We start from the raw sequence: 253,558 nt of genomic DNA on the forward strand, positions 1-253,558 counted from the left end.
TAAACAAATCCTGTCTAGAATTGTGTTTTTGGATGTGAGGAAAAGTTTACCGTATTCAGCTTCCAAAAGAACCCAGCGTTACACGAACAGTGGGTGCAGTTTGTTTTTCCGGGGCAGCAACAGAGTGTTGCAAGTGCGTTTGTGTGTTCTTGCCATTTCAGTTACAGCACGCCTCCAGGAGCTCGGCTTTTTCCAGAGAGAATCGGAAAGCTGTATTTTCTTTTATAAATATGATAAAACTAAAGACTTTTTGGAGATGTGAAGGATGCAGTACTACTGTACTCTATAAGTACTCAAGATTAACAGGAGATTAGGTGAAACTGTGTATGTTATGTACCCTTTAACAGGAAAAAAGAAACACTTTTGTTTGCTTCACTTTAGTAGATCATTTATTAGGACATTGTTGTGTTTTTAGTTCATCTGTATAGCAGACTAACAGACAGGCAGACTCATTTTAGCACATTTATTAAATTTCTATAGTTTTGGTTAATTTTTATCTGAACATCAATAATAGTGGGGTTTATTTAACACTCTAAAAAATAATGTGTTAGCTCAACAAAAAATATGAATGCAACAGTTTGCATCAATATTTTTGAGTTATGAAAACTTCTAATGAAATTAAGTTCAATCAGCAAACTACACTGAGTTAGAAGAACTTAATAATTTACATAAACACATTACACATTGTAACACAAACTCATCGCTAATAGAATCAATGTTTACCTTCTATTCTTCAGCACAATGGTAACCACAAAAACTTCAGCATGTCAATCATAAACAGTTCCCTTCAAAAAAAAAAAAAAAGAAAAATAACGTTTAATTTCAACATTTACTCTCCTTATCAAGTCCTATGCAAAGCATGCTAGGAACCAAATTTCCAAAGTTAACAAGGCAATTTTATTGAGTTACTACAACTTAATTTTTAATGAAATTTAAGTTTAGATTACGCACAACATTAGTTAAGCAACATAAGTTAAGCAACATTAAGCATGTCAAGTATTAAGCAACATTATTATGTCAAATGAACTCAACAAAATATTGTTTGTAACTAAAAGGTTTAATTACATTTTTAATTTGCAACCACGCATTCATTTAAGTTGTTGTAACAGGTCCCCTGAATAATTTTGTGAATCAGAAGAATTTGTCTTCATTAGTGATCTGTGAGTATGTATCACATAATATTTATTCATCCCATAAATCAAATCACCTTTAAACATGTTATTCATAATTACCTATAAGTATAATCATTCTTAACTAATGTTATTGTATTTTTGTATTGTTCCTTGTTTTAAAATATGTATTTTAAAGAATAATTGCTTTTCTCTCCACATCCACATGTCCTTATTCCACATTTTTAATATTTGGTTAAGTTAGGGGTCAAGTTAGGTTTAGTATCAGGTGATACTAAATTTATTAGAATTATCATACTAAAATTATTTCTGCTTTTTTCTGTTAAGGTCTTCAGGACGTATTCAGACAATGGGGAAGACACAGGCGTTTCTTTCTGGTTTAATCATTATATCATGTTTCCTTGTAAGCACTGCACAGCAAACAGGTAAAGACTTTCCAGACAAATACTTGACATGACCGGTTTACTGACTATGAATAATTGACTGAATAATATTTTATTTTAACATGGCTGAAATCCCACAGATGAAATGAAAGTTATTGATACTATTGATGCTGAATGTTATGTGTGTTTAGTGTTTTTGACCAACAACTATTTAATTTTCTATTTTGTTTATGTAGTAGTTTGTATCGTGGTTTTTCAAAGGTTACATTCAAAAGTTTGGTCTTTTTTTCCCCCAAAAAATTAATATTCAGCTAGGAGAATGCATCAAAAGTTACAGTACAGATTACATTGTTACAAAAAATATATTTCAAAGAAATTATATTCTTTTATACTTTCAATTCATCAAAAATTCAGAAAAATCAAATCATGTTTCCTATTAAAATATTAAGCAGCAAAGCTCTTTTCAACATTTATAATAATAAGAAATGTTACATCAACATTAAAACAGCTTATTAAAATGATTTCTGAATGATCATGTGAAACTGAAGACTGAAGTTATGATTGCTGAAAATTCAGCTTTGACATCACAGGACTAATCTGCATAAAAAAATTATATTAAAATAGAAAGCAGTTATTATCAAATAAAAATTATATTTCACAACATTACAGTTTTTAGTGAGTGGTTTTTTTTATCAAAGAAATGCAGCCATGATGTCATAAGAGACATCAAACAACATAAACAAAATTTTGAACAGTAGTTTATAAACTATAGTAGTTTATATACAGTAGTTTAACAGTAGATATACATATATATTTCTGTCATTTATGTCCCTTATGTCTTGATTGTCACATGTTGTCTATTATACACTCATTGATAGGATGCCTGGATGAAAACCCGCCATATGACATTGTATTCCTCGTGGATAGTTCTAGCAGCATCAGTACTCGAGACTTCCAGGAGGCTAAAATGTTCATGCACACTTTTGTGGATGGTTTGGATATTGACATGAAAAAGGTACAAGTTGGCATTGCTCAGTTTAACAACGATCCCCACAAAGAGTTTCTGATCGGGGACTATGCAAACAAAGCAGAGCTGTTTAAGAAAATAGATAATCTTCCATACCGAACAGGAGGCACATACATGGGAAAAGCCATAAATTTCCTTAAGGACAACTATTTCACAAGTGTGGGTGGAAGCCGTATCAATGAAAAAGTGCCTCAGATTGTTGTGGTGATCACAGATGGAGACTCAGCCGATGATATAAAGGGACCTTCTGGAGATCTGCGACAGATGGGTATTCTCATCTTTGCTATTGGTGTTGGTCCAACCAATATGACAGAGTTAAAGGCCATCGCCAACAGCCCACCTGAGCGTTTTGTGGTTAATATAGACAATTACCAAGCACTGCAAGGACTGACGACAACCATGAAGGAGACAGTGTGCATCTTAATGAGGGATCAGGGGAAAGGTAAACTGAGTTTTTAAAACTTTGTTCATAAGTCAACAAGCCTGTACACACCTGATATCTGAATCTGTTTCTGGTGATCCAATCACAAGTGGTCAAGCAAGATAACAGTGTTATTTTAGTACTATTTATGTACAATTATATTTAATATTACTATTTTGAATTAGCTTTTAATTTTTCTTTAAGGTTTCATTTTAATTTTAGTTAAGTTTTAGTTTTTTTGTGTGCTGTTGACATTTATAATAATGTTGTTTTTTTATATATATATATATATTTATTTATGGCTTTAATTCATTTTCATTTCAGTTTTATTTTTAGTAACTTAACTAATTTAACCTAAAAAAGAAATCTAGAAATTAGAAGCTAAAATAAGTATACGTTTTTCATCTAATATTTATATTTGATTTCATTTAAGCTTTTTTTTTAGTTACCAAAATATTTTTAGATTTAGTTAAGAATATCAACTTTATTGACCTGGCAGTAACCCACATCTCAAATGTGTCTCCTGTGACCAAGTGTGATGGGTCTCTGATATTATGACTATATATTTTACATCCGTGATGTAACTAACATCACCACCTCACTGTGTGTTATTGTATATTTATAATACACATACCCACAAAAGCAGTAAATAATTACAAAATGAAAAGAAAGAATTGAAATTCATATCGAATGTTGAAGAATCATTAAGTATATATGCTTTTTTTAGTCAGAGCTGTGGCGTATTGGGCTATGCACATGATAAGTAAATATTAAAAGGCAAAAAAATTTTTATATTTGTTGTTCTCATGTCTCATATTGTGCAGTGTTTTGCACAGTATGAACCAGTATCCTAAAAATGTGATGCTCAAGTTGAAAGAAGTTCTGTCCTGTTTTGTGTTTTTAAAAGCATTCAGTGTTATTGAATTTTATCTTAACTTTGAGGAAAAGATCATCAATGGATGATTTCTTAGCAGTGACTGTGTAATATATTTAATATTCAAGTATTTATAGGTGCAAATATAAAAAATAATTGTCTATTTCCATTTTGTGTTCGTTTCAGCCATTGCCCCTAAGTTTGCTGATGTATTTATCCTGGTGGATAGTTTGGCCCAGGGGAAAACACAGCAGATAAGGGAACTTCTCAACCTACTGGCTGAGCACCTCAATGTGGGTCACGGATCTCATAAGATCGCACTGGCTCAATTTGGTGAGAAGGTTGTCAAGGAGTTCCTGTTCAATGACTACAAAGTAAGAGAAAAAGCCAGGCGGTATATAAACCGGTTTGAGCCCAGACCCAATGGAGAGCGAAAATTAGGAAAGACCATAGATTATGTTCGCACTCAATTCCTCAACACCGCGTCAGGCAGCAGAATTGCTAAAGGCTACAAACAGTATCTGCTGGTGCTGAGAACAGGGAACTCTTCTGACTCCACTCTGAGGGCCATACGAACAATCGAGAATGAGGATGTGACTGTTATTGATATCAGATTGGAAGAAAATTTACACTACCTTTCACCTATGCTACGGACTTTCCAGGTTGACCAGAATATCATTGATGTTGCTGCAGACATCACGCAAATCATTCAGGAAAAAGAAGTTTTCAGTGTTACAGGAGGTTAGTTTGCCTTTATTATAACTAAATCAGTGCAGACATAACAGCACATTATAAGTTATGTTCTTTAAGGTGCATTAAGTATGTTTGACACACACAAAATTAAGTGTTTTTGATTAAAATGAGACCAAGACTCTGTCATATCAGTGACATTGAAGCTGTCCTACCCTTTCATGGTGGCTCATGTTGACAAGCCATGTTTTGCAGTTCAACCAAATAATAAACATAATTTTCAGAAATGTTCATATGATTGCTTTTTTTAAAGATCTTTATTTTGTGTATTTGGTGTAACAGAATATGTTGACATGCTTTAATGTTCAAAAAACACATTATTTTTCAAATACTGTACATTTTGTAGGTCCTCTATGCCCCGCCTTTCTCAAACACGTAGTTTTCTACAAAGTCCCTTTTTCCAACAATCTGCCCTGATTGGCCAACTGACCCAGTGCATTGTGGTTGGTTGAATACCGGAAGCACTCGTCATAAATGTAATGCCCCTTTCCATAATCGCAACTAATAATGTCCTTAGATTTACCATCAGTTCAAGCTCAAAAGGGGAAAAGAGTCGCGTGACAGACACAGTAAAGAAGCTCGTAAATGTTTGCAGTACACAAGCCACGTACGGTTAAGACAGTTGACTCCACTGTGTGACCCTCTCTCTCTGTCACACATGCGTGAACACACATACACACACACATGACATGCAAAACTCCGCATTTGAACATTCAATAACAAATACATTCAATGAATAGCAAATAAATCCCCTTTAACATATGTACTGTAGCATATTAGTCATCTCACGAACACCATTTGTACTCCAGACCTGACGGGGGCAGCAGAGAGTGTAGTATTGTTGTCTTGTTGAGAGCCTTGTTACTGTTAAATTTCACTACACTATTTTCCACTTGTTAATGTATATTAATGTATTTTATTTGTCTTTGAACAGATTGCAGTTCAGCTCAAGTGGCAGATATTGTGTTTATTGTGGACGAATCAAGTAGTATAACCACAAGCAACTTTGATCTAGTGAGACAATTCCTCCACCGCACAATTAGTGGGCTCGAGGTGAATTCTGACAGTGTGAGGGTTGGAATGATTCTTTACAATGACAAACCCAGAGCTGAAATCTATTTGGACACTTTCATTACCAAGAGTGATATTTTGAACTATATTAAAATCATACAATACAGAGGTGGAGGAACCTCAACTGGTGCAGCCCTGAAGTTGGTTAAGGACAACATCTTTACTAAGACGAGGGGCAGCAGGAAAGATTTAGGTGTTAAGCAGATTGCTGTTGTCATCACTGATGGCAAGTCACAAGATGATGTCACTGGCCCTGCTGCTGAGCTAAGGCGCTCAGGGGTCACTGTATATGCCCTAGGGCTGAAGAATGCTAGTGTCGAGGAGCTCAAAAAAATAGGATCTTACCCTGAACGGCAGTTTGTATTCAACGTGGACAGTTTTCAGATGCTTACATCGCTGGAGAAAAGCCTCAGAAAGAGCCTTTGTAAGGTCGTGGTCGATAGAGGTTTTGACAAGAACAATAGATTCATCCTAAAACAAGGTAAAAGAAACATTCCTAGGAGACTTCCTACAATGTTGAGGGATTACATACTAAAGTAATTGATTGATACGTTTGATAAATTAGTTAAAAAGAGTAAAGTCAGCATGATTTGTTTTATCTCATAATTTTTGATAGAAATATCTGGTTAAAGGTGACTCAGAGAAATAAAATAATGATATAATTAATAACACAATACACTTAACCTTAATAGCTTGTGCTGAATATCTTTATATGGTTTCAATAAGTATGTTACAATCGCCTTTGGTTTTCCTTTATAATTTCTTGTAATTCAATTCTCACTTTTAGGGTGTGTGAACACAGAAGAAGCCGATATATATTTCCTGTTGGACCACTCTAGCTGCACTCGCACCGACTTTGAAGACGTGAAGAAATTTATCCTAGACTTCCTGCAGTTATTTAACATTGGACCCAATCAAGTTCGTGTGGGAGTTGTGAAAGTTGAGCATGATCCGACTCTACAGTTCAGCCTGACAGAGCATAAAAACAGAGTCTCTTTAGAAGCAGCTGTGAAGAACATTAATCAGCCCCATGGAGGTACAGAGACAGGCAAAGCATTAACTTATGTGGCCAGTCTCTTTAGTCAGGTAATAGCATCCCGTACAGCTAAGGTGCAGGAGATTCTCATTGTCATTACTGATAAGAAATCCCTGGATGAGGTGAGCGGACCAGCGGCAGAGCTGAGTAATCTAGGTGTTTCAGTCTATGCCATTGGAGTAAGGGATGCTAACAAGGATGAGCTCTTGAAAATGACGGGTGACGCAACTAGGCAGTTCTATGTGAGCAATTATGATGCTCTGAATGCCCTCAAGGATGAAATTGTCACAGATATCTGTTCAAAAGAGGGTAAGACTAATCAATCATATATATACTGCAAAAAATTGCATGTTTTTGCCTGGTTCAAAACGAGACACATTAAAAAGCTAATTAAACATATACTACCATTCAAAAGTTTGAGGTCAGTAAGCTTTTTTTGTTTTCTTTTTTGATAGAAATCAATACTTTTATTCAACAAGGAATGAGTAAATTGGTGTGACAGTAACATTTATAATATTACAAAATATTTTATTTTTCAAATACATGCTGTTCTTTTGAACCTTCTGTACATCAAAGAATCTAGGGGAAACAAATGATAGTTTCCTTGAAATGTTTATGCAGCACAATTGTTTTAAAAAAATAATAATGTTAATAAATGTTTCTTGAGCACCAAATCAGCATATTAGAATGATTTCTGAAGTATCTTGTAAAACTGAAGACTCAAAAACATAAAAATAAATACATTTTAAAAATCCAATCAACCACATAATTTTGGATGGTAGTGTAGCTTAAAGATTTATTATTATTATTATTATTATTATTTTTAATGTTAGATATATTTACTGGATTTTTTTTCTGCTTTCTATAGCCTGCAAGAACAAAGTGGCAGATGTCATGTTTTTGATTGATGGTTCTTCTAGCATTTATCATCCAGACTTTACATCAATGAAGACATTTATTACCAAAGTTGTGAATGGTACCGTCATTGGAAAAGATCATGTGCACATTGGGGTGGTCCAGTTCAGCGATAATCCACAGATACAGTTTCCACTGAATATGTCCTACAACAAACATGAAGTAGAGGAAAAGATCAAAAACATTAAACAGCTAACAGGAAACACATACACAGGGAAAGCGCTCAAATTAATTTCAAAATATTTTGACAAATCCAATGGCGGTCGGCCTGATGTTCCACAGTTCCTTGTAGTTATCACAGATGGGGAAGCTCATGATACTGTCGCTGCGCCCGCCAAGGCCATCAGAGACAAGGGTGTCACCATCTTCTCAATTGGTGTGGGCATTGTAAACACCACACAGCTGTGGGAGATCAGTGGAACTCGAGATAAAGTATATGTGGAGAGGGATTTTGATGCACTTCAGTCCATTGACAAAAACCTCCAATTCAAGCTCTGCAGCACTGATCCAGGTGAATCATAAACATTCCTAAAATGTTCCTGAATGCCACGTTTATTTAGAGTTTGGCAAAATTTTGAAATGTTCTCTCTTTAGTTTAAAGAGTTGAATTGTGAATGCTGCAGAAAGTTGAGTTTATTGATTTATATTTCCAATAAATTCAACAGGTAATGGCATTCTGAAATGAAGCGGTTTTCACCCTTGGTAAATTTAAATGTACATTTATATAGGTCAGTATTGAATAGAATAAACCATCTTAGACCAACCTGGGATTTTTGGGCTGCTTTTAATCTAGTCTTGGGTTACATGATTTTATTTAATGGATTTTTAATAATCCTTTTTATCATTGTACTTGTAGGTTGTCCAAGCACACAGGTGGCTGATGTGATCTTCTTGGTGCAGTGCACCAGCCGGATTGGTATTCAGGAGTTTGAAAACATTAAAACCTTTTTAATTTCAGTGGTGAACAGCACACAGGTTGCTGACCGTCTAATTCGCATTGGCGTCATTGTCTACTCAGGCACTCCAAATCAATTCTCTTTAAACAAGTACAACAATAAACGTCAGGTAGTGGAAGCCATAAAAACCTTGAAGTCCCCACCTGGAAATGACAACACGGCTGAGGCTCTGAGATACTCGCTGAATTACTTCAGTGAAGAGTATGGTGGGCGCCAGAAACAGGGCATCCCTCAAATGCTGTTCATTCTTACGGATGGTAATGCTAGAGACCAAGTAAACTTACGTGCTCGGGCTGATGAGTTTGCGGCCAAAAATATAAATGTGTATGGAATTGGAGTGGCTAGAGCACAAGACAGTGAGCTGGAGATTATTACCCAGAACAAAACCAAAATCTTCCACATTGATAATTACGCGGGTCTTCAAACACTGCAGACGCACATCTCCAAAGTGCTTTGCAATGCAACCAAACCAGGTAAAAGATTTAGCTTCAGAATGAATTCTAGATTTAGATCTAACATGATCAGAATTGGCTTGACTCAGTTTGATTGTTCTGTCTTGCAGAATGCCAAAAAGAGGTAGCCGATCTGGTGTTCCTGATCGATGGATCTGAAAGCATCAGCAAGGAGTCATGGAGAACCATGATTGATTTCTTGCTAAATGTTGTGAACCAGCTCCGTATTTCTTCAGAACTTTACAGAATTGGTATAGCCCAGTTCAGCAGCGTATATCAGAAGGAGTTCTACTTAAATGAGTACAACAATACGAATGATGTGAAAACAGCAATTCGGCAATTCACGCAAATTAAAGAAGGGACAAAAATTGGAACAGCTCTGGATAAGGTTGTGGAATTCTTCGAGGAGAGCAAGGGAAGTCGCAAACAGACCAGTATACCACAAAATCTTGTACTTATCACTGATGGTGTTTCATCAGATTGTGTGAACGAAGCAGCCGATTATCTCAGAAGTCTGCAAATAGAAATTTTTGTGATTGGAATTGGAGACGTCTCGATGCCACAACTCAGCTATATTGCTGGGTCACCAGATAGGTTATTCAAAGTGGAAGACTTCAACTACCTTAATCTGACAACAGGAACATTTGTTGATGCTCTCTGTTTTCCACAAAGTAAGTTGAAGTACCATTTTTATGTGATATTAAATTGTAGAACTGAAAATAAAGTTAAATACCTTTAAATGGATACTCCTTCCCAAATATATATTTTGGACAAAAACCAGGAGGCTTGTGACTGGCAGTCTATGGGACAGTCATAAGCTTAAATTATGTTCTGAAGAAGAACAAAGCTTTTACAGGTTTGGAACATTATTGCAGTAAGTGATTAATGACAAAAAAATTATTTTGGGCAGGAGTATCCCTTTAAGAGTAATTAGGAATCCACAGTATATTTGTACCACATTGGTTATTGGCCACTATTTTTTATCTATTTATTTATTTTGTATTTATCAGGTTGTTTGATATTGGATTTTTAATTGTTATAATTAATTGTTAATTTCCCAGATTTTACCCATCATCTAACACACACTTAAAGTTAATCTTTATTAACAATAACATTAATAATTTAACTAATTATTTACTGTCAAGTTAAATCTAGCAATCTAGCAAATCTCTAAATGTAGATTTTTTATATTTCACATTAAAATGTTCGGATGCCTTAATTAAATTGTAGCATTTAAAATGATGTTTTTCTTTTAAATTAAGTTAGGTGAAATAGGATAGATTTTAAGTATCAGCTATTTATTATCTTTAGCATGAAAATAATTATTCATATATGCATATAATTATTGTTGTGATTAGAACACTGACAGCATTTAATTTATCACATTTAAATTCTGTTTCTCTTTACTTAGGTTGCTCTATTGACATTGGCATTGGATTTGATAACTCGCACAGCAGTTCAAGTTCTCTGTCAATATTTAGAGGCCAGAAAAGGCTGCAGTCCTACCTGCCCGAGATCATCCGCTACATTTCAGTTGTGCACAACCTGTGCTGTTTAAGCAGCCCAACCCTCAATACCAATGTAGACCTTCGACTGGTTGATGCTAATGGAAATGTGCTGGATGACTTTTCCTTCAGAGAGTATGATGAAGGTGTGGTGGAAAAAGTTATGGCACTTCGGACTTCACAGTCTCTGAAATTCAACACCCAGCTTCTACTCTCTTTTCAAGAAAAGTTTAGAGCTTCAAATTCTCGTGTAAAGGTGAGAATAGCAGTTACCAGACCAGCCCCTCTGAAAAATACATGATTTGATTTGCAATGCTTATCCACCACCATCAAACCAGCAATGACCGCCATAAATCAGCATGAACCATCAACTATTCATGTTGGCCTAAACTGGTCTTTTTTCCTTGATTTCTCTTCTTAGGTGCTGATCATCTTTACAGACGGGCTGGATGAGCCTGTTGAGGACCTTCTGCTTGCCGTCAACAGCCTCCGGACGAGTGGTACAAAGACTAAACAACAAAAATCTTAAAAACCTGCACTCTGTTCAATATCTTTTCAACAAAAGCAACTATGCAGTTACAGTTACAGATGTGCCTGCTTCAAATCAAAGGAAGTTAAATATGCATTTAGTAAGACTCCTTTTGTGAAATTCACAGGTGTAAACGCGCTGATGACTGTGGCGCTAGAAGGATTTAAAAACACTGCTGACCTGCAGAGGCTGGAGTTTGGTCGAGGGATGCAGTACAGGCAGCTTCTCTCTATCAGCATGCAGAATGTGGCCAGTGCCATGCAGAAAGAAATTGTAAGTTGATTTAAATCACCAAATCATAGACAAAAGGATGAAACTGAGAAAATCAGATCATGGCAATGAGGCAATCTATATTTCATAATTTTGGTGCTTTGAAAATATTCAGGCCTTATTTGTCACATGCAAGTACATTGTAGTTTTAGCATATTAGCAGCCAAATGGTTTCCCTGATTACAACAGTGTGTTGACCGCTGTGTACATAAATGGCTTCGTGTGGGAGGGAGTGTGAGGCTCTCTAAGAGGAAGAGAAACAGCTGTAAATTATTAAAGAGCGCTGAAGAAAGATGTCAGGATGTCAAGTGTTTGGTTCAATGTGTCAATAGTAATCTCCATAACATAAAATGTCTTGCTTCAAGTGTTTCTCACTTTTTTCACAATCCACAGGATACTGTTGCCTCAAGGGAGTGCTGTAATGTGATGTGTAAATGCACAGGTCATGAGGGAGCAAGTGGAAATTATGGTCCTCCAGGGATTAAGGTCATTAGATTTATGACTCAAGATTTACTGAACAATAGTTGAAAATGGAGATGTGTTTAATTTGTCACTGTATTGCTGATCAGGGGTCACCTGGACCAAAGGGACATCCTGGTTTCCCTGGAGAAGGAGGAGAAACTGTAAGTTATTCAATTTAAATGTATTTTTATTTGTTTAAATGTTTGACTTTCATGCGATAAGCAAGCTACATTACTCTGCCCTTAGACCTCATTGTGTTTTTAGTGTTTGTATCCTTAACATTTTTAGTGGTAGCACAGTTTGTTGTAATAATGTAAAACTGTTACTCTGGATTTATTATCCTTAAAAACTCTATGGATATCAATAACTTTTTTAAGCCATTGCAAAAACATAATTTTGTTTTTTATTTTATAGCACGTTTATTGTTCAGCTTTACAGAAGAAAATGTAAAAAAATTACGAGAGAAAAAAGGAAATTCATCACACCTATATTTATTAAATGTACAATAAAACAACATTAACTTGACCAATGATATTGCTGTAGTCATCATCTCATGTGAATGTGCTATTTAGACACACAACAGTAAATGTTTAGGGGTCAGTAAGATATTAAAGGAGCTATGTGGAGGTTTTTACTTAAAAAAAAATCTTTAAGATAGAGTTTTCATTTGTACATGTATGAGCCAACCATGATGTAAAAAAAGAATGACACCTCGACTGTCCACCACGGTTGCCTCTATCAGCCTGTAGGCTCAATTGTGTGAGGAGGAGTCGGGCCCGAATTGGCGCGAAAATTCACAAAATGTGACGTCATGCGTGTTCTCGTCTACTTGGGATTCCGTACGGCACGCCAGCCATTATATTAAGCAGCGGCAATAGTGTTTTCAAATGGACTCTGCGGATGGAAAGAAGCGACCAGCCTCCAGCACAATTCAGACACCAACGGACACTCCTCGTAAGTAAAAAAAAAAAAAAAAAAAAAAAGAGCGTGCGCACTGAGAACGAACATGAGACTGGCTGCAGTTCCTCTAACGGCCACTGGTGTCAGTAACGGTTAGAAATTTCAGAACCTACGCAATGCTCCTTTAAGTGGCACAACAGTTTGATTGATAATAATAAGAAATCAGCAAATTAGAATGATTCCTGAAGGATCATGATGTGACATTGAAGACTGGTATAACTGATGCCTAAAGTTCAGCTTTGCTGTCACAGAAATAAATTGTATATTAAAATATAAACAGTTGTTTTAAACTGTAAAAATATTTCACAATATTAAATTTTTTACTGTATTTTTTTATCAAATACATGTAACCTTGGCGAGCATAAGAACCTTATAAAAAAAATAATTACCTCAAACGTTTGAATGGTACTGCATTAGTTTTAAGGTACTATTTATTTTTGCTCAAAAAACAAAACAAAACACTGTAACACCTTAATATATACTGAATATGCTAAAATACTAAAGTCCTATGACTTTCATGTGCTATACATGTGTGTTTCAGGGTGAGAGAGGGCTTCCTGGTGTGAATGGAACTCAAGGACATCAGGGATGCATTGGAAGAAGAGGCATAAAGGTAGCATGTAGTGCTATGTGTTTTAATAGTATGTTTTAAAAGTGGCTTTTAGTGCTGAAACACTGCAATATTTATTTTCTGGTGTTTATTTGTTCTTTTTCAGGGTGGCAGAGGCTACAGAGGTGACAATGTGAGTACATCCATAAGGATTTTCACTCAGACATATAAAGTTTACATAATCGTTTAAGCTCTGGAGAGAGAGTGAGATAAGTGTCTACCTAATAATAACCAGACAGCAGTTACTATCCGGCATCTGTGTTTGGATTACTGTTTTTGATTAGCCTTTGGAAAGGTTTGTTATAGCCTGTGGTTTTTTAATTCTTGATTTTATGAGGTTGCATATAAATTGTGTTCCTGACTCCCTTTCATTTGGCTTGTTAATTAAAGTAATGTAACTGTAACAAGTTTTTTTTTTTTTTTTTTTTAATAGGGATATGTCGGAGAAGATGGTTTTGATGGGGTAAATGGTGATCAGGTAAGAAAATGATGGTGTACTTCTAACATCCAGTGAGTAATCCAGGACATATATGATCCAAACTAAAATAAATAAAAGTAATCTTAGATTAATAATGTCTGTAACGTGTATGGTCCTATGTTTCAATGTGTTTCTCTTGTGACCTAGTTCCCCTGTGTCATTCGTTTCCACCTGTGTTCAATAATTAATCTCATTAGTTCCCTCGTTTTGTTCAGTTCTTTATCCTATCTCGTCTGTAAAATGGATGTGTTCCACTATTATAATAATTAATAAACTTATTTATGTAACACGTAGTTATGTAGTTATCATTTACAGGGCCAAGTAACTGCCAAGCAAACATCTATAAAAACCTAAAAAAACCCAGAAAACTTTAGTCATGGTTTGTTAAAAAAAAATATATATATATCTAGTTTGTCCTGATTTTTTAAATAATGACAGTCATGCATTTCTGTTGTCAAACTAATTCCACATCTGTTTGTTCCCCTCAGGGCGAAACAGGAGCAGCAGGAAGCCCAGGGGAGCGAGGAGATCCAGGCAGCCCAGTAAAATCCATCACAAATATTCTTCTCTGTACTTCTCATTAAATCTCCATGACAGTGTCTCTCTTAAGTGCTCTGATTTCAATGATCTTCATTGTTCTTTAATCGCAGGGTACAAAAGGTGTCAAAGGAAACCCTGGAAACCAAGGACAGCGAGGCCTGAGAGGAGATCCGGTTAGGAGATAAATTATAATCTTAATAAATGATCATTTAATGTAACAAAACACTATTCATACTATCATTAGAATGGTGATTTTTAATTTCCATTGATCTACTGATTCATATAGATTGCATACAGTAAATTGCCCAGCTCACTCTGTTCCAAAGGAATGGTTTGTGGTTAACATGTTTTCTTGTCGCAAAGAATCTCCCTAGATTCTTGAAGCAAAATAGGGAATTGTGGGACATTGGTGGGAAATAATACCAGGTGCAAGGACAGCGAATATGCAGCAGATTTTACAGTAGTGTTTGGCTGAATTTTGACCCCTATTAATCCATTTAATTATAATCAGGGAAATCCAGGAAGAGACAACAACTCCCGTGGTCCTAAAGGTGACATCGGCAGCCAAGGCATTCAGGTATGGGGAGATTATTTCGTTTTAGTAACAACTGACCATTAACAGTGCCATTTTACATTTACATGTCTAGGTGTATTAATAGAAATATTAGGGCTACAACTAAAAATGTATCTATCTATCTGTCTGTCTGTCTGTCTGTCTGTCTGTCTCTCTCTCTCTCTCTCTCTCTCTCTCTATGTATATATATATATATATATATATATATATATATATATATATATATATATATATATATATACAGTTTATGGTGTAAATGCTTTAACAACAAATATCAATCTCTTATTTTCTTATCATTCTTTCTTTGTGTGCTTAATAGGGTGAACCAGGTCCAGATGGTATTTCAGGCAAAATTGGTGATAAAGGCAGACCAGTAAATTAATTAATTAAAAAAAAAATTATATTTAGTAATTATAGTACAGAAGCATTAATAAAAGCCTGATTTCTATTTTAATATTTTTATCTCCATTTTTAGGGCCCTAATGGTAGAAGAGGCTCAGCGGGTCTTCTGGTAAAGTATTGTAGAAATAATATATAGCTCATGTCAAAAGTTATACAAAATGACATTTTTGCTTGTGAATTCAGGGTCCCAGAGGGCCTCCAGGAGCACCAGGGCTACCAGGGCTCCCTGGGGCCACAGGGCCACTGGTAATGTGCAAATTGATCCTAATCTTTTTTTAAAACTATCAATAAATACAAGGTGGAACCCATAATGATAAAAGAAAAATGTATAGCTGTAGCTGATTTGTTTGCCAGTTTATTAACAGTAAGAAAAGATGCCAAATTGGATGTATATATGTTTGAGTTTGGGATTGAGTCTTTCTTTCTGTTCAGGGTGCTATCGGTCCATCTGGTCCAGTTGGGCAGAAAGGATATATTGGTCTTCCTGGACCTCAGGTGCATATTGAAAAACAATGCACTGACCATTTTGTGTGGTTACTGTTGGCATTAATATCAAATGAACCACATCCAGCCATTGATAATGTGTTGATCTCTTTTCCACAGGGATCTCCTGGCTTTTTAGGAAAGGCAGGATTTAAAGGAAGCACTGGGTCCGGGGGACAGAAGGTGAGTGACCTCATTTAGAATCATCCTCTTCATTTATAAATTAAAGCTTTTTAATACTAAACCTGCTCATTTTGCTTTTGCCTTACAGGGCCAGTCAGGTGATCCTGGAGATAAGGGAGATCTCGGACCTCCAGGCCCCAGAGGACTGCCGGTTACTTTTCTTTCTTTTTTATAAGCTACCAAAACTCTGCAATGTCAGGCATTACCCATCATCACATAGCAATTTCAGAATGCTGTTTTGTTCTTGAAAGTAGTTTAAGAATTTGTCTGATTGTCTTTAATTGATGTAAGACACAAATGACAGACACAGATGCAAACATTGACTGCAACATTTATTTATTATGACAGGGAAAAGATGGTGCAGATGGCTATGGATTCCCAGGGCCCAAAGGACAGAAGGTTTATAAAGAATTATGCCAATAATTTGTTCTCAAATATTAAACGTGTGATGCCGCAATATAAAGTATGATATTATTTCACTAACAACAAAATATAGTACTCATACACTGGGTGCACAATTATTTGGCAAGTTGTATTCTTGATGATTAATTTTGTTATTGTACAACTTTCACTTGGTCAATCCAAAATGTATAAAAAAAACCCTCAAACCTGAACATTTAAGTAGTAAAAGTGAAGTTTTTGTGTTCTTAAGAGAATATCTACATGTACACCATTATTAGGCAACTATTAGTGTGTAGAATTATTATAAACAAAGATTTTCCCATCTCACTTGTTTTCACCTGTTAAAGTGAGAATAATAAACAAACTCAAAATTTACAAATAAACATTTCTGAAATTTAAAAAAGAAAACCTCAGTGACCAATATAGCCACCCTTCTTTTTGATAACAGTCACAAGCCTTCCATTCACGGAGTCAGTCAGATTCTTGATCTGGTCAGAATCAACTTTTTGTGCAGCCACAGCCACAGCCTCCCAGACACTGTTCAGAGAGGTGTACTGTTTACCTTCACTGTAAATTTCCTGCTTAAGAAGGGCCAAAAACTCTCAATAGGGTTTAATTCAGGTGAAGAAGGAGGCCATGTCATTAGTTTTTCATATTTAAGGCCTTTACTGGCCAGCCACACAGTGGAGTACTTTGATGCATGTGATGGAGCGTTGTCTTGCATAAAAAGTCTTCTTGAAAGATGCAGAATTTTTTTAAACCCTATTGAGAACTTTTGGGCCCTTCTTAAGCAGGAAAGTAATTTAGTTGCATAATAATTCTGCACACTAATAGTTGCCTAATAATGGTGTACATGTAGATATTCTCTTAAGAAGGCCAAAACTTCACTACTTAAATGTTCAGATTTGAGGGTTTGTTAACATTTTGGATTGACCAAGAGCACTGTAGTTGTGAAATAACAAAATGAATCCTCAAAAATACAACTAGCCTAATAATTGTGCACACAGTGTATGTATTTCAATATACAATCAATATATATGTTTACAAATACAAATGTTTTAATTTTATTTATTTTTTGTGTGTATATATATATATATATATATATATATATATATATATATATTCTTACTTTTTTCTAAGGGAGATTCTGGTTTCCCAGGTTATGCTGGACATCAGGTGAGTTTATTTCCAAAACTTAGAAGTACGGTAATTATAATGTGGTTTGTTCATAAAATAATGACTTGATTGTATAACCATTAATGAGTGAACAATATTTAATCACTCTCTTTTTGACTTTCAGGGCGAACAGGGTTTTAAAGGAGCAAGTGGAGGTGGTGGTCCTAAAGGCAACAGGGGAAGAGGGGTAAAACATTTAAAAGTTTTATTTTCTTACTCATTCTATGAACCTTATGGAGACTTAATTGGTTGTCTGATAACAGGGCAATGCTGGTAGGAAAGGACCACGTGGAGATCCTGGTAGTGAGGGGGTGTCTGGACACAGGGTATGTTAATATTAAAATTATTCACATCATATGAACATGGGAATTTGAAGGGATACAGAATGTTGTTTTCTTCACATAGGGCTCAAAAGGACCACAAGGAACCAGACAGATGTCTGTAAGTTTCAGATGATTTATTATTATTATTATTATTATTTTATTACTGCATGAATTAACATTTAAAAATTAGATTTGTACTTGAAACTGGAAAGAAATTATAGGATTTTGAAAATAACACTTGACTTTACATAGTGTGAAAAAACAAACATTTAAATGATTATAAAACAAAAAAATTATCTATATTATTATTATTTTATATATAAATAAAATTATAATTTAAAATATTATTGTGTATTAATATTGTGTTTTTAATTCATTTTAAAATGTAATTTATTCCTGTGATGCAAAGCTATATTTTTAACTGCTATTACTCTCCAGTCTTCAGTGTCAAATGATCCTACATAAATCATTCTAATATGCCCAGTTAGTGCTGAAAAAAAAAACACATTTCTTAATATTATGCACTGCCTAATATTTTTGTAAAAAAAAACCCTGATGCATTTTTTTGTGGTAATGTAAATTTAATACAAATATTCTATATTTTTACTCCACAATAATCTGAATTTAGTGATGTATAAATAAAAAAATAATAATCCTTCATTTAAAAAAAAAGTGAAACTTGTATATTATATTCATTCATTACACACAGACTGATATATTTCAAATGTTTATTTCTTTTTATTTTGATGATTATAACTGACAACTAAGAAAAAAACCAAATTCAGTATCTCAGAAAATTTGAATATTGTGAAAAGGTTCAATATTGAAGACACCTGGTGCCACACTCTAATCAGCTAATTAACTCAAATCACCTGCAAAGGCCTTTAAATGGTCTCTCAGTCTAGTTCTGTAGGCTACACAATCATGGGGAAGACTGCTGACTAAAATACGACCATACGACATCTTGCACAAGAAGGGCAAGACACAAAAGGTCATTGCAAAAGAGGCCGGCTGTTCACAGAGCTCTGTGTCCAAGCACATTAATAGAGAGGCGAAGCAAAGACAAAAAGGACTGGACTGCTGCTGAGTGGTCCCAAGTTATGTTCTCTGATGAAAGTAAATTTTGCATTTCCTTTGGAAATCAGGGTCCAAAGAGTGCCAAAGCTACCAGTACCAGTATGGTATCCCTGTTCTTAATTGGTCAGCGAAGTCACCTGACCTTGACCCCATAGAAAATCTATGGGGTATTGTGAAGAGGAAGATGCGATATGCCAGTCCCAAGAATGCAGAAGAGCTGAAGGCAACTATCAGAGGAACCTGGGCTCTCATAACACCTGAGCAGTGCCACAGACTGATCGACTCCATGCAACGGCGCATTGCTGCAGTAATTCAGGCAAAAATAGCCACAACTAAGTATTGAGTGCTGTACATGCTCATACTTTTCATGTTCATACTTTTCAGTTGGCCAAGATTTCTAAAAATCCTTTCTTTGTATTGGTCTTAAGTTATATTCTAATTTTCTGATATACTGAATTTGGGATTTTCCTTAGTTGTCAGTTATAATCATCAAAAATAAAAGAAATAAACATTTGAAATATATCAGCCTGTGATGATTGAATGAATGAATATAATATACAAGTTTCCCTTTTTGAATGGAATTAGTGAAATAAATCAACTTTTTGATGATTTTCAAATTTTATGACCACAACCTGTAGATATCTTTATCTTAATAATATAAATTATTTTGTAGGGCTGTCAACTGATCTCATATGTCCGAGATAACTGTGGTGAGAAATCTAAATGATACTTTATTGTTTTCTTGAAATAGATAATAGTCTTGTAAGAATCATGCTTTTTATTGACATGTTTTATTTATTTTTTTTCTATTATTATTATTTTTACAGTGTGCTGTAGAGGTTGGTAACATTCTATGCCATATTTCTAATAACACTGAAATGAGAAGCCAAACATTTTAAATACATTTTACATTTTATTTTAAAATAAAACTGTTTATTAAATATGGTCCCTAACTCTATTCTTACATTTGTCTCTCTAGATGACATAAAATGCCCTGTCTACCCCACTGATCTTGTGATTGCCATGGACATGTCTGAAGATGTGTCTCCTCAAGAGTTTGAATACATGCGTTCTGTAGTCCTCAGACTGTTGGACAATATCAACATTGCAGAGAGCAGCTGCCCGACAGGGGCTCGGGTGGCTGTGGTCTCCTACGGATCCTACACCAAATACCTGATCCGCTTTACCGACTATCGCCGCAAGAAGCAGCTTATTGAAGCGGTGAAGAACATCGGCCTGGGACGCACTTTAAAATGGCGTAACATAGGCGCTGCCATGCGGTTTGTAGGCAGGAATGTCCTGAAACGTGTGCGAAAGGCCACCCTGATGAGGAAGATGGCGATCTTCCTCACTGCTGGAGAGTCTGAGGATTCAACGTCCCTCACCACAGCCATTCTAGAGTACAAAGCTCTGAACATTAAGCTTGGGGTCATCTCACTAAGTGATGTCCCTAATATTAGAAGAGCTATTGAGGTAAAGTTACTGTGAGAGTACTTAAATATGTATTTTACTACTTAATAGAACATTTTATTACATTTTATTATTTAAAAGAATATTTCACACAAAAATGAAAATTCTGTCATCATTTACTCACCTTCATGTTACAAGCATGTATGGCTGACGACTTCTGTGGAACACCAAAGGGGTCATGTTAAAGTCACACTTTTCACTAACTTAAGTTTAAGTTGTTCAACAAAACATATCAGTGAATTGGTTATTTAAACTGTTCACAATACTGACTAAACTTTTCATTTTGGGTGAACTTTCCCTTTAAAGGTACAGGTTGTAGGACCTGCCACTAGAGGGTGCACTACCAAAACAATAACAATTGCTTGGTTTGATGACGCTAAGGAGAGTGGAATGATGGGATTTGTTGTCTTCTACCTAACTGCCGACAGCCATCAATCAGACGGAAAGATAAATCATAGATTTAATGCGAGTTCAGCGATTAGAGCGAGTAGATTACAAACAAAGTCAATGCAAAGACGCGATCAGACGCATCTTAGCGCGGGTCTAGAGACGCGATGCCCCGCGTTTGGCGTGTATGCCACATAATACTAATCTTGTTGATCGTTATAATAGCATATGTTTTCTGTAAAGATACGAATCAAAACAACTCACCTGTCGAGTAAAACACAAGCGAGTTCATCATCTCTTTCTAGTTGAAGTTTGTCACGAAGCTACTTCCGCATTTGTCCACGACACTGTTGTCATGTGGTTTCTACGTCAGTAAAGGCGGTAACAAAGAGGAACTAACGTCATTGACAGGCGACTGCACTGCCCCATGTCACTGTTTAGAATGGGAATTTTCTTATGATTTACAAGTAGTTGAAAACATTAGAGATACTGTTAGTAATCAGCTGGACAAAATATATAACACTAGCCTAGTGGTTTTTGGAGATTTTATTGCAAATATCTTACAAATTGTACCTTTAAAGGTGCAGTATGTAATAATGACAGCTAGTGTTTGAAACTGGTACTGCGGTCTAAATTTTAAATATTGTTCTACCCTCCTCCTCAGACTCCAAGCTTACGCGGATTGTCAAATTAAAATTTCAAATTCAAAATATTGTTCCTCCCAACCCCGCCCCCTCCTCCTCAGACCCAACTCTCACGGGGCTCGTCAGATTAAGGACAAGCAACAGGAACGAGCACAGCTGACAATGGAAGGCGATAAACCAAATACTGTAAACTGATGAGTTGATTAATCTGCGTTTTAATATACCTGTGTTCATAGAGCTTTGTAGATGGATACCGAGGCTCTTTATGTCAGGTAGAATCTGTGATCTCTGTGCTAGTTCATTTGCTCTATTCCATGGCTGTAGTATGCTATGTTTCCTGCAAACTGTCAACCTGGGCTTTGAAATATTACTGGGTAAGCTGTAAGTGGCCAGAATCACACAGACCAAATGTGTTATAGAGTTTATATGCTTAAGTACAGACAAAAAAAAATCACATATAGCACCTTTAATTAAATAATGAAGTCATGAAGTTTGAATACAAAACAGTCTTTTTTTAACCGTGTGTTGACCTTTTAATTCTCCTTTTATCATGTTTTATTGTTTGCAGGCAGATGAAACCCAGAGTTTTATCTTGACTGAATTGGGTGGATTGCAAGACCAGAATACTACTTTCAGTAAGATCCAGAGTTGTGTAATTTGCTTTGGTAAGACCCAGTTATTTCTCTCTTTTTTTGTATTTTCTTGATGAAAAAGTTCAGGTTCAGCTTTTATATGAAATAGAAATCCTTTGTTACATAAATGTATTTACTGTGAATTTTAATTAATGTAATGCATCCATGCTAATAATTGTACCATAAAAAACACTTACCCATTATATTATATTATATTATATTATATTATATTATATTATATTATATTATATTATATTATATTATATTATATTATATTATATTATATTATATTATATTATATTTTTTACATAAATAGTTTTTACATAAATATTATATTTTTTACATAAATAGTTAAAATGGACAGCAAATTAAATCTAAGAGTTTTCTTCTGAGTATAGTGTTCATGTTTGGAAAAAGTCTGCAAATAACGTCAAAGAATTCAATATAAACTGAAACATCTCAAATGAATATGTAAATAAAGTACTATACTCTTAAAGGTAGCTGAAAGCATTAAATAATAATACAAATAAAAAAATAAAAAAATAAACGTACATAGAAGGAATGTGTAGAATGTTTTCTGCAGGTCTTATTATGGAGGTCTGTGGCCATAGTTTGCTTGTGATCATATCTGTACTCTTTCTCTTCTAAGATCCCTGCAAACCAGCTAGAGAATGTGAGGGCACCAACCTGGCATCTGCTCCTGAGGATTTGGACATGGACTTGGCAGTGATTGTGGACAGCTCCCGTAACATGCAGGCTGATGAGTACGAGGGTGTGAAGGAGCTGCTCGGTAGTGTGCTTGATCAGATCGTTGTGAGCAGTCAACCCAACAGGGCCAACAGACATGCGAGAGTGGCCGTCTACCAGCATAGCTCCACGTACTGTGAAACCCAATCCTGTGTGAAAGAGATATTCAACTTCCAACAGTTCCCAGATCACAGTCTAATGAAGAGAAGCATCTACCAGGATCTACAGCAAGCCGGAGGCTCTTCCCGACTGGGTCTTGCGCTAGAATATGCCATAATGAAAGGCATCCATACAGCTTATAATGGTCGCAAGAACAAGATGGTGCTTTTCATTATTGGCGGGGAGATAACATCTCAGGACAGAACGGCGCTGGACTTTGTCTCGAAGGTGTCAAAATGCAAGGGGGTTATTTTCTTTGTCCTGACGGTGGGTGACCACATCAGCACTGCTCAGGTGGAGAAGCTTGCCAGCTACCCCTCAGAACAGCACATCATTCACCTGGACCACTTGAAACATGGAGAACAGGAGTACACGCAGCGCTTCATGAGAACCTTCTTCCACATTCTGAGCAGTAAGGAATGCTTCATGTCCTTTAATACAGATTTGAGGACTTAAACTTTGGGATAGTTCACCCAGTAAACATATGCTCACACCGATGACACTCAAAGCACAAAAAACACCATGAAAGTCACAGATATTACCATCAGGGTGAATTATCCCTTTAAGGATGGCTTTGCATAGCATTGTTCATCTTAAAGGACTTGTGTATGTTAATATAGTTTATTTGTTATTGCAGAAAATGTGACCTACCCTCATCAATCATTCCAGAATCAATGTAGTTCTTTTAATCACGGTCAGAGATTGGACCACGAGGCTGCATTGAGACCTGTATATAGGTAACTGACAAAATCTGACCTGCTTTCATCTAATGTGAAATATCTGTTTAGTTTGAGTTCATAGCACTAACCTTGAACATTGATCACTGCGTTTATCTATTTAGTTACATAGTGAGGAAGCAGGTGCTTATTTAATAAGCTTTTTAATAAATTTTAATAATGTCCTTACTACCTTTCTGGGACTTACACATGGTAGTTCCCTTGCTGTTTTTGCAGGGACAGAAAGCTCTCAGATTTCATAAAAAATATCTTAAGTTGTGTTTGACATGAGGGTGAGTAATTAAAGACAGAATTTTCATTTTTGAACAAACAATTCCTTAAAAAAACCTACAATGAATGAATGAATGAATGAATTAATTAATTAATTAATTGATTAATTTGCATAAAAACATGGCCGTTATTTCTATAATAATAGGCAGCTTAAACCTTAAGTACATTTATTTATATATAAATGCGTTTATTTATATAGAAATGCAGTTGCTTATTAAGATGCCATCTGAAATAAATATATTTGTGACGAGTGGGGCGGGGCCAAGAGCCGTGGGAACGGGGCGAGGCCGGTAGAGTGATTGAGAAATGAGCGACACCTGCTCGACCCACCGGTCTCGAGTCCCACAGAGGAGATGGAAGGATATAAAACAGGAGTGATGACAGTGAAGGACGAAAGATGACCAGGCCTGGATTTTAGTTTGTGTTTTGATTTTGTTTGTGCGTGGCAGTCGTCCGTGAGGTGTTTATTTAGATTATTAAAATGTAATTTGATTGTCCGCCGGTTCCCGCCTTTTTCTTACCATATGGGACAGCGCTCTACTCCAACCACCCCCCCCCCCTCCGGGGGGACCGGTCACGGTGACCTGCAGGAACCTGGGGGTAGGACAGACGAGGCCAGACAAAAGGAGATGGTAGGAGCGACGGAGACGAGAGAGGCGGCACTGGACGGCCCTCGGTGGACGGCACGACACTCCGGTGGACGGCGACGGCTCCTCCGATTTTGGGCAGCGGGCAGGAGTACCCCGTTCCCTGCTCCTCCCAATTCCTTCACGGAGGCAGCAGGCTCCAGCCCCCTGGCGAACGGCACCGACTCCTCCGCTACCTCACGGATGGCAGCCGCCCCTCCACATCACGGGCAGCTGGCAGCGAGCTCGCCCGTCCCCGGCAACTCACTCCAGCCCACCGCCTCGAGCGTCCATGGCGGCACACTTCCTCGCCTGCTCGATGGCACCGCGGATTCACAACAGCGGCGAGGGATCTTCAGCAGCGCGTCCCTCCTTCTCCCGGGCTTCGGCACCACTGTAACAATAAAAACTCCATAATTATGGGAAGAAGGAGGCAAGAACTGGCGGACAATCAAATTACATTTTAATAATCAAAATAAACACAAAACAGCGCGGCAGCCCCTCACGGACGACTGTCGCGCACAAACAAAATCAAAACACAAACTAAAATCCAGGCCTGGACATCTCTCATCCTTCACTGTCTTCGCTCTTGTTTTATATCCTTCCATCTCCTCCGTGGGACTCGAGACCGGTGGGTCGAGCAGGTGTCGCTCATTTCTCAATCACTACACCGGCCTTGGCCCGTTCCCATGGCTCTCGGGCCCACCCCACTCGTCACAATATTTATTTTATTTATATAGAAATGTATTTATATTGAATATTTTTTTACATAAAAACTTAACTTTTTTATTTTAGATATTTTTATGAATGAGATTTACATAAAAAGGAGGCTGGTACTTATTTATTAAGATACATCTTAATAATTTTAATCTATCTATGTATATCTATGGATGGATGGATGGATGGATAGATTTGTTTATAATGTAATTTACATAGAAAGAAGACAGGTTCTTGTTGAAAAAATGCAGGTTGTTAAATGTATTTATTTCATTAATATGTAAATGTATCTTTTTATGTGTGTGTGTGTGTGTGTGTGTTAAAATACTTTGCACAAAAGTGGTGCAGCTCTGTGTGAATATCCATTTTGGCCCAGTATCAAAGCAAATGCTATTTCCTAGTGTTCCTGTGCCGCCCACTGCAGCGGTTGAAGAGGAAATGGAGGAAGGCACTGCAGAGGAGAATAAATACCAGCAGGACTCGGGCCATGGAGTCCCAGCAGTCAAATCTCTGACTGACCGCCCAGAAAGTACATTCTTACGAATCTCTGCTCACATCACAGTGCCTCTAGTGCATAAACATATGCAGCAAAAAGGACAGAAATTATACTTCACTTTAAACAAAGCACTTTTATTTAAAAGTTGCTCATTTAAATTATTAGTTAACAGCATCCTCTGCATGGCTTATAAGTAAACAAGTGTTTTACTTTCAGATCTGTGTCACCTGAACAGTGACCGTGGCACCGTTTGTGGTGGATATGTGCAGCGCTGGTACTACAATGAGGCTGTCGGTGCATGTTTATCCTTCTGGTACGGGGGTTGTGATGGCAATAGTAACCGTTTCAATTCAGAAAAGGAATGCCTTCAGACCTGTGGCAAACGAAGTAAGTCCTTTGTGCAGTGTCTCATAAATCATTGTAAATATGTTTTGCTATTAAAGTACATATACAATGTAACCTAACCTTAAATATAATATGCATAATTGTTAAATATCTGTGTCACTAGCAGCACCAAACCGAGTTGCAAAAATAACTTTTTTTTTAAAGAAAATGTGAATGGAGTTTTTTTTAGTTTAAGCTGGTGTTCCAACCTGAACAAACTGACCATCAGCTACTGTAGAATAATTGTTACAAAAATGTATTGTCCCCATTTTTTTAATCCGTATGTAACTAACAAAAGAGATTTCAATGTTGTTTTTACAATTGAACAAGAAAATGTCATTGGTTTCCATTTCGGAAATCTAAAAAAAACTGAATAGCTGAAAAGTCGACCAAAGGCTATCTAAATCTTGCCAACATACCAGTCTGACTGAGGCCTGCAAAGCAGATTAGTCTAGTTTAATGTTTTTTTCCCCACCCAAAACAAAAACCACTGGTTACTACTGTATGTCAAGTGCTGAATAAATTGTAATTCTCTTTGGTGCCTCTAGTGGCATGGAAATGATAACTGCATCTTTAAGAAATAAATGATCACAAAGGGTACTTTTTCAATATGAAACAACTGCTGAAACATTTTTGTTATTTATTAAATCTCCAGATCCTGAAGTAATCGTGCAGGCAAAAGAGGAAACTGCATTATTGCATGGTGAGAAATGAGCCTCCTCTGTAACTGCTTGTCTAGCTTTTGTTGGCTCTTACGATTTATTTATTTTTTCTCTGTAAATAGAGTAAAAGTTTGTTATGGACTGAACTCTTTCCTGATTTTTCCACTCACAGATGCATGCCTCATGAAACAGGATGTGGGGCCCTGCAGTGACTATGTTTTAAGATGGCACTATGACATCCAGCAGAATGAATGCACTCACTTCTGGTTTGGAGGATGTGGTGGAAACAAAAACAGGTTTAACACGCAAGAGGAATGTGAAGCCCTTTGTTTAAGACACATTTAACCAGGTTGACTTTATACATTTTTTACATTTTTGAGCAATGACTCATATTTAGCAATCATTCTATTCTCTCTGAGCTAGAAAATTATATTTGTGCAGGTTTTACAACTAAAGAAGAACATAATCCCAACACAATAGCAAATAAATATATTTTATGTTCATGGTGCTTTTATGGTTAGCTATGTACTGTATGGAAGCTTTGCCGTTTCCGCCAAGGGATATAAAAGGTAAATTTGGCTTTTTCTTTCACTATTCTTAGGTTGTATCTCACAATTATGCATTTTTTTTCCTCAAAATTCTGAAAATAAAAATAATAATCAGAATACTGATGTAAAAAGTTGCAGTTATCTTTTATACTTTTTTTCTGTGGTTGAAACAAAAACAAATGTGAGATATAAACCCTTTAATTTCACAATTCTGACTTTTTTTTTCTCAGAATTGCAAGTTTCTATTTTTGTATTTTAGGTCTTTGTGATTTGTGAAATAAAAAGTCAAAATGAATTAAAAAAAAAATTTTGTTTAGTTTTTTTTTTTATAACTTCTCACATTGTATGACACATTTTTTAAAGTCAATGCATTTATTTTACTTTAAATATTGTAAAATATTGTGGTTCGCAACCTATTTTACTTCTGTAATCTGTTATAAAAAAAAATCAAATACATATTTATCATGACATTTATTCAGTAATATCCATAACTATTACACAGTGATTATAATGGAAGTTTCATCCCCATCCATGTCTTGCACTTCAGCCTCAAAACAAAACCACATGGGATCAGCTGTGCAGAAATAACACTAAGTGTAGCTACTGTGTGAAACACTGTTTTACCTCACCGTGTCCTGTCTCCTGCAGTGTGGTCATATTCTATGACCTTGATATCCACAAAGCAGTTGCACAGAAAAACAAAAACATAAAGTAAACTGCTCGCACACACATTGTTGGCTTTCACTGTTTTGTATAGTTACATTTCATTTTTTTTAAACTGGATTTGATCCTAAGTTACTTAATTATATAAATTGGCATTATATTTAAATTTACAGTGCACTTGATCAAACGTTCATACAAATGGTGTCCCATCTTAGCACAGTGTGTCTCTCACTTCCAGACTTTGACAATGCCATCTCTAGAGGAGGTGACTATAAAGCCCTGGGTGGTCTGGAAAGTGGCAATATCAGTAATGATGTCATGGTGACCCACAGGAAGGGATTCTGGGCCCCGGCGGGGTGTGTCCTCAGTGGATCCGCTCTTCTGTTTACTGTGGATCTCCTGGGGAGGTTAAAGGGAGACGGAAGTGAAGATCAGCTAAATATAAATGTGCAGAAAATCAGATGGAAATGAGCTTCAGACCTGTACTACTTCTGTTCCTTCTATGATCTTGCGGTTGTAGAACACAGAAGGGCAGTGAAGAGAGTCATTTGCACAACCTGCAACGATGTATGACCTCTCAGGGTAGGCCAAATCCCAAAACCTGCAGATAGCATACAGAACACAATCTGCACATGGCCTCATAATCTTGGGATGTAAAACTTTTGCGCCTAGCTTTATGAAATTTAAACTTGGTTGTGTTCGAATCCATCTATCCATGTAAAATCTAAAACAAATTCAGCTGAGCTTTGGATATATTTGATGACTTTATGGAGAAAAAAAAAAGTAGAAAATTGCTCTGGAGCTAACGGATTAACATTAAACTGCAAAGGATTGTGGGATAGCATCGGTGGCCAAGGATACATATCTGAGGTGTCTTTAAAAAAATCATAGGCTAGGTCCACATAAATCTGAGTAAAATATCTGAAAACACACCATACATGGAATAATAATCAAATATTAATTTAATATTATTGAACAAGACTTGATGCCTTCTAACCTGTTAAATCAGAACACCTCAACAGTGATAGTTTGCTAATTAGCCATACCTGATTCTCATGTCAGATCCAGCTGTAAGTAGGAGTGGGTTGCCATCAGCAGGGCTGCAGTATATCCCATGAACACTGTGAGGAGAGGGCTGTAGAGGACAACAGATTCCAGTGTAATGGTGGAAGGTAGGTCTGATTGAAGTTATTCTTTATTGTGAACTTGTATTGTGATGCAAAAGTGACAACATAACATACCTGCATCTCTGAAAGCGGAGGGGCAGAGCTAGCCCACAGGGTGAACTTCCTGTCTCCAGTCTCCATGTCCCACATGGACACCTCATTGTTACCTTGGACAGCTGAGAATGAGAAAAACCTTTATGAACAAACTCTATTTTCTATATTTATAATCTTTTTTTATTTTAAGAAATTAATCATTTTATTCTGAAAGGTTATATTAAATGCATCAAAAGTGACATTATAAAAAAAAATCAAATAATGTTCTTTTAAACTTTCTAATCATCAGAACAACTGCTTTCAACATTGATAATCAGAAATGTTTCTTGAGCATCAAATAAGAATACAAATTAGCATAACAATATTCGAATTAATTCTTGTGGTGTAATGGCTGCTGAAAATTCAGCTTTCCATCAGAGGGATAAATTACATTTTAAAACATATCAAAATAGAAAACAGTTATTTTAAACTATAATAATATTTCAAAATATTGCGGTTCCAAATTTATAGTAATATTTTCAAAATACTATACTGTATTTTTGGTAAATTAAATGTAGCCTTGGTAAGCATAAGAGACTTTTCACCTGCAATGACGGAGGACTGGTAGAGTGGATGCATCAGCAGGCGTCTGATTCGAGCTCGGGCTGGGTGGGAGTGGCTGGAAATTGGTAACTGAAACCGCATATCCCAGCATGCCATTGTTCCATTACTTGTGCCTATGTCAGTAAGACATAAGATAAATCCCAGCTTGAAAGAGCAAACCTAATTTATCAAATCACTATCATAATACAAGAATGTGCTGAAAACATTCTTCTGTAATTTGGGTTTTGATTGGCACACATTTCCGGTTTACTTGCTTGTACATCACCTACACAATGCACTCTTACCCACACACAGCCAACACTGGTGCATGTCCACTGCAAAGGAAGTGACGAGGCCTAGGCGCAGGTCATGGCGGAGGGTCCAGGCATTACTATTGCTGCGGAGGTCCCAACCCACCAAATAGCCATTCACAGTGGCGTAGGCCAGAACCGTCTGCGCCCCTGAGTTAAAGTGATGTACATCCACCGCACAGCCCTCATCCTTTGGATCCAGGAACCTGGAAAAGACTCAGTGGCTTACTGATCTGACTGCTTGAGTGACACTGACCTCAGTGTGATGGTCTTGATTTACTCATTTGTACCGTTGTATGGAGGCACACAAATTTGGGATGCTACAAGTAGAGAAAGTAGTTACAGAATATGACATTCACACACCTGGTCTGACATGGCTGGAATTTGGGTGATTTGGGTGGCTTGTTTGCCTCAACTGCAAGAAGCTGGATGGAACCATTATCTGATGCAACAGCAAGGTAATGTGACCCCTGACAAAAGGTCAGTGTTTTCACATGGCCTCCAATCCGTGAATACGTAAGCACAGACCTGAAATAATCACTTTTTCAATCATCCCAGTTCACATTACAGGAAAACAACAACCTAGACGATTCAGAGACATTGTATAGATATTAAATACCGTGTGGTGGTCGTCTTGCCCTCCATTTTCTGGCTGTCCCAAATCTTTACAGTTCCATCATTGGAGCATGTAGCAAAGATTGAGTGCTCGTCGGAGACTCTGATTCGGTTCACGGCAGATTTGTGCTCATGGAGATGAGCCACTAGAAGACCTTTAGGATGCCACCCTGCAATGTAACCGCTACAGTTACCAAAGTGGAAATAACACACACTAGAAAACACACTCTAGAATAACCTCAATCAACTCATTTAAAGTAGTTCAACCACCCTTTTCAAAAAGCAGCTAGTTACACTATAACCCACTAACAAAAAGTAAATTAATGTAGCAATTTCTTTTCAAATAACTTCATGATATTCAGAATTGGGATGGGGGTGGCTTTGAGTCAAAAAGGATGAGATCACATTCTAAAAATGCCATTTTAAATTTAAAATGAAAAAAAAACTGATCAGCTGCAGATGATTTTTGTACAAGATCTAACAAGCAGAGTCTAGACAGCCACAGAATGTATTAGCGAGGTGACATGACTGCTGTACCTGGCAGTGGAGGCCTGCTCTCCCATTCTGCACTCTCCATCATCTGTTTGGCCATGCGCTCTGCATTGCATTGCTCTCTTTTCTGCTGCACCAGCTGCTGTAGCTCTGCCTTGCATGTGGTGATGCGCCGTTGGTACGTGGACGCTCCAGTTACAGACTGTACCACTTGAATATTAGGGAGAGCTGCTGTTTTCCTGGGTTGCATGGCTCCACCTTCAGGAATCTGCAGATGAAGAGCAATGGGGAGCGGTTTAAGAGTTTAGTCTTTTATCATTATTATTTAGGAACAACATGCTAATACAGTTAGTCTGGGAAAATCCAGCACATTCCAGCATGTCTGTGCAAACATGACGGAACATATCAGACGACTGATGATCTAAACCCTTAACGACTACAAAGCTACAGCATGGACAAATGCACACTAAAAAAGATGCCGATGAATGGAGAGGAGAGAAAGAGCAGGGGAGGGATGATAGCACTCTGTCGGCTCAGCAGTCGACCCGGGCTGAATATGGAACATGAGGGAGGTTAAGAGTCCGTAAGGAACTCTCAGCTCGCAGGCGCTCTCCGGCCAGAGTTCCGTTGGGCTCCCCACCAACACTCAGAACTAGAACATTAGGTACCGTCGAGGGCGTCTGCGCCAAGCTGGGAGGGTCCAGAGAACCAAACATGCTCTTCCACTCTTCATTCAAGTTGGAGTCCTGTTTCATATGTTTGCGAGCTGCCAAAAGAGAAAGACAATTGACCCATTTTAAAAGTGGTTTTGATAGAAGATTCATTTCTGGTTTATAAAACACTTGATACTCAGTAAAAGTGTTAACAGTAATCAAAGTTCAGTTTAGTCATCACAGTCACACAGTTTGTAAGTTAATTAAAATTAGTTCCAAAAGTCAATATTTTAATAAAACAGAAGCAAACAGAAAAAAAACTGCACTAGGGGACTCTACAATAATCACTAAGAACTAAGAGATATGAACCAAGAGAAAACATTACCGTCTACAGCCGCGAGAGGGCGCTCTATGCTGCCAGAAATGCTGCTCAGTGCTCCTGTAGCATACACTGAGCAGCATAGAGCGCCCTCTCGCGGCTGTAGACGGTAATTTTTTCTCTTGGTTCTTGGTTCTAAATAAATGCGACTTATAGTCCAGTGCGACTGATATATGTTTTTTTTCCTCGTCATGACGTATTTTTGGACTGATGCGACTTATACTCAGGTGCGACTTATAGTCCGAAAAATACGGTAAATATATATTTATTCATGGGAAAGGGGTCCCTTGCAAAGTGATATCTGATCATACAAATGATTATATCTGGTCATATCTGACCATCACATTTGGGAGACCTGATTTGATGCAACCTACTGCTTCCATTGCTACTAGGAAATCGATGAAAAATAAAAGAAATTGCATACACCACCATTTAAATGGTTGGGGTCAGCAAGACTTTGAAATGTTTTTGGAAAAAGTCTCACAAAGGCTGCATTCATTTGATTAAAAATACAATAAAATCAGTAATTTTACAATTAAGATGATATAATGTTATAATAAAAGTAAAATGGAAACCATGGAAAAACCCTGAAAATAACCCAAGAAAAAACACATCTTAAGTACACGATAACATATGTGGACTATGAACGATTAATTGGCGCTTTGAACGATTACATATTGTTGCCATCTGTAATTGTAATCGCAATTAGAAATTTGATCAAATTGTGCAGCCATACTGAGCACTCTGAAAGTTAACTCCCACTGGTTTGTAACAAACTGACTGCAACAAAGCATTATTAGCCAACATGAGCTGCCGTGCAAAACAAAGTGGATCTATCCACATTACATCTGCCTGTTAACGTGAAATCTCTGAGTTAGTCAAAGCTTTAAATAGAGCTCCGCTGCATGAGACCTAAACAATCTACCAGAGGCAGAAGGGACGAAGTCTGTAAACAAATAAAAATAAAATACATTCATTTTAAATGGTGACACAATGACATAAGAAGCATACATATATCCTCAAATAACAGTAGATTTGAATGCAGAAAGAGTGTCGTCCACCTCTTTTGTCCTCAGACTCCTGCTTAGGCTTGATGAGGTCCACCTGTCGGCCGGTGATGCCCAGTGTACCGAGATCAATGACTCCGCTGTGGGCTCCATCACTCAAGTGGCTCTGGTCTATGATGTTGGCTTTGGCCTTGTTGGACTTTAGCATGAAGTCTTTCAGAGCTAAGAGCTTGTCCTCCTCAGCCTCTGTCATTCCCTAAAGGGAATCAAATGATAACAGCTTAACTTGATTTATACAAGTGTGACATGAGGCAAAATGCCTTATTGTTCCTGAAATAACCCTTTTATTAACCAACCATTGCTCAGGACTTGGGTTATGGCCAGGGCTATGGCTTTTCATAACTGAAATGTTGTTCTAAAACAAAGTAGTTATTTCCTCACTTAAAAATAAGGAAATTGGAACAAGCAGCCATATAAACTCGTGAAGACGATAAAACTTAAATAAAATTACTAAATAGTAATAAAAAATAATAAAAAACATGAAACTAATTTTACTCCTGACCTGTGAAAGAAGTTTCTTAAGCAGCTGGGCAATTGCGGGATCCTCAGGATCAGGGCATTCTGGGATGGAGCCGTTGCGCTTTTTTTGGCGGAGTAACAGGTGTCGGAATAGACTTCCAATGTCTTTGGAACGCAGTGCATAGTCAAAGATGGAGCGACTTACAGGCTCTTTCAGCACACTGAGCAACACAATCTCCTTATCAATCTGTCCAAAGGCAAAAAGAGAGTTCGTCTAATATGAAAATTGTCATTTACTCGCCCTCATGTCCTTCCAAACCTGTATAACTTCCTTTCTTCCACAAAATGCAAAGGATAATTTCATTCAGAGTGGTTGTGACTAAACACCTGTATAATAGGCTGTGTGATGAAAGGGTTGAGATGGGGCATGAGTTTGCAGTAGACGTCAGCGATGTTTAGGTGCTGAGCGACAACGGTGATGAAACCCACGGCTCCATAGCGGATCCACAGATTGGGGTGACACAAGAAAGGAGCTGTGGGACAATAACATTTTAAATAAAAAATTATACACCATAATTATTAAGCATATTATAAAATGACATACAAAAGAACAATATCTCTTACCAATATCACTGACAAACTCGTAGATGTGAGGTTTCTGCAGTAGCCCAAGCTGACACATGCAAGTTAGAGCATTGAGAGCTTTATAAATGACAAACTCCTCAGCATCACTCAGGCCTTGCTGCAGAAGAGGCTTCAGGATGGAGGAACTCTGCCAGCCCACATATGCTGCTACACCTGCAGGGAGGAGATTTGGTTAAATGTTGCAAAAGACTGTCTGATATTATATGAAGTGATGTGACGGCAACCTACCTACAATGCTGTCAAAGAAAGCTCCACGGAGGTGCCAGTCGTTCTTGTCGTTGAGGAAGGTGATCATGTGGGAGAGAAGGACATCATTGGCTTTCTGCCTGCCAAAGAACACGCAGAGGCGCGTGATGCCATTCTCCATCAGCGTCTGTTTAATGATGTTCTCAGGGTCGCTCAGTAAAGTCACCACCTTCTGCTGAACCATCTCATGCAAGGCCTGCAGCTCTTTAGACAAGGGATGGATCATATCCACAGTATTTTAATGACAGCATTAGAATGTTTCCATGCAAGTTGTTTATTACTGAAGTGCATAAAGTGGGATCTTACATTTTGGATTTAACTTTCTTTTAAGACTACTATAAAAGTGAGATTTTATTGAAGGACAAACATGAAGGACAAACATGAACATGAAAATACCTGAATCATAGTTTTCATTGGGGTGAAGCGTTTCTTCTGTTTCTTCCCCATTGAGGTCTTGTTCAGAGCTCAAATTATTCTCCTGCACCAGCTCCAGAAAACGCAGTGCGGTCTCAGCCAAATGTGCTATGTTCTCTATAATATATAGTTCATATCTTTTAGGGTTGATTTATTTTATTTTGAATTTTATTTTGACAAATGTCTTATCACCCAGGTTTTTTTATTATCAAAAATACAGCAAAAACATTTTCAATTGTTCTTACAATTTAAAACCATTTTATATTATATTTTAAATTGTAAACTGTAAAATATTACATTACAAAATGTAAAAGTGTATTAGCTTTCACTTTTGTGCAATTTAATGCATCCTTACAGAATAAGAGTATGAATTGTCACTACAAAAATCTTACTGAATCCATACTTTTAAACAGTAATATAATGAATTATATTAAATTATGAAAATATGTTTTAAGTCATTTTAAAATGGCTTTCACAATCCATTTCACTTCTGTGACTTAAGAAATATCAAAGAATTTCCTATTTAAAAGATGTAATTTCTCAAATTATTTGTTTTATTTAAAATCAATGACTGACTGGATTGTGAAAACTATTAACACATATAAAAAGGCCATTTTAGACTAGACAATTTAGAAACAATTCATTCAGGCATTAGTAGTAGAATACCTGCATAAGCAAGTCTGACAATTGTGGCTTCATCTTGGGCCAAGTGTGCAATCCCAGGTAAAATGTATTCTGGGTAGATATTGACATCATTGCGAGGAACCTCCTTGACCAGTGCCAGGACTTTAGTCAGTGTGCGTACAGCCTCAGCCCTGACCCGTGGCATAGAGTCATTACAGAAGTGCAGTAAGTAAGGTGTAATCCTGTCCAGCACAATCTCCACATTCAGCCGGCCTGCCAGATGAAGAATCAGCTCCAGCGCTGCCAGCTTGGAGTCACAGAAACGCAGTGTCTGAAGACAGGATGTAATCACTGACACCAGCACCACCAGCCCTTGCTCCTTGGATGAACTAAGCTCTTGAGATGCCTTCTCCTGTTTTTCAGTCTTCCCCGTCTGCCCGACACTGCACAGGTTATTGAGGATGTTCTCCAGGTTCTTACGAATCACTAACACCCTTTCGTCAGCCGACTGGAAGGTTTCCTTGGCAAACTGTGCCATGTAGGGCTGAAGGAAGGTATAGAAAATTTCTGGGAAAGCTTTGCCTCGCTGCTGCTTTAGATATTCTTCAGCTGTCAGACGTTTTTCCGGTTCTCGCTGCACCATTTGTGCCACCTGCATAGAGTGGATGAAATTATACAGAGTACTACCTAATATCTATGTGTTATTATATAATGTTTTAAATAAATCACACTACCATTCAAAAGATTAGGTATTCTATGCAGCAAACTGCATATTAGAATAATTTATGAAAGATCATGTGACACAGAAGCCCACAGGAATGGCTGCTGAAAATACATATTTGCCATCACGGGAATTTATTCAATTAAAAAATATATTAAAATAGAAAAGTTATTTTGAACTGTAATAATATTTCACAATATTTCCGCCTTTTACTGTATTTCTGCTCAAAGAAAAGCAGTCTCCGTAAGCTAAAGAGAATTCAAAACATTTTCAAGAAACACTTACAATCCCAAACTTTTGAATGGTAGTTTAATCATTTGTAAAAGCTAAAGTGAAATTAATATACAGTATCAAATCTCATAAGAAAAGAAATGCTACCAGTTCTCTAATACTGCGATCTTCGATTTTCATCAGCACTTGTTCGGTTTGGAAAAGTCCTTTACGGTAAGCCAGCAGTTGTGAGAGGTCGAAGAGTGGGACACCCTCTGTAAACAACTCTGCAATCACACAGCCTATCAAAAGAAAAATACAAAAAAGATCTTGTCATATTAATGCATCAGCTTTAAGTAAACAAAAAATAATATAATGGTGATAGATACCAGCTGAGAAAATGTCCATGGGCTGCTTGAGTTCTCCCCTGGTCCTCTGGCTATTGCTGGAGAGATCCACAAGTGGAGTTGTCTGGTCACTTTCTGTGGCGAACATGCTGCCATCCACAAATCTCTCTGGTGCAATGTAGCATGTTCTCCTCCTGGACGTGTCAAAGAAGTAGTTGAAATCTGCAGGGTTGTCTTCAGGTAAGTATGTAGGTTTAAAACTAGCAAAGTCTGTGAGAAGCACCCAGTTCCAGCTCGTCACCATAACATTCTCTGTTTTAATATCACCATGACGCACACCAGATTTATGGGCCTGGTCCACAGCATTGAGGAGCTGGAAGGCGATCCACTTCTTCTCCACATTGTTGAGGAACGGTCGCGTACTGATACGGTCATACAAGTTATCCCGAACATATTGTCGAAATAGTATGGCTGCTTTCTCGGTTAGTGTGGCTTTTTGAAAAGGCAGACAGTTCTGACAGGAGGGCAGTCTGATTTTCAGCTCCTCCAGCTCTTGTTTGTAGCTGATTAGGGGCAGAGAGGGGTCCTGGATTGCAAAGACTTTAACCACAACCAATCCCTCGCTATGTTTCGCCCGGGCCACTTTGAAAAACCGTGTACTGCCCAGACTTTTGTCATATTCATAATCATGGATGTCAGAGAAGTAACTGTCCACTGAAAGAATCTGTGATGGAGCAATTCCAGCCAGCTGGTTCCCCATCTCGATGGACCAGAGATGGTTGTCCTCAAAGACAAATGTCTATGACAGAGAGAGAGATATGGTTCAGCACTTTATTCAAAAAATCTGATTTATCTTAAAATAATTACTAATAATTGGAGTAGATACATGTAAAGTTTTGTCATATATTAAGGTTAATCATCAAATTCAGTATACAGTATTCTTCACAAACAGTGTCATGAGACCTAAAATGCTGCATCATATCTGTTAGCAATGCTACAAAACATAATACTGCAAATATTTACATTATTGCAATTTTCTCTCGATATAAGTTGGCAGCTATAACGTTCTATGTCACACACATGTGCGTATTTATTGTTTGTTTAGAGCACTTTTCTCAAAATAAACGGCTGTTTACCTGATTCTTTGAGCCCTGCGCGCTGTCAACTAACCGACTGGTTAGCAAGAGTTGTTTCCTCCCACCTTACACAAAATGACATTCTACATTTTGCACAAGTTAAAATGAACGTTACTAATAAACATGTCAAATCATACGAACGATACAACATACAGACATTTACTTAAAAGAGCCGCTTCGTTTGTTATTATGTCCTAGGAGTGAACCAGAGGCGTGCGTCTCCATTGGCTGATCTGAGATCTGTTCCTCAGCTCAATAGCAATATGCTATTGGATGAAATGCCTCACGTGTCTGATCCCAGATCAGCCAGCAAACCGGAAACCGGAAGAGATCATTCTGGGTTTTCAGACTTTAGTTTTGTCCTTGCAATGCGTCAGAGGCTTTACTGAATGCGACTTTTATTTGTTTATTCGCATGTTTTGACATTGTTAAAGCACGCTTTCTCTCTAAAAAAAAATATTTGTTTCTTTTGACGCCATGGCACTGTTCAGAGGATTGACTGTGTTAAATCGAGTTTCTCCAAACAAGTATTTCACACCAGCACGAGTAAGGATTCAATGTTGTCCATGCGCACTTAGATTTTGTGCATGTATTTACAATTTAGTTTCTAAATCTCATAAAATACTGCTAAAATAAAGTAATTTCTTTACCTTAAACTTTAGGTAAATAAAACCATATATAAAATATAAGGTTGTACCTTTAAGTCTGCATTTTAGAGAATTTAAATAGCTTGCAAAGTGTGTTATATTTGGTTGAAATTATCTCGTTTAATTGTAATATGTGCACTGAATGGGGAAATCGTGTCTTCCAAACTTGATTTTTCAATTGAGACGTATTGCATGAATTAGAATGTATAATTATCTAGCTTAAGTAGAAATTGTTTACATTGGCATTGTCCTGATGACCTCTCACCCATTTTCTATTTATAATAGCTACTATTTATTCCTGACTGAGTTCATTTATAAAAACAAAATGACCCTCTTTGCATCCTTTAACAGATGTTTAGAAATGGGACAAACACTTTATACCAGAGCGGTCCTCAAGCTAGATTCTTCCCACCTTCTGAAAGTGTTATGCTTCTACCAGGAACTTACAAAAACAAAGTGGCCTTCATCACTGGAGGAGGAACGGGACTCGGAAAAGCCATGACCACCACTCTGTCTTCACTGGGAGCGGAGTGCGTGATAGCCAGCAGGTTAGTTATCTCATTACAATTAAAAAGTATTAAGCAGCACAATTGTGTCCAACATTGATAGTAAGAAATGTTTCCTGAGCACCAAATCAGAATATTAGAATGATTTATGAAGGATCATGTGACACAGAAGACTGCATTGATTGCTGCTGAAAATTCAGCTTTGCTCTCATAGGAATAAATTACATTTTATTTATTTATTTTTGTTCTACTATTATTGTTTTTTACTGTAATTCTGATCAAATAAATGCACCATGTTGAGCATAAGGGACTTACTTTTACCTCAGACACATTCAATTCTTGAATAAAAGCTAATGTACCATACAAGCAAAGCTGAAAGCTTGAATCAATTTGAATTAGAGTGATTATTTGTGTTAAGTCTTCTGTCATCACACCACATCCAGAAATCTTGAAATTTTGAAGAAAACAGCAGATGAGATCTCACAACAGACAGGAAACAAGGTACCTCTGCTTTATAAAGTCTATGCAAACAGTGTTATATTCTTACAGCAATTCAGATTATGGTAAATAACTTGTTTTCATCCTCCTAGAGTTTGATAAATGTCTTCATGTTTCAGGTCCATGCCGTCCAGTGTAATGTTAGAGACCATGCTTCAGTGGAGGCAGCTGTTAACCAGCTTGTCAATGATGTCGGCCTGCCTGATGTAGGTTTAGGTCTCCATCTGAACAGCAGTGATGCAATAGATTAAGCCAAATACACAAAACTATTTCTGATATTCATTGTTAACCCACAGGTAGTGATAAACAATGCTGCTGGAAACTTCATTTCTCCGTCAGAAAAGCTTTCCCCCAATGCCTGGAGAACCATCACTGACATAGTGCTGAATGGCACTGCGTATGTCACGCTAGACATCGGGAAACGCCTCATCAAAGCTGAGAAAGGTTATTATTATTTTTATTGAGATGTAGCAAAGTAGTTCAACTTTTAATTAAGATAGAAATATAGGTTACCGTTACAAACAGTAGAGCATAACTCTAGCAATGCTGAGGTAATAGGTTTGATTACCAGGGAATGCATGAACAGATAAAAAATGTGCACCTGGAATGCAATGTAAGTCTCTTTCTGGATAAACGCTTCTGCAATATGCATAAATGCATGAAACGGTTGTTAAGATAGTTTGAATGGAAGTGGTTGAGTTAAAGTACATAACCACTAGAGGGCAGTGAGAGCAAATAAATAAATAAAAGTCTTACAGAGTACACAAGTCACTGATATTCTGCTGTGTTTGTATCAACAAATCAGCATATAAGAATCATTTCTAAAGAGTCATGGGTGCTGAAAATTCAGCTTTGCCACATATTTTATGTAATTTATGGGAAATAAATGGGAAATAGTTGTCTTAAATTGTAATGATATTTCCCAATATAATTGTTTTACTGTGATTTTGATCAAATAAATGCAGCCTTGGACTGCACAAGAGATGTATGGTTGTGTAGATGATCCATGTTTTTTTTTCTTTTGCCCATTGTCTTGATGCTAAGTATGTGTGTGGGTTGACCTCCTCTTTTTGACCTCTTAGTGCTTCCTTGAACATTGTGATTACAGACTGTTCAATTACTCCACTAACTCGAAGTCCAAAGATAATATATTATTGATAACAAGTCTGACCTTCACGATACAGTGTGTTTTATCATCATCTCATTGTGTCACAGGTGATCTGAAGCCTAGTTTCGTCTCAATTGAGGCAGCAGAAATTTATAATCTTGTTGAATTTATTCATTTGAAGGTGCTGCGTTTCTGGCCATCACCACAATCTATGCTGAGAGTGGCTCAGGTTTTGTTGTGCCAAGTGCTGCTGCTAAAGCTGGAGTGGAGACGCTTTGCACGTATGTACTCTGTTACAATACAGACATGTTATTAGGTTATTAGGTGTTACTTTTGAGAATCAGGTCCTCCCCTCCAGGGGATCTTGATCCCCTCCCCTTAAGGAGTGTAAAATATGCCGAAAATACAACAGGGGGAGGTGAACAGCACACTATCTAACTGATGATTCTGATCAGTTGCTCATTAATAATATAATCTATGCTTAAATGTTTAGTTCAATGACAGGATTTATATATTTATGTTAATACATTTATTTATATATGATGCTACATATACATACATACACGCACACACACGCTACTTTATATATAATATATAAAGTAGAATTTTATATTTGTGTTATTTAGTAGTTAAGTATATTACTAATATTAAAATAGATTTTGAATCTTTTGTACTTTTTGGAATTTTTAATGTGTTTTCAGACTTTAGCTGTGTGATAAACCTAATGGAAAAAAATCTGTCTCAGAAAGATAATTGCAGTAGAAGCCGTGCTGGCCATGTCTTGATAAATAGGATGACCCCAAAAAGTGGGACAAATTTCAAGTAAATCAGAGCATGTGTAAAAGGTCTGACTGATTCCATCCACCCACAGGTCTCTGGCAGCAGAGTGGGGCAGATACGGCATGAGATTCAATATTATTCAACCAGGACCAATCAAAACCAAGGTAGTGTGCCAGTTTTTCTTTTTTTTTTTCTTTTTCATTGCTCTTCTCTGAACATGTTATCATCCAACCCTCAGTGCGTTCAGAGAGAAGTTGTGAAGTCCAGATTGTGAGTGAATCGGGTTTTCTATTCAGAACCAATTTGAATGATTGGTTTACAAATCAGACTGATCCAGTTCTTGAGTTCAACTCTGAATCAATCCAGTTTGGATTATTTTCAATCTTTAAAGCTTTTAAATTTTATGAAATCCATCTGAAAAAGGTGCTTTACAGTGACTCCTCCTGTATCTTTCTGAAGGGTGCCTTCAGCAGACTGGATCCCACTGGTGCGTTTGAGAAGTTGATGTTAGAGACTATAGCTGTGGGTCGCCTGGGAACTCCTGCAGAGATCGCCAATCTTGCCGCCTACCTCTGCAGCGATTATGCCAGCTGGGTATCAGGCGCAGTGAGTACGGTGACCTTGTGTGAAAAGTGCTTTGTCTCTCTGGGCGAGAGCTCACCTAGCATCATCCCCACAGGGCCTCTCCATTTACAGCCAAATGGAAACGGAGCCAAAGGCACACACTCCACCCCTCTTTCCCTCTCTGAGTATCTGAAGGAATTTTGTGAAGAATTAGAGAAAAAAATAGTGCTCTAGAGATCAATACGGAATTATATGGTCCGGCGCATTACTGTAATGGCCCTATACTTATAAAGTTAAGCAGCCCTGACAGGGCAGCTAATATGTTTTTCACAGTGAAAGACACATTTCCATCTCATATATCTCCTTTTTCTCACAGATCATTCGGATGGATGGTGGTGAATATGTCTCCCTTGCTGGCGAGTTTAATGGCTTGAAAAAGGTGATTCCCCCCACCCACCACCACCCTTAAAGTCAATCAATTAGCAATTTACAATGGGGTGTTTTTATGACTTTATTTATTATATGTTTACCTTGATTTTATTTTCTAGGTCACACAGGAGCAATGGGCCATTATGGAAGCAATGATCAGAAACACAAAAGGATCATAAACATCTGAAACAGCAGTAAAACTAATGACAGTTCTAATCTCAATCTCCCATTGTAGCACAGAGGATCATCTATTTTAAAATATGATTTTTAGATTGTGACTTAAATTGTCCTGGCACATACAAATATCCATCCAGTGACATGTTTATCACATTGAGGGCTATAATGAATTGTTGTGTGGAGTTTTTGAGGGGAATAGATATTGTGTACCTGTCTGCCATTTCTGCCTTAACAATCTATTGTAACAATTTCAGTTACATATACTGTAAACATGTAGGTTAAATTATTTCCTACACACTTCCCCTGTACTCTGGGATAGACTCCAGCATTCCTGCAATCCTAAGCATTTTGGAGGAAAGATGGTTACTGTCCGATTTGATAAATCCCACAAAAACATGTTTTGAGACGTTGTTGTGTTTAAAAGGATATAAAAACAATCTGCCTGACCTTTTATGGCAACATGTGTTAAAAGTCTTACAGTATCTTTCAACAGCCTTATGATCTAATGATGAAGTAGATATGATATTTTGGTATACATTAACTTGTTTCATGCTTAGAACTTCATTTTGTCGTAATCATATATATTCTGTAGAATAAATTCGGCCTTAATTTTTTGCATTATTCTTGTTTAATTATCAATTTGAGGAAATATATATATATATATATATATAAAGAGAAATAATTGATTTAATAACTGTATTTCTGAAGTTAATAATTGAAAGTGTTTTAAGCAGTTTTTAAAAAACATTAATTTCTTCATATTCATATTTTCTTTTATGTTTACAAAGACACACTACCGTTCAAAAGTTTAAGGTCAGTGCGATTTATATTTATTTTATATATAATTAAAACAGTAATATTATGAAATTACTATTTAAAGTATCTAATTTCCATTTGATTTGGTGATGCAGATTTGGTACTCAAGTAACATTTCTATCAGTGTTGAAAACAGTTGTGATGCCTGTTATTTTTGTGATACATTTTCTGGATTCTTTGATGAATAGAAAGTTCAAAAGAACAATTTATTTGAAATAGAAATCTATTGTACCAGTGTAAATGTATTTACTGAATAACATTTTTATTTTATTTAATAAAACCTATTGACTTTTGAACGGTAGTGTAATCATTTAATGTATTATGCAATAATAGATGTATTTAAATGTTTAATACAGTATGTAATGTAATATTTGCTGGGCAAATCCTGAGTCTTGATGGTTTTAGGCTTCAATATGTCCTTATAATCATAAGTGCTAAATATCAGTTTGCCTTAATAGTGGCATTTTCAGGTCAAGCCTAAATCACTGGATATTACTGTCAGGGTGCTAAAATAGCTTATAAATTGGCATTGAAATCCTGGTATGAAAACAATTTTCTGGCTACAGCGCTTGAAGGGAAAAGGCATTTCTCTTGAATGCCATTCATCCTTGGTGTTCCAGTCCAAAGGTGTCTAATCAAAAATGCCATGCATAAAATCTTGATATAGATATGAAAAAATGTGAAAATCAAATGCATTTTCAATACACCCCTATCCTAGTTGATTTAGTTTCTCTCAACGTTCCAGATAAATAAACCGGTTTAGCCAGAGTGTTTCTGTTTGTTCACAATGACACAAGTTTTACGTCTTGCGGTGTCCACTTTGCGAAGGTCAACTGTTCAATTATAAGATAAGATCATGATCTGTTGAAACTTTAAATGGGAAGGAGAACTCCCCGCTTTATGTGCACGTTCTGTTTCAAAACCAAGCATTCATTTTGAGAATGATTTTATTGACAACATTTGCATGTTGTGATTGTTGCAACAAATCACGAAATGAATTTCCTGAGATGTTCATCATTTACACATATTGTTCCAAACCTGACTTACTTTCTTCAGTGAAACACACACACAAAATATATTTTATCCATACAATAAAAGTCATTGGGGTCCAAAACAAATCGGCACTGGATCCCATTGACTTTCATTGTATGGGGGGAAAGATACCTTTCCACAGAAGAAAGAATCTCATGCATGTTTAGAATTAAAATTAGACCGATTTTTAGGGAATGAAGGATTCATGACACACAACTGGATGTGGGTAATCATTCAAGAAGTTTAATATTTTCTTACACAGTGTCTGTGGTGTTTAGCATAGAGGAGAATGTCCTTTTTTACAGTGCAAAATCTAACATTAGAGACAAGACTGGGGCGATGCATTACATTTGGCATGTGCTTGCAGTCAAAAATACCCCAGGCCCTGCCGTCAGCTACAAACATGCATCGCTAAAAGTAAATGCAGTCTCTTGGAGTTTTATACGATCAATCCCACCAAAAGCATTCTTTGAGGACATTATTGCTTTTGTCTATGATATTGTAAGATAAATCAATACTTACTGAATAGGTATTTTGGTATTGAATTGAGATGGGGATACGGTATAGCATGTTGGGTTTCTTCTTTTGTTGAAGGAATTGTGTTTGTGTATGGAGTGTAGTTTGTAAGTATTGTATGTGTGCCATTGTTAAAAAATCTGTACACTTAGAAACAGTATAGAAACAACAAATTGAAAAGTATGTACCTCTGGGTTGCCTTTCTATGTGAAATACATATTCAAAATGAAAGAACGTAAGAGGGTTCTAGCTACTTTACGCATCACAGGTGAGCTGAGGACGGGGTTCTGGGATGGTGTGAGTACAGACTGAGCCGTTCACATCTCCTCTGCGCACAACACCAGCGCTAACTCTGTTCTGTAGAGCTTGCCTCCATCAGACAGAGCCATGATGGCGCTCTTATACGTCGGGATTTTGCTGACTTCTAGAACCTGTCAGAGATCAGAAGAATATCTTCAGTGATTCTTCAGAGCATCTGTCAATGTGGCATTATAAATCAGTTTCCATGAGCCTCAAAGGCTTTTTTCAGACATGCAGCAATTTTTTTTAAAACCCAAACTGTATAAATATATTGAATTGCATACTGTTTTTACTTTGCTACATTTATGAGTTGTGAACAAAACCTTTGGTATGAAATGGCCTGAACAGTTGGTGTCAGTAAGATTTTTTATTTTTCTGAGAAATTATTACTTTTATTCAGCAAGGATGCATTAAATTGATTTAAAGTGACAGAAATCTTTATAACATTATAAATGGCTTTACTATTTTGCATAAATACTGTTCTTTGAACCTTATTAATCAAAGAAAAAACGTATCATGGTTTCCACAAAAAAAAGAGAAAATAAGCAGCACGAGTCTCAGCATTGATAATAAGAAGAAATGTTTCTTGAGCACCAAATCAATGGATGTAGAAGGATCATGTGACACTGAAGTAATGTAATGGCTGCTGAAAATTCAGCCATCACAGGAATACATTACACAATATTACAGTTTTTTTTCTGTCATTTTAATCAAAGATTTAAAAAAGAGATTAAATTTTTTTTTAACAAAAATATCTTACTGAGTCCAAACTATTGCATGGTAGTGCAGATAGTTATTGAATTGAATTTATTTATGTAAGGGTCTATTTATTTTATTTTTTTTTGACAAAACTAAAAGTATTTTCCAGGTTCAGGCTCTGTTATTTCCCACAGAAAATTTAATAATTTAAAAAAAAAAAAAAAAAATGGATTGCTAAAACATGATTTTTAGTTAAGAGGTCATCTATATGCAGATTCACAATTTTCAACTTTAAAATGTAATTTTTCTCAGCTGGGAAAATGGACCAACATTACTGATGACTCATCCTGCACTACATAGACTTTTGTCTAATCAAATGTTCTCTAGAACGAAAAGGCCCCTCCCACATTCACACCTAGCAAGTTGCTAATCATGGCTCAGCTGTGATCTAACTGAAGCCAATTGGTTATTTAAAAAAATGGTCCCTGCCAAAACTTCCTGTTTTAATAGGAAATTTTTTGGCACAAGAAAGAAAACTGCACTTCATGGAATGCCCCACAGATCACAATAAGTGCTTTTCTATATGTATTAATGGTGTTTGTTTCTACAGTCTGAGGGACTGAAGATGTCATCTGTGGTAATCCACAGATTTCTAGCTGAAATTGTACTGATCCCCGAAAATTCCCTAATGTTTTTTTTTTTTTTTTTGGAATGATAGTTTCATGATGACAGTAGTTTCTTCTTTTACGTCAAGTCTATCTTTCTATCTTCTAAAGCTGAAGATTTGCATGCAATCCACATGCATCAGCAGGAGATTAGATTTCTCACTAGCATTATCATTTATGACTCTGCTTCAGGAAAATAGTTTGTGCTTATCGTGGTCTTCAACTGAGAGTCAGAATACATCAACAGATCTCAGAAAATGAAAGCATGAAACCTCCAATCAGCTGTTTTTTTCTTTATAGATGTGTACCTTGTTATTTTTTTCACAAAGGTCTTTAAGGAGGGCGTCAAGCTCATTTTCGTCCATGTAACCATTCCTGTCCTGGGAGAGGTGGAGAGCATAGTCAACATTAACGAGCACAGATGTGTGACAGCCACTGAGGAAACTCAGTGTCATGCCACTTTACTATCATTTCCTGTATTCTCTATTCAGACATTAGGGACACCTCATGCAATGTTCTCTAGGGAGAGATTGGAAATCAGGGCATTAAGGATCGGTTTTGCACACAGAGTCAATGCAATGACATGCTGGGTCTCGAGGTGCTCATTTGGTGCTCTGAAGAAATAACAGCCAGAGAAAATGGGCCTGTAACATCCGTTCGATAGCTTGAGACATTTAGACATGCTCCTGAAAAGACAGTGTACGTACTATATGTATTCAATTTGGTTTAAAAGAAAAATTCACCCTCAAATTCTTAAACATTTTTAAAAAAAATTTTATTCACCACCATGCCCTACCAAATTTATCATTTAATTTTTTTTTAATTTCTTATATTTGTAATAAACAAAAGTAGATTTGATTTGATTTGACTTCAAAATATTGGAATAATATTTTATTGGAATTTTATTTTACTTTACGTTAGACAGTTCTTGATTATAAAATAACACTTCATCGCAACCTGGGGCTGCAAAGATACTGCAGAACAAATAGTCACGCATTGTAAAAATTTATTATATACTTATATAATGTTTTGAAGGTAAAATTAACTTTAAATAATTTTTGAGTGAACTATTAACTACTGCATCAAAAATAAACTTCATTATGACTTTTCAGGAGGCATAGTCCCAGAGCCGATCCTACCTATATGCAAAAAGTATGCAAGCTGCGTAAGGGACCACGAAACACCAGGGGGTCCACTTGCTCTCAATGGTGATTCAATATTAGTTTTGTTTTTGAATTTGGCCAGCAGTTATGAAAACCTTTTATGTCATTTCTTTTAATGCATTGCGCTGTTGCCCTTTCTACATAAAAATCAGTCAAATCATGTTACGTGAATGTCATACAGTGTAACAAAAAAAAAGGAAAGAGCAAACAATATGAGGCCAAACCACATGTCTGCTAAATGCACACCATCAGTCAGTGTGTCTGTAATGGAATGCCTCAGAGCTTTGAGCACATACTGCCGCCTCTAATGTAGCATCATCACTCTGTGTTTTCTAATAGACCAAAAGCAGGTATGTTTGCACTTGAGCAGGTCTCCATGTGAGTTTCGGAACCCGAACCTGCCAATCAATAAAGATCAGGGGTGCTGTCATCAGCAGTGAGGAACTTGCCCTATTCAGGGACACAGTAATACATTACAATGGAGCCAGGGCCAAAAGATTCATTGGTGTTGGAGGTGATATCCAGACTGAAAGAGACTATCTTTGCATACTAATGGCTGCTTTCCTCGGGTTTCATACAATTGGAGACACTTTGGCTGATCAATGCATGCTTGGTTATGTATAAAATCAACTTATATATAAACTTATACAACTTATGTATAAAATCTGTATTAAGTTTAGGCTTGAGGTATTTTAAGACTGTCGGGCACAGAGGATTTTTATTATTAAATGATATGAAGGAGTGATTGATCAATGCAAGAGACTTACCTGATCATATAACTCAAAGATCTTGTTGAACTCTTTTCTGGCCATTTTTACCCCCTGAAGAAAATATTTGTTCAGTTGTAGGTGATTAAGGGTTAATCCAATCCATTTACGGGTTAATTCCTAATGCTGACATACCTGAAATTTTAGTAGAAAATTCTCCTGGTCCGGTAACAGCCTGTTTAAAAAATAAGAGTTATTAAGTTAAAAGGCAGCGATAAATATTCATAATGAAATTCCAAGCTCACTTACCGTGCCATTTCTGACAGACATAATTTCCCATCTTTATTAGAATCGAAAATTTTCAGCTGTAAAAAAAAAAAAAAGACAACAAAAAAAAACCCCGATATATTCCCTCAAAATGACAAGTTCTCTAAGGTGACACAAAATACATATTTCTGATGGGGTGTGCAGTTCACCCTGAACTTACCGTAGTTAGTGTGTACTCCTCTAGTTTCTTCTCATCATATGGTTTTTTAGCCCTCTGAAGCAGGTCTTTTAAAAAATTCTGAAAAACATTAGATTCGGAGTCATTAAGTAAGTTTGGGGTCAGTAAGATGATTTTTTACAGTTTATTTATTACTTTTGAGGATGTATCAAATAGATTTTGAACAATAACTTACAAACCTTTAATAACAGAAATACTGTGATATATGAGGTTGTTAATTGATGCGATACACTTACAGTATATTGAAGACATCATCATGCATTATCTTTACTTTTTTTTTTTATATATAATTGCGCAAAAATTCCTGGTGAAAAACCCATGATTCTGTAGAGAAATCTCCACCAATCAGAGAAACACAACAAATAAATTGCACTTCTGTGAAGCACTGCAAATGATCAGTTTATCTACACACTCAGCTACCTAAATATTTGTATGCATAATATGCAGATTTTGCAATAAAGGTAAAAGTTCTGTCATTTTTAATTTGATTTTCATTTGCAATGCTTCATGGGATTGTAGTTCTTTTTCTCTTTAAAGCATTGTACTTTTTGTCTTTTTGTATGATTTTCAAATGTTCAAAAAAATGCTTCATGGGATTGTAGTTCTTTTTCTCTTTAAAGCCTTGTACTTTTTGACTTTTTGTCTGATTTTCAAATGGTAATGTTGTGATTCACCTTGTAGCCAATTGAGTTAGGCCTTTTAAGCTTATAACTACGAAACAAAGACTTTTTAAAATCCCTATGGGAAAAAAGAATTATGAGAAAAATATTTCCATAACCAGCATCAATGACCGGAACTGTCCATATTATGTTTATAGTGGAGCTGTCTCCATAATGCAATGTCCATATTTCTCAAGAACTCTCAGAATTTGCTTTTCCTGCCAGAGGTACATTAGTGGGTCCAAAAGCAGTCCAGTGTTGACAGATTGCACTCATCAAATCACTGACTGTAAATCTGGCAGCAGTTTAAAGAAACCTCTCCCTATTTTAATTTAAATGCATAAATCCTCAGTGCTTACTTTACACAAGCTCCTTTGAGGGGTGCATGTGGTTATTAGCATTGGGCCCAAAATCAAATCTTTTGTCCAGTTTGTTGTCGTACCCTCCAGTCCACATGCTAGAGAAAGACCTAGAGCTAGAGAAACTTGAGGAATAGCTCACCAAAAAAATAAAATAAAATGTGGATGGGTTTGTTGAAATTTAGCTTTATATCACTTGCTCACCAGTGGATTCTCTGCAGTTAATGGGTGCCATCAGAATGAGAGTTCAAATTGCTGATTAAAAACATCCACAAGTAATCCACATGACTGTGTGTTTATTAGAAAAAAACCTGCATTAAGGCTTTTGAATTTTAAACGGTCACTTCTGGTCAAAATACCAATCCAGAATGACCCTTCCTCCAGTGAAAAAGTCCATCCCTGTTGCCCTCTTACATTAAAATCCACCAACATTTTTGTTTAGAATTATTTTGCTTGTAAACGGTGCTTCATCTATGCATATTTCTCACCCAATTTAAACAAGATTTCCTTTTCACTGGAGAAAGCAATATTATGATTTTAGTTTGCAGCAACAAATAAAAGTTAAAATATCTTGATGGATTTATTACAAACAAAGCTTTTCATTTTACAAGATGTTAATTGGTGGTGTGAAGTCGTGGATTAGTAGTGGATTGTTTTTATCAGCTGTTTAGACTCTTATTCTTATTCACTGCAGAGGATCCATTGGTGAACAAGATACATTTCTCCAAATCTGTTCCAGTGAAAAAAAACAACAACAACAACTCTACAGTACATCTTGGATGGTCCAGGGGTGAATACATTTTCAGTAAATTTACATATTTTTTGGTGAACTCTTCCTTTAAGTAACTGGATACTTCATGATTTTTTTCCAAGCATATGTGAACAGATTATGAACTCCAAAAATGAATCACCACGAAGTATTTTTACACATTAAGACTGCAGTACACTAATTTTGCTTTATTGCATTTTTTGGTTTCGCTGAAAGTCAAACTGACCCCAAACAGAACCAGAAATGTTACTGTAGTCACATTACTGAAAAGTTCATGTTGACTTGTTTGTAAAATACAGAGTTAAAGCTGTAGTGTGTCAGTTAAGTCAGAGCATCATACATATTTTAAGGGACAATAACAGGTTTAAAATGACTATTATTATTTTTACACCTACAGCACTGGGGTCTCTGGGTCCTACATAAAGAACATAAAAAGTAAATCTCAGCAGACATAAACATGAAGTTACTCAACAAAGAAGACTTAAGATTAAAAGGTCATTACCTTGAGTTCGTCAGCTTCGATGTATCCACTGTGATCAGCATCATAATTTCTCCAAGCCTGGTGGAAAAATTTATCAATTTAACTATTGGAATTGTTACAGAAAGCCGACGCTGATCTTAAAAATTTGCATTTACATTTTTTAAATGTCTTTAATCTCTTATGCTCACCAAGGCTGTATTTATTTGAAAAATACAGCAATATCGGGAAATATTATTACAATTTAACATAACCATTTTCTATTTTAAAATGTTGTTTATTCCTGTAATGATAAAACTTACATTTTAGCACTTTAACTGCAGTTCTCAGTGTCATATGATCCTTCAGAAATCGTTCTAATATGCTGATTTAGTGCTTTAATCACTGTAATTGTATACTTTAAATGCATGAAGTGGTATCATCTATTCTAGTTTGTTTAAACTGTGTAAATTTCAGACTCACCTCCATAAATTCTGCACAGGATTTCAATTGTTGTCTGAAAAATAGCAAGAAGTTTTCCTCTGTAGGTAGTATTTGAACCAGCTGTGAAAGATGTAAAGACAAAGATCAGATCAACAAAATGTATGCACTTTTTGATCAATGTAATGTGCATAAATTCCTATGGGAAAGACAAGTTGACTGTCTATGAAGGGATGTCAGTTTGACGTGTCAAGGGCTGCTGGATCTGAGAATATCTGCTAAGTGATAGTATTTCTGAAATGATGCTCTCAGAGAGCTGCTGACAGCTGCATTGATTGCTGAAACTCCACATGCTTTCACTACGGAGCCCTGCACATGAAATGCAAGAAAAAATAAATAAATTGTGCGCACGATTTACTAATACGTTCCCTCAATGTACTAAAACATGCACACGATTACTATTGCGTTCCCTCGATTGACTATTGCGTTCCCTCGATTTACTATTGCGTTCACTCGATTTGCTAAATCGTGTGCAAAATTTATAAATCGAGTGAACGAAAAAGTAAATCGAGGGAACACAATAGTAATCGTGTGCACGTTTTAGTACATTGAGGGAACGAATTAGTAAATCGTGCACACCATTTAGCCTAATATTTTTTTCCTGCATGTCATGTGGGGGGCTCCGTATTTCACTGCTCTGAATTCAACAATATGAACAAGCGATTCTGTTTTCATAAATAATGTGTCGATGGTCAAATGTGAGCCCCATTGATGCGACATTTTGTGGCTCATGGTACTTTTGTTGGATGAAAGGATTTCATAAATGAACAAACATTTTTATTCTCAGGTAAATCAATACAACAGTGAGCTGAATGCTGTGCTTTACTAACATGTCAAAGCTTTTTAATTTTGGAGTCTAAACACTGCAGTTTGTGCCAGGCATTTGGACAGTCAGAAAATCTCATTATATTATTTAAATAAAAACATATGTATTATTTGAATACCCTTACACAGGGTTTTAACTCTCTTACCTCAGTGATACCTATTTTCCCGTCAGCATTTTGCTCATATTTCTCCACAAAGGCTTTCATCTTGTCTGTTAGTTCCTGGAAAGAAAAAAAAAATCTAATAATCATGCATCCTAAAGAATTCCTTCTGTAACTCTTTCTGTAAAATACAGTTTGCTACAGACTTCAGTGGCTATAATCAAGCTTTCGGCTGTTACAATCCATTTCTTCTGCCTTCTAAAAGCCATTGATGTGTAAGAACAAATACGCACAGACAGATGGGATGTGCTGCTATCTTCAGCCCTCATTGCACAATGCTGATTGTGTTTTTGTGGGGTTTAGAATAATATTCCCTGTAATGTTATTGTTAATGTTTAGAGAAAGAGTACGCCCCCCCCCCCCAAATGTCTTTATTTTATTTTATTTTTTTTATTGTTCACTTAGTTCATATGTACTCTAAATTTATGATGGGGTTAATACAGGAAATGTGTTTCAATCAAGGTTGGTGCAAACGCATTAATTTATAGTGAGTGATGCTCAAGTAGGCATGTTGTTAGCGATCTTACAGGAGAGGGCGCCCACGGAAGAGAGGGGCGGGCGCGGAGAAGACAAAGAAGAAGAGTGGTTTTTGTAGTATTGAAAAACGCACGCAGAGTTTTGTCTAATGTGAATAAATGCCGTGCAGCGAACAAGATTAAAACGAACCCATCAAATTATGCACGTCTTGGAATTGATTCATTTCGACATGCAACAAACTTGGAGGCACCGCTGGGATTTGTAAGAAGTGCGAGCCGGAGTGCGAGACGAAGTGCGAGCCGAAGGATCACTGGGAGCACGCGAGAGAGCGGAGAGTCTCGGGCGGGTAAGCGGATGTATATCAGGAGCGTGAGATGGATCTGGAAGCACTAGCCGAACGGGTAACGGAAAGACTGTGGCTGTTGGCGCTCGACCAAGTGAAGGAGGTATGCGATTGTAACAAAATCCCTACTGCAAATGTCTCTACTAGGCGCACACTTATCAGAAAGATTACCGAGTCGATTGATGCCGCGATTGAGAGGGAGTAGGAAGACGTGGCGAAGCACTATTTGTGTTCAATGTTGTCGTTCATGGAGGCGCAGGGAGAAAACGAGAATGGGGAAAATGGCGGTAGCAATAAGATGGAGTCAGACAGCTCGCAAATTAACAGGGATGTGGTTAATGAGGCGGATTCACAGCAAAATCTCTCTGAATTACAAATTGGAAATATGAAGATGAGAAATGAAATGGGAAAAATTAAAGTGAAAAATCAGCCTCAAGAACAGCAGGAATTTATTGGCATGGCCCCTGAAGTCACTGTGAGAAGGGATTTCAAAGTCTGCGGTCAGATTGGAGAGAGTGGGCAAAAAGATAAACTGTCATTCACTAATTTGATGCACCAGGTTGACAAAGGGCTGAGAAGAGGCCACAGTGAAGCAGAAATTATTGAAGCAGTAATAAAAGCTATCAGCCCAGGATTGAGTTTACGCAATATGCTGGAAATTAAAAGAGATCTCACTCTTTCACAGTTGAAAACAATATTGAAGGGACATTTCAAGGAGGACAGTTCTACAGATCTGTACTACAAATTGTTGAACATCACTCAAAGCACCAACGAATCACCACAAGCTTTCCTTTTTAGAGCCATTGAGCTAAAAGAAAAACTGTTGCGCACTTGTGAAGAAGGTGGTGAATATTTCAGTACAGATCACATTCAGAAGAAGTTTCTACGCTCTGTTGGCACAGGTTTGATCAGCGATCATATTAAATTTCAGATGAGGCCATACCTGGACGATTCAAAAATATCAGATGAAATGTTGATAAACAAAATGAATGAAGCCACCCGCCGGTGATGAAACAGAAAGACTAAATAAACAAAAGAAGAACACAGGAAGTAAAGTGGCAAAAATACACAAATTGTGTCCAGAAATGCAGGTTCATCCATGCACGCAGGATGAAATGACAGCCAAAGTGTTGGTTAAGGAACAGTCAAGTGATATTGTCAAACGGGGAAGCAGAGAGACACCAGCGACGGAGGGGCGGAGAGACGCAGAATTATATGATATGGTTAAACTCTTCAGAGAGGAAGTTGCGGAACTCCGTAAAGGACGAAACAACCCTCCGGAGCGTATAGTCAAGGGAAGGTCCAGCTACAGGAAGGGATGCAGAGCTTGTCAGGAGAAAGGAGAAGAGGATCGATGCGAGCACTGCTTCAGATGTGGAGTCGTGGGTCATGCTGCCCGGGGCTGTAGAGCACCAAAGAATTCAGCAGAGGGCAGAAGCGATGTAAAAATATCTGTTCATTCCATGAGACCAGACAACTCAACCTCCCTTCTGAGTTATTGCGACCAACAAGAGAAAACTCAAGAGCACCTGCGCCAAAGGATTAAACAGCTGGAGGCAGAGTTAAAACAAAGAGGAAAAACAGAGCATGCTAGAGCTACCACTTACACCAACCACATACCTTTTCAACGACATCCAAGATTGGAGAACCTCATTGGTCCTAGATGTATGGTTGACTGTTTCTTTGAATGCGTGCCCATGCAGGCGCTCTGGGACACAGGGTCGCAGGTGACCATCATCAATGAGGAATGGAAGAATATTTGCTTTCCCCACATTGCGACACGCAAACTAAGTGAGCTGCTGGACGAAGGTGAAACCCTTATTGGCCGAGCAGCCAACCAAACCGATATACCCTTCTTGGGATGGGTGGAGTTGAAGTTTCAAGGCTGAGGCTGAACTCCTGGTACCTGTGCTTCTCTCCAGTGAGCCAGGCGTGGGGCAGCCTCCAATTATTGGTTATAATGTTATTCAACAGCTAGTGAAAAAGGGAATGGAGCAGCACCCTGATATCATTCCAGAAGTGGTAAAGGAAGCTTTCTCATGTGACTGCAAAAAAGCTGTTGTATTGATTAAAATGATGCAGGATGACGACCAGGTAGTAAAAGAAGGAATTGTGAAAATTGGATGGATTACTACTGTAGTTGCAGCCGGACAGACGAAAGCGGTGAAATGCAGAGTGAGAGCTGGTCCTCTTGTTTCAAGACAGGAAGTCCTGTTTGAACCAGAAGTTATTCCACAGTGGCCTGAGGGACTTGATGTAACTAAGATGGTAATCAGTCTTCAGAAGGGAAACTTGACTAAAGTTCACATCCCAGTTACCAACATCAGCAATGTGGACATTATGCTTGCTCCCGGCACTGTACTAGGACGAGTTCAGCAAGTCAGGTCCATTTATCCAGCCGACGCCAAGCCCGCTACAGTGAAACCAGACTTGAATGACATTGGGGAGGATGTGGTGGCGGCGGGAGTAGTGGTCGCTGAAGGTAAGGACATGATAAGCTGTGAGGTGAAGGATCTGAACAAGAGTGACAGCACTGGACAGGATATTAATAGAAAACTGTGGGACCCACCAGTGTCAATTGACCATCTCACTCCTGAGCAACAGAGAAAAGTTAAACAGCTGCTGAGGGAGGAGTGTGCGGCATTTTCAATGGATGAAAATGACGTGGGGTGCATCCCGTTACTCCAAATGAGAATCAGGTTGAGTGACACGACACCAGTAAAGCGTACGTATGTATCCGTACCAGAACCTCTACATAAGGAGGTGAAAATATGTGGAAGACCTCTTGAATAAAGGATGGATTCAGAAGTCTCGTTCCTCCTATGCATCTCCAATTGTCTGTGTCCGAAAGAAAGATGGAAGTCTAAGTCTCTGTATAGATTACCGGGAGCTCAACCACAAATCCATCCCAGACCGTCACCCTATCCCACGGGTACAGGACATGCTAAACAGTTTATGTGGAAGTACATGATTCTCGGTTCTGGATCAGGGGAAGGCGTATCATCAGGGGTTTGTGGAGGAGGGCAGTCGACCATACACAGCTTTCATAACACCGTGGGGCCTATATGAATGGGTCAGGATCCCCTTTGGGCTGTCCTCTGCCCCTGCCGAGTTCCAGCGCAGTATGGAGGAGTGTTTGGTGGGACTCAGGGATGACACCTGCCTTCCATACTTAGATGATAACCTCATACATAGCAAGACATTTGAGGAGCATCTCCGTGATGTTAAGGAAGTGCTACGCCGCTACCAAGCTCATGGAGTGAAGCTTACAGCCAAGAAGTGTGAATTGTTCAGGGCTGAGGTAAAGTTCCTGGGGAAAATAGTCTCTAGAGGGGGATACACTATGGACCCCAAGGAAATTGCACCCGTACAAGCACTAAGAGACCGTAAGCCTAAAATGGTCGGAGATCTGAGACAATTGCTGGGGTTCCTGTCATACTATCGCATGTACATTCCCAGTTTTTCCCAAATTGCCAGACCCCTCTATGAACTATTGTCAACAGGGAAGCCTTCGGGAAAAGGGACAAGCAGTAAAGAGGACAACGGTAAGAAGGGTCGGGGTAAATGGGGAAAACCAGCCCAACTTCATTCCAGTTGGCCTATAAATTGGACAGAAAAACAGCAGGATGTCATCAACCGACTGCTTGAATTCTTGCTTCATCCTCCCATCATCGGCTACCCTGATTTTGAACAGCCCTTCATCTTGCATTGTGATGCATCGCAAGACGGACTGGGTGCAGTACTATATCAGAGGCAGAAAGGGAGACTGGTGGTCATTGGCTTTGGGTCACGGACCCTAACAGCTCCAAAGAAAAATTACCATTTGCACTCGGGGAAACTGGAAATCTTGGCGATGAAATGGGCCATTTGTGAACGATTTCGTGAATACCTGTATCACGCAACCTCCTTTGTGGTCTATACGGACAACAATCCGCTGACATATGTTTTGTCCACGGCCAAGCTCAATGCCACCACCCACAGATGGATTGCAGAGTTGGCTGACTACAATTTTACCATCAAATATAGACCAGGCCGCGTACACCGGGATGCTGATGGGCTGTCAAGGATGCCTCTGGACATGGAAAGTTACATGCAAACCTGTTCGCAAGAGGCTAGCCCAAGAGTCATAGCTGCTGTAACGGATGCACTTCTCCTGAAGCCGGAGGAAGAGAGGCCCTGGATGTGTCCAACCGTCTTAACAGCAATTTGTTCTGAGGCAGAGCAGGAGCAAGGAGCAACACAAGAGACCAAAGTGACCCCAGAGGAATTGATAGGAGCACAAGAAAAAGATCCAGTGCTTGGAAAGGTGCGGGAGTATGTGCTAGCAGAACGTTGGCCGAGGTTGGTGGGACGAGATGGTCGCGATGATTTGACTGTTCTGTATAGGCAAAGAAACAGGTTGTATGTGGATGAGGAAGGAGTATTGTGTCGACAATTGGCAGGACGTACCCAGACAGTGCTGCCCAGAAAATACCGCCAGTTGATGTTTAAGGAGCTTCATGAGGAGATGGGTCACCAGGGAGTCGAGCGCACACTCACTCTCATCCGGGACAGGTTCTATTGGCCTCACATGCAAGCTAATGTGGAACATTATGTCACCAAGGAGTGTAGCTGTCTGAAACGCAAGCGTCCAAATAGAGTGACGAGAGCCCCATTGGTCAATATAGTGACGACTTACCCTTTCGAACTGGTATCAGTGGATTTTCTACATCTGGAGTGCTGCAAGGGTGGCTACGAATTCATCCTAGTATTAATGGACCACTTTACACGCTTTGCCCAAGCGTACGCTTGCAAAAATAAGTCTGCAAGAACAGTAGCAGAAAAGATCTTCGGCGACTTTGTTCTCAGATATGGGTTCCCCACTAAACTCCACCACGATCAGGGAAGGGAATTTGAAAACAAGCTGTTTGAGCGCATGGAGGTAATCTGTGATATCCAACACTCCCGCACGACCCCATACCACCCTGCTGGAAACGGGCAGGTGGAAAGGTTTAACAGAACGTTGTTGTCAATGCTGAGATCCCTGCCGAGTCAAGCCAAGGCTTATTGGAAGAGCTCTCTAAACAAGGTCGTCCACGCGTATAATTGTACGCGCAGTGAAGTGACAGGTTATGCCCCGTATTACCTTCTGTATGGCAGACACCCGAGGCTGCCCATTGATGTAATGTTTGGCCTGAAGCCAAGGGAGAGTGGAGTGTCACCTAGTGATTATGCTGCCAAGTGGTGAAAACGCATGAAAGAGGCATATGAAGTGGCATCAAGGACAGTTCAGAAAGAACAGAGGAGAGCAAAACAAGGCAATGACGAGAAGATCTATGGAGCAGATCTCCAGCCGGGAAACAGAGTTTTGGTGAGAAATCGGGGAGAAAGAGGTGGTCCGGGGAAACTCCGTTCATACTGGGAGGATCGAGTGCATGTTGTGACAGAGAGGAAGTATGCAGACGGCCCAGTGTATGAGGTTAAGCCAGAACATGGGCCAGGGGAAGCGAGGGTCCTACACCGAAACCTTTTGCTGCCTTGCGACTTTCTACCTGTTGACTATGTCCAGCAGAACAAGATTAAAATTCAAGCAAGGGGAAAAGTGACAGTGGAAAAGGGGAAAAAGGAAACATACCAAGTGGTTACTGAGATGGAAGAGGATTCCGAGAGCGAGGATGACTGGAGAGGCTGGACGACATTGCCGAGAAAGCAACGCACAGAGAGAGAAAGCCGACCAAGAGCTGAGGAGAATGAGTGCCAATTAGGGGCAACAGAAAGAGAATTGGACCTAGAGCCAGAATGCGAACATGTACTACCCATGGAAATGTGTGATGAAGGGGACAGAAATTCGGAGAAGTCTGCAAATGAACTGGAGGATGAAAATGAGGCGGCAGAAGAGGGACAGGAGACATCATCCGATGAGGCAGACGACATCAGCCCAGCAGCAACTCACCAGCCACAAAGAATGTATCCTTTCAGACGAAGGCACCCACCAACAACACTGACATATGATACATTAGGCACACCCTCTATTACACATAAAGTCATTTGATTTCATATTTGTTATGTAAAGTAATAATAACACAGTTCACAGTTTATAGGTTCATAATGAAGAAAAAGTTAATGGGATTATGTTTCATTTAATACACATAAAGTACCAGTAAGCAGACATTGGCACATAGATTGCTAAAATATGATGATAAAGTCAGAACAGCACATATGTGGGTCTGTGTATAGAACATAGAGTATGTTTACAGTTGAAAACTTTCAGCACTTGATGCGAGGCCCGTCCCATGGCGGAGCAATGTTACAGACATCATGTGGCCAGTGGTGTCTACTTCAACAGATGACATGAAATGGGAGATAAATGTAATGCATTGACAGTTCAAGACTAATTAGCATCAAGTATAGAGACTGACTCCCTAATGTACTTCTTTGCAAGACTCTATGAGACTCTGGCAACTATGGAATGCGGAGACAGCATTCATTTTTGGAGGGGAGAGTGTGGGGTTTAGAATAATATTCCCTGTAATGTTATTGTTAATGTTTAGAGAAAGAGTACGCCCCCCCCCCAAATGTCTTTATTTTATTTTATTTTTTTTATTGTTCACTTAGTTCATATGTACTCTAAATTTATGATGGGGTTAATACAGGAAATGTGTTTCAATCAAGGTTGGTGCAAACGCATTAATTTAAAGTGAGTGATGCTCAAGTAGGCATGTTGTTAGCGATCTTACAGGAGAGGGCGCCCACGGAAGAGAGGGGCGGGCGCGGAGAAGACAAAGAAGAAGAGTGGTTTTTGTAGAATTGAAAAACGCACGCAGAGTTTTGTCTAATGTGAATAAATGCCGTGCAGCGAACAAGATTAAAACGAACCCATCAAATTATGCACGTCTTGGAATTGATTCATTTCGACATGCAACATTTTCATACTGCTTTTGATGCAGATGAGAGGAGTTCTGCCCATCTCGGCATAGGACACTGTGCAAAAATCACTAAAATGTGAAACACTTCAATTCATTCACATGATGGGGTAAGGGTTTTGATGACAGTTAGGCCCTAGACTCCAGAGTTTACTACATCCACTAAGATGCAACCCACCAAGTTTTCAAAACTTTTGCCTGTTATTTGTCTTACTACAGGTTCAGTGAGAATCAATAGGTTGGCAGAGACAAATGAAGGCATATCCTCAGACAGTCATCTCTGAGAGGGCATTGCACTGCTGCAGGGCAGACGTCTAAATTGAGTATACTGGAATAAAATGTTTTCAATGTGCTTAAGCATTAGATACAGATGATCTGGGTCATTAAATAATATGTAATATAATTCATTATATTTTGTGTATATTTACAGTATATTGTTGTGTGTGTGTGTGTGTGTGTGTGTGTGTATAAATCCTTCTAGCTTATAATTATATTATACATAAAAATAATAATAATAATAATTTCTATATTTTTATACAGTCATTTCCTTCAACCCAAAATTCCAACTGGGCAAAATACCAGTTAAAAAAAAAATGTGTTGTACAGTTGGTATATTAAAAAAAAAGATCCCACCCAAAGGTTCAGATAGTCACATTTCAACCTGAAATGAAGACCGACACTGATTTCTGTTTTAAATGTGCCATTGAGAAGGTGATTAGCTACAGCTAATTGAGTTTATAAGTCATTTTTAGGAGGGGGTGTTTTTATTATTATTATTCTTTATCTTTCACTTGGATGTTAAGTAGCACTGAGTGAATACAGCTGAAAAAAAAACACTGTTTCTGTCTTCATTTCAGGCTGAAAAGCAACAAACTCTCTTCCGTTTAATACGCAGAGGGTTCTGTGTGATTGGTTGAAAAGGCATTGATTAATTGTAGAACCATAGTGAAGTCCTTGTCCTCTGTGGTTTCTGTTCGGAAAAGTGATCAAAAGGATTTACCGTATTTTCCGGACTATAAGTCACACTTTTTTTCATAGTCTGGATGGTCCTGCAACTTATAGTCAGGTGTGACTTATTTATCAAAATTAATTTGACATAAACCAAGAGAAATGAACCAACAGAAAACATTACCGTCTACAGCCGCGAGAGGGTGCACGGTAATATTTTCTCTTGGTTCTAAATAAATGCGACCTATAGTCCAGTGCGACTTAAATATGTTTTTTCCCACGTCATGACGTATTTTTGGACTGATGCGACTTAAAGTCCGAAAAATATGGTAATCCAAATATGCCTGCTTTAGCTGACATAACAGTGAGGGAGGGATAAAATCTAAACAATTTAAAGGAACTGAAGAAAAATGAAAATGAAATTTAGTTTAGTCGAACTGCCCTCTTTCAGATAATGATAGACTGAGTCAGTTTGCAATTTTAGTGATGATTAGTAATAGAAATAGTTAAAAACATAAAAACATATATTAGTTTCATACTGAGTAATGTTGTTGATTTGTTCAGTGTTTGTCAGCTCCCAGGATGCATTGCAGCATGAAAACATTATGCGGTTCCTGATCAAGGATTATTGTTTTGCTGCTTGCTGTCTTAATGCTGATGTTGTTGTTTTTCTCATCTCGTGTTAGCTATTTGATGGATCTTTTTACTCATTTGATGTTTGTAGATTGTCACCATTATCAGGGTTTGTGTGTTTAGATGTATGTCTATATATTTTCAGTCTACTTTCTTCGTGAGTATTAGGCAAACTGACTTGAAGTATAGTGGGCACATATTTAATATTGTACATGAAACCTGGAAACATGCACTGTCTACAAGTCTGAATAAATTAAATTGCTATATGCACAGGCCCATGAGAGACATTTAGGGTGCAGTAAAGCACAGCACAATATCATTAGAGGTGTGAAATGACCCAGTGGCTGCTTTTCCTCAGTGCTGTCACAGTCCATCACTTCCTTTTTATTTCTAATAGGGCTGTAACTCAAAGACATGGCAATCTCAGTAAAGTACGTCCACTGGACACCACCTCAAAAACAACATGGAGGACATGAAAGTCACTGCTTTACAATGTCAGACCAGCTGCACACCTTGGATCTTGCAGTTATAACAAAGATGGTGTTATTGCAGAGGTTTATTATCAGTACTGGCAACCTGACGGTTACTTGCTTGTGTAGAAGTGTAAGGTTTACATAGTTAGCCCCTGGTGATTGATACTGTAACTATACAAATTTGGTTCAAAAAGCCTCTTTTATCATAATGGACATTTAAAATGAGCATTGTATTCTAACAGATTTTATTGCAATCTACGGCCACCATAGATTGCAGTTACAAAGGACGGTAGAGTTATTGTAAAACAAACACAAATGAAGATTTATTCTCTATGAAGCAAATGAGAGGAGGAGCCAGCAGCAGATGTGCATGGACCCAGATGGGGAGACAGACTGACTCTAACGTGCTGACTGAGACAAACTGAAACAAAGTCTCTGTCCTCTGTCAGAGCTTTTAACAGGTCTGGTAACATGCCACTCCATCATATGATACAGCAAATGCAGAATTCATAATTGAATTTAAATGCTAGGAAACAAATGTGTAATGCCACTAAAATCACATATTATACATATTACGTTACATACCAACTTTATGAAATATGCATATTTTACATATTGTTACCTTTTTTGCTTTTTACTCTGAATCTTTATGTACTATAATACATTTTCCACCACTTTAAGAATTAGCTGCCTAGTTAGTTTAATTTGCATGACATACACATTTCTCTAAAGAACTTCAATGTGGCAAAGCAGTTCAAAAACACAAACCAGTAAAATGTTTGGGCGTGACCCATATTGACTTACTGACATATCTTCTGAATTTAAAATCCAAAATAAACTGGACTAACACAGGAATTTTGTCCAGTTCTGCCCATATCAGTCATGCAAATCAAACAAAAATGGCCACCAAGAGCCAATAAGATTTATAACTTAATTTTAAATTTGAAGAGATTTTTTAAACCTGTGCAAAATGCTTAAAAAAAAGGAAAAGATTTGGCAATTTTGTCATTTTATCCTAAATTATTTTATTCTTGGTACCCAATTATTGATACTGACAGCTTTACTTATGACAGCTTTATTTAGTTATACTACTTATATTATTATTACTATTATTGTATTGTGTTATCAACATAATATCTTCTTGGGATGTGTCTCATAAATTCCAGCCTGATTGCTTATACCAATATGCAGCAGAAAATTGAAGAAAACCATATGACTTACCAGTCCTGCTTGTTTTCGAGCTTGTTGAAGTTCTCTGATAAAATTCTGCAACTCCTTCCCCTCGATATATCCATTACCTGAGAGCATTTACACCCCAAGTCAATGACACAACACAGTTTCAATTCAGATGAGATGAGTCTGCCAAAATGTATATTTTAAAACCATCTGAAATTATTAACAATCTTTTTTTTTTTTTCAGATTTTTATATCCTCAAAGGAAAAAAATGAATGTCTGTTAGGTAGATAAATAAGACAAATAATTTTAACCAAACTTTGCAAAGCAGGTGGCAAGAATTATCCCGATATTTTTTTTCTTCCCCCCAAAAAATAAAAATCATGGAATCCACAAAATGAGGAAATAAATTACCATCGATGTCATAATGATGGAATATATCCAGGAACTGAGATGCTGAAATCTCTACTCCTTGCAGGTACGCGTTTGCCATGTTTTCTCCGTGTGTCAGGCTGATGCTGTGAGTCCGATGCTGTGAGAATGACACTGTGATGTCTCCAGTATTTAAGTGAGGTTCCGCCCCCCTCCCCTCCCCTCCGCAGACGCCCAGCGCACCTCTTGTCTCCGCACACCGCAGGTAACGCGCACGGCGCGCACTAGTGCCCTGCTGCTGAGCTACACAGATGTGAGACGCATTTAAATCAGGACTTCTTTTTTCTCGTATGTCACATACTCAGAGCCCACTGACACTAATAAAACTCAAAATAGGAGCAGCTGAACATCTGGCCACAAAAAAAAAAAAAAAATAATAATAATAATTGCTGATTCACAACCTGACGTGCATGAAGTTAGCTTTATGGAAACGGTGACCGTGTGCTCACAATGAATAAAAATCTTTTTTTATACAGTCTATGATAAAAATGTGCGGATAATTCGCTACTTGCCTCGACTTATTTTGGGCAGGAGGTCTTTAGAAAAATTTGGCTATTTTTTTTAAACCAAAAATATAGTTTCAATAAGGTTTCCCATATTAGTCAACAGCCGCAGCGCGCATATTTATGTCGCAAAATGACTTTCACCTTAGAAATGACCATTTCTATTAATAATAATAATTTTGCGTGCGCTACTGCGATAAAGCATGACAGTACGTTCGTTATTTATAGAGTTGCACATCACAAAAAAAGGTTCAGAAAAGGTTTTGTGGTTTATCAAAAAAAAAACTTTTACTGTGCTAGTGATAGATACCAAATAATTTGTTTTCTGAGGCCTGCCTGAAGTTTCCTTCGTATGATCATGTAATAATCTCGAAAATGTTTAACAATGATTTAAAAGTTACGATTTTTCTTACCAATATATATATATATATATATATATATATATATATATATATATATATATAGGCTATATATATATATATATATATATATATATATATATATATATATATATATAGGCTATATATATATATTTAATTTTCCCTGAAAGTTATACATGTAGCCTTTTATTCTCACACTAATCCTTGCATCTAGTTGGACATTTATTTGCATATTGTTCCTCATCTTGCAAATGGATTCCAAAAATCAAGATGCAAAAGGAAAAGTGAATTTACCTGGTTGGAAAATTGAGTCTAGATTTTTACTTAACTGATTTAGCTTGGGTGGACATGGAGGTTTGGTTTAGTGAGATTAGTGTCCATCTTTTTTTGTTTTTAAATTTTTTTGTTAATGTTTTAATGGTGACAGAGCATTTCTTTAGATATACAGTTCATTTTTTTGTTCAGAATCAAAAGTAAACTTGTCATGGGATTGCAGTTCTCAGACACTTGTCTTTGTATTATACGGAAAGCACTATCGATAGCTTGGACTTCACAATTCAGAGATGTCTTTATCCAGGAGGACAAACTTTTTTGTATGCTCTTGGATGTATTTTGCATATTTACTGAACTTATGGAATTAATTTTCCTCTTGGCTCTAAGGACATCATTCCCTGGTTCAGTTTTCTTGTTAGTTTTCAGAACATTCATTCATGAAATTGAGCAACGACCCATAAGATAATTGCTCTCCATATGCTAATTAATGAGGCTCTCCCCAGTCAAAAGATGGCTGGGGCTCTGGTCCTCTGTCATGGCATCCTGCCTGGCAGGTAGGCAGGCAGACAGACAAATAGATGGACAGTTCACCACACACAGCCACCCTCATGCAATTATTCACTTCCCTGCTAGTCTGGCAGAGTGAGTGAAATGATCTTAAATGATCTTAAATTAGACTACATGATGCTAATGGTGCTCCCAGATGTTATCACAACACAACATTAGTGTTTTTTAGCACTTACTGAGAGAGAGGCATGACAATGTGGCATATGTTTGTGGTGTTGGTCACTATTTGCTCTATAGACACACAGATGGATTGGCTGACAGTTGTAGTGTGAACCGAGGCCATTATGAAACACTCCTGCAGAGAATTGTTGTGATGAGCTTACATCACACCTTAGCAAGTAAACAGTGGCACCTGCACAAGTAAACAACTCATCTACACCTCAGATGCTGAGATGCTGCAATCAGAGTTAGATTAATTGTAAACTGATTTCAAAGTTCAGCTTCACTAAATTGTGTTAATCTGGCCAATATGCTTACTGTAGAATCAATAGAGAATGGGAACCTGGCGTCACACTGCAGGATTTTAGTACATGGGACCTACAGTAGAGACTTAGTTTTACATTTAGTCATTTTATATTATTTTATGTTTATATTATTCAACTTTAGATCAAGAAAGCTGAAAAAGCACAAATATTCCAAGTCGGCAACACTGGGTGGGCACATCTGTGTAACTCAGCGGCAGATTTGAATCCGTGTTGGAAGAAAGTAATTCCTCAAATGTGGGTTTCGTAAAAGACACTCTGTGGTTGTTTCTTATTTATTTACACACTTGTGCCATATAACTGTGGTATATAAGCAGTATAATAAGAAAACAAGTGTGATATGGCTCTATATCATAATCCTGCTTATGTGATATTGCCCATATAATAACTTAATAATAATAATATTATTAAACACAATATTGCTGCTTTTTTTAAACCCAAAGGGAGGCTTTGCCATTCCTGTTAGTGTTAACACAGCTGTATATTGGTATGATCTGCATAACTTTTTATAATTAATGTAGAAGCAGATCTTAAAAACTCTCTTCATAAAAATATGGCTCCAGTACTTAAGTGTTGTTCATAGAAGAAAATTTGATCTATTAAGCAGATCACTTGTTGAGGAGCCAGTGGGAAATGGGAACCATTTTTGTTATTATTATTTATTTATTTTTGCTTGTCTTGATCATACGCCTATTTTAAATTATCTCTTACTTGCAAAATTTACCATGTTTTCCATAATAGAAATGTCTCACAAAATTATTGTGACATGAGAACTGCTTACATTCATATTTTCCAATAATTTGTGTCCCACTCAGCCGTTTACAAAGTATTTCAACATTGCTCCCAAGTTAATTGCCAGCTATTTTAAGGCATTTTGATTGCAGCCAGTCTCAGCCTGGACTTGCAACAAAAAGAAGTTACTTTTTGCCTCTCAGATCCCGAAGATGCAGCAAATAGCCTTGTGCACTATCAAATCAGTGACAGCTGAGGTCTATGAGCAATCACACAGACATTTTGTCCTGGGTATTTTGGAACACCTTCTAACCGTGATGGCATTTGAGGAGTAAGTAATGTCTGATTTCTCTGATTATTCCACAATAAGCAGTTTTGTCATTGCTAATGTATGTGTGAGCTTAAATGGTCGAACTTCAGCCTTATGTTAGTGAGAGTTTTAACAGTCTGAAAAGAGTTTTAAGATCCGCCTTTCTAGCAGAACCTTCAAAGACCTGTATTTCATGCTGACTCCAAAACACAGGGATGCAAATGTCTGCATTTAAATGAATTTGGGCCCGGCGAACTTTTGGTTTCTGTACTTGACATTCAAAGAAAATCAAAGAAGGTTATGCCCGCACCAACACCGTCAAAACTCCATTTTATTAAAATCCATTTTATTGATATATGAATACTCATTATAAGATGGTGCTAATTAGAGGAATGAGTTTTTGACCCTCAGAGTTAAATCTTAGAGAAGCAAAACTGAACGTTTTTGTCAGTAAATGAGTCATTCAAAATATTTTGCCCTAAACTGGTATTTTTTCAGAGACATGAATAACGCAACACCTGCATATAAACCACTCATCTACAGTTCAAATATTGAGATAAATGAGATTTGCTGTTTTATTGGAAATTGATTTCAAAACATTCAAGTCCACCAGTGTTTAACATGGTCAACAATGCGTTCTCTCAAAAGTCAGATAATGCACTGTTTTATCATTTCATTCTGCTAATTTGAACATTAGTCATTAATATTTAGATTTTGATAAATTTCTTATTAACATTAGGAATCTATCAAAATAGAAGCATAATAGTATGAATAAAGTGATCAGTTACTTCTAAATCGTTTTATTATTATTATTATTAGTTGTTTGGTTCATGATGCATTGAAAATGATAAATCTATGTCCACACGCTTATAATAATGGAAACTCAATGGTGCAAAAACAAATGGGGATAAGAATGGTTTAAATGGTAAAGAAATTTGAAAATGCTAAATACATAAGTCGTAAACGCTTATGAAAACTTTTGGAATGGATAATTTACTCACATGTGTTTAACAAACCTGTATGACTTTTTCTTCTGTAGAACAGATACACAAAAAATATTTTTTAATTTTTTAAATCCATTAAAAAAAGTCAAAGGGGTCCAGTGTTGTTTTGGACCCCAATGACTTTCATTGTATGGACAAAAACTGTCGAAACATTCTTCAAAATCATGCTTACTAAAATAATATCGAATAGCAAATATTCATAGATATCGGTGTAGTTACTGGATCTAGTTGCAGCAAACTGCTGATGCTAACCAACTAAATATAATTACACAGGGCGTAATACAAACGTTGATCTTGTCACATATACAAAATTTATCACCACTAGCTATTTTTTGCAGTGCCTTTTTAAAAATATGTCCTGGCAGAAAATTACCAGTACCTTTTCTGTTATTGCATTATACAGCATACAGACATTTTCTTCAAGTCTGGCCTTCCTGTAGCAAGAGCAATAGAGCATATCTGACAACACCAAGATTATGGGTTTCATTTTCAGGAAAAGCAAGGACTTTTTTTTTTTAAAGGTGAACTCTGAATACAGTTTAAGTCACTTTGAATAAAATGAATAAAAGCATAGCTGTAAATGTAAACCTTAAAACACAACACAATGCCTAACTCAAAACACCTGTGAAAATTAAATATAATTTCTTTATATCAACATGGTACTTTTCTTATAGTGTAGATTTTTCAGTTTCAGACTCTTAAATACATGTTCCAAGTGAGCTGTCAAATGTTTTTCATCTCGTCATTTCAAGGGAGATTTATTTACAATGTAAATAAAAGGTACAGTAAGGTCTAACATTGGAAGTGATCAACCATCCAGATAAAAAAGGCTAAGCATAACATGGAGCTTTTAAGATCTGTAGTGTACATTCACATGACTTCCACAGTGCCTTCATTTCAGCTGGACTGATTGAAACTACATGGCATTTGAGTAGATGCTGTTGCTGTTGTTGATGGTCTCCACTTGGTGAGAGCGAGCGATGAAGGTAATGAGCACGTTATGGAGCATCTCAGCTCTCATCTTGCTGATCTGCAGCACCTCCTCGTGATTCACTTTCTCCTCGTGGCTGTAGTCCAGAGAAACCTTGTTAGTTATGAGTGAGAGACCCAGGACCCGCAGTCCGCAATGCTTGGCTACAGTCACCTCAGGAACCGTGCTCATGCCTGAGAGGGCAGCAGGAGGAAAAGAGAAAGAGAAAAAGACTCTTAATTAAATGGCAGTCATCTCTGTTATGGCACAGTAGGTGATTCATTAATAAAGCAGACCGGGTCTGGGTCTCACGTAATACTTAATGAGGACTATTGGGGTCTTGATGGATACACAGGAAGAAGGACCGAAATGGGCCAGTCACTGACCGGTCTAGCCAGGGGGCCCACTTAGCATGTACCCCACGGTGCTGCTGTTTGGTAAACAAATCCCAATTATCTAAGACATCATCCAGCTCACTGAGGGCCAGCAGTGAGTATAGTTTATGCCAATCATATGGTTAAGAGAGTTATTAAGATCACTGATTAACCTAATCACATTGATTGAAGTGGGTTACTCTGGCCCTTCAGGTGGGCCTAACCTCCATTAGTTAACATTGCAGGTCCCCTCTGCTAATATGGCACATTATTATTAACCAGCTATAATTTTCATGAAATACCAATTAAAGGAGAAGCACTACACACAGATAAGAAAAAAGCAAGTTAAACACTCCAACTCCTCAGAGAGAGGACATCTGATACAGCAATGAAGAACTCAGTATACACTGCTCTGATTCATTTATTTATTGTACATACTACTATAGAATTTACTGATTTATATATGAAATTTTAGTTTCTGTAATTGTTTTTTTTGTGCTTTTGTCATTTTATTTCTTAATTTCTTTATTTACTTATTTCAGTTATTGAATTATTAGGCACATTGTCTAATTAAATTTCAATTAAATAAAAATGCTTAGTAAAATGTTAATTTAGATAACAATAACAACACTGCATCACACTGCAGCGGAAGTGTTTCAGTCTATTTCATTTAGTCTATTGTATGCAGTAAAGTAATCAAATTAAAACAATTAACACACAATCCTGTTTCTCTTAAAAAAAAATTATGTGTTTTTGCCACTTTTTTCCTTGTGTACTGTGATTGTCCATACCAACAGAGTCGCTCCCCAAGATGTGTAGCATGCGTGCCTCAGCGATGGTCTCAAAGTTTGGTCCACTAACCATACAGTAGACACCCTCACGCACAAAATTAGAGTAGCCCAGCTCAGCAGTGATGTCCAAAACAAGTTTCCTCAGGTCTTTGCTGTATGCGTCAGACATGCTAGGAAACCGGATCCCAAATCTGAGGAAGAGATTGAAAAAAATGCACCATCTTTTCCATAAAACGGAAAATAGTACTGTCAAATATTTCACACTTTTATTCACATTTTATTCTGCCGTTTTCTGTCCCTTATCTGCATACCGTTCATCATTGGGTCCACACAGTGGGTGCTGTCCAGCAAACCCTGGCAAGTTGATATGGTCTTTAATAACCATGATGTCTCCCACTTTGAAATCCTGACAAAGACCTCCCGAGGCATTTGTCACAGCAATAGTCTCCACACCCATCAGTTTAAAGATCCGCACAGGGAACGTGACCTGGAAAAATTCCCACAGAAAATACAAGATGTTACTTACAGCACAGAACGTCTCTGACTAAACCATCAAATTATTAAATTAATGATTCTTAATAAGCCATTGCCTCTCAGGTTCAGACATATTTAATGGAATATATGGAAGACAAAGATGTAAAAATAGCAGGTATGTGCGGTTTCTGTATCTTCTCAAATTTGGACAAGAAAAGAATCAAAAGTACAGAAATAAAGCAAAACAAGGGGCCAACACGGGGCCATTGACAAGATGAACCAAGCAGTCACCATGGGGCACCAACATCTGAAGGGGTCGCCAATGAGCATCCAAAGGGTTAGTTAACCCAGAATTAAAATTTTGTCATCATTTACTCATTCTCAAGTTATTCCAAACCCTTATGCGATTCTGTTCTGTTGGCAGCAAAGATATTTTGAAAAGTTTTGTCCAGGAATATTTTGAATAATCGTGTCATTATTCATGAATATACTAGAAATATTATTTAAATTTTGACTTAGTTCACATAATGAATGAATGAATGTGGGTTGTTTTATTAGTTCTTAAATATATTAATCTAATTGACTTCAAAATGTATTTACTTCTCAGTTAGGATCTCAATTATGGTGCCAAAATGGTCTTAAATGTCCCTGGACCAACATTTATTTATATACATGACATTTGTTTGTAACAATATATATATATATATATATATATATATATATATATATATATATATATATATATATAATATATATATATATATATATATATATATATATATATATGTATATATATATATGTATATATATATATATGTATATATATATATATATATGTATATATATATATATATGTATATATATATATATATGTATATATTTATATGTATATATATATATATATATATGTATATATATATATATATATATGTATATATATATATATATGTATATATATATATGTATATATATATATATATATATATATATATATATATATATATATATAGATATAGATAGATATATATATAGATATATTGTTATTATTATTATTTTTTTTTTTTGACTGGAAAAATGGCAGAAGACCATGTGGATATGACAACATGCACAGGCCTAATTGTACAATGGGTTTTCACGGTGTCTCATAGTTGTAGGCAGGTATTAAATAAGCTTTGGTGATTCTAAATGGGATAGATATAGGATTGTAAAGCAGGGAGCCATTAAGGGAGGTGTCAGTGCAGGCAGGGGATGAATAATGAACTTGCGGGCTCAGTACAGCTCAGCTCAATAGGGATGTCACAGTCTGTCAGCCTGCTCTCCAGCTGATGAACCAGGGAGGACATCCGGGGCTGCCTCGAGCAGCACGACCCATTACAGCTATACACAGATGGGTCACCGGGGTGGACCTAGGAAAATACGCCCCAATTTGATACCCTCTAAATCAAAGCTGACTTCTTTGCGGAACTCTCAGAGATCAGATCGCTTCAGTCTTTAACTCTCCTGGAAGAATTGGTCTAGGTGTTGCATTATAGGTCTATAGATGGTCCGTTGATTACCTGTCACCAGCAGCTTGATAAATGTGCACTATTAAGGAGTAATGAAAATATGTCTATAAGACAATTTTGTTTCTTGGCACTGTGTCATGAATTGGCATACATTTCAATTTCATACAGACAAGAAGGGAGGAATTCACTAAGAATGAATTGCGCTCGCTCACTGATAGCATCTGTAGTCATTTAGCACTAGATTCATTGATTTATGCACATTAGATATGAGAAAATTACAGAAATTCTATTATGCCTGATTTCTGCAAGCAATGTAAATTGTGCCAAAATAGTGCTTAAATAAATAGCAATCCGACAATCGAAATAATCACCGTCTGTTTAAACTGAACATGGTTTAGTGAAAAATAAGCAAGAATATTTCACAATCATACATTATTAAATAAATAAATATACACATTGTGTACACATTAAATATTGATGAGTTGAAATTATTAATTTTTTTACTTGTATAACTGAAATTCTTTTAACTTACACTGCATTTTTAGAACGAGACATGAGAGATGAGACCCGATTGTGACGTTTAAATATGTGTCTGCGTTTTTTACAGTTTGGGTCAACGTCCCCTTAACAGTTTAAACAAGCCCTCTAAATGCATCTGAACACCATAAAGCTGCTTTACTTGCTGCAGAGAAACAGAGGTCATTTAAAGACCTAAACAAGCTCCACTGTCCAATTACCCTCCACGGCACATCTCTCCATAACAAAGAGATCACTGAAGCAAGCCATAATAACTGTTTGTGTTACCAAGGGCAAATGTGAAAGCAAGTTAAACTGTAAATGAAATGAGTCGGGTGCACTTTTAGGGCACAGGGAGTTGGCATAGATTTGCACAGTGACTCACAGATATGAGTCAGCTAAAGGGAAATGAACAGTGGACTGAAGGTACATTTACAAACAAGCTGTCACAGTTTGACAAAGGATTGAATAACCAGATTGGTCGAGCTCCTGCTTATTATATGAGGAGCTTCAAAATTTCAGCTTTTGCGCAAACAAGATGTGGGGGCTTGTTTGAACGAGCCGTTTTAGGAGCGTGTGGACAAGTCTTAACTTTTATAAAGAATATTTCTTTGGATTTGACACTTTAGTCTTTGCAACTTTACAGATCTTCTTTATGCACAAAGAGCTTGAAACACTCCAAAGAGAAAGGAAAAACTGAAATCGCATCATAATTTCTAACAATAAATACATACAATTTTTTTTAAAATGAATAAACGAATATTACAAAAGCTCATAACAAAATTGCTAAAGACTGAAGTATATATTAAATATAATTAGTAACTATGGGAAGTCATGGCCTAATGGTTAGAGAGTCGGACTCACAATCGAAGGGTTGTGAGTTTGAGTCTTGGGCCGGCAGGAATTGTAGGTGGGGGGAGTGCATGTACAGTGCTCTCTCCACCTTCAATACCACGACTTAGGTGCCCTTGAGCAAGGCACTGAACCCCCAAGTGCTCCCCGGGCGCCGCAGCATAAATGGCTGCCCACTGCTCCGGGTGCGTGTTCACTGCTGTGTGTGTGCACTTTGGATGGGTTAAAAGCAGAGCACGAATTCTGAGTATGGGTCACCATATTTGGCCATATGTCACTTTCACTTTTCACTTTCACTATATAAAATATAATAACTGGGAATATGAAAGATAAAGCTAATTCAAAATATGAATAAACATATAAATAGTTCTAAAATGCATATTATTATTAGCATCAAGCTAAATTCATAACCTTTCAATACTTTACTTTTAGGATCCCAATTAAAAAAAAATATTTGGCAGGTTCGTCCACACAATATTTGTCTTTTTAAATGCAAAAAGTCAATTAAAAACGCATGTACTTGTCAGACAAATGTTAGGAAGTTGCACTAGCAATGCTAATTAGTTATTTATTAATGGGTGAAAATATAACAAAAAACACTATTTTCAACATTTGCCTGTTAAGATCTGAGAATCACTAAGTGTATTCTTGCATCCTGTTTAGGACGGGTAATGGGATGCAGTGTCAGTGTGTTTTATGTGCCACAGCTATTAAGACATTAAATACAAAATAGTGTTTTGAAAGGCTGGAGTTTGCTAATACAGGGTGTTTATGGATTTAATGCCCTAGCAGCATATTACCAGTGTAAAGCTCTTGACTGGCTGTAGAGGGCATGTGGCCATGACAACTGATTGTAATGCATTGTCTCATGTTGACAGGGCTGCAATTACAGTGCCAGTCCCACCCCAGGGCAAGAGATTGTAGATTCCTCTGTAATTCATTAAAAAATGGCTTTCTGGCCCCATTTGCAACAGATAAATTATTCCCCTGGACAGACTTTGATGGAGAGAAAGCCAAGAACTCACATAATTCATGCTGCTTAGTTGAACTCTGGTGTATATTAACATGGAAAACCGGTAAATTAACCAAGACTTTCAACTGATTTGAAAATGTATTCACAATTAATATAATAATTTTCATTGTTAACATGCTAAGGAATGCAGTTCCTTTTTAAATGAAAACAAAACAGAAAATAAGGTCCGCGGTTGGTTAAAATGGATTACAAGTAAACTGAATGTTGTCAATGAACTGCTTTGATATGAGATTGACAGCAGCAGTGTTCAGATAATTTCTTCTTCGCACCTGCATTCTCAGCATTCAGCCTCTGTATTCATGTGGTGTGGCTCCTGATTGTGACAGATAAAGTTAATCGCCCATACACAACTCTTTTCTGTTTTTACAAATAGGCGCAGTTTACAATAAGTTCACTTGTCCTTGAGGTGATTCAAAGAGAAGCTAGGCCGCTTCTTGAAACATACGGCACAATATGTTGAGACACCGATGCCCCCAAAATGGGGTTTGTGAAATAGATTTTACTTCAAGTAAAGAAGCCACTGAGTTTGTAAGCATTATAAATGGATGCATCTTAGAAGCCTATCATAAGGCAAGATAAGGTTGAACAGTCGAAGCTGTGGAATTACCTGCAACAGAGGCATCAAACCATTTATTGGAGCTCACCTTACACAATGAGTAACCCTCGTAGAGATGAAACCTTCCTTGCATAAAGACACATGACTTGCCTTTGATTTGACCAAACACCAGGCACCCTTCATGACCAGGAACTATCCATAAAAATACAAACATATGGTAAATATGGTATAAACCAATATATGCAATACATATGGTAAAAAAACAATATAAATTGTATATACTATATTTTATGTACAATTGTATTACAGGTATTTGTATGATAAAATATATAAAAATTGTAATTGAAGTACATGATTAAGTCCTAAGATACCACCATGAGGAAAAAATGTCATGACACGAATACCAAGTAACACTAATACATTTAATCTGTAAATATTTCCCCTTGACACTTTTATATTGATTTGCTTTATGGCATCATGTGATGTATGAAGCAGTTTGATGATAAAATGCACTGTATTGGGCTCTAAAGCTGTCTTTACCTGATTAAGAACCTGCTGCTGTAAAGTATTTAGTCTTTGCTGTCTCCCTAATATATTGCGTCTACCTAAGGGGTTATTCATCTAATGCATAACCTCTCTGTAATAAGTAAATACAGGGTCAGATGCTGCCATTGATAACAGAAGCCATCTAATCCTTTTCTATAATGTAACGTTAAATGACTAATGACTGATCCCAAGCCTCAGAGATCCTGCTGGCTTGGCTGTATTTCAAAGTTCATTAATTTGCATTTGCATGTTCACTTTGCTCATTCAACATCGGAAAAGTTGATATCTGCTGCTTTGGGATGACTGCTCATGTCATCAAGGATGGCATTAGTGTGACTGATTGAGTATCATTAGTGTGCAAACAGGTGGAGCAAACATTTTCTACATTGATGAGCAAATAGGGGGCTGCAGTTTGTTAGTGGCTTCACAAACTTACTTTGACATGGAAATAAGCCAACTGAGACAAGTCAATTGGAGCTTATGTAAATATAACCTTGAATTTTGGATGATGAGATGTTTTTGGCCCTAAAACCTGCAGCGTAATGAGGTTCTACTGGAATAATGGCTCTGTTTTTCCAGGGACCGATTCCTCTTTTCTTGCATGAGCATTGACGAATGACTCTGAGAAAAAAAAAACTTACTCAGAGAGGTAGGTTATTACAATCCCCGTGAAATTTATTTCCTGCAACAATGTAAAAAGGAATGAGCAAATGAACATTTCAGTGCATGCTGCCTGAAAAATAAATGAGTTTAATGAGAAAAGTTCTGAGTGAAATATCTAAATTTGGTTTAATGAGAAATAAGTAAAGTATCTATCTATCTATCTATCTATCTATCTATCTATCTATCTATCTATCTATCTATCTATCTATCTATCTATCTATCTATCTATCTATCCATCCATCCATCCATCCATCCATCCATCCATCCATCCATCCATCCATCCATCCATCCATCCAATCCATCCATCCAATCCATCCATCCATCTATCTATATAATATATAATTCTAATATAATCACGTTAAAATGCTATTTTTTTAAACTGTTGCAGTTACACATGGGTATATATTTGTCACTACATGTCACTACATAAGTTAATTTGTTGATAGGCCACAGTTTCAAGAATTTAAGTTTTTACATCTATATGGTGTATAGTGACACTAAAGTGATTTGATTTTGATTTGACAATTGGTGATTTATATGAATGATGCAATGTGCAATGTGAAGAATTTATTATTTAAAAAATGAGCACTGAGCACAAAGCATCCATAGTTCTCATTATTCAACCTGTCAGTCATTTCTCTGTTGGTCTTCATAAACCAGCTAATTTAAATTATGAAGTGGATTAGAAAAAGGACAACACAAATGGATTCTAAGACCCTTATTATGCTTTCCCTTAATTACAAGTGCTCTTATTCTTCAGCCATCATTCAAGTACACACACACACACACACCTACTACAGGTGGTGCAAATATCATGTGATTCTTCAGAATGCTTCTCAAGATTATTCACCTCGCTGTATAAATATTTAAACCTGTCCAAGACATCATAGTATGAACTCCCTGTGGCAGATATTAGAGCCTATTTTTGCTCCAGTCATGATATTTTATTCATAGGCAGTAGTTATTCATTTTATAGCTCACATTAGCAGGAGCTGGACATAATTTGTTAACCATACAATACAATGAGGGACAGATAAAAAACCTCTTGCTTTCAGATTCGCTCCCTGCATGAGCAACAACTCCTGTATCAGCTAGCGGCTTTTTTAATGGCCCAACATGCTGACTGAAATGACCACACTGTGTAAATTAACAACTACAACAAAAAACAAGAAAGAAAGAAAGAAAGAAAGAAAGAAAGAAAGAAAATTGAAATTGGTGTAAACCGTTCCTCCAGTTCGGCTCTGATACGTTTCCATGGATCAATTACCTGTGCTGACGGGGAAATTAGGAATGTCCTCATAGCGGAAGGTCTGTTTATTTGAGACACTGTCTGCGAGAAGTCCCAGTCCAGAGCCGCACACGATAGCTATCTTTGGTCTGTGTCTCGTCCGGCTCAGCAGCCATTCTGTAGTCAGTTTGCAGTCATCAAAGGAACAGCAGCTGAGTCAAGAGAAAGAAAGAATGATGGTCAGATATATTAGAACAGGTCACATTGATAACTGCTCAAATTATGTCAGATAAGAGGCTAAGTGGCAATATAGAGTCTTCTGATTATTAGTCAGTGCTAACAATGAGAAACATGACAATCTTTCAAACTGCAAACTCAACATCACAATAAATTCAAAGCATCAAGATAATCAATTATTAACTGGTTTATTTTTAAATGTTAACACAAAAAACAATATATTCATATTGTATTCATATTATATTTAATTTGTGGAATCCCAGATCATTTGAAAACAATATATTTGTTAATGTTGTTTTTAGAATAAATAAATAAATATTCATTAGAACAAGATACAAATCAAAGTTTACTTTAATAGCATTGAATAATATTAATATTAAAATATGATACTTTTTTAAAGATCATTATTTTGTGTATTTAATGTAACAGAATATGCTGACATGCTTTAATGTTAGAAAAACACATAATTTTTCAAATACTATACATTATTGTAGGTCCTCTATGCCACAGCTCTCTCACAAACTTCGTTTTCTACAAAGTCCCTTTTTCCGACAAGTGCAGTCTGCTCTAATTGGCCAACTGACCCAGTGCATTGTGATTGGCTGATCACCACAAGCACTTGTCGGAAATGTAACACCCCTTTTCATAACCGCGAGCTTCATCTTTCAAAATAAATGTAAAGACAGTTAATATCCTTAGTTTTACTATCAGTTCAAGCCCGAAAGGGGAACAGAGTCATGTGACAGACACAGTGATGAAGCTTGTATGTGTTTGCAGTACACAAGCCTCGGATTGGTAAGACATCTGATTCCACTGTGAGTGACCTTGTCTCTTTCTTTCTCTCTCTCTCTCTCTCTCTCAATCACACACACACATGAGCTCTCACACACCCACACACACACACAACGCGCAAAACTTAGCATTTGAACATTCAATAGCAAATACTTAAACTAATAATAATTCATACTTACAGTAGCTGAATCAGAAGTGCCAGATTGTCTTAGCAAAGTCAGAATTACCTCCTCTCCTAAGTTCACGAAACGGTCATCCATAAAATGGGTTGCTGTTTTCTTGTAAAGATTCCTAAATGCATCTACTTTAGGAAAGCCAAATAAAGTGCTTTTGCCTAGATACACACAGCATCTCCCTGACATTGCTGCTTCAACACTAACTGCGGTTTCTGAAATCACGCCTTTTTTCTTTGTGTGACCATTTTGGCAGCATTACGCAAATATTTCCACATAGTGACGTAGACATGTGGGGGCGTGCTTGAATGAGCTGTTTTAGGGGGGCGTGGCAGAGTCTTAACTTTGATAAAGAATATCTGTTTGCGTTTGAGACTTTAGTCTTTGCAACTTAACATATCTTCTTTATGCACCAAGAGCTTGTAACACTCCAAAGAGAACGAAATAATTTAAATCACATCATATGACCCCTTTAAGATCTTATGAATTAAGTTTGTTTCATGTTCCTTAAGCATATATTTCTTTCCCTTAAGCATAAATTTGACAAAATGTAATTATTTAATTTAATTATTTTTCCTTGTTTTTCTTTAAGTATAATAAAAGAAAAAAATAAATATATATTTACTGGAAAACAAGAAAAATACAGATTAATAATAATAATAATTATTATTATTCTTTTATATAAAAAAATAGGATTTGTGATCAGATATCAGTACACAATACAGAAGTACAGAAAAGACCTTCACATTAATATATAAACAATGAAGCTCTACTTTGACAGCTCAAAATAACTGTACTGTAGAAGACCACATCATTTTTATTATGTCTCAAGATTTCCAGTCAGTTATGAAAATCTAATGCCATATAAATCACACCGGAAATTAACTAATATGAATGAAACCTCAGAGACTCTATTGATATTTGAAAATTGGCTGGTTGCAAAAATCTGAAAATATAAACCTGACATAATGTGGTTGAATAGATACAGCTGAATAAGTAAAAGCTAAGAAGACAGTGCATGAAAATGCAAATAGTGGAAACATTCAGAGTTTCTGAATGGAGTTTTGAAGAGTCCAAAATGCAAATTTACAGCATGCAATTTTCAAGGCTCCATGTAATTTGCATCTCATTTAAAGATAATTCTGCTCAATATTGTGACTCAGCTGTGTTTGTCAGGCCTGATATATTTTTATTGACCATTACAGATTTGATTAAATGCATAAGAGATCTAAGATAACAGCTGTGAATTAAAATTACATTATCTATACTGACTCTTTTAGCTCAGTAAACAGTAAATGTAAAAATACTTTTTCATCTGTAAAGTTTTAAATAATAATTGCTTTATACATTGACCTTTATGTAAATTATAACAATGACATAAAACTAAAATTTACCATGAGTTTTCCTTGGTGTGCATGATCTCAGTCAAAGGTAGTCACTGGCTGATAGCACCTGGAAAATGGGAAAACGTGTGTACTTGTCTTATCAGAACAGATAAGAGAGAGAAAAAGAGAGAGACAGAATAACCTCTCAAAGGACTTTAAGGTCTTGTCTCATTGGCTGCGTAAAATTTATAGTGGGAAATCTCCATATTTGTCTAAGAAATTATATGACTCCCCTTTGAAACTTTACCTTCAGACACACACACACAAAAATAAGAATACATTTCCCAGTAAATTTTCAATTTCTGCTACATCAATAGAATTACATTTTCCATTTTAAATCAATAGAATAGATTTTTTTTCCCAATGAATTGTCAAATATTTTGCTTTGTAGAAGCTGTACAATGACCATAGCTTGAAAAAAATAATGAAAACACATTGTCTACCCACACCAGTCAATAAGACTGTTAGAAGGGGCAGAGTGACTTATAGTATGGTAAATAGGAAACATGTTTACATGTTTGTGCACTTTGCTGAGCTGTGCCATTACTGAATACATAATAGCTTAGAGCCTCAGGGTCCATTATAAATCGCCAATGCTTTTATACTGGCTTGGAAAAGGATTGGCACACTCAGTACTGGAGCAGTGCAACTCGAAATCTTAATACACTGATGCATTTACAGCAGTGTCTGAGACATCATTTCTACACAGAGATATTGAGCTGATAACTTACTGTAATACAGAAAATAACCTAATCTGAATATTATATCAGAAAGCACAGTTAAGCAAAATACCTAACTTGTTTTTCACAAAATTACTAAATAATGACTGTTTTTGTAAATGTATTTACAGCTCAGTATCATGGCTCTTTTTTGTGCCAGGGGTCCAAGGTAGTTCTTGTCAATGAGTAACATACCCAGATGTTAAATTATGTAACAGTTAAATGATGTCCTCATCACACATAGCATAGACTGACCACAGGGACAGAAAAGTGATTACTCATTTATTCTACTTCACTGAGTTCAGATGGTTCAAATGTTATCTTGCTCTTTGTCAAGAATATTTCCAGCTGAAAACAAACATAGGAAACGGAACCGATCGGTGTGAGCTTAGCATACACACATAAGCTAACTATTAACCGAACTCTGTTAGCAAGGTCAACTCACTAGCAAGTGAACTCAAGTTTAAACTCACAATTGTGAGAAACAAATTCCCAATTACCTTTTTTTTAATATTTGTATTCCATTGCAGGAATAAACTTCCGTAAAATAGGGTTAAAAACAGTTGTTTTAAAAGTAAATAGTATTTCAATATTTTTATCAAATGTCTTGGTGAGTATAAGACTATCTCTCTGTTGATTGATATGGTCAGATTTGTCAAGCAAACACAGTCTGACCCTCTGTGTTGCTATTCGGCTGGAGGCCCTGTGGGGAGGATGGGTGAGACTGGTCGTGACCGTTTGTCCAGACGTACAGTATGCCAGCTGTCTCACCAACATGTGCTTTTACCAACCCAAACAAGCTTCTACCAACCCAACAGGAGAAGGGAGTGTGAGCATGAAGTCAAGGTAAATGAATGCATAACTGTGTATGTTATGTGTTGCACGTGTGTGTGTGTTGTGTAAAGGATGATAGTTTTAATTAAAATTAAGTCTCTTTTGAACATTGCGTAATATTGTGCTACATGAGTGCATTCATTTGCGCTCACAGAAGAAAGTAATACAGGTTTGGAACAACATGAACTTGAGTAACCGATGACAGAACTTATTGAGGTGAATTATTCTTTATCCTTTGTCCTTTTTATCTGCTGGGCAGCCCTGGCTGATGTCAAGTCTGAAACCTCTAGACCGTCCTTACTGATTTTTCCACATAAAAAAGCAATTTGTAACTTAAGATAACTAGACTAATAATGACAGTTTACTAAGTGTCAATACTATCTTACTTTTGAATCAATATTTGATCATTGTTGAATTCTCTCTCCATTCCTCCTTCCTCCACCTCTCCTCAGACCGTGGTGCTTGTTTAACTGCAAAAATATTGACTTGTTTCTCTGGTTGGGCATTTTAAATCAATAATATTTCGGCTTTTCACTCACATTGTATTTAGATCTTCTGCCAATATAGCACATCCTGAAATCAAGGCCACAGTGTGGGCACATGCAAAATCAGATATTGAATAAAAAACAAATATGAGTAAAAGTCAAATTTCCTTTGTTCTCCATAGATTAATCATCAAGAAGTTTCTTTACCAATGAACTTGACAAATCACTCGATCACTTTCAATAGAGCAAACTGCTGATGCAAACGGGGAAGCACATATCCAGATCCATAATTCTGTGCATCACATCAGGAATTTCTCAGCTGAGAGCTCAGGACTAATCATTTATTAATAATGATCTTACAGCCATTGTGAGACTGTACATGATTCTGATATTATTTATTACTCATTTAAAAATGTGGACATTTTCTATAGATCTTAGTCAAATTCTGACACGAATGAAAAAGAAGCTGTGGGTTAAAATACAGTGTTTTCAATGGATTATACTGTTGTTTAACAACACACCGATTGTTCAGCTGATGAAACGTCTTTCAGAAAAGAAATTTCATTAGACAAGAGCTCCACAAAGAAGTTTCAAAGTTTTGAGTTGTGAAAATGATGTGCCATTTGTAAAGACCATAAGATTACCTCCACATCTTTGTTTTCATCCGCACAAAATTCAAAATGGCATCTAACCTGATTAGGTTTATATCAACAATAACAACAAAAAATAATAAAATAAATGCATGGAACCTTTACATTTACATCATAAATTAGATTGAAAATAGCCTGTAATATTAATTTAATGTAGAATCTAAAAAAAATCTTATCGTGATTAAACCAGAAAAATTTTAAATAAACGAACAAAAACTATTTTTAAAGTTTGGGCTCATAAAAATTAGATCACCCGCAAACAGAGGTGGAAAGTAACGAATTACATTTACTCGCGTTACTGTAATTGAGTAGCTTTTTTGTGTACTAATACTTTTTAAAGTAATTTTTTAAATCTGTAATTGTACTTTTACTTAAGTATATTTTGTTTGAAGTATTGTACTTCGCTACATTTTAAAACACATTAATTACTGAGTAAAAAAAATTAAAAAAAAAAAAAAAAATCGCTCCCTGGAAACTACGTCAGTAAATTATGGGGAGGGCAAACTGGCGCTAAAATCACAAGAAAGATGCAGACGGACAAAACAGGCGTTAGTGGTGCAGACACCGCTGAAAACGAAACCCCGTCATATTCTGAAGTTGAACTCGAAGGAAATGAAGTGAACCCCTGGCCATATGTATGCTCTATTATGCAGTGTAAGCTGTACTTGCCTAGGAAGACCAAACTAGCAGCTTATAAAATCTCGACAAGACATCAACCATTCGCAAGAATGTAGAGGTAAGCTAAATAATTGCATCGTTGCATTGGTGGTTAAAATGAAGCTTTGACATTTTAGCAAGAGGTTTTGCACAAATTAGCTAAAAAGACCGTGGTGAGGAGTGTGCTATTTTTGTTTGAATGATGTGCGCGCGCATTTATAGTGCGTTCTTTCACTGTGTGATTCAGTCTCCTAAAATGCATTTAGAATGATCACAAAATTGAAGATATAGGGGCAGAAAATTCACATATTTATATAATTTCATATATTAAATCAAAATCACACAAAGAATGCCATCGTTTCCTCCAAAAATCATCATGAATATATACATACATATATATATATATATATATATATATATATATATATATATATATATATATATATATATATATATAACAGTTCAGTAAACAAGTTAATTAAGAGACTTGCGTTTTAGACACCATATTGCCTTTTTTAGCTCTATTTCTACAACAGAAAATAATTCCAAACACAGCCACCAAAGCACAGTTTTGCGTCTCTGAGCAACGTGACAGTATTTCGTTCCTGAATGAATCAACCGTTTAAATGATTCGGTTCAATCGCAATGACTCACTTATTAACAGTGACTTGCTGACACATACTGGCCATTTTAATTTCACATTTAAAGTATCTTTTGATTTTTTTAAATAATTAATTTCTTATCATTTCAAATGAGTATTCAACATTTTATGTCTTGTATATCAAAACATTATTCATGCATTTGTAACTGCAGGTTAAATGCATTCTTGTCCTGCACTAAACAGTGTAATACATCTAAATGCCACTTCCAATGAATCTTCTTCATTTCCTCTGCATTAAAAGATGAGTTTGTTGATACTGATTTGCCTGGTAACAGCCCAAATGTTTTATTATTCTAAATAACTGATTCCTTTAATTAAAAACAACTAGTTTGAGATTAATAGACCTATCCCAGGGGTGTCAAACTCAGTTCCTGGAGGGCCGTAGCCCTGCAGAGTTTAGTTCTAACCCTGCTCCAGCACACATATCATGTAGTTTTCAAATAAACCTAAATGATTAGATTAGCTGGATCAGGTGTGTTTAATTAGGGTTATATCTAAACTGTGCAGGACTGTGGCCCTCCAGGAAGTGAGTTTGACACTCTTGTCCTGTCCCATTTTGACTCCCTCCCACTGTTAAAATGTAACTAAGTAATTTTTACTCTGAGTAAAGTTTAAATGAGCTACTTTTTACTTTTACTTGAGTAGATTTTTAGACTGGTACTTTTACTTGTACTTAAGTAAAATTTCATTAATGTAATGGTACTTTTACTTGAGTAGAATATTTTTGTACTCTTTCCACCTCTGCCCGCAAAGCAGTTATTTTAAATTAAATGATCACAGATAATAGTTTTGATGTACTCTGCTTGACTGAAACCTTGCTAAAACCAAATAATTATATTGGTCTAAATGAGTCTACTCCACCATGCTTATACTGTTTTAAGCATTCACATAATGCATCTCATAATTTGACTACGTCTTGTATTAATTTTTCCGAAATTTAATTTTAAGTTGCTTTGCAATGATTTGTATCGTAAAAGTGCTTTACAAATAAACTTGAATTGAATTGAATTGAATTGTACCTGTCTCAAATATTGCAATCTACTGCTAGGACTGAAATCCTTGATGCCAAGAGAGCAGTTTTGCATAGTCAATGGTTATGTGAGAGGAGAAGGAATCAGATTGTGAATTTGTCATTTCATTACTGTCTGCCTTATGCACATACACACAAATGCACGCACACACACCAGCCTGATCTCAGCACACACAAACAAAGAAGTGCTTGAGAACAGCAACTCAAAACATCAATCATGGAAACATATTTATACCACTCGAACGCTAGACACCCATTTTTTGTGACACAGGAAATGTCTTGTGTAATGTCATAGAACACATTTTCCCCAAGAATGCTTAATGTTCCTTGAATTGATTTTTCTTCTGGTAAATCAGACAGGGAAATAGGGAAATTACTTTTTGACAAGTTACATGTGAAACACCACTTTCTATTAATCTCTGATTACATTCAGTTGCAAATGAATTCAGATGTTCACCTCATCTCATCCAGTTTAAACATTTTTATTGCAATTAAAATTTAATAGGGCTACTGCGGTCTACCAAATTATATTTTACAATAAGTACTATAAATATTAGCTTATTTTTTTCATAGTTATAGGGAATTTGTTGTGTTTGATTCCTTTTACTATGCTGTAAATAAGTTTGGTAAATGGGAATTTGGGCACTGGCAAGGGTCTTGATCCATGAATTATATGTTTGTCATGAAACTTATTTGTCAAATCTGTCAAAAAGCACCTCACCATCATGAAATATGCATGAGAGTGAAGAAAACATGATTACATTTCCAGTAAGTGAAAGCTTGGTAGTTACGTTTCTGTGGGGTTTAGGGAAAGGTCATTTTAATGAACTGACAACAAAACAGCCCTATAAATCCTTACAAGTATTAAGAAATAATAGTATTTTAGAGATCTGTCTTAAGGTTTTCTGAAGAAAATGTGAGTGGTTCTCGCCAAGTTCTTCTGAGTGGTTGTTAGGGTGTTGCTAAGGTATTCTGAGTAGCCTAATTGATAGGACTTTGCTAGAATGTCAAAAGTCTTAAAAATGTTAATGTGAATTGGAACTCAAAGTGTAAAGGCATGCAATGAAAGTTCCCCCTTTTGTCTAAATGTATTTTATAGAAATTATTTGTGAACAGGTAATCAGTATTGTTTTTTTTATTTATGTTCTGACCTTGTTATGTTTCAGAATATTGAATATTTTATCAGGATGTAACTGTACCTTCTGGTTCATCTCCATCTTTGAGTGCAATGTACCTCAAAATCCATCAACTACTAATGCATAGAAGCAAGTCCCCGCTTTAAATTTTTTGATAATCTGTTACACTTGGATGTACGTCATAGTAATACGGAATGGAAGATGTGTTACTACTTCTGTTTTATAGTGACTTTAAGATTTACAAGAGCTTTCTCCTGCAAGTGCTTCTTCTCATTGGCAGTTTTATAACATTAGCCTTCAAATAAGAGGAATAAAATGTCAGGATGTAATAAGAAAACAGTGTTTGGGTGTCCCATACTGAGCTCACTTGCTAAAAACAGTTGGCATTATCCCATGTTTTTATCTCCATAGGAAGGAAAATATATAAAAATGTTGTTTTGAACTTCACTGTGATGATTTCCTCTGGGTTTTGGGTGATGCTTAAAAAGAGGGTTATTACTGTTGCTAATGGATTGTTTCTAGAGGAGCTACTGTTGAATATGTGAATGAGATAATTTCCCTTCTTCGTCCTACAGAGCAGGGGTCACCAAACTCGGTCCTGGAGGGCCGTGTCCTGCAGTTTTTAGCTCCAACCCTAATCAAAAACACCTGAACCAGCTTATCAAGTTCTTACTAGGTATGGTGTAGTTATGAATGTAGAATGTTTGAACCACTGTCCATGATCTACTAACTAGGGGATGGAAACATTGAATTTAACAGTCTTATTATGATATGAACACTTAGTTTCTGAGAATCCTCTTTTTCTCATAAAGAGATATTCTGGGGATATATATATATATATATATATATATATATATATACATATACAAAATGTTGCTTCTAGGCAGTTATTAGGTATTGCTCGTTTTATACAATCAATGTGTCTCATTCTGAGCTCAACAGGAGGTTTGAAATACAGTAAAGGAAAAGTGATTGCAACAATCACAGGTTAAAGACCAGATGTGACTGCAGAGATCTTTTTAACCGAAAAATGTATTTCCCATCATTTTCTTGGTGGCAGATGGTTTTGGCATGCCTCAGGGATATTTGTACCACAGATGAGCATCACCTCCAACTGAAAGATGAGAGAATGCTCATTGTGGAGATGAAAGGGTTAGATTTTGAGTGTTGTCTGAGGATATCATTGGAGGGATGACAGTTCAGTGATGGGAGAATAGACGATCAAGCCTTCCTCATCTTGCTACCTGTTATCTGTCGCTGGTGTGTCATGAAAACAAGTACTTCCATAATCTCTCTTCAGGGATTCCTCACTACAAATTACCTCCCTCTGCAACAGATCTGTACAGGGACATGTTTTTTACCTTTTCATTGTCCATATGGCTGTAAACCTGAAAGGAAATCCCTGAGGCGGCAAATCATCAATTATATTCTCATGATATGACCATTATGAGAAATGACCAATAAGATGTCAAGCTAGAAACATACATCAGATGGTCAGATGTGTGTGACAGGTTACAAATTGTGAAAAACATGGTTCTTTTTCGGTCAGTGGTCTGGTGGTAGAAAGATTATATAAATGCGTAATAAAGATAATGGCCTTAGAGTCCTATATTTCACAATATTATGTCACAAACCGATGAGGGCTAGTTGTCATAGAGAATTTTTTGTTCTTAGGAGAAGGGAATATTTTGCATCAGGTTGGGGTCATATTCTATTGACACTTTAAATGTTATACTAAGTTTTTTTTTTTGTTACATTTTAGATTTTTTTGCTTTTTAAATAATCTTGTCTTTAAGAATTATTTTACTGCTTAAATTTTGCTGAAAAGCTCATAATAGTCTGTCCCAGGTTCCGTACAAGCTCAATCAACAGCATTTGTGGCATAATGTTGATTACTGCAAAAAATTATTTCGACTTATGCCTTTTTGGTAAAAAAAAAAGAAAAAGAAAAAGAAAAGAAAAAAGCTATAGTCATATTCTATAAAGAAAATGACATATACTGTATTAAACCCACACTGAGAATATTCACTGGTGTAGCATTGTGGTCTCCACTTCATAGGTCGTGAATATGGGCCTTTTTGGGGTTTTTTTCAGTAAAAATAGTAGTATTTTATACCCAGTATAAATAACTGATATAAATGTAAGGGAAATCAGAGAATATTGGGTCCTAAAAACAAAAGCAAGTAATTTTGGTTCAAGCTTTTTCAAAAGGAAGTCCCTGCAGGCAGCTGAGGCACATGTCGCCTTTTTGTGCTTTTGACCTGAGAGAAATCGAGAAATGTCAATCCTCTAATGCCTGACAAGTTGAGAAAGGTTAATGGTCATGTATTTTGGGAACATGATTCATTCTGTTTCACCTTATATGAATGAGAGACTCACGTGGTTTTGCATATCTTTGAATTCATTAGAGCCCATTAGCGACAGGGCTTGTTATAGGCTGATCCATTGCTATATTCAGGATGTGGGGGGCTTTTGTTCTTCAAATGCCAAACGCTTAACGAGTGTGCACCACGGCTACGCTTCCTTGGACAGAGATTAGGTTTTAAAAGAAAATAAAACGAGACAGAGGATAGACAAGACCAGAAAGTAAAGAGGAAACTTTCAGGTGTTTGACAGAATTACTAAATGACAGGAGAATATCATTTGGTAAATAGATTAATATATTTACCATATATATTTATATTTACCATCATTAAAATTATTTAAATTGGAGGATGATAATTTAAGCCAACTCATCAGAATAAAACAAAGCATGCGAGTAACAGTGGAATGGACTCATTGATTCACTGCTTGAGAAGTTTTTATGCATTGCATAGATGAGTCTAAAAGGCAGTCAAAGTTGTTTTGCATCTATGACAGTGTGTAGTTTCCCCTCAGTCATACAGTGAGTTGTGCTATTGGGAGTGCATTGTTATTCTCATCTCGGTGGTGTTTACATCCCGGTGTTATAATTTCACACATGATCACACACACATACACACATACACACGCTCTGATGCTTGGACATGTAGCGCTGACTTTCCACAAGCAGCTGCTCTGCTCTGCCACATCTGCTAAGAACAAATACAGAAGCGGTGATAAAATAGCATACTTTGCTTTTCATAAGCCTACATAAATTAGTTATTATATTACTAATTTCTCTCTCTCTCTCTCTCTCTCTCTCTCTCTCTCTATATATATATATATATATATATATATATATATTTATATATATATATATATATATATATATATATATATATATATATATAATAATAAGTGTTAACTCAAGTCATGTCAGCTGGTCATATAAAAAAAACACCAATTCACATGATATTCTTTCACCTTTTGACCCAGTACTTTTAAAGCACTGGTTTGTTTCATTGCTAATGGAAATTTCACAGATATTAAATAAAACCCTGATATAAAGGCTTAAACCAGTGAAAGCAACTATTACATGTACATCACATGAACCTGTCAATTTTTGAACTTTATGACTCCTATAAATCTTGCCATCTGCCTCCCCAGCCTTGTGTTTTCATGAGTGGTTCGCTTCAGATGGGAAAAGGCCTACACAGTGGCATCATTATGCCCGCTCATCCCAACTGCTTTTTATAGGTTATTGATTTCATAATAATGTACGTTGTAAATCTTGTGAGATTATAACAGTGGTTTATCTGGCACTATATCTGAATTTATTACTTGCAGGACCTAAGAGCAAAATGAAAACCGAAAACAGGGAGGCAACGGAGGGTAACAACCAGTCTAATTATCTTTCTTTCAAGGCATCAGTTATGGCAGCTAAGCTTTAGCTTTCATTTACACCTCTTTTACACGTCAACACTTTATATTCTTTATAAAAGTTAAGACTCATCCACGCCCCCCTTAAAACGCCTAGTTTAATCACGCCCCCACATGTCTTTATCACGAGGTGGGAAGATTTGCATAACGCCGCTCAAATGTTCACGCAAAGATAGAAGGCATAAACTTTGATTCTCGCTGTAGTATTGTTGTCACCGGCATCATGTCGTGGAGACACTGTTTCATTGTGAAAGCGAAACCACTTTGTTTGGTCTTCCAAAAGAGGACACAACTAGAAATCAGTGGTTAAGTTGTATTTACAACACTGTTTCAGAACAGTTCAACCCAAATATTCAGATGTGTGCTGCGCATTTTATGGAGGACTGTTTCCTGATCCTGGGAGAGAAGACTACAATCCCGGCGCTTCTGACTCACATCCTGTAAGTATGTTTTCATATGTAAAGGATTTGCCACTAAAATGCGAGTTTTGAGCAGTGTAGAGTAACGCTTGTTGTTTGTCTTTTCTCCGTTCACAAATGCAGACATGGTTTTATGTTTATGAGGCACGATGCAAAGCAACATGCAGTATAAGTCATTATAATCCGTAATTATATCCCCACTGGATGCAACAAATGCCTAAATTGTAATGGGTTTTATTGTTTTTGTCTTGTCTCACCGGTGTTCTGACCGGAACACGCATCACAGTATGGCGTAACATTTCCATCACACGTTTGAGGTATTCGGCCAATCACAACGCACACCTCACTTTTCAGACCGATACACTTTGTAAAAAATACTACGTGTTTCAGAAAGGTGGAGCATAGAGGGGAAACAATAATGTACAGTATGTGGAAAATAAAGTGTTTTTTTAACCTTAAACCGCATAAACACATTTAATTACACCAAATACACAAAATAATGTTCTTTTTAGCAGCATCATATGAACGCTTTAATGTTATGGCATATTTTTTGCCATAATGGCTGTATTTTTTAATGTTCATATTTGTATAAATAAACATTACAAGATAAAGTCTTCATTTAATGTTCATATATACAAATATGAGCATTAAAATAAATTTGAATTTGTACTCAAATTAATTAGTGATGCCTGAAGCATTTTCACAGCACCCATAGCAAGTAATATTTTTTGTAAATTTCCTTTTTTTTTCATGCTATGTTAAGGAATGAATGTGCACCTGTCATGGACTAATCACTACCGATTTTTTACAGTTTCCATTCAGTAGGTTCAAACGTTAGCAAAAGCATTCATAATCTGTTTTTCACTACCATCTTGTCGTACAGAGACGTCATTTATTTTTCAGGGAGCCAAGACAATAGGAAGGCAAATAATCAAATCAGTTTCCCTGAGGTTCCAATCAGACTCTAAGCGATGGTGGGGTGGGGGAGGATCCAGATGATGCTGATGATAATAACTGCATGATTTTTGACAAAAGGTTTCACAGGGAAATTATGGAATGATTTGATTTCCATGCTGCATTTCCGCATGGTACAGAAAAGATGGGCCTTAATAAATCCTCCCCTGTGGTGAATTATAATTGGTCAGCAATAATTTGGAGAGTTTTTTCTTTTGGGTAATCAAAATCAAACAACCACTTGGAATATTAAGTGCAAATTGGAGCTAAAAAGCAGTTTTGTTTTTAACAATCAACTTCATTGTCCTCATGCCCACAAGTTGATTGAAGGGTGCAGTTACTAATTTCATCTTGAAAAAAACAAACAAAAAAAACACGGAAACCTGTCTGAGGGAGCATCTGACGATCATGAGCAGTATGGCAAAAGCAGCAGGTGAATGTTTTAAGTGACAACATCTACTAGCCAGAGAAGTTGTGTGTGAGGCCATCCGCCAACCTTTTCTCCACAGGTCACTGCCATGTCAGACGCCACCGACGAGGTGTTCAAGGCAACCGCAGCCTAGGAGAACAATAGACACACCACCGAGCACAGTGGATTGGTTTCCAAAAATAGGCAAATCTGCCACTAGCTGATAATTGTGTGTGTTCAGCTTCATCCTATTCAAGCCTTAGATCTCTCATCTTTCAACAAGAGAATGCTCATTTGACACAAAGCCAAATACACTACAGAGGACAGGATGAGAGATGGAGAGCCCTTTGTGTGTAATTTATAAGATCAAGCTAGACGAAGAGACAGGAGAATTAAATGAAGCAGTCCAAACTAATACATCAGGTTTCTGAAGGTGAAACGTGTGTTTACTGTGTCCAGCACGTCAAATTATTGAGCTGCCACACTTCATCAAGAGCCTCCTTAATCACTTGTTATTTGACTAATGATATGTTGTAGGATTGACTCCTTCACAATGTCCCGGTATCGGGGGGATGAAGTTGGAAGAGAACTGTGAGATTATTACAATGGTTTTTTTTTAAATGGCAGTGCATTGGTGCATCATCGGTCACCAGGATTTGTGAGCATCACATCACGGTTAATTGGTCACGGAGCATGTCTCAAATTTATTCTTGATTACGGATAGAGGAGAGGGAATATTTGAAATGATAAAACCACGGAACAATGCAACTCACACATTCTATTTCTTTCTTTGTCTGGTTAGAAAATTCACAGAACAACAGTAAATGTGACTGCACCTTTAGTCAGTGTGTAAAATTCTGTGAATTATACAAAAAACACATACATTTCGCAGTGGGTCCAAGTTGGTTACTCAGATTAGTGAGAATTAAAAGGCCATCGTCTATTATCAATAGTGCCTATAGAATTTTTAGAGTAAACCCTGGCTAAACTGGTGAGCTCTTTACTTCTGCAAATGAATTTCATGAGAATCCAGGAATATACATTAATGCAAGTAATTACATATAGTACATTGCCACCTGCTCTGGATTATGCAATCACAATAAATTTGTGTTCCATTCTATCTGACCTCTGTTGTATTGCATTAATCAGTAATCTGTAATATTACTTTGTTTACAGTGAGACATTCAGATGTATGATAAAATAGTCTACCATTGTAAAGTAATGAAAAATTGTTACCAATTATGTAAGACATCTATTATTAGCTGTAGTTACTTGATTTTATGTTTTGAAAATATTATATGTACTGTATGTGGAAAAGGTGTATGTGTGTATTTAGGCATAATGGCTGAATATGGAACATTTATACCACAGTGTGATGTTAATTAAAGTGTTCTGTTCTAAATAAATAAATAAATCATCTTTCTCCTAATTAAATCTGTTAAATCAGCAATCCGTCTATCTATAAGCTTGTTGTTCATTTTCACTGTATTATCTTCCTGCCTTGCTCTTATCCTTACTAACAGCTCAGGCTTATCATGTCTGAAAGATTTCCAGTGTAAAGTGGAGGAAGCCTTCTGATGTAATTATTTCCCCTGCTAATCTGAGCATGCACAGGTGGGCTGCTGACCGTTATGCCATTAGTTCATCTCCATGCATTCAAGTGACTTGAATTGTCACCCACTTTAATAGGGGGCATGCAGGACACCCAGATAGTGTCAGTCATTTGTCATATTTTGGTTTAACTTTGGACTGTGAATTGTGTTCGTTCGGTCATCAGCATTTGCCTGATATAGACATTGATGAAATAATGAGCTGGCATGTGCATTAGAAAATCATCTTGTTTGTAAGAGAGATGGAGTACCGTATTTAGAGTGTTTTTCAGAATAATAACAGTCAGAAATATTAATATTTTAGGGTTTATCTAAAAGGGTCTAGTAAACAACCCATTGTGCTACTTTCTTGTCGTGGTAGGGTTGCTTGTGTGTCTTAGTGACTCTTGGCAGCTATGCCGGAGGGGGCCAAGCCCCTGGTAGGTTCAGCCAAGCCAGCCAGGTCCCAGGGTTGAGTCCAGACCAAAGGCAACACCTGGTCCTCCAGGTTGGGTGTTGGGTGTAGGGCTAACAACCCCATCCCATAAAATCTATATTGTTACGGAAACAACAATTCTTGTCCAAACAACCAGCACCCAAGTGGACATGAGCCAACAAAAACTGGCATCATGACGACTACTGGTGAAATCCAGTTTCAGTATAACCAGGATAACCAGTATCTGTGTTGGAGCATGGAATGTCATCTCCATGTTCAAAACATCAAAATCAGCTCAAGTAATAAAATAGATGATTAAATACAGACTGGACATCCTATGGGTTAGTGAAAGCCGTTAGGATCCGGACGGATAGTAACCAGTAATGGAAGACAAGTAAATGGTGTAGCCCTCATAATCACAAAAATGAAGGTTAAAGCCTTGCTAGAATGATAACCTCTAGGTAAGAGAATGATCAGAGCACGCTTCTACAATCTTCCCACACAAAGATATTCATAAGCTAACATGTAAATTGCCTGACAGCATCACTGTCAACCAGATAGACCACATTATAATCAATGGCCCTTCAAGATGTCAAAGTTACCATCTAGTCTAGTTACCATCAAACTAAAACTGCAGAAAGCAGCCAAACAGAAACAGCCCAGGAATCATCTAGATATTGATAAGCTGAAATGACCAAAAGTTATCAAAGTATTAAGAAACCGATTTGCTGTCCTGACCGAAGACCACCAAAACACCAAATGGGAAACCATCAAGATGGTGTTTCTAGAGACAGCTACCAGTGCCCTGGGCTATAAAAAGAAAAAAGGTCAAGCAATGGACAACACCTGGAACCTGACAAAAGATAGAAAAGCCACAAAACTGACCATAAAATCACCAAGACCTCTTAAAAGGGAAGCATACAAGGCCAAAGATAAAGAGGCCAACAGAAGTGCCAGAAATGTCAAGAGGGCCTTTGTAGAGGAGCTAGCTGGAGAAGCTGAACTGGCTGCTGCAAGAGGTGCGATGAGTGTTGTGTACAAGACCACCAAACAACTTACTGGTATCGACCAATAAAAAGCTGTGAGCTGGTACAGAATTGAAAAAAAAATTTTTCAGGAAATCTGCAATGTGGTTCTTGTTGATAATCTAATTTAAATTATTTTATTCAATATTTAATATTATTTTATGTTAGGTTACTTCAACAAGTTAAGTATTAAGTACAGTACAAGTGGCTTTTTAAAGGGATAGTTCATCCAAAAATGAAAATGCTGTCATCATACTCTATACATCATTCTGTCCTCGTGTCGTTCTAAACTTCCTAACTTCTTTTTACAGCAGCATGCTTAATGTTTTTCTGGTTACACACTGTGTTTTGCAATAATGACGCTTCACAAACTGTGACCACTTTAGAAAATATTTGTAATATATTCACTGTCATTGCAAGTATTTTTGAATAAATGTATGCTGATATGTCCACTGTTGTCAGGCTAGCTATTATTTGCGATGACCCCTGCATTTGTGTCACTGAACTGGGAAAAACTGCTGAAAAGACCTTTATTTAAATAAACTCAGCACAACCTGATGTTTAGACTATACAAGTAAAAAGTGGAGGATAAGTCATGCAAAAAGGTTCAAGAAGTGATCAATGTGATCAATCGCTTCAAAAGAAGCCAAGATGGCTGATACTGGAAACCTCCAAATTTTTATAGCCAGTAGCTGGACTGCCATCACTAGGCACATCATCCCACCCCAGATGTTACATTTGGTCTAGCTGGTGGTATTTATGACTCCTGCACAATAAGAAGATATTAATCCCAATGGCCAATATATATATATATATATATATATATATATATATATATATATATATATATATATATATATATATTCTGAGGCATTGTTGACACTGTTATGAAACCAAATGTTCAGAAAAGATTGTTGTGTGAAAATTCAGAGTTTTATGAGGCTGCACGCAAACTACATTCAAACTGACTTTTGGTATGACCCAATTTAAAAACAGCATAAAATATTCCAAAAGGATAATTGCGGGTATATTTTTAGTTCGTTGTAGTAAAATGACTAAAGGTTTCCTGTAACAGTGGGAGCTAATGATCTTTCACAACCTTCATGATGGTCTTTATTAAATAATGCCTTCTAGTTAGGCTGATGGAAATCTTCAACATGTGATTAAATACTTTATATGGAGATGATACGGCAATTAATTCATCTCATTCTGTGATGCATTAGAATGAAGCGAATAGATTAGCATGACAGAATGTTGAGCCATTTACTGTGTTAATTATTTGATTAATGATCTTGTCATTCAATTTAACGGAGAGATTTTTTCAAGGTTTTTTTTTTCAAGGTTTTTGCATCAAATTCTAACAAATTCTGTTTACTGTGAGTGTTCATTGGGGTAATGTTGGTAGAATCTCTCTTTATAGACTATTAACATAATATGTTTCAAATAAAGATGATGGGTAAAACACTAAAGAAAACATAAGCAGTAGTAGATTCGTGGCACATTCTGCATACAGTAAATTTCTAAACCCTGCTGGTCATGATGAGGACTGTCCTGGTAAATGGCTCTTTGTTAATCCAATTCCTGACACCATGCCAAAAAAATAATTCTTGTCGTCAGCCTGCCACCTCTCTAAATTTGCATCTGACTGTGCTGGCACATTTCAATTCTGTTTAGCATTAGTAGGAGAGAAAATGTGTTGTTACTCATTTCTCCAAATTAAACCTAGGCCATGTTTGCCAGTTCCTCTCCAAAAGAATATATTCCTATCCATCCATTTGGATCACCCAAAATATTTAGTCCAGATTTTCAGCAGCTACTGTATGTGCTTTAAATCAAAATGCACACATTCTTAACCATCCACACTGTTTTAGTCTACAGTGTTTTTGCCATTTAAACTATGCGTGGCAATGATGCTGAATTATAATGGTTTAAAAAAATCTGTGGTTGATGAACACCTTGCATGTAAACCATTATAAGTAATAATATATGTTATGTAGTAACATTAGGTACTATGTTCCAGACTACTATGAATTAAAATAAATGAGAACAATCACAAACTGTCCATCGAGCCCCCTCTAGTGGAAGAATAAGATAATAAATTATAGATTTAAAAGTAATGTTTATTATTTACATTAGTCATATACAGAGGACACCAGAATTGATCACAAGATCAAAAGTCCAATTACACAAATGTGTTTTCTTGAGCAGTAATTTTATTCATGACAAACGTTCAAGCTATGTAATAAAGATATATTTTAACTTTTTTAACACTAGTTCAGATTTTATTTATCAACAGTGATTTTTTTGTAAAACACTGTGACTCATTTAGTTGTACAATCACGTGCAGGCCATAAAAATTCAAATCAATCATTGACACGCTGCTCTTCTGATGCCTCAAACTTGAAGGTACAAAGGATGCCCCAGTGATCGCTGATGAAATAGTCACACTTCAGCTTCTCCAGACCAATCAGGGTCATGCTTTCTGGCCGTAGCTGTGCACCCTCTGCGGCTGCTCTGAGGAACAGTCTGTCAAAACGGAGGCGTATAGAATGAGGGATTTCTTTGTTATCATTAATGGATGTGTCCCAGGTGTATTTGCTTTCCTCTGGTTCCCCCAGCATCTCCCACACATCAGTGATACCATCCGGCAGCCCCCCAAGCTTCTTCACCTGTCATAAAACACAGAAAAACAAACAAACACACCATATTTTTTCATAATATTGCGAAGGTTTATGTAAGAGGACGTTTAAGAGGAGAGTGGCAAACATGCTCTAGTATCATGCACAACCTCCCAATCTCTAAGGTTGGTATCTCCTCCAAATATAACTGTGTGGTCCTCTGGAGCTTCTTTCATCCATTTCCAGACTCTCCGCAGCTGATTCAAGCGTTCTTGAGAGTTGGACTTACAGCTCTCCAAATGAGATGTCATAATGCATAGTGGATGCCCTAAAAAACTCACCTAAACGATTGTGCAAATGAGTAGCAGAAACAGGATGATAAAATTTTAACGATTTAAATCACATTGTGACCTTTATGATCTCAACGGCTCGCAAAAAGGATCTTACGTGTGCTATCACCAGGTTCCTACCCATCTCTGTGGTGGGGTACTTCACTATGTTGCTCTGGAGCAACTGCACTCTGTCCTTTCTGAGCAAAATGGCAGTGAAATAGCCATCATCACTTCCTGAAACACAAAGTGATCAAATATTCATACCAGAAGAACTGCATTTATAAAACTGAGTTTGTATGCAACATTAGGCATACCTTGCAGAACCTGATAGTCTTTCATAATGTTCTGTAATATCGTCAAACAACCAGGAACAAGCTCTTGCAACAGTACTACATCTGCTCTGTACCTGTATTAAGATGATAATTAATCCATTAAATGATTTTGTAAACTGATTAGAGCATTTAACTGTTAAATGCTCAAAAGTTTAAGTGTGTTATCTTTTCAAATGTAAATTCTTATTGTGTTCTTTGCATATTAGGTTAAAACAATAAACACATTTGTAGGTCAAAACATTGTTTGTTTGAGCATCTCATGCTTAAAAGCAATCATTGTTTTTAAAATTATGTTATGTGCTGCTAATAGTGCAGAAATCAAACACTTCATTTTTTAATGCAAATTTAAATTAATATTAATAATTAATCAATTTGAGAAACAGTTTTTTTTTTTATTTGTTTACAACTATAGATTCTCGAAAGCTGATCACTTTTTGGGAAGTGACGACTTAATTTATTCACCTCTATGAATGTGCCTGAGAAATCTATCCTTTTTAATGTTTGATCTGCATTCTTAAAATATCTGCATAAAAAACAAAATGGTGAGTAACACTTACTTTCCAAATTGTGACAGTAGGCCTTTGACCCGGTGAGAGATATTCTCTGTATCGAGGCAATCTATATTCCAGGATAACACAGTTAGATGACTGTTTCTGCAGCTGGACTGGGTTTCCTGTTCATCAGTTGACTGATCTGTGAAAGATCTTCCCCAGTATGCCTGTTCTAAGGAAAAACTAGAATGTTTTGTCTGTGTTGACTTGGATTCTGTTGGTGGAGAGTGTATACCCTGGATTGGAGGGGTTTGTGTTGACAGCGTTTGGAAAGACTGGAGTTGAGGAGACTCGGTCTGGGTTGACTGGTCGCAGGCAGACTGAGCTGATGCTTTCTGTGAACTGCTGGGCTCTTCTCGATGAGCGGAGCTTGCTATTGAAGTTGCAGGTAAAATGATTCTTGTTTTTTGGCTCTTCTTTTTGTTCTTCGATCCTGCAGACCTTTTTTCAAGGTGCTCAGGCAGGTGTTGTGAGGGTGATGACTGCTCAGCAGTGACTAGAGTGCACTCACTGTCTGTTTTCATTTGACATGCAGCACTCTGTCTCTTTTTACCCTTTTTGTTCTTCTTCCCAGTTTTCCCCTTAACTATGGTATCCACAAGACATGGTGCAGTGTCACTACAGTCCACAGGGGGCTCTCCTGAGCAGGTATGACTGTATCAGGAAAAAAGGTCAACATGTCAAATGTTTTGCTTATACAGTCTAACCAAAGCAATATAGTTACTTTTGTAAACAGTAATTGGCACTGTGGCATTAATAACAGATAATAAAAACTCTTAATTCTTCTTGTTGATACTGAATAATAACACACATTCAAATAGTTCTTACCTTGAACAGGGTGGTTCATCCATTTTATTAGGGAAAATCGTTCAATACAGGTTTGTGTTCTTCTTGAATATTTTCTGGTCTCTTCTGGATTCAATTTCTGTTCTAGGGTTTGGTCCTTTGCAAACAGTGATTACTGTGCAGTCAAGTTTAACCTGACATGAACAAGTTTTTTTTCAGCATATGCTTATGAAAAGCATAGTTAACCTATTACAAAGCATGCATTATATCCAATATAACAATAGCATGACAATTATGCAACAGGTTACGCCTAGGTTTATAGATAAAGGCTGGCTATGTGATCGTCTCATTTCTTAACAAAAATTGGATTTACCTCGGTCGAATTAATACGTTCACGGAACACGGAATCGGTGTAAACGAAAAATACAATTCTATAACAGAATTAGCCTACAGTAAAATATTTTAGAAGTTATTAACTAACAGTTGTGAGATATAAATACGCAATTAAGAGATGTAATGAGATATATTTCATACTTACTGTCAGCTGTTCTTGTCTCCCACGGAATTATTTTGCATGAAGTATTATCCCTTTCCTAGTCTGAATTCTGCAGAGAACAGCTGTTTTTTCGTTTCGATTTCGTCCAATCCGTGTCACGTGATGGTGAAGTTTGTCCTTTTAAACCACAGCGCGACAATGGCAAAACAATCAAAACTTAGCACATCAATGTCATAACTTACGGTATAAACAAATTAATGTATAATCTTATTAGGGACGCTAAGAAAATAAACATCGAATTATTTGGTCCATGTGTACACGAAACCTATCGTAACGGACCAATCAGAGAAAACGCTCGGGCTACTAAACCCGCCCCTTTTAGCTATGGTTTGAATGGTGACTATAACGATGATTATTATTACTGTTATTGTTGTTTGTGTAACTAGATGTTTATGTGATGTAATAATACTGATATATTATAACGAAACTATAATAATATAATAATAATAACTATCATAAAAATAAAATAATAAACATTCTAAAATGTTGTTTCTGGTTGTTTGGGGTGTGGTCGTTATAATATTGTTAATATATTATAATTAATCATTCTAATAGAATAAAAGTATTTTTAACAATGGTATAATTGTGTAAAACCCGTAAATACAAAACAACAACAACAACTACACGACGCTTGGATGAGATGTGTGTTTCTGCAACATCCCAGAAATCACGTCACGTGTCTCCCTCCGCCCTGCTCGTCTCTGTCTACTCTGACACACTCCTCCGCGCAGAGTGACATACTCCTCAAAATCTCACTGTTGCGGTACCAGACCTTCATCCCAACATTACTCCAGCAGCGTGTATCCATCGCGAGTTCGCTATGGAGCAGCAGAACGGAAGCTGATTCTCGATGTCATGGAAACAGATGCTTGGATGAGAGCGTCACATCCCACTGGTACAGCTACAGCTGACAATAGCGAACACTCTTTCTGTTGACTTTCTGTTTAGGCCCATTGTGTATGGTGATTTGCTTGTTTTATGAAACTAACCGTGGCAGTTGTGCTAGATAATGTAAAATAAATAATAACGCAGATAATATAACATAGATCTGGCCAGGTTGCTATGATGGGTGGAAGTAAAATCACAAAAGGCCCAGCCACAAATAGGATCTAGAATTGCTTTGAATGATTATTAATTGATTATTGCTGCTGTTGTATTGTTATTTTGTCCTGTTTGTTTTTGATAGCCTAACATGTGTTGTCTCCCCTGTCTTTAACCTAAGTTTGAAGAGGGAATGACTGTCAGAAGCCATCATGAATTTCTCTCCAATTCTCTTGCTGGCATTGCTCTTCTGTATCAGAGGCAAGTATATATTTCTGCACTATTTGTATCAACACTATAGACTGTATAAAAACAGATCAACACCAAGACAAGTCCACATTGCCATTCTGGATTATAATTTTAACCCATAAATAGTATTAAAAAATACAAGCCCCAGTTGTGAAGTATGCTGATGTTGACACCTGTAACATAATCCTGACATATGTATGATATATATAATAATTACATTTTTTAAATGGCATGGTTGAACCTTTAGACATATTATAATAATAAAAAATAAAGTTTGCATATGTGTTTATGTGTTTTATGTTTTGTATCATATTTGATACACCAGGCTTTTATGGGTAATATAGTATTATACAGGAGGGGATAAAAACATTTTACAATTTAATCTAATTTTGAAAAAATAAGTCCAGTATCTTTAAATCAGCAAATGGTCATCCTGAAGTATTTGAAAAAATATACAAGTTTTTCTCGTGTTTACTTTATAAAAATCATTAAAGATTTCACAGCAAAAAGACACATTTACCATGATCTGAAGTTGAACATTTATTTAGAATTTTAAGAAGGCCTTTTACCTGCTAAAAAACTATTGACTGTGAATCAGAGGGCAGAAGGCATATACCTTTTATTGTGTATTCTGCCATCTAGCTTGTGCACAAGCTTTTTTATCATCATTTGAGCTCACAAAAAATAAAAGTTTATTTGAAGTCTGCTTGGTTTTTTTTTTTCAGATTTTTGTTGTTATTGTGCAGTGGCTGTATAAATGGGTTTTGGTTGTGTTTTATGTTGTTATATCAAAATCTAAAATTACAAACCCAAATATTTATTTCATTGTGTATTTGTTGTGCTTTGTTGATGCAGTATCGGGACAGTGCTGGCAGGCCGCAACCTACTCTGAGAGCGTAGTGTCTCCGGAGCTGAGGAGCAGCAGTATTCTGAGGGTTCCAGATGTGTTATCTCTGGCCCAGTGTGCGGGGGCCTGTTGTGATCTCCCAGGCTGTAACCTGGCCTGGTTTTTTGAGCGCCGCTGCTATGTCCTCAGTTGTCAACACAAAGAGAACTGCCAGCCAAAGAAGAGACCTGGTACTGACTCTCTCCTGGCATTTTTGCAACGTGGGCCTCCAAAAACACTGGTTCTGCAATCCCTGGTTCGAGGAGAGTCTTTCCCAAACCACTGGCAGCCCCTGCCCAGGCACAGGGGCTCAGAGGACCCCATGAAGGACCTTGCCTTGTTGGAAGGCATTCAGGATTTGTACAACACTGATGTTGACTATGCTGAGAGTTTCAGAAGTTTGGATGACAAAAGGGCTGGAGACAGAAATGTTGCAACAGTAGAACAAGAAGGGCGGCCTGGGCTATATGATAGGCCACTCGTTCAAGGAAAAAAAGAATTCAACCAATCACAGACAGAGGAAATTGGTGACGACAGACTAACGACAATGCAGGGCTCTCTTGAAAGCAGCCCCTTACCTCCAAGTCCCCTTCCAGACATGAAAAATGAAAGCAAATCATCTCTTATTGAAGCAGATTCTGATGTTACGCCTTCAGTAATCATGGCACTTAACACATGGGTGAGTGTTACAGATTCATGCATATTATATTCAGATGCCTTCAAGACATTAAAAAAATGGACAGGTAAATGTTTAAGAGCTTAGGGTCAGCAAGGGATAAGTTATTTATAATTATACAAAACATTTCTGTCTGAAATAAATTCTGTTTTCTGTATCACAGTTTCATTAAAGAGGTGATATTATGCTTTTTTAAAGATCATTATTTTGTGTATTTGGTGGAACAGATTCTGTTGACATTCAAAAAATAATTTAAAAAATAATTTTTCAAATACTGTACATTATTGTAGGTCCTCTATGCCCCGCCTCTCTCAAACGCATAGTTTTCTACAAAGTCCCTCCTTCCGACAAGTGCAGTCTGCTCTGATTGGCCAAGTGACCCAGTGCATTGTTATTGGCTGAACACCGAGCACTCTCCGGAAATTTAACACCCCTTTCCATAACCGCGAGCTGAGCTTCTTCTTTCAAAATTAATGTAAAGACAGTTAATAATGTACTTAGTTTTACCATCAGTTCAAGTACACAAGCTACGGAAGGTTAAGACAGCTGACTCCACTAAGAGTGACCTTCTCCTTGCCTCTCTCTCTCTCTCTCTATCTCACTGATGCAAGCGCGCGTGCACACACACACACGACGAACAAAACTCCGCATTTGAACAGTTAATTGCAAATACTTAAAACTAATAATAAAACATACTTCCAGTAGCTGATTCAGAATCGCCAGAATGTCGTAGCAAAGTCAGAATGACCTCCTCTACTAGGTTCACGAAACTGTCATCCATAAAATGCATTGCTGTTCTGTTGTAACTTGTAAGTAATCTGAAAGATTCCTAAATGCATCTACTTTCGGAAGGCCAAATAAAGTGTTTTGCTTTCACCTAGAAACACACAGCATCTCTCTGACATTGCTGCTTCAACACTAACTGCATTTACTGAAACCACGCCTTCTTTCTTTGCGTGAACATTTGGGCAGCATTATGCAAATTTTCCACATAGTGACGTAGACATGTGGGGGTGTGTTTGAATGAGCTGTTTTAGGCATAGCAGAGTCTTAACTTTGATAAAGAATATCTCTTTGGTTTTGAGACTTTAGTCTTTGCAACTTCAGGGATCTTATCTATGCACAATCAGCTTGTAACACTCCAAAGAGAAAGGAAAACTTGAAATTGCATCATATGAGCCCTTTAAGCAGTGCAACTGTTTTCAATATTACTGTAATAATAATAAGAATTTGTTCTTAAGCACCAAATCAGCAAATTAAATTTTTTAAATAACTACATAAAATTGACAAGGTTGTTGGCAGGGTAATCAACTATGAAAGGAACTGGTTTTCATGATCAATTCATTATCAGAGCTTAAAAATGTCATGACTTTATTTTAATGTTGTGGCGTCATTTGGAAACATGGTGTCTTAAATGTACTCTCACTCCAAGCCAAGTGCTTAATCAGTCTTTCATGCCTCATCTGCTGTGTGAAATCTGGAAATAACACATCGTTATCCTCTTAGAGTCGTTTTTTAACTATTTATTCACTTTTATCTTTTATTGCTTTGTCCTTGTGTCCTGTATTCATCCACAAGCTATGTATTGACATGCAATTTTCTTTTATCATTAAAGGTTGAAGAAGTCCCACTGAACATCTCATCTGCAACTGTTGCACCTAACGACCTGCAAGATATCAGCACAGAGCCATCGAGGTTCAGCACAGTCAGTGGTTCCTTCACTACTCCCCCAAGCACTGAGGCCACGCCGCAAATGATCTCAGAAGAGCCAGGTGCTACAAATGTGTTATTGCATAATTTCCATTTATTAGTGATGCTTAATAATGCAAGCATCACTATTATTATTACTCTGATTATCTTATGATATATTACTTTCTTTTCACACACTCTCTGTGTTCAGTAAGACCCCTGACTGTGTCCATTAGTGGCCCTGTGGAAGTCACACTGCCTCAAAATACCCTTGAACTAACTGCTTCTGTAAATCTAGATGACATTGCAGGTAAGGCCTTCTGCATTCTGAATTATGAACATTCTTGAATTATAATTATGCATTTAAAATAAACTTGATTGTGCATTTCTTTCTCAGAAGCTCCTTACACGTATGAGTGGACTTTGGTAGCCTCACCAGACAGACACCACGGGGTGATAGAGGGGCAGCACAACAACTCTGTCCAACTTTCAGAAGTGAGACTCAGCTCCTTGTCACTTTCACTATGACTGCCAAGTGATAATTTAGAAGATGAGACAATTGTCTTTTTCTAAAAAAAAAAAAAAATCGTTGTTTCCTTTATTGCAGCTTTCTGTGGGTGTCTATGCTGTCAGAGTGAGTGTGAAAGCACAACAAGCATATGGAGAAAGTGCTGTGAACTTCACAGTACACCCTGGTACACTTGTACCCTCTTTAGATCATACTTAGAAATTATTTACCAAGCATACAGTATATGCATGTCTTTCATATATGAACAGGCTGGAACTTTTTATTCTACAGCCGTGAATATAAACAAGCCTCCTAAAGCCATCACTCTGCCCAAGAGCCAAGATGTGCTTCTCCAAGAAGGTTCCATCGTCATCATTAATGGGAGTCGTATGTAGCTTGTTGTGTCTATTTCTCTCCATTGTTCCTTTAGATCATGCAGACCATGAATTTTTAACCAAATGCACATCCTAATGCTTCCCAGAGAGTATGGATGATGCTGGAATAGTCAGTTACTTGTGGAAGAAGGTGGATGGTCCTTTTTGGAAACCTGAAGGCCCTGTTGATACACCTGTACTGCAGCTACAAAACCTTTCGCCAGGAGAATATACCTTCAAGTAAGACTTCAAACTTGTCTCAAGGATTGTACTCTATGAATATGCCAGTGTATTGTATCATTTTCCAATTTTCATTCGATTTCTCTGAAGCTGTTGAAATCTTTGGTGGGCAGTTCCTCTGGAGCTTTTTTAGTTTGGCCTAACCTCATTAAATTTATCCTGTCCTGATTTTTGCTTGGCCCAAATCAGGCTGACAGTGTCTGATTCTAATGGGTTGACCGACTCCAGCACTGCCACTGTAAGGGTCAGCCAACCAAAAGATGACCCTCCTCGGGCCAAAGCAGGCACTGATCAGGTCGTCACCCTGCCTTTCGACCACCTCACCTTGTGGGGTAACCACAGCACAGATGACCACGCCATTACAAGCTACCTCTGGACTCTCCATCCCAGCAGCCTAACCCAAAAGATTACCATGCAGGTAAAAAGATCTTTATTTTGCCCAGTGCATGCATAAAAGTGTTGTCTTTCATAGCCAAGGACACTTTTTGGGGTTTGTGTTACTTACAGGTTTCAGATAACTGTTAAGTATAGTCTTAGAATAGTAACGTCTATGTAGATGAAGATGTTGGGCAGATTATGTTGAATTGATGTTTTCATATGCTACTTGTTTTCAGGATGTAAGATCCCCGTTCCTGCAGCTCTCTGATCTCCAGGAGGGTCGGTACATGTTTCAGCTGACAGTCACTGACTCCAGAGGTCAACAGGATTCAGACACCGTCTCAATCACTGTGCTGCCTGGTAAAACAAACCCACTTTACCTATCAGTATGTATGAAGAAAAACTATGCATCCTTTAGAATTGAAATGTTGTTGTGTGGAAGCAAACAAAGCACCAGTCGCTATAACAGGACCAGACAGGCAGCTCCTCCTCCCAGTCAACAGCATCACGTTGAATGGCAGCGACAGCACCGATGATCAGGCCATCATCAGCTACCAATGGGACATGATCAGGTACCAGCACACTGTCTTGGCATAACTAGTGATGTCTGGTCAATAAATGAATCATCAAGTTTGTCCTTTAAAATAAACTGGTTGATCTATTTAAATGAAATTAAATATATTGTGTATTAATTTTTTTGTAAACATTTATTTTCCATTCAAAAGTTTGGGGTCAATACGTTTTTTTGTATTTTTGAAAGAAGTATTTTTTGCTCAACAAGGCTGCATTTATATGCTTAGATAGACAGAAAAAACAATAAAATTGTGAAATATTATTACAGTGTTGAAAAAAAAATCTGTTTAATTATCTAAAAAAGTAATTTATTTCTATGTAGGCTAAGCTGAATTTTCAGCAACCATTTCTCCAATTGTCAGTGTCACATGATCCTTCAGAAATCATTCTTATAGGCTGATTTGGAAATGGTCTTAAAAAAACATTAAATCTTATTTATTGAACATGTTCATTGAGACAAACCGTTCAAAAGAATCGATTCACACCAATGAGCCAGACTTCTTAACTGCATAAATATCAGGACAAATGTGGAATATTAGGATCTGTTACTGCGTCAACAGTTCTACATTTTAAATCACCTTTAGTGTTGTATGAATAGTGAAGGATTTTGCTGAAAAGTGTATTGACGTGCCATCACTACTACTCTCATACGTTACGGTGAAGTGGCCCTCCAGGCTTGAAGATAGAAGATGCCAATAAAGCAGTTACCATAGCGACTGGCCTGAGATCTGGGAATTACAAGTTCAGACTGACTGTGACAGATCAGCAAGGAGAAACAGACAGTGCAGTCCTAACCATCACCATTAAAGAAGGTGAGCAGAATCAAGCAAATGTGAAATACATTACTTCATGTATTTCTGTAATTTTTATGTCTTTTTTAATCTCTTTTTTGTGAAGATACATTGACTCTAAGCTAAGCTACATTTAAAATGCATGCATGTCAGAAAATAGCAAACCAAATGGCATTTATTTTAAAAAAGACATCACTAGTACACTTTTGCAGAAGAATATTTCATGAAAAGAAGGTTGTCTGGTGTTAAATGAAAAAACAAGATATTCTGTTCAAAAATAAAGATATAAAGTATTCTAGGTAGTTTCCAGCAATTCTGTGTGTTCTAAAATTCACAGCAAAAAGCTTGCCACTGGTCGCCCATGCTAGCGGCAGTCACACACTCACTTTACCCAACAACTCTCTGGTGCTCAGGGGCTCCGTGTCCAAGAGTGGAACAGCAAATGTATCTTTTCTCTGGGTCAGAGATGAACAGAGCCCTGCTGCTGGGGTGAGTGAGATATTTGTATTTCTTTCTATACCATTTGCTGCGGCTCAGTGTTTTACCTGGTGGCTCTCTTTCTCATTTCATATACTTTGAGAATAGGATGTGTTATATGGTTCAGATCATGAGGCATTCCTTTACCTCGCCAACCTGGTAGAAGGAACGTACCTGTTCCAGCTCCTGGTCACTGATGTCCAGGGCCGATCAAGCATGGCTACAGCCGCTGTGGAAGTATCCCCTGGTAAGATATTACTCATTCATAGTAGGAAGCATTTGCTAGATGTTCAAAATGCATCATTTATTTGGCATGTTGTACCTGCTAAGAATGCACTATTATTTAGAAGTTTGGGGTTGTCAAGATTTTTTTAATGATTTTGAAAAAAGTCTGTTATGCTCACCAAGACTGTATTTATTTGATACAGTAAAAGACGGTTATATTCTGAAGTATGTATACAAATTAAAATAATTCTAATATGAACAGTATATTTTTGTGGAAACTGCAAACCAATTTTTTTAGGATTCTTTGATGACAGAAAGTTAAAAAAAAAAAAAAGATTTATTTGAACTAGAAATCTTTTGTAACACTGTCAATGTCTTTTCTGTCAAATTTGAATAAAAGTATTAATTTCTATAAACAAAAACCTGTCCCCCAAGTTTTAAACCATAGCGTATTTCTGAATGACGTTATCCTTAAGAACAAACCTTTTCAGTACATTTCTACCTCCATGTAAACATTTTAGGTAGTATATTCTAATAATTAAAGGGATAGTTCACCCAAAATTAAAATGCTATTATTGTTTACTTGCACTCACATTGTGTCCAAGCCCGGATGACTTTCTTTCTTCTGCTGAATACAAAATAAGATATTTTGAAGAACATGGGTAACCAAACAGTAAACAATGACAGAATTTACATTTTTGGGCAAACTATCCCTTTAAGTCACTTTGCTTTTTATCTATTTGCTTGTTTGATGCCAGTCATATTTGTGTGCAGATCCACGTGAACGAGAGGAGGTGGAGCTCGAGGTGCAGGTGGGCGTGGCTCAGGTCAGTCAGGAACAGAAGGACACAGTGGTGAGACAGCTGGCAGCATTACTGCATGTTCTGGACTCGGACATTGCACTGAAGGGCCTGCACGGCCAGTCAGACATCAGGTACTACACATACAATAACCAAACTCACCAAAATAATCTAAACGAGGACTCCCTACTGACCTCCGTTGTTTTTAAATCAAGCAAATCATAATTTCTAGAGACTAAGCCTAGATTAGTTTAGGTCTACATGTGTTTGTTGTGTTTAGCACAGTATTTAGGTTCTCGGTGCAGGGTCCTGATGGTACCATTCCAGGACCGAAGCTCGCTCGTCTGCTGAGAAACCAGCTTTTGCAAGAGAAAACTGACATCTTGCTCTTTAAGGTCTTAAGAGTGGACACAGTCAGTGAGTGACTTTTAATCCATTTAATTTCACTGAGAAACTGAGAATGGTAAATTGTATAATAAAAAGGCTGATAATATAGTCTTTCTGAGTTTATTGTGTTGAATATTTTAGTGTGTTTGCTGCAGTGTTCTGGACGTGGTCAGTGTGATCCCATAACAAGGAGCTGTTGCTGTGACCCTCTTTGGATGGAGAACCCCATTCGGCGCTTCCTTGATGATGGCGAGAGTAATTGTGGTTAGTGTGACATCCCAATAAGGTTTGACATGTAAATGAGAAATTTCAATTAAGATTAAAAATCAGGATCAGTACTGTTGCTCTGTGAAATTTCGCATTAGAAATCCATTTATTTCAATAGGAATGCACATGAACAGTGAGGGCATAGATTTTACATTAGGATTAAGTTGACTAACAGAAGTCTGCTTGATTGGAAAAAGTGACTTCTATGTGAGAGATGCTTCATTCAGCACTATACTACTGACAATAATCCTTTTTTGTGCCCACAAAATTTTGCTAACCTGATGCACATTTATGGATGCTTTCTCTTGTGCTAAAATAATTAAAGGATATTTCTAATGTTCTGTCATGAAAACAGTAGAATGTTTAATAGTGATGGAAAGGCCGAGGGCTAATCTTCTGTCTCCTTTCACAGACTGGAGTGTGTTATATGTCACAATCTCTTGTTTCGGGACAATAATTTTCCTCTTGTCCATCAGCTGGATTGGTTTCTGCTGCTGTAAAAGGTGATAAAGATTCCTTTACTGCATGTAGACAAACTGCCTATGGAATTTTGTGGCATGAGTTATATCATATGCACACTATCATTCACTACACACTACATACACTATCATTCAAAAAAAAATTTTTTTTTAAAGAAATCTATACTTTTATTCAGCAAGGACAAATTAAATTGATCAAATGTGACAGACGATGTTATTTTGAACTTGCTGTTCATCGGAAAATCCTGAAAAATGGTTTCCACAAAAATACTAAGCAACACAACTTTTCAGCTTTTTCAGCATTGATATTAAAAAATATTTTGTGACCACCAAATCAGCATATTAGAATCATTTCTGAAATATCATCCGACAATTTTAGGTTTGCTGTCACTGGAAAAAAGTTACGTATTAATGTTAAAATACCAAAGAGTTGCTTCAGTTTGTAATTATATTTCACTATTTTACTGTATTTTTTTAAGGGATCGTTCACACAAAATGTACATTTTGTCATCATATACTTTTACATTGACTTTCTCTGTGGAACACAAAATTAGACTTTTTTTTATTTTGAGTTCTGAAACACCCCAGTTCTCATTCGCTTTTAGGACTTTTTTTGTCCTATGGGAAAAGACACTTAAAATGGCAAAATGATGATTTTGTGTACCTGTGGTACGAGTGCCTAAACTTGTGTGTTTTGTTTTGGAATGTTGTAGGGGGAGACGCACAAAAGTGAGGAAGAAAACCAAGTACACAATACTAGACAATATGGATGAGCAGGAGAGGATGGAGCTTCAGCCAAAGTACAGTAAGTTTCAGGCCCGATTTATTTTATGCCACAGTATTTTTTGCAGTGAGGTAAAAAGACAAACACTCTTGAAGTAGTTTACATGACCCTGGTCATCATGGGCAGACCATTAGATTTGTTATTGCAGTTACTGACTTCACTTTTCTGCATTTGTCATCTTCAGACATTAAACACAGGAGCACAGAGCACAACTCCAGCCTGATGATGTCAGAATCAGAGCTGGACAGTGAGCAGGACAACCTTTTCAACTACGGGAAATCTCAAAACAGAGCCAATGGAGCGGTCAGAAATGGAGGCACTCTCAGCCTTTGTCCTGTGGAAGGTTGAGTCTCACATGGACATTTCTTTATAGTGGATATTTACAATGCAAGGGTATTGTTGAATACTCTACAAGTACAGATTTAAACCGGCTGAATGAATGAGCTGCTAAACTTATCGACTACTGAATGCAGTTAGTCTTGTAATGGAATATTCCCGTTTTCTGAATGATACTGTCAATTACCAATCGCATATTCATTTTGAATATAAAAAGATCTTGCATTCAACTCACATAATCGCAGTTGATCTCACTATGTTCTTAATAATGCTTGTATGTTCAGTGATGCAGTGCAAGCAATTGGTTATTTTGTTATTTATATGATGCTTCTATGATAGAATTTGGGGAGAAGTTGTAAATAACTGATGCATAGAACGGCAAAATCATAAAAGAAAGAAAATGCCATTCTTCTTTATGTAAAACATTTAATTTTTACTGAACTTTCTGTTAAAAAATGTTAATGTGCCCGATTGAAATGCATTATTTTAGTTATGGTTTGTTGGTATACTGATACTATACACTGGTCTTTGTCTTAATAGCATTCTGGATTTACAACCTTTTAAAAATGTCTGCTTTAGCTAGAATTGCAATAAATGCCAGTTGTATCAAGGCACATTTTGACAAGGAGATGCATTTCTCCTATCTTTTTTTTTGTTTTAATGCAGCTGGTGATGCAAAAAATTCAAGACATATGGCCGTTTACAGAGGTTAGACTGTTTTATAACCAAAACAACCATTCAATATTTATAGTATCAGTGGCAGAAATCCAATGAAACTGAATTCACATAAAGAACAGTGTGCATATTAATGAAAGTGGCATAACTATACGAACAGCAGAAATTTAAATGTCCAGATTTGAAGTTTCTTTACCAAGGCTTTCAGCTGTATATTTAGTCATTGTACTTTCATGTGCTTTTATTTGCAAAAATGGCACTCCTAAAGTAAGAAAATGAATATACTTCTAAACATATTTTCATATATATAACAGTTCAAAATACAATTAGGTATATCAATCTAGAATTAATATTTTCAACAATTAAAAAAAATTAAAATAAAATCATTTAAAACAGAGAACAGTTGTTGTTTTTAAAAAAAATACACTTGCAATAACAACATTTTCTCTGCCTAAATGAATTTGCACAGCAAAATAAAGTTACACTGCGGAAAAAAAAGTATATGTTTGTCTTCTTTTCAATCTAAAATTAAATGTAGTAAGAAAAATAAACTAACTATTATCTAAAAAAAATCTCATCTTACCCAAATACACAAAACTAAATATATCTTGCTTCAAGGATGTTTACATATTTTTACATCATACAAATAAGTTTTTTTTTTTTCAGTGTAAGCCAATCTTATTTCAGAGCAACTAGGTTACATTAATAACTTATGATGGAAGGACAATTTGTACCCATTTTTACAGCAAATATCTAAATGATCCTGACAGTGAAATGTCTCTCCATAGTCATTATTCAGTTAAATCTGATTAAAAGGGAGAATGTTACATGAGTTTTATAGATTAATGTTTGTATGATTGTCCTGAATAATGACATACTTCCTGCCAGTAACCATAGTCTTTAAAGCGAGAGTCCCCCCAAACACATGTACTTTATTTCTAGATACTCATCAATGCCATATTTGGATCCTTCTCTGCCCAGTCCAGACTGTTTGATTCCACCAAAAGAGGCTTCTGTGGTGGAGATCAGACCTTCGTTGACCCCAACCATGCCCACCTCCATCTGCTCAGCCACCCGCCAGATCTGACTGATGTCTCTGGAGTAAAAGTAACCTGATAAAAGAAAACAGTTTTGAATGTAATTCCATTGAAAGAGCCAAGTGATTAAAGTTATGTAGCTGCTGTTTGCTTTCCTTGACCCTTCAGACACATAAGGGTACAGTGGAGCTAAAGGACAATAGGATTTTTCTGGTCCAAAAAAATAAAAAAAAAATAAAGTATATATATATAATAATATACATAACAAAAAAGTGTGTAACAACTGAAAATATGTCATATTCTAGCCACCTTTTGCTTTGATTTCTGCTTTGCACACTCTTGGCATTCTCTTGATGAGCTTCAAGAGGTAGTCACCTGAAATGGTCTTCCAACAGTATATATATTGTATTTTCCGGACTATAAGTCGCACTTTTTTCATAGTTTGGCTGGTCCTGCGACTTATAGTCAGGTGCGACTTATTTATCAAAATTAATTTGACATGAACCGAGAGAAATGAACCAAGAGAAAACATTACCGTCTACAGCCGCGAGAGGGCGCTCTATGCTGCTCACTGCTCCCGTGGCCTACACTGAGCAGCATTGAGCGCCCTCTCGCGGCTGTGGAGTCATGAAAATAAAGAAAACTCTTTGAATGAGAAGGTGTGTCCAAACTTTTGGTCTGTCTATATATATATATATATATATATATATATGTGTGTGTGTTTCTTATGCTCACCAAGGTTACACTTATTTGATTAAAATATAGTAAAAACAAATATTTATACATACACACACACACACACACACACACACATACATACATATATATATATATATATATATAAATAATGTAAATTATTAATTTGATCTATAATAGAATGGAGCACATAAATATAATCAAAGACTTTCATGTAGAATAATATTTTAGCATCATAAATACATAATCAAAATAACCCCTTTGTTTTCGTTGTTTTTTAGTGTTTAAGATGAAAACAAAATTAAAGATGTAAACAAAATTAAAAGTCCTTTAACCCCCCTTTACCCTCCAGTATTTCATGATTGGTTAATTCGCATTGTTGTCAAATGATTGTTTAGTGCAATGTAGTCTGTTGTAAATGTTTTCAATAAGGAACACTTCTAGCTAATAAATAAACAGGCATATGAGGAAAAAGTGGGCAAACTCAAAACTGTCAAACAAAACTTGGTTAATTTGCAAAGACGGACAAACCTGCTAAACCAACAGGAGAAGCATTGGCAATGGCAAGTGCCTCCTGTTCCGTGTTGAACCTGGTGAAGAAAACAAAGTCAGCAGCAGACACAACCAGACATCATCAGCCAAAAAATGAAAATGAAATAAAAAATATTTTACATTTTTAATAATAAAAATGAAACCTAAATATTTTTTTAAACAACTGAAATTAAACTCTAAATTTTTATGCTGATAATATACGATGAAATCTGTAGATAAATATATAAATATAAAATAAAATGTTTTAAATTACTAAATTTGAGGTTATCATGAAGTCATGTTATAGAATAAATAATAAATACTCACTTAACAACAGGAATAAGGGGTCCAAAGGTCTCCTCTCGCATGCAGAGCATGTCAGTGTTGACACTGGACAGCAGGGTGGGCTGCATGAAGGAGCCCTCCAGTCTCTTCCCACCTCGAACTATGACTGCTCCCAGTGACAGAGCATCTGCAATCTGGTTCTCCACCTGAAAGAGATAACCGCTGATCAACACCATTAAACTCATCATCTTAACCACATGATCTGTATGTGTGCTTGTTGACAGTGACATTAGTGTTTGCCTCCAATAGAATCATCAGTTGCTGTATTTGCTTTCAGCATGAGGCACCTTCTCTGCAGCACGTGTGTTGATGAGTGGCCCCTGAGTGGTGGTGGGCTCTGAGCCATGGCCAACCTTCAGTTCAGCATCCATAGCCTTCGCCAGCTTCTCCATGAAGGCATCATGGATGCCACTCTGCACCAAAAAGCGGTTGGAGCACACGCAGGTCTACAGCAGAGAGACACATTACAGGCGAGACATGGAAAACAGCTGTTTACGGTTACAAAAATGTCAAGTACACCCTAGTATTTACAAGGTACCTGGAGTACACTACTTCATTATTTATGAAAAACATTCACTTTTCTTTCTTGAAAATTGTGCAAAGGGTCAATGTATATGGGTCAAATTTCTCCCCAAAATAAACAGAAAAAAATAAGCAATATTTAGCATAAAATAAATTTATTTGAAGTAGGGCTGTCGCGATAACCGCAAAATTGTAATACCGCGCTATTGACAAGCAAACCGCAGAGGAAAGATAGCAACCGCAGAAACCGCGGCAACCGCAAAAAAAAGGTTTTTTTTATGAGGCTGTGGCCTTATTGGTTTTTTTTTTCAATTTGTCACTGTGCATTCAATGTTAAATAAATTATATTAATGATACAATATGGTCACGACTGTAATTTTCTCGTGAGCCGTTGTAGCTTTAGGGTGCTTCGTTAGTTTTGAATAGGCCGGCTGAAACCATGGGAGGCACTCGATCTCGTCCCAAAACCTAATGTCACGTTGCCAGTTTGGGAACATTTTGGCTTTCAACCCAATGAAAAGGACGAGCCAGCGAATATAGATGAGCCGATATGCAAAATGTGCTGCAAAAAAAGTTCCTGTGACACTGCAATACATCTAATTTGAGGTCATCATCGGGACATTCTAAAACGCTTAACGGGAAAAACGCTTAATGTGGTTTAATGTACCAATACAGTAATATTAACAGACCAAACTCACTAAAAATCATATTAATAAAGTATATTATCTACAAAAAATCAGATGATCCCTGAATATGAATTCAACGCGTTTAATAACACGTTAAGCCTTTTCCTCTCATAGAAAACCATCATAAGGCTTAACGTGTTATTAAACGACTTGCATTCATATTCAGGGATCATCTGTTTTTTTGTTTTGTTTTTTGTATATTGTATACTACTTTATTAGTATAATGTTTAGTGAGTTTGGTTTTTAAAAATCACTGTCTTAGTACATTAAGCGTTTTCTTATAACGGTTTTCTATGGGAGGAAAAGGCTTAACGTGTTATTAAACGAGTTGCATTCATATTCAGGGCTCATCTGATTTGTTTATAGATAGTATACTTTAGTAGTATGATTTTTAGTGAGTTTGGTCTGTTAATATCACTGTCTTAGTAGCCTACATTAAGCCATGTTAAGCGTTTTCGAGTGTCCCCTGTCATCCAGCGCAGCTGCCCTCTCAAGCATCAGGTCGCGGAGCAACATCAAAAAGAACAGCTGAGACCGGCCGACAGTTAGGAGTAGCTGAAGCCTTTGCGAAATCTGTAAAATACAGCCGTGAAAGTAACAGGCATACCTGCTGAAGTCACGGACAACCTCAGCGTCGGTGCCCATACCCAAGAGAGCGTGAGCAGATAACGAGCTCACACACTATCTGCATGAGGAGTGCATCGACTCCAGCACGAATCCACTGTCCTGTGGGCCAGTGGTGACGTGATAATCAGTCTAGATAAATTATTGGAAAACGCATGTTCTTGTTGCTGTTAGGCATTTAACAATAAATAAAAATGTTTTAAAACGTCTCTGTCAGTTAAAAAAAGCAACAATATATGCTACATAACTCAACGATAGAGCTTTGTATGCAGCAAAATCAGGATAAATTAGGTATGTAAAAAAAAAATAAATAAATAAAATGCGGTAATACCGCATATCGCGCTATTGAGCCACCCATAATAACCGCAGGGGAAATTTCTTAACCGCGACAGCCCTAATTTGAAGGGAAAGTTCATCCAAAAACGAAAATTCTGTCATTAATTACTCACCCTTATGTTGTTCCAAACCCATATGACCATCAATACTTCTCTACCGTTCAGTCTCCACCATCATTTACGAGTGTACCACAACGCATGCATGTGCATTCCTCTGCTTGTGAACAATGTTGTTTGGCGTCAGAACGCCTGCGTCAGCAGCATCATCACACGCACGCATTGTGGTTCTCTCGTGAATGGTGTTGCTGTCTATGCAGGGTCAGAATGCTCTCGGATTATATCACAAATATCTTAATTTCTATTCCGAAGATGAACCCTGAATGTCTTATGGGTTTTGAACGACATGAGGAATTGTGACAGAATTTTCATTTTGGGTGAACTACCGCTTTAAGAGTGAAATACACTCACCTGGCCTGAGTTCCTGAATTTGGAAGCCATCGCTCCAGCTACGGCTTTATCTACATCAGCACTGTCAAATACAATAAAGGGGGCGTGTCCTCCCAACTCCATGGAGACCCTTTTAACAGTTCCTGCAGCGTGTCTTAGTAGTATCTGCAAAAGGATTCACTTAAGTGATTGTAAAATTATAGTGAACATTAAATACTGACTGCACAAAGAAATAAGATTTTTACCTTGCCAGTGGCTGTGGAGCCAGTAAATGAGATTTTGGCCACGAGAGGGTCTGTGCAGAGCAGCTCCCCAACAGCAGGGGTCTTTTCTCTTGAACAGGGCACCACATTAAACACCCCAGGAGGAATGCCAGCCTGAACCGACAGCTAGATAGGAATACAATGCATTATGCACTCTTTCATACACATTACTGTTCAAGAGATCATTGTAATATAAAGATTTGGTTCTCATTATCAAACATTTTAATCTTACAGACCCCAAAACTAGTTCATCTATAAAGTTTGCCTATCTTGCAGACTGGTAAATGTCAAGTTAAGCAGGCTTTCATGGAAACAGACAGACCTCAGCAAGGGCCAGAGCAGAGAGAGGCGTGTCCTCAGCCGGCTTCACCACAACAGTGCAGCCCACCGCAAGCGCTGCGCCCACCTTCCTGGTGATCATGGCACTGGGGAAATTCCACTGTGAAAAGGGAAAATTTAAAATCACAACTGGGAGCTGACAGTTTTAGTTTGGCTCATTGACCCTATGGTCTGATGGTGTTCTGTTATCAGAATGAAGGAGGAAGTCTCACAGGTGTAATGATGGAAGCCACTCCCACCGGCTGCTTGAGTAACAGGATCTTGCGGTCCTTGGCTGGAGGTGCGACAATATCTCCATACACACGCCTGGCCTCTTCAGAAAACCACTCCAGAAAGGAGGCAGAATATGTCATCTCACCAACAGACTCCTTCATGGGCTTCCCCTGTACACACATTTGAGTGAACCAATTCTAATATCTGAATCCTGGTAAATAGAAACGTTAGATGTGCATGGTATGTAATGGGTCAGAATACCTACAGACTCGGCTGTGATCAACTTGGCAAGATCTTCCTTGTGCTGATTGATCAGATCAAACCACTTCCGCAGCAAAATGCTTCTCTCCTGCAAAGAGCATGCATCATCTCATTCATTTAAATCTTAATTTTTTTTTTATTCAAATAGTTTTTTCACATTACAATAATGAGAAGTGTGAAGGAAAATTTGCTTAATTGTCATGAAAATTATCACAATAGTCACAATGCAAAACATAGCACTAAGTAAATGGTCTTTTTACCCCCAGGCGCCTTTTAGTACCATGTTCTGAAAATACCAAGGTATTATCATTCGTTATCAGGTGTACCACCCCAGTACGTTTTTTGAAACCGTAGAAAACAAGGTATTTTGTGATTTTTAACTTCGTACGTTCCTGTAATTAATTAGATCTAATGAACTATATATGACAGTCGTGCATTTCCCACAAATCACCTTGGCTGTGTTACTCTTCCACAGGTGGAACGCTTTGTACGCAGCATTGACAGCGCCTTGAGCTTCCTTTGTACCGCAGTCTGACACCTTCGCGATCTCTTCTCCCGTGGCTGGATCTAAGACGGGGAACGTGGATGCAGCGGAGACCCAGCGCCCTTCTATGAAGGCTTGAGTCCGCAGGAGCTGCGCTGACACACCGAGGCTGTAAGGCCGATGCAGCATCATGGGTAAGCCAGAGAACACCTGCCGGAGAATACACCGACCTCTTGAGAGGTATAAACTGCCCATGGTAAGAACTGACAGGTCTAATAAAACCCTTATATGTTCGTCAGTCAGCAGGTTGAGGCGTGCAGGCGTCTAATATCAAGCTCAGTCCAGTACAGAAAAGAGGGTGGTTGCTTTAAAAACGTGATTTCAAGCGCTTTATCAATTTTCTCCTTATTTAAATTATACTATCGACTGTTACATGCACTACGCACACACATATAAAATTTTATCTTAATTATTTTCCATTGTCACTCCAAAAATACCGATTAAAAAAAATTAAATAATAATTGTCCAGTGGATTGCGTGTTGCATATCTCTTTGCATTTAACTCACTGCAAATGCAAAGCAGAAAGTACAATCCGACTTCGACAGACGGTAGCGACGTCCATGAACGAATCTTCTTCTTCTTCTTGTATTTATAATGACGGACGGCAACTAACGTTTAACATGCATATCCGCCCCCTACTGTGCTGGAGTGTGGACCAGAAATGTATACTTCAGGAGAAAAAATAAATAATAAATAAATAAATCAATAAATAAATAAAATAAAAAATAATAACTCCCTTTATAACATTAAGGAAACCAATGAATAAATTAATACAATAATCCCCAAGGACTTCAATTCTTTTCATTAAACCAGTTTCTTTAAAAAAAAAAACACACACAAAGCTTTATATATCTGATCTCCAACTTTAAATAGGTTTTTAAGATTTAATGTGTTCACTCCATATTTCTTTAATTCATCTCTTAATTTTATCCTTTGATTTTCATATTTGACACATTGGCTAATCACATGTTCTGCTGTTTCTTCTTCCATTTCACACTCACACATACCTGATGTTTTTTCAATAAATGCATTGTTTTATTCAACCCAGTATGCCCCAATCGCAACCTCGAAATAATTATATGTCCTCTTGTATGTCTACCTATTGATTTCATTCTTCCTACCATTTGTTTAATATTGTATAAATGACGTCCCTTCTTCCCTTCATCCCATTGTTTCTGCCATTCCTTCATAATATTATTCCTTATTTTTGCTTTACTTTCAGCTTTACTAAATGCTACTTCCATAATTCTATCATGTTTCAGAGCTTGCTTAGCCAACGCGTCTGCAGCTTCATTCCCTTCAATCCCCCTATCAGCTGGAATCCACATAATTCTGATTTCTGTTTTTATATACTGAAGTCTGAACATAATTTCATACATTTCATATACAATATCAAGTCTGTTATTAGATGATAAAGACTGTAGAGACATCAATGAAGATAAACTATCTGAACATATCACAACCTTGCCAATTTTATTTTGTTCTATCCACTGCAATGCTGTTAAAATAGCTAACAACTCATCCGTAAACACTGTTAGATGATCAGAAGTTCTTTCTTTAATACTTATCTTCAACTCTGGAATAGTGAATGCAAAACCAGTAAGACCCCTCTTATGATCCTTTGATCCATCTGTGAATACTGCTATAAAAGATTTATATACAGACCTTAGTCTGTCATCTACTATCTCTGCCCAGTTGCCCTTCCCTTTATGTCTTTTTATTTCCTCTTGAAAATGTAGATCAACAATTAGTGGTGGAAACAGCCAAGGTGGTGTGATTGGATAAGGGACAGTAGGACTGAACTTTCTCTCTTGTAACTCCATTTCAATTGCTATTTTACCCGATGCCCAAGCAAAACATTCTACCTTTCCCTTTGTACTTTCCCAACATGGGTTTAGATACTTTACTGTTGGGTGCCTTCTTTCATTATGCCCTTTTAGGTTTGCCCAATAATTCATCATCAACTGCTTGAATCGTAAATTTAGAGGTAACTCACCCATCTCCACTTGAACTGCACAAGCTGGAGAGGTCCATGAACGAATCATTTTTGAGTCAGATCTTTTCAAACCATCTAAACGATTCGTTCACGAATCAGTCCGGAATGAACCATGTATTATATGTCCAATTCATAATGAGCCATGAACCGAACTATTCAAAGGAAGGTCAGCAGATGCACAGCACAGCTGAGCCCTCTGTGACAACTTTACATACGCGACTGTGCAAAATAAATCTACAAATGTATTCTTAACATATTTATTTCAAGTTCCTTTACATATAATAAACAACTGTTTATCCCAGAGAGAATCTCATAATTTAAAGAAACTATCATGTCCTAAGATCCTTATGGTCTCCTCAAGGGAGGAGAATAAAAACGTTATTTGATTTTTTTTTTCTTTCGCTCTTCTTTGTTCTTGTGTTCCTTTAAACAATGATCATCAACTAGCATTATGGTGTGTTCACACCAAACGCAAATAGAGCGTCTGGCGAATCATTTCAATGTGGTATTGTTCCAGATCTTGACGTATGTTACAAGCACTCACTATATTAGTACACTAAATTGTCCAAGCAAGTAATGCAAACAAGTGAACAAATCAACAGCAACTGGTGATGTATTAAATATATGTATTTATATAAAACATCTACATAATGACATTATTTCAGTAAGAGATTGTGTGAAAACTTATGTATTCATTTGAAAATTTAGAGAACAGCACTAGAAGTCCCTCGAGCGAAAAACGATGCTCCTTTATCATGGACTTTAAAATGATATAACTTTTGCTGGTTGTAGATGGTCTCTCCTCCCTGTCGCCACCAAACTGACATCTAAAAAGAAAAAGAAAAAAACCCAACAACAAAAGAGTCAGCTCACTTCAAAGCCATTTAATACAGTGATCTTTAACATGAAATTGCACCTGTCCATGTATGTCCCTGCAGTAGCCTGTTGGTAACCCCTCTACATGTAAAGCCAAGTTACACTGATGAACTAGTCCCCTCTGCAGCAGGTTTGATCCCTCTTCATCATCATCTGCATCCTCCTCACATCTCACCAGAATAACCATATTTCCCTGGCTATCATTAGACACATATAGTTCATTTATCATAATACAATATGAAACCAACTGCATCTGACATTATTTTAGGCACTGACACAAAAAACACTGACTCACCTGTAACTCAGAGCACACGGTGGCTTGGCAGTAGAGGGTAAAGTCTAGTATTGCTCCAACACTAACACCTAAACTCAGGAGCACACTGAGATCATCTATGAGTAACACTGGAGGACCCCATGATTCACCAGCATCACCATCTCCTCTCTGACGCACAGAACGGTCAACAAATCTGAACAGACCTTCCAGTCCAGCACCTGGGGTCCTAGACAAAAAAAGGCACATAACACTAAAGGGAAAAAAGAATTGAGATCAAATGTATTTAAACTAGATTTTGATAAACTATATGTGCCTGAGATAACTCAAGGGTTGCGTCTCCTGACTGGTGTCCTCCTGTAATACAACTCCAATAGAATTCTTCAGTCCTTCAAGAAACACTAGCTGGCCCTTCTCTCTTGCCTGGACCAGACTCACTCCCTGCCCAGGAACATTACGATCAAGACCTGTGAATGTCATCAACAGAACGTCTAAACAGAGCAAGGTGATGTAAACTTACCAGCCTCTGAGCGACAGCACTGTAGTGACTAAAGGACTGCACAAGACCCAGAAAACACACCTTACAGCCAGCTGGAAATATATAAGTTTAAAATGAAATGAAATAAAACAAATGAATACATTAATTTTTCTCACTATAAACAATAGGTCCCTTACCACGTAAATAGAAAGACAGATGGTGATGAATGAGGAATGATGCATCAGCTCGTCTGTCTGACACCAGAATAAAGTCACTCTACAAGTGCAGAGAACATCGGTTAGAGTCAGTGACATTGTATATGTTACTCCAAGCTTGTGATGAGATGTAATTATTACCGATTTGAAACTGTCTGGAGTGGCATTGAGAATACTGTTCAATTCTGGGAACATGTTTGTGATATAGAAATTAACTTGACAACAGTTGAGTAGGATATGCTGCTGTCTCCTCTTCTACTCCAGATCTTCTTCAGTATTTCTCATGCTGGCAAGAAAAACAATTGAAAGCGCACGCATTCTTGTGTTTACGTAGCGCATTTTAGCGCATGCTAAATTAATATTAGCGTTGCGTTAAGTATTTAAAGTATCGAAAATAAGAGAATATGTACCTGTAGAGTAACGTACCTGCACCGTCTGCAATAACATCTTTTTTTTTTAATATATACAAATAAATATGAATAATTATCTCGCGTTTGCCTATAATGCTAGTTAACCTGGGTACGGAAGCCGCATGAGGACAATCTTTACGAAAATGCGTTTTGGTAGTAACTCATGAGGAAAATGAATGAAGAATTAATTTTCTTAATTAGTGAAATAATATTTTTCCCCCCTTAAAGAACAAACAAACTAGTAGATATACCAAACCTTAAAAATATTTATTTTGAACAGAGATAAAAATGTAGCTGCAAGTGCATTAAAGACAGGCCCAGATAGTGTTTCATTACAAAAATATATATGTAAAAATATACAAACAAGAAAACTCGGAAACAAACTGTTGATCTTTATGTATCATGTGCCTGGGTCTGCTTTTAGTTAGAACTCTAAGAATTTGCTTCCAACACACTGAAATACAATTAATTATGCTCGTCAAATTTTACAACAAAATAAAAGTGTAAACATAACTTGTTTAGGCCTAAAAACTAATTTCAACAGATTATCAATGTTTTAACCTATAAAGCACTGTTAATGAAATCCTATACAACAGAAATCCTTAATGCATAAAAAGCAAGAAAAATACGAGAAAAACACTGTCTTGACCAAATGAATCACCCATCATTCAATAAATAGTATAATGTCCTCCAAGATCCTAATAATCATGGGTTTCGATAGAAGAAAACTGGAAATTTGCATATGTACAGAGCAAAAATAAGTTTTGCACAATAATGGTAATGCAAGCCCTTAAAATTCAATTCATGGAATGTTAATCATCAGCTGGGTACCTGGAAAACATAAAATATAATGCAAAACAATTTTTCTATGAGAAGAAAATCTATAGAACATTTTAAACCTTGATATACAAGCATGAACGCAACTGATATAACTTTACTTAAGGACTGACTGTACAAGCTGCTAACATCTATAAATAAAGCAGCTGGGAAAATTTACAGGGAAAGTCAAATCAGGCACATGGACCAGACCATGAAAGGCAAGCAAAGACATGTTGCATATTTTTTAGAGCACGAAACACTGAATTGCAAATCGTGATTTAGTGTCTAACAGAACAAAGGAAATGATGCAAGATAAAAAAGAAAAAGTTAAACAACCATTGAGCTCTGAAAGTAGTCAATTATCTTTATAAACAGCTAAAAGTATTCTAATACATGAGTCTGTTACTAAGTAAATACATAGCTAGCTACGGATTATCACACCACCCAATGCCGACTGCATCAATAAGACATGTCTCACCCTGTATGAGCAGGTCAATGTTACACAAAGCCATAACGTAAGACAACTTATCTTGAAAAATGTCTAGTATTGTTCGTTATATAATCTATTGTTAACCTTCATTCTAAATGTCTTATGTCACTAGGAATGTTCCGAGTTCAAGTTAACCTCTACCTCTAACTGCATTTGCAATTACAATTTTGACTTGACCTACACTTTTGTTTTTAAGAAAAATCGTGGTTATAATAATTCTCAACACTCCACCAGGCAATAAGCATTAAGCTAGTAAACCCAGTCATTTTTGCACAATATTTTCATGGTTCAATGACCTTGAATATCTTTTAAAAAGGCCAATTTTGCATCTTAAATAAAACATTTCATATTAATTCCTTAATGCAGGTGATTTTACAAAAATATCAGCTTCACCTTTATGTTTTTAAAACCTCCAGAAAACTGTCTCAGTTTATTTTTATCAAAGTGCAAAGTAACTTGAATTTTTTTTTTATAGATAAAACTTAACGAGTCAAAAGTGTGTCTACCCAGAACATTCTTTTAAGTACAATATGGTTTTGACTTCTAGTACAGTATGCATTAGAGGTGCATAACAGGGCTTGATTGAAAAGCATTATCACTAAAACTTCCATAACTTGCACTGCTGTATATTAAAAAGACACGTCTGGTCTTCCTATTTAGTCAATCTGAGAAACTCAGCATCGTTGAAGCCACCTAAATACAACTCAGGCTACATCTTTGTAGAGGTTTGTACAGAAACTGAATGCAATGAGGAAAAAAGAAGTATAAAAACAAAAGGTTATGATTTACAATAAATAAATACAAATGTCACACTCCAGGCACACAGATAGGAGTGTATGTAATTCCTGAGTGTTTGCTCCTATGACAGACTCTCTGAGCTGGCTGTAATATCTGCAGTCTCCACTAGCGTTACTGTTTCTCCTGCTGTTGAGTCAAGGGGCTCCTCTTTAATGATGATGGCCCCTTCTGGCAACATGACAACTTCCTCTTCGCCAACCACCTCCTCCTCTTCCTCTTCCTGGAGCACCACTTCCTCTTGGGGCTCTGTGCTGGTGCCATTGGTCTGCCCGTTGGCAATAGCCTCTAGTTTAAGCCTGTACTGCTCAGCTTCCTGTTCCTTTCTTATTAACTGCTGTCTGTACTCCTGGGCTTTTCTGTTTGCTTCTTTTAGCTGCTGTTCCAGTAGTTTCCGACTGTCCTTCTCAGTGGGCTCCTACAGAAAATACCAAACGGTTAACTTTCAAATTGATTTTGCATTCCAAAGAGTATGATTTAAATAGGAATCTCTGCTCGTCAGACCTTGTGTTTGACATCTGTGTGGTTGACGGTTGATTCAAATTTCCGCTTCCGTGTTGGGACTGGTTTGGTGTCCTCTGTTATGATCTCCTCTGCAATCTGACCCGCTGGCACTGCAACCACTAAATATATACAACAGGTATGTTACAATACAAATACTGCATCAAAGTCTGTAAACTATAAACTAGCAATCTACTCACTTTGCTGCCCCTGCATTGTGACAAAGAATTTCTGTCCCAAGTTGCCAGTCTGCAGGTTTCCCTGTTGGTCGGTTACTATGGTGAAGACTCTCTGGCCATCCTCCCCTACAAGATGCTGGATGGCAGAATCTACCGAATCAGCAGCAATCCCAGTCTCTGCAGCTCCTGCTGGTATATGGCAGCAGTTTGTTTACAAAGAAGAAATACACAAATATAGTATAATACATTCTCTATGTGCATCCTGTTCAAATAAAAGTTCAATAAAACTGGTCAATTAAATACTGCTGCAAAATGAACATTCACCAAGCATGAAATGCAAGAAAAATTGGCTTTAGTGAGTAAATAAAATGCCAGTTGGTTGGTAATTTTGTTATGAATTGTGGACCAATTTAAAGTGCAATTTAAGTCACACAAACCTTTGCATTTTCTAATACTGTACCCCAAGGAAAAATGAATCGTCATAGGTTTATAAAGTATGCCTAAAGTTTTTTTTTTTTTTCAAACATGTGGTAATAATTACAGTACTGTTCAAAAGTATGAGGTCGGTTTTTCATGTTGTTGAAAGAAGTGTCTAATGCTCACCAAAGCTGCATTTAATAAATAAATAAACTGTTTTATTGTGAAATATTATTACAATTTTAAATAACTTTTCTATTTTAACATATTTTATATTTATATATTTAATTGTTAATGTATTCCGGTGATGGCAAAGCTGAATTGTAAAGCTGAGTCTTTAGTGGCTATGTTTACATGCACAATTTCTGGTTCAATCGGACTGAATTAATTCCGACTGATGAATCTGGATGTAGTGTTTACATGAATGCTAAATAAAGTGATCAGGTTGATGTGTGCATTTATATGTCACAAGTTTCAAATTGGAAAATATATATTTTTTTACATGCGCACACACACACATAATTTCTCACTGTTTGCACATAATAAACACTCTCCAACACAGTTTCTTAATTTGTTTTTAATAGCAGAATTAATATTTACCACCCCCTTCAATCAGATAAAAATTTCATTCCGATCGATCTCAATTGGATCGATTAAGGTGTTTATATGAAGGCTTTTTAGTCGGATTGAGCTATCAATCCAATTACAAACTGATTATTTGGTTGCATGTAAATGTAGCCAGTGTCACAGGAGCCATCAGAACATTTTCTAGTATGCTGATATGGTGCTCAAGAAATATTAGTTTTTAATATCAAAGGTGAAAACTGTTTTGCTGCTTATAATTTTTGTGTGACTGGTAATAATTTTTAAGGTTTCTTTGATTTAAAGAAAGTTTTAGTGTATGTGGGAAAACTCCTTGCATTAAGCCAACACATTGAATATACTAGGGGCAAAATTACAATTTATATGGAGAGAATAGATGGAAAGAACAGGTTGGCACAGCCATTGTCATATGGACAATAAAACATTTTTTCATAAAAAGAATATGTAAAACAATTTCAATCATTTTGTCATTCATTCACTATTGAAAAGCATGGAAACAAAACTGAACTAAACCCATACCTGTGTTAGCCTTAGCATTAGTGAGAACAATATCAGAGAGATTGACGACTCCAGAGGAAGAGATGATGAACTGAGGGCTGGATGTGGCGGGTGATGTGCTCCCTAGGATAGTCCTCTCTGGATTCATATTCACTTGGTTCTGCATTCCCTCCTAGAATTATAATAATAAAAAAAAAATTGAGGTTTAAGACTGCAGCCTGATTTTGCCTATAAACTGTAAATACACAACAGCTGGTGCATTTAACTTTGTGCCATGATATCAGATGATTTTACCTGTAACAATAGCATCAGCTCTGTGTTTCCTCGGTCCACTGCAATGTTAAAAGGCGTCTTGTCAAACTTGCTGAGAGCATGAGTATCAGCGCCGTATTTGATCAACAGCTCCACGACTCCCCTGTGGCCATGTTCTGTAGCCCAGTGCAAGGCGGTCATTTTCAGCATGTCTTTGGCATTGATGTCTGCTCCACTCTGTTCAGGTATAACATTTATAATAACTCAACAAAAAATACGAAAAAAAATCCAGTACTGCTTTCATCTGTTCTTACCTTGACCAACAGCTCAACGATGCTTGAGTGGCCCTCTGCCGCAGCCATGTGGAGGGGGGTCCGATCCACTTTAGTGCGGGCATCTCTACTCACGCCGGCACGGAGAAGCACCTCAGCAGTGGAGTAGTGCCCGTATTGCGCTGCTAAATGAAGCGGTGAGGTTCCCAGCTAAAACATATAACCATAGTCACGTTATATTTAAATCTCGATTATAAATGGCTGACAACAAGCAACAAGCAGTAAACACGACTCACCCAGTCTGTAGTAAAAGGAGCTCCATTGGCCATAAGTGACCTCACTTCATCATCCTGTCCTTTGCGTGCTGCCTCCAACAAACGCTTTCCCAAATCCACAAGCGACATCTAATCATGCAAATAACGTTTGAAGCATCAGAATATAGTGAATTTTGATACTGAAAATTTGTTTCCATTCGTGGGGTGTTTAACCAAGGTGCAGTGTTTCAAAGAAAATGCCCAAAAGATGTAAAGCAGGAAATGGGTTCCATTTATACAAACTCTATGCTGAATGACACTGTGGTTATATTAGTCATAAGACTGTATTCCATAAGGAAAGAGTGTTTTTAAGTGCCAGGAAGCGGATGTGTACATTAATGTTAGACAGAATACATTATCAGTGACAGGACGGGAAATGGTAATCATTTTATAATAAGGCAAGTTCCGGTGAAAGGTTTCATGCTTTTGTTGACAAAATTACTGGACGCACATTTTCACGCACAGCCAGGTTTATTTACTTTATGCAGTGTTATTATTTAATATTTAAATAACAGTTTAGTAATCTCTATCACAATAATTATAACAATAAATATATTAACCTTAGTTATACCTAATGAGCTTTTCGTAACATAACGCAGTAAATATGTATTATTTTCATGAGCACGCTAATAATCTGGCAAGTAAAAACATATGACTAAATTTATAATCTACAACAAGTTGTGTTTAAGTTTCGCTTAAGTTTTTAAGTTAAAAAATAACTCTTCATATTGTCATGTGATCGTCTAGAGTTACTATATCGCCAATACCCTATACAATATGTAATTAAAATCTCTTTTTACTGACAGTTATCAAACTCCTGCAGTCAGTTGCTAGTAAACAGAATAAAGCAAAACTTCTGCTGCTCACCTCGCCACAAATGTCTCCCGAAGACTTTTACTGTATTATAACACGTTAGATACGGTGAAGACCAGGAGTATGCTTCGGCTATTTAATGCGATTTAGTGTTCTATCATACTTTTCGATACTTTTTGAAAACAAACATAACATAGATGGGGATTTTTGTCGTCAAAGAAAGATGGCGCACGAACGGTACCGGAAATACAAATATTTGATTGGTTCTTCTTTGGTGGTGTTTAAAAGTTGAGGTGTTTGTAGTGCCCCCTACTGCATAACCAGTGGGACAGTGGAATGGCTTAACCTTTCTATGCTTTTGAAAATGAAGAGATTAAGCAAATACATTTCCTCCAATTTGTTATTTTACAATTTAAATATCTCTCTCCACGACAGGAATCCTGAGATTGCTAAATTTCCCAATGATTAAGGTTAAAAACCACTAAATCTGTTATGTGCAATTTTGCATTAGATTGTGATAATGCATTGTGTCACTTTAGAGAAATTGTTATTATTTTGCAATTGTAATATTTATATTTCTGGAAAAACAGCTTAAATATTTTTAATGAATATAACATTTTGCATTAAAATATATTATATGCTGTTGTTGTTGTTGTTTTTCTCATCAGTATATACACTAATAATAATAATAAAATAATAATAATAATCATCATCATCATCATTTTCCAAATGTGGTACACTGCATTATGTTTAATACACAATTTACTGCAAAAGTGCACACTGATTTGCTTTTAAATCTTGAGCACTGAAACCTAAGGGAGAAATTTAGATGGAGTAAAATAAAAAAAAATATTGGAGCAAATTCGTTCTAATAAACCTCTCTATTTTCATCAACAAAGCTATGAAAGAAAGACAGATATTATATTGTATGCACACGCCGTTCATCAGATATATTGTGTGTGTGTATATATATACATACATATATATACATACATATATATATATACTATCTGTAGACCGTTGGTGGCGCTGATGGTCTCTGGTTTGGAGGATTTTATCATTAATGGGGAAACTTCAACCACACCTCAGTGATCTGGAAACACAGAGTCATTTCACCCTCAGCTCTCCTCCGCACAAGAGTCGCTTCACTCCAGCCGCTCACTGGGACTCTCGTTTACCTCAAGGTAACGTTTTTCTTTCAATTTCAATGTATTCTTGAAAATAGAATAACTTTCCAAGTCTCCATTGAACTTTATCAATTCATTTGATCCGCTAACATGGCCCGGGATCGATCGAGCAGGGTTGTTGTGCCAAACTTTCAGTTATAGTTGAGTTTGAATAGGACCAGCGCCTATGTGCTTGAGTAATAAAGACTAGAAAGATAAGAAAGATAAAGTCTAGTTCACTTCAGTCGGATGACTCTCTCTGACAACTTAACCATCGAGCTGCTGCAACTGCTGACTAGTCGAGGAGAGGAAAAAAAAACCTTGTAAAACTTTTAAACACTGTTTTCCTGAAAACTCCCTCTGGAGCTGTGCTTGCGACTGAGTGGTTGGTTTCTCTGTAACGTTTGTCAACCGTGTTTACTCGTTACTGGATTGTTTATTCTAGGTTTGTTTTAGTAGCTGTCAATTTAACGGGATTGTTACACTGATTTTCCGTGTATTTCACTTGGTTGGAACGGTTTAGCACTATGAAGTGTACTCCGTGTCCAAGAAACGAGTGAACGGCTTTCCTAGACAGCACACTTTAAGACGACTCCAAAGATTAGTTTGTGTAATTAATTTTTATTCATTAAAAGAAACGTCCATGGTACTTCTTTTTTACGATATGCCATCGTAATATTCTTAATATTAATATTCTTTTTAATTAATTGGGGTGTCGTGTTAATACCAGTAAGAATATTTTAATCATTCAGCATAATAGTATATATCAGTATTACCATGGTGTTACAATATGATAAGGTAATATCATATCACTTCATGATGGTGCTGCTATAGTGCATTTTCTTTTACAAAAAAAAATCACTTTTTTTATTTATATGGAACTATATATAACTGTTCAGTTCCATATTAGCCAGATAACACACATACGTCTGTTAAAGATCGCTTAATCTGGAAAGCATCGACTGTGTACAAACATCTGAGAGATATCTTTTAAGATGTCAGTTTAACATGCATTCTAAATCGTAAACATCTTAAAAACATTTTATAAACGTCTATTTGACATCTGATAGGAAACGTCCCAGAGACAGGCGGCATATGAGCAAACACACGTGCTATCGGGGTATTTATCACAGTGCCAAAGAAAGAAATTAAAAGATTATAAAATGGCATTCAGTTTCTTTAATTTATGATTAGATATGCATCATTCGTAATCAGTGTCATTCACTGTTTTGTATGTAGTATGTTAAATGTATGATTTATGGAGTGCTTTGTGTAATGGATTCAGGTCTACTTCACTGAAATTAATTTTTCTTTCTTTCTTTCATTAAACAGACTCATCTGTAACCGCTCTGCCTCATATAAACCCCACAGTCCTACAGAATCAACTGGAAATAAGGGGTCTTGAATAACTGAAGGAATAAGGGGTCTTGTATAGACTTAAAGCAAAGACATCAACAAGGATTCTGTCAGTGATCAGGACAGAGGTTCTTGGACGAGCCACAGCTTCTATCGCTGGGTTGAGGATTAGATTCTCCCTCTTTCTCGTCTGTAACCGGCCTGCAGGGTGGCGAGAGAGAGGGGGGAACCCAACCGGTGCATGCCGGAGATGAGTGCGTTCTGGCATAAGATCGGCTGCTGCGTGGTAGCCAAACCTCCCCCGGTAAGGGTCTCATTTGGAGAGATTTATAGTTTTGTTTCCCAGGCTTCCACCATAAGTCGTTTTAATACAATAAAGCCTAGTTTTCAAGAATCTACATGAATCACAGGTACTGTGATATCAGGCTCCCTTTGAGAACAACATCTGGACTAATTTCGTCAATTAGGCATTCCCCGTGGCTCATGCGAGTTTTGTGTTCGCTAATCACGCGAAGAATTACTCCCGCTGGTCTACCGTAGAAAAGAAACCTTTCAGCTGATGTGAATGTGACCCAGATAGTCTTAGGAGTTTGTGTTTTTGAGAGTGAAGCCAGACGTGAAACACAGATGGACAAAGAATTCTCTGTCATTGAATGGGTGAACATGTAGAATTATGGATCCAAACCACTGCATATTTGACTTTTATCAAGAATATAGACCACAGTTAAAAAGCTCATTGGGAGTAAATAAAAAAAATAATAAAATAAAAAGTATATTTTTTTTTATTTGGCAAGGATGCATTAAATTGATCAAACGCGACAATGGGGACATTTATAATGTTGCAAAAGATTTCGGTTTCAAATAAATGCTGTTCTTTCAACTCTTTTTATTTTTATTTTATTTATTTTTTTCATTAAAAAATCCAGGGGGAAAAAATAATAATTAATAATAAATAATGTTTCTTGATTTCTGAAGGATTATGTGACACTTAAGACTGGAGTAATGGCTGCTGAAAATTCAGCTTCGCCACCAAATAAATAAATTTAAAATATATTAAAATGCAAAACAGTTGTTTCAAATGCTAATAAAATTTAGCAATATTACTTTTTTACTGTTTAAATAATTGCAGCATTGATGAGCATAAGAGACGTCATTAGAAAATATAAAAACATTGTACAGACCCCAAAACTTTGAATAGTGGTGTTTCATGTGCTATTGTTTTTTTAAGTTCACACAAAAATAAAAGTTTTATCATCATTTACTCCCAATCATTTCTAACTTTCTTAAGTGGAACACACTAGAAGTTTAACATGTTGACTCTTCAACTTCATCCAATGAAAATACGGTGACCATTATCTGTCAGACTCCAAAACAAACAAAAAGCACTATAAAAGTACTGCATATGACTCAGACACTATATTTGCCTATACTGTATTACACATACTGTAAGTCTTCTAAAGCCATATGATTGTATGATATAGGTTGCTATTCTCTGTTGCTATTGTTTTAGCTCTTAAACCTTATTCACGGTTGTGCATATTCAAACGTGGCACCACAAAATTCATTGTACCAGGTTTGACCTCAAAAGTTACTGCTTCTGAAGTTCTGATCATGATGTGGCAAGTTTTAAAAGCAGTTTAATGTAAATAATGACTTAAATACCAGTCTGTTCCTCACACAAAACAATTGAATGGCTTTAAAAGACTTTGAATATAGAGCATGAGTCATATGGAGCTCTTTATGGTGCTTTTACAATCCTTTTTGGCACACAACAGTCCATGGCGGTCTACTTTCATTTCATTGCAAAAGAGCAAGTTTGGATGTTCAGACATTCTGCTAAACATCTCCTTTTGTATTGTATGAGCAAAAGAAAGTCAGAGTTTGGAGGAAAAGAGTAAATGATAGCAAAAATGTATTTTGGGGTGGACTATCCCTTTAATATTCGTTTAAGTAAAAAAGTGGTGTTTATTTTTCTAGTACAGCTTTGCATATATGACAGATTACTTGGCTTGATTCAGTCTTTGTTAGTCAGTTTGTTTTTATCTGGATAGGGATTCTGAAGCAATGATGAGTGACCCAGGTTTACCGTGGTCTCCGGTAACAATGACAGGGGGTTCTGAAGGGAAGCTGGCTCCTCAGAGCTGGGAGTGCTCATTCTTTTCCTCCCTCCTTCCTCTTTTTATTTTTAGGTTCTTGTTTGTTCTATTGTTGGGTGGGGGGTGAGGTCAGACAACAGTGGGCATCTGTAATGGACCAATGCTACTTCCCAGTTGCAAGAGCAAGTTTCTCAGACTGATTTAGATAAAATGATTACATTTAAAGTGTCTCCTTACATCAGAGAAAGTGATAAGGACTCAAGCATGTGGCAAGGGTTTGCTTTGATATGGGCCATTGACGATATAAAGATTCTGAAAGTAAACACCTTTCAAGGATGTCTGGAGTTACGTAAGACATGTTGCCGGTACTGAGTCAAAGCATCAGTTTAAGAATGAATATCACTATTATTTAGAAAAAAAAGAACTTTGTATATAATAAAGTAAAAAATCTTTTTATTTTCTTCTCATTTGTTATTATCTTCATCATCATGCATAAACTAAAAATAAATATTGATAGCCCTGTTTTATTCATAATTGTATTTTAAAGCGTTTATTAGATGTGGCGTATTGACGGATATTTAATTAGAAATCTTATTGCTGTTATTTAGAAAGAAAGAACAATTCATGTGATAAGAATGTTGACATGGAAAAGTGTTATTATCATGCAAATTTATAAATATGTAATTAATAGTGACCAGAGGTGGGTAGTAACGAGTTACATTTACTTCGTTACATTTACTTGAGTAATTTTTTGGGGTAACTAATACTTTTCGGAGTATATTTAAAGATGGGTACTTTATACTCTTACTCGAGTAAATTTTTGGGGAAAAATCTGTACTTTTACTTCGTTACTGTGGGCGTCGCTCCTCTCGTTACTTTATCTTAATGCAATAAATGTTATAAATGCTTCAGTTTATTCCAAAGGCGCCGTCTACTTTTCTCTGGGCAATGAGCGATGCCCATTCGCGAATGATTCATTCTTTTGAGTCAATTCTGTTCAAAAGCTTGATCAAACCAATTGGCAAACGAGTGAATTGGTTCATGAATCAGTTTGAATGAGTCGTTCAGTTCCCTGCCGTGCGCGCTGAGCGACTGAAGTGGTTCACTCAGAGTAACGTTTAACATCAGCGGCGTTGAAAACGTGGCTATGGAACTGCACTGAATTGAAAGCAAATCTGCAAAGGCTATTATTTGCTTGCAATGGAGATCCTTATTAGATGATCACCGCGTGTGCTGTCTACTGTTTAACAGGTAATAACTTGGGCTACATTCGATTACAGTACACAATACCACTGTGACATTAGTTTGTTGTACGTGTGTGGCTTATAACAGAGGGGAGTCAAGTTAAATGCAGCTTCCAAAAGACAAAAAATAGCCGATTAAGATTTTATTAATTTTAATACAATCACACCGGCGTGAGGACATTCAGCGAGTCATATCATCGGCTGCTAAATTCAGATCTGTGATCGCTTGCTGGCGCTTAGCCAGAGACAGACGCGTTTTTACAGCACTGCGCATTATAACCAATCACACATGATTGTTTTGAGCTTATTAAAGCATTGGCCAATCAGAGGTGTTCCGATGAGTCATTGCTAAAATGCCGGTGCTTCCTTCACTCGCTCACTGACTGAATACCTCTTTCTGGCGAATTCTCTCGTCAGAAACAACAAAGTGCAGATGTGTGTACGAATCTTTAATTAAGATATTGATTTCACAGTGTTAACCGTTTCAGTGATTTTAATGGGAGTTTCTGAGAGTGATTGAAATCTAGACTGTCAGTGAAAATGATCTTTAATAATGTAAATGTTATTTGCTCTCTTTCTGAACAATGAAAGATTAGTAGCAATATTTATATCACATTATCTTTCAATGTTAAATTCACATTTAATATAAAGTCAGTCGTATTAAAAATATGTTATGGCATGACACCTATATCTGTTACTTAAGTAAACAGACAGGGTTTTATAATAAATTACATAAATTGGAGTAGAGGCTGATGAAATGTATACATTTATACACACACAGATACATTACATACATTTTATCTATATATCTAAATAAAAATAGGCTCAGTATATATGACCCAAAGTAACTAGTAACTAACTACTTGAGTAGATTTTTTATCCGATACTCTTTTACTCTTACTCAAGTAACTATTCAAGACTAGTACTTTTACTTTTACTTGAGTAAATATTTCTAGAAGTACTTTTACTTTTACTTGAGTACAGTTTTTGGGTACTCTACCCACCTCTGATAGTGACTCACTGCGAGTAAGGATGGTTCATACAAATTGTGATTGATAGCAGAGTTCAATGTACACGGGTTCGGTTTGCATATCTGCCTTTACACTAACCAAATGATGACATCGAACAAACTTTGGTCTGTTTCAAAAACTATAATGTGAGATTTCAGTTAAGTCTAGACGATGTATTTTATGATTGTCAGTATTAATCCAGTGCTGTATTTTTTGTAAAATGCACTTTGTTCACTCTGGACAGACAAGTAATGGCACATATGCCAACACCCCTTACTATGGCACATGATCTCATCAAATAATTATTCTGGTTGTTGATACAAGGTTTTTTTTAGATATATTTATATAATCTCTGACTAACTCTACCGCAAAGTTATGGGAAACACAGAAAAGAAACTATAAACTGTATAACACTTGGGGATTTTTTAGGAGCTCAATGAATCCTTATCTTCAAGATGCATCCAGGAATGGATTCCATAGGGAAACATTAGTGTAATATCACCCAGACTCTGGTGTGGTCACACGACAGGCTTCGTTGAGCTCTCGCTCCACTTATATTTTCAACACCTTGGGTTTATGTCATGCTGTTTTACCAATTTGCAGATCAAGTGCTTTGTATTTTTATGCTTGACCTTTGTTAATTTAAGCACCTATGTTCACAGAAAAAGAAACGAAGGAGAATTGACCGGAGCATGATCGGAGAGCCCACAAACTTCATTCATCTGACACACATAGGCTCTGGTGAAATGGCAGATGGCATGCAGCCGGTAAGACATGCTTTATTCTGTTGGTACAGTGAGACTCTCATTTTAACATTATGGCATGGCTATAATTAGTTTACAGTGACAGAATGAATGCTTCTAAATGGATTCTTTACTGAAACACTGGCTCATACCAGATTGGATCTTTGTACATATATACCTGGCACCCACTACCTTTTCGAAATCCCTGTTGTTTTTTGTTTGTTTTTTGCCCTATTTCTCTTTCGTTTTTCCCTCAAATATGAACATGTCATGTATAAATGCTTGACGTGGATGTTGGAGGTTCCCTGATAAAGTGGTCAGCCTGTGCTGCCAAGTTTTTCAGTTCGTCTTTATAATAATAAATAACTAAAATAACACAATAATAATGACATTTGGTAGTAGCACTAATATATATTTTTATGTAAGGACATCATAGATTAGAATCATAGAATTCTGATGAGCTTGGGAGTAGTAATATTTAAGATTTTAAAAATATTATAATTACAATTTTTATGTAAAGACTATACATTTAATGGGTTATGCAATACAATTTCAATGTTTTTTTGTTTGTAAAAATGTAATAAATATTAACATTTACAATAATACTGCTACTACTAAGGATAAGATTTATTATGATTATGTAAAGGCATTATAAAGGTCAAGACCTCTGATTAATTTGGGAGAAATAATATTCATCATTTTATTGTAATTAGTAAAAATATACCAAAAAGTATTATTATCATTACTATTATTATGTAAAGAGTAATGAGCTGGAGAGCAATACAATTTCAATGTTTTTAGTTTGTAAAACAATAAATATTAGTATTTTATAATAATTCTACTTATAATAATATTTATTATGATTATGTAAAGGCATCTTAAAGTTCAAGATTAAATCTAATGAGAAAGGGAGCAATAATATTTTTAGTTTTTATGTATTGTGTTTATATATATATATATATATGACCTTGGACCACAAAACCAGTCTTAAGTGTACATTTTTCAAAATTGAGATTTATTCATCATCTGAGAGCTGAATAAATAAGCTTTCCACTGATGTATGGTTTAGGATCGGACAATATGTGGCCGAGATACAACTATTTGAAAATCTGGAATCTGAGGGTGCAAGAAGATCTCAATACTAAGAAAATCGTAGGGCTGGACAATATATCGAACAATATGATCATGTGCATCTCGTCAGTAAAGAAAAATCTAAAAATTTTACCCATACAATGTATTTTTGGCTGTTGCTAAAAATATACCCCAGCGACTTAAGACTTGCTTTGTGGTCCAGGGTCATATACACACACACACACACAAACACACACATATATATATATATATATATATATATATATATATATATATATATATATATATATATATATATATATATATATATATATATATATATATATATATATATATATATATAATTATGCTAAGGTGTCGGATCAGTTTAATTCACAAATCAATTGAATAAGGTAGACATGCTGCATGTGTAACTTGTGTTCCTGAAGTGGGACGTTCATTGGGCTGTTGTGTTGTCAAATAAGAAAGTGAGGTGTTACCTAATCCTGCAGCTCACACAGGGTCTGAATACCTGGGCAGAATCGAGCAGACTGCAACTTGCTCAGAGGAATGTTGGCGGGCGTCCCGTCAGGCTCTTTAAATGAGGAAATGTTAGTCAAGGTCTTTGCAGTGGTCACTGATTGATTGATTTTGTTGTTGTTGTTGTTGTTGTTGTTTTTTAGGTATTTTTATTTTTTTTTGGCAATCTATAGCTTCATGTGTGGTTTGCAAAAGGTATAGTTCTTAGTGGAGTCAACACCTCTTATTCAATGGCGGCTTTAGCACTTTTATCAAAGAAAGGCTGGATCTGTTAACAATACAGCACTGATAGCTGAAACTTCTAGTGATAAGCGATATTGTTTGATATCAACCTTTCACAGTCCATGTGCTGAACACAGGTGACTGACCCGCTGGCTTTTCCCTTGTGGTTCTGTTCTTTTGTGTTGTGTTGAGAAATGATGTATGAAACAACCCAGTGAAATGGACTTCCTCCTCATTCTGCTGTGAGATCCTGAGACACATGATGTAACAATGGGTGTGACGCTGTGAAGAGCTCTGTGTGTGTGTGTGTGTGTGTGTGTGTGTGTGTGTGTGTGTGTGTGAAACAGGCTTGTTGTTGCATGAAGGATGTTTTTTTTCTTCAGCTCCACCTTTTGAAGTGTGAACTTATTTTACTATTTGTTTCTATCTAATGAACACTATGCCATATAAAAAAGATTAATTTGCAGAGATTATACTCCTTATTTTCAAGTTTTATTATTATAATATATAATATAGTAAAATGATATCATTATTATTATTATTATTATTTGTAGTAATTTTTGCTGTATAAAGTATTTGTGTATATAGTATAAACTTATTTAATTTTTAATTTGTATAATATGAATATGTATGATGAATAAATAGTTTGTAGTTGTTGTTGTATTAATGTTATTATAATTTAAGTAATGAGTAAAAAATATTTATAATTATGGTAATGATATTAATATTAATTGTAGTACTATTTAGTGGGGAAGTCGTGGCCTAATGGTTAGAGAGTCGGACTCCCAATCAAAAGGTTGTGAGTTCGAGTCCCGGGCTGGCAGGAATTGTGGGTGGGGGGAGTGCATGTGCAGTTCTCTCTCCACCTTCAATACCATGACTTAGGTGCCCTTGAGCAAGGCATCGAACCCACAACTGCTCCCCGGCGCCGCAGCATAAATGGCTGCCCACTGCTCCGGGTGTGTGTTCACAGTGTGTGTGTGTGTGTTCACTGCTCTGTGTGTGTGCACTTCGGATGGGTTAAATGCAGAGCAAAAATTCTGAGTATGGGTCACCATACTTGGCTGAATGTCACTTCACTCACTCATTAATTTTTCTACGTAAATTATTGTGTATATAGTACTAAAATGATTTAATTTACATATATTTAAATTGTATTTGTTTTTGTTATAAATAATAGCAATACTATTAAAATAATATTGTCATTATTATCACTATAATGGTTTTTATTTTTATTTATTTTTTACTTGTGTGTGTGCTTCTTTAATAGCAGTAACATTCAATAAATTATATTTCGTTTTGAAGTCTGAATATTTTTTTTTTTTTCGTGTATCAGATTCTTTAACCTCACTTGAAGATAAAATTTTCACTTGATGACCACTTACTGTGCTACTAAAAGTGTAGCTGTGTTTGTTAAACTGGATTTAATATAAATAATTATGCATGTTTTCCATGCCAATAACGTGATTGTGTCACTTCCTTTTGCAGTCTGGCCCGATACAGGAACAAATGAGATCCAAAGTGCCTCATGCTAATGGACGAAACAGCTTGTTATAGCCCCTTCACCTGTGAGTATGAACACGCACACCTTCCTCCTCCTCTCCATCCTCTCGCATTCACTCCGTTTTAACCACAGACCCTCATCTGTTCCCCAGGCTTTTTAGTTTTTTACCCGAAGCCCTGTTAAGTGTCCTCAGCAGAGCCTGTGCAGCTAGCAGCACTGCACCAGTGACGAGGAGATAAAGCGCATATCCTGGTCACAAAAACGACAACCTCCTTGCTGCAGCTACCAACATGCAGGTTTTTGTTTTGGATCCTCAGGAATGTCTCAGATGAGATATTTCAACACCCCCCTCCCCCACCTCACTCTAAGACTGTTATTAAATTTGGACCAGATTATATGAGAACTCCTGATAAAGAGTGTGAATGTGTGCCGTGTGCATTTGAGACACTGGCTGTGCTTGCTGTGGAAGAGGAAAGGCACTTATCGCTTTAACACAGTGGACTATTTGACTGTCTTCCCAAAGTTATAACTGGCATGTTTGTCATAGTCTGTCATTGATAAGGGTGTGCGCAAGTGTGTGTTTGCTTTTGTTTTGTAATGGAAATGTATGTGCACCAATACCATTATAGTGTCCCCAACTGCCTGCATTAGCAGTTGCACAAATTAGTGCATTATACAAAGCAATCCGGTATGTGTATTGAAGATTAATATAATATGAAAATATGGCTTTTTTTATTATTATAATCTTTTTATTTCCACCTCTGATATTGCATTAACAAATAATGGCCTTTATAACTATAAAGGAATAGTTAAAAAAATTCTCATTTATTCACCTTCAAGTCATTCCAAACCCATTTAAGTTTCTATAAGTTTTCATACAGTGATTTTTCAGTACAACATCAATGTGGAGTAACACAACAATGTTTAAGTTGTTTCTAAAAGTGGCCCATATTCCAAGTTTTCCAATTGATTTATTTGAGTAACAGACCAAATGTGCCATTATTCATTGGTTATCGTCCCCTCAAGTGAAATGTTAATGTGAGAATTACATGCTACAGGAACATCAAGTCGATAATTTGGGAAGTGATCATAGGGCTTCAGGTGACAGGAGTATAAAATGACTTTTGTGGACCATATTTTGCGCTTCTTTTATTTTTGGGGGTCGGGGAGCAACTAACAGGCTTCTAAAATTCTCCACTGTCAAAAGAATAACTGCGTTTAAGTTTGGAATGATGTAAGGATGAGTATAATTTTTTTTTTAGGTGAATTATTTCTTTAATCCTTAAGTATTAGAAAAAAGCTACTATCTGTTAATGTGAGTGGAGACTTTGAACGGTGGCTTCCTGCCAGTAGCGAGCCACTGCCCTTTGTCATTTAAGCCACAATCTCACTTTCACACATCAGGCTCCACCCCACACAAGCTCAAACACACACTTTCTGTGTTTCCAGTCCTCACACGGCACCACGATTAAATCACTGGTTCACACACACACACACACACACACACACACACACACACACACACTTTGTATACTTTCTCTGTACTTTGTTTTTGAATGCAGCTCAATGAAGCACAATGTTGGGCTGAGATTTTAAACACAATGTTTTTGCTTGTAATTGTGATGTTTTATTTTGAATGCATTGCTTTGCAAGATCCCAAACTGTAATTTACTTTAAGTGTTTGCTGTAATTTGTTAGGGTATGTCATAGGAAAAAAATGTGCGTAGCGAAAGCTTTCAGAATGTGCATGTTGCTTTAGAAATCTAGAGTTTAAGCCTATTTTTAGTGGATATGCATTTCATTCTTAGCTGACAGTGTAGAGAAACATGCAGATGTCTGCATCTCAGCCAAAGACCTCGACAGCTCCCTTAACTTAATTATACATGTTGCTTGCAGATTCTCTCACTTTTTGGTTTTGTTTGTGTGACTGTTTGGGCTTTTTTTATTATATTTTTTTTTTATTATAAAGTATCTGTATTTTTAAAGCCATAATGTTTGTGCAAAGCACTCATTAGGCTTTTTTTTTGGTCTTTAATACTTTTATTATTCTATATAAACATCTTTTAGTCTATTAGTCCAACCGATTGATTTTGTGATCAAATGTGAGCAGTAATACTGTTCTGTTCATATGACATGATGTTATGTTTTTGTTGTGCTTTGGTTTGTAACAATACAATTGTACAAAGAGCAGTCTGTTGGGTTTTTATTGAGATACGCAAAGTAATATTATCTAATGTGTATTTTTTTTTAAATGCATTTTTTAAATGACATTATTTTACTTTGTGTCTGCATGACTTTAATAAAAGTTTTCTAATTCAATTCAGAAAAAAAAGTCAATTGTAAGATGTAAACTCAGAATTCAGCTTTTTTTCTTCCCAATTCCTTGTTTACATCTTGCAGTTCTGACTTTTTTCCTCTGAATTCTGAGTTTACATATCGCAGTTCTGTTTTTTTCTTCCTGCCACAGAGAAAAAAAAAAAGAATGCGACTTTTCATCTAACAATTGTCATTTTCTCAGAATTGCAAGAAAAAAAAGTCCCAATTACCTTAATTTTTTTACTCCGTGGCAGAAACAGACTTCCATATTGGCTGCAAAAAGGAGTACAGGTGCTTTTAAATTTATTCAAACACTCATAACTAATACAATAAATGTAGATTTAAACAGGATTTTCTTATTACTGTAAATATATGAATGGCATTTAGTGAGGGCTCAGGGACTTGGTTTTTTTTTCTTCTTGCCATACATGTTTGTACAAATGTAAGCTTTAAATTTAAGAGCGAAGAAATCAAAGCTGATCCCTAAAGTATGTTTTAACATCTACTGTAACAGTCATTAGTAAAGCAGCTCATGGAACACTGCGTGAAAGTTTGCACAAGACACCCACAAAACAATGGGCCCTTGGCACAAAGCTTGTTTAGGTCTCAAGCCTAACAAAGCACATTGCATTTTAATTTCCTTTTTCTCACAATGGCTTGAAGCACAGTAAAGCAGGCTGTTGCGGACTGATTGTGTACACCTTTTGAGCTCTTCAGGTGCTTACATTTACTAAACATGCCTCCTTATTCAGAAATTCAAAATTTTTATTAAAAAGATAGGATACAAAATAAATGAAAAAGATGCCACATATTCTAAAGAGAAATGTATCCGGAGTTAATTTGATAATATAAGGTATACAATATACAATGTTTCACAGCAAACAATATCAGTTTTCAACATGGTTAAAAATGGCTAGGGTTTTAGTATATAATGGTTTATTTTTGTAATCAAGATTTAAAATGTATATTAGATTAAAAAAGAAAAATGTAAGAAAAAGTGTGTTTTTTTTGCATTGAATACTAATGCATCGATTCAGTGAATTATTTGCTTAGACAAATCCAAGACATGAACTTTAATTTTTACTAAACATTATTGACTTGCATAACCCAACTTCTGGCACATAAAGCATTACAACGGGAATCTGTTATTTAACCTTCCAGTAGTTCTCGCTCTGTTCCTGTTTGTGACTTCAGTGCAAAAAAAAAAAAAAAAAAAGTTTCTTCCTCCCTCTGCCAGAACAGGTTTCCTGAAAGGTGCAGGAATATTTCCATGGCGGCTCTCAAAAAAATAAAACATAATCCCTTCCCACTATTTCCTCATTACAATTAACAGTGAAATGACACCAGTAAATTACAGCAGAAGTTTTAATATAACCCTTTATTTCCTTAAATATCATAGACAAGACATACATGTAGTATGTGCAGTTTGAAAGCTCAGGTTGTTCAGGTGTGGCCTTGTATAAATATTTGCACATAGGAGTCTATTAAATGAGAGCACATTCAATGGGCCACTTTACAGGCAGCAGCAGCTGAATATTAGAGAGTATTTCCCTTCCATATTCCAGAAGAAAACCAAGCACGATTATATTTGCAACAAGTATGCACAAATATAAACGGAACAATGCGGCTTCTTACAGCAACATTACACACTCCGTTTCTAATAGCGTTCTGATTTTGCAATAAGTTTGAGCATTGCTGCATCTGTGCTAAAAACTTTCACACGTGATTAAATGCTCAACTACAATGCATTTTACAGAATATATATATATATATATATATATATATATATATATATACACACACACAAAGATTTTGCAACCATTTAGTGCAAATATTAAAACTAATATTTATCCTAATTTGGGTATGTTCACTGTAAGGCAAAAATGAAATGTTTAAATAGAAGTATTTCTCATGCCTAAATATAATAAGTTTTATGAAAATTAATTATTATCAATTAATGTGATTTTCTACAGTCTGGGAAACATTTTAAATGCTTCCATGTTGCTCACAGAACTGTCCTGACCCACCTTGCGGCATGACACAGCTGTGTCTCTCTGAAGCACAACACTGTCTTTGTATTTCATCAAAGAGCTGGTGGCAGGAAGTTGTTTTTCTGTCATTAGGGCATTTGCACTAAAGCTTGACCTTTAACCCCAGCCAGCTCCAAATCCCACATGCATGTCAGTTTCCCCAGTCCAGTGTGAAGTCTGTACAGTTTGTACACCTCTGCTCTCCTTCCATCACAAACCTTCACCTGTTCATCTGCTCATCATACCTGCAGAACAAATCAAATCATCTCCATCACCGGTAGCACTTTCTATTTAATGAAAACAAGTAAGAATTAAAAGTAGATCTAATTTATTTAGAAAATATTTCAATCTCAGTGGATACTTTTTGATGTAATTTAATTACAGATGATACAGAAGGTATAAAGAATTCACTGATAATATTTATGAAATACACATTTAATGATACATTTGATGTCAGTTATTTACAGAGAAAAAAATAGATATGATATGGAAATAGTGAGGTGGTCAGGAGATTCTACAAATCTCGTAAAACCAGCATCACTTTCACTGGTATAATTTTTGTATTTATTTAAAATAATAATACAATCAAATGTTTTCCAGAAACGTATTCATTTAAATGATCGCGAAATCTTTATTTTATGAAAACATCTAATGAATATATTTGAAATGGAATAATTAGGATCTATTCATAAATGTTTTTATTTTAAAAAGTTCAACAAATATTTCATGAATACATTTTATCAGCAAATGTAATTGTTTAATGAAAAACATGATTACCAAGTGAATGTAATATGAGTCAAACTTGTATAATTTCCTTACCCTATTTCTTCCTCTTTCCCCTTAACATTTCTGGTCATTTATCATTAATTAATTGACATTAATAATGATCAATACACATTTCTTTAATAGAGAAATGACTGGATTTGATTATAGAAGCTGGACTCAAATATAAAACAAGCCTTTATGGAAAGAATTTATACATAAATATGAATTTTCTGTTTAGAATAATGACAGCGCACTACTTTGGCTTGACGTGGACACTCACTGTCTGATGCAGTCTGGGATTTGCAGCTGGGCCACAGGAACAAACTCTGCCAGTTCCTGCAAGCTGTGGATGAAGCGCATCTTCCTGCTGAATTTCTCACTGCAAGAGAGAGGAAACGGGTCAGTCTGATAGCGTTTGCTATTAATAATGATTATGACATTTTGAGCTGTGTTTGCTGAACTAATGTTCATCCACACTCACCTGATGAAGGGTTTGATGACGGTGATTAACGCTCTCACGTACCAGGCTGGGTGAACCACGAAAAGCCCTTTCAAGTCTTTTCTTAACCTGCAGAGGGTTTATCATGAAAGAAAATATATTTAATACCTCAATCAGAAAAGCAAAGGCAAATAACTATGTATTGGCACATTAAACTATTTTGTTTCCAGTAACTGGTTGGTTCTCCCACTGGAGAAGCACGATGCCAGCAGAACATGACGACACGAGGGAGCAATCGCTGACTGACACCAGCACCACCCTGACCCGTGTGAAACCATGTTGAATCATGGAACACAGACAGGCAGAAACTCGGAGACGACAGTCTATTTAGAACATATTCCACTGGTTTCCTAGCTAAAAAATCATCGCAAATTGAACCTTTTTTTTGTTTGTTTTTTTGCATATGTTATTTAAGGGTTAGGGGTTGTAAGGCTCAAAGAGATTATTCTGATTGCTACAAAATAATTTATTCTGATCTACTGTGGGTTCCAAAAGTCTGAGACTGTTAGTAAAAAATTATCTATAAATCTTTAAATCAAATTAAAAAATTCTACAATTTAATTACAATTGAATGCATATTCTAACTTTGAACATTTGTGACCCTGGACCACAAAACCAGTCTTAAGTCGCTGGGGTATATTTTTAGCAACAGCGGTCTTTGTCAAAAATATAGATTTCTCTCTCTTTCTCTCTCTCTCTATCTCTCTCTCTCTCTCTTTCTATATATATATATATATATATATATATATATATATATATATATATATATATATATATATATATATACAATGGTTTTGTTTTATCCCCCTTTTTTCCTTTAAACAGACCCAAAGTGCATCTTTGTATACCAGTGGAAGCCATACGGAAACAAACATTCACATATTTGATATTTGGTAAATACTTCAGTATTTATTGCCATTTTTATTTGAATACAAAATGCTATATGTTTATTTCAATGTGACTTTGATCTCAGATTTTAAATGTGATCTAAGAAAAGGTCAGCGTTTCCTCTGAAACTGTAAAGAGTGTAGCTAAATTGGCTTTATCGCAGGAGTTTCCCTCTAGATTCACTGGCATTTGACATGAGTTAATTTTTCTCCTCGCAGTTCCTCTTTGATTGTGTGAAGTCATGCTTGACTGTTTGTTTCTGTGGTTTTCAGTTGCCGTCTGTACAGTCAGCAGCTTATGAGTGATCGCAGAGGAAAATTCATCCAGTGACGCAACAGAGCCAGCAGGGATGACAAATCGGGCTTTCAAGAGCATCCCACACTCCTTAGTTCCTCATTTCCCAAATTGATCTCACATGATAAGCAGACCTTGAATTTCCAGAGTTTACAAATTCCTCACATAAAACATTTATGAGACTGACCTTCACCTGCAGGAATGAAATACAACTGTGAGACAGCTATGCCAGAAAATATAGGGAAATTAAACATGAATTTACTATGGTAATTCTTTTGCTGGTCAATAATAGCAAAACAGACCCTTTTAGGATCAACCTGATTCTAATCACCCCGTCGGGTTTATTTTAGGATAATGACTGGCTGACTGTACATAAACAAAGTAAATAGAGATTTTGTAAATAACATTGACGTCCATTGAGAACTGCCACACTGGCCTTGAAGAGCCGACACAAGAGTTATAAACCTTAAGCAACTAATCCGCAATGAAGTATGCAATCTAAAAATATAGCAACAACAACAAAAACACATGACAGCTGAGAAGAGGTCAAAGGTTATCTGAGGAATGTCTGGAAGAACTCCGATAACATGGCCTTCTATGTATGAGTCCACAGCATTCCTATCATATTTCATAAGAGGGGCATTAAGAAAGAGAGTGGAGGTGGGTTCTCACGTTCAACAGGAACTGAACTAAAGCGAGACTGGCACAGGCAGAGCTTACACACAAGCTCCCTCTTCTGGAACTGATGGAAAGTGCCACTGTAGTTTCATAAGACATCAAAAAACTGTTTTAGTGTTTGTGTTTTTGTCTACACTAGTTCAGAAATACAGTCAAACAGCAATTTTGTGAAATATTATTACAATTTTAAGAAAGTGTTTACTGTTTCAATATATTTTTAAATGTAATTTATTTTTCTAACTGAATTTCAAGGGTCGTTACTCCAGAATTCAGTGTCACATGATCGGTCAGATATTTCTATTATGCCGATTTGGTTAAGAAAACATCTTCTTATTAAAAATTTAAAAACAGTTATTCTGCTTAATATTTTTGTGGCAACGGTGATATGTTGTTGTTTTTTTCCCCCTCCCAGATATACACATTTAAAAATTAGTCTTTCTCTTGAAAGTGAACCAAACATTTTGATGACATCATCTCTTGCTCAGGGGTGCATACATATTTTTGACACTATCTAGAATGAGAACATCCCATCCCCAAATTTCAAAAGAAAGTAGCTTTGTTTTGTTTTGTATTCCAGGCAGCGTCTCAAAATCTGCCCTGTCACAGCTTCCTGTTTCCAAAGTAAATATGTCAACATAAGAAACATCATTCGTCAAACCATTCTGTGGAGTCTTTAAAAACCATATGAAATCAAAATTTAACCAACTGATTTTTTTTTCCATCTCAAAGTTTGGTTTCATCATCATAATCAAACACAAAAATGTTTATTTTTGTTGTCCACATGAGAGGATAAAAAAGAATTAATCAATAATATCATTATATAACACCAGAAATCAAATCCTGATGAATAAAATTAAGTCTCGCCCTACATAATTTGCCTGCTAAATATTGTGCATTACTCAGAAACACATCAAATTACAGAAGTTGAATGTGTAATTTGTTGTTGTCTTCAGTTATAAAACTGATGATACATCATAGTAACTACTAGTATAGCTCACCGTCTGTCGATGGACATGTAACACTGTCGAAGCCACTTAATCCCAGGCATTTTATTGCGAGGGGCCATTCCACACAAATACACCAATATGTAATTCTCAGACACCATCAAGTCCAACGTGCCAATAATGTACCTAAATCCAAATAAATCATTAATAAACATTTAAGTAATTGCTATATAAATTCATACCAAATCAACCAGGTTTTACCTGAAGAGATTGTCCATTACATATTCATAGTGTTCTGTTGTATTTTCTGGAAGGTAGCAGGAAGTGAACATAATGATGGCTGTCGATCCGTCCCCAAAATATCCTAAAAAAGGTGGTCTAATTTAGTTGGTTATTTCATTAAAGCGTGTTCCTCTCAGCTTGTTCCACAAAATCTCACCTCCGTGGGAAAGAACTTGAAGGTATGGCTCCAGAACGCTCATGTTGACTTGGTAGTCTTGGCCGCCAACATGAAATCGTCTCCATCGTCGCCCATTGCTGTCCACCTTATCCAAGTCCAGGTGTCCCATCTCTGCGTGCTCCAGTAAACTGGCTTTTCTGATTGCTGCTTTGCCCATCCTGGGAAGATCATCTGCAACGACCACAGTGCTAGTGGTAAACCAGTGCTCTGTGTAGATTTCCCTATCTCATATTTGTGAAACCAATACATGACACAACCCTAATTAAAATAACTGAATACCTTCCCACTCTAAGTCGTGCATGCTGTCTGGAAAGTTGTAAGACTCGCTGTCTGAGGGTGTCTCTAAGGCCTCCAGGTTAATGTCCATCTCTAGGTCATCATCAGGAGATGGTGAAAGGGCAGAAGCATCAAACTCATCAGATTTCATGCTCCGGTCAGTAGAGGTTTTGTCCAGTGTTAAACTAAGAGTTGGTGCCACTAGTCGCTTCTTCCTGACGGTATTACCAGTAAGGGCCAGGCTAGTTGGAGGGACTAGAGGAAAGAAAGAAAACGAGAGGTCAGGGATTACAAAGACAATACAGTACTGTATATTCACTACCATTCAAAAGTTTAAGATCAGTAAAAAAAAAAAAATTCTACTTGTACTTTTTTTTTTTAATGGTTCACACAAAAATATTAAGCAGCACAACTGTTTTTCAACAATGATGAAAATAAGGAATATTTTTTTTTGATCCGCATATTTGATTTCTGAAGGATCATGTGACACTCAAGACTGGGGAATGGCTGCTGAAATTGCAGTTTTGCCAGCACAGTATGATAATTAAATATATACGGAATATAATAAATAGAACAAATCACTTTTTGTTTTTTCAAAATTGTAATAACATTTCACAATATTAGTTATTACTGGATTTATCATTTAAAAAAACAGCATTGAAGAGTATAAGAGGCTTCTTTCAGAACATTAAAAAAAATCTTAATAACCCTAAGCTGAACTGTGGCACGTGTGTGTGTGTGTGTGTGTGTGTGTGTGTGTGTGTGTGTGTATGTATGTATATATATATATATATATATATATATAAAAAAAACACATTTATATAAGAAATATTTCGGCCAGTAACTAAATGGAGAAATTAGGTTACCAGGCCTGTTTCCCTCAGTTCCAGGGCTTTCCTCTTCATCTCCAGGACTCTGTGTGTCCTCAGGAAGAGGTCTACAAAGATCACATTATTTATTCCCATGTACACTCGAGTTGAACAAAAATAAGGTGCATGAATCTGTTACCACAGTTTACCTGGGGAACTCCTCATCCTGCCATTCCTCCCGGAGCTCCATGTCAGGAAAAGCAGATGTCTTCCCGTTTTCTGAATGCCTGCAGGAATAAATAGAAAATCTAAAGGAAGGCAATGGCACTTCTGTATTATTAGTTATTAACAATGAAATTCTTGGCAGGACAGTAACTTACTCCTCAATTTTGTCAAAACAACATTCCAGGTTTGTTTGCTTTATTTATGGTACAGGTCAGCACAAGATCAATGTATAGAAAAGATTTACCCTCCAGCAATTTGGAAATGTTTCTAAATGAATTACTGCCGTAAATGACAGAGATTGATTTAGTCTTTGATATTCTATTAATGCTTATATCTGCACCTCATGCAATGCTTTTAACCTCATGCAGGAATTTTAGATGCCCAAAAATCAACAGCAAATCTGTATGTTAAAATATATAATTTTGTTTTTAACTATTTTAAATTTGTGAAATAAACCGCTTTCATTTTATATCGCCTAATTTACTTTTACTGCCTTTTTTTCATTGTCATCAATTAAACTCGTCTCTTCATAAGAGCAGAAGTGAGACAAGTTCCAGGATTTGGAAACAATTTTGACATGTAATAATGTATAATTTTGACCTATACATGTCCGGTGTAGAATAAGTTACCTGATTGATTGACACTAATAAGTATAGTCTGATGTTAAAGACAGATAAACCACACTACTAGTAAATGGATTACTAGATTAAATAGTATGCGAGTTTAACCCTAGATAGATAGATAGATAGATAGATAGATAGATAGATAGATAGATAGATAGATAGATAGATAGATAGATAGATAGATAGATAGATAGATAGATAGATTTAAAACTGAACAAATTCGTGTTGGATTAGACTGCACGTGCAAACAGGGCTGTGTACACTTGAAACCTCGCTAACGCCCATCACATAGCTCTTTATGGACATAATATGTAAATAATGACAATGTAAACATGCTAAACTCACCTTTCCACTAACCTGCGCGTCAAAAACAAACTATTTAATTTGATTAAAAAAAAGAAAAGTACTAAGAACATTACAAACGCTATAGTTAAACTTATAATAGGCTACTGAACCTCGCCATCAACCTTTACAACGACAAGAGATATTGTTTTTTTCTCTACCTCACCAAAGCAAATTAACCTTCATTCCAAACACAGAATTCAGCCAATCAGAACGCATCGCACCTGATGACGCAGCCTTCGCTCCTGAGAGAGCCTCAACGCCCCGCCCACAACCCTACAGCTGCTGTACTTTACGTGCTGAGGTAGCCCAAGGCATCATAGCTGCGCCTCTGCTAAATAAAAATAAAATGACCAGTTTGGGACAAAACTTTAACTTTAGTTGTTATTAGTTTACCATTAGTCTGTCATTAGTTTTTAAAACCGAAATATTAATTGATTCTTTCAAAATCAAAGTCTGAAGGTTTTCTTTCTATACTTCAGCTGCTATGAGTTCAACAGCTTCACACAAGCTCTGGTGAGTTTTAAATTAGTTTAAAGCTTTTAAAAATTGGGCCTTTTTTTCTGAGCCGCATCTACATTGTCAGTTGTGACACAAACAGTAAAGAAATTGCTTGGGATTTTACAGTAGTTATTTATTTTTCATATTAGTTAGGTCCTAAAAACCATTAAATAAATGGCTGCATTTACATGTGTGATGTGCAAAATTAACAACACTAACATTTTCTGATGATGACAATTTACTGAACTGAGAATCAGTTTGAACCCATCAAGTAGTCGCAGTTCTTTTATTCATTGAAGTGATTGCAAGGTTTCTCAATATTTGTCATTAATATTTGACATTCATTTTGAGTCTGACAGTGCAATATAGAGATATATTTCCATTCAAAGTGCATTTTTTTGAGAAAATGGAAACAGCAGCATACTGTATGCATGCAAACATAGATGAAAACTTCTTTACATGCTGAACAGATTTATCCAAAACATGCACTGTATCTACATATTTAAACTTTTTTACAATACTGTATATTATAATTTCTATTCTATACTATACTATTCAAATATATTCTGAAATATTGTGTCAAACTTGTCAAATGCAAACTCAAACATAAAATTTGTTCCTGTTTCTACCTCAAGTATTTCTTTACGTCAGCAGATGTGGTAATTACACGTGGCACAAATTACCAGAAAATCTAGTTTTGTTTTCAGCTGATTCTGGGCAGGTAATGAGCCGGTGTGCTGTCAACAACATATGAGCCACATAACTCAACCTGTTTCTTATGTGAAGCCAGTATCAATTATCAGATCTTGATGGTGTTGTCTTCGCTTCAAACCTGTAAACTTGATACATACACTATACACTATTATCCATCAGGATTGCTCAGAGACTACATTATTTCAAACATGAAATGCTCCGAAACATGAGGCTGTATGTTTTTAGTTACTGACTAACTCTCTTTAAGTCAATACAGCACCAAAACTGTTCCATGTAATCTCATGCCCAGTGTTGACTGAGACCCTATCAGATGTCAAAATGTATTTTAAGAAATATGAAGGGCATTTTAGAACAATGTATAAAGTTGCGGCAGACAACAACATACATTCACTGCAAAGCATTGAGGTGTGTACTGTTTCAGCAATTGTTCTTGATGTAACTCTTACAAGATTAAGCAAAGTAATCGCCTGTTGTGAAAACCTTTGTCTTAACTGGTAAAATACTTCAGTAACTCATTCTGTAACTTACTGTATTAAGGATGTATTATTAGTCATATCACATAAACACTGAGGGTTTTTATGACACTAAGTTTCATGTATTCTCTTCTTGTCTGGACATGAACTTGGAATTTGGTATGGAAAGTATTAATATTGTGTAACAGTTTTAATATCATTGCAATTTTAGAGTCTAAAACCATCAAACGTTATGACATATTTATATATATTTTAGTGGTGTCAATGGAGTAGATTGGAGTAGAAGTATTTTCCCCTTTTAAAACATTATAGAAAATTACATTTTTGTCACGTTTCTCCATCTACATTTGCATTTTTAACTCATGACAGCAGTGAAGTCCTTATTATCCTTATTATTATTGTGTGAAATATGAAAGAAAATCTGATGGTCTGTCGGATGACAGGATATGAGGAGATGTCTTTCTGTGGTTGTTAGGTCTTGAATATTAGTCAAGAAGATTGGCAAAAGTACCGGAAATCAGTTCAACAGCAACTTCCTTTTTCTGAAATCCTCTTTCTAAATAACTAGAGACATAAATGGTACAAGGATTTCTCTCGTGTCCTTCTGCTGTACACTTCTGCACCAGAACGTTAAAAACAACTCTTATGACCTCTTATGGTACTTGTTTTGATCTTATAAATATGTTTTGTCCAGTTAGTAACTGAAACTTTTATGAACAGAGGCCAGTTGAACTTAATCATTACACTGCAAACAAATGCATTCATTTATTATTTGTTACTTCAGTCTTTAGGGACAGATTTCTGATGACAATAGGAAATCAAAAATTTTGACTTACCCATTTTGCGTGTACCTTTCCTTCTGGTCTGAGTAAGTCCCCATTTCTAAAGTCGTTTAATAGAAAGTGTCTAAATTAGAAATGCATTGATGAGCATGATCTGAGGTGTTTCATGAGCGTCGCCACAATGGAAGCCAGTTTCAGTGTCTGTATCTTGTGTCTTGTGTAAGGGAACTCGCCCTGACTGTCAGTACAGGTTTTTCAGCATTTCTGACTTCTGCTGACTGAATTGTATGTCTCCCATTGGCTCAGCTGCTCTGAGAACTTCTGCTCCCCCACAGGGAAGGCTGGGAAGGTGGAGGAAGATGCCACAGACAGGCATGGCTTCATGGTCCTAATACCCTTGAGGTTACAGGCCTCTTTAAAAGAAATAGATTTAGTAGTTTGTATTCTGTTAGGTGCATACACTACTGTTCAAAAGGTTGAGGTCAGTAGGATTAATACTTCTATTCAGCAAGGTTTCATTAAACGGATCAAAAGTGACAGTAAAGACATTTACATTATTCAAATAAAAGCTATTCCAAAAGTTTTTTTTTCAAAGAATCTTAAAAAAAAAAAAAAAAAAAAGAGTAATCTCATTTTCCACAAAAATATAATGCAGCACATGCGGTTTCAACATTGATAATAATAAGTTATTTGAGCACCAAATTAGCATATTAGAATGATTTATAAAGAATCATGTGACACTGAAAACTGCAGCAATGAATGTTGACAATTCATTTGACAATATACATTTTTATAACATATTTGTTTTTGAATATTACATTGTAATATTTCACTATATTAATGATTTTCCCGTTTTTTTTTCATCAGATAAATGTAGCCTTGATAAGAAACTTCAAGACTTCAAGTGACTCCTAACCCTAGGGTTGTGGGTTCGAGTCTCGGGCCAGCAGTAACATGACTTAGGTGCCCTTAAGCAAGGGATCGAACCCCCAACTACTCCCCGGGCGCTGCAGCAAAAATGGCTGCCCACTGCTCCGGCTGTGTGTTCACAGTGTGTGTGTGTTCACTGATCTGTGTGTGTGTGCACTTTGGATGGGTTAAATGCAGAGCATGAATTCTGAGTATGGCTCACCGTACTTGGCTGAATGTCACGTCACTCTTTAAAAATGAGACTGCAATGAAATTGTGTCTTTCATGGAAAAAGCTCACAAAGAACACACTGAACTATTTGAAAATGTTTTATTCATACTCGTATCATATTCATAAAAAAAGTCCTTGGCAATAAAATACTTGACAGAGGATGTGCTCTCAAATGTCCTCCTGTTTCACAACCATAGCACAGTAGTACATTTACATTCAATCAATAACATTATTATGATATTGGGGTTATATAGTTTGGCGGAATCGATTAGTAAAAATGTGCTTAGTTCTCCTGAGGAAGCATGCAGCAATCCTCTGCTGTCACCATGTACAATCTCACCAAACTATTGGTCAGGGTTAATTCACAGGGTACACAACACCTCAAAACATACCACATTATATGTTTCAAGTCCTTTAAACTTCTTTATATAACTGTAAAACATGTTATTATATAAGTTTTGCCAATTATGCCTTTAAAATGCCTTGGACTGAACCTGAATATAATGAATATTATAATTAAGATAATAGTGCAGTAAGAATGAATCTGCTAATAAGCTACAGACCATATAACAGATGAACAAACTGACTGTTCATGAAAAAAAACATGTTTGCTTTCAACCCTAATGTACCCAAAGCATCAAATAAATTATGTTAACATAAAATAATATTAAAGGCAGGGTAGGTAATACATGTATAAACAACTTTCTTCCAAATTTGTTTAAACTTTCTATATATATCAATGCATAATTAAAATGTAAGTACTCTAATAAAAAGAGTATAAAAATCGAGTGACTCTAGACCGTTTAATCTGTATTAAACACAGCTCATTATTTCCATTTCGGGACGAAACATAGGATTGGCTTAGGCGACTGTCACTCTCTCGCAACCATGGCAACCACCCTTTTGCCACACATGACCTGCCCACTTGCGCGTGCACGTTTGATTTGAGGAAACAGCACGTTTGATTCAACAGGCACGGATCCTAGGAATACCAAAACAATGGCAGAGAAACAGCAAGCAAAATTCACAGTACCAGCCTATGCAGTTAGTGAAGGCAAACCAGGCAAAAAAAGGAAGACAGTAACAGTACAAGAAAAGGCAATGAAACAAAGAAATAAAACGTGAGTTAAAATCGGCGTGGCTTTCCAGCGATGGCGAGAACTGAGGGAACTCAAGGGGCTGAAAAGTGACTCCTTGATGGCTTTATTTCTGCTGGACAGGTAAATCTTTCTTTTTGTATTTTGATCATACATATTTTTTTCATGAAGCATGTGTCATTAGCACACGTAGCTGCGTAATATAGCTAACATAACATTACTTAGCGAGCCGTAGTAGAGGCGATAAATAATCTATAGGAGCCCAGAAGGGAGGGGGTGGAGTGAATGGAAATAATGAGCTGTCTTTAAAACAGTCGTGAGAGGTCTACAGTCACTCGATTTTTATACTTTCTTTTTCAGAGTACTTACATTTTAATTATGTATTGATATATAAATAAAGTTTAAACAAATTTGGAAAAAAAGTTTTATATACATTTTTTTACCTACCCTGCCTTTAATTAACAGAATACTGAAGCTCTAAATCTCAAATGATCAAACGTTTAACATACCTCACACACAAACTGCGGTCTTTGTTAGTTAATGGTAAAATCTCAATGACTAAAATGCAGGTGCCCTGATTCGAAGCGGAAGCAGGTCAGTTAACACCTATAACATGCAAAAGGCCACAGAGAGGGTTACTGGTAGTTTAGCTCAGTATCCACGAGATTAAAAAAATTGCTCGCCTGCTAGGATTATACTGAGAGTGTGATATTGTAAATGCAATTTCCATTAGCTTTTACAAATCAAGGGAGAAGTAAAAGATTTTCTAGGCAAATCAATGCCATGCCCCAGAGGTGATCTGCAGACAAGTTGAAAATAACTCCACGAAGAATTAAGAATGTTATTGGCATCAAAAGCAACGATAGCTAGCTACCATGTTATAATTAATTGTATAATACCAGAAATGCATTATGCACTGTCAGTAGCTAGCTTGCACTGGGTGCTGATTGTCAATTTTAGATAATGTGTTTATATGTCTTAATGAGACTTCTGATTATTTTAGAAGATCAAACATGAATATGACTGTGAACAATAAATAAACAGCCTAAAGCAGAATTTTGTTTTTACAGTAGCCAAACTTTAAACATTGTACATATAATGCATTTATGTAATGCTCCATTCGATCATGATCATAAACCAGTCCTTAGAAAGTCAACAGAATGGTCTCTTCAGACTATCGTACTTTTGTGAGTCAATTCTCATGCCCTAATGCAGCACTGTTGGATATGCACTTCATCCTCTTGAAGATGCAAAAGAACTTTCCTTCTCCAGCTCTTATTCAAGACTCTCTTGGACAACAGTTTCTCATCACTGGTCCTCAGGAGACGTGTCCTCCATGCTGGCAATCTTGCTAACTTTCTCCACCAAAACCTCAGGACTAATTTTTGGTAGGCCATTGTCTAAGGGACAACCCTCCACCAGACTGTTCATTGGCGTTGGAGGAATTTGGGTATCGTCCTCAATCCCAGCGTCCTCGGGACATTGTTGTGATTCACTCTGGTCCTGATTGGAATCATCGTACAGCTCTAGGTCCTCTATGTTCCCACTTTGATACGCTTTCTTTTCCCTCTCCTTCAGGAAGTCTGTGATTATGGGCATTACTGTCTTGCGGGAAGCTAATGTGTTACAATGTATAAAGGCCTTCACATCTGGATATGGACTGCTCATTGGCTTAAGGTCCAGAATGTTATTTTTGGCTTTTTCTAGTGCTCTACTCATCTATGAAAAAAGAAAATACAGATATCAATTATTCAATTCATTTATTCATCATTTAAGATTGGATTCATTCATCAAAATTACAGTTAATAATTGTTAAATATTTTTGCAAATATTTATGCAAAGGTGATTTTTTTTAGCAGCCATTACTCAAGGCTTCAGTTTCACATAATCCTTCAGAAATCAATCTGATATGAATATTTTTGTGCAAACTGTGATACATTTTTTCCAGAATTTTTTGATGAATAGAATGTTCAAATAAGTTATATATTTTGTAATATTATAACATGTCATACACGGTCACTTTTGATTCATGTAATGACTCCTTGAATTTAAAAAAAAATCTTACTTTTGAACAGTGTATTTCCAAGTAAATAATTATATTCAGTGATCAGGAATTGACTGGATCAAGCAATTGTTGCCATTTTTTACATTTCAAATTAAAAGACAAATTGGGAAACCCTGCAAATTTGACTCCTAATCTGGTCAAATATACAGAGTTAATTATAGGGAAGCCATCTGAACATTCATTCCCAGTAAGGTATAAAGCACGGAGTACCTCTCCCCTGTAGACAGTGCTGGAACTGTAGACGGCTAGCTGTCGGAAGGGCTCCTTGTTGTCATTGAAAGAGATTGTCATGCAAACCACCAGGTTGTAGTTGTGTTTGTGGCAGAACTCACAGAGGTCCTGCTGTAGTCCACGCCTCTGAAGAAAAGCCTAAATATTAATAAAATTGATCAGTGCAGGGTATTTACACCTGAAAAATGTAATCTTTAAAATACGCACAGATCAATTTCATCTTATGACACATCTCTGATCTCTTCTGAATCATTTGACTGATATTTCTGATTAACTTCTTTGGCAATTTGACATTTAAAATGGTTACGTAAATAAACATTAAATAAGTGGCATTATTACTTTGAAGTAATAATTGAGATTCTGTGGGTAATATATCTATATATTTTTTTTAATCAGGGACTTATTTTTTGGAATTATTATACAATGTGAAAAATAAACAAAAATCTACAATGTAGTGTGAACAAAGAAAGTTTTGATACTTCTCAGAACTGATTCAGCAACAGCTTGTCTCAATATTGTATGTGTACAAACAAGAGACGAGTAGAGTCTGTCACGGGGGTTGATGTCTGGTGTAATCAGTGGTGTGCAAGACAGGCCACCCAGCCCTGCGGTGAGTCTGGGTGTGTCTGACTTGGAATCAGTTGTGCTTTGGTATTAATGAGGAATTCACATAAGTCACGAGGATGGACACATGAGCACACTTTGTGGCCACAACAGTAGCTCCTTACATTTCAGAATCTACATTTCCTCTTTCTCTTTGTGGAACCAAGTACTGAGGCTAAATGCATAGCACAAACACAAGATTCACTTCATTTAGGAGAAAACGTCATTTGCATGTGATCTTCTAAATTTAAAATAAGAATCAGAAACAGCATCAGAAATAGTCCTGCTAGAGTGCAAGTTTGCAAGGAGATTCCATACATAACAGTTTATAGAGATGCACCAATACAATCACCTATATATATATATATATATATATATATATATATATATATATATATATATGCCCAACTGTAAAATATATTACGGCTGTCAAATCGATTTATCGCATACAAAATAAAAGTTTGTCTTTACGTAATACAAACATGATTCCAATAAAGTTGGGACACTGTACAAATTGTGAGTAAAAAAGGAACGGAATAATTTACAAATCTCATAAACTTATATTTTATTCACAATAGAAAATAGATAACATATCAAATGTTGAAAGTGAGACATTTTGAAACATCATGCCAAATATTGGCTCATTTCGGTATTCATGAGAGCTACACATTCCAAATAAAGTTGGGACAGGTAGCAATAAGAGGCCGGAAAAGTTAAATGTACATATAAGGAACAGCTGGTGGACCAATTTGCAACTTCTAAGGTCAATTGGCAACATGATTGGGTATAAATAGAGCCTCTCAGAGTGGCAGTGTCTCTCAGAAGTCAAGGTGGGCAGAGGATCACCAATTCCTCCAATGCTGCGGCGAAAAATAGTCAGGGGCGTCGGACTCGGACTGGGGGTAAAACCAGTACTGATTACCAGGGCCCCAAAGGAAGAGAGGGCCCCTGAAAAGTCTGGAATATATATTTTTTTGGGGGGGGGGATGAGTCCGATTAGCGCCCGGGATCTTGTGCAGCGCCCCTGAAAATAGTGGAGCAATATCAGAAAGGAGTTTCTCAGAAAAAATTGCAAAGAGTTTGAAGTTATCATCATCTACAGTGCATAATATCATCCAACGATTCAGAGAATCTGGAACAATCTCTGTGTGTAAGGGTCAAGACCGGAAAAACATACTGGATGCCCGTGATCTTCGGGCCCCTAGACGGCACTGCATCACATACATACATCACATACACATACAATGCTACTGTAATGGAAATCACAACATGGGCTCAGGAATACTTCCAGAAAACATTGGCGGTGAACACAATCCACCTTGCCATTCGCCGTTGCCAGCTAAAACTCTATAGGTCAAAAAAGAAGCCATATCTAAACATGATCCAGAAGCGCAAGTCAGCGCAAGCACAAAAATTTGAAGTTCTTTTTGGAAAACTGGGACGCCATGTCATCCAGGTTAAAGAGGACAAGGACAACCAAAGTTGTTATCAGCACTCAGTTCAGAAGCCTGCATCTCTGATGGTATGGGGTTGCATGAGTGCGTGTGGCATGGGCAGCTTACACATCTGGTAAGGCACCATCAATGCTGAAAGGTATATCAAAGTTCTAGAACAACATATGCTCCCATCCAGACGTCGTCTCTTTCAGGAAAACCTTGCATTTTCCATCATGACAATACCAGACCACATACTGCATCAATTACAACATCATGGCTGCGCAGAAGAAGTTATCCGGGTACTGAAATGGCCAGCCTGCAGTCCAAATCTTTCACCCATAGAAAACATTTGGTGCATCATAAAGAGAAAGATGTGACAAAGAAGACCTAAGACAGTTGAGCAACTAGAAGCCTGTATTAGACAAGAATGGGACAACATTCCTTTTCCTAAACTTGAGCAACTTGTCTCCTCAGTCCCCAGACGTCTGCAGACTGTTATAAAAAGAAGAGGGGATGCCACACAGTGGTAAACATGGCCTTGTCCCAACTTTGTTGAGCTGTGTTGATGCCATGAAATTTAAAATCAACTTATTTTCCCCTTAAAATTATATTTTCTTAGTGTAAACATTTGATATATCATCTATGTTGTATTCTGAATAAAATATTGAAATTTGAAACTTCCACATCATTGCATTCTGTTTTTATTCACAATTTGTACAGTGTCCCAAGTTTTTGGGAATCTGGTTTATATATATATATATATATATATATATATATATATATATATATAAACAATGTTATTAATAACGGATTCATTTATGGTATTGTAATCAGCATTTTTATTCCCATAATTTATCTTAGTTAAATCTCTTAACTACCTACCTGCCCAAATATTTATACATAAATACACACACATATATGTAAATATTTTTTTAATATATACATGTATGTGTGTATATTTGCATTTATATATAAATCTACGCAATACACACATATATTATGTAAATACAAACTTTTATATTTTGGATGCGATAAATCAATTTGACAGCCCTATATATAACAATGTTATTAATTTATCCCATAATTTATCTTCTCTTTACTAGCAACCTGCCCAAATGAATAAAACCTAAATATTCAGCACTGATCAAAACAGGTTGGATGCCTCTTTCATACATATATACACAGGCATAAAACAAGCATCTTTTGTTTTTGACCATGCATCACATTGCTGTTTATTCAGCAACTTGCGCTATAAGTGTTATGTAATTTCGAGACGAAATCCAAAATTACTTTTAAGAAAACAAGAATACATTCTGCATGTATAACAAACAATCATTCAGTACTGAATCACATTTAATAGTTAATAAATAGACTGAGTTGTGAGTAATTTGCAATGTTCCATCACAAAAAATGAGTTTTATACGATATGAAACTAATATGAAACGATCATATTAGTATTATATTACTTCTTTCATTCTACCTATGTAATATTGCAATAAAAAACACACATTGTGTCTTTTTGAAAGAAAAGCAAAAGAAAAAATTCAATGACATTATAGCATTTTGCTATACAACAATTGAAAAAAAAAAACTTTGTACTTCTTAAGAGTGTGATTAAATCCTTTAAAAACACAATTCAAACAAAAAACAAAAATTCAATGCAATTAAAGGGACAAAATATCAGCATTTGCATATATCTGCATAAATATTTTTTGTTAGAAGTGATATCAGCCAAAGACAATCAAATCAAGACATTGCAAGCTTCAGAGATTGTAGCAGCTATTAAAGGTCAAGTGAAATATGTCAAATAACAGCACTGACCTCTAGTGACATGTAAATGACACTGACGGCTAATTTTAGATCCCCGCCAGACACTGCTTTCATGTCTTTCAACAGCATCTGTTCTGTGGTGAGGCCTGGAATCCAGAACAGTACAATGACAATTACTTTTGATGATTGCATGCTTTCAAATTATACTGTTTGTTATGTCTGCATCAAGTGGTTTGTTTAATTAACCTAAACAGTAAAAGATCCTCTCACCTGACACATCAAACTTGGCATTCTGTAGCGACTGAAAAAGAGCACCCCTCTGAGGCAGTTTGGGAAAACAGTTCTCCAGAAAGATGGCGTACTGGCTGTCCTTAGGGGTGACTTGGCCTGCCTCAGGTGCCATGTTAACACAGTCTCGGATAATGGCACCTGTCAACACATATATTATATAAGTTAAGCTGTGAGAGCTCGCATTCCTCTCTGTGTTTATTACATCACCATGACACTCACTGTATAAAAGCTGAGCCACTTGTTGGTCGAGCACCTCAGGTGCTTTTTGGGCAATGCGCTCTGTCACCAAGGTGGCACAGGAGCCCACGGGCTCCACAGTGACGGGACAGGAAGGGGATGTGGGCCTCAGGAGGAGGTGATGGTCAATAACTTCCACAACTGCGTCTTCCAGTTCACTGTCAGCACTACAGAATAATACAGATTTATTATAAAAGAACTGACCAAATCTCCTGATATTCACTTCAGAACTTTATTGGCATTTCACAGATTTAATAATAACAACAATAGTTCTATATTATTGAATATTCTATCATTTATTTAATATAAGAATATTAATATATATATTATTTATAGAATATATTTATTTATTGGGTTATAGTATTTATATTAATATATATTAAAATGTCTCATTTCAGCACGAATACTGCTTCTGTGGTCATTCATTTTTAAAGAGACCCTTTTAGCACACATTTACATACATTTAGGCATATGCTGCAGTAAAAAGCTTTATAATTCTATTGCAATTAATTGCTATTATTATAAATGTATAATATTAAACAAAACTACTACTGTTTAGAAGTTGGCAGATGTGATTATGTAATTTTTTGAAAGTCTCTTATATTCTCAGCAATTTATATTGACAATAATATTACAATTTAAAAGAACAGAAGTGTGATTTATTCCTGTGATTGCAAAGCCAAATTTTCAACAGTCTTTACTCCAGTCACTGTGTCACACGATCCTTCAGAAATCATTTTAATACAATGACTTGGTGCATAAGAAACATTTCTGATTATTATCAATGAAAATAGTTGTGCCGGTGCTTAATATTTGGGGGTTTTCAGCATCCTTGATAAAATGAATGCTCAGTTGATGAATTGAAAGCATAAAGAATGGCATTTATTTAAAATGATAAAAATCTTTACTGTCAATTTTAATGAATTTGATCCATCCTTCCTGAATAAACATATTAATTCCTTTCAAAAACAACAAATCATACTCACCCCAAACTCAGTTCATTAATTACTCTAAAACTGTATTCTTTTTTGATGTGAAGATGGAACAAGGTGCATATGTGCTACAGAACAGAAGACTGACCTGGGCAGAATATTGTGGTCGACCAGCGTCAGCATCAGTTGTTTGTTCTTGTGCAGGCCGTGGAGGTCCACCTCGTCCCTGAACAGCAGGCAGTCCTGCGACAGACCGCTCTCTCTCAGCAGAAAGCTGCTGTCAGAGCGCAAGGGGAACTCAGCCCGTGGGATGTTGAGTACAGGGACCGGCATCTTCTTACAATCCAGACTCTACGAGAGGACAACAATAATGAAGAACAAAACAATAATCCAGAATTATCACGTCTATTATCTCTCTGCCATTATTCTCAAGATTTCCAAGAACAGTGGTTTATTGGGTTGGGGATAGCATACCTTTGAAAGAAAGTAGGCAAAGGTCAGGGATGATACCATGGAGTCCATATCACAAGCCTCATTTCCCAATACGACATGCAGCCCTTGGCTGTTCTTACTACAACCCTGAGAATGAAAGAGAACAATGTCAGTTAAGTTAAATATTTGTTCTTAAAGGTATAGTTAACCCAAAAATGAAAATTCCGTCATCATTACTCAACTTCCAAGCCTTTTTTTCCCCCTGTTTGACATAAAAGGATGTGTTTTGAATGCTGACACTGCTCTTTTTTTCATACAACAAAACAATACAGTGACCAGGGGTTATCAAAACAACAACAACAACAAAAAACAGCTCCATAAAATTAGGCCACAGAACTTATGCACTATATAGTCAAAATATGTATTTGTGAGAAACCGATCTGTTCTTGTTAGCTGTAAATCTTCTCTGCCACAGCTCAAATCTCATCCACACTTCACCTATTCAAATATTGTGTGAAAGCGTTTAATGTTAACAATAATGGCTTTTGTTTTTGCATGTCTTGTAAATGATTTCACAGTAAGGAACAATGCGCAGAAGCGAAAATGAAATTTTAGAGAACTATGATGAAGGGCACCTCAGATTTTCATATTAAAATAACTTACATTTCAGTGTTGCTCTGAACATGATAAATAATAGTACAGCTTCAGAAGACTTGGAATATACACTACAGTAAAAAAAAAAAAAAAAAAGTCTTTTTAATGTTTCTGATGACTTTTTCGCTCACCAAGGTTGCATTTCTTTAAATGAATAAAAACGGTAATATTGTTAAATATTATTACAATTTAAAAGAACTCTTCTTTTAAAATATATTATTTTTGTGAAAACACTGTGAAAAACATTTATTATTATCAATTTTGAAAACGGTTTGGAATAATTTAGTATTTTCTGGATTCTTTGACAAACAGAAATTTCAAAAGAACAGCATTTATTTGAAAAAGAAATCTTCTGTAACATTCTAAATGTCTTAACTGTCATTTTTGGTCAATTTCATGGATCCTTGCTGAATAAAAGTATTACTTTCTTTATAAAAAGACTGACCAACACTTTCATACAGAAGTGCAGTTATGGACTATATGTTTCTTAAAATGTGCTTTTCTCTCTCTATTTCGAAGCCTACAACTCTATTTCGACAACTCTATTTCGAAGCCTATTTGCGAGATGAAGAGCACTTTTAATAGAATAACACCGAACACATCGCCCTGGATTCAATAAAACCTTTTATCCCTCCACATGATGACTCCTCATCCAGCGTTAATTAGCATTTGGCCTGCTCCATTACTCCAGCCGAAATCAGAAGCCATCTGTGACGTCAGCATTAAATGATGTACTCTGATCTGGGCAGCCAGCTGGGGTTTGTTTGAAATGCTGGACGACGGACTGTCAACACAGAGTCACTGAGCTCACAACAGACACAGACCAGGGGTGAGGCTCGTTTCGGGTGAGGTTGGATCCCTATTTCTCATGTGATAATCATCACCAAAATCTCTATTAGATGGGGAAGTGCAGGAAAAACATGCTTATTCATGTCCGTATGTGCATGGCCTGAAGACAGCACAGGAAGTTAGTCACTGTAATGTGAAATGGACCACGGGATGGTGAGTAAACAGTACAGAACCTGCGGGCCTCGGTTCAGGGTGGAAAGAGCAGGGTGTGCGCTCTGTTTGCAAGCTCACCCTCTGATGCAGACAAAAAACACTTTGACCACAAGTGCAACCGTATAATTTCTTCAATCATTGACTGAATTAGTAAAAGAACCCTTCTCTGCTTGCTTCCATGAGCTGAGAGTCTCAAAGTAAACACGGGGCTTCAGTATATCCGCCCGGCCGTGGCTGAGTGCAGGTGTCAGGGTGTTTGGGTTTAAAACAACAGTGTTTTGGGTAGAGAGATGCACTGCTGTTGGACAGATGCTGTCAGGATGATGTGCAGCAGGTGTTGTCTCTGCAAATATGGCCACCTTTAGTTTCGAAACTTGAGTGCATTAATCTGAAAAACTAGAAAAGCGGGAATGGATTTTATTGGCTTAACATACTGACAGCACTTTTAGAAAACAGTCTCCAAAAGATGGATGCATTGGCACCAAACAGCTCAAGCTGATTCAATTTGTTGAGTTGTGTTTTCTTTGTTGTGGTTTTAATTGCACACGTATATAATTATAAAAAGTTTGTACATTTATAAATGTAACCTAAAATGTAATATTCTTATGTATATTATTTGCTTGTTCTTCGTATACTTTTTTTTTTAATAAAATGATACACGTATAAATAATATTATGATAGAAGTACTGTAAAAACAAATAAAGCTACTTGCGTAGTTTCTCTCAAGGCATGTGGCTGTTTCTATCTTTGGCGCATGCGGCCAAAGTCTCTTCACCCGCGTCGTACCATATGATTTGTGTCAATTTCAAGTGTATATTAAACAAAACATACATTTTTTATCACACCAAGCCATCATACACAGCAAACATACTCCTGCTTATGAATTTCTCAACATGCACAGTGCAAACACTGGCCACATTTTAGGTGGTTAAAATGGTAGAAAAAAACATAACACGCGCAACCCTATCTCTTTTAGCGTTACCGTAACGTTACCATAGTCTTACCTTAAGCACGTCACGACAGCTCCGTAAATATGCTTCCATTGTTACACGGAGCCCGAGAGGTTTCACGTAACGGAATATCCTGCAATGCCCTTCAGTGCCTTAGTAATGTGTACAGGGTCTCAGTGTGGTTCATTCACTGTGTAAGTTGAACCACTCAGGAATTCAGAGCGCACATGTGACCTACGTCGCGACGTCACATGCAGTGTCAGGAAATGTAGTTCTGTTGTGGACTCACAAAAGACCTTAAAATGAAAGGGCCTTGTGTTACCTTAGACTCATCTCTCTATGCTAGTGTTCTCCTAAATGGTGACTAAATCAAATTTACCCAATATTTTATAAATATACAAGTTGGAAAATTATAACATTTCTCTTTGAGAGGAAATGAAACAAAATAATTTATTTGACTCATGCACTTCTCACATATATTCCAATCAAAGGCTAACTAGAATGAGAAGTCCCTCAATGAACACTTTAAAACGTCTCATCCCATTTTTGCGTTTTCGTTCTAAATTTAAAGGAAAATTGTGCTTGTCAGATGAATTAACAGTCCTTTAAAACATTATTTTATAATTGAAAAATTTACCAAAAATGGTTCCATTTTGTTTTATTTTTTTGTCTGAGTATCTGAAAACAGCTTCTCTGATTTTATACAATTGTACAATATCAGCAAAAAAGTAGAAAACTCTCTTTAAAATACAACTTTAGTAAAATACAGTACATTAAAATACTGACGTCTCCATTCTATTCTCCAAAAACACATTTTTAAACAACTAGTGTTTTACACTGGGTAACATGGTGAGCATTATAGTTTTTCTTTTACATTTACGTCTAACATTACTTTCTATTAAAAACATCCTAAAATTTCATCTGATTTATGTAGGTGGTTTAATGTAGGATCCTACTGAATATTAGCACACTTTTGTCATGGTGGCATGTTGTGTAGTAAATATCAATGCACTTGGGGATATGATATGACATAATGCTGATGCTTTGTTCTTCTTGACTGAATTTCTGTTATGAATCACATTTTGTCAAATAGCATGCCGGTTTAGATCTTCTCAACATAGTTGCCAGGAAACATGCCTTCCTTTCCTCGAAGACGACCTTGCCACCAACCTGAGGGATCTGGGTAGACAGCACAACCCTGGTTAGTGCAGTATTCGCTAACCCAATATAATCTGTTTAAAGTTCACTTTTAATATTATAGAAATAGATTACCTTCACATATGATTTCTATGATTTCATCTGTTTGAAAGCTGAGCTCATCTGTGTCCTGAGCATCATAAGCGTAGATTGCTCTGCACTGTGGGATGCGGGGTCTGGGTTTGGGTTTGGGTTTGGGTCCCCCTGAACCTGGAAGAGGCTTGTACTCTTTCGAACGTCTGCGGTGCATTCTGAAAGAAAACACAGAATATTTCCTTTGAAAGACTGAAATAAACCGAAATCATTTTTTAAATTAAAATACAAACTAACCTTGCTGGTAAAAACTGAAACTCAATTTCTATCATTATCTATTCTATTTCTATAAATTAACTAAAATAATAGAAAAAATTAATTTTTTTTTGTTTTAGTATCTCTAATAAAACTAATAGAGTATTTATTCAAATTAAATTCAAATGACATCGAAAACAAAATACTATAACCTGAATGACAGAATTAATTTTGCCATTTCAAATATTGCCTTTCATGCAGTCTGTAATGTGGCTTCATGTGAATGTAAATGTAAAAGCTATTGTCTCCCAAAAGAAAGAATCAACTCTAAACGAGTCATCAGTAATTCAAATCCCACTTCCGTGATGGCTACAGATCACGGGGGAACACATTTGCATAATGCCCGCCTATGTTCTACGTTGGTCGTCCGTGAAGAATTTAACCCGCCCTCAAACACTGTAACTTTGTGTGGTTAACATCTAGTCGAGAAGACACTGTCGAGTAAATTCATTTTATCTTCACTTCCAAAAGATAAGGCTGCAAAGAATCAGTGGTAAAATTCATTTTTTCCACTGTACCAAAGTAGTAAAACCCAAATCTTTTTTTGTGTTCCCGTAATTTTACTGACGACTACTTCTCTAATTCACAAATTTCTTGCTCTTTAAAAATGGCTCTGTATCCAGTTTATTTGGAGCAGCTGGCTCCACTGAATCACAACCTGTATGTATGATAAATAACAGATGTTTGTATTTTCTATCTAGTGTCCAAAATACGGAACTATGGCAATGGGCTTTCATTTCCAACATGCACTGTATGCGGTAGACCAATCAAAACCGACTGAGTCATCTGAGCAATCAGAGCAGAGTAGGCTCATGGAAAGGTTTACAAAGCCTGAATCTTAGAAAAGCTTAAAAAAATAGTTTGAGAATCATTGGAAAATTACGTGATATTAAACGAATATTTTGATAAACGAAAGCATTTTTTGACCTTTCATGCAGGTAAACCTAATGTAGGAGGCTTCCAAAACTATATTAGGAACCTTAAAAATGGCAAAATAGGGCCATTTTTTCAAAATATTGTACAAAATAATTTGTGTTACAATTATTAGCATACTGATCTGTGATCTAGTTTCAGCCAAACAGGTTTTTAGATTGTAAAGTCTTCAGTTAGTATGGCTTGGAGGATATAATACATTTAATTGCATTTATCTGGGATTCTGTCATATAATCCATCATCTCACCCTGCCACGCCCTGATCAGGAACGTTCATGAAGCCCATATCAGTGTAGATCTGGTTCTCGTGTTGACTGCGGCGAGATCCCTGGAGTCTGGGAAGGGTAGGCTGATCCATACTGGACTGCTGACGGAGCAGAGATTTCCTAACGGCGGGCTGCCCTTGGGTTCCTCTTCCTCGACTAGCAGACTTAGGAGGTTCTGAAATCACAGGCCATAGGAACATTTTAAAACTATTTCTAAAACAGTTTAGTGGCAACTTTTGTGAAATATGTAAAATTGTGGTCTTTACCACGTGAAGACTGGCCTACATTGCGATTTTGGTTCCCCATGTACCTGCTTTTTCGGTTGTCACGGCGAGTGGGTCCTACACAAATTATAATTGTGACTTATCTAAATATATATATATATATAGATAGATAAAATACACACACACAACGCATACATTATCATTCAAATGTTTGACACTTAATTAATTATTTTAAATAATCAATGATGCATTACAATGATCAAAATAACAGCATTTTTAATAGACATTTTTTGTAACAATAAACTGCTCTTTTTACTTTCACTTTTGAACTTTCTATCCTGAGAAAAAAAAAAAGTATTATTTTCACAAAAACATTAAGCAGCACAACTGTTTTCAACACTGATAATAATACGAATGTTTGAATGTATAATATGATAAGTACATTTCTTCCAAATGAGCATATCAGAAAGCTTTCTGCTGAAAATTCAGCATTTCATCACAGGAATAAATTCCATTTCAGAATATGTTTGAAAAAAAAAAAAAGTTATTTTAAATGGTATTAATATTAGGGCTGTCAAGGAATGAATCGTGTCCAAAATAAAAGTTTGTTTACATAATATGTGTGTGTGTGTATATATTTATAAATACACACACATACGTGTATAATTTTTTTTATATGTATTTATTTTGGATGCGATTACTTATGATTAAGCGTTTCACAATATTTCTGTTTTTGATCAAATACATGCAGTCTTGGAGAGCATAAGATCTCACCAGCCCAAACTTTTGAACGGGGAAATATGTATGTCTCCATGATCTAAAAATTTTATTCAAAAGGGGTTTCAAGACCACTAAATAGCGACTATATAGCCCATAAAGGTATTACAAATGTTTTACAAATTCGACTGTAAACAGACACACAATCTATAAGAGTATTCTATACAAGTAAAACACCGTATTCTAAGCATTTAAAAAATATTTTTACTAAAACTCTCAATTTCAATGAACTCACTTGCGTTTTTAGGCAGACCGGGTCCAATACTGACAGTCAGGGCCTTGCTGCTGAGCTTCACAACTGCTTCATCACCCTGACCCATCTGAAACTGGATCTGTCGAGAGCCAGCAGATGAAAATGGACCCCATCCTCCTTTCTTCACCTTAAATTCAAGCCTGACAGAGAAAAATGTTGAAATGACAAGACCAACAAATCATACTTTTTCTAAATAATATAGCACATGGTAAATTTCTCGGTGAGGGAAACATTGCTCACAGGTTGTTAAACTTAAGAGGCAGCTTTTTCCGTGTTTTTTCCTCGTAACGCTTGTACAGAAGACTGAGGAACTCTGTTTTAAAGACAGACTGCAGCACACTGTCATACTGATCCTCGTGCACTATGAAGAGGTCATCCTGTAGTGTGCTGAGGAAAGAGAGGTACAATAACTGATCTGCCAACCATCTACATGCAATAATAATTCTTATTTAAATGTATGATTTATTAATTATTTTGAAGCTTTAATGTAGGAAGGACTTTCAAGGCATATTACAAGACCTAAGTACCTAAGAGAGACAGATTGGATCTTTTCCACTTCGATCTTTCTCTTCAAGACCTCCCGAATCTGGCCTTTCTCAGGACCCTGCTTCACCTTCTCACGTCCAATCAAATAGAGGAACTTAGGGGTGAGAATGAGGTCACGCTTGACAGTCTGTGGGTGTTAAACAGCATGTGAGTGTGTGGCCACATGAAATATGTCAGATGAACTTCATGTGCAGAATGAAACGTCTGCTGGTTCAGTAAACTAGCACAAAATACTACTAAACAGTTGCTCAGGAAGTGAGCTATAAGTTTCAGAATGTTAAATGGGCCTTTGAGTCCCACCTTAAATCTGCGGTCATATTTGACCACCACGTCAGCAAAATCAACCCTCTCCCTACGACCCACGAACTGCCGAATCTCTGGATGGTTGTCCATGCCAATGTAGTCTCCCATGAAATTGCGGTTCAGACTATTCTTTCGTCTCTCCTTCTTGTTCAGCAGAACGTCAGAGGCTGAAGTCATTACAGAATCAATGTGATTGAAAATCAAGTACATTGGATTGTATTCCCAAATCCACATTTATTAAATTGGTCAATTTTCATTGATTGATACATACGAAAAGAGGGGATCCAGACACAATTTTACACAGTATAAACCAAAAAAAGTGTTTTTAAATTCTTTTCAAAGAGAGCAATCTGAATGAAGTCTTACCTTCCTCTCGCATTTGGACATACTTGCGCACAGCAATGTGTTTGCGCCAGGCTTGCTGGATTACCCGAGCATATCCGTTGTATTTTCTTTCCCTCATCTCCTCCAGCAGGAACAACTAAAGATTGACATAATCATGCTTATTTTTCATAGTCATCACTGTTGCATATCAACAGAAAATTTCAGAATATCAACAAAATGCAATCACAAAATGACCGAAGCCACTTTGAGAAGTGTATCCACTCATTAAAGTTCACAAGACAACAGTCTGAACATATAAGGTGTGTAACAATTGATGCACTACACTTATTCTATCCACAATGTTCTCAATTGTCTGGTATACAAATTTTATATGGTTATTTAGTCATCCAACATTGAAGTCTTGGAGCCCGTCTCCCTCCAGCACATAACTGTAATTGAGTGCACAAAGTGTCCAAAATTTCACATTGATTTTTTCGGGTTAATTAAGTGCAACATCTGAAATGCACTTTTCACACTACTTAGATTAAAAATAAGATTAATATTTTATATAAACAACATTTGAAAAAACATAGCTATACAAGAAGCCATGTTAAACACAGCCGAATAATATTCAGTTAATATGACAGAATTACTGTTAATCTTTTGCACTGTGCCAAAGGAATGAATTGAAATAGCCAAACTAAAAAAAGCTATTCAATTTGTCCATGACTAAAATAAACTGTCCCATCTCTAAGAAAATGAGTTACAGCTGCAAAAAAGGGAGACAACATGGTCCCAAATAGGTCATTTGATAAAAAAAAAACATCACATTAAATCACAACTGTAATATATCTGTTCACAGCACTACCTTCAAGTAAAAAAAAAAGTACACATACAGATTCTGGGGCCTTGATGAAGATTTTGGTTTTGCCCAGCTGGTACTGGTCTGAGTCCATATTGACAGATTTTAAAAGGTGCAGGACACCCTGTTTCTCATCTCCACGCCACTGAGGCCATGTTTCTCTGGTCAAGATGGCATATCTGAGCAAATATAAAAGAATAGTTACTTATATTATGTCACATTTTATAAGTATTCTGCAATTTATCAAATCAACTTATCAGAAAGTCCATATATAGTGTTTGGTATCTTGACAGGCATTTGGGAAGTGGTGATTGTACCTTTGCAGGAATTTCTTGAAGACACGTCGGAAGGCGTAGCCGGCCCTACGAACACGGATGTTCTCCCGCAGTCCCAGATATTCTACTTGGTGTTTGACACGGCTTTCCTCCCAGTCGCGAGGCTTTTTGGTCTCGTTGGGCTTGATGCATCGAATATAGTGAGGGGTGCATTTCATTAATTTCTGGACCAGATTATTTGCCTGTTTCTGTAAGGGGAGAAGGGAGAAAAAGACAGAAAAATGAACAATAGCATAACACAAATCTAAAAGCATAACATTACATTCACGTATCATGCATAACTGTAACTAAACACAGCATCCACCACACTCGCCAGGCACTAAATGCAGGTTGGGCAGTAACTTTGTTAGGAACTGAAACATGATACATTGTTTAAATCAAATTGTAGGAATATTTCTAGTTAAGTGTGCATTTCTATGTTCTGTAAATCAGTTATTTTACCTTAATCTTTGAACCTGCAGTGGTGGGACGGCCCCTCTTCTCAGCCTCCAGGTTCTCTGGGAACAAATCTCTGATGAAGGCGCTGTGGATATGAACAGAAAAAGAGATCAATCAATTTTAACATCTCTGAAGCCCTAAAACCATTTATTCTTTACCAGCACATGGAAGACATAATCATAGAGCTGCCTGTAGTGAAGTAATACACCACAGAATATCTCACAAGAAAAAAAACTATTTACCACCCTCCATAAAAATGCTACACCATATTGATTTTATGATTTATTTATGCGATTTATTATTTCATTAAGGAATCACAGCTGAACTGCAGATGTTGTGCATCGGGGCATGAGTGCATTAAGGGGCTTTTAAAAACCTTTGGCTAAAACAGCAGTAAAAATAGCAAAATAACCACTTACAACTCGCTGCTCTGCATGAGCTCGATGATGTCATTGAACAGCACATCCCTGTTTCTCTCACAGAAGCCGCTCACATCATATGACACCTGGAAATAAGGGCTCTTATTACTCTCACTAAGAAGTTAATCAATATCAGAGAGACTCTGCTTGCTTGCTGGAAGCAGACTAAAACATTCAGGGCAACTAAATTCAGAGGATTAATTTAAGTATAATACTCATGTTACCAACGCTGGGCGTACTCAACTCTTAAAGAAGAATTAATACACCCTCATTTTTAGCTCTGTTTAAAATTATATTTAAGTCCATTTTGTAAAATATCCCCCCAAAAAGTCATTACAAAAAATTTTTTTTTTTTTTTTTTTTTTATCATTTATTGTTTATTTTATATATTTTTAAAGTGTCTCTTACCTTGCCTGCATAGTGGTGCACTATGAAACCTTTGTTCCAGCTGTTGAAGTGCTCATGAGTGCCAATTTGCGACTGGAGTTTTTGCAGCAGAGTCTGGTCTGCACCCTCTCCTTTTGCATGCATGGTGGCGCACACATCATCCAGGATGCTCATGATGCCAGGAGGATTCTGGGTTATTAAGGTGCCCATTAGATGCCATTAGATTAGTTGAAAGGGTGTTGTCATGCATTTGACAACCTTTTTGATGCAGAATATCTACAAAGTGTAAACTCACCACTTTGGACTCGATTAAATCACAAACAACTTTGTTGTTAAAGTACTCAATGGGGGTCCATTTGATTCCCTCCTGTACATACTCTTCCTGCAAATGAGATGGATGTCAGCAAACCCTTCCCTAGATTCCTCTGTGTGTATATGTTTATTAAATATTATTCTCATTGCTTTCTCATAAATGATTCATTATTTTCACCTGCTCTGCTTTTAGTGTGAGCTCAATAAAAATCTGCTGCAGTTTTTCATTCACAAAGTTAATGCAGAATTGCTCAAATCCATTTTTCTATAGAGATAAAGGCATGTGGTTACTTATAAAATAATATAATGAGCAAAAAGAAGAGATGCATGTAGAAAACATAAATTAACTCACCTGAAAGATTTCAAAACCATAGATGTCCAGAACTCCGATGTTTAACTCTTCGTGGTCTTTCTGCATTGCCTTGTTTATGGCCTTCAAATACAAGCACAAACTAATTCAAATGACTTTTCTTTTGTTTTTTGAGACATAAACTAATATATAAAAGTTTGGGGTCAGTAAGAAGATTTTACACTCACCAAGGCTGCATTTATTTAATCAAAATACAGTAAATATTGTGAAATATCATTACAGTTATTTCTGTATTGTAAAATGTAATTTATTTCTGTGATGTAAAACTGATATTATTCTAATATGCTAACTGGTCAAAATGAAAATGGCCACTGATGAAAATTATTATTTGTGCATTACATTTCTTATTATTATCAATGTGGAAAACAGAAACCTTGATAGGTTTTTTTTTATGGTCAGGATTCTTTGAGTAATAGGAAGTTTAAAATAACAGGATTTATTTAGAATAGAATTCTTTTGTAACATTAGAAATGTCTTTATTGTCAATTTAACGCTTCCTTGTAAAATAGAACATACTGACCCAAAGCTTTTGAATGCTACGATACACCATAGGAACACACAAAAAAAAAAATTCTTATTGACTCACATCAACCAAGTAGTCAAAGAGTCTAGAATACAGGGCTTTGGACAGGGCGTCCCGGGTGAAGGAGGCCTGCTCCGTGTTCAAGGTGACAGAAATAGTCTCAGTTTTGCCACCCCACTTGCTGTCCATGATGCGACTGGTTAGTTTGCTCTTTAGACCGTCCTGATTGATCCCCAACAGGTATGATGGGAATGCCAGGACTGCAGCAGAGTGAGAAAGTGAATATGTAGCTAAGATAAATATCCATACACAAGCTCATCAAAAGAATGGCTTGTTTAGAATCGGATCTACACACTGGTAAATTAATAAAAATGTAAGCATAAACTCACAGTCTTCACTCTCCACCACAGCATAGTTGCCCTCCTCTCTAAAAGCGATGTTGCCGAGATGGAGGATTCCTGCCACAATCTGCAGCACAGTGTCCTGTGCTTCCAAAGACAGGCCGACCACAGACATGGCAGCCTAAAATGCAATATTTATCATTTTATTTTCATTATCAGAGTGTTTATACTGAATGGCATGAACACAACCATAAGGTTTCTATTAGGGGATTCAATGCTTCACACCCACCATTGTGTCTTTAAACTCCTTTTTGTCATTAACATCCTCCACGGTGTAGGTGTCAGACTGGTTTAAGTACAAGTAGTAATCAGGGGTTGTGACGCCTAAATTCTCTCTCTGCTCCTTGGTGGCTCCTTGCAAGAGCTGATACAGAAAAACAGTGGTATCAACAACATACAGGACTTTTATCTTAATTCAATAATCCTCCATACTGACCTGATTTAGTAAACGACTAATATGACACAATACAATCCACAATTGACCTTAACTGGATTAAATCACACTGTCGTAACATGACAAACAACAATTTGCCAGCTTACACAACACATCACACCCTGTTTCCATGAGTTTACAGCTTTACCTGGTAATATATATGGAAACTCCTTTCCCCATGGTTCTGAGACACTACTCTGGATTTCTCCAAAAGGAAGTTGGAGATCTTTCCACCATCAGGTTCTCCCCCTCGGCTGAACTGAATTTCAAAGTATTTTCCCTGAGGTATGAAATAAACATATTACGGTATGCAGTGAACTTAAAAGCTTGTGCACTGACATTATCACATATGCATGTGTTGGCATACTGCTGCAGAAAAGAAAACTAACAGTAAAGCCTAGTGAACTACAACTTCACAGCATACACACACACGCACACACACACACGCACACACACACACACAAACTGCACTCCTACAATCAAATCCTGCAGCCAACAAGCTATAACATGCTAAGAACCAGCATGCTCCAGATGACATTCTTAGAACTGGATAGCACACTGATTCTAGAGATTAAACAGCAGAGAGACTTACATGTCCCTTTAAATAATAATAATAATAAAAATATGATTTCATTAAAATGTCAATATTATTTTATCAGTTGCAAGATATATCTGTAAGTTAAAAATTTCATAAAAAAATTATATGTGTATAATCATTATTTCTGACTCTAAATAATGGGATACAATTATTAGACATAAAATAATAAAAAAAGGATTTCTAAAATACTTTTCTTTTAAGACAAATCATTGCAGCAAGACTTACAAAGCGACTGGAGTTGTTGTTGCGGACAGTTTTTGCATTCCCAAAAGCCTCCAGGAGGGGATTAGACTGGAGAATGATGTCTTTGACATGCTAAAAGAGGAAAGAGGAAACAACAATACATCACAGACAATTTAAGTATGTCCAGTAAGATATGTACGCTAAACTTACACTAAACACTTTATTTTGTTAAACTATATATTTAAAAAAAACTGTTTAAATCATTAAATGTCTTTAGTTACTGATGCTGATGGCAATGAATTGTTTAGTGTCACAGAGAAACAAAGAGATCATCGTCAGATATTTATCTAAGTGATTTCAAAGGCACCACATCTCACATACAAAGAGAACAGAATATGGGCAATGTTAACAAAAGAAACAACCACACCCATGAATTCACATGAATTTTGAGTTGAGCTCAATCGGGCTCTCATTAAGTTAACTGTCACTCGTCCCCTCGCCTACATTTACTTCACTATATTACAATTAAATCTAATCTAATCTTGACAAACTATATATCGTTGGAAAGGTCTAAGACTCCCAAATATATATTTTACCAATATTTTTTGTTAAAAATTATGTAGGAAAAGTAATCGAATAATTTATGACAAGAGTGCACCCTCAAAAATCTAAATTATAACTGGAGTTTTGACCTTTGTTTAAAAAAAAAAAGACTTCTTTGTTGCTTTTTCTCTATCACATTTTAGAAATCATCAGAAATTATATATCGACTGAAACCAATTTTAAAATCAGACATTGCATTACCATGTAAATGGTACATCAATATCATGTTACAAAATATTTTCATTCATGAATTATACAAATTTTTGTTTGGATCGTGCACTACAAAGTCAATGTTCAAAAATGTGACAGTTATGGGGTTAAGCAAATGGCCTTCAAACAAAAGTATTCCCAAACCTGTCTGTTAGCCAAACCTGTCTGACCTAAAATATTTACTTGAAGCACCCCCTAAAATTTTAAGTTAATATTTCAATATTTCAGCAACAAATTTGCATGTTCATGGTTTTCCGATGTTTGCTTAATAGTCACATAACATCCAAACAGATCAACAAATACAATTTTGCATCTTTTTTAAGTAATTAATTTGATTGTTTTTATTTTATACTACATTTTTATTTATTATTACATTTATTCACTATATATTTTTATTACGTTGTTATATTTTATTATATAATATTCTATTTATTTATTTTAACATATTTAATTATTAATTAATTAATATATTTAAATTAATTACTAGCTTTTTTATCAAACTCTCCTTCATTACCCCCAGGCATTTGCGAACCCCCGTTTAGGAAACCCTGATCTAGCAGATGATAACCTCACCTGAACTTTAGTTCCACCTCCTGAGACTTTGGAGATGTAGCTCATAATGTACTTGGCTGCCACTGTCTTTCCCGCTCCACTCTCTCCGCTATAATACAAACACATTCAGATCACATATAATGCAAAGCTTTGATGCGGTACAAATACTTTAAAGGTGTCTCAGTGTGCGGGCGCCTTGATCCCTGACCTGATAATGACACACTGGTTCTCTGAGTCAATCATCATGTTGCGGTACATATTGTCGGCCAGAGCGTAGATGTGGGGGGGGTTCTCGTACTGCGCCTGTGAATGACAGAATACACACACACCACAAGGTCTAATACAACTGTCCTGGAAAATTAAACGTCACATTTGCATGAAATTGCATCCTGATTTGCATATGCACTTTCTATGATTCGGCCATCCAGGGGAAGATGTTAACAAATACAGATTCGTAGGCAGTCTTTGGAAGCACATCAGCAAGACTGGACTTGCTCTGCTCCATCTGTCCATGACTTAAATGACTTATCCCGTTGGAATGATTATTCATCTAAACTTTAACTCCATTTATTAGTATCCATGTATTTAGGGCATTGCACAGTAAAGCATTATGTACTGGACACTAATAGAAAATGTATATTGTACTTACAGCTCCCTGATACAGTTCAATCTCACGGTCTGTGAAATACGGCAGCTGTTTAAAAGGGTTCACTGAGATCAGCACGGCACCAATGTATGTCTGAAGAGGTGTGGTTATGGCAAAATCAAATGCTGGTAGGTGGACAAAAATAATTTTTTTGCTCTTAAACATGTTAATGACATTTGGAGGGCAGGGAAATGGGCCACCATTCTCTAAATCAGATATTGGTACACATGTTTGGCTGTAATAGTAGATTCAAAATAAATGTTTTTCTTTTTGAATATATTTTAAAATGTTCTCTTTCTGGTGCAAGTCAAATCAGCCCATCCCAACTATATGTAATATGATATGATCTCTTATGCTCCGAATTCTGCATTTATTTTATCAAAAAAATAAAACAAAAACAGTAATATGGTGAAATATTTTTACAATGTAACTGCTTTCGTTTTAAATGTATATTTTTAAATATGTTTTATTCCTATGACGGCAGTCTTCAGTTTCTCACGATCCTTCAAAAATCATTCTATTATGATGATTAGTTTACAAATTATTATCGAAGTTGAAAATGGTGTGGCTTAATGGTTCTGTGGAAACAAAATATTCTTAAAAAGTAAAAGCAAAATATATTTGAAATATGTAACACTACGTCTTTACTGTTTCTTTTGTTTACTTTAATGCATCATTTCTGAAAAAAAGCATTCATTCCTTTAAAAAAAAGATTTACCGACCCCGAACATTTCAACCGTACTAGTGTACATTTAAGTATGCCAGACCAAATAACATTACAGACATAAGGATACGAAAATGAAGTCATCCATGTATCGTTTCTTGAGGTTATCCGTGATGGCATCTTCACTGATCTTGGAGAGGAGGACCATGTCATCCACACCACTGACCTTCACATTCTGAGTCTGCCAGTGATATTTCTCTTTGCTCCCCTGTATGAGAGAGAAAAATGATTTATTTAAACATATCTCTATGGTCACCTGTGCTGACACACTATTGGGTTAAATAAAGATATTTATGCTTTATACAGTTGGCAGCACTGTGTTAGACAAGAGGGCTAGTGTTCAGCAGAATTAATAAGTTAACAAGCTGATTAAAGGGTTAATAAGTGTAAGAATATACGCATTAACAAAACGAAAAGAGCCAGCAACTGCGCACAGAGGAGGGAATGACATTTATAAAATACTTTGTTATGAGCACTTTCATTAGATTTGTGAAACGTTAAAACCTCTGACACTTTGACAGGACTGGACTATGACAGGAACAAAACTACTCCTGTATACCTTAAAGTTGCACAGCTTTACAAGCATGTCAGTGCAGGTGTACAACAAAACAAAGAAATGTGAGCCATATTTCTCACCCTCAAGCCATAAACAATGCAAATGGTTAGTCGGGTGATTAAGAATCAAGCATGACCAATTAAATCTTTGATTAATATAATAAGAGTATTTGCTTTACATTTTCTTGTCAGATTTCTTCTTTATATAATGTCCCAAAACCGAGTTTGATGGGAGTGTTTGACAAGCAAAACACCATCCACCTAAATATCTACAATGTTTTTCTTTAGAAGTTATTGCTGTTTTTTCAGCACAATACTAATGATTTGGGATTTACTTTGCTAGACAGATAAACTATGTCTAAAATTCGAATAATTCTTCCGATACATTAATTCGTTTAGTCGACAGTGAAAACGCAACTTCTATGTTAGACGGGTCTATAGAACAATACTAGCTTTGTGAGCAGGATTTACAGTCAGCTGCAAATCTTAATTTTTTAACTCAACTTAAAATGTAATTTTAATAGGTTATTTCAGGTTTTAAAAGCACTTACCATGATGGATTAAAAGCACTTCCTGTATCACACCCTTGATAACTTTCAGTCCTGTGTGGACTCTTCGAGGAAATCTTGCAAGTTTCAGGTGAAACTCCAGGATTTATCTAGTCGCCCATTTGAAATTCCACCTATAAACTCCTAAACGATTTCTTAATTGTATCCAAAAACGTAAACGAGCCTGGATATAGAGTTGCATGTATCGAGAATACTCCTGAAACGTTTAAATAATGGTTGTACGGGTGTTGTCCATGCATCGGCAAGTGTAGGCAGGTAGTCAGTCTACTGGAGTTTTTCCTTCTTTCTGTTGCGGAAGGAAACGTAGATACTTGCACATAACGGCGCCACCCCACGATCCTGAACGGATTTACCTGTTCCACAGGTAATCACAGCATAATAAAAACGCAGGAAAATGAGCCTCTGGGCCTCGGCTGGAGAAAGTGTGGTGAAACCATTTTAGTGCCTCACAACAATTTTCAATTATTTATAAATGTAAAAAATAAAATAAATAATATTTAGAAAATTTCTAAACACTACTATGGTGCAAATTATTTTTCTTCAAATTCTTTCAAACCAGCTCGTACAATAAAAAATATATTTTGTACAATAGTAAAAGTGTAATAAATATAGCATTTTGAAAAATTATTATTTTACCAAAAACTATTATTTATCAATAATTACATTTTTGTAAGTGATCCACCCACACATACACTACACTAGAAATTAAACAGGGGTATGTAGGATTGTGATATTCACAAAAAATAAAATAAAAAGAAAGAAAAATATCAATTACAGGGTCTTAAAATATTTTTTGTAAAAATATACAGTTTGTGGAATGGGAACATTTAATTTATTATACAAAGCAACATTCACAAGGAAGGTTATTGACATGATCGTAAAAGCTGGTCCGTTTTGCAAGTTAAAAAAAAAAAGTTTGATGCTGAAACAATAGAAGTATAAAATAGTAAAGAGAAAAGATAAGCTTGTTGAAAACATACACAACGTCTAAACTGCCCTCGCTCAGGCAAACAAATGGAAAAAAATTGTGGTTCCCGCTAAGAGAATCTATTAAAACTGTTAAGACAAGAACTGATATCACAGGGAAATAAGACGAGGCTCAACACATGCCCAAGTTCTATGAAAACAAAGAAAAATAATTAAAAAAAAACAGAGAAATTTTAGGCAGGGAATTTTATACCTGTACATGTGTAGGAAATAAAAACAAAGAAAGACTGTGTTGATTTAATGTGCTGATTTCTCTCACTTTTTCATAGCCCTTTCGGTTTCTCCTGTGCAACAGAACCCCTCTCGAAAAAAAAAAAACTCCAGTGGCTCACAGTCACACATTTATACATGGCTGCCCACCTCAGATTGAGATAAGCTGTAAAAATGCACATTATAAATTCAGGTAAGCAGTACAAACTAGCACAAATAGGTTTATAACGTGCTAAACAAAATGACAAAATGAAATGAAATCAACAGAGAACGTTGAGAGTGTATTTCCATAAGTGTCATTATATGTAATATCTGTAAAAGGGCAATAAATAGTGTTCATATCTCTCAGTCCACCATATTTCAGTCCAGACCTTTGGAAACTCAAAATAGTTTCTTTATACGTTTATTCCGACCTAGAAAACAGACCAGGTTATTTGAATTAAGTCCTAATTATTTTATGTCGTCTTTTATATGTATTTGAAGATTAAACCTCTCATTTGATTAGTAGAGTCACTGATCTGTCATCTGATCTTTGGTGTTTTGACGTTTAACACATCCATATTGAATTAAACAGCTTCATTAACCCTATCACGGTTCACCAGGTCAAATGAGAGCACTTTAAGCAAATGTTCCATGGCTTAACGGTCTCTTAATTGTGCGGCACTGAGCTGAAGATCTCTTAAACAGTTAATGTAACACTGACTTCACAGATCTGAACAATACAGCAATGCTTACCATCCGATTCCCTCATTTCACAATGCAATGTACAGGCTTTGATACAACATCTTCTGTTTTCACCCTACTGTATGAGTGTGTGTTGAAATTCTGATATCATTACTGGTATAGCAACCAAAAACTCTGATGATGATAATATGGGGTGTTGAAGTCAGTCAGAGCAGCGTAGTGTTTAAATGAGGCACTGGAAAGCTGGATAAAACTCAACTCTGGGTATCCAGAGTACTGCGAGACGTCATGACAAAAAAGGGAGGGTTTAAACAAAAGGAAAGGATGTTGTAAAAAGACGACAAACAGTTACTTCACAGCTAAAGACCTCTTCGGTCAGGGTATAAAAAAAAAAAAAGAACAAAAAAATCCATCTTTAACGTTAATCAGTCTGAGGGGTGGTTTTGGGAAGCCGGCATTAGGAGTGGTTTTTAAAGCGGTGCAGCCTTTTTTTTCCAGTTTTAGCGCTCTAGTCAGTGTGCTCCCCGGCCACCTCTCACATGATGCCGTTGGTGAGATACTGAAAGCCGTCATACAGCTTGGTAGTGATGGAACGCATGGAGCCGTCCACCATCTGCTCCACCAACACCTGCAGCTGCTCCTCCGTCAGGTTCATGTGGAAACGCTCCTTCAGGTTACGGATGGTGCTGGAGCCGTGGAAGCAGGGAAGCTGAGAACCTGCATAACATATAAAAACTGGAATGATAAAGTGTCCTCAGATGAATATAGAAAGACATAGATGCTCCACCCCCTGAAGTTCCAGACAAACAATACCTTGGTGCATGATTTCTACAATCTGGATGACCTTCTCCATGTGCTTGCGTGCAGCGATTAGGCCTTGGAGCATAAGCATCTTATAATAATTGAACATGTCTCCATCCAGACCTCCCATTACCTATGAGATGCACAGATTTGAAAATTCTGGCCGATACTGAGAAGCTGATCATTATTTTTACATCCTTCTCTTCATCCAATATAAAGTTTTACTTACATCAACAAATTCACTGGTTAGTTTAAAGGCTGATGTCTCGAAGCCCAGGTTACGTGGAGAGCTGGAAAGGATGAAGCCGAAGTCGATGTGAATGATGTGGCCCTCAGAGTCTAGCAGGATATTTCCATTGTGCCTGAAAAACAAGAGAAAATGGTGATTAGAAATAATCCAAATTATTTTCTTCCGATATGATTCAAGCATGGTCTCACTCACCTGTCCTTGACCTGCAGCAGATAGCAGATGAGACAGTAGCCAGCACAGCTCTGAACAAAGTTGCGCTGAGCGGTAAGGAACTCCTCTGTATTGAAGTTCCCATGCTCTTGCCGGAAGTAGTCGAGCAATGAAAGCTGACTCTGTTTCTTCACCTGGTGAATGGACACAGCGTTGACCACCGGCTCAATCATACCACTGTCTGAGGAGATGACCAGGATCTTGTATGGCTTGATCCACAAGGGAACCCGTTCTTGTTCCCAGATAATCTGGAAGAACACAGATGGTGAGAAGATCCAGTATAGCAACATATTATGCCTGAGGAGGCCTTGCTTCAAAAAACACATTGTAAACTACTGTTCAAAAGTTAGGGGTCAGTAAAAAAAGTTATTAACTATTTTTTATTAAGGATTCATTGATCAAAGGTGACAGTAAAGACTTTTTTTTTTTTAATTTATAACGATTTCTATTCCAAATAAATGCTGTCATTTTCAACTTTCTAATCATCTTAGAATCCTGAAAAGAACAAATCAGTTATGTAGTTTCTTTATACATTTATTTTGACCTAGAAAACAGCTCTATATTATGCCACAAAACTGTTATCAACATTGATAATAATAAGAAATGTTTAATTAATGTAGCAGTTAAGAGGCAATTAATGTAGCCTCTTTGAGCATAGGAAACTTAATTCCAAAACATTTGAAAAATCCTACCAACCCTAAACTTCTCAACAGTAATGTACAATAATATTTTAAAAACTGTATATCCTGTTATTTAATATATATTTAAAAAGTATATCCTACAATAAAGGATGAGATATAACTAGGGTGAACCAATATTTAAAAAATAAAATAAACTGTTAATAAAAAAAGCTGATAATAAGTAGGGCTGCGCATCTCGTCAGTAAAGCCGGTTCTCTAATCAGCGGTAAATTCCCTCAGGTGCGTGATTTCACATAGAGCAGCTGTTACTACACAGAGCCGTTGTTAACTGAGAAGATGAGCAAATCCACGTTCATTTCAGCGTTTATTTGCGCATCTTCTCAGTTAACAACAAGTTAAAAACCTATCATTATAAAGTCTACAAGTGATTTTGGCATCATGACAATATAATGAATAGTGTGAAAAATAGGGGAAATGAGCAAGCACAATGAAATAAACAATACTGGCCTATATCCATTATGGTACCGATATATTATGCATCCAAAGATTTAACCCCATTTTGAAAGACTAAATATGATGAGTGTAACCTGTAGCTGTTTCAGCACTTGATAGGCGAGAAGCTCCTGTCTCAGGTCATCGCCACATTTCACAATAACAGACAGTAGACGCCAATAGGGCAGGTGGCCATAGGGGGAGGCCTCCCTTATCCGTCTATTTAACAACACAGGAATGATTGAATCAGACTAAACAAATGATTGAAAAAAACAACCATGGTGAAGACCGTCGTACACATACCTGACTTTTTCCTCCCATGGTTCCTTTAAGGCTACGGCTGAGGGATCCTCCGGGTCCCTCTTAAATGTGGTGGGGGTGTGAGCGAGTTGCTCGGACAGGCGTCGTCTGAAATAACAAAAACATTCCAGTTAAATTAGTATTCTCTTTCTTACTGTTTGCAATTATTAAATGCATTGTCTCCAAGTCTACCTGATATCTCCAGCTGCAATAAAAATAGGTTCCTTGCTCTCCTGACTGGTGATGCTATCTACTGAGAACTGGGAAATGTTGTCACAACTGTTGGTGTGGATCTCTGGAAACTTAAGAACAAAAAAAAACAATGGTCAGCTCTCTTACAATAGCAAATCTGTAGATGTTAACCTTATAGACGCTCTGTCCGAGTACCTCCACTTGAAGCTCTCCGATGTCGTCCACAGACCATGCCTCATCATCGTTGTCATAATTGGGAACTGTGGAGAAGCTGCTGGCACGCTGGTCGGGCGTGATGCCACAATCGGGAAGATTCTCTACGGATCGCGTGCTGCGAATCTGTGTTTCCGGGATTCTCACTGGAACACTTGATGTCTCAAAGTTCTCGCATTCCAGAACTTCTACGTAGATTAAGTAAGGTGCCTGGAAAAGCACAAAAAGGTAGTTTTTTCATATTCTTTATAAATTAAAAAAGGCAGTTTAACAATGTTTAGAAATTAAATAAGGAAAGAAAGAGTCTTTCAAACCCCATTAGAAGAAACTAATGGATTCTTATCTCAGCACAACCTTACCTTATCCTTCGAGTTGAGCACGACGGCCTGTGTGTGGGGCACACGCACCACGTGGTGGTCAAAAGCAGCCGTGGACAGCCAGACCCGGGCAGGCAGCTTGTGGTTGAGTAGGGACAGCTCTGAGATGAGCCTCTGGGTCTTCTGTTCTTTAGTGGGCAGAGTGGCCAGTCTCTTCCCGATCCCCATTAGAGACTTAATGAACTCCCTCTGAGGGGTCAGACGCACAGGCTGAGAGCAGAATGAAGATTGAGAGAGGAAATGGAGATGATGGGGAAAAGAGGAAAAAAAAAAAAGTCATTTTAACACAAACTGACGTCTATGCAAACCAATTTAGGCATTTGCAGAAGAATTGTTTAACATAAAGTGTTGCATGATAAACATAATATAAAAAATTATTGATAAAAGTACCACTGAATTAAAATGGTATGATACCAATATATAGCAAATTTTGTGTCAAAAATTTTTCATTTTTTCCAATGTTAAAACACTCATATCCCAGCTAAAAGGCAATTACGAATATATATACACACATATATACATATATATACACATATATACATATATATACACATATATATACACATATATACATATATATACACATATATATATACACATATATACATATATATACACACATATATATACACACATACATACATGTATATATACACACATATATATATACACATACATACATACATGTATATATACACACATATATATATACACATACATACATGTATATATACACACATATATATATATACATACATACATGTATATAAATTACTATTGTTTTTGCATGTTCACATATTTAATCTATCCCTGCCTGATTTAATATTGGTATTAGTCAGATAGTAATGTCCAGTAGTATCAGAGCTGGTATCATACCTAAGCCTAAAATGTTTGAGCTGACTGTACATCCAAATTAAACCAATCACTGAATATCAATGGATGTATGAGTAATTGCACATGATTGTTTTATTATTCAGCATTGGAATATGTGGAGCATTTCTCAAAACTTGCATGCATGATCGGCACAGCATGCTAAACTGAAGCATGGACATAAAAAAGAAATGGTGAGAGAGTGTTTTAGCAGCAGCTGACCACAGGATAGAGCAAGTGAGTCATGAATGAATAGCATCACCTGAAATGAGGAAAAAGTATTAACACAAATACATAAAGTCATCCAAGAACAGGAAAATGTGGAGAAAGACTCATCAAACTCCTCCACATGTGCAACCAATGGTTCAAAGATGTCAAAGGATACGTGGATATATGTAATCAGTGTAGAAGGGGTTACAGAAACATGACATAAATTAACTTTGACATAAAAGTACCACTTAATCCTTTGCAAATATGAAAAAGAACACCCAAAACACCAATAGAAAGAATTAATTCCACCAAATTAACACTCTTTCCAGAGAATTCTCCCTTGCCAAGATTTGCAAACTCTCTGTAAGAAACCAAAGGTCTTGATCACCGAAGCCAAAACAAATCTGCCCCATCTTTATTAAAATTAGTAAGTCAAAAACTCTTACACTTAGACACTGATTGATTAAATAGGAGAATGAGAGGAAAATGACACATCCAAATAATTAGGCTATTACAGCTAAAACTGAAAAGAACAACCACACAAAGAACAAGTGTTTGCAAGCATGCCATCAGTTCACTGATGAAGACTTGTATATTCATATCAATATGCAACATGCAATAGGCATTTTTCACAAATAAGGTAAAAATTGGTGTCTCGTAACTTTATAAAAATAATGGTCCAACTCCTACATCCTGGAGGATTCTTAGATATGCTACATAAAACACAAAACTAAAAGTATTTCATTTTTTATGAATGTAGTGATGACTATCATTCAACCCTGTTTCCAAACGTTTTTGTAAATCATTGATTTTTTTTTTTTCAAAAAGAAAGAAAATAAATAAAACTGGGATTTTAACCTGTACTCAGACACCAAACAAGGTTGCAAAAACAATATATATATATATATATATATATATATATAAAATAATCACTGTAAACGATGCAATAAATAGAAAATAAATTATAACAATTTAAATCTCATATATATATATATATATATAATTTATTTTTTATTTATATATAGACATTTATGATTAAGCCTTTCATACCCTATTTGTGAATGTAAATACCCTACCATACCCTACTTTCATGTAAAGTGCCAATGTTATGCCCAATTTGTGACATATGAAAGCATGATTGCAAATCTTGAAGGCAAACATTTGAAGGAATCTGTGGAGTCAACCCCGTCTGCAAACAGACACAGCCATCATCCCACCAAGCACAGAGGAGCGTTATTAGACGTGAGAGACTTACTGTACCAGCCTCTAGCTCGAGACTGTCGGAGCTGGAGCTCAGATCCTGGGAAAAGGAAGAGGAGGGTGAGGGGAGTTATAGTGCAAGAGCAGAGGTGGGTGGAGGGGGTCAGAACAAGACAAAAACACATCACAACATTACACTCATCCCATCTGTTAGAGCAGCAGGCCCTGGCCGTGACTCCACAGGCCTGAAAATTGTCATGTTTATCCCTGGCTGCTGATGCACAGACACACACACACACACCTATACACACTCCTCTGGCAAGGCCACAGCTAACCACTGGATTAGTTTTATCATCTACATATTAAAGTAAAATGGTTATGATTTAAAGAAGTCCAAACATAAATCCTTATCAGAAAATGAATAAAACATTTACAGCATTAGCCTGTTGATCAGCAAATCAGAATATATTTAATGTTTAATGTACTGTAATAATACACATAATATTCAACCAATGAGCTTTCACATTTGGTGTGGAAATACCACAGAAATAATAGTCACTCGTGACAGCTGGTTAGGACATGAAACAGGTTTAATTACCAAGGTTGCTTGAGACGCAGCACAAAGCATGAAAACTTGTACAAACATTAAAAATACTATTATCATATTGTTAATTATCCAAATAATAATAGTACTACTGTGTTATTACAATATATATATATATATATATATATATATATATATATATATATATATATATATATAGACTATATTATATTATTGCAGAAAAAGATATAGTGTTAGGCTGGAGTGTGTGGACATGAGACACAGATACACGTTTTGCTAGCGCCACTATTCATTATTGCAGTGGTTCCCAATCCTGGTCCTGGAGAACCCCCAAAACTGCAAATTTTAGATGTCAGTATGCCACCAATCTATCAGCCACCGAGATATATTGGCCACCGGTATTTATCGACCGATTTTTCCATAATTTGCAACATTGGCATATCTGCTACATAAGGAAAAAGTGTGGTGGACCTCATCTGAATGATGACCAAAACTTTACTAATGTTTTATCTTTTTTCACTCCAGAAAAATCATCATAAGAGCTAAACAAAACACAGCACGAGAAGTGCATTACACTCTCTCTCTCAGTTGCATTATCATCAACATACTGCGAATTACACAAAACACTTATTACAACTAACAGTAAACAAATATATACAGATCTCATCTCATCTCATCTCACCTGATTGTTGAGCCATGGTCTATGATGTACTAGTTGTTTATGCAAATAAACAAATCCACACAGCCCACCTGGCTGCACGAACTAAAGTGCAAGCACAGTGAGCAGTGGAGCCTGACTAGCCCCTAAATCAGAAAGCTGCCCCTTAACATCCTGCAACTTATAAAAGCAAGACACGACCCTTCCCCTCTGACATCTGGCGAAAGATAGCAGTGCATCCAAGCCAGTTCTGCCAGGCTTCTTCCTCAGCAGCGTATGATCAGTGGCCACCTAAGGTGCTTGCCACCCACCTGAAACTCAACAGATTGGCACTCGTAATTACAACCCTGCATTGGCCACTAATAAACATACTTTGCATTCAATTTGCATGGACCTAACATTGTTCTCCATGGCTGTGTAACAGCTGTTGAACAGCTGTCATGTCTCAGTTCTCAGGGAGTGTCATACATCGGTCTTGCTTCAATTTTCAGGGAATATCAAGCAGCTGTCTTTTTACGGTTTTAGACATTACATTTTCATGGCAACAATGTTATAAAACTGAATATAACTTTACACAAAAAAGTCGTTTTTTTTTTTATTTTGTTCACACTAAAATCATATTAAAACATTATTTACATCTTATTGAAACAGTATTTTAATTTGATCAAAAATTGGCCCCATTCATTTACACAGATTTATGCTCTGATTTGAACTGGCATGATGGGTTGAACCAGGGGTCCAAATTCCGCATAATAACACCGGGGTCCTTCTCTCATGGCAAACCTCTATCCTCACAAACTTAAAAAAAACAAAAATAATACGGGAGATGATATGCTTTGTTTTATCTTTCTAGAATAAATCTAAAATCTTCACTTCGAGGAAGGAAGAAAAAACAACACACTGAAATATTTACACAGGTTGAAAAACTGCAGCTTAATGTGTAAATAAATCACAGTGGATCAGTTAATTTATCAGTGCTGTTTGTGTGGGATATAAAACGAGGCTCTACACCTGTTCCACCAATAGAAAAGTGAGCATGACACAATGCTCAAAGCTATACGACCAAGAAAAGATATATCGTTTCTTTTTAAAATGCACATTCATGCTCAATATAGAATTTATGGATTTTCATTTACATTATACAACTGTTCTTCCTTAAATAAAGACCATTAAGGCTTTGAGCAAACCGCCAAAGGCTAATGTTTGTTCAGGCTTAACGCAATTCACATTAGACACCTGCACTGTACTTCACAAGGTGGAGTTATATAACCACAAAGTGGCATTCCTACGTTACCACCTTTAGTTCTCAAAAGACGTTTTCTAGTGTGTAAATGGCGTGGAGTTGTGGAGCAATGCATTTCATAATAGCTGATCTTTACTCTGTTTACCAACGGAGTGGCTCACTGCCATGTTAATGGTGACATCACTGTTGCTATAGCAGCACATGCTGCACCAAGATCACATTCAGAGGAAGAAAGAAGGGAAGAAAGTATGCTGCAGGAAGATAAAAGAGGAAGGCAAGTGATCATGTCCACATGCCTGAATGTCAGAACAGAGGGTGTGTGCTGTGCGACGAGGTTGAAATGAAGAAAATCTGAAGTGAGCTCTAAAGTTCCACATCACAGTAGAACTTGATCCATGATAAGTTATTGCATAAGGTTCTGCCGTGCAGCTTCACTGATACACTATAATTATCCGAACACAGAAAAGACAATAGGCAGGTCAATATGCTCTATACTAATATCCAGGCTGTTGAAAAGCTGTTACATAAACTCTAAGCTTACTATAAATTAAGACATATTGGCTTGGCCAATTAAATTAACTGGATAAGACAAGCTGTGGAAACACATCTGTAAAAATCACACTGATACCTACAAATGAATGAATTTTCTTATTAAAATATTTACTTAATACTGTCATGACATATGATTCCAAACCATAAAGCCTTATTAAAAAATAAATACAGCATGTATTATGGTAAATTGTAACTACTCTCCAATCCCCTTGACCACACAAATTAGCCTGTTATAAAAGGGAACAAAGATATTTCTTCTGGAATCAGTCAGCATGGGTAATCTATTCATCCCCCCTGCTGGCTTCTGCCTTCACTGTGACATGTGACATGGCAGACCAACTCAAACACGCTAAAGCACCTTTCACACTGAGATTCTGGATAATAAACGGGTAATGTGTCCCGGCAATTGTTCCATGATCGTTTGATTTTGGTTAATTCACACTGCCAGTGATTTCGTAAAGGTCCTGTAATGACAAGTGACCTCAGAATGTGACGTGTAATGTACGAAGTGAAAAGGACAGTCACGTTAACTTTCTCTTAAGCTGGTGAACAATCTCAGCTTCAGCACGGATAGTGAGGAACTACCTGATCTCTGTTTCATTATAGTTTGCACATATTTAATTGTTGTGAACGTTGATCTGCCAAAAAAATGGTAAAAGAGTCGCACAATAACGTGCGTCATCACTACAACACACCCTTTACGCAATTGGTTCTGGCTTTTGTTCACACAGAGTTCGTTCCGGGACTGAACCTGGCAATGTAACTAGGTCCCCAACCTTGGATCGATCCCAGAATCAATCCTAGGACATGTTTGCGTTCACACTGAAGGCAATCCGGCAATGTTCCGGCAATTTCCCGGATCCAACGTGCAGTCTGAAAGGGACTTAAGACGATACATCTCTGTTCCAAAACCTAGTGAGCTAACCCATCTAGACAGCATTTTAAAGTCTTGAAACGGAAACAGCAACACATGTTTTCTTCCATATTTTGAGTTTAAAGGCCGTGTTGCAGGGTAAATTTTTTTATGAATTTGTGCAATTTGCTTGATGGTAATAAACATTTAAACTGTTATCCATTGTATTTTATGTTGTTGGGTATCACAAAACGGAATATAATACGAAAAAGTAGGTACTATCTTACAGCGGTCTCCTTTCCCCCATAATGCATTGCATCACGTCACGTTGGGGAGAGAATTTACCAAAGCCCGCCTTGAGAGCATTGAGAGTGACTAGAGAGAGACGAGTAGTAGACGAGAGTATTCAGATAGCGCAGATTATAGATAAATAGATAAATACATAGATATATATAGATAGATAGACTACATATATAGATAGATAGACAGACAGACAGATAGATAAATATCGACCAACATCGACCCAAACGCACTCACTTCCCTACAGCACAAGCATTCAAACGCAGTTTCCATGGGACAGCACCGCCCACACAAGCACCTGCCAAACACAGCGACACACACGCGGCTACGTTTGTAACGACATTTTCACCGGAGGAAGAGATAAACGCTTAGAAACGTCCATATAGCTAGCATGATGCCTTCTATTTCTAGATGACAAAGACAACGTTTACCAGTTCTACGACACTATGACAAAAATTACCGGTACTTATCTGAACTAACATCATGATCACTGCCACTAAATATAAAAAAAACGTTGATTTTTCACTCAATGCTACTCAATGACAGTAAAAAATAAATAAATAAATAATAATAATAATAATAATAATAATAATATATATATATATATATATATATGTGTGTGTGTGTGTGTGTGTGTGTCGTTATTGTGCACTGCTGCTCGTAGACTAGCTCCAGTGCTCATTGCTGCGATGCTAAACGATAGCAACTCACCAGGACACTCCGCCAACTCTCCACTCATTCTCTTCGGACCATGCATTTAATAGGCTTTGATGGACATCAGTTCTTGGCAATTCCTCATTTGCCCTCTCACGTCTGGCAGGTTCGAAATTTCACAGCTGCAGGTCATCATACATGTTGGCTCTTGCCACCTCTTCCTCATCCCAGTCAGTCGCTATAACGTTAGTTCTGATGCTGCGTTCCAGGCAGGTTTTTGAGCTCGTAATCACTATTTCATACCACGACTAACGACTTTGTACCGTTCCAGGCAAGTTACGGCAAACTTTCTGAGTGCAAGGAATTGTAACTAGATTTTTTTTTATTGCAACGGTACATTGACCTAAAATCGTTTTTTTCAACGTGTGCCACTAGCATAAACACTTCATCCATAGGCAGTATTATCCGTAGGGGCTGTCATTGTTGTTTCGCGTGCTGTGTGACCTCGGAACTTGGAGTACATCGATCTAGTACGAGACACGAGTTCACGGGTGGGAAGTCACGAGTTTGATTGCCATTCCTGTGCACTTTCACGGGTTTAAGTTTGGAAAAACACGGGTTACGGGTTGCCTGGAATGCGGCATCATACTAGACTGAGGCTACCTTTCCTCGACTTCTCCCCAACGTGACGTCATCGCCAAGTTGCATAAAAAAACCGTTAATACCAAAAACTTAAAAAATAGGTCTTTAAGACTATTTTTGAGACATTTTAAAAATGATATACATATCTTGAGTGATTTATGTACCCATTAATCGAAAGTGGTGGTTAACCTGCAACATGGCCTTTAAAAAAATAAAATAAATGTGGGGTGGGTACTTGGTTCTATCCGTTGGTTGTTGATTGAATGAAGAAAGATTTTAAAGTCGATTGTAAAAAAAAAAAAAAAAAAAAAAAAAAAAAAAAGTGTGGCGTTAAGCAGACTAAATTATTATTAAATCTGTTGTTTCAATGGAAAATCAAGTTATGACATTATGATTAAAAATTATGAGGTCTAAAGTTTAAAAACATATGCATAGATGAATTGCTCATAATGAGATCAATAACCTGCATTTAGAAAATAGAAACACATGCATTTCATGTCGACTTCAAGGCAAAATCTGTTCTGAAAGCAATATTATATTGCTTTCTTAGATGCCTTGTTTGGGCTGATTTGTAAAGCACCATTACAAATACACAAGTTAAAAAGTTAAATCGAAAAAGGCTGATGATATAAATACTGACAATATTTCATTCAATTAAGATGAGAGCTAAAAAAATCTAACATTTCTAATGATGCTTATTAGATGTCAATATTAATTTAGCAGCATTGTAACATAGCCTAAATGTTTATCAGAATCATTTGTAAGTTGACTCTCCCATTCTTTTCCCTTATGGGTGCTCCAATTGATTGGCTACCTATCACGATCAACCGATAATCGTTTTGGGAAGTTTGATGGCAGTCTCTATAAAGGCAGATCTCATTAACTGCCCTCAAGCTCCTAACGTGCCTGTCGTGAGAGGTTTAGCATGATATGTAGCAGCACCGTCTCAATATTTCTCTAGCGCATAATTATTATAATAATTATAATGCTGAAGATGAGGTACAATTCATATTTCTTTAGTGAAATAACTTGCAAGGTAATTAGAAAAGTTCTTGTAAGACGTAGTTCACAAACAGCGTGAGTGAATCACAGTGCGCTCTTTCTCTCTCCCTCTCAAAATGCACAAATGTATTCTTATCACATCGCATCTGAACTATAAGCAAACTGCACGCTGCACAGTTGACACAGGAATTGTCACTTGCACAATTGAGGCAGTGTCACATTATCACTAAAGTTTATAATTTACCTTTCTTTTTGTCTTGCCAGTGTTTAAACTATCCAGCACTTGCACTCTCTTCAGAGATACATGCACACTCAAAGCGCGCACACATAAGGTTGCCTCACATAAAGCTAAAAAAATCAGGCTTGTGCTGTGAGTAAGCTATTGCCAGTTGCCCAACTGTAAAAACAAAAATGCACTGCATAAGCAAACATTTTGGTGAGAAAATTATTATTATTATTTTATATTATTTTAAATGTCTAACCCCCCCACCATCCTCAAATTAACAAATCTCCCCACAAGTCACCTAAGAGGGGAATCCCCCCCCCATTTTCAAAAATGAAATTCTGGCCCTGAATGAATGTCATTAAAAATCCTGATTTGAGCATCACTATAAATAAATTTACATGATAAAGAGAAAGCTTCAAAAAGATCTGTATCTGTGATCATATTGATAGATACTGCTTCTGGTGATTGGCTCCAAAAAGCACTCTTTTTCCGTAAAAGAGCACTATTTTATGTAGTTGTTACATATGGAAAATCAGTCACTTTTTAGGTTCGATTTCAGTAAGCAACTACATGAATATTTATTTTACAGAGTGTCAGCACCACATCAAGTGGAACATTGAATGGCCTTTTCCAGCGCAGCCATAGAAACCACACAAATCGGAGTTTTTTGCCTTCCGCATTTGCATGAAACAGCTGAGAAACAACATCCGTGGGAGGTGGAAGCAATGGCCAGAAATGGTTAATCTAAAAGCAGCTTTCATGTAACTAACTATGTAAGCAAGCATGTGAGTAACAAGTGTCTCACCTCATCCTGGCAGGCCTCTACTTTAGGATTGCTGGCAGTTCTCTTCAGGTTGCTGCTGAGGCTGATACTGATGGTGGCATCGGATTTGGAGCGTTGGTGAGTGCGTTTGGAGGGTGAGAGGCTGTGTCCGCTCATGCCCTGACAGTGATGAAGGGGTGGGGGGCAGGAAGGGGGAGGCTGTGGCATCTCCCTGCGGATGCGCTGGCTGGAGGGCTTGAGTTCATCTGACAGGATGAGTTTACGAAGTTTGGTGCCACGAGAATGGCGCTGCGTGGAGATGTGCATGTCAGAAGAGTAGGCCCCCAGCAGCCAAGCGCACTGCAGGGAGAAACTAATGCTTTGCCGGCAGCGGTGCACCACATAGGGCTTGATGGCGTCACCCACATCCTCATCCATGTGGATGTACATATTGAGCAACTGGGGCAAATAGAAGTCAACGTCTTCGTTCCGGAAGCTAAAGAGTCGATTGCCAATGTAGGCTTGCACGCCGGGCTCCTTGGAATTATAAAGATAGGAGATGGCCATGGAGATGTCAAACAGCTTTGACTCAAAGAGACGCAAGAGCAAGGACTGCTTAGATGAGTTGTTCTTTTGACGGCACCGCACATTCTTCACAGGCTCTGCTTCCTCCTCACTGATCTTGGGAGGTTTCCTTCCATTGGTGGACTCAGGGTGTGCTGTACCATTCACCAAAACTGGTTCTGAGCTGGCTGAAGATACCTCTTCATCGGCCTTCAGGAACTTCACCTTTTGAAGCACCTCCTGGCAGGCTTTCTTAGCCACCTCAGTATCGATGACCAGGGTGGGTTCGCCCACTCCCTCGGATATGACATCTAGAGGGGGGCTGGAGGTGGGCAGGCCTTCACTGGTGCTCGGGCTGGAGCTGGTGAGGGGACGAGGGCCAGAGGAAGGAGACGAGGGCAGGGACAGCGAGGAGGTGGTGGAGGAAGAGGAAGCAGATGGGCTCTTCTGTAGCTCCTCAAGCTGGGCAGGGGAGATCTCCAGCTCTGTGTCACCCATGGCCACACACTCCTAGGCCACTGCAAAACACATAGAGACAACAAAACACAGCTTTAGTAAAAACAACAGGATGGCAATCACAATGCATATAAAATGCAGTAATGTAAAATTTATGAGTAAATAGACAATTTAGCAGGACAAATGTGATGTGTGACTTTCAGTGGTAGAGCAATTACCTACACTACCATTCAAAAGTTTGGGGTCAATCATTTGTTTTTTTAAGAAATAAGTACTCTTATTCAGCAAGGTCACATTAAATGAATAAAAAGTGACAGTAAAGACATTTTCAACAAAATCCTTTTCGTTTGAGCTTTCTGTCCATCAAATAATCATATGCAGCACAATTGCTTTCAACATTTATAATAATAAGAAATGCATATTAGATTGATTTCTGAAGGATCATGTTACACTGAAGACTTGAATAATGGCTGATGAAAATGTTGCTTTGCAATCACAGAAATAAATGATATTTTAAAATGTATGAAACTTTGAAATCATTGTAATATTTCACAATATGAATGTTTTACTGTATTAATGATAAAATACATTATGCCTGGTGAGCATAAAATACTTCTTCCAAATACATTTTTTTCAAATCTAAGCGATCCCCATCTTTTGAATGGTGATGATGAAAGATAAAACTTCTTGCTTATAAAACTCTGATGAGTTATGCACAATATAAACAGGAACCGTCATTAAGACAGTAAACAGGGTAAGTCTGATTTCATTTTGCCTTTAAAATATCAACTTGCATATAAAAGTCTGAGAAATCAGAGAACAAAAATATGTTTTGACCAACATGTGACCGCAAACATTGTAAAAAACCATTCAAATATAAAATTCACAATAAACCAGAGGAACATCCTTTTTCAAGAGCCACTTCCCCAGGGTCACGCTGTCCCACTGATCCACAGCTACGCAGAACAGCGCCATAATCCGCCTCCAGCAGATTACTTCACCATTACCAGCAGGCCAATATCAGATAAAGCAAAGCATCAGTGTCAGATTCCACAAAGCTGCTACATTAAAAACCTATTGTACGTTAAAACAGATCATGTTGTCAGAAAGAGGCAGTTCACCACATAAAGCTCAGTCACTTCTAGAAGTACCCATGGTTCTACTGTGATGGAAAGTCCTCAAGTTACAATGGAAAGTAAGATAAGTTAGACCTGAATAGTTTAGTTAAATGAAAGACAAATCAGCATGAAAAGTGATTGTTCTTAGATCACTGAAATTTAAGAGCAGGAACAGAAACTGTAACAGATGAAATCAAAACTGATTCTGAAAGTGATAAGATTAAAGCATCACACGTCAAATGGTGGAGACTGAGTCAGGTCTCCTCTCACATATCACATGCTGAATGCATCTCTGGTGGATGGTTTAGTCTAAACTGACAGTTTATATGCTGTTCTAGCTTGCCAGCTCTTTCTTCAAGTTAAATCCTGTGAAACTGGAAAAACATTGCTCTACAACAAGCCTAAACTGATAACAGTAAGAGTTGCAACACTGATCCAGACTAACCACAAGCACAGGCCTATTTCTATTGTTCGGTATCAAATGTTTCACGGAACTTCTCCGATTGCAATGGAAAGAGCAAATTCAATCAGCCTTTACCCGGAAACGTAAGAGGAAGACATGTAGATCATGAACGATCAGCCTCAAGAGTCTCCTTCTGCCAACACTTTATTATCCAAAACCATTATTATCTGTTTGATGAAACCCTTGAGTTAGATTACAAAACTGCCACAGTATATATAAACCACGAAATCCAATAATCTTGAAATCAAACTCACTGAAACAGAATCAATAAACTCAATGCCAGGTATATAACGTTAATGGCTATTGGTAGCTATAATTTTGATTTATGTGATGCATCAGCTGGTTTGATCAGGACATTATTATCTAGATTAGCTAAGATAACAACGCTTAACTAGTTAATCAACTTGCCATAAAAACACACTGTCAATGTTATTTATTTTTATGTCACGTAACGTTGAGTTAGTTGAAAGTCTACAGACAACTGACAGTACAAGCACATCATGCTAAATATTTGCATTTATGGGTGCCAAAACTCGTAATAACATCTATATTTCTTCTCTGATCTGCTTTATAATCAAAACATTAATTGTTTTGTCCTACTTCCGACGTTAAAAAGTAAGCAGTCTATCAGTCAGATGACTTTTGCACTCGTTAGCATCTGAGCATGTTTAGCTGAGACCTTTAAGATACACGTCGACTACTTTTCTCTGGTAGGTCTCTAAGAGATTTTTGCCTTAAAAACAGTATAATAGTATGTGTACTGAAAAAGAGCATAATTTAATTAACATTAGTTGTTATTAAATGTGCAACTGTTATGAAGGCCTGAAAGAATAAGCTCATAAAAACAAACGGATGCTATACCTAGCCAAGCCGCTAACGCAACTTCTCTAACACTTTATAACGTTCTTCTACTTTTGAACCGACCCAAGGAAACATCTTTACAAATGACTTACCTCAAAATAAACCGGGTGAAAGCTTAAATAATCGGTTTATCGGTTTTCTAACTGCCCCATTTGGGAGCCGGGGTTCTCCTGTTGCTGAATAGCCGGTGGGGTTCGCTAGGAAAGTGAATGGAGAGATGATGACAGACACGCCGGGACTGCCCACATCAACTGCCTGATTCCGGCATACAACACGTCACGTTACTGCCTGTGTCTCAAAACACAAAAGTGCTGCCTACTAAGACAGCATTCTGTGGCGTTTAGGCAATGGCTACAAATGCTCTCTAGATAGGAAGCTCGCTAGACTTTGAGACACAGCTAAAGAGGGTGATAATAAACATTAGGTTATAAAAGGTTAAAAACATTAGCTGTTGAAAACGAGTCGTTTTGATTCTCATTTATATTATAAGAATAATAGTAAGATATATTAGTAATAATAATACAAGTATAATAACAATTGCTGTAAATGTTTTATATTGCATATAACTTTTTACATTTATTATCATTTTATTACACACACACACACAATCATTACAACTTCCGATTTAATAATAAGTCAAAAGATGACATTTAATGTTAGTTTTTATTAACTACTTGACATTTCTTATTTTTATAGTTGTACTGTAGTTATTTATTATTACAGGGGGAAAAAATCAAAACCTTTTTATTAATACTTCTCATAAAATAATATTTGTCCCTGTCTTCGGACTTGGAGAGAACCATTCATACTTGTGTACTACAATGGCAATAAACAAAACTACCTTTAGTGGTGTAACTCCTGGAAAAGTGTTTGTTTTTTGTTCTTTGAGGGGTTCTAAGCACTGTAATACAACATAACTAACTGCTTTATTTTAGAATGTATTCCTAATATAATTTTTTTTTTTTTTTTTTTAAATATGTGCACTTACAGTGAAGGTGATTGTGTGCACTCACTCTGTGCACTTGCACCATGTGTTCAAAATCTACTTTGCAATGCAAATGATTCGGAAAGCCCTTACAACAACAAATGAGAAAGCCTTTGAGTTCACTGGAATACAAAGTATTTATAAAAAAGAAATGCAGAAAGCATATAAAGACAACAAAAATATATTTTTATATTTGAGAAGTTATTTACTATTGTAATCACTAATTGCCACGATATAATTAAGGATTTAGTCCATATGTAGATTAAACATGATCCTCATACTGATTATCTATTGTATCTCCACTCAGTTGTGAAAATATGGGAATGATAATTCTCCCACTTGGAACATAATGGCTTGGCCCCAATTTCATAACCAGATATCAGAAGTGCAGTCTCCACCAGGATATCTGAGCTCATGGGCAAGTGCAGGACCATCTGGTTCTGCTCCGAAATCCACAAGGAAATTCTCGTTGAGCTTCAGGCCACCTTTATCTGTGTCCACGTCAATCTGCATCATGACTGACCCCTCCCTCAAGAGAAATAAGATGCATGTTCCAGCATAACAAACAAATCAGAGGTTACTTCTAAAACCATTTAAACAGCCTCATTTCATAATCTTAAATATACAAAACTTAAGAAACATTACAAATGAAGATTTTTTGACTCACTTGACGAGGTCAGGGTAGAACTGCTTGTCCCAGGCACTGTATAAAGAGGTGGTGACGTACAGTCGTCTTCCATCCAAGCTAAGCTGGAGCATCTGAGGGCCTCCCTGCACACGCTTTCCCTGATGAGGAAAAGAACGTTTCAACCTCCAACAAATGATGTGATCTAATTGCTCTGGTTAGGTCTGCATGACCTGATGATCATTTGTCAATTAATTAGTAACCAACACCTTTTTAGGCTGCTTTCCTCTAAATAATAGCTAACTCAAATGTGTACACAGAGCTCACATGAAGTACCCTTGGAAATGAAAAAGTACCTTCAGTATCCGTGGGGTTGGCTGACTATCCAGTTCTTTGTCCTCCAATAATTTCACTGGTCCATTTTTCAAAATGCTGCCCCCAAGGAAGACCTTAAAATATTAAATGCAAGTTTTACTGTATTGACACTTTATTTGTCTTTGACATGACTTGGAAATGTAGACAAAGGTGTCTTGATCCTGCTAATCCAAGCTGTTTTACCTGACCAACCATACGTGGATTCTTCCTGTCAGTGATGTCATACTGTCGAATGTCTCCATGCAACCAGTTACTGAAGTACAGGAAGCGATCATCCAGTGAGATCAAGATATCAGTAATGAGACCTATGGCAAAAATACACCAATAAATGAGTGTTATCATTTATTTAAAAATATAGAATTTCATTATAGCAGATTGTCAAACTGGAGTCCAGGTAAAAATTAAAAAAATTAAAAGGGGAAAAATGAGAGAATTTTTTTTTTAATTGTATACATTACATTACACTAACACTATTTAGAAAAAATGTCACAACTTACTATTCAGACAAAAAAAAATTGTAACTTTTTTGCCATTAAAGCAGATTTTTAAATTGGGGTTCAGGGAAAATGTGAGAGAGAGAAAAACTTGAGCGAAAACCTCTCAAAATTATAGATATCAATTTCAAACCAGTTATGTATAACAGCTTTAGTTTTGTTGTTGTTTGTTTATATACTAACAGTATATATATTTTTTTAAATATAGCAACATTTATGTTTTAGAAAGGGGGTCCTTTGCTAAAGGGATCATTATATTTAGTGGCTTACTGTTGTCAAAAAGTCTCAAAATATATACTATATACTATAGAACTTTTTATTCCATTTGGTTTGGAAATTAAATTGCACATAATAATTATTTTTTTTCCATTAAAGGGAATGTCTAATGCTACTTCATGCATTCTGACTTTTTTACACTGTTAAAGAGTTGGATTCTCATGCTAAACATGGCCAAAGTTAAAAAAAACGAGTTGGACGTATGATGGAGTATTTCTGTGCCCAATACTCTCCTTCAGGGTTTGCATAAGTTTCAGAAAGATTTTTTTTTTTTTTTTGAGTAAAGCCTTGTAAGACGTCATAAAGGGCGGAATTTCTTGTATGGGCACTCGAGCACGCACACATCAACCAGAGCCAAAGCGAGAGCATGCCCATCATCATGCGTCGTTCAGGTTATGGAAGTCATTAGCAGCACTGAAAAGGACTTACTCAAGAAGGATTTGCCATTTTGTTTTCAGACCACGAAATAAACAATATCACCAAAGAAGTGTGTTTTTGGTTGTGAGGGAAAGAAAACCTTGTTCAGAACCCAGCGTTAAGGGAACAGTGCAATTTGTTTCTCTGGGGCAGCAACGGAGAAGTCCAAGTGTGTTTGTTTGATCCCAGCATTGAAGTGACAAATGCTTTATAAACAAATTAAATCAAATTTAACTCAAAATTTTGGTTCCTGTTTTATGTCAATGTCACAACTTGAAGATGATCGCCATGCAAAAGCTTTGGATGCTCATGACTCTTTAGCTCCGCCCACGGCACACCTCCAGGAGCTCGACTGTTTTCGGAGAGAAGTGTTACAGCTGTATCTGTCTTTAATAAATCTGGCAAATCTGAAGACTCTTCAGAGATATGAAGGATGCAATACTATTCTATAGGTACTCAAGATTGCATTAGATTGGCAGAAACTGTGTTATGTCCCCTGTAATATATATTTTTTTAAACTACACAAAAATGTAACTTAAATAAAAATTTACTTTAAAACGTTTCTAAAAGTACTCACCTGGCATTTCAGGAAGAGCCCAACCTTCCACCTTTTTGCTTGGAATTTGGATCACTTTCTCTGCTGCCCAGTCCCCTTTCTGTAAAATACAAAATGTGAAGCTAAAAACATGTCTCCTTTTTTTACCTTTTTAAAAAAGGTTAGAGAGAAGATTTTAATGCAAGTGCTTTTTATGTACTTGCCCGAGTCTTGTAGAAGTGGAAGACGGTGCTCTGAAGAGCACAGCCCACAAATCCTTCAGCCGCAGCAGGGTCATGCAGAAATCGGATCTCCAGAGGAATAGCACCCTCTTCCCCAAGATCCAGAGTCTGTATCCGCTTGTGTGTGGTCCAGTCCCACACATGGAGGCGCTGTCCATAATGACCTACAGACAGATCTGATCATCACTGCCAGTCAGCTACAATGACTCTTGAACATACTTTTGAAAATGAACATACCAGCTTTGACATCTGCAGGGTTGAAGCCATTTCCCAATGCTTTTGGAGCTCCCCACTCAGTGCTGATCATGACGTTGTGGCGAGGCTGGTACCAGAAGTCATAACCAAACGGTGCTGCTTCACCTGGCTGCTCCCAATTGCCTATGACTTCGAAAGTCTCGCCATCCAACAACACAAAACCACCTTAAAATGATTATAAATAAAGGGTAAGCATATATGTGTACTGAAAATACAGAGCTGTGAACACAGCATCTTACCCTTGCCATTGCCAGAGGGATCACCCATGGTACTGATCATGATTTGGCCACTGCCTAAGCAATGAGAAGTGTGGGGGTTGGCAAGGCCGCATTTCCAGAACAGATCTATGGGCTCGACTATCTGGAAGAGGAGAGAGATGGAAGGAATTCATAGGCTTGGTAAGAACAAAACATTCTTAAAGTCGACAGTCATGTATTAAGGGGCGGTCACCAGTGTTGGGGGTAATGCATTACAAGTAACGCAGGTTATGTAATCAGATTACTTTTTTCAAGTAACTGGTTAAGGAACCAATTACTTTTTAATTAACAAGACAATATCCAAGTTACTTTTTTAAAAAAGTAACGCCAGTTACTTTGTTTTCCCATTTATTGACTGACAAGTCTTCTGTCCCCATATTGGGAGAAATCGGAAGTACAGAGGTGTTGTGTGCGCTGTGTGAACATGATGTAGTTCTAAATGTTAATTAATTCATCCCACTCGCAAAAAAAACAACAACAACCTGATTTAGTATTCATCAAAATGAATTAAAATGTGAAATGCAAACTCAGAATATGATGCAAACTTGCAATAAATAAATGTTGAATAACACAAATGTACCTAATCCCATTTTATGAACCAATGTCTTTGCTAATGACCTTTGAAGATACTTTTAACACACTAATAAGCAAAAATTACTTTAGATAAACTAACAATTGTGCTTCATGGTTTTTTTATTGCTGAAGAGTGTTGAACCTTCTTCTCCTGTTCTACTGTACACACATGAATTTACTTTTCCTTCAGGTTTATTCATTACACTTTTTGGTGTGAAAGGGCTTTTACATTTGCAAGCCCTGCTCTTATTTAAAAAGGAACACAAAAGGAACACAAAAGTAACTTAATGCATTACTTTCCATAAAAAAGTAACTAAGTAACATAATTAGTTACTTTTTTAAGGAGTAACGCAATATTGTAATACATTACTCTTAAAAGTAACTTTCCCCAACACTGGTGGTCACACTTGATGTTAAGCATTATGTTGTAGATGTTAAACAAAATCATTCATCAATTTGGATAACAGGGCATGATGTCATGCTTCCGGGCTTTAAAAATAAATTCAAACTGCTAAAATAGATCAAGTTCTCTGTGGCTTTTCTTAACAAAACCTGAAACAAGTATTTGGTACACATGACAAAAATATATTTATCGTGGCCATGAATTAAGAATTTTTTCACACAACTTCTTAATTTGTTCCCTTATTCTAGTAAATCATTGCCACATTGTATTAATTAAAACAAGGGCATGAATTTGTACTACTTGGCCACGCTTTACAAAATTAGGCAATGTATAAGTACAATGTGGGCAAGATTTACTAAAACGAGATAATTCATTCCTAATTCAATTTAACTGAAACAAGGAAACTAATCAATAAGGCGTTTTTTATCTATAGTAAACAGATGTCATTAAAACAGCTTATTTAATTTACTAAAACGAGAGAATTCATTCCTAATTCAATTTAACTGAAACAAGGAAACTAATCAATAAGGCGTTTTTTATCTATAGCAAACAGATGTCGTTGACACCGCTTATTTATTGGATAGAGTTGATAGAGCATGTATTTCAACCAAAAGTTTTGTGGTTTTGTTTGATTTTCAGCCAAGTGGTTCATCTTTGAGATTGTGACCTCCACTGGTCAAATGTCTTTCCATGATACACATTTGCTTGTTTGAGTTTACCAAATGTGGATATGAAGTATAGGAGCATCTCAATAAATTAGAACGTTGTGGGAAAATTCATTTATTTCAGTAATTCAACTCAAATTGTGAAACTTGTGTATTAAATAAATTCAGTGCACACAGACTGAAATAGTTTAAGTCTTTGGTTCTTTTAATTGTGATGTTTTTTGCTCACATTTAAGAAAAACCCACCAATTCACTCAATCTCGACAAAGTAGAATACTTCATAAGACCAATTAAAGAAAAAAATTTTTTTAATGAATTATTGGCCTTCTGGAAAGTATGTTCATTTACTGTACATGTACTCAATACTTGGTAGGGGCTCCTTTTGCTTTAATTACTGCCTCAATTCGGCGTGGCATGGAGGTGATCAGTTTGTGGCACTGCTGAGGTGGTATGGAAGCCCAGGTTTCTTTGACAGTGGCCTTCAGCTCATCTGCATTTTTTGGTCTCTTGTTTCTCATTTTCCTCTTTAGGTCTAGTGAGTTTGCTAGCCAGTCAAGCACACCAACACCATGAATGTGAAGTGAAAGCCATGACATTTGCCAAGTATGGTAACCCATACTCGGAATTGGTGCTCTGCATTTAACCAATCCAAGTGCTCACACACAACAGTGAGAAGTGAACACACCGTGAACACACACCCGGAGCAGTGGGCAGCTATATATCCAGCACCCGGGGAGCAATTGGGGGGTTCAGTAGCTTTCTCAAGGGGACTTCAGCCATGGGTATTGAGGGTGGAAAATAGTGCTGTTCATTAACCCCCCACCCCCCACAACTCCTGCCAGCACCGACACTCAAACCTCCGACCTTCGGGTTACAAGTTCAATTCTCTAACCATTAGGCCACAGCTACCCACCATTCCCAGCATCTTCTAAGAGTTGGTCAGCAGAAGGAAGCATGAAGTGCTCCAAAATTTCTTGGTAAACAGGTGCAGGGACTTTGTTTAAAAAAAACACAATGGACCAACACCAACAGATGACATTGCACCCCAAATAATCACAGACTGTGGAAACTTAAAACTGGACTTCAACCAACTTAGGCTATGAGCTTCTCCACTCTTCCTCCAGACTCTAGGTTTCCAAATTAAATTCAAAACTTGCTCTCATCTAAAAAGAGGACTTTGGACCACTGGGCAAAAGTCCAGTTCTTCTTCTCCTTAGCCCAGGTAAGATGCCTCTGATGTGTCTTTGGTTCAGGAGTGGCTTACTTAACAAGAGGAATACGACAACTGTAGTCTTAACACGTCTTTAGGCCTTGACCCCAGCCTCAGTCCATTGCTTGTGAAGTTCACTCAAATTCTTGAATCGATTTTGCTTGACAATTCTCATAAGGCTGTGGTTCTCTCGGGTGGTTGTGGATCTTTTTCTTCCACTCAACTTTCTGTTAACATGCTTGGATACAGCACTCTGTGTACAGCCAGCTTCTTTGGTAATGAATATTTTTGGCTTACCCTCCTTGTGAATTGTGTCAATGATTGTCTTCTGGACAACTGTCAGATCAGCAGTCTTCCCCATGATTGTGTAGCCTAGTGAACCAAACTAAGAGACCATTTTGAAGGCTCAGGAAACCTTTGCAGGTGTTTTGAGTTGATTAGCTGATTGGCAAGTCACCATATTTTAATTTGTTGTGATTGTGAATTGGTGAGTTTTTTATTAAATATGATCCAAAATCATCACAGTTAAAAGAACCAAAGACTTAAACTACTTCAGTCTGTGTGCATTTAATTTATTTAATACACAAGTTTCACAATTTGAGTTGAATTACTGAAATAAATGAACTTTTCCACGACATTCTAATTTACTTAAATGCACCTGTACTATAGCATGCAGTTAAAATTAAAAATCATATCAATTCAAGTAGGAAAAGCCCTTTTGGAGCAACAAATCATTTAAGCAACTCCCTAGTTCATGAATTGCTCCTGGGTTTTTAAACTTCCTCAGATTACTAACCCAGATGTTCATCCACAAAGCTAACAGCATTACAATAAGGTTATTCATACAGATAGGCTCTTGTATAACTGAGTGTTTACTAAAATGAACCTTATGAAGCCGTGGGGCCAGTGGATCAGTCCCTACATCAATGACGTAGATACGGGAGGACATCAGAGAGGGCAGAATGAGACGATTGCGTCTTTTGGAAGGATCATCATAACAACTGCTACAAGCGTTCCAACCAGAATGGTGTAGCTCATCCTTTAGATTAGGCATGGGCAGCCTATGAATCACCTAGACCATTACAAGATGGTGTAAACAGATAAAATGCTACTAAAGAAATATAAAAAAAGAAAAGTGTTGCTGCCACATTCTAATTTAAAATATTTTTAAGTGTATATTTCATATTTGCTATTACCTTGCAATAATTGGAAGATTGTGGATTGACATCAACGGTTGCAAGATAGTCAGGTTTCTGAATGTCTGTGTTGCGGTAAATGCATGGCAGGTAGACTATCTCTTCTCGAGGCCCTATAGGATGGATTTATAAGTTTAAAGTTTAAATTTATTCATCTTTGTTTCCTATAATTTATCACTAAATTCCATAAAGGGTGTAACATTTGTGTCCACATCATTGGATAAAATGCACTAATCATAAAAATCTGCTATTAAGTTCTTTGCATTTTTAAATTCACAAAATAACATTTATTCAATTAAAAAATGCCAGTGAAAATAGGGTTGTTATGTTTACATAGATTTTGCATGCTTATAAAAAACAGCTATATATATATATATATATATATATATATATATATATATATATATATATATATATATATATATATATATATATATATACACACACACACAGTACAGACCAAAAGTTTGGACACACCTTCTCATTCAAAGAGTTTTCTTTATTTTCATGACTATGAAAATTGGAGAGTCACACTGAAGGCATCAAGGGCTATTTGACAAAGAAGGAGAGTAATGGGGTGCTGCGCCAGATGACCTGGCCTCCACAGTCACCGGACCTGAACCCAATCAAGATGGTTTAGGGGTGAGCTGGACCGCAGACAGAAGGCAAAAGGGCCAACAAGTGCTAAGCATCTCTCGGGGAACTCCTTCAAGACTGTTGGAAGACCATTTCAGGTGACTACCTCTTGAAGCTCATCAAGAGAATGCCAAGAGTGTGCAAAGCAGAAATCAAAGCAAAAGGTGGCTACTTTGAAGAACCTAGAATATGACATATTTTCAGTTGTTTCACACTTTTTTGTTATGTATATAATTCCATATATAATTCCACATGTGTTAATTCATAGTTTTGATGCCTTCAGTGTGAATCTACAATTTTCATAGTCATGAAAATAAAGAAAACTCTTTGAATGAGAAGGTGTGTCCAAACTTTTGGTCTGTACTGTATATATATATATATATATATATATATATATATATATATATATATATATATATATATATATATATATACACACATCGGATCACTTCCTCCTCACTCTTAACCTCAACATGGTCCCTGACACATCACTTACCCCTCCACATGTCATCTTTCGATGTAACCTACGCACACTTTCACCCTCCTGGCTATCTGCAATGGTTTCATCTTCACTTCCTTCCCCTAAACTGTTTGCATCTTTGGATGCTAACAGTGCTACTGATACTTTCTGCTCCACTCTTACATCTTGTTTAGACACTGTTTGCCCCTTATCTTCCAGGCCAGCCCGTAACACCCCTTCTCCCCCTTAGTTATCTGATGTTCTCCACGAACACCGTTCTAAGCTTAAAGCTGCTGAAAGTGTGTGGCGCAAGTCCAAAAATACTACTGACCTTAATGTGTATCAGTCACTCCTATCTTCATTCTCTGCTAATGTCTCCACTGCTAAAATGATATACTACCATAACAAAATTAACAATTCATCGAACTCTCGCATGCTTTTTAAAACATTTTCCTCACTTCTTTGTCCTCCTCCTCCCCCTCCTGCTTCATCTCTAATAGCTGACGACTTTGCAACGTTTTTCATTAATAAAATTAAACACATTAGTGCACAATTTTCCACACCACAATCAGTCAAGCTCGTATCACCAGCAAACTTACACTCATTTACATCCTTCTCTTCACTCTCTGAGGCAGAAGTCTCAAAACTCATCCTTTCTAATCACTCTACTACTTGCTTGCTTGATCCTATTCCATCTCATCTCCTTCAAGCCATTTCTCCTGCAGTTGTACCTGCACTCACTCACATCATCAACACATCCCTCCACACTGGTGTTTTTCCCTCATCATTTAGACAGGCACGTATAACTCCAGTACTTAAGAAACCCAACCTCAACCCATCTCTTTTAGAGAACTACAGACCAGTTTCCCTTCTTTCTTTCATTGCAAAAACACTTGAACGAGCTGTTTTCAAATTTCTCACACACAACAACCTCCTTGACAGCAACCAATCTGGCTTCAGAAGTGGACATTCAACTGAGACGGCCTTGCTCTCAGTTGTTGAAGCTCTAAGACTGGCAAGAGCAGAATCCAAATCTTCAGTACTTATCCTGCTTGATCTAACCGCTGCTTTTGACACGGTTAACCACCAGATCCTCCTATCAACTCTACTGGCAAAAGGCATCTCAGGAACCACACTTCAATGGTTTGAGTCTTACCTATCAGATAGGTCCTTCAAAGTATCTTGAAGAGGTGAGGTGTCCAAGTCACAACATCTAAATACTGGGGTGCCTCAGGGCTCAGTTCTTGGACCACTTCAACTACCTTTCTAATCTTTTTGTATTCTATTTTCTTTTCATTTATTATGCAATTGTATGTGTGTGTGTGTGTGTGTGTGTGTGTGTGTATGTGTAAAATATCTCTAACACTAGCTTGCTCTATTCTTTTTTTATTCTATCTGTTTTCTTTTTATTTATTATATTATTTAAAATCCCATGTTACGTGTACTTTGTTAACCTAACTGAGACTTGTTATAGCACTTATATATCATTGCTCTTTTTGTTGTTTTTGATTGCTTCCACTGTCCTCATCTGTAAGTCGCTTTGGATAAAAGCGTCTGCTAAATGAATAAATGTAAAAAAAAAAATATATATATATATATATATATACATACATATACACACACATACAGTCATGGCCAAAAGTTTTGAGAATTACATAAATATTAGTTTTCAAAAAGTTTGCTGCTAAACTGCTTTTAGATCTTTGTTTCAGTTGTTTCTGTGAACAAAGAGTCAGTATTTGCAGTGTTGGCCCTTCTTTTTCAGGACCTCTGCATTTCGACTGGGCATGCTCTCAATCAACTTCTGGGCCAAATCCTGACTGATAGCAACCCATTCTTTCATAATCACTTCTTGGAGTTTGTCAGAATTAGTGGGTTTTTGTTTATCCACCCACCTCTTGAGGATTGACTACAAGTTCTCAATGGGATTAAGATCTGGGGAGTTTCCAGGCCATGGACCCAAAATGTCAACTTTCTGGTCCCCGAGCCACTTAGTTATCACTTTTGCCTTATGGCACGGTGCTCCATCGTGCTGGAAAATGCATTGTTCTTCACCAAACTGTTGTTGGATTGTTGGAAGAAGTTGCTGTTGGGGGGAGTTTTGGTACCATTCTTTATTCATGGCTGTGTTTTTGGGCAGAATTGTGAGTGAGCCCACTCCCTTGGATGAGAAGCAACCCCACACATGAATGGTGTCAGGATGCTTTACTGTTGGCATGACACAGGACTGATGGTAGCGCTCACCTTTTCTTCTCCGGACAAGTCTTTTTCCAGATGCCCCAAACAATCGGAAAGGGGCTTCATCGGAGAATATGACTTTGCCCCAGTCCTCAGCAGTCCATTCACTATACTTTCTGCAGAAGATCAATCTGTCCCTGATGTTTTTTTTGGAGAGAAGTGGCTTCTTTGCTGCCCTTCTTGACACCAGGCCATCTTCCAAAAGTCTTCGCCTCACTGTACGAGCAGATGCGCTCACACCTGCCTGCTGCCATTCCTGAGCAAGCTCTGCACTGGTGGCACTCCGATCCGGCAGCTGAATCCTCTTTAGGAGACGATCCTGGCGCTTGCTGGACTTTCTTGGACGCCCTGAAGCCTTCTTTACAAGAAATGAACCTCTTTCCTTGAAGTTCTTGATGATCCTATAAATTGTTGATTTAGGTGCTATTTTAGTAGCAACAATATCCTTGCCTGTGAAGCCATTTGTATGCAACGCAATGATGGCTGCACGCGTTTCTTTCCAGGTCACCATGGTTAACAATGGAAGAACAATGATTTCAAGCATCACCCTCCTTTTAACATGTCAAGTCTCCCATTCTAACCCAATCAGCCTGACATAATGATCTCCAGCCTTGTGCTCGTCAACATTCTCACCTGAGTTAACAAGACGATTACTGAAATGATCTCAGCAGGTCCTTTAATGACAGCAATGAAATATATATATATATAAATGACTTTTTAAATTTTGCAAAGACAAAATATACTGGTTTTCCCATTAGATTAATAATATTTATAAAAACAATCATAATGTTATACAGATAATAATTTCTAAGGTATAATGCAATTTATCATTTTAAAAGTATTTTAGGTTTAGGTTTAAAATCACATAGAAATTGACTTGCTTTTACCAAATGCCAAAAAAAAAATTGTACAGTGAAACTTGAGGAAACTTTGGGGGATTTTTTAAATTTATTTATTTTTTCAGGGAAAACAGTAGGCAAACCAGACAATGCAGAGCAAAGCCAATTCGCAAGTGATGAGGACATCCGCTTGTGGGGAGGAGGAGCTGCAAGATCAGAAGTTGTTCAGTGAGCACAGTGAGTCTCCAGTGCAAAGGTCACTGCTCCCTTATAATGACTTGCAACTATGTATTAACCAACTCACGTTAATATATACTACCAGCTTATTGTTCAGACAATTGTTTAGACAACTGTTTTAATGTTATAAAGCAACTCAACTTTCATGGCAGCCAGAGGGGTTTTATATCCTGGTCCGCATCCTGAACAGGTAGAAGCTGCAAGGAATTAGAGAGAGTATATGTCACATCTCAAATATTTCTATGTGAGCTATAGTCAGTTATTCAATTATTGAAGTAGGCCTGACTGATGCAGTCATATAGACATAATTCAGTCTGGGAAGTGCCCTATTATAAACAAAATTTTGCTTGTTATTCATTTCATCCATAATAAAAATCTGAGAGATTAAATGAAGGCATAAAGTTTTTGCATATTATTTAAATGTGTGGGTTAGTTAATATTTTGAACTACAGAGTGCAAAACTTGTGTGTTCACTCTTGAAAGGCAAGAATGATGAGTGAACAACAAGTTATTAATGGATAACACATTGTTACTGCCTTGTAAATATTGGAAATAAGGAAAAACATGCATACAAGCACATAAACACAATTTCAATATAAGGGCAATGTCACTATCTAGGACAGGGATTCCCAAAGTGTGGTGCGCGCACCCCCAGGGGTACGCGAGAGGAAAAATGTAATGGCGGTCGGTTTTTTAAGTGGGATTTTTCTATACAATAAAAAACATGAACAGTAAACATTTCATTTGTAATCGCTTTTATTTTAAATAAAAAACTATAATTTATGTATTCGATGGAAACGTAGAAGACAGATGCTGTCTTCTACGCACTCGTCTTCTTTTATGTACTATAGGCTAGGCTATATGCGTGCCAACTTGTTTCATTCATTCCATAATATATATTATAAATATGCTTAACTGGCTGAAATCAGGGAAACTGTCAAGTGGGACATCTTATGATAAAGTTGTTAAGTCAGGAGGAGAGGGACCAAGAGAGAGTGAGGATTTGGAGGCAACAGAGACGAAGAGAATAGAGAAAGAAAATAAGCAAAAGAAAAAATCTTGAGAAAATCTCTCGCAGCAGGCTGAGCGACTTTTGCGCTGCACTTGAAAAGTTCCAGATGCATCCTCTTTTATTTTATTTTATGTTTGAGCCTATGCTCTTTGCAACTTAATTATGTTGTGGATCGTGTGTAGGCTAATTTTATTGTTGCACTTGAAAAGTTTCAGATTGATCCTCGTTTTTATTTATTTTATCTATTTCGGAGCTTATTCTCTTTAATGATGTGGATCGTTTGGAACTTCATTGCAATTTAATTCAATGTACTGTCGTTCTAATTTCCATAACCATTGTGTTATAGTGGTTCTCAACCTTTTTTTCCACCGGGCCGCACTATGGTCCAAGTGCAAGTCTCGCGCATATCATTTACATATTACGTCACCAATACAAACCAACCTGATTTATAATATTATAGCATAAATATTATGATATATAATCGATTACATTAATTTAAATAAATAAATAATTCTACTCCCCATATAAATAAAACACCTGATGCTGTCGGGAGCTGAACAATTTTGTGAAATTCGGCTCGAAAGGATTAACAGCACAAAGAAGTTGCAATTGTAAAGCCTGTGTTATACTTTCCGCATGAGCAATCCGGACGCGGACACGGACAGCGCAGACGTGGACTTCCATTTATACTTCCGAAAGCATACGCTGATGGTCCGCCCTGCAACAAACAGTTGCCCAGAATTATTGCATCTGGCTGTCTTTACATTCTTTTATTGACGGATTGCACAGGTTCGAGTAGCAATGAGCTTCTTCCAGTGGCGGACTGGGACAGTAAATCAGGCCGGGAATTTGACTCCACCCCAGGCCACCTCTGTAGCTGCAGTCACCACCACACAATTCATGTGTCCACCAGACTGCTAAACTCTATGGCTCTTTCATTTGTTTGAATTAAGTTATACTTAAAAAATAAATCAAAATCCTTAGACTGTGGACAGGCAAAATAATCAAATGAAGTATCAAGAAGTATCAAGGCATTCACTGTCTCTATCATCTTTCCCTTAATCCCCCTCTCTCTCACTCTGCACATTGAGTTTCTCTGCAATATGAAATAAGCACTTTCAATAATCTATATTAATTATGCAGCCATCAATTGTATGTCCCAATGATCAAAGTCCTACTACCGATGACCTTATAAATCATAAAGGCACATATTTTTCTAAGAGTATAGCCAGCATGTTTAATTTTGCTTATAGCTTAAACTTTAGCTGAAGGTTCCTGCTCTGACTCAAAAGCTGAACTGTCCACCCTCTCTTGTTCAACAGCAGGAGCACTAGCAGCACTACTGCTACGGTTGCTTCCTTCGTCACCTTCAAAATAAATAAGCATTGTACACTAGGCTACATATTGTAGGCTAGAAATGGAAAATCCATTTCTGGTCAATTTTGGCACTAAAAAAATACTGTATCTTCATATGTAAAACAGTGTGCTAGTTTGTCATTAAGATGCTCTTTTAAAATATCTATCATTTTATATATATATATATATTTTTTTTTTATAGATTTTATCTATTGTAAGTCGCTTTGAATGAAAGCATCGGTCTGCCAAATGATTATGTAAATATTAGAGTGGAACAGTTCAAATTTTTCACAGTTCGGTTTGTTTCACGGTTTTAGAGTCACGGTTTCGGTATAGTTGTATGTGCTATGTTTATGGAAAAACTATACTTTCAATATATATATATATATATATATATATATATATATATATATATATATATATATATATATATATTATCATATTATTAAGAATATTCTAACTACAAGCAACAGCACAAATAAATACAATAGAGATTTTTTTTAGATAGGTCTTGCATTAGTTTTTAGGTACAGAAATTAAAGTAATCAAATGTAAAACAGCAATGCATTTTGGACTATAAATTAAAGATTATTCTTTATTAAAGTAAAAAAAAAGCTGTTTAATCAAGAGTGATTTCTTGGTTGTTGCTGTTCGATTAATATAAAGACTGTCACTTTAAGAGAATGCACTGATACAGTATTGAACAAGAGTGAATGATTTGTAGAGGTATTTTTCATCGCTGTTGTTGTAATGTTTTTATTGTTAAGCGTGTTCTGCTTATTTGCGTATGATTAAACATGACTCTTTATATGGCGATAAAAGAAAGCTTTATTGCGTTTTTTTTAAGTGGGGATTGGGGGTGCGCCAACCCGGTTGAGACATAGAAGGGGGTGCGCAGGAAAAAAAAGTTTGGGAACGGCTGATCTAGGAGACACTGTGTCCTGCCAAGAATTGTTCAACATCCTTCCCTTGAAAGCCATGTTTATGGGTAACGTGAAGGTCAACCCCCTCACTGACCCAAATAAAAACGGTTGTGTAATCAAAGCTTTTTTATTTTTATTTTTTTAAGTCAACGATGAAAACACACACACAAATAACTTTTTCTTAGTCTGCGTTCAATAATGTCAGTAAAGACTAATTCTACAAGCTAATGAGCCATATTGAGATCAATAAGAAAAAATAAATAAATTTGTAAGCTTTTTAGCACTATTATTGTGTTATTAACGGAAGAAAATGTCGATTGCTTGCAAAAAAAAAAAAAGTTTGAGCAACAATGGTCAAAAGTGGATTAGAAGTGACTCACCCATACTGCCGCTGATACTGCTGCTGCTTTTACGTGCGGAAACTTACTGAACTAACAACCCTTTGAGACGTGTGCTTTTGGGATTAACTCTTTCAGAGACAGTACCACGTGGAACTGTAAGATGATCATAAAAAACACATCCAGGTATTCAACTGGAGAATAAAAAATGCCGCCTCGATCCTGGGAAATCGAGAAGGCACTGATTGCATCCAGGAGAATGTTGTCAACTTCTTGAAATGGAAAGCATCTAGAAAGCCTGCTCGAAAAGTCGTTAAATATCGCTAGATGGCGTCGTGCGTTAATTAACATATTCTTTACGTCATGGCATCGTATTTTCATTCTGCCTAGTCTCAATCTTTTACGTCCAAAAAAAAAAAAAAAAAAAAAAACCTTTTACGTCCTCTCTCCTGCTCTCTGTGCTCACATTTTGAGTTTTAATACAGCAAGTTTTTCAATAAAACCCTTTTCATTGATGTATTTTTCTGTTTCTTTTGTCAGACAACGACATTAATATGAACAAGTGGCAGCCTGCCCTGTTTGGTTGTAGGGGGTGCAACGTGTAGTAGTAGGCGTAACTTAAAGGGGTGTGGCTTGTACCACAAACAGGAAACACGCCCCCTTTCTGGGGTATATTTTGCTCTGAACAATTTTTGTTATTTCACAAAGTGAAAATAACTTGGTAAGAGCTGCAGCTGATCTTTTCTACGTCAGAAAACATATAATCAAACCATTGTGTGAGATGAGATTTTTTCCGTTTCTAAATACTAAATCGACATCTTTTCAGGTATGCACGCAATTCAGAACTGAATTCTAAATGCGCTTAATGTTAAACTCAGTTCGTGAATTTGAATCAAGGTAGCAAGGGTGCAGAACTTCAATTCGAATTCGCAAAGCATTTATACAGGATATCGTTTTTTCTTAATCATTGAGTTACGCTAATAAACAATGTTTGAAATGCCACCTGAACATTTCTTTAAATGTATATTAACTTTAACTCAACACAGTGGATGGCCATTAAATTTCCCAGAATATTTCGATTTTCTTTAAAATTTAGATTTCAATGTTAATTTCCAAGTTAACTGAAAACAATTTGATAGAAATTTTGTGGTGCTGTATGTATCCCACAAAATGTGAAAAACGTAATCTGTTGTATTTATTCTTTGCATCATGGCAAATATATTTGTATGAGTCAAATACAGTCATGATTCAACTAAATTATTTGTGTAAAATCAACATTCTGCTCAGTGCTGCCGCTTCGGACTGTCCTATGAGAAATCACTATTACATAACGTTAAGGTAATGCCCATGCTCCACAAAATTTAGAGCAAAATTTGAAGGTCCAAGTTTTTAGTAATCTAAATGCAGGTGCTGGTCTCTGGCAGGCAGTGTGGGAAACTTCCTATCCTCATTAAAACAAAGCAGGGAAGCATGGGGGAAAAAATGTGTTGGCTTTTTGCACAAACGGAGTTTATTTACGTTTTATTCATGAGGAATAGTCAGAAATCCCAAGCCACACACAGAACACTTTTACCTCTTAAATCATTATACATATATTTAGTCCTCTGTACAGTTTAATCAAAATAACATCCAAAAGACCCCCAGTGATATCACCTCCCACTTACCTTCATAATCAGACCATTTACATTAAGCCCCAGTATTTAGTACATATAAAATATATACAAAATTGTTGCAGCAAACAAAAATTAAATCAAAGTAAGCACTTTAACAAACATGTAATGGCACTAATAATGTGCTACAGAAAGTCTTTGAATTGAATGTCAATGAATGACACCTGGTGTGTAGTTACACCATCCTGTGGTTGCTACAGTAAATTCAGATGTTGAAATCAATAATGAATACACATACTGATCCCACTCCATTCACTGCTGCTTCTGCAATACCAGTGCTAAGACTTGTCAAAGTGTCTCATTGTTTATTCGGTCTGTAAGTAGATAAATATCCAAAACAGAAGAACTCCTTTCTGAAACACGTTGATTTTAAAAAAGCTCATCGGTCTGAAAAGCGAGGTGTATGCTGATTGGCAAGTTATCCAATGCATTGTGATTGGCCAAATTCCTCAAGCATGTGACAGAAATGTCTCTTACCATACTGATGCAGTGTCCCGGTCAGAAAACTGGCACGATAACACAAAATCAATAAAACCCATTATAAATGAGGCATTTGTTGCATCCAGTGGGGACATGATTAGTGATTAGAATGACTTATACTGTTTTTTTACTCATTGCGTATTGCGCTGCCTTTCGTGCTGTGTAAACATAAAACCATGTCTGCACTTGTGATCGGAGAAAAGACAAAACAACAAGCATTACTCTACAGTGCTCAAAATTTGCATTTGAATCATCAGTGGCCAATTCTTTAAATACGAAAATGTACTTACAGACTGTGAGTCACAAGTGCCAGACTGTATTTGCAAAGTTGGAATTTCCCCACTTTATAGAAACAGATACCAGCATTGTAGGCTACTCTCACAGGAAACAGTCCTCATCCTCTGTAAAATGTGCTGCACACATCTGAATATTTGGACTGAACTGTTCTGAAGCAGTGTTGTAAATACAACTTAACCACTGATTTCTAGTTGTGTCCTCTTTTGGAAGGCCAAACAAAGTAGTTTCGCTTTCACAGCGAAACACACAGCGTCTCCACAACATGGTGGCAGCGGCAGCAGCAAGAATAAAAGTTACGCCTTCTTTCTTTGCATAAACATTTCGGCGGTGTTATGCAAATCTTCCCACATCATGACATAGACGTGGGGAGGTGTTAAAATGAGCCGTTTTAGGTAGGAATGATTGACTCTTAACTTTTATAAAGAATATCTCTTTGGGTTTGAGACTGTAGTCTTTGCAATTTTACAGATCTTCTTTATGGACGAAGGGCTTGTAACACTTCAAGGAGAAAGTACAAATTGAAATCGCATCATATGACCCTTTAAACAATTTTAAATAGCACTTATCGAAATAACATTTGAGTGATTCTTCATTTCAAGTGTTAGATTATAAAAAAAAAAAAAAACAAAGCGAACCACTGTAAGCTTCAATTTGGGTTGATGAAAATGTTCTCATTACAGCTTTAGAATGGCACAAAAAAGCTGATTTACTTTGAGGATATATAATTTAAACAAATAATATCTGTCCTGTAAATCTTTACAGTACTTAGGATTAAAAAAAATATTTTTACATTTTCGCTTCACCACACAATAGCTTGTAAATTAAATTATCCACAGTCACACACTGCCTAAATAGGTTTGTCTGACCTAAAATCCTTCTATTCAGTGTCTCGGTAGTTCAAACATCACCTTTTTGCCAAGTCTGTTGGGTAAGTGTTAGCATCCTGACAAGATTCTGACAAATTATCTTGTTCAGAGATGTGTGAAGGGGTCTCTGATTCAGGGGTTGAATGTGAGAAATCGGTGGATTCACTTGCAATTTCCAAACATTCATCAGTTCTTTCGTTTTGTTGCTTTGTCTTTTTTATTTCAATTGGCATTGCGTCTCCATCTTTTGTTTCACTGACTTCTTTTTCGGTATCCTCTGGCTCCTGTGTCAAATCAATTTTCTCTTGGCTCACTTTGTCTACAGTATGTGTGTCCATTGGCTCTTCTTCTTCTGCTGGCTCAAGATCTACAACTTCAGGTCCAAGTGTGGCCTCAGACAGTTTATTTAACAGCTCCAAAGGTGTACAAGGCAAACTTGCATGTGCTTCCTGATCAGGAAGCAGGCGAGCCAAGCAGAACGAGTTTTGAATAAATTCAGGCCTACTGGAGAAGCATGACATGGCCTCTTCCAACCAGGATACGAAAAGCTCCACCAGATCCTCACGCTGATCCCCAGATGCACCATCGCTGGGTTGTTGTGCCCAATGAGTTAGAAATAACCTTTGCAGCACAGGGCGTACACACATCTCTAGAGGTTGATGTCTGGCCGTACATCCAGCCGGAACTATGGCAGGGAAGGTTTTGGTGCTACTGACTGTAGATATGATGCTCTCATAAGTTTGGCAATGATGGCTATCCATAACCAGTAGGGCATCAGTTTCATTCTGTGAGTCGAGATGCTGCTTCCACACTTTGGTGGCCCAAATTTCTAGTTCTTCCGCTGTGCTGAAACCTTCCTCTTTGGCCATAAGCAGGATTGAGTCTGATGGGCTTCTGCTTGCAGAGTAACTTGTGAAGAGCACTGCAGGTAGCATTGTACCATTTGCTAGCATTGAAAGGTAGATTTTTATGAAAGGCTTCCCAGACCCAGTAAATTGAAAAGCAGTCTCTCTGCTTATTCTGGTATTCTCATTCAGCATTTTGAAGTCCACAAAAACAGAAAGCTGGTCCATAGCACCAAAGACACACTGTGGAATGTTGTTTGCCTTTATTTTACTGTGCACCAACTCTGTGAAATGATGGCAGTTTTGCTCCATGGCATTAGGGAGTTCCCGATATACTGTGAAAGGGGTATCCAAGCCCAATTGGTGCAGCATCATGAAGCTCACGGCCCACTCGTATGAAATACGAAAAGAATTGTTCTCGTTGGTTTGGCTTTGGAGCTCTGAAGCTTTTTCAAATAGTTTCGCCTCACTAATAGGACGCTGCTGTTCCCGTTGAGTCAAAACCCACTCCACTAGACGATCAATGGCCTCTCCACAGCTCCTGCTGCTGCATTCATTTAATTGATTCTCTTTGTCCTGAAGCCAGGTTTTGATGAGCTGAGGTTTAGTGTCCATTTCTTTACCCGCTTTCTGGACACCGGAGCACAGTGCAAGGAGTAGTATTCGACGTTGATGCATAGACAGAGTCTCCTCTCTGTTTTTCACAGGTTGTGAAAATGTATTGGTTACTGTTAACTCAAGCTTCTGTCTAGCCACTGTTTCATGTGGCATGTCTTCATTACTTTCAGTCATCCCAGAGTCAGTGTCTTCATCTTCCAGAGGGGCCATTTCTTGGTCCACGTCTTCAACCAGACCAGCATCGGCGCTGCATGAGTTTTTGACATCCAGTGAAGATCTATGCAGGCCTCCTTCCAACATTTCAGTTCTAGACTTAAGTCCAGGCTCTATGCCTTCCCTGGAAGGGAAATAGTGCATCACTTTCAGGAAAAATGTGGCAACTTTTGCTAACTGAACTGCTAGCTGCATAGTTTTTTCATATTTTTTTACATTTAAATGTATTTTTAAAAGGTGGATGCAATAACTCTGAAATTAAATGTTAAATTAGGTGTAACTAAAATGTTTGTAAAACAGATTTTTGAATTTATCTACCATAGCCATTTTAAATCATACAATTGTCTGAGTTAGAAAGTATTTCTGAAACCAACGTTGGTTTCTAAAATATGTACTGTACCTCTTGGTTTCAATGAATCCAACTTTTGGGTTACCTGTAGAGGAAAAAAATAACAAATTATAATAATCTAGAACAGTGTAAACAATGTGTTGATGTTATATCTTTCATGTTAAAAATATATAATAGAATGCATTATCACTTCAAGTGAATGCATGCCAATTAAAAAGCTGTTATACACTCTCATGACACATGTTTTTAAGATTGCAAACTTTACATCTCCTTGTCTTACAAGTAATTTTGGATAATCGATGTCTGACCCCTTCTTGCATCTCCAGATTTTCTTTTTTTAAAGTCTGCTGCTCAAGCATGCTATCGTGGACTTTGTCCTGGCAAGCATATCTTTCGCCACACTTGGCCAGCTGGTACCCAAGACGTTTACGGTAGATGGCCTGGGAGAAATGTCCCCCCGGAAACCACCCAGGTGGGTTGTCTTTGCGGGTTTCCCGTAGGACAATGAAAGAGTTGATGATGCTCAAATTGACAAGAAACCAAAAGAGACGCCGCCAATTGGTGTCGAGAACCAACCCACCGAGTTGGTTGCACGTCAGCAGCTGATTACAAATGTCCACACCACGCATGTTGTCCTGAAGTAGCTTGAAGGCCTGGGGTCTTTTAACAGCACAAAGCTCGCCTATCTTAGTGGGAGATCTCCTCCACACCACGTCTGGGTGGCCTGCATCAGCATTTGTGGAGAGACATACCAGCTGCTTGTTATCTCTCCATCTGGTGGCGAGAAGCGGGGCGAATTCATACTGTTGGAAATCACCTTGACTGTTCAGAGGAGGTTCATTCCAAAACTCCTTGGGCAAAATTGGACTTTGAGGGAGGACAGAGCTGGAGCAGTATATTCCAACGTCATACAGCTCCTTCACGAGTGGCACAGTCACAAGTGAGCTGGACAAGAAAATGTGGTGATGTTTACCCTCAAGTCCCTCTATGAGTTGAGGTACAACTGATTTTCCTAAGTCTTTGTGTGTCTTCTGTCGCGTTAAGACCAGCAGTTTATGGCAGTAGCCTGACTTTGAGTCACACAGTAGCCATATCCTCGGCTGGGAATTTTTACTCTCCTCCTGAGCGATTCCTTTGTCGTTGTTTGGTAGAAAAGCTTGATCAACTGTCAGACATTTATTTGGCTTGTAGGCCTCTCGCATACTTGTCTGCAGGATGCTCAGCATTGGGTGAAAAAAGGACAACTTGTCAGCATTCTGGTTATCGTTCTCCACAAGCATGCTGCTCATTCGGATGTGAGCGCCCATCTGCTTGAAGCGTTTGACTGACATGGTCCTGTAAAAGAGCTCCCATGTCCTGGAGCCGTAGCGGCCATGGTGATGTTCCCAGGACCAGTATAACTCTGGGTCCCCCAAGCCCTGAATTCCCATGAGGATAGAGAGACCAAAGAAGCCTTTGACTTCCTCTATGGATACGGGTTTCCAGGAAGGGTCCCCCTGCCCCAAAGAGCAGCAATAAGTGGCATAGGCATTGGTCTCAAAAACTATTTGCTCAAAAAGGATGTTGGGAAAAAGAAGCTGGAAGTATTCGAGGACATCACTATTCCTGGCCATTATATGCTGTGGGCCACAGCTGTCCATGAATTCTGGCACAGTTCCTTCCTCTTTAGGCACACTCCACTGCTTCATGGACAACCAGTCAGGCTGTGTCCCAACATCACTAGCTTCATCCCCTTGTGGACCCTCCACCTCCTCCTCAACCTGGCAGAACTCAATATCTGTCTCCAAACACTCTGTAGGGGAGGGGAGGGATTATAGGAACATAGTTAGTCTCCTCCTTGGAGTCTCTACTATCATCAATAATCCATTTTATAACACCATGCTCAATGTATATGTGGTTTTGATAGGTCAGTTAGCTTTTGAAAACAGAAAACAATAAGCAGCTCAGAACCAGCAGATAATTCCTCGATGGATAGTCCTCCTCGATATTTATTTGTCATGTTTCTAAATTACTCCATTTAGTTTTTTTTTTTTTATTCCTTCTGATATTCTCCAGTTCAGGTGGTGTGCAGTAGGTTTTGTGTAAATACTCATTCACTCATCCAGAGTGCTCTTGCAAAGCCTTGCCAGTAAATCCTGTAGCCTCACACCAAGTTCAAAAGGCCAACATTTGTCCATTTTGACAATAGACATCTTGAGATCATACCCCACACCTGTGATTGTTGTGTATCACTTACTGTGAGCTATTACTCAAGACTGGCAACTTTGCAAATGTTGTAAGCATATCTGTAATGTTTGAGTGTAGCTAAGAATGCATAGAAAAAAAATATTTATTAAAAGTATTCTTATATATTGTAGGTGCCTATCCTCACAATAAATAACATTCATGCTGTGAAAATACATAGACAGTGTGTGAGCCTTAACATTATCAAGCCTTAAGACAAACTGTTTCCACATGTACAGTGTTAAGACACTCTGATGTTAGAAATCTACTGTAAAAAGAGTTTATTCCAACAAAGATCTGAACTGACGTTGTTGCATGTGTCAATAGCAGATGCCTTACATTTACTGAAAAAGGTAATCTGGCACTTATACGGTAACATTGCAAATTAAACTGTAAAAATGGCAAATTGTATATCTTCAGTATTTAAAAACAATTACATTTTTTATTTATTTCTCAAAACGGTTTTACATCCATTTGGCACTTCAAGTCATTTTGGACCTTGTTGTTAAGTAAAGGAATTTACAGTGATAATCTGTTCTGATAAGTTTCCAGTAGCAGTGTATGTCATAATACTATTAATTTAGTTTAAAGGTATTGTTACTTTGTGTCTACACTGTATTATTACTATAATCATGCAACTAATGACACCTACAATAGAGTTGAACTCCCTGTAACTACAGGAGAAAGGAAGCAGAGACAGAAATTTGAGCATTCAGGTTAGGAGATCATGCAGTAAGACACAGTTTTTCATAATGAGTTTTAAAGACACGCTTTAATGTTCTACTGAGTTGGAGAACACCCACCTTTACGAGTGAAGATACAGCAGGAGTGAGTAGGGAACTTAATGAGATGTTTGGCCATCAAGTTCCCTAGAGCAGTGGAGTATTCACAACCTGCACAGCTCAGCTTCACACCACTACAAAAGACCAACAAAACAGCCATAAGCAACAGTTTCAGACTGTATTAAAAAATACACCTACCACCTACCAAAATGGAAAATGATATATTACCTTGGTGGCCCCTTTTTAGATGCTTTTGGGACTCTTCCAGGAACATGATTGCTGAAATAAATAAATGAACTGCAGTCAGTATTTTGTCAAACTGATAATCTGCCATACCAAACATAAAAAAAACACACTAAACTTTAACCTCCAGTTTCAAGTGGCACAATTTCTTAATTTACAGTTTGATCATTTTAGTGCAAGAGGATGCAAAGAAAGTCATATGACCTCACTTACTTGATCATGTGGTTTGCATAAGCACGAGAACAGCAAGTGCTATAGAAGCAGAGTGAGCAGTGAACATATGTAGGGTAGTGATTCGCAAAGTCTGGGATGTCAAAAGTGCACTCCACACACTTATGTCTGTCTAGCAGTGTCCTGGAGAGAGGAAGACCAAAAAGTACAGATTTAAAATTTCTGATTTCCAATTGAAATGGATCAACATATCTGTTAAAATGCAGAATGGGTTTACCTCTGCTCTTGGAACTTGGACAAGAAGTCAAACGTCTTGCTGACCTGTTTCTTCCGAGGTCCATTTCTTTGTGATTGCTGGTCACCACTACAAGTTTGTGAACTGCTATTACTATTCTTCTGAAAGTTAGTGGATGCTTTTGAAGATACCTGACCTGGTGACTTCTTAAGCCCAACATATGTCCTAATGGTCACCTGGGAATAAGGAGATGATGACATAAAACATTCATTAAATACATTGTTGCACCTGTTGAATTTGCTTTCAAACAAACAAACAGACTAATATTTTACTTTTGTCCCAGGCTGGAGCCCCTCCAATTCACAAGGTTTTCGGAAAGTCCTGTGGTGATTGATTTTATGCTCAACTTTGTCTTTCGTGAACAGGAACTGAAGACGGCATTTGTTACAGTGGTAAACTGTGGACTTCTGGAGAACACAAAAAATATTGGTTTATGTCTAATGGGTCAAGCAATAAGAAATACAGGAGCATTAAAAAATTTTTTGTCTCTATTTATCTTTCATGACCTTATAATTTATGCTCACCTGGTGACAAACATAGTGCTGCTGGTAACTTCTGGAATGTTTGAAAACCTTAAAGCAGTACTGGCACAGGAGATGGCGGGTATCTTCATGCCATGTACGAAAGTGGTTAAACACATCCGAATAGAAGGAGGACCGGTATTCACACACCTGAAAGTGTCAAGACATTAAAGACTCTGAGACACTATTATGCTTTTAAAAGCCGCTTTTCCACTGTCGGGCCGAATAGTTCTACAAAAAGTAAGGACTGGTTCCAATTATATTTCAACTAGAGCTTGGTTCGGCACAGCAAAACCGTTCTCGGCATGGAATTCTGTGCTGGTGGAATGCGTGTAGTCACGTGACCACGCAGGATTGGTCACTTGTTTGTTGTCTGGCTACTAGTTTTTCTCTGCTGTTGGCCAAACACACTATTGGTGTGAAGTAAACATCCTCCATAACATGGTTGTTATTGACGTTGCATACTTTATGTAAACATTTACCTTACCAAGACATCGATTGGCACATCTGTATTACAAGCTCTGTTATCGGCCCCACAGTGGATAACAATACTATATATGTATCGGCTGAGCTGGATCGGCATGGAATAAGAATGGTTTGGCACAATGGTGGAAAAGCAGCTATAGATGGAGACTGGTAGTAAGATGATTTGCTCTCAACATACCTGGCACACATAAGGCATCTCTCCAGGTTTGTGGGTGTTCTTCATGTGCTGCAGGAACACTGGCTCACTCTCAAAGGACCACTCACATATCTTACACTTGGCTGAACAGAAAAGCAAAACCACTAAATCAATTGACAAATTAAACTTACTGTAGTTCACAGTCACTGTAGCAAACCAGGACAAAGCAGGCATGAAACATCTGCCAGTCAATAGATATTAAACATTTACTCTTACTATAGTAAACCATACAAAAGCTTAGGACCACATGCAACATCTGAATACAATATGTGTTAAAGAGGCATTATGTGGCACTAAGAGCCTTGTGAAAAAAACATTTGTTGTGTTGTTTGGACATTGGCCCAGTTGCCCCTTTAAGTTTGAATTGAATCAAATAAACTAGTGCACATAGCAAGAGTGTGTATCTGTTGAAGATGCTATCAGCATAACCAGTCTCGCAAGTTCATTGGTTGTTTTTTTGTTTTTTTATCTGACACCAGCTGGTTGCTAACAAAATACTGCACAATTTACTTTTTTGGGACAAAGTGGATTGAGGAACAACTTCTAGAAAGCTAAATGTTTAACTTTATTTGTGCCTGTATGACCTAATTCTATGTGAGGAAAGCTGTTAGTGTTGCTTGAGGGCAAGAATATTACTGTATAGGGAAAACAGAAAAGTGCTTGACAGAAATAATGGTTGGCAACTCCGTTGTGGGACGTACTACTGCAAAATCCAATTATTTGAGAGCAGTTGCTTAAAGGCAAATTGTTTAAACAGTGATAATCTTGATTAAAATATTTCACAGCCCATCTATAACTGGATTAATATATTGATTGAAGTACAGACCCCTTACATTTGACCAGAAGTGTATGCTTTAAAGATTAAACTGGAAACTTGCTCTTACTAGATGACACAATAGAGGTGTGGACACTCTCCAGGTGGCATTGTAGACGAAATGGTGTGGGAAAACGGCGGAAACAGTGCTGGCAGGACGTGTGCGTGTCCATCTCCCCATTTTGCTGCTCCAGCTCAACATGGTACCTCATATGCTTCATAAGTCTGCAAGCACAACAAACACTTAATAACTGCATCATTCTAGAATGAATCCTATCACTGCAACTAGACATATATACCAATAATTCACATCCTACCTTGCCTTTCTATCAACATACCTAATATTATTCTTTAGTCTCTTGTTACAGATGAGGCATTTGAATGATAATGGTTCTTTTGAGTTGTCCATTGGTGCATAGACTCGATTCCCCTCAAATGTACCATAGTAGAAATCATCGACCAGCATGACAAGTCTGTTCTGGGTTTCTCCGGCCTTTGTAGGTGGGCTATCCAGCTTGATACTGGGCACAACAGAGACGCTTTTAGGCTGTGTGGCTGGGGTGTTCACAACAGTTGCAGTGCTGCTTGTGTCAGTCTGGGCCAGACCTGGGCAGCAGAACTAAAGGGGAGAAGGAGATTAATTGACCACTTTTAAATTACCAAAACAAAAACAAGTATATATAATAGGATCTTCAAAAAGTGTATACTTACACACATATGACTCCGTAGAGCCTCAATCATTTTGAACTGAGCTCCACAACAAGGACACAAATGAGAGGTTGTTGATGGTGTTGTATGTGTAATAGGGATTGCTACAAAGAAAATGGAGAAGAAAAGACAGCGTGGCTGTACTCTAGTTTGTAACTATTACAGTAGCTATCAAAAATGCACAATAAGAACAGCCTACTTACTTTGGACAACACTTTGTGTCATGACAGGTACAGCAGTGGAAAAAATAGGGTGGTTGTTGGTCTTTTGATTGCTCATGACAACAAATGTCTGTGCTTGAGCCCCACCAGGAAGATTCACAGATTTCACAAGGCTCATTATATTTTGCATGTCCAAGGGTCCATTTCCTGGCTTTATTGTCACTGTAAATAGAAATAAATTCAATTTTAAAACTGAAAATTGCAGTTCTTGTCTTGATGCTGATTGGTCAATAAAGAGTGTTCAAGCTGTAATAAATACATGATATAGTAACAGTTACAATAGGAAATACCTGTTTAAATGATTTTATCTTGTGAACAATGAATGTGCAAAATATTTTTGAATGCAATTTTAATATAATTAGTATTTAAATAATTTACTCATATAACTTCAGTTTCTTAAAAATACAAACCATTATCTAAAGAAATTGATATCTGTAATAATTTAATCATTTTAATAACAGTAAGATAACTGTTCTCAACAGGAGCATCTTACCAATTTTTGTTGTGGTTCGTGTTGTGGAGGGCTGAGAAATGTTTGTGGAGGACATGTTGGGCAGAGAATTAGCTGCAGGCTGGGTGACTGCTGTTGTAGTATGAATAGTGAAAGTAGTAGGGATCTGCACAGTGCTAAAAGTGCTTGGTGTTTGGACCCTGTTTGCAACCGGAGCTCCAGTCCTTATTTGAGCTGGCTGGGTTATTATTTGGGTTGCTCCAACAGCTGGTTTGAAAATTTGTGTGCCAGGTGCTGAAAATAGATCAAAAGAAAACATTGTCAATCAATAAGCAAAAAATAATAATAATCAAGTCCGGAACAAGTTTATGAAGTACATTAACATACCTTGGACTAGTGTAATGGGTCGAACAGTCTGGCCTTGTTGGACATTCAGCACCAAACTCATTGGTCTCTGACCAGGCCGGACAGGATGGATATTCTGGACAGGAAAACCATGAACATATATCATACACAATAGGAAGCACTTTGATTAAAAGAAGAAAAGTTGAAATTAACCAGAAATGAGCAGGGAAATGAGGGAGGGTGGCAGCACCTGTGTAGTAAAGTAAATCGGCTGGCTGTTGACACCATTGGCAATATGAGTTGTGCCAGGCAGGAGAACCTGTGACAGAGCCACAGTGCCAAGCCCTCCTCCTCCAGGCGCCAAGAAGACCTGCCCTTGCACTGATTTAGGAATATCCGCCGGCACAGCAGCAGGAACTACACGTTGAGTCACTGAAGGAATAAATGACTGATTAAAGGAATAGTGCAGAAATTTCTTTTAAATGTGGACATCAAGATAGTGGGGATGGCACTGATGTACTATTTTGTAGTTAATAGTATTTTTGGTGCTCCCTTTCTGTGTTTCGACGTGGATTATGTGAAATAGCGAGTTACATTTCAGCCTGTCCCTTACACAAAGCACATGACTTCAAAACACTTGAAATTGAAAACTATTTGATATGTTTATGTTTAGGCCATTTTAGAGCTTGACAGCCCTAGTCCTATTTCACTTTCATTAAATGAAAAAGAGCAGCCGAGACATTATTTCTCATTTGTTTGTGTTTAACAAATGGAGGATGTCATTGGAACAACATGAGGATGAGTAAATACTCACAGAATATTCCTTAAATAGGGAAAAGAACTGATAATCACTTAAACAGTGCAATAAGGAACAAATACTTACATGTGTTTGTGATCAGCGGTACCGTGTCTGCTGTATTTACTACAGGTGGTAAGTTTGGGATCACCACAGTTTTAGGCTCAGCTGGAATATCAACCACCATAGCGGGAGTGGAAGACACTAAACAGCGGAGAAGAACAGGTTTTATTCAGTATAATGATATTGAAATAAAGAATAATTATTAAAAGAAAATGTTTATTAGATACATTAAGTATCTACATATGTATAAATAAACATAAATCTAACTACAAATGAAATGTCACAGAAAAACCTATAAAATGACACACCAGTGGGAGAACTGTTTTCAGCATTTCCCACTGAATCATCCATTGAATGTTGTTGTTGCCATGGTTCCAGCTCCTCCTCCTCACACTCCATAAACAGATCCGCATCCATGTTTCTGAAATATAAAATGTTTATTGAGCTAAGAATTTGCGTAGTGAACCTGAAACAGCAAACATGTTTTTACAGTCAACGTTGAAAAAATACAATAATGGCATTTAGTGTATTATAATAATAATATGTCGGGAAGTTTTAGGATTTTGCTTAATATTGGACAGGAGAATGACATGTTTGAAATTTAGACCCTCACAATATTCACCGGGCTCTGACAGCATTCAGCTGGAGCGGTTTCAGTGTCAAGACTGGCGTTTACAAAACCACCTCATCCTGCAAATTCCATAAATACATTAACGAGTGAGTAAACCACATTTTGTATTTACATACAATTGTAGAAAATTATTAAATATATGCTGCATTACAATGGGTTTGATATTCAGTGCGAAACCGTCAGTTCACTTCAGGAAAACCCTCAGTATCTTGTGTAAGTACGCGCAATATGGTTTCATGGCAATGAGAAAAGTAGTTCCTGTGCCATACATCCAATGCGTCAGACTGGAACATTTGACAGATCTAAACAAAAGCACAAGCCTTAGATACGTGTACTATTACACTAATTGAGGTTGAAAATCCAAAGTGGATCGGAACGAGAGTCAGAGAGTCGCGATGTTTATTACAAATACTCGGTCACAAATTCTGCAGTAACCCCCTCGCGCGGCGCCTACTAAGTGCGCACTCCGCGTACTGTCGTCTGCGCACATAATAAATGACGATCGTCTAATGCTTGAATTAAAGCGCGAATACAACGAATATGGCCGAATTTATAAATACTACTTACCGGATTATAGTGTATTTGGAAATATATTCAATGTGTTATATTGAAAGAACACAAAGCCTGCCTGTTTGTAACAAACGAGACGAATAAGTGCGCTAAATGGGCAGAAGTTCTGCTCTTTCAGCGGCAGCGATTGGTTGATGCGCTCAAAACGTCACTTCCTGTTATGGATTCTGACCTCTGATTGGCTGTAATCTCTGAAATAAGGAGGAGTGGTTACTGGAACAAGAAAATGGCTTCCTTCCTTCAAACGACAACATTTTGCATTGTTTAACCAACTGCTGTATCAATAGTGAAAAGCAGCTAGTATTTTTTAGATAAGATGTTAAGACCATCATTGACTGGTCTTTTTCTAACACAATTCTTGATGATTAATTATTGATTACTCAAAATATCTCCTATATGAAAATATTGGCCAAATATAATAATAATAAATACACCCCTTACATGCACAAAGCACTAAAAATTATGTTAGGAAGCAAAAACCCGTACTTTTTCATAACAGGTTAATTTTTTTAAACGTACTGGAACCAAATGATTTTAAGAGCTTCTGTTCCATTAACAGTTCTATAACATGCGGTCTTCCGCCAATGTGGACGGAACATCACATTTCAGTGTTTACTGCACTACTTGTTCAGATTCTCTGCAAAGACATCACTGAATATATACAGAACAAAACATTCGACACGACCACTGAGGTCTGATTCATCAACAAACGACTCTTATGAATAGGTTCTTTTTAATGAATCTGTACAGCTCAACCAGTGTACTACGAGTACCGAACAAATGACTCTTCTGGACCGATTCTTTTTCGTAACCCAGAAGGAGTGGTTATCGACTTCACCAAGAACGGTACTGAAGGCTCGTTTGACTTAAATCAATGCAGTTTCTGAATGGTTCTGTTGAAAAAAATGTGAAAGCACATTACCCTACAAAATAAACACCTTTTGCAAAAACGTAAAGAAATATATATTACATTTATTTCTGATCTTTAATATGCAACAGATTTTAGTCTTAGTACATATGCCATACGAAAATTAAAAAAAAATCGTGATCGTAACGATAACTTACGGTTGAAATGAAATCATAATAATATTAAACCAATTCTTTACACTTTACAGAGTGCGTGTGCGTTCGTGCATACTTAAGCCATTATAATTGTGCATGCGCCGATTGTTGCATTATTTATCAACATTCCCATTTTCATTACAAGGCCGTACTCTACCGTATTGAATTAATAAAACTACCATCTGATCTGGCCACTAGCCTAATATTCATGCGAGAAACTCATTTTCTTATTGTGATTCTGAGATAGGCCTACACGTAGTTTCATATCGTAGAGAAATCTGTTCTATCCCAGCCGGCATTTCAACGTTGATTGAAGGTTGAAACAATGTTGGTACCATGGTTGAATCAACGTTGAATTACCTTTCGATTTTGCAAATTGGATCAATGTTGATATTGTAACGTTGATTCACTGTTGTATCAACGTTGTTTCAGCGTTAAAACAACAACTGACCTTATTTCAAACATATTTCAACGTTGAAAGTTGGTCATGGGCAGACTGTTTTTCAACCGTTCAGCTTTAAACGTTGTATCAACGTTGTTTCAGCGTTAAAACAACAACTGACCTTATTTCAAACATATTTCAACGTTGAAGGTTGGTCATTTGCCGGCTGGGATATTTATGAGGCGCACATTTATCAAAGGCAGTAAAATAAATCTATTTAGCCATTTAGAGAAGCGTATACTAAGCTATTAATTTGCTTAAGCCATATATATATATATATATATATTATTATACTACAATATATTATTATAGAAAACAGTTATTTAAAATGTAATAATATAACAATGCGAAATGTAATAAATTTGCCATATTTAGTATTATAATGCAGCTTTAGAGACCAAGCCCAAACATGTGTAGCTCCACATATGTCTGTATCAATATTACCGGTAAAATGTGTGTGTGTGTGTGTGTGTGTGTGTGTGTGTGTGTGTATATATATTAAGATTCTAGAACTAAGTATATCTTTTAAAGGTGAGACACTGCAGGTACAAAATAAAATCTTTCTGACCCTAAAATTTTGAACAGGAGAGAACCTTATGGAAAGAAAACCTACAGGAGAGATAGAATTTGATGACCTGCTCTTTGACAAAAGGTCTTACAGTTCTTTTCTCAGTTATAAACAGAGTAAGCTGGCCAATGTGTTTTTCTCTATAGAACTTGTATGGAGAATGAAAGGTAAGATATACTGCAGTTTTGATATAGCAAACAATTAATAAACTAACAAAGTTTCTTTGTTTATTTTGAGCAAAAAAATAAACAATTAATCTTCGTTTTATTGTCTGTCTTGGGTGATTTTGTCTCATACTGTGCCACAGGCTGTGTGCAATCCAGTTTTTACAAGTTCATATACAAATAAAGCATTTACATGAATACGTTTTGTTGTTTGTGTTTTATATTTCAATGGATGCTCCCACAGGTACAGTAGTCTCTGTGTACTGCCTGCATCCAGGAGTGATTCGAACAGAGCTGAATCGCCATGTTCTGGCATGGTCCCCAATACTGAAGACGATACTGTCTCTGCCCTGTATGCAGCTGATGAAAACTCCCTGGCAGGGTGCACAGACCTCTATCTACTGTGCTGTCACTGAGGGCTTAGTAAGGAAGTCTGGCTGCTACTTCAGGTAAATGCAATCATTTGACACAGTCAATAACTTGTAAACTCAGATTGTCTTGTGTGTGTGTTTTGTGCAGTGCTTGCACTGAAAAAGACCCTTCACCAGAAGGAAAAGATGATGGAGTGGCAAGAAGGAAAGTGTTCAGCTGGTTGGACTAAACAACCGCCACTGACACATCATTCCTCTGCACTCTTCCTGATTGTAAACACGCCACCTAGTGATGATACCTGCAACCTCAAACTCTTACCAGTGCAGTGGCCGCAGATGTGAAGTCATGTCAGAGCTATTGCCAAGGCAAATAACATGATTTTGCATCAAAAGATTTATTTACCAGCCGTTTCTGTGTTCTTGGAAAAGGATTATCAAGAAAAAAGTCTAGGAGGATATAGCTACATTGCTGTGTTTTCTAAGAAATCGATCACATTCGTTTCATCTGTATATATGTCAGATATATTAAATGTGGACAGATTTAGGGATAGAGCAGAAAGCAAATAGTGGTTTGTTTGTTAACCATCCAACAATAACGTTGTTGTTTTTTGTTTTTTTCGGAAGCTTTGCTCTCAGGATTAATTCTTAATTATGTGATAGTGCCCATTCTAGCACATTTCACCAAGTGCCTATATCTTATTAGAACAAACTCTCCTAAAAATCTTTAAATCACATGATTTGTCTTTGTGATGTGGTTGTACATTTGCACTTATGTAACAGTGACTCTAAAATCAATATAAAACTTTTTTGTTGTTGTTGTTGAATTTTGCATTTTTCATATTTGTTAACATTAACAATGTCACATAATTCAATGAACTGTATTATGTTCAAGTTGCCTGATTATCATTATTATTATTTATTTATTTTTCTATTTAAAAAAATCAATTTGTAGCTATTTCATGGCTGTTCAATTTTATTCATATTCTTTTATTGTTATGATTTAATTCATTTTTAAGAATTCAGCTTTGCGATCACAGGATTAAATTACATTTTAGAATAAATCAAATAGAAAACAGTTATTTTAATTTGTAAAGATATTAAACAATATTACTGTTTTTACAGAATTTTTGATCAGTTAAATGCAGACTTGGTTAACATAAGAGAGAAACTTTATATTACAGACCTGTACTTTAGTGCTGCACAATGTTAGTTAACAGTTTTGAAAATAACTTTCTGATTAAGACTGCTAGCAAGAGTTTTCTCCAGGGAATCATTTGTGTGAAATTGGCTTCTAAACAGCTGAGTCATTTTCTTGTATTCATATTTTTCTATGCCAGTTACTGATAAGTCACTGGTAATAATGTGTATAGTATTACAAATATCGGGCACAGTACAAAGATTTCACATAAACATAATTAGTCAAAAAAAGTGATTAATCAAAGACTTCAAGACTTGCTTCCCAGCCGGCAAAAGACCAACCTTCAACGTTGAAATATGTTTGAAATAAGGTCAGTTGTTGTTTTAACGCTGAAACAACGTTGATACAACGTTTAAAGCTGAACGGTTGAAAAACAGTCTGCCCATGACCAACTTTCAACGTTGAAATATGTTTGAAATAAGGTCAGTTGTTGTTTTAACGCTGAAACAACGTTGATACAACAGTGAATCAACGTTACAATATCAACGTTGATCCAATTTGCAAAATCGAAAGCTAATTCAACGTTGATTCAACCATGGTACCAACATTGTTTCAACCTTCAATCAATGTTGAAATGCCGGCTGGGTTGTCTCTGCTGGCTTCACACAAGAGAAAGAACATTAAACAGAGATGTGCTGTTTCTCTTGCACATTATTACAAGAACAAGCAGCATTGAACTAAAATCTACTGTTCATATAAACAAAATAACTAATGTTTCACAAATCGAATAGATTTGCATCTTCTTGAATATCTGTAATATGCTGATATGATCAGAGCATGTGGATGTAGTACAACGTGACATCTGTGCAGGTTTCTCCGAGTACAATTTGCATTGTAACCAAGGTAATTTTGCATTCAAATGTTTGGTCTGACGTTGTCCTTTTTGTTTAGGTCATTTTAAGAGACGACATCGCGCATCTGAAGTCAAGTTTATTTCCATCACAGAATAAAAATATAAAAAGGAAATTGCTATTTTTTTTTAATTCTTCTATTCTGAGTTAACATCTTGCAATTATTTCTTTTTTCTCTGGGTTCTGAGTTTACATCATACAAATCTTATTATTATAATTTTTCTTTTTTTATATACCTGACTTGACTGCATCCACATGCAAATGAAAGAATCGCAGAATCACAAAATGTACACTCAGAATTCTGAGAATAAAGGTCACATTTGCGAAATATAAACTCAGAATTATGGGAACAAAGTCATAATTACGAGATAATTGTGTAAACTTGCAATTGCAATTTTTTGTTTTTATTCCATAACCAAAATAAGCTTCCATAATACTGGTCATCAAAACACAAACAAATTTACACCTTAAAGGCATAGTTCACCCTCACAATGTTTCAAACCTGTTTGACTGTCCCTTTAAAAGTGAGTCAACACTATGATGTACTTTAACAACCAACATGAGCAAGTCTATAAGTCTGAATTGTTTTTATAAAACAGTGCATTATGGCCATCTCTGTTTGTTTTGCCCCAGGGGTTAATGTTGTGCATTATGTCTTGATGAGGCTTTTGGGAGGATTTGTGGGAAAGGGAGGGCCATAGTAGAACCTCAGCAGAGACCAGTTGAGCTCTGAAAGGCTCATAAAAGCTTCATATTCCTGAGTCCCAGTGTGGTTTGCTCCAAGAGCCGAGGGGTCACGACAACTGCTGGCCCATTCGGTTGACTTGACTGTTAGGGGCCCCATTAAAGTCAGCCCTTCACTAGCTCTAAGGGAATTTGATTCAGCTTAACTGTCATGTTTTTCTGGCCAACTTAGTGCTTAAAATGCAGCAGACCCGATAATAATTGTACATGGAAAGGTCTTTCATTTGAAAGAATGGACTAGTGTACAGGACTTAATTCCAGGAAAGCCGGTCTGATTTGCACTGCCTTAGGAGTCATCAGTGGTCTCTCTGTTTTGCATGAGTTTCCCACTACACACACACACATACACACACACACACACACACACACACACACAAACACTACCTCTAGAGCTGTCTGAACCTTGGGGTGCTGACACAAAGGAGCTACTAATAAAAATATCCTGTGGACACGGAGAGGGAGTCATAACATGAAGAATATCTCACTCTGTTACTCACAAGGGAACTGTTTTTTCTCCGGAGATGATCAGTTCGGAGAGAACTGCCATGAATAACAGTCCATTGAAACCTGAGAGCTCATCTTCCTGATCTTGGATTCGACGAGAGTAAACAGGCTGTAACCATGAGGGAAGGTGGAGGACATGTTGGGGCTGTGGGACAAGGGCGAGAACAGGTGAGAGAGAGTGAAATTTGAGAAGGATAACCGGTGGGTATCACCAACAGCTGATGGGATAGTCCAAAAGCAGTCATCCACAGGCTTCTTAATCAGCACAACACACCCTGAAAATACACCTGCTTAGGGATTTTAAGATCTGTGAGGATACAAATGTGTGTGTGTGTGTGTGTGTGTGTGCGTCTGTACTTGTTTTACTAAAGTTGCCAGAGCCAAAATGTCTTCTGATTCGCCAACAGCAAGCCCTACAATTTGAGGTTGTGTGTGGCATTTCATTAACTTTTAAAATCAATGCAATGTAAGTAACTAAAATAAATAAAAATAAAAATAAAATAAAAACAAATATTTGTAGTGGCTCGGTAAAAAGTAATAGTGCTATACTTTCTTCAGCATTATGATCAATATTGATGCATTTTTAATCCTAAAAATAAGAAAACAATAAACTAGATAATCATAAATAAAATGAAATAAAATTATTAATGTTTAATAAATTAAATATAAAACCATAAATTAAAACTAAAAACCATCAAATGTTTTTGGTTACTTAAAATAAACACCAACTGAAATTATTAAATTAACTGAAACTATTTAAAAAATGTATTTCCGCTAGTTGTCAAGGCATGAAAAAGAATACAGACATTTAAAAAAAGATTAAATTACTAAACGATTAAACAAAATGAATCAAACTTTACATTTAAAATAAAAACTAATTTAAAATATTAATTAAAAAAATAACAGTATAGTATATCATTGACACCAAAATAACAGTGAAGCTGAATTGCTGATAAGGTGATGCTTTTCCACAGAACAAGAGCGGAATCATACCCAGCACCCCAGCAGCTTCTCACATGCCCTCAATCTGCGGTGGAGTTTAAGCTGCATGGACTCTTTAGAGGAAGGGGGCAGATCAGGGCTACTATGTAATTAACGCTGATCTCGGACGGCAGCTTGCAGCTGCTTGGGTACAGTAATCACTGCAGACTGCTTTGTGCTATATAGACACACGTGGGCATGCTCACAAACAGTATGAGTGCTATAGAAACAGCTGGCTGCTTTTATAAATGCAGGTCAGTATGTCTTGACACACACACACAACCGCAGTAAGATTTTTTACTGTAGGCTGACTATCATTATTTTGGAAGAGTGATATTAATTTATAGTGGCTTGGTAACAGTGCTTTATTTTTTCCCGGCATTATGATCAATACTGATGCATTTTTAATCCTATCCATTTAGACCTAATCACCATCTCAGTCTCAGACATCTTTCAAATGGAACAGGAAGTAAAGCTCCTGAAAAGTTCCTTTTATTGTGGTAATTACTAGAGAACAATCCCGACAATAGTATACTGAATCAAAATTATGCTGAATCTCAACCATCATTTTCCAGCTTCTTAAAACAAAAATCGATCTCAAATGTTATATCTTGTTTCATTTCAAGCTCAGATGTTGACTGAAACATCTAAAACATGTGACTTTGCTGCATGATCACAGGCCTTGTAATGAGTGAGAGAAAAGGCTGTATTGATCGCAAGAGCTTCGATTGCGTTATCTAACCTAATGTAGCCGACGGACATTTTCAAGTAACCACACTGCTTTAAATGGAAAAAACACAAAACTGTGTCTGTCTGTGATGATCACATGGCACACAACAGTGCTGTGCTGCAGTGGAGCAGGTCAATATCTCAAACTCAGTGACCTGGTTTGACCTGACTGGACAAGGTGGTTCCTGCATGTAACATTACTGTATAACTGCTCTGGCAGAGTCATCTCAGTTGAGTGAAAAAAAAGGTTTTTATTACCTCTAGCCAGTTGTAAAACACAGATGTCTAGCTAAATCAAATGTACTATGAGGGTCTGTGAAGATGTAAAAATGTTAGAAAAAAGTTAGCGTTCCTGTGGCTCAAGCGGTAGAGCATTGCGTTAACAGCACAAGGTTGCGGGTTCAATACCCAGGGAACACGTTAGGTAAAAAAAAAAAAGTTTGGGGTCTCCTATGCTCACAAATACTGCATTTATTTGATTAAAACACAGTGAAAACAGCAATATTGTGAAGTACTGTTGAAATTGTATTACTTAACAATATTAATAAATTAATTTATTCCTTTGATGACAAGGGTGAATTTTCAGCAGCCATTACTCCAGTCTTCTGTGTTACATGATTCTTTAGAAATAATTTTAATATGCTGAAAAATTTCTATTTATTATTTTTGTGGAAACCATGACACAGGTCCCCCTACTCCGAGGATTTTATTTAGGATTCTATACATTTTGCACTTAGAAATAATTTTCACTATAAAACATAAAATAATACATAATCTTAAAATGATAATAAGTGTTACCAAATCTAGCTTTTTGCTTAGAGTTCCTGGGTCTGTGAAGGTTAAAATCCTCTGCCCTAAATGGTATAGTTTTTCTTCTGGTATATGATGGATTGGTTTAATGACAAGACAGGATCTCTAAAGGATGAGTTAGAGGGCACATCTCCCTTTTTAAAGCTTATAAATAATGTCTAACCCAATAAAAGATGCTTAAATAATGAATGAGGGGGCTCTCAGATCACACAGAAACCTCAGACAACCTGCAATACTAAAATACAAGACTAAAATGACAGCGTTGAACAGGATTCACTGCAGATTTTGATACTGGCTCCACGTCCTCTTTAAAGCCAGAAGAAAATAAAATGGAAAATGCAGAAACAGAAAAAATAAATCTGATGCTTATGCTATAAAATGTTGATAGACCTTTTACAGAAAAAAAAAATGTTTTTTGTAAATTCGCTGTGCCTGCATGAAATGTGATACTGTCTTTAGAATATTATATGATTAGGAAAGGTTCAGTAATTCCTTGATGCTATGTGCTTTTCAGCGATGGTTGTAGATGCATGTAAAAATCTGGGTGGTAAGAGAGAGAAATAACAAACCTGTGTCCATTTCTGTTATTTCCTGAAACCACAGTGAGACTTGGAAAATGACACTGCCGCTATTCTTCTATTGTTCTGTATACTGCTGAAATGTTTTCAAGAGAGATAGAATGCAGGAGAGAGTGTCACTAAAGGTCCCTGATGTTGGTCTACTTTATAATTGATGGGTCTCCATGAGTTGAATTTCATTGCTAGCATTTCGAGACAGTAATGTCTTTCACAGAGACTAACAAACTGTTCAAAAAAAAAAAGTTTTAGTTACTGATAAACACAAAATAAAATAATAGCATTTGTTATTTCATACATATTACAGGCCTAGGAGAATCAGCAATAAATTAATAAATAAATAAAAATATATTTAGTACATTTATAATTTTAATAAGAAATTAAGATTTATATATTTATGCACATTTTATAAACAAGGTCAAAAGAGTACCAATGTTTTGTTTTTTGTTCCTGGGCGCACAGATCAGTATATATGATTGCATAACTGACTTGATATGTGAACCTAAGTCTAAGTCACATATGGAAAGAATTCTCTTCACCTTTGAAAGACAGCATCAGTTTTTATAGCACAGTAACCTCTGCCACAACCTCCCAAATCCACCTGCTTTCCTTTATAATCCCAGTGAAGCTGGAACATTTGCTCAAGAGTCATTCTCCATGAGATTAGCATTGAACTACTGAAGGTATTACTGATGTCATGAATGGAGTGAAACAGCGTGATGTTGTGATACATTCTGGAACTAAATGTAGAAACAGCTGCTCTTTTGTATGCAACATCAGTACATATTGTTTCTTTCTCTGTACAATTTTGAATCAATTCAAGTGCCTGTCAGGAAAAGAGAATGTTTACCCTGAACCTGGTTGAGTTTTTGATAGTGCTCCTTTTGTTGCGAGGTATTTTGAAGTGGTGAAATCAGACCCTCCAAGTCTGATATTTCCTGGAAATGTCTAAAAAAGGAAACAGTTCCACAACTCACTCTACACTAACATTTTACTACCTGGTCACTCAAAGGTTGATGAGTAGATTCATCAGTGTGAAGGAGATGAGGTTTCACTGAATGTTTCATTGACTAGTATAAGGTAACAATACAAATGACAGAGAGCCACCAATCTGTCTCTGAAGAGATGGGTATATTTAGCTTTATGTTTTCTGTGGTGTTGCATCTTCTTAAACAAATATGCAAATGCAAGGGATATACACTATACTGTTAAAAATGTCTCCCGACTTTATATTATTAAACAATAAATAAAGAATTAATAAATCATCTCAATTATTATTGCACATACACTGCCTAGAAAAAAGGGGAAAAAATATTTGACTTTATTTGTTTGGGGGGGGGGGGGGGGTACATACTTTAGCATAGCATTAAACTTCCGTTTTGGAATTGTTTCAATAATGTAATGCAACATCACAACATTTATTTTAATGCAGAAATCTTGTATTGACAATGGGAGAGTTGACCCACTCTGTAAAGTCAAATCCAGTACATCCTAAAGACTTTCAATTCATACATTCAAATGAACCACGTTTTCACAACCTGGGCCTGATAAATCTTTACATTGTCATCAATGAATATGGACATGGGTATGTCTTCCAATATGGTTGTCTAAAAAATTAAAAGCTACACACTGCATCTGTTAGGGTTAAAAGAATTGATGCAAAACATACAACATGCCAAAAACATATTAATCACTGTAATAATGATTCAATCCTCTTCAGTATTGCAAATTTAAATCCAAATGTTGGCTTTTTTGGACCAGGTAGTGTATTTAGAGATATCATAGGGAACCATCTTTAAAAAAAAAAAAAAAAAAAAAAGGAGAAATACCAAAATTAATACTCTTAAAAGAGTAAATGAAAATCCCTCAAGGCATACTGGAGGCAGCACATTGTCCTGTCCAAACTAAAACAACAAGCCAATTAGGGTGGAGCAACTTTTATTAATGTGGCTGGTTTTCTGTCGAATCAGTATGAGGATGTGGGATGGAGTGTTGTGATTGTCTGTCTGTGTCAGCACAGTTGAAATGCCACTTTGAATTTTAAGGCTGTATGTCACATTCCACATACTCTGGCCGCTATAAACCTCCTAAAAACTCTTGCCTTTATACTTAAGTATATGTTTCTGTCATGTGCGAATGGCCAATGAGACGTGGTTAGAGTTACCAAACATTTAGCTTGATTTGGATGAAGATAACTTGAGAGAAGAACATAAACACTCGAAAGGAAGCCTTCATCTCCATATAAGCAACACAGCGAGCTAACATTCCAATTATAATGTCAGCACTTGGGATTACAGAATTAAAGGGATAGTTCACCCAAAAATGAACATTCTGTTTTCATTTACTCACCCTTAAACCCAATCTCATGTCATTCTAGTGCCTTTAGCAGTATTTTGTGGAATTTAATTGGTATTTTCAGGAGACCAAAACCTGTGATCATACTGGTCATAGCTTTTTGAATTCAGTCAGCTTTGGCTGAGGCCTCTAAGCAGCATGGCAACATCTGCTTAGTCTGGTCATTATATAGTTGGCCGCTTGGATCAATTTCTTATCTGCATCTGTTACAAGATTCCACTAAGACTACTGTGCATTACTACACATGCAACTGTTTCTTCTCAAATCTGGAGACAGATTGGATTCTTCTATTCTGGTCTGTTCTTGATGCTCATCTGGAGTCTTATTTCCACCCAAGACTATGCAGCGGTGCAATAGTGGCCCATGTTGAGACCTGTCCCATCATCAGATTTGGAGGTAGTGCTCAATTTACTGCTGTCCTACAAATCAATATTAAAACCAGCTAATACACAAATGTAACCTTGAATTCAATAGAGCTTTTAACACTCAGTGGTGAATGAGAATGCTATTCTGAAATGCAAGCCTCTATAAAAATAGAAATCACCAGCATGAAATTAAAATGGTGCTTTTTAGATAATGAACAGATGGCTATTTAAATAATACATATATTATATATAATTTCAAAAACTGGATTTAATTATTAGTGTGCATTAATTGTCCCACTTCATCTTAATTTGTTAAATATAGTAAAAATACTACTTTCAGGTAAAATGGGACTATTCTAAATTATGACTATTCTAAATACTCTGCACTGTATAAACAGTAAGAACTGACATTACTAATATACTAGTTAATATCTGAGACAACTGTTTTAAAGATTGTGTAGTTCTTTAACTGCAGCGTATATAAATTGTTTAAATACATTTACTTTTAGGATGAATAAAGCATAAAATAAGTTGACATTAAAATTATTTTATCTGTGTTCCATCATGAAATTACTAAAAACTGTGTCATCAACTCCCACTTTGGAACAGTTCACCTTATTTTGCATTTCGTATGCCATTACAAATGTTTCAATGCACTTTGTAACACAACTACACCAAACAATGACCTGAATCTGCTCAAAACAGATCTGTACAGATCCTATCAAAACATAAAATATTTTATAATCTTGGCCAATCAGTAGTGAGGAGCCAGGGCTAGCACACCTTGCATTAAGTTTGCCATCAGGTCACTATAGGCCACGGCATGACAGACTGCTGATAACACAATGGCACCACGTTCTGACGCAGAGTGGTCTCTTTATACAGAATATGAATGACCTTTTAATCACAACAAAGTGGGCCTAAGAAATTTTATAAGATGGTCTGTTTGTGTCTTAGATGTTATGGTGCTTATGGGAACTCTTGAGCTGATCAAGTATTATGAAATGAAATGACATTCATCTTAGGACAGAGATGATTAAAAAATACAAGATGACTGATTATATGTCTAGCTCTTCACATGGACATTTTAACCTGCTGAGAAAAGTGATCTTAAGTCTTGTGGCTGTTTATATTTCTTCTTTTTCTTCAACAGTTGAAAGCCTAATGAGAGGCAACTCTGTAAGCTGATTTCCGCTTCAGTTGCACAAGAGCTCTGTTTAAACTGGGACAGCACCACTGCTTAATTCCACTTCAGTGCTGAATTAGAGAATGTCATTACAATGATGCTATGATTACCTAGGATTCTAAAAACCAGCATTAACTAAAAATTGGTATTTAAATGCAAGGACTAGAAAACTATTTCACAAAAAAGACTTACAATATATTTTTTGTGGTTTTATAAATCAATTTAAAGCATTGATTACATTTAAAAAACTTTGCACCAGTTTAGTTGTTTTAAATTTGCTAGATTGCACCATTTTGTTGTTTTTAGCCCATTCCTAGATGGATTTGCTGAAAGCCTTGTTATAGCCAAGGAGAAAGATTGTTTGATGAATAGGGGAGAGTGGGGTCGAATGTATCAAAGCGATTTTCTCAGGGCCTCTTACTGCATTTGCATTCCAAGATATGACAGCATGTTCAACACGCATCCCTCGGCGGAGCTGAGAAATATCATGTGATTTCGTTATTGTTTCCCGCAGTTAGGTCCGTAAAGCTGTTTTCGAGTACAAAAAGTAAATTATTGAAGTGGTAATTTTTTCAAATTAGTAGTAAACAGTGTTGTTTTTCTTGTTTTATGTGTCACAGTAATGATCAATCTACAGGTTATTTAGTGCTTTAACACATCCTAAAGTTTGCATTTTCAGAGTTTTTCAGTATAAAAGTAAATTGGGTTTAAATGTCAGGAGTTTCTGTCATCCCGCTACAGTGACAAGAAGATTCCTACCGGTGATGCCGCACCAAGTAGGGAGCGATATCGTCCGGTGCCACCAACACTTTATTCGGAGGTTCGTACCCTGGGATGTTGGAGAAGGGGATCATTCGTGAGAGTAGTAGCCCTTGGGCAGCTCTGATCATCCTAGTACGAAAGAAGACCGGAGCTTGGAGGTTCTGTGTGGACTACCTTCGATTGAACCAAGTAACCAAGAAGGACGCGTTTCCACTGCTGCGGATTGAGGACTCTCTCACCAGCCTGACTCAAGACCGCGTTCACTACTCCCTTCGGGCTCTTTGAGTGGGACCAGATGCCGTTCGGCCTTTGTAACTCTCCAGCCACCTTCCAACGGCTGATGCAGCGGTGTCTGGGCGGCCAGTTGGTGGACACTACGTTAGTATACCTAGACGATGTCATTGTTTACTCCCCTGAATTTGAATCCCATCTTCAGCATTTGGAACAACTGTTTCAGGCAATAGAGAAGTACGGACTGAAGTTGCAGCCAGATAAATGCCAGCTGTTCCTCAAAGAAGTGAAATTTCTGGGCCACTGCGTAAGTGCCTCTGGAGTCTCTGTGGATCCCGAAAAAGTGTCGGTTGTCCAAGGATGGAGTGCGCCTAAGACAGTGCGGCAAGTGAGATCTTTCCTGGGCTTCGTGGGGTATTATTGGCGGTTCATTAAAGACTTCTCGAAGATCGCCAAACCATTAAATCAGCTCCTCGCGGGTTCAGGCTGTCCTCGTGGTCGTGGGTCCCCTCCCGTCGCTTGGGACTCCGCATGCGACGTGGCCTTTCAGAGGCTCAAGCAAGAGCTGCTACAGGCCCCAATCCTGGCGTACGCAGACCCAGCTCTTCGTTCTGTACACCGATGCTAGTAACTTCGGCCTGGGAGCAGTACTGGCCCAGCGGCAGCAAGGAGTGGAACGAGTCATCGCCTACGCAAGTCGAAGTCTTGACCCCGCCGAAAGAAATGATTCCAACTACAGCTCATTTAAACTCGAATTGCTGGCCATGAAGTGGGCCATGAGTGAGAAATTTAAGGATTACCTGTGGGGAGCCAAGGTACTTGTAATAACTGATAACAACCCTCTGGTCCACTTACGGACTGCCAAATTGGGGGCAGTCGAACAACGGTGGGTAGCACAACTGGCTAACTATGACTACCAACTTCATTATCGTCCGGGAACAGACTAATGCCGACTTGCTGTCCAGACTCCCTGAGGCCGAGGGCCAGGGCCCTCCATTGGGGTCTACGGATTGGTGCGAGGAGGGGCTTATGGTAGGAATTGTGGAAGCACCTGGGCTCCAGCAAGAGGATGCCCCTGCTAGTTGGGGCTGGGACCCGCAGCGGTGGAAAGAACGGCAGGAGGGAGACGCTGGGTTGATGGCAATACAGTCCTGGTTGGCGCAGGGGTTATGGCCGGAGGTGGCGGAATGCCGGGCCCAGACATGGGTAGTGAGAAAACTCCTCGGGCAGTGGGAGAGGCTCTATCTGAGAGATGGGGTGGTCTGTCGGTCCATCCGAGACCCAGTGCTGGGCGAAACTGTGTGCCAGGTGGTGGTACCCAAGGGTCAGATTCAGGCCCTTCTACAGGCTTACCACACCCAGTTAGGACATCAAGGGCAAGAGAGGACGGTGTCTTTGTTGCAGAGACATTTCCATTGGCCAGGGATGGAGACGTCTGTGAACTCGTTCATCTAGAAATGTCCACGCTGCACACTCTTCAAGACGAGAAAGGAGGTGCGAGCCCCACTGGTCCCCATATGAGCCAAGGCCCCTTTGCACATCGTGGCCATGGACTACTTGACGTTGGGTCGACCGACGGATCGTTTCCAGAACATTCTAGTGGTAACTGACCTGTTCACAAAATATGCTTGGGCCATTCCAACCCTGGACCAGACCGCCGCCACCACTGCAAATGCTATGTGGAAGACAGTATTCCAGCCGTTTGGGTGTCCAGAGACTCTTCATTCAGATCAAGGGCCAAACTTCTAATCCAAGGTTGTTCAGGAATTGTGTCAGCTCTATCGGTGTAAGAAGACTCACACCACGCCGTACCACCCCCAGGGAAACGGGGGGTGTGAGCGGTTTAACCAGACCTTGCTGGGCCTATTGGGGACACTGGACATGGATCGTCAGAGTAATTAGGTGGATAGTCTTCCCGCTCTGGTACATGCCTACAACAATAGTGTGCATAGCACCACTGGATATGCTCCGACGTACCTGATGTTTGGGAGACACGTACTACTTGGAACGGCTGTGGCTGGAGAGGATTCGAGTCTGACTGATTGGGTAGGCAGGCATCATCAGAGACTCCACTCGGCGTATGAACGGGTTACTAATCGAATAAACGTGGACGCTGCTAAGAATAAGCGGTTGTATGACCGGACGGCACGAGAGGCCCCGCTATTGCCCGGGGAGAGAGTTTTGCCAAGGAAAGGGCAAACTGAGTGATCGGTGGGACGCCCTACCTTATGTGGTACAATGCCAGCAACGTCCCAAACAGCCGGTCTACACCATCCGCCCCGAGGGAAAGCCAGGCCCAGAGCGGGTTATACAACGAAATCTAATACGTCCCTGCCCGAACTATCCAAAGCCTACGGTGGAGGCTCCAGCAGTTCCTGTGGCACCCAGGCAACCCCTAGTAGGTTGGCCAGTGGTTCCGAAGGGCCCAAATGTCGAGCCAAGAGGGGTAGACCCCGCCTCTCCACCGAGACATTCCCAATGGGACAACAGAGGACAGCCTCCTACTAGGTATGGGGACTGGGTTTCGGAGCCTCGTTCTAGGGACTAGAACTGATTGGTGGGGGAGGATGTCACAGGGTGATGTGAAGCGGAACTATTTTTGCCCAATGTTGTTTCCCTGTTGGAGCGATTTCAATGTAACATCAGGCCGGTTCCGGGTCCTTCCGTGTAAACAGTCCGGCCGGGCTTAGTAAATGGGAAAATGAGCATCAGCTGTGTAACGATCGGCGATTGAGCCGCGAGAGACACGTATTCGTGAGAAGAATTATAAAAGGACACGTTTGTGTGGAGAGGGGGGCACACAAAGCGGGGAGAGACTGCATCTTAGGAGGAAGTAGCCTTAAATCGGCGGTTTTGATGGATCTGGATCCATAAAGGGAGATAATGCTAACAGAGGAAGAGAGGCAGTGGATCTATGTTACTTCGTCAAGCAGTTAAGTGTCATCTGTAATTTTTATTAGGAAACCTAATGCCTTCAGTACCCGCTGTATACAACAGTTTGGTGAAACTGCCCCGGAGTTTATTGAAATCCGGTTTGAAGCCTCTAATGCCCGTTGTGTGTTCATAGTACATTTCCCACACAGTTTTGGATGTACAGTATCGTCAATTGAGAGGAGGGAGTCGGCTGGGACCGCGAGTGGAGACCTTTTTCACTGTGAGTTGTTGTAAGTTGCAGTGCTTAGTGTGAAGTGAACACGTGTGACCATTTGAAGTGATTGATGCATGCACATGTGTGGACAATATAATTTTGTGTCTGCTCGTGTCCCCAGTTGGCATACTTGCTGGTCTCGAGTGCCGAATTGAAATTAGCTAACTGCTGTGTGTTGAGTGTATGCTGTACAGCAGGGGTGCCCAACCCTGCTCCTGGCGACCGACTGTCCTGCAAAGTTTGGCTCCAACCCTAATCAAACACACCTGCCTTTAATTTTTAAGTGAGCCTGAAGACCTTAATTAGTTGCTTCTGGTGTGTTTGATTAGGATTGGAGCTAAACTTTGCAGGACAGTTGATTGCCAGGAGCAGGGTTGGGCACCCCTGCTGTACAGTATTGCAGCTCCATCCTGTCTGATTTGAAGCGGATTTGTTGAATATTCATGCATTGCTGTTTGACTCCCTGACTCGAAGAGGAAGCATTATCTGTCTAATGAGCTGTTCACACTGAAGAAGATCCTTGGCGTGAGCACCTGATTACTGTCTGATTTGAAGAGGATTTGTTGAATATTCATGCATTGCTGTTTGAGTCCCTGACTCGAAGAGGAATCGCTGTGTGAACCCCTTACCAGCGTCTGCCCCACTACCCACCTCTGGCTGCCCGAAGAGGAACCACTGTGTGAACCCCTTACCAGTGTCTGCTCCATTACTTACCTCTGGCTGTCCGAAGAGGAACCGCTATGTGAATCCCCTACCAGTGTCTGCTCCATTACTTACCTCTGGCTGCCCGAAGAGGAACCGCTGTATGAATTCCTTACCAGTGTCTGCCCCATTACTTACCTCTGGCTGCCCAAAGAGGAACCGCTGTGTGGACTTCCATTGCAGCCTGATGAAGAAGAGAGTCGGATCAGCCTGTGTCTTTTTAGTTTAGGATTTAGCCTATTTTAATTCAATAAAATACAACGTTTAAGACTGATTACCTTGTCTGGTCTCGTGGTATCTTTGGGTAACTCCTCGAGGAGGTACGCTTAATAGGGGTGGTGTGAGACACGGGGGGGAGGCCACCCCGGCCTTTGACGTCATATTATTCCAAAAAATATATGTCGGAAAGACAGACAGAGGTCTGGTTTTATCCAAATGTTTATGAGAGGGCGTTTCTGGAGGAACATCACTCTCTGGGCAGCTGTTACGTCACATTTACCTTAGTTATATTTAAGTTTTAGCCATACCTTAACTTTTACACCTCCTCCTATGAATTTGCAGTGTTTCCAGATGTTTTAATGTACATTTTGAATTTATGCATAAAAACAACTGGATGGAAACATGAATAGGCCTACTGTTACATTATGTTTAGAATTTATATCATGCTAATTTAATTGTTTTTATATTGTTCATTCTTTTGAAAAAATGTTTTATAAAAATACATTGAAATTGTTTGTACAGTTGGGTTTTGAGACATCTGATGAAACTTACATTTAAAATGAAAATATGAAAATTTAATTGGATATTTTTTTGCAAAAAAATAAAGGACACAATATTTTTGCAGTTACATATTAACAAGGTCATAGTCAGGTATACTTAAAAATAAGAGTAACAGAAAAAAATCTAGCTTATATTGTTGTGTTACTTTTAACCCACCTGTGCGTTACTTTCGTCCCAAACGACGGGGTCGAAAGTAACAATGTGCAACTTATGTTCAAAGTTAAATTATACTGAAGTCTACTGAAGGCCACAGCAGAAATATATCTCTGTCTACAACAGTGGTTCTTAACCCGCGGCCCGTCACGAATTCAAATGCGGCCTGCACCATATGCTGAATAAAAATAACAAAAACAAACAACAAAAAAACTTTCAGTTTTACAATTAATTTTATTTTTTACATTAATTAAAAAAATTAGGGTACTAATGAAATATAAGCTATATCCTAATGTTTTTTATGTGATTTTTTTTTTCATATATTATTTTCAGACATGAGCAGACCTACCCACATAGTGTTACGTATTTAACGAACACATACAAGCGCGCACTTTGGCAGAATTCAATTCAAATCAACAGCCATTAGTTAAGGTAAAATTGCGCATCAGAATGGCCAAATTTGTTTTTAAGGGAGAAAAAAGAAATGTGAAAAATGCCAGCGAAGGAACATGTACAAACAAGAATAGTCGCAGTATCAGTAGTGAAGGAGAACGAAGTGCTGGATTTTTGGTTTGCCCCGCAACTCACTTGAAGAAGTTCAGGCAAATAGAAACACCATAGCCTATACTACGTAGCAATCATCCTTAATTGAAGAAATGTGGCAAAACATCTCTGGAGAGAACCTCATATTATTAAATTCAAAAGTGCTATCCATATTTGGATCAACATAGGCTACAATTGTGAACGCACATTTTCTGCAATGTCATGCGTAAGGTCATGCTCCCGTGCGCGTCTTACAGACTGCATCTTAAAGCCTCTGTTAAACTTTCCGCGTCCGCGAGTCCGCTATGGACCGCTAGGTAGGCGAGACGTAATATTTGTCATCGGAGAGTGTGTGCCGAGGCTCTGAGCAGACGACCGCGTGGACAGGTGCGTGTGGTCAGGAGTCTTCAAAAGCACAATTGCACATGTGCAGGTAGTGTGACGAAGCTCATTGCTACTCGAACCTGTGCAATCCGTCAATAAAATAATATAAAGACAGTCAGATGTGCAATAATTCTGGGCAATTGTTTGTTAACATGTTTGTTGCAGAGCGGACCTTCAGCGTGCTCTTTCAGAAGTATAAATTGAAGAAGTCCGCCTCCGCGCTTGCCGTGTCTGCGTCCGGATTGCTCATGCGGAAAGTATAACACAGGCTTTACAATCGCAACTTCTTTGTGCTGTAACTCATTTCGAGCTGAATCTCACATAATTGGTTATCTCCCGACAGCATCAGGTGTTTTATTTATGGGGAGTAAAATTATTTATTTATTTCAATTAATATAATAGATTAGATATAATATTTAGGTTATAATATTATAAATCAGGTTGTTTTGTATTGGTGACGTAGGCTAATATGTAAATTATATGCGTGCAGCCCACGAGACTTGCACTTGGACCATAGTGTGGCCCGCTGGAAAAAAAGGTTGAGAACCACTGGTCTACAACATTATCTTTTAAAATAATGTTTTTCTGAAAAATGGTACTTTCGCCCCTGCTCTCCCCTATTGAACACTTACAGCAATGCAAACAAAAAGGACATTAATTTCCTAAATGGCAAATGACAGCATTGAGAAACATTTCTTACCATTCAATAATAGAAGACCCTGCTAAATTATTCCTCATATGACAACTGCCTCTACTTCCTGGTGCTTTTAAATGCTCTTATTTCTCACATTATATTTAGAATTTCTGTTAGTACTAACATAAATTATCAGACTCATAACCAGCCGGTCTCGCTGTGCCAAACAGCCACTCTGACTGACCCGCATTGAGCCCTTAAACTGTCAATTGTGATGTTATTCTAACCACGTTCTCAGCTTGGCTTAAATTTTGCACAATATCTCAGTCAATGATAATAAAGCTGCATAACGTGTTTGTGTTCACATTTGTAAATATATATAGAACATTAACCCAGCTATAATGTTAACCTTGTAAGGTAACCTAATAATCTGCACCTGACTCAATTTAGTCAGTTCCTTACTGCTGAAGTAATGCTAGGTAAGGGCCGTTTCAGACCAAAGCTTATCAAGGCTGTATGTATTACTATTTTTAAACACTTAAGAAAGACCATGATGGGTTTAAGGCGACAGGTGGACATGTTTGTATTGCTGCTGAGTTACATCACTTTATGGGAGCATCATCTCAACACCACACGGACCGCTTGTCATGAGCTGTTGGTCTGTACGGAACTGCAAAATGTTCTTTTTAATCTGTATTCAAGAGTTCCTCAATTTATCAGATCACATTTATATATTTTTAACATTTATATATTTATAATATATTTATATATTTATATTCAGAACGCGGCAGCAAGATACATTTTTAATGAGCCAAAAAGAATACACGTCACACCTCTGTTTATCAGTTTGCATTGGCTACCAATACCTGCTCGTATAAAATTCAAGACGTTGATGTTTGCCTACAAAACTACCACTGGCTCTGCACCCATTTACCTAAATGTATTACTTCAGACTTATGTGCCCTCTAGAAGCTTGCGTTCTGCAAGTGAACATCGCTTGATTGTGCCATCCCAAAGAATCACAAAGTCACTTTTACAGACTTTTAAATTAAATGTTCCCTCCTGGTGGAATGACCTCCCCAACTCAATCCGAGCCGCTGAATCCTTAGCCATCTTCAACAATCGGCTTAAAACTCATCTCTTCCATCTTTATTTGAGTCTCTAACTTTAGCACTCACTATTCTAATTGTATTCTTAAAAAAAAATCTTACTACCTTTCTAATCTTTTTGTATTCTATTTTCTTTTCATTTATTATGCAATTATGTGTGTGTGTGTGTTTGTGTGTGTGTGTGTGTGTATATATATACAGTACAGACCAAAAGTTTGGAAACATTACTATTTTTAATGTTTTTGAAATAAGTTTCTTCTGCTCATCAAGCCTGCATTTATTTGATCAAAAATACAGAAAAAAATATAATATTGTGATTACAATTTTAAATAATTGTTTTTAAATTTATTATACTTTAAATTATCATTTATTTCTGTGATGCAAAGCTGAATTTTTAGGATCATTATCACATGATCCTTTAGAAATCATTCTAATATGATGATTCATTATCAAAGTTGGAAACAGTTCTGCTGCTTAATATTTTTTCAGAACATGTGATACTTTTTTAGGATACTTTGATGAATAAACAGTAAAAAATGTAAATATTTTGTAATAACAATATACACTACTGGTCAGTAATTTGGGTTCAGTAATTTTTTTTTCTTCTTTTTAAATAAAATCAATACTTTTATTCAGCAAGGATGTGTTAAATTGATAAAAAGTGATAGTAAAGAAAATATATTATTAGAATATATATTATTAGATTTTTTTTTATTTTGAATGAATGCAGTTCTTTTTAACCTTTTATTCATCAAATATATTAGACAGCAGAACTGTTCCCAACACTCATAATAAATCAGAATATTAGAATGATTTCTAAAGGATCATGTGGTAGACTGGATGTTACATGTGACACTGAAGGCTGGAGTAATGATGCTGAAAATTCAG

The 253,558-nt window shown here is 37.0% G+C and overlaps 16 protein-coding genes and 1 long non-coding RNA gene across 23 annotated transcripts; 5 read left to right on the forward strand and 12 right to left on the reverse strand.

Moving 5' to 3' along the window:
• The first annotated feature begins 2,363 nt into the window (after positions 1-2,363).
• On the forward strand, positions 2,364-27,410 carry LOC132103520 (collagen alpha-6(VI) chain-like). The gene is made up of 39 exons (XM_059508637.1): positions 2,364-2,982; positions 4,022-4,576; positions 5,520-6,137; positions 6,444-7,001; positions 7,561-8,118; positions 8,464-9,036; positions 9,126-9,686; positions 10,427-10,776; positions 10,942-11,020; positions 11,177-11,322; positions 11,713-11,805; positions 11,889-11,942; positions 13,283-13,354; positions 13,458-13,484; positions 13,785-13,829; positions 14,318-14,371; positions 14,480-14,542; positions 14,881-14,946; positions 15,263-15,316; positions 15,419-15,454; positions 15,529-15,591; positions 15,778-15,840; positions 15,949-16,011; positions 16,100-16,162; positions 16,360-16,410; positions 17,554-17,589; positions 17,714-17,776; positions 17,853-17,915; positions 17,995-18,030; positions 19,663-19,699; positions 19,817-19,828; positions 19,969-20,462; positions 22,059-22,155; positions 22,772-23,440; positions 23,666-23,765; positions 25,780-25,907; positions 26,091-26,261; positions 26,914-26,961; positions 27,093-27,410. Exons 1-39 carry the CDS (start codon positions 2,364-2,366, stop codon positions 27,263-27,265), a joined length of 7,611 nt encoding a protein of 2,536 aa, XP_059364620.1. The 3' UTR covers positions 27,266-27,410.
• Positions 27,411-28,215: 805 nt separating this feature from the next.
• Positions 28,216-37,912, reverse strand: LOC132103249 (phosphoinositide 3-kinase regulatory subunit 4-like). Of its 2 annotated transcripts, XM_059508200.1 has the most exons (20): positions 37,159-37,912; positions 36,938-37,071; positions 35,881-36,490; positions 35,197-35,331; positions 34,783-35,004; positions 34,534-34,707; positions 34,297-34,442; positions 33,953-34,156; positions 33,445-33,646; positions 33,309-33,329; positions 32,020-32,117; positions 31,397-31,619; positions 30,864-31,029; positions 30,608-30,772; positions 30,239-30,450; positions 29,936-30,067; positions 29,373-29,473; positions 29,178-29,266; positions 28,612-28,732; positions 28,216-28,530 (listed from the first exon to the last, which is right to left on the reverse strand). In XM_059508200.1, the coding sequence occupies exons 1-20, from the start codon at positions 37,874-37,876 to the stop codon at positions 28,360-28,362; spliced, it is 4,044 nt and encodes a 1,347-aa protein (XP_059364183.1). In that variant the 5' UTR covers positions 37,877-37,912; the 3' UTR covers positions 28,216-28,359. The 2 variants fall into 2 exon arrangements, with proteins under 2 accessions (XP_059364183.1, XP_059364184.1); XM_059508201.1 differs by lacking the exon at positions 33,309-33,329.
• Positions 37,913-38,594: 682 nt separating this feature from the next.
• On the forward strand, positions 38,595-43,520 carry LOC132103251 (2,4-dienoyl-CoA reductase [(3E)-enoyl-CoA-producing], mitochondrial-like). Its single transcript, XM_059508202.1, has 10 exons — positions 38,595-38,798; positions 39,251-39,447; positions 39,849-39,906; positions 40,023-40,109; positions 40,200-40,347; positions 41,193-41,292; positions 41,883-41,955; positions 42,251-42,397; positions 42,732-42,794; positions 42,904-43,520. Exons 1-10 carry the CDS (start codon positions 38,730-38,732, stop codon positions 42,961-42,963), a joined length of 1,002 nt encoding a protein of 333 aa, XP_059364185.1. The 5' UTR covers positions 38,595-38,729; the 3' UTR covers positions 42,964-43,520.
• Positions 43,521-45,030: 1,510 nt separating this feature from the next.
• Positions 45,031-64,593, reverse strand: LOC132103252 (calbindin-like). The gene is made up of 11 exons (XM_059508203.1): positions 64,460-64,593; positions 64,093-64,169; positions 53,081-53,155; positions 52,092-52,172; positions 51,654-51,710; positions 49,347-49,424; positions 49,169-49,224; positions 49,055-49,094; positions 48,920-48,973; positions 47,298-47,369; positions 45,031-45,756 (listed from the first exon to the last, which is right to left on the reverse strand). The coding sequence occupies exons 1-11, from the start codon at positions 64,536-64,538 to the stop codon at positions 45,643-45,645; spliced, it is 783 nt and encodes a 260-aa protein (XP_059364186.1). The 5' UTR covers positions 64,539-64,593; the 3' UTR covers positions 45,031-45,642.
• A 4,877-nt stretch (positions 64,594-69,470) lies between these two features.
• On the reverse strand, positions 69,471-80,980 carry LOC132103253 (purine nucleoside phosphorylase-like). The gene is made up of 6 exons (XM_059508205.1): positions 80,833-80,980; positions 78,276-78,448; positions 75,888-75,991; positions 71,175-71,350; positions 70,864-71,054; positions 69,471-69,892 (listed from the first exon to the last, which is right to left on the reverse strand). The coding sequence occupies exons 1-6, from the start codon at positions 80,853-80,855 to the stop codon at positions 69,645-69,647; spliced, it is 915 nt and encodes a 304-aa protein (XP_059364188.1). The 5' UTR covers positions 80,856-80,980; the 3' UTR covers positions 69,471-69,644.
• Positions 80,981-97,706: 16,726 nt separating this feature from the next.
• LOC132103684 (tyrosyl-DNA phosphodiesterase 2-like) lies at positions 97,707-100,773 on the reverse strand. The gene is made up of 6 exons (XM_059508780.1): positions 100,269-100,773; positions 99,447-100,094; positions 98,872-98,963; positions 98,673-98,791; positions 98,396-98,566; positions 97,707-98,276 (listed from the first exon to the last, which is right to left on the reverse strand). Exons 1-6 carry the CDS (start codon positions 100,289-100,291, stop codon positions 97,971-97,973), a joined length of 1,359 nt encoding a protein of 452 aa, XP_059364763.1. The 5' UTR covers positions 100,292-100,773; the 3' UTR covers positions 97,707-97,970.
• Positions 100,774-102,035: 1,262 nt separating this feature from the next.
• LOC132103256 (dyslexia-associated protein KIAA0319-like) lies at positions 102,036-112,338 on the forward strand. Its single transcript, XM_059508208.1, has 20 exons — positions 102,036-102,084; positions 102,928-103,606; positions 105,213-105,406; positions 105,535-105,633; positions 105,721-105,818; positions 105,931-106,018; positions 106,123-106,218; positions 106,313-106,445; positions 106,635-106,863; positions 107,060-107,183; positions 107,266-107,395; positions 108,060-108,208; positions 108,525-108,676; positions 108,773-108,911; positions 109,664-109,823; positions 109,970-110,106; positions 110,218-110,340; positions 110,756-110,846; positions 111,536-111,627; positions 111,791-112,338. Exons 1-20 carry the CDS (start codon positions 102,036-102,038, stop codon positions 111,952-111,954), a joined length of 3,126 nt encoding a protein of 1,041 aa, XP_059364191.1. The 3' UTR covers positions 111,955-112,338.
• Positions 112,339-113,064: 726 nt separating this feature from the next.
• LOC132103257 (succinate-semialdehyde dehydrogenase, mitochondrial-like) lies at positions 113,065-120,007 on the reverse strand. 3 transcript variants are annotated; one of them, XM_059508211.1, is made up of 11 exons: positions 119,968-120,007; positions 119,368-119,610; positions 118,921-119,004; positions 118,655-118,825; positions 118,426-118,542; positions 118,086-118,229; positions 117,862-118,005; positions 115,514-115,672; positions 115,209-115,372; positions 114,882-114,940; positions 113,065-113,729 (listed from the first exon to the last, which is right to left on the reverse strand). In XM_059508211.1, exons 2-11 carry the CDS (start codon positions 119,590-119,592, stop codon positions 113,518-113,520), a joined length of 1,479 nt encoding a protein of 492 aa, XP_059364194.1. In that variant the 5' UTR covers positions 119,593-119,610; positions 119,968-120,007; the 3' UTR covers positions 113,065-113,517. The 3 variants fall into 3 exon arrangements, with proteins under 3 accessions (XP_059364194.1, XP_059364193.1, XP_059364192.1); XM_059508210.1 differs by having other exon boundaries at positions 119,368-119,672; XM_059508209.1 differs by lacking the exon at positions 119,968-120,007 and having other exon boundaries at positions 119,368-119,915.
• Positions 120,008-122,066: 2,059 nt separating this feature from the next.
• elp6 (elongator acetyltransferase complex subunit 6) lies at positions 122,067-123,844 on the reverse strand. The gene is made up of 8 exons (XM_059508781.1): positions 123,708-123,844; positions 123,439-123,583; positions 123,280-123,358; positions 123,125-123,195; positions 122,921-123,045; positions 122,629-122,833; positions 122,374-122,526; positions 122,067-122,284 (listed from the first exon to the last, which is right to left on the reverse strand). The coding sequence occupies exons 2-8, from the start codon at positions 123,490-123,492 to the stop codon at positions 122,162-122,164; spliced, it is 810 nt and encodes a 269-aa protein (XP_059364764.1). The 5' UTR covers positions 123,493-123,583; positions 123,708-123,844; the 3' UTR covers positions 122,067-122,161.
• Positions 123,845-124,864: 1,020 nt separating this feature from the next.
• LOC132103255 (GA-binding protein subunit beta-2-like) lies at positions 124,865-129,901 on the reverse strand. Of its 2 annotated transcripts, none has more exons than XM_059508206.1 (8): positions 129,715-129,901; positions 128,830-128,937; positions 128,576-128,743; positions 128,304-128,498; positions 128,031-128,181; positions 126,513-126,680; positions 126,316-126,434; positions 124,865-126,229 (listed from the first exon to the last, which is right to left on the reverse strand). In XM_059508206.1, exons 2-8 carry the CDS (start codon positions 128,935-128,937, stop codon positions 125,876-125,878), a joined length of 1,263 nt encoding a protein of 420 aa, XP_059364189.1. In that variant the 5' UTR covers positions 129,715-129,901; the 3' UTR covers positions 124,865-125,875. The 2 variants fall into 2 exon arrangements, with proteins under 2 accessions (XP_059364189.1, XP_059364190.1); XM_059508207.1 differs by having other exon boundaries at positions 126,513-126,677; positions 129,715-129,900.
• Positions 129,902-130,686: 785 nt separating this feature from the next.
• On the forward strand, positions 130,687-141,251 carry LOC132103687 (CDC42 small effector protein 1). Its single transcript, XM_059508782.1, has 5 exons — positions 130,687-130,844; positions 132,159-132,486; positions 137,195-137,299; positions 140,597-140,676; positions 140,764-141,251. The coding sequence occupies exons 2-4, from the start codon at positions 132,424-132,426 to the stop codon at positions 140,663-140,665; spliced, it is 237 nt and encodes a 78-aa protein (XP_059364765.1). The 5' UTR covers positions 130,687-130,844; positions 132,159-132,423; the 3' UTR covers positions 140,666-140,676; positions 140,764-141,251.
• Positions 141,252-144,941: 3,690 nt separating this feature from the next.
• LOC132103258 (BCL2/adenovirus E1B 19 kDa protein-interacting protein 2-like) lies at positions 144,942-154,541 on the reverse strand. 2 transcript variants are annotated; one of them, XM_059508213.1, is made up of 10 exons: positions 154,286-154,541; positions 150,781-150,858; positions 150,629-150,699; positions 149,766-150,017; positions 149,466-149,657; positions 149,288-149,390; positions 149,081-149,212; positions 146,205-146,291; positions 146,004-146,102; positions 144,942-145,203 (listed from the first exon to the last, which is right to left on the reverse strand). In XM_059508213.1, the coding sequence occupies exons 1-10, from the start codon at positions 154,327-154,329 to the stop codon at positions 145,179-145,181; spliced, it is 1,083 nt and encodes a 360-aa protein (XP_059364196.1). In that variant the 5' UTR covers positions 154,330-154,541; the 3' UTR covers positions 144,942-145,178. The 2 variants fall into 2 exon arrangements, with proteins under 2 accessions (XP_059364196.1, XP_059364195.1); XM_059508212.1 differs by lacking the exon at positions 154,286-154,541 and adding an exon at positions 151,765-151,898.
• Positions 154,542-156,928: 2,387 nt separating this feature from the next.
• On the reverse strand, positions 156,929-167,566 carry LOC132103261 (exopolyphosphatase PRUNE1-like). The gene is made up of 8 exons (XM_059508215.1): positions 167,126-167,566; positions 164,508-164,612; positions 164,182-164,384; positions 163,084-163,268; positions 162,844-163,002; positions 162,625-162,719; positions 158,744-158,902; positions 156,929-158,187 (listed from the first exon to the last, which is right to left on the reverse strand). Exons 1-8 carry the CDS (start codon positions 167,162-167,164, stop codon positions 157,777-157,779), a joined length of 1,356 nt encoding a protein of 451 aa, XP_059364198.1. The 5' UTR covers positions 167,165-167,566; the 3' UTR covers positions 156,929-157,776.
• A 135-nt stretch (positions 167,567-167,701) lies between these two features.
• LOC132103260 (unconventional myosin-Ie-like) lies at positions 167,702-181,642 on the reverse strand. The gene is made up of 27 exons (XM_059508214.1): positions 181,344-181,642; positions 180,308-180,445; positions 179,517-179,606; positions 179,076-179,170; positions 178,889-178,976; positions 177,545-177,634; positions 176,870-177,001; positions 176,518-176,652; positions 176,277-176,409; positions 175,951-176,147; positions 175,347-175,427; positions 175,173-175,259; positions 174,978-175,064; positions 174,704-174,871; positions 174,296-174,381; positions 173,880-173,961; positions 173,421-173,626; positions 173,138-173,282; positions 172,284-172,398; positions 171,915-172,084; positions 171,596-171,741; positions 171,309-171,455; positions 171,051-171,208; positions 170,081-170,155; positions 169,797-169,989; positions 168,344-168,519; positions 167,702-168,250 (listed from the first exon to the last, which is right to left on the reverse strand). The coding sequence occupies exons 1-27, from the start codon at positions 181,344-181,346 to the stop codon at positions 168,174-168,176; spliced, it is 3,300 nt and encodes a 1,099-aa protein (XP_059364197.1). The 5' UTR covers positions 181,347-181,642; the 3' UTR covers positions 167,702-168,173.
• Positions 181,643-182,945: 1,303 nt separating this feature from the next.
• Positions 182,946-200,208, reverse strand: LOC132103262 (phosphatidylinositol 4-kinase beta-like). 2 transcript variants are annotated; one of them, XM_059508216.1, is made up of 12 exons: positions 200,011-200,208; positions 196,499-197,538; positions 189,054-189,098; positions 186,701-186,928; positions 186,324-186,551; positions 186,129-186,238; positions 185,940-186,044; positions 185,732-185,855; positions 184,486-184,751; positions 184,273-184,405; positions 184,056-184,176; positions 182,946-183,959 (listed from the first exon to the last, which is right to left on the reverse strand). In XM_059508216.1, exons 2-12 carry the CDS (start codon positions 197,516-197,518, stop codon positions 183,778-183,780), a joined length of 2,562 nt encoding a protein of 853 aa, XP_059364199.1. In that variant the 5' UTR covers positions 197,519-197,538; positions 200,011-200,208; the 3' UTR covers positions 182,946-183,777. The 2 variants fall into 2 exon arrangements, with proteins under 2 accessions (XP_059364199.1, XP_059364201.1); XM_059508218.1 differs by lacking the exon at positions 189,054-189,098.
• A 1,061-nt stretch (positions 200,209-201,269) lies between these two features.
• LOC132103521 (methanethiol oxidase-like) lies at positions 201,270-204,389 on the reverse strand. The gene is made up of 8 exons (XM_059508638.1): positions 204,362-204,389; positions 204,105-204,287; positions 203,850-204,031; positions 203,668-203,746; positions 202,087-202,208; positions 201,885-201,977; positions 201,571-201,689; positions 201,270-201,432 (listed from the first exon to the last, which is right to left on the reverse strand). Exons 1-8 carry the CDS (start codon positions 204,387-204,389, stop codon positions 201,270-201,272), a joined length of 969 nt encoding a protein of 322 aa, XP_059364621.1.
• A 26,037-nt stretch (positions 204,390-230,426) lies between these two features.
• On the forward strand, positions 230,427-234,006 carry LOC132103263 (uncharacterized). Its single transcript, XR_009423354.1, has 3 exons — positions 230,427-230,553; positions 230,754-230,835; positions 233,916-234,006. It is a non-coding gene; the product is annotated as an uncharacterized LOC132103263 (long non-coding RNA).
• Positions 234,007-253,558: the final 19,552 nt, after the last annotated feature.

This window comes from Carassius carassius, chromosome 24, assembly GCF_963082965.1.
Source record: "Carassius carassius chromosome 24, fCarCar2.1, whole genome shotgun sequence".
NCBI classification, from domain to species: Eukaryota; Metazoa; Chordata; class Actinopteri; order Cypriniformes; family Cyprinidae; genus Carassius; species Carassius carassius.

What these genes read in the sequence shown, in the direction of transcription:
- LOC132103684 (XM_059508780.1), bottom strand. Translation starts at nt 100,291, where the DNA reads ATGGATGAACCACCCTGTTCAAG. An exon ending in CTACTGTCACAATTTGGAAA is followed by an intron (nt 98,964 to 99,446) that starts GTAAGTGTTACT and finishes ATCTTAATACAG; the next exon opens with GTACAGAGCAGATGTAGTAC. An exon ending in GGAACCTGGTGATAGCACAC is followed by an intron (nt 98,567 to 98,672) that starts GTAAGATCCTTT and finishes ACAATCGTTTAG; the next exon opens with GTGAGTTTTTTAGGGCATCC.
- LOC132103252 (XM_059508203.1), bottom strand. Translation starts at nt 64,538, where the DNA reads ATGGCAAACGCGTACCTGCAAGGAGTAGAGATTTCAGCATCTCAGTTC. An exon ending in TGTCTGTCAGAAATGGCACG is followed by an intron (nt 49,095 to 49,168) that starts GTAAGTGAGCTT and finishes TTTTTTAAACAG; the next exon opens with GCTGTTACCGGACCAGGAGA. An exon ending in TCTTTGAGTTATATGATCAG is followed by an intron (nt 47,370 to 48,919) that starts GTAAGTCTCTTG and finishes CACCTCTCCCAG; the next exon opens with GACAGGAATGGTTACATGGA.
- LOC132103256 (XM_059508208.1), top strand. Translation starts at nt 102,036, where the DNA reads ATGAATTTCTCTCCAATTCTCTTGCTGGCATTGCTCTTCTGTATCAGA. An exon ending in AAATCTAGATGACATTGCAG is followed by an intron (nt 105,634 to 105,720) that starts GTAAGGCCTTCT and finishes TTTCTTTCTCAG; the next exon opens with AAGCTCCTTACACGTATGAG. An exon ending in ACTCTGTCCAACTTTCAGAA is followed by an intron (nt 105,819 to 105,930) that starts GTGAGACTCAGC and finishes CCTTTATTGCAG; the next exon opens with CTTTCTGTGGGTGTCTATGC.
- LOC132103262 (XM_059508216.1), bottom strand. Translation starts at nt 197,518, where the DNA reads ATGGGTGACACAGAGCTGGAGATCTCCCCTGCCCAGCTTGAGGAGCTA. An exon ending in TAGAGGCCTGCCAGGATGAG is followed by an intron (nt 189,099 to 196,498) that starts GTGAGACACTTG and finishes TCCTTTTCCCAG; the next exon opens with GATCTGAGCTCCAGCTCCGA. An exon ending in ATTGCAGCTGGAGATATCAG is followed by an intron (nt 186,045 to 186,128) that starts GTAGACTTGGAG and finishes TTGTTATTTCAG; the next exon opens with ACGACGCCTGTCCGAGCAAC.
- LOC132103257 (XM_059508210.1), bottom strand. Translation starts at nt 119,655, where the DNA reads ATGGGCAGTTTATACCTCTCAAGAGGTCGGTGTATTCTCCGGCAGGTG. An exon ending in ACACACGTGCTGCAGAGAAG is followed by an intron (nt 115,373 to 115,513) that starts GTGCCTCATGCT and finishes TATCTCTTTCAG; the next exon opens with GTGGAGAACCAGATTGCAGA. An exon ending in CCCCTTATTCCTGTTGTTAA is followed by an intron (nt 114,941 to 115,208) that starts GTGAGTATTTAT and finishes TTTCTTCACCAG; the next exon opens with GTTCAACACGGAACAGGAGG.
- LOC132103261 (XM_059508215.1), bottom strand. Translation starts at nt 167,164, where the DNA reads ATGGAAGCATATTTACGGAGCTGTCGTGACGTGCTTAAG. An exon ending in GCTGTCGTGACGTGCTTAAG is followed by an intron (nt 164,613 to 167,125) that starts GTAAGACTATGG and finishes TTTCATTCTCAG; the next exon opens with GGTTGTAGTAAGAACAGCCA. An exon ending in TGCCAAGTTTGATGTGTCAG is followed by an intron (nt 162,720 to 162,843) that starts GTGAGAGGATCT and finishes TCTGGATTCCAG; the next exon opens with GCCTCACCACAGAACAGATG.
- LOC132103253 (XM_059508205.1), bottom strand. Translation starts at nt 80,855, where the DNA reads ATGCACACCAAGGAAAACTCATG. An exon ending in CACACCAAGGAAAACTCATG is followed by an intron (nt 78,449 to 80,832) that starts GTAAATTTTAGT and finishes CTCTTGACTCAG; the next exon opens with CTGCTGTTCCTTTGATGACT. An exon ending in AGGGTTACTCATTGTGTAAG is followed by an intron (nt 71,351 to 75,887) that starts GTGAGCTCCAAT and finishes GAATTTTTCCAG; the next exon opens with GTCACGTTCCCTGTGCGGAT.
- LOC132103520 (XM_059508637.1), top strand. Translation starts at nt 2,364, where the DNA reads ATGTTGTCTATTATACACTCATTGATAGGATGCCTGGATGAAAACCCG. An exon ending in TTGGAAGAAGAGGCATAAAG is followed by an intron (nt 13,355 to 13,457) that starts GTAGCATGTAGT and finishes GTTCTTTTTCAG; the next exon opens with GGTGGCAGAGGCTACAGAGG. An exon ending in CTGGGTCCGGGGGACAGAAG is followed by an intron (nt 16,012 to 16,099) that starts GTGAGTGACCTC and finishes TTTGCCTTACAG; the next exon opens with GGCCAGTCAGGTGATCCTGG.
- LOC132103687 (XM_059508782.1), top strand. Translation starts at nt 132,424, where the DNA reads ATGCCGGAGATGAGTGCGTTCTGGCATAAGATCGGCTGCTGCGTGGTA. An exon ending in TGGTAGCCAAACCTCCCCCG is followed by an intron (nt 132,487 to 137,194) that starts GTAAGGGTCTCA and finishes CTATGTTCACAG; the next exon opens with AAAAAGAAACGAAGGAGAAT. An exon ending in TGGCAGATGGCATGCAGCCG is followed by an intron (nt 137,300 to 140,596) that starts GTAAGACATGCT and finishes TTCCTTTTGCAG; the next exon opens with TCTGGCCCGATACAGGAACA.
- LOC132103249 (XM_059508200.1), bottom strand. Translation starts at nt 37,876, where the DNA reads ATGGGGAACCAGCTGGCTGGAATTGCTCCATCACAGATTCTTTCAGTG. An exon ending in TCACACAGCCTATTATACAG is followed by an intron (nt 34,157 to 34,296) that starts GTGTTTAGTCAC and finishes GCCTTTGGACAG; the next exon opens with ATTGATAAGGAGATTGTGTT. An exon ending in TGGCGCAGACGCCCTCGACG is followed by an intron (nt 31,620 to 32,019) that starts GTACCTAATGTT and finishes CTTCATCTGCAG; the next exon opens with ATTCCTGAAGGTGGAGCCAT.
- LOC132103255 (XM_059508206.1), bottom strand. Translation starts at nt 128,937, where the DNA reads ATGTCGCTTGTGGATTTGGGAAAGCGTTTGTTGGAGGCAGCACGCAAA. An exon ending in CTCCTTTTACTACAGACTGG is followed by an intron (nt 128,744 to 128,829) that starts GTGAGTCGTGTT and finishes TATATGTTTTAG; the next exon opens with CTGGGAACCTCACCGCTTCA. An exon ending in ACACAGATGTCAAACACAAG is followed by an intron (nt 126,230 to 126,315) that starts GTCTGACGAGCA and finishes TATTTTCTGTAG; the next exon opens with GAGCCCACTGAGAAGGACAG.
- elp6 (XM_059508781.1), bottom strand. Translation starts at nt 123,492, where the DNA reads ATGTTCCCAGAATTGAACAGTATTCTCAATGCCACTCCAGACAGTTTC. An exon ending in CTCCAGACAGTTTCAAATCG is followed by an intron (nt 123,359 to 123,438) that starts GTAATAATTACA and finishes CTGCACTTGTAG; the next exon opens with AGTGACTTTATTCTGGTGTC. An exon ending in CCGTGTGCTCTGAGTTACAG is followed by an intron (nt 122,527 to 122,628) that starts GTGAGTCAGTGT and finishes AATGATAGCCAG; the next exon opens with GGAAATATGGTTATTCTGGT.
- LOC132103258 (XM_059508212.1), bottom strand. Translation starts at nt 151,835, where the DNA reads ATGTTCTTAGTACTTTTCTTTTTTTTAATCAAATTAAATAGTTTGTTT. An exon ending in GCACGACTTAGAGTGGGAAG is followed by an intron (nt 149,658 to 149,765) that starts GTATTCAGTTAT and finishes TGGTCGTTGCAG; the next exon opens with ATGATCTTCCCAGGATGGGC. An exon ending in GTCATCAAACCCTTCATCAG is followed by an intron (nt 146,103 to 146,204) that starts GTGAGTGTGGAT and finishes TCTCTCTTGCAG; the next exon opens with TGAGAAATTCAGCAGGAAGA.
- LOC132103521 (XM_059508638.1), bottom strand. Translation starts at nt 204,389, where the DNA reads ATGGGTGATCCCTCTGGCAATGGCAAGG. An exon ending in CCCTGCAGATGTCAAAGCTG is followed by an intron (nt 204,032 to 204,104) that starts GTATGTTCATTT and finishes ATCTGTCTGTAG; the next exon opens with GTCATTATGGACAGCGCCTC. An exon ending in TTCTACCCTGACCTCGTCAA is followed by an intron (nt 201,433 to 201,570) that starts GTGAGTCAAAAA and finishes ATTTCTCTTGAG; the next exon opens with GGAGGGGTCAGTCATGATGC.
- LOC132103260 (XM_059508214.1), bottom strand. An exon ending in ATTTAATCGAGTCCAAAGTG is followed by an intron (nt 174,872 to 174,977) that starts GTGAGTTTACAC and finishes TTAATAACCCAG; the next exon opens with AATCCTCCTGGCATCATGAG. An exon ending in CCTGATCAGGGCGTGGCAGG is followed by an intron (nt 168,520 to 169,796) that starts GTGAGATGATGG and finishes GTTTTCTTTCAG; the next exon opens with AATGCACCGCAGACGTTCGA.
- LOC132103251 (XM_059508202.1), top strand. Translation starts at nt 38,730, where the DNA reads ATGGCACTGTTCAGAGGATTGACTGTGTTAAATCGAGTTTCTCCAAAC. An exon ending in CAGGACCAATCAAAACCAAG is followed by an intron (nt 41,956 to 42,250) that starts GTAGTGTGCCAG and finishes ATCTTTCTGAAG; the next exon opens with GGTGCCTTCAGCAGACTGGA. An exon ending in CCAGCTGGGTATCAGGCGCA is followed by an intron (nt 42,398 to 42,731) that starts GTGAGTACGGTG and finishes TTTTTCTCACAG; the next exon opens with ATCATTCGGATGGATGGTGG.